Here is a 264,928-nt window from a genome sequence, read left to right on the forward strand (position 1 = left end):
AAAGTATTTTGATAGAATCTGTTTATTGAAATACAGTATTACTTAGGGGTTGATGTTTCAAATTAGCACACTTGGTTGTATTTGAAGACAACACTGTGCAATCTGCCATGTACCATAGTATACACCACTGACTGGTGAATTATGCAATACTATGATTCATATGAGTGTTCTACAATTTTTTTACCATAGTCTAAAACCAAACACTTTACAGTAGATGTGGTCTACTGTAAAATGTTGGGTTTTAGACTATGGTAAAAGTTGTCTAACGCTACAGCACACCATGGTGATTGCTGTGGTGCTTTTTCACCTGGGATGTGAGAGCAAACATGAGTTATAGTAAGCTACTACAATGCCGTCAGCTTATTGCACCAGTGCACGGATTCTTTTATTTATTTTCTCCCCCCACTGACTCTGAAATCTCCAACAAGACTTTGAAATAGATGAGTCTGTGCTGTGGCAGACATTGACACCAGTTGCATTTCAATGAAGAACAGAAAAAGGTCTGAGACAAGGAGAGAGGTAAGAGAGGGGAAAAATCACAAAACCCTTTGATAACAGTGAAACCAACACAGAGAAATGAAAATTATGGGTCCAAACCTAATACGAAAAAACAAAGGTGTTTGTTGCTGGTTGCTTTATCTCTAGTCTAGCCACAAACAAAGAGGTTTACTTTAATCACTGTGATATCTCCCAGCTCACTGAAGCAAGCGACTCTATGACCAGGCCTTGTTAATTTTTTAATTACACTCAAATATACATAAAAATTGGCTTTGCATGCTTTAGTCTTTAAAGTGGTGGTAAGGGGGGAAGTATTCAGTCATTTTACTTTATTCAGAATTTGTGCCTGGGGGGACCTTAATTGAAGGTGCACTTCTATGGAGAGAGACTAGCCCCTGCACTGTGAAGACTATTTAGAAACCAAATAAATCTTTCATATGGATATTATTTGAATACAATGTCTACAGCCCTGCACAAATGCAACATTAAAAGGAGGTTTAAAGAAAGTGAATGGAGAAGCATTCATCTCAAGGTGAGTCAAATACTGTTTGAGGATTTCAGAAACTAAATTTGTAGTTTTTGTAGTCAAACAAGCAGCCTTGTTTAGTCTTGGTTGTTGTCATTTGAGTAAGAAACATATTTGAAGGTTTCTATATACAGTAAAAGTTTGAAAGTACAATAAAAGGCCTTAAGAACAAACTGTTACAAGATGACCAAGGTTGTCTGAGAGTTGTACCACCCATTATATCTGACTTTAGAATAGGCTATATTAGCAGTAGATGAGATATTCTTGGTTGTTTTGGATCTCAGTGAGAGCTGAGTCTGTTTGGGAAGAATAATTATTTGTAGCTTCTGTGTGGGGAAAAGAAATGAGTAAAACTTCAATTTGACATTTATCATATTCTAATCAAAGTAGTACAGCCACACTGCAGCTCGCAGTGTCTGCTCACAGCTCAGGAGTGTCGTTAACCTGCGTGTCAAATGGTATAAATGTTATGCAATTAAAATAACTTAAGTTAATCTTCCACTGAATGCAATGATCTGAGGTACTGCTCGTGTCAGTTTATCATTCAGACGGGAATTGGGATTGTTCTGCAGTGCTCTTGATGTTAGTCACAAAGTGCTGAATTGTGCTGTAAAATTTTTAGTTCAGTTCAGTTACTTGTGCAGTTTATTGTTTTTCAGGCCTTCACTTAATCTGTAATAGACACAAGGACAACAAAAATAAAAAATGAGAGAGTTGCAGCACAAGATTGGCTTTTATAAATGGCTTGTGAGCTCTTCCGATCACAACGAGAAATGAAGCGCAGTCTGAAACAGTGCAGGGACTAGTGGCACTGAACATATGCTGTTCATGTAAAGGTTATCCTGCCATTAAAATAGAACATTAGATGCTCATTGGCAAAATAAATTGTATCAGGTTTAGTGGGCAAGTGGTGACATGTTTATTTACATTGACGTCATGATCTCACACTATCACAATGGCACAGCTAAATGCAATTAAGCACATTTGTAATGCAGACAAGAGCCGCTGTTTACAGCTGCATTGAAGAATTCTGCTTGTGTTTGCAGCATGTTTGCTTTACCTTCAGCTTGAATTGATTCGGCTGGGAAAAAACACACGAAACAGCAGGCTGGAAGAGCTGTGTGAAGTTTTGTCTCGCCCAAGTCAGGGAATTAAACATTCATGAGCTGAAGAAGTCAGCCAACTTGCCAAGTTTTTGGAGGCTTTATTTCAATTACACGAGGAAGCAACTGCCAGCCTCCTATGAACAATTAGCTGTCCTTTATTCCTTTATGTGCAGCCTCATTTACACCACAGTGAAACAATTCTTCATCAGTGAAATGACTCCCCAGGGAGCAATCAATCATGCTCTAATGAGAAAAATCATACTACAATCTTAAGAGCACCATAGCCGAGCAACACAGCCTATTTTGTGGGATATTGCTTTGTTGATTTAAAATCTAGTGTGTGTCAACAATTTTGGCCAGGTTTAACACAGACAAAACACAGGCTGTTCACCGCAGCTCAGAATATCAGAGTATTTCCTCCTGGAGTTTATTGGCTGTCCTGTCTGTCTTTTTTCTTCTTTCATTTTCTCCCCCTAATTTATCAAATATTTTGCACTAAACTTTGATTGATGTAAACATGTGGTTTTGTTAATAAGCCAAGTTACATGCACTCACACACCAAATAAAACTTGCCATTTTGCTTCACACTGTTAGCAAGCTCTCACTCTCTCCCTGAGCTCAGTTAATTTTTGTTGCCCAATAAAATTGATCTTCTATTGACAGTGGACCCCATGAAATAACAGAACAGTCGATTCCTTTTACATTCTTAAGATAAAGAATCTTATTAGGCAGTAAATGTGCAATTTATTACTGTTTAAGAGGATGAGCTACAGCCTTTCACTGTGCTATGTGACATCATTAGACTGTGAAGTCTTTTGTAGATCGAGCTGATATTGACAGTTATTGTTAAGAAAAAATTCTAAATGAGGTGTTTTTGTTGGTGTTTATGTATTGTACACAAGGTATATGTATATGCACTGCATAGTCATATTTAACTCTAGAAGCTGAAGAAAGCAATTTATAGTATTATGTTTGATCTTAAATGTAAATGGTAACTGAATCCCTGGTTCCTGCTGGATTGTGTTCTGCAGTTCAGGGGCATGACAACTAAAAGCTCTGTCGCCCATAAAGCGCAGGCCAACAAGGAGGGACACAGAGCAGTCTGACATCAGTGGAGCAAGGGCTATGACTGGTAGTGTAGAAGCATAAAAGGTCAATAGGGCAAAGTGGAGTCAGACCATGCAGGGCCTTGTAGGTCAGAAGACGTTTTTTAAATGAGAGTGGCAGCCAGTGTAAGGCCCATTAAAACAGGAGTAATGTGTTCACTTGCACGAGACCTAGACCCGATTCTAGCAGCTGGATTCTGAACATGTTCTAGTTTAGCAAGTGTGCGATTGGTGAATCCATGAGAAAACAAAAGCATGAACACGTTTTTCAGCTGTGGATGCATCAAGTATAGATCACATTCTTCTGTGATCGCACTGTTTCTAAGGTGAAAGAATGAAACCTTTAAAGTATTATAGATGTGTGGTTCCAAAGTTAAACCAGGGTCAAAAATTGCACCTATATTTTTATTTTGGAACTAAACTCAGACATGGCATCATCAACTGATACATTTACAACATTAGTCTTTAATAACTGAGGGTTAGCATAACCTAGGTTTAATCACAATTGAATTGGCATTTTTTCTTTGTAACATCCAATTCTGTATATCAATACACTAAGAATAGAGGCAGCAGCATCAATATCAGGTTTAGAGTGGATATAGATTTGAGCGCAGACATCATCATCTGCATAGAAATGTTCATTTAAGCCAGGTGATCCTAATATATGACCAAGGTAAACCTCATCACATTGAACACTTGAAGGTCACAAAATAGGTAATCTTTTTCTATGAAGTTGAACTGTTAAAAGTAACGTCTTGGAAGCCACTTGAGACTTCATCACCTTGACTTGCAGACTCTGTGTAATGAAAGTAGGCATGGATTTACCTTTCTTTATTATTTGGAAAAATAAAATAAAATAAAAATGACCAGTGGTCTTGGCAGTGTCATGTGTACAGGAGAGTTGACAGTGAGACTCTCATCACATAAAAGTTTTTGATCCATTGATTTATAAGCTACAGACTGTGTCGATGAATACTATAAATATCTTACACCGAGTGCTGGGTTATACACGAGGTCCTGCAGATCATAAAACATCAGAATGGATCCAACAGCTGTGCAGTGGGAGTCTTATTTCTGTCCTTGGTGAAACAAGGTTAATTACATTGGAATACTCCTTCAGTATTTTTTTCTTACCTTGGCCCAACTGTGCTGTTAAGTGTCTACAACTCCTATCTTTCACATAAGCAGTGCCTCGAGCTAAGGCTTAATAGTGATGCGAGTTGGTGGTGGAGGGCACCCCTTTGTGATGCAAGATCATTCTAGCAGCAATGAAGCATGGTTAGAGAGCCCTCTGCTGGGGAGAACCACTGGTGAATACAGGTGATGATGCACGTCAACGACATGACCCGCCTTGCAAGGGGGTCTGACCCTCTAGTAAAACCCACAGTTTCCTGTTTTGTTTCCGATCCTGGACCAATGTCTTAGTCTCAGTCTCCTTGCCCATGGGGTAAACTCAGAGGGACCTAGTATATAGCACCCTTACGTTAAAGGCAACCCAACTAGGATGGCAAGCTAGTGGACTATAAGCTTATCTAGTGATAAGTTTTGTGATGGGAGTATGTTTGGATTTTAAGCAAGTCATTTCCAGTTGTACCTACAAAGGAATACAATAGCTTTGCTTGAACTGTTTTCAATTGTATATTGTAACAGAGAGTCACCCCCTGAACAAATCTCTCAGACAACAAACGGGATTCATCTCCCTTTACCTAGCTTGCTCTTTTCAAATCTTGCCAACAATAGTGCTATTGATCCCTTTGCTTAAAAAAACCCAAACACCCCTCCTTAGCTTTAAAAAAAATCCCTTTGAAACTGCCTTTCTATTAACAAGGCTGAACCTCTAAAAGCCTATCATCTTTTCCACTGGTTGAAGTTAGCAATTAAGAGAAAGTTTGAGGCCACTTCCTTTCTTTCTTTCTTCTGCCAAAGAAATCCTTTTGTGTTGCAATAATTCAGGCAGTGTCTTATTGTTTTCTGTGAAAAGATTGAATGTCAGAAGAAGGGGCTTCTTTGGAGGTTAGGGATTTCATTTGGCTTTCTTAGGCTTTGCCGGGCGAATTCTTAGCAGCTAATTTTGCAGACAAACGAGCACTTCTCTGAAAGCCTATAAAAAGGCAAAGACATCCTTTTTGCTTAAAACAAAGCCATGCATATATAGAATACCTCCTGCAAACAGTAGAGTGTACACACTGTCAACTTGTAGTCCAGCAATTAAGGAGTCATGAGAACAAATAGAATTTAAAAATCTATTTTAATTCTATATAGATGGAACCACAGGTAACTTGTTTAAACTTACCTGCTCATTAGGGGAAAAACAGACATTTCAACCCTGTATTCAGTTTTATTAAATCTAAGCATGTAGATGGTAGCAGGTACTTGATGGGACAGCACTTGATAATTCATTCAACGATCAAACTTTTTCCATTCTTCTTAGACATGGAAAACACAACTCTGTAGGTCTGTGTGTTGGTCTCAGCCTATCCATGATTGAATATCACTGGTCCCCCGGCATCTTCTGGTTTTCATTCCAGCTGAGATCTTAATAACTTTTGTGCCCTAAATTGAATTGCTTTCTTAATTAGTTCCCTTTTTAACCATCTTCTGCACTAGTTGGTTTTGTCAATACTTTGCTTTACGTGCATAGTTGCAAGAACATTAGCAGAAAGAACTCTGTTCAGTGTATCCTAAATGTGTTTCTGCCCACTCAACTCTTAATAGCTCACCAATTAATGAGGTACAGACATGGGTGGGAATTTTATTTTTGTTAGCTGTTTGTTTGGCAGGTTTCTGCAATTCAAGATGCAAGTTCATTGAAACAGACCTCATAGTGAGATGAACTCTAAAGCTAGTACTGGGTACAGGGTTAACATTGATTTGTTACCACATCCAAATTATGAAGAGCTACAGAAAAAGGTTTAATTAAGCAGTTAGTTAAATAAGCCTATGTAATTACGTGCTCAGTAGGAATGGAAAGCAGAAGACTCAACAGGCCCTGAGAAGCATGGCTTTGAAACCCTGCTGTAAATCATAAGATATCCTCTCAGACTGGGAAAGCACTTATCACACGACAAGCTAAGGATTAATTTGGGTTGAGCAAGAACTGCCTTTTCATGATATCTGTGCAGAGACAGTCACTGTAGCGTGTTTTTGGCTGCACACGGTTTTATCTGTTCTTTGGAGAGAGATGGGTCTGTAGTTTATGTTGATGTGTTCTGGCCTGGCAGCTTCCACATGAAAATCAGTCAATGCATGAATGAGTATATGATTGAATAAATGACTGACAGAATGAATAAATGAAACAAACACAGTCCTCTGAACAAATTATTCCCTAATGTCCTTGTTTTGTATGTATTGCATTGTGGATGAAACAAATCCAATCACATTCAAGAGAACAGTGCCTTCCATCCACCGAGGAAGATTATACTTTCTTGTGATCGGTAGGTGCAAGCTGGTCCCTGGTGGGGTGTGGTGAGAAGTCAGAGGAACTAATTAGGGTGCTAATTAGAGGAAACAGGGGACAGGCTCGTATGTGTTAGCTGTGCTCCTGACAGATGGCAGTGGGAGATGTATTGCACAGACCAGAGAGAAGGTTTTTCATATGAGCAATACTGTGCTCTGGGTGACATACATGAGTGGGAGATGGCTGAAATGCATTGCCAACTTCTGTAGCAGAGCCAGTCTAAACCAGGGCCTTGGTTAAGGAAGTGATATCTGAAGGTGTACAGCAGAACCAAAATCTTTCCGCTGCTTGCAGCATAATCTGTCGTCTGAAGTATAAAAACCTTTTAAATCCACTGAGCTCTGATCACAGACTACCTGATAGTGATGTTTTTAAAAATCGATGCCCTCCTTGTGCTTTGTAATGGTAGGTTGTGCTGTATGGATCTAATGCCATGAGATCTTCTGTACCTACCTCAGATTACAGCGAGATAAATCACAGGCAATGACTTGCTAATATCCATGAACCTGGACATTTGCAATAAGTACATGCGAAAAGTACAATAAAAATAAATAATGTAGGGGGTTGAGAAAGGAGGTGCCGAGCTACTGAAAGAATGAAGTATGATGGTGGCTGAAGTGAGAGGGGGGGATCAATATTTGCTTAGAGACGTGTGGAAAAAAGTCTCTAGCTCTTATAAATACTTGTCATCATAAATCTGCACCACAAAATTTATCAAGTGTATCCACTTTAATACCTACACAATGGGAAGAACAAAAGATATTAAACTAGCCAGGCAAGAGTCATCCACTGCAGTCCTTGGACACCCAAACATTCTTGCTCTTGGTAACCAGCAACTTGTTATTCTTTGCATATAACACTCTTACCTGTCCAGTATTGAATAATACATTTCATTTAATTGCTTTAAAAATGGTACGAATTCATGTGTTTTCTCACAAAATGTCAGGATTTTACTACACTTTCTCATCTCGTTTCACTTTCCATGACCTTCTTGTCCTCACTTCCCCAGATTTAGGGGATGTCTAAAAGGACCATGTGTTTGATAATGAAAACTCCATAATAGGTTAAGCAACTCAGGTAATCAACTGTAAGGCCTCCTGCGGTTTTAGAAATAACTCTTTTCCTTGCAGTCATGAATATAGCACCGGGGCTGAAGCATATTGCTTCTTCTAATGATGCTCTTTGTATTGTAGTAATAACGTCACATGGCTCTAATGCATCTCCAGGGGCTTCGGCAACGGGCCAGTGCAGATGCAGGCGGCATAGATGTAACATTAAGGTTACATCACGGTCCGATCGTTAACAAGGTAACAGTAGCGAAGGAGACCCACACATGGAAAAACTCGCTGTAGTTGCTGCTGCTGCTGTTGCTCTTGCTTCATGGCGGATTTCATTAGCAGGCAAAAGGGGCAGTGCGTAGCGACCTTGACTGTAAGGTCATCCCATTTATTGATTGCGGCACTCCTGAACTGACAGGCAAGCTCAATAATGTTTCGCCTTACCGTGTTACCATGTGTTGATGGAAAGATTTTAAACTGTTTGGGGCTTGTGGGTTACGAGGTATGTAACAAACACCTCCTTTGTATGCAGATCTGTTAACACACTGTATTGCGGAGGGTCTCGGCTTACAAATGAGACCGTTGAATCAGATAAAGCAGCACAGTCGAAAATGACTCCGACGGAGGGCTCTTCTTCCTGCTCCTGCTGCTGCTGTTGAAGTTGGCTTAAAAATTGTGTGAAAGGGGGAAAGGCAAAACTTTCCTTTTTATTCACACAGCATAATATTGGCATATTATTGGTCAAATATTATTGACACACCAGCAGATTTTATGGATTACTCTTTTTCTTTTTTACTAAACAAAAATGGATATACAGATTTAAATAAGTAAACTTGCTCGATACAAACTTTCACAATCTAACCATGCCTCATTAAATTCCCCTCCTACGGTCATATGCAAATGCAACACAATGAAATCCACCCCAATTTGCAACACTCCCTTCGGCTCATAGACACGGTAACTTGTTTTTGACCTTTTGGTGTTTGCCACAGGACATAGCTTTACAAAAATCTAATGCAATCCGCCAACGCACAACAAGGCAGGAAGGAATCTCACCTTTAATATCAAGATAGATGTTATATAATTCTAGTCTATAACTTCTTGGCTTGTTTAATTTTCCTGCGGGATATGTATCTTTGCCATAGGTCTATTGCCAAAGTGAGTACAAGGCGTATGGAAATGTGTGTTTTGCTTTGCTTTGTTTTCTAAGGTTATTTAGATGTCATAGGTTAGGTTACTGCTCTTACTAGTCTGCTTCTAGAAATGTGTATACTTTCTGACAAGTGTGTATTGTCCTGGGTAATTGTGTTTGCCAATAAATAAATGCATACATAAATAAATACAGTTGGCAGTTAATCTAGATGGATTATTTCATGATATTAATAATACTAACAGTGAACATCTTCATAAGATGCAGTCAAATTAAAATATTTACATATTTAGTAAAATTCACATAATTATGTAGAGCCTAGGTATTAATAACAAAGTAATCTGTAACAACAAATTGAATCATACACTGCAAAACCCTTATGTGGGTAGTATGTAAGTCTTTATATTAAACATTGAGCGTGTAAGATGTATGTGATTTGATTAGTGCTTGACAGATGGAATTCGGTTTCAGTGCAACGCGGTGGTCATTTGGCACAGCAGTCTTCTACGTGACGAGCTGCCTGGAGAAACAGCCCCCGCACCAGGCTGCACTGCCATAGGTCCTTCCTGGCAAGTCCCAGATAAAGCCATTTATACTTGCCACCTATCCCTTGAGGGCCACACTTCTCTGTTATGCCAGCATCACTTCTCAGCTGCAGGCTTGGCTGGCTTTTTAACAAGTTATTCTTTTAATATTTTTTTTTCTACTAGCAGAGATTGTTGCGGTAGAAGCTGACCAAACCAGCTCAACAATTCTCAAGCCTTTGTGTTACATTTGATTCCCTATCTCAGTCATTGTATTGTTTTTCTCCCGGACACACCCTGCACGCCTCTCTTTTTTTTTTAACGGGGCCCGTTTTCATTGGTTAACCGCTATTGGCTTGCTTTGGAGGGATGCGTTCAACAAAAAGTTCTAAAAGCTTAAGCCAGGTGAAATCATTCACATTTTGTGCACGTGGGGCATTTCATTAAAATATTTCCCGTCCCAAAATCTCAATGGGCCATGTTACAGACAAAAACGATATGATGGAGGCAATTAAATCCTGAAAGAAGTGAAATGAGACGTACGCTTTCTGGCGCTGAACTGACCTCCCTTTCATTTAGAAACCTCTCCAACTTGGCAGCTCTTGTCCACATGAAGGGAATCAATTGATAAGCCTTAAGAGCTCCTTCTCATCCCTTTTCACTATTTAGACAACGGCAGAGGGTTTAACACAAATCCCAGCTCTGGTTGGTTTTAAACATCCCTTTATTCTGATTCCTGTCCTGTCTGTTGCAAAAGGTGAGGGAGAGGACTAGGATTAGGCAGGCGAAATATAATATCAGTGTTTCTTGGTAACGCTCTGTAATAATCCTAATTAGTGTTAATTAAGGGTAGATAATGTAAAGCATGACCCAGTTGCTTATTATGAATCTTGATGGCAATCTTCAGTTGTCAGCTGTCTGTGCTGAATACTGATGACAAATGTGTGTGGTTCTGTGTTTGCGCTAATATGCATGTGTATGCCTGTGCTTCTCAGAGTGTGTGTAGGCATGTGGGTGGACGCATTTTTGTGTGTGTGTGTGTTTGATCACTTACACATAGCGAGATTTCTATCGGTGGTAGAACATCACACATAATACAGAGCAGCAGCCATACACTAAAAATAGCCTGTGTTTGGTTGCCGCTTTTAAAAAAACTAAATAAAAGATTGGATGGACAGTATAGGAAAATATTCTGTCTACACTAAGAAAAAGTTAAGTTTAGGCAAAATTCTGATGAGAGCTTCAAATTTGCAGCACCACAAAGGTGAGGAAACGACATTGAAGGGGAATTGATCCAAACCCATATGAAACAAATATATATGTGATCCTTATATTTTTTACAGGGCACAACTGTCCCCTTTTTTGGCATATTTAAACTTTAATTTAAATGAAAAATATTGTAGTCTATAATCCATATATACTCCATATATCCATATATATCTGATGGGTTGAAAATATATGGGGAGGTTAATTTCCTACAATATACTGGCGTATTTTGTCATATGTAATATATAATAATAAGACCATATATATATATATATATATATATATATATATTCACAGTGAGGGAAAAAAGTATTTGATCCCCTGCTGATTTTGTACGTTTGCCCACTGACAAAGAAATCTATTTGTCTATAAAGTCTATAATTTTAATGGTAGGTGTATTTTAACAGTGAGAGACAGAATAATAACATAAAAATCCAGAAAAACTTTATAAAAAAAAGTTATAAATTGATTTGCATGTTAATGAGGGAAATAAGTAGTTGATCCCCTATCAATCAGCAAGATTTCTGGCTCCCAGGTGTCTTTTATACAGGTAACGAGCTGAGATTAGGAGCACTCTCTTAAAGGGAGTGCTCCTAATCTCAGCTTGTTACCTGTATCAAAGACACCAGCTGTCCACAGAAGCAATCAATCAATCAGATTCCAAACTCTCCACCATGGCCAAGACCAAAGAGCTGTCCAAGGATGTCAGGGACAAGATTGTAGGCTGGAATGGGCTACAAGACCATCGCCAAGCAGCTTGGTGAGAAGGTGACAACAGTTGGTGTGATTATTCGCAAATGGAAGAAACACAAAATAACTGTCAGTCTCCCTCGGTCTGGGGCTCCATGCAAGATCTCACCTCGTGGAGTTTCAATGATCATGAGAACGGTGAGGAATCAGCCCAGAACTACATGGGATGATCTTGTTAATGATCTCAAGGCAGCTGGGACCATAGTCACCAAGAAAACAATTGGTAACACACTACGCTGTGAAGGACTGAAATCCTGCAGCGCCTGCAAGGCCCCCCTGCTCTAGAAATCAAATGTACAGGCCCATCTGAAGTTTGCCAATGAACATCTGAATGATTCAGAGGAGAACTGGGTGAAAGTGTTGTGGTCAGATGAGACCAAATTCGAGCTCTTTGGCATCAACTCAACCTGCCGTGTTTGGAGGAGGAGGAATGACCCCAAGAACACCATCCCCACCGTCAAACATGGAGGTGGAAACATTATGCTTTGGGGGTGTTTTTCTGCTAAGGGGACGATGGACGGGGCCATGTACCGTCAAATCTTGGGTGAGAACCTCCTTCCCTCAGCCAGGGCATTGAAAATGGGTCGTGGATGGGTATTCCAGCATGACATTGACCCAAAACACACAGCCAAGGCAACAAAGGAGTGGCTCAAGAAGAAGCACATTAAGGTCCTGGAGTGGCCTAGCCAGTCTCCAGACCTTAATCCCATAGAAAATCTGTGGAGGGAGCTGAAGGTTCGAGTTGCCAAACATCAGCCTCGAAACCTTAATGACTTGGAGAGGATCTGCAAAGAGGAGTGGGACAAAATCCCTCCTGAGATGTGTGCAAACCTGGTGGCCAACTACAAGAAACGTCTGACCTCTGTGATTGCCAACGAGGGTTTTGCCACCAAGTACTAAGTCGAAGGGGTCAAATACTTATTTCCCTCATTAACATGCAAATCAATTTAACACATTTTTGAAATGTGTTTTTATGGATTTCTTTGTTGTTATTCTGTCTCTCACTGCTAAAATACACCTACCATTACAATTATAGACTGATCATTTCTTTGTCAGTGGGCAAACGTACAAAATCAGCAGGGGATCAAATACTTTTTTCCCTCACTGTATATATAATATATATATATATATATATATATATATATATATATATATATATATATATTTGTTCTGTTTGTATTCCCAGAGTGCACTTCCTCCCGGACTACTATTACTGGATGATGAATGCATATTATCAGAAATGGTAGCTTTGGTGGAGACAAATGGGGAAACTGCAACACTTTTTGTAATATTGAGAAAATGTGCAACACAAACAATGGCTGGGGAGGAAGTCTGAAGCCCCCCTCTCCCCCAGCCCTTCCATACAAGCTATTCTCCCTCTTCTCCGTCATGTGCAGTGTGTTTTAATGCTTTCTAGCAACACTTTTGACTTGACACATTGTGCTGTCTGGGAACAATAAGCTTAGTCAAATCTGGGCCATTTCCCCACTGTCGTTCTCGGTCAGAAATGCTGGTGGGCAGTGTGTGTCACAGATATGTTTGTGCAAACTGTATGCTAGCCTGGAGACATGCATTCTGACTAGCCTTGCCAACATCTGAGCCTTTCCAGGATAGGATGGTATATTAAGACATTCAGATTCATTTTATGTCAGTGCAATGTTTTATTTGATTTTCCTGAAGATCCCATCGTCCCTGGCTGTACAAATCGTTGTGGAAACCAAACAAATCAAGGAGTAGAACAACCAAACAGCCCATCACAATATGCTTGTATCCAGGTGACTACAGTCCATGTAATCTAAAGCATCGGCAAGAGATATTGGGGAGTAAACAGAGAAAGGGGTGTACTGTTGCAGGCAAGGACAGACTCTTTATAAGCACTGAAATGCAGGCATGATAAACATGCAGCGCGTCTGTGGGACCAGTAATTCCTTATAATTACATTAGCTTCTCCACTTGCTTTCTCAATATCTGTCAATTACCTCATGTATCAAAAATAAACCAATGGTCACAGCTGACACTATCTTTGCTTTGTTGTTTTCTTCTGTCTCTTTATGTTTTCTTTCTTTGCACAGGTTTCTATTTACCATTCACTTGCCATTCCCCTGCTTCCTCTTAAACCTCAGCTTTTCCTCACCTATAACAATGCCCTAATTCTGCCTCGTGCCAAACCGAGTGCCATATGGCTTATTGTTGCAAAGCCCCTTGCTTCAATCGCTTTTTCCCTTTCTCTCGCAACAACCATGAATACAAAAAAGAAAAAGAAAAAGAAAGGGGCATATTGCATCCAAGCTCTGGTGGCTGCTTGCAAACACAATTTGCAGCTAAAGATACAAAGTGCATCATTGTTCCCAGGTTAAATGCTGGAGTCCTGAGAGATGTAGGAATGCATGCAGTTCATAAAGAGTGGGCAGGGTGGAGATGAAGATAGCTGAATGAATACAAGAGCTTTGTGCTACTCCATTAATATGAATAACTTAAGTGCCCTATGTTCTATTTTCAGCACTGGGAAGAAAATCGCCTTGCACTCACCGAATTGTGGGGCTTCCAGGTTCTTATGTGGTCCGACGACTAATAGGTAATTCTGCCTGTACTGGTTTAGAAAGTGATTTCAAATCAAACTTATGTGATTCTATCAGAAAGAGGGTGAACTCTGAGTGATTCGTTCTGGGAATCACAGCACACAGGTGTATTATGCATTAATGTATACTGTGTACAGTGTTCCTTGCAGCTCAAAGATCTTCGAAAGGGCAGGGCAAGGCTAAACTCTTTCTCTTTTAGCACGCTGTTATCGATGTTCAACCATGCTTTGGTAAATCTTGCCAATAGTAGTGGACATTTCTCACGAGATTAAGTCTCCTGTCGATCACATCTCACAGGTTATAGGAAAGACGCAACGTGAGGGTTAACTGATCATTTAGAAAGAAGATGGTGTCTTTTTCTGATGACAGATTCTGAAAGGTTTAAAATATTCCTCTTTGGGTGACACAATGTTAAGGCGATATCATTTTACAGAGATGGAACTGAGAGAATAATAATGGTGATAGCAGGGTGTTGATTCTCACACTCAGAGGTGAATTAACTCTGTGCAATAGTGCTGTGAGTCAGAGTCCGCTCTCTGAGGTCCGGCCATCCCTAAGCCTGGCCTCCCAGAGTTTTTCTGCGATTTCTCTTGCCAAGCAGGATAAATCTGCAAAGAAGCCTCTGAAGTGGAGGGGAAAAAAAATGGAAATGTGGGTCTTTTTCTTTCTTTTTTCCCTGCTTCATGTTTTTCGTACTACAGCTCATTAGCCTGTCCGATAGCATTGATTTGTTCCTACTAGCTGGCCGCGGGCTACACATTGACAGCTTATGGTCAATTCCATTAGCACAAATACCAGCATCCCAGCATGGCACTTGGCCAAGACAGCAATCCATACTGTGGAGGAGCTAGCAGAGCACTCCTGTCCAAATTAATGACTGACAGACTGATGGGCTGAACAACCAGTGGAGGCGCTGACATCGTCATCAGATTGACCTTGTGGCTGCGCAAATGTACCGGACTGTCTTGGTTGACTTTCTCTTTGCTCTCTCTCCAGGTGTGGTGGAAGAAAAAAAAAAAAAACTCGTACTAGTCACGACTCGAATCATGGAGGGCTCGAATCAATTAAAGTTACAATGCCTCATAAAATGAGTGTATCCTTCCCTGCAATTTGTCTTACTGCAGTTTTTATTTTAATTGCATCATCAAAGCTCAGGATATCTACTTGCAAATATCCGGCAGGTCACACTTAAGGCTGACAAAAGCTGTATTCATGCCTAACTTTGGGGCTTTAAAGTTCATGCTTATTAAGGCATAGTTAAAAGCTAATGAAGTGTGAATAATACATTTACATGAACTACATAAATATTGACAAGGTGGGAAGAAAAGTACAGCACAAAGCATTTCTGTAGCAATATATTCGGTATGTTCAGCCTAACGGTGATTTTCAAATGCCTTGGAGATCATTCCCACAAAGCTGTGAGAAACAGCAGCACACTTCCCCACACATTCCTGCAACTGTTTCAGTAAATCACCTGTAACTTTTCCACACTTTAAGGGGATACTTGATTTTTTTTTTAATGTGACTCATAGTTAATATCCTGATGATCCCCACTCAGTTTATAAGGTGTAGCATGATCCTCTGAGTGAAGTAGAAAAATACAATAAAAAGGGAAACATAGAAAATAAATATCTATGGCAAAAAAAAAAACCTAGAGGTATGTTAATGTAACTGCTGTAGCAACGCTCGAGTTAAGTTTAGTGCTATGCCTTTCAGAACAGCTTGCTCTTTCAACAGCTTTTTTATCTTCTTCTTAGGTAGATCTGTTCAGATCAGTTCTGTTTAAGTTGTGAATAAGAAAGATGCATTTGTGGCACTCATCCATTAAAAAAGAAGCCTTATGTAAACACTGATTCCCACAGACGCTCAAACACGCACAAACACACACACACACACACACACACACACACACACACACACACACACACACACTCCCACAACGACAGCCACGTCCGCATTGTGAGGAGCCAGGAGTCACTGCGGCAGTAGTTTGTTCACCCGTGTGTTTACATCACTTTGTTTTCATTTACTCCTCAGCAAATAAAAACAAATCACCATGTAGAACCCCCCGCAGGAAAGCGGCTTCTTTGATAAAGCCATCCTAACCATTAATCTTCCCAGCCGCCCCTTCATCCTGTACTGTATATAGCTCTTGTATTTACTCTTAGGAACATCCACCTTGTGGAAGGCACAGGAAGTCGTGACACGCTTCGAGATAGGCTATCAGTTAACTCCTGATTCTGTTGTCAGGGAATCCGTATTAGAACATTCAAGTAGCCTCGCTGCTCTGCCGTATGATGTCAGGCATGCGCTGGGCCACCGTCGTATTTTGATGAAACAAGGGTGCCCTGTCAGAGAGAATCAGTGGAAATAAGTCAAACCTAATTAACGATCCTAAACACCTAGCAAGACATTGCTTTAAAAGTCATGAATAAATCAATAAATACATAAACATATGGCAGCTTTCAAACACTCCCTCACATATTTTTCCCCCCTCAGTTTGTTTGTTTATCATTCCAGCAAAAAACTATTTTTTTGACTGCATATTCACATTGGTGAGAGACAGAAAGAGAATGTTGTTTTTTGTGTTTGTTTTTTCTTTTGTGGTGTATTTTTAGTACGTCTATGATATTGTTCACGTCTCTATTTGGCTGTCAGTCATCCAATGAGGTCTATTAACAGCTACACGGAAGGGGAGTTACCTGTGCCAGAGAGCTTATCTGGAATTAGCAGTGAGCTTTTCTTTTGTCAGGACCCAGAGGCAGGGTGTACAGCTCTCCACAGCCGGAGCACTGAAGTGCTATCAGTATGTGACTAATCCAGGTAGACCACAACATGGTACCAATATGTAGGAGCATAGAAGCCACCAGAGCTTCACAAAGAACTGAACCTTGAAAAGTAATTGTAAAGGAGTGTGTGGTGGTGGTGGTGGTTGGGTGGAGGGGGATTAGATAATCCTTTTCCACACCTAGGACTGCTTGTTCAACATGTTTATATTGGTTTTGTGAGGGGGGAAAAATGCTACATTTACATTTTCTACCAGAGGATCCAAATTGAGCAGCACCGATCACTGACACCTGGCTCTTTCTCTGCTTCCAATTTCCCCACAGGGAAAATTAGTAGCCTGTGCAGACTTGAATTTGGCATTGAATAGAAAAGGAGATTAATCTTTGGGCATTTGATTAAATTCTAGGAATTTATCTAGGGGGTGCATTACCCCCCTCAAAACTAAAACAAAATAGGCACTTTTCTGTCTTCATATCAAGTTTGCAGAAATTCAAGACATTCATCCAGTATATCGTCTGAGAGCAGGTTGAGGCATGTAGTTTGGAGATTGCTTGTTACCAGTCTGGGGTATATGTCTTGTTCTGATTGTAAGTGGGATTGGACACACCGGGTTTTGAAACATCTGTCCCATTGCCCAAACCACAATGAATAAGAGAAGCCACGTAGAAAAGAAAGTGAGAAGGATGTTTAGTGTAACAAACGTTTGTAACACATTTACTATACTGTAACAAGCTGTAGTAACACATTTACTATACTGTAGTTAATGTTTGTAACACATTTATTATACTGTAACAAATGTGAGTGCTGTGTATATTACAGTTACTCCAGTAGCTCTAACCACATGTAGGCAAGTACAATTTGAAGGGTTTTCTAGTTATCCTCTACTGTATACTTTATATTCATTTACTTTTCACAGTCTCAAACTGACATATAATATGACCATTCAGTTTATCCTCCGATTGTCATTAGGTGTTTACAAAAGAAGAAAACAAAAGGCAAACATCCTAGTTTTCAATTTGAATGCAAACAACAGAGAAAGAGTGACGAGTTACATCGATTGCCAAGTGTGTAGTGCAGCACTAACCTCTCGTATTACACCAGTGTTTTGCAAAAGAGAAAAAAGCCCATTCCAGTACAGATGGCATCAGGTTTGTTCAATGCTGACAGTATAAAAAGGCCCCATTAGTTAAACAGCGCGCTAACACAAGTCTCTTCCAGTGTGCATTGCTGCTTCTACAGGGCCGGTTCAGTGTGAAAAGATCTTTAGCCAGCATAAATGCATCTAGCTCATGGTCTCAGGTTCAGCACTTTCAACAGCTCAGCAACCAGCTTATTACTGGGGAGCGGGCTAGATTTTGTATTCATAGGTTATTCTTCATGGAGTGGTCCCATCTGTAGTGAGGATTCCTCAGCCATAACAGTTTCCATTATCTCTCTCCGAAATTGTAGAAGGAGAGGGGGGAGAAGAAAAAAAAAAGATTGTGTGTGTGTGGAGGGGTAGGGTTTGAGCCGTGCATGATATTACCTTTTTAGTTTTAATTCAATATATTTTTTCTTTATTGAAAGACAAGTCACATAGGTTTTGGGAGGTTTTCTTTAAAAATAAAGTTATTTTGTGCTGGGTGTTCGTTCATTTTAAACAAGGTCCCTGGGGAATGTGTGCTGATGATGCCAAAGCAGAATGCAGTGGATCTGAAAGACACAGCGAGGATCTCTAAAGTAACAGCTGGAAATTCCTCTTGCTTTGAATTCCACTGGGGAAATTCACATGCAGCTGTTTACCGCAAATAGTCAGCAGCAATATTTGTATTTTTATTTATTTTTTAAACTCTTCTGAGAGTAAAATAAAACAAAAGAACCCCACAACAAGAAGAAAAAAAAGAATACCATACAGGCTTTCAAGGTCATTTTACCTTGAATTAAGCATTCCTGTAGGTTTTCTCTTTCTCTTTATTTTATTGTGTTTATTTGGGCTTAGGTGTGGTGTGGTGTAGTATACTGTGGTAGCCTTTTAACACAGTAACGTGTTGTGTTGTGTACTGTTTAATATTCCATTGTAATCACAATCTGTGTTGTCATCAAACTGTGTCAATACAAAATGAACCATTGTAAATGTGTTTATTTTAAAATATAATGATATAACAGTGCTATGAAAAGGAGACATGAAACAGATATAGAGACATGACAGGGATACAGAGCTACAGCATAGGATGCAGCAATTGGAAGCTCTGGGTCTCTGCTTTCAAAAGTGACCGAACTCAGGTTGCTGTGGAACAAAGCCAGAGAGTAGGAGAGCATTACATAACCCATCCACAATGTACTCCATCACGTCACCGAGGTCAGGCTTCAGGCCGCGCTATCTCTGACTAGGATGGATAGAGAGAGATGTGATATGGGGATTGAAAGCTCTGGGTCTCTGCTGTCTAACGAGCTATGAACTAACAATGTGCAATTTAAACTGAATGAATACAATTGATTTAAATCCCACCATAATTTGGATCAACAGAGATGATAATAGCAGGTAGGACCATGTCCGTGCAACTATGTATGTTGACTACTATTAAAACTACTGTCACGTGCAGACCTCTTCAAATACTTTGAATTCCTCTTCTCCTTCTTATATTATGGCTCTATTTTTCTTTCCTGCCAGCATCTCCACAGCAACACCATGCCTGTTGTTTGTAGTTGGGGTAGGATGACTTCTACACTGGAGATTAACTGACAGGTTTTGAATGTAGCAATGTTGTATCTGCTACTGTGAGTACAGAGCTCTGGGGAAAGATGCTCAGAGAAGAAATTTTAGGTCAGTAATTCCCATTAAAATTCATGCGGTGGGAACCATAAATGCTGCAAAGTGCTAGGTCTCAATACAGTGGGTCTTCGGCATTCCAGTTAATCTCAGTTTCTCCCAACACACAATTAGGAAGGGCGCAGCATGGCTGAAAGAATTGATGGGAGTCACTTTTAAATAAAACAAATATCAAATACAAGCCAACTGAAATGGTGCTGGTGCTGAAAGTCTTGAAGCTAATGTGTGTTTTTCTTTTTCATTTTTAAGATGAAAGGCTCATATCTCATGTACATATCTTCTGAATTTGCCTGTACCAGATAAGGCTGATTAAACCAGACACATTTGCGTATAAAAGTCAAAGTGTATAATTCCAAGACAAGACTCGAGACACACACAGCATTGAGTAGGATTTCATTTCTGAATCTTTTTTTTTTACTCCTCTCTCTCTCCTGAAGGCATTTTTAGTGTAAAGCTTTTTCTAAATGTTGCTTTTTGCTTGCAGGTCAAACTTTGGTGCCTCACTGAAAGTCACCTTGGCTTGTTCTTGTTATTTATTTACACATATATTTACTTATTTATTGATGTATTGTAATTCAATGTGATGTTTAGTAATTTTTTCCCCAAACACATTTGGGAGGGTAACCGTAAGGCAAGATTTGTTTGCAGATCTTACCAAACTTGCTTGAGCATCTGCTCTTGTGAGTGAGGGAGCCTGGGTATCTTCCAGGCACAGCAGAAAGGTTCAAATTACACAAACTACACACCCATCTCAGCAGCTTCATTATGAAGACACAGTAGACACAGTCTTTTGTGCCCAGTGTTCTCTCACTGTGTGCATGTTCATCTGACCCTGGTTCCCAAACTGCCAACTGAAGTTCACCTCTGGACTGGACACAACATTTACAAAAGCAGAGGCAAGCCTGCCAAGCAACTGTGCCAGTCCCTGTGTGCCAGGGGATTTGCACGACCCCTGAGAAGCCATGGGGGTGGCATCAATACAGCACTGTAGCAATACTGTGGCCTGGTGAAATGTCGGCTTTAAAATACAGTTCTATTAATGGTGGCAGGATGGTTTTGTACGTAAAATTGTAATCCGTATTTACTTATGGTCATGGTGCCCTTGAAATAAAATCAAAATGGAATAAAAATAAATAAATCTCACCTGACCTCTGATGCAACCCATTATCAGCAGATGGAAGCCCTCTGCAAATAGTGTGTGTGTGTGTGTGTGTGTGTGTGTGTGTGTGAGAGAGAGAGAGAGAGAGAGAGAGAGATGTATATAAACTCCCTGTCTGTCATTGAAACTTTTATGTGTGTAGCAAAAATTCAATTTGAAGGCAGGGGAACGGGCTGCAGGTTCCCATTGAAAGTGATTGCAATGGGACGTTATTACAGGCTACATTGGCCATCCCATTAAAGTTACATTTCAAATAATGTGCAGCTCCATCATTAGTATGTAGAATATTACAGGGCTGTTCTGCTGTGTTTGCATTAAATTACCCAGCCCCTAGCCGAATTACTATGCGCCACGCACACTGCAAAGCCATACTTGCGCTCATAGAGGTTGTGGAAGTATCTGTCAGCAATACGATATGATGTCGCCTCATCCTGCTGATCCTCTTCAAATTAAGAATTTTCTCCTGTTCTTTGTTTTTTGTTAGCCCACCTCCCTCTCCCCTTGAATGACCTGTGATTACTTCAGATTGGCACAGGTGGTGCCCAGTCATCTCAACAAAAGACAGTGGCTCAGAGGGGACAGATTTGCACCTCATGTTTGTTTTATTGCGGCACTATATCATGACGGCTCAAAGAGGGCTTTGATAAGCCAACCCAGGCCCCAGCTGAATCACCTGCAAGCTGCAACCAATGTCCTTATGGTCATCTTCTCCTGATACAAGCACGTTCCATTGTGCAAACTGTGGCACGGCTTTTCTGCATTCCAGCCCCACTTGCAATTAAGTATTGAAATAATGTGGATGTACTGTACTTTTTTCCCCCAAATCTCTTCCTCTTTTGAAGTATCCAATTACATCTCCCTAATATCTGCCTAACTGATCCCTGGTGCTCCCCAGCGATCTTGTGGCAATGAGGAGTGACTGTCGTGTTCCTGCACCACATTGTGCGTAGTATCATCTGGTGACACAGTCTAAGTTATGAATACTTTAAATCTCAGAGAAGTTGCAAAAGTCACAAAGTCATTGAACCCGAAGCAGAGTATGACAGCTACACGTTACTGTGGAGCTCCTAAATGACAGGAAGGTAGCTGACACATGTCAAGCGGAGGCAGGTACCTGGAGTTAACAGTCTGCCTGAGTTTCCACTGTTTGTTTATAATCTGCAGGTATGTCTGCCTGCTCACAACAAACACCTGCATTTCAAATGAACCCCTAACAAGGCGGGGGCTCCTCACTGCCTGACTGCACTGAGAATAAACCTGCATTCATTTGGTCCTATTATATTCTATTCTTTATTCATTCATGTCTTTATTTAGGTATTTAATTAAAGCTAACCAGATTAAAATACGCTTGTGGCCAAACAAACAACGATTACTTCCTTACAAGAAAACTGAATTTGCATGGCAGGAACGTGTACATTATTATCTTATCTGCTCAGGATACGGGATTTGCCATCCTGGGAAGGGGAAAATATGAAACTAAAAGGGAAGGTAATGGGGACTAAAATAAGAATTAAAAACTGAGGTACAGGAAAAAAGAGTGCTTGCTGTACTGAGAGTGGGGTGGGGGTGAAAACTGCTCAGTCTAGTTTAACCCCCCCTCCTTATGAAGCAGCTGCCATCTTGTGTGCCCTGGGTTTAGGCCTCCCTTTGCCCCCGAGTATCCCCAGCAGACCTGGCAGAGAGCAGAAAAGAGTGCAGATTAAGACAAACAGCCACAGTCATTCGATGCCCTGAGGAGGGGAGAGCAAGTAGAGGTCAAACACTAGCTCCAGCTGTCACCGCGCAGAGAATTCCTTCGCCAGGCATGTGCTCGTTTCAATAATAACAAGTGCGCCACATGGTACAGGATAAAGCACTGGAAACGGGGAATCGGGGAAATAAATTGCTGTTTGGGGAGCCGTAAGGCATGAGTCTTGGATTACTTCTGTGCCGCTGCACTGCTGTAGCTCCTGGGGCTCTGGGCTGAAGCAAACTCTGAGAGTGTAGCAACAAGCATCTCGGAAACACTAATTGAACACCTCTGCTTTGGTTACATGGAGGATATATATATAAAAATATACATTTGTGTGTGTGTGTGTATTTCATACTTCATGTTTCCTAAGAGTTCTTAGTTCTTAGTGACTTTGTTCGTTCTGCACAATGTTTACCCCTCTTTAAATATTTGTTATTTAACTGAGAGTCATTAAAAATGTGTGTTTATCTCATTCTGGAATAGAGAGAAAGAGAGAGTGGAAGAAAATTGGCTTCAGAATCAGCCGTTCTCACTTGAGTTTTGGAATTAATGAACAGGAAGTTCAAAGAATGGCACAGAGAAGTTTTAAGGACTGAAAAAGAAGATGGCTTCTGGACTTTTTTAAATATTATTGTTTGGTAGATGTTGAATCAGCAGACTGAAGATTAATTCTGTCCTTCCTGGGACCTCTCAGAGTTTACTGACCTTTTAAAATCTATTTATTTATTTATTTATTTATTTATTTTTGTAATGCTTATTCAAGTAATCCAATTGCAGTTGTGGAGCTTGCTGGAATATTGGTCAATTAAATTAATTACTGGAGACTCCAAGACAGATCTGCAGAACTCACAAAAATAGACATTGTCCAACAAGGTCTTCTAAATGTAGGCTTCAGTAGGCCATGCTCCAGGCTTTGTGAAACCTTAGGACAATTGGTTTGGTAGCCTTAATTAATGTATCCTTTCAAAACCTGCAAAAAAGCCAGGTCTTGAAATCTAGAGCACCTTGCAGTCTTTCTAAGGGTAGTTTTTCAGCATGAGAAATTACCTAGAATTCTCAACCTCATGCTTTTCTCCTTTATTGGTCAGGATTGCATTGTTGTTCTTTTAAGCTTACTACCTGCTAAAATTATGGAGAAATTATCTCCAACCATCTAATACAGAGATGCTGAAAGTATGTGTTCATAATTCTCTCAGAAAGGCTTTGCTCTGTCTTTTCTTTTCTTCAGTGATCCACCTAGATGTTTTTTGCAAGATTCAAAACTCTCATTGAAACTCCATTTCAATTTACTTCATTCATGTGAAATTTTGCTAATGGATGAGGTCAACTTTAAGGTCTGGTGAAGAACTGCACCTTCTTCAGTTTGTGATAGAATGCATTATATGAGGAAGACACCAGCAAATTCAGCCCAAAAACAAGTGTGGAGTTGTGGTCAGGGCTCTGGACTTTGAAGTGGAGGGTCAAGGATTCAATCCCAGTTGGGGGACACTGCTGTTCTACCTTTGAGCATTTACTGTACAGAGCTATCTCCAGTAAAAACCCAGCTGTAGAAAGGGGTAATTGTATGTAAAAATCATGTGACATCTTGTAACAGTCACTTCTAATAATAATGAGATCACTGACACTAAACACTGTGTATACATTTTCAACAAACATTTTTGAAACTGAAGAGAATCTTTTTCAAGCTGCAGCTGTGTGTAGGAGCCCTCGGCAGTGTTTGTAGACAGAGCGCATTTGTGATACCGCTGTCATCCGTGAGGAAAGCAGTGCGGTGGATGGGCAATGTTTGCCAGTCTTTCAGTGGAAAAACAGTCTTTTTTCTAACAGATCATTATTATCGATTTGTAATCTGTAGACACTGAGAATTTGTATTATGAACCGCCATCCTCTCCACAATAAGAACCAAATTCGTTTTAAATGGTGTTTTAGACACAGACAAAAGCGAGTAGAATCTATACAAATGCACAGAGAAAAGGTTGCATTTTGCAGACGTTTAGGTTTGTTTTTTTCCCCACTTTTGTAATTAAAAGGAGAATGGAAAAAAATAGTAGACCAAGCTAAAAATCACAAAAGAACAGACCAAGGATATCTTTCCACACATGCCTTTATCCAGATACCACAAAGAAAATATTGAATCAAATTGAAGGAGAGCAAGAAGAAGTAACAGAAGAAATGGCAGGTGTATTTGCCCAAATGCCTAAAGGACATTTAAGATATTACAGAGGAGTGTTACAAATAAGATATGGCTTTGTTTATGTCACAGAGGGTGACTAATGCTGATTGGGGTTTAATTGATTAAGTTATATTCTAATTTTTGTTATTGTATTTCTTTATTTTCCACATGTGGTGTTTCTTTGTGAATTATGGACATTTATGTTTCTTTTATGAAGATTTAATATCCTTAATTGTATAATAGTTTATTTGGGCCCTAAGCCCCCTGAGCATGGCTGCAGGTGAGCGGGCGTTGCTTGGCAACAACATCTCTGAACAGGTAGCCACACCTGAGGCCCGTTCCCCTGATTAAGGGCAGAGGCTTTAAAGCAGCCGGTGTTGGGATAGAAAGTAGAACTAGAGAAGAGAAATGGGCAAAGGGAACTATGGCAAGCCAAATTACCATTTAGAGATATGTCAAAACACAATTTAAGATATCTTAATTTTAATTGCAGATGTATCAAACTAACTCCATTTCAAGATATTCAAAATTCAATTTGAGATATCTCCCATTGACTTCCTATGTTGTTTGAGATATCTCAAATAAAACAGGAAGTCTTTTTATGATATCTCAAAATGACTTCCTGTGAAAATGCTGTATGTTTTGTATGGATGTATCTATTTTAAGATATCTGAAATAGGACAGGAAGTCAATTTGAGATATCTCAATTTGCATTTGAGATATCTTGAATTGTATTTTGAGATATCTCTAAATGACAATTTGGCTTGCCATAGGGAACAGGCAGCGAGGGCTGGGGAGGGCTGGGACAATGGCTTTAAAAGTGTTCTAATCGCTGGAGATTTGGAGCTGAAGGACAGGTTGCCATGAGAGTTGCAGGAGGATCTAAATGGATGTGGATGCTTGAAATGAAAACTAAGTATTGTGGTGTTGATGATTATTACTAAAGAAGGGTCAAGATTTTTTTAGGTTTTTGCGAATTTAGAATTTTTTGCACCTGAGTGAACAGAAGGAAATTCGAGCCTGGTTTATATGTATTGAGCAAATACACTAAAGTGCACTTTAGTTAGTGGCTCCTGTCCTATCTGATGCTGATACCTGGAGGGAGGGAGAGCCTTGGCAGGTGGGTGGGACAGGGACATGCACTGAAAAAATAATCCTGATTGTGTGAACAAGTCAGAAGAAACAGCCCTAATACTTACCTGAGCTGTTCCTGTGTTTCACCTCCTTTTTCTCCCCCACGTTGTCTGTGGCCAGAGACACACTAAACTGCCTGCTGGACACCGCTGGAGGGGGAAGGAGGAGCCATGAATTAGCATAAAGTGCAGGTTAGACTGGGACTGCAGATACAAAGACTGACCTGAATATAAATTCTTCAAGGATTACTGCATACGATAAGCCAAACATGTGGAACTGAAAACAAGTCAAAGCTTTACCTTTCTTTTTAACATACAGCTATATGTATTTATAGCACTAATTAGTATTAAACTATTTTATGGAGACCATTTATTTACTTTAATCTTTTAAATCAAGTATTACCTTAAATTAACATTTTATTCAAATATATTTGTTTATCTTGCACAGTTACAGAAGCAATCTTTCAATACTATACCTTAAAATGGTTTTAGCACCTCATTATAATACATTTACTTAAGCTCATGGTCTTTAATAGTTGTTGTTGATCTTATTTCTGTGAGGCTCAGCAACAGGCAATCTGAGCAATTAATTTTGAATTATTTTATTTTTCAGAGCAGACAGACACCATATGAAATGTATCCAAGCAGTGCTTAAAGTAAAACAAAATCAATTACCGTTGGGAGGAAAATCACATAAAAAGGTCAGAGGTTGAGAGAGAGAATAAAAACAAAGTAACCAGAACTCCCCGCAACAACGAACCACGGATCTGTTTTTCATACCACAAAGAAAATCATTTGACTTCTGTCCTTGCTATCACTCTTCCAGTTGTTGTTTTATTACCCACATGTGTGGCCATTATTTCATGTAAAATAAAAAGTATTTTCTAAAGTCTAAAACACAGGCACACTCTTATTATTAAAATTGATTATTAATGATTAAATGTGTGTCACAAATAATTATGGCATAAAATATAAAAGGTGTGTTGCTTTTCAGAAAAGCACTGATCTCTTGTGTTTCATGGTGCTTTAGCTGTCTTTCTCAGTTTCTGGAGATATAAATTCATACATTTGATGTCCCCAGTTTAGGTTTAGTGTGACAACACAGAAAGATCCCTCATATTGGGACTGGCCTTTGGTATTCTGGCCTGTTATATGGGCTGCTGTAGACCTTCGACCATGGGAGACCGTTTGGAGTGATTTGTTTTGTCTTTTGAAGTAAACAGCAAGGAATAGGTATAGAGGGATTAATTAATCTAGCAGGTATTTAAGCAAAGGTGACCCCTGGTACAGTACTCGATCAAATGTATTTCTTTTACAACGTACATTCATAATCGATAAGAATGACAGATATCCCTCTAGTTCTCAGTCACTGTGAGACCTGACCCAGTCATTTATGATTACATTCTTTTACAGCTCAGTTGAGTGTAGTACAAGTCTGCCTTGTAATTGGGTTCAGATTACATCATAACCCAGGAGAACGATACTTGAACGAGGCAACGAAGGGGATGTAAGACTAGGAGACAGGATATGAATGTAAATCATCAGAATATTCCTGGCTGGTACCCGTGAGCTTTCACTTAAGAAGTTCCCTATCTTTCCCTTATGCATTCTTCATGTTTTATGAGATGTTTAAGAAAATTGGTGCCGTGTGCAATATGCTTTTCCATATTGTTTTAATTTAAGCCATGACTGCTCTCTCTTTTCTTATCTGATATGTAAGGTGTCTTTGTTTTGTTTTTTTGTTTGTTAAATGTGCTTACAAGAGGGCACCATGCTGCTCCCCCATGATGCCACTGGAAGCAGAGTTCAATTATGTGTTCAGTGTTATTTTTCGGTCTGCTTAAATGTTCCTTTAAATCAATATAAAGATTAATGTATTGCAGAGCTGCAAAGTAAAGAAGATATTATTCAAATGAAATGGCTTTATATGCTGTGTGTATTTGTGTGTGCATGTGTAAATCCAGTTAGTTCAGCACCACAAGAAGGTATTTATAGTGCACAGTTTCCTTCATTGGGATAGTGTGTAATTTTGACTCAGGTGTTACATACTTACAGTAATTAGCAGCTTCAATCTTGTAAACCGCCAACAATTTCGTTACTTAATATAAATTGGAATAAATTAAAGTAATTGCAGCATTTATCTAACCATTGCTGATCCAAGTTGCGTTATAGTATCAATTTGCTTAATTAATAAAGAACAGTATTCTGCAAATGCACAGAAAATCAAACAGGTGCATCAGTTTATACTAATACAATTACATCAGATTAGTACAGATTACCATGCATCTCAGTAGTGTGTTTGTGTTATACACTATGGATTACTGATATCACAGTGTGCACTATGCATGATATACCATAATATTTTCTCAGTTCTTTCACTCTTGGAAAAAAAAACATACAGTATTGCAATGCTACTATCTATCTAAACTTATGCTTTAGATTTTCTTGTCTTTAACAATCCATCTGTATATCGAATTTGCATGGTCTTATTTTTTTTTCTTGGGATCTAATCCATTATGTGCTGATGTGTCACTTTAGATAGGGTACTGCAAAACACTCAATAGCTGCTTTTCATATAGACTATAGGTGTCTACTAGGATATACAAACATTCTATAACTGCCTTATTGAGACTGTATAGATCTATTAGGACATACACTCACCTAAAGGATTATTAGGAACACCATACTAATACTGTGTTTCACCCCCTTTCGCCTTCAGAACTGCCTTAATTCTACGTGGCATTGATTCAACAAGGTGCTGAAAGCATTCTTTAGAAATGTTGGCCCATATTGATAGGATAGCATCTTGCAGTTGATGGAGATTTGTGGGATGCACATCCAGGGCACGAAGCTCCCGTTCCACCACATCCCAAAGATGCTCTATTGGGTTGAGATCTGGTGACTGTGGGGGCCAGTTTAGTACAGTGAACTCATTGTCATGTTCAAGAAACCAATTTGAAATGATTCGACCTTTGTGACATGGTGCATTATCCTGCTGGAAGTAGCCATCAGAGGATGGGTACATGGTGGTCATAAAGGGATGGACATGGTCAGAAACAATGCTCAGGTAGGCCGTGGCATTTAAACAATGCCCAATTGGCACTAAGGGGCCTAAAGGGTGCCAAGAAAACATCCCCGACACCATTACACCACCACCACCAGCCTGCACAGTGGTAACAAGGCATGATGGATCCATGTTCTCATTCTGTTTACGCCAAATTCTGACTCTACCATCTGAATGTCTCAACAGAAATCGAGACTCATCAGACCAGGCAACATTTTTCCAGTCTTCAACTGTCCAATTTTGGTGAGCTTGTGCAAATTGTAGCCTCTTTTTCCTATTTGTAGTGGAGATGAGTGGTACCCGGTGGGGTCTTCTGCTGTTGTAGCCCATCCGCCTCAAGGTTGTACGTGTTGTGGCTTCACAAATGCTTTGCTGCATACCTCGGTTGTAACGAGTGGTTATTTCAGTCAAAGTTGCTCTTCTATCAGCTTGAATCAGTCGGCCCATTCTCCTCTGACCTCTAGCATCAACAAGGCATTTTCGCCCACAGGACTGCCGCATACTGGATGTTTTTCCCTTTTCACACCATTCTTTGTAAACCCTAGAAATGGTTGTGCGTGAAAATCCCAGTAACTGAGCAGAGTGTGAAATACTCAGATTGGCCCGTCTGGCACCAACAACCATGCCACACTCAAAATTGCTTAAATCACCTTTCTTTCCAATCAGACATTCAGTTTGGAGTTCAGGAGATGGCCCCCCCCACCCCTAAATGCATTGAAGCAACTGCCATGTGATTGGTTGATTAGATAATTGCATTAATGAGAAATTGAACAGGTGTTCCTAATAATCCTTTAGGTGAGTGTATGTGTTTAGTAAGACATTACATTAATCACCAGCATTATTTCAAACCACCTTACATCCAACGTACATCCAAAGTGTTTTCATGCATAGTTGAGTTGCTTGGCCTTGTTGTCACATCGGAGGTATGGCTTTTTGGCCGCAAGTCTTCCATGAAGGCCACTTCTGACCAGACTTCTCCGGACAGTTGATGGGTGTACCAGGGTCCCACTGTTTTCTGCCAATTCTGAGCTGATGGCACTGCTGGACATCTTCTGACATGCATGATGTGTCTTTCATCTGCTGCAGTAAGTTTCCTTGGCCGACCACTGCGTCTACGGTCCTCAACGTTGCCTGTTTCTTCATCTGGAAACCCCTGTCTGCCTTGAAATGTCTGCCTGGGAGAGACCTTGCTGATGCAGTAGAACTACCTTGTGTCTTGTTGCTGTGCTCAGTCTTGCCATGGTGTGTGACTTTTGACAGTAAACTGTTTTACTGTCTCACCTTGTTAGCTGAGTTTGGCTGTTCCTCTCCCAGTTTTATTCCTCCTGCACAGCTGTTTCTGTTTCAGTTAATGATTGTGTTTCAACCTACATATTGAATTGATGATCATTAGCACCTGTTTGGTATAATTGTTTAATCATACACCTGACTATATGCCTACAAAATCCCTGACTGTGTGCAAGTGTACCTAGAAGAATTGATGCTATTTTGAAGGCAAAGGGTGGTCACACCAAATATGGATTTGAGTTAGATTTTTCTTCTGTTCACTCACTTTGCATTTAGTTAATTGATAAATATAATCTATTTACATGTCTATTTTTGAAAGCATTCTTACTTGACAGCATTTTTTCACACCTGCCTAAAACTTTTGCACAGTACTGTATATACTATATACTTTTAACTTTATTATTACTCAGAAGAAAAATAGTTTACATTCTTTGTTTTTGTGCTGTCTGTTTTTCCCTAGCTATATGAAACAGAAACATTTATCCAATTTATTTACCAGTTTCAGGACTCCAATATCTAATGGTAAGTATCTCTGTAGCACATCTTTTTCAGCTTGTTCAGTTCAGTTCAGTTCAGAACAGATCTGTCTGAGTTATATTGATTATTTTTTTCTGTGCAACCAGCACTCTTCTCATTAAAGAATGTCCCCCCTTCTAAATAATGAAAGATGCCATGGATGCAGAGGTTAGGACCCAGGCTTTACAGGTCAGCTGAAGAATTGAACTGTGAAGCAAACTGATTATAGAAGAAGAAAAAAATATATAAAAATTATACTTCTCTCTTTTCTTTTAATATCAAAGCTATCAGTGTGCCAGGTTCTCTACACTACCTTGACACAAATGGATTGATACCCAATTTCACGATTGAAACCTTACGGTTCTTACCTAATGCCAAGTGTATTTTTGCTCAGTATCTCATGGATGTCTGTTGTTTAGTTCAAGCAAGGTAGAAGGCTGTCCAAATGAAGCATACTTGAGTCTGAAGGTCACCTCCTTGGGGACATTCTACATGATTGCCAACACAAATGTTTTTCCCCTTGGATTAGTTTAGAGTTTTTGTATTTGTTTGTTTAGATTGCAGAAATGTATTTATATCTGTATATATTTTGAAGGCTATAGGAATGTTGCCATTGCAATTCAGGGTGTTTTGACCAAAGGGATGGAATAGTTATTTGCAAATTTCATTAATAAAATATATTTTTTAAGTTTTTGTTTTAGAGGTTGCTGGACTGTTCCTTCTGGTTCATTAGAGGAAAACACAAACTATCTATATGTATTTATCTTTTATATACAGCTCTGGAAAAAATAAGAGACCACTGCAATCAGTTTCAGTATCAGTTTCTCTGGTTTTACTATTTATAGGTATGTGTTTGGGTAAAATGAACATTTTTGTTTTAGTCTAAACTACTGATAACATTTCTCCCAAATTCCAAATAAAAATATGAATGGCATGGAATGGCCATACATGTAGAGATGCTGATTTAAGAAAAAATTGCAGTAGTCTCTTAATTTTTTCCAGAGCTGTATCTTTCCCACCTACACTATATGTCCATCTTTTGTCTGTTTGTCTTTTCGGTACATCTTATTTCCATCCCCGTGTCTGACGGTTTTTGAACCAGGCTGTATTTGGTGGCTGGTAGTAGAACACTTCGCGCTTTCCTTCTTGCCCACTTTCGAAACAGCACTTTTCCCTCTGTGCCTGAAGACCTGCCTACTGACAGCACCAGCGGTGATGAACATTAAATTTGAATGCGTCTTGTATTAACGAGAGACTCAAAAGTCTCTGAGAGGGGCGACGTGATTAAGAAATCAGCCTGATTATTCAAATGCGCCAGGGGAAGCACACGGCACTTGCAGCTCAGAGAACTCATCCCACATTATAGCAAAGCCCAGCGCAACTGCTTTTCAACTCATCACTGACTCGAGAGCCACTCAGAATAACAGATAGATTTCAATTTGTTGGGAGAGAGATGGGGAGAGAGAAAAAAGGCAACAAACAATAAAGAGATAAGGGCATAAAAGCCTGAGTGAGGGTGTCTGCGAGGGCCTTGCTGATTGAAGTGGAGTTTTGGAGTAGTTGGTTAATTCTTGGAATCCGATCTGAACGAAAGAAGAGTAACTTTCGGTTTGCTCAGATGAGCTGCCAGCATGTGAAGTGGCCAAACAGGCTTGTAGGCTGGCTGTACTGTAATGAGCAGAGCAGTCTCAGAGAAAAGCTTGACATTCAAGACCTAAATGAGGCTGAAAATGAAGAGCTGCCAAGACTCAGCGTCACAGGGAGAGGGGAGAAGATGAGGGAGAGGTAGAGACAGACTGCACCGAGACATGAGAGAGTGAACACTGGCAATGGAGAGAGAGAGGGTGGAGAGAGTGAGGAGGGAGATTGTGGAAGTCAGAAAGTGGTGGAGAAAGAAGGGACTGGGAGAGACAGGAAAGAGAAGGAATGATATGTGAGCGGGCCATGTAGGGAGAAAGGGACAAAGTTGTTTAGTCCTAACTGATCACCATCTTTATGCTAATTGAAAAACCTGGTTTATCTCTTCCCATAATTCCTAACAACAGCATATATATATATATATATATATATATATATATATACAGTATTTAGCCTAATACTTAATGGTCTACTGCTAAAACACAGGTAGCATGGCAAATTTAGAGGTTGAAAATGCTCTGAGGATAAACCCATTTCCCCTCGGCGGAGATTGCCTTTGGCTGCACCTGATTGGAAGATGTTTGCATAACAAAGTTTCCCGTTATCTGCTCTTTCTGCTCAACTCCCCCAACACTGAATTATTATTCCTGGAGATCTACCTGTCAGGAAAGACCGGAACAGTTTTACGGAGTAAGTTTAATGTCAGTAAATTAGATTTGCCTTCAGGGCCTCCACAAGGTGGAATTGTACTACCTAATGATGTGAAGCCTGGCTCTTGCCTCCAATGCCCTGAGCGCCTGGCCCAGTGTCACTGCAAACCTGTCAGAGTATTTTAATGCTCTTAATTAGAGCCCAGCGCCCAAGTGCAAGGAAGCAATGTGATTCTGAGCATTGCTCCAAGTCATCTGAGGATGAAAGGTCTGCGTCCAGATGAAACAGGGAAGAGGGAAGACCGTTATTTTCAATTGCCAATTAACTTTCCCCTGTTTGGAATTCCACTTTGGTCCTGCAAACCTGACTTACCACCTCAACCCCCTGCCCAGCCTATGAGCGGTGCACACAACACTCAGGTGAGGTTCCATAGCTTGGTAGTGCGTTCAAGCTTGTTTAATGATTGTAACTGGCAATGTATGGAGATGGGAGAGTGGTGTGATTTGGAAAGGAGTGGGGCTAGACAGTAGGGGAAGCTGAAGTTTGATTTCATGATATGCTTGACATGACTGTGTGCGCAGTTTGGCTGTGAAATGAAAGATACATGAGAATGTGGCCTCCCTGCTTTAAAATATGATGATCTCAAGCTCAAGCCAACTGCTTTCCCTGTCCCTAGTGCCTCCCAGCCCCCTCTCCACCGCTCCCAGCCCTCCATGTGGACTGGCAATCCAGGTGAGACGCGACATGCTTGTCATCTGAACAGACAGAGCTTGTTTCAGGGACATGCAAATAAGGCAGATACTCCGCCATGGATCTCATTCTATCAAAAATATTGTGACACCTCCATCTGTTAGCCCAGGCCTGTGACTGCAGTGAGAGAGGGATAGAGAGGGAGAGGGAGAGAGAGAGAGAGAGAGAGAGAGAGAGAGAGAGAGAGAGAGAGAGAGAGAGAGGGGGAGGGAGAGGGGGAGGGAGAGGGGGAGGGAGAAGGTGTGGAGGTGGCAGCGAATGACAATATACAACAAGAACAAAGGTAGCACACACCAGACTGTAGAGGTGTTGCTGAGTAATTCAGATATCTTAAGCTGGCATCCTTTTTGTATTTTGTATTTTATTTATCTTACCAACCAAATAATGTGGTCCTTTTTTAATGGTTAAATTGATAACAGGGCAGACCCATTGAGTAATCCATTTGCAGGTATGAGGAACCGAGTGTTGAAGACAAACACCATGATGACTTGAGCATTGTGAGACAGATACTGTCCCCTCCGCCACAAAGCAGAAATAATTTCCTGATTCTGCCATTATGTTGAAAAACATATTTCTTTAAGGATACCGTTTCTCAGTTACTATTAACCAGATGCATGCTGCTACAGTGAAACACGCTGCAAAATTGTAAGACGTTGTGAACAAATCCCTAGACTAAAACTAAAAACTTTTTTCCCTTTTTCTTTTTTGTATGATTATGTTAATTTCTATCACTGGTGTTCTAGTTTGTTGTTGTAGTTGATGTTGATGTCGATGTTGATGATGTTTTATGCAGAAAAGCTGTAGCATCTGTGTACTTAAAATTCATGACAGGCTGTATAGATGCCAGCAGGGGAGAGGAGAGCTATCCATTAAAACCTCTGCAAGAGAGTCTTGAACTGAACGAACGCCAACATGTTTTCCTGGACATTAAACCATAATTTTATCTCATGGTGGCATGGGATCAGTGCTTTTTGTAATTATTATTTGCATTTACAGTTCATTTGGTGTTTTGTTAGTCATCCTTGCCTACCTAGCAGCACATACATCAGCACCACAAAACACATGTGCCATGAAAGGTCCTTTCTGGTGTTGTAACTTGACATTGGATGAAAACCAACTCATTCAGGGCAAAACAGCAAAGCCAGCAACATGACAAGCCTTCCACTTCAGTCGCCTTCACTGGCCATAAGACTCTCAAGATCACAGTGTTGCAACATAATAGAAGAGGTCAACTGTACTTATTAACTCATATGAGAACCCTTAATGGAATTTGGTGGTGTGTCCGCAAAAGCTGTTTGAAGGGATCTGATCTCCAGCAGTTTGAGGGGAATATACGGATCAAATCATCGGGCAATAATCCGTTAGGGACCTCTCCAATCTCCTTTGAATTGTGATTGCGATTGAAGTCGTCGATCTCAGGCTCTGCTGAGGTAACTAAGAGCGACATGCCTGGGAGTCACAAATGCAGCTGTCAAAGCAACTTTTGATTAAGTACGAGAAGTTGCTGCGGTGCGGGCAGACACCGATCACTAAGTGCTGTTGAGTGGAGGGGCTTTTCTGTGTTATGTGTCTGTCTCTACAACTAGCGGATTGCTGCTCTGAGATGACCAAAGTTTACAGGTTCCTGCAGAACAACACTAGGAAAGCCTACTTTTTGTACGTTTCATGACTAGTCAAGCACTTCATCCATCTTATTCAAATGAAAGCAGCCCAATGAAACTATCACCTGGACTTGATAACTCAGCAAGAGTCATTCCTGTAATAAGCCTCTGTATTTATCCATATCTGTCTACCATATTATCCCAGTTTCCCAAGCTCATACATGTGTCATGGCATATATTTGATTATTTTGCTGTCTTACCCCCGTTTTCGTTTTATGTTCTGGATTATTTTTTCTTCTCATGCACGCCTATTTCTTAATGGATCTGCCTACATCTCTTAGCATGGAGGTCTGAGAAAACCAAGTCGGCAAGCATATAATTAAAACGGTGAATAATCGTTATTCTATGCATTGTGACGTGCTGTGTGACTCACAACCTAACCCGATTTAGGATGCATTTACTTTGATCCAATCTTTATAGGAACTTAATGGGATCTAGGGAGAGAATTTGACACACATTATACCAAAGAAAAGAACATACGGCATGCGCTCTTCAAACCTCACTTATCACTTTGTACAGCACAATCTATTTGAGCTAAATCCTTGACAACCATTTGCATAAAATGGAATCAGCTAACCTTTTTACCTCTCCAAAAGAATTGTCATTAAATTATTATTATTATGCTTTAAAATGGCCCTTTAAATGTGATTGGATTCTTTGTAGTTTCTAGGTGGTCTCTTTAATAGCAAGAACTGTAGGTCTCCTGATTTATACAATTATCCTTGCTTTTGTTGGATAATAACATATTTCATTCTGTTTCTGTATGCTGCATTATTGTTAATGATATATAAATAAATTACTTCACTGCAGCAAAGAATATGTATTTATTTTCTATTTACTTACCTATCTACCCATTATCTGTCATTCAAATTTGAGTAAAGCTTTTTTCTGCTTTAGTAATACTAAACCTAAAAAAAATAAACCTCCACTTTATTCAGTACTGATTTTTACATTTTAAATCTCCATTGTGTTGCCTCTCCCCCTCTCCATTCCCCCAGTGCACATGACAGTGGTAGCTCAGTACTAGGAGTCATGGGGCTCTATTGACCCCAGCAGCTGGCAAAGGTCAATGCTCTGTTTGAGGCCAGTTCCCATTTGACCAGTAAACATAAGGCTCTGTGCCAGACTGGGACACCATCTAATGGAGATTCATGTAAGCTTCTGATACAGCTGACGATTCATTCCGTAAACATGAAACGCATTCTGAGTAGTTGGCAGGTGCTGAAGTAAACTAGAGCAACAAACCTCTGGTGCCATGGTGGGGAATTTGTTTCTTTGTTTATCTTTGCTATTTTGTAGATGCACCTCAAAGCAGATATAACATAAGGGCTGTGTTGGTTTAGTGACTAATCCTGGGAACTGGAAGAGATTTTTGTATTTAATGTCTACAGTATATTTATCCTAATTAAAGTGTACAATTAAGAGTGTGATGTCACACAAAGTTAAGGTCTCCTTGTTTAAATGGGAACTTGTTTTCTGTTTTAATTTAATTGTCAACTCAACTCAACTGCCTCAATGACTCTGTGATTGTCTTTGCTAAAGTGTATCTCTGTGTAGCTATGACCAGTTATCTCCAGATTTGTACGTCAATCATACACTGGGATATACAGCTCTGGAAAAATTAAGACACCACTCCAAGTTCAAAATTCAATGTTAAGTGGTCTCTTAATTTTTTCCAGAGCTATATATATACACCGATCAGCCATAACATTATGACCACCTGCCTAATATTGTGTAGGTCCCCCTTTTGCCACCAAATCAGCCCTGACCCGTCGAGGCATGGACTCCACTAGACCTCTGAAGGTGTGCTGTGGTATCTGGCACCAAGACGTTAGCAGCAGATCTTTTAAGTCCTGTAAGTTGTGAGGTGGGGCCTCCATGGATCGGACTTGTTTGTCCAGCACATCCCACAGATGCTCGATTGGATTGAGATCTGGGGAATTTGGAGGCCAAGTTAACACCTTGATCTCCTGATTCATCAGACCAGGCCACCTTCTTCCATTGCTCCGTGGTCCAGTTCTGATGCTTACGTGCCCATTGTAGGCGCATTCGGCAGTGGACAGGGGTCAGCATGGGCACCCTGACTGGTCTGCGGCTACACAGCCCCATACGTAACAAACTGCGATGCACTGTGTGTTCTGACACCTTTCTATTAGAACCAGCATTCACTTTTTCAGCAATTTGAGCTACAGTAGCTCGTCTGTTGGATCAGACCACACGGGCCAGCCTTCGCTCCCCACGTGCAACAATGAGCCTTGGCCACCCATGACCCTGTTGCCGGTTCACCGCTTTTCCTTCCTTGGACCACTTTTGATAGGTACTGACCACTGCAGACCGGGAACACCCCACAAGAGCTGCAGTTTTGGAGATGCTCTGACCCAGTCGTCTAGCCATCACAATTTGGCCCTTGTTTAAAGAGTCGCTCAGATCCTTACGCTTGTCCATCTTTCCGGCTTCTAATACATCAACTTTGAGGACAAAATGTTCACTTGCTGCCTAATATATCCCACCCACTGACAGGTGCCATGATAACGAGATTATCAATGTTATTCACTTCACCTGTCAGTGGTCATAATGTTATGGCTGATCGGTGTATATATATATATGTGTAGACTTTGATTTGTGTATAGTCACTAATACTTTAGATACATTTAGCTTTTTTATTTTGATTTTACTTGTATTGGGATTGGTAGGGTTAAGCTATCTATCAGTCTATCTATATTCAAGGCCTTTGAAATGTTTTATACCCAACCCCTGATCTGTGCCTTTCAACAACTTTGTCCCAGAGTTCTTTTGAAAGCTCCTTGGTGCTCATGGTCGAATCTTTTTTTTTTTGATACACCATAGGTAACCATAGGTAACCTCAAGGAAATGTAGAAATCATGTGATTCACTACAGTTTAATACAGGTGGAGACCATTTAACTGGCTGTGTGATTTTGAAGGTGAACGGTGACACCTGAGCTAATTTAGGATTGCTTTTACAAGGGGGATGGACACCTTTCCAACCAAGCTATTTCAGTTTTTATTTGTAATACATTTCCTAGAATATTTTGTTCTCTGGGAAGTTGTGGGATTTTACTACATTTTAATTCCAGCCTATCAGGACAACAAAATGGGCAACAAGGTTGTGTAGAGTTTCTACAGGCACTGTATAATATTGAGTTTCAAGACTTCAAGTTAATCTTAAACCTTAATGCATTGTGTTTCTGTCTTTGGAGAAAACATGGTATTTACGACTACTTTGACGAAATGGCTGAGATCCAGATTTTTTCATGTTCTTTTGAGGATATGAAGCTCCCAAACAATAAATATTTTAAAGGATTGGATGGTGTCTGAATATTTAGTTTCTTCCTTTTTTCTAATCCCTTTATATTATATATATATGTATTTATTAAATCAGCCTAAGCCATTAATAAGTGTCAGTGAGAGTGCCACTCAAGACTTCTTTGCAATTAAAATGAAAAGAAAAATTAGGAAAGAAAAGTACAGGAATAGTGTAATTAAACAATTTTGCCTTCGAGAGAAGTTGGTTTGTGATGTTGTAATTAGGAGGTCCGAGGGGGAGAAACCTTACAATGAGCCCATCTCTGTGTGTAATGAACAGTGGGGACTCTTAGTACAAGGGTGCTAATTTCAAGACTATAGACACTAATCAGACCTACAGTGGGTGACATTGAACAGGCTGTCATTATTGCGGTGCCATGTCTACAGCCAAGTGTGTGAATTAATCACAGTTCTGTTTTAGACAAGCACTTATTATTGTCCCTATAAGATAATTAATTGCAAAATCTCAATTTGATGGACCAGCCTATTGGAAAGCTGAAGTGGTCAAAGAAATATCTGTAAACCACATTGACTCATTCTATATGTGCTTGTTAATGAACTCTGGTGGTGTTTCCTCTGCATCCTGAGTCCTGTAGAGAGTCTGGAAAACAGTGCATTCACAATTAGCACCAGAATATCAATACAGTAGACAGATGTTTAAAACCAGAAAAACACAAGATGTAACAGTGAGTGTAAAGGACAAGAGAAGATTTTGCAGGCGATAGCTCTGAATTGCAGAGGTGCAGACAGACGCTGCACTTGCGATTGTGAGCTCTGATAAAATTTGTCAGCTCGGAGATCATGGATTGACTTAATTGTTCAGCCAACCAAAGGTCAAACACCATCATTTCATCTTCCCTTTGTACAGATAGGGGACACATCCCGCTTTTGTTAAATGGCTTGCTGTGTTATTGTAAAGCGCATTTGCTAATAAAGCCTTGCTCTCCGTAAGGAACAACTGGGATGAACAGTAAGCAATGGTTTCCATGGTAATCCTGTTCTGAGATAAAGACTGTACTTGAGAAGGTAGGGAGGAAGCCACCCAAACCCCCGACTATTTTAGTTCATCTCTGGTGTCTGCTTATTGGAAAGCTATCGGAGCGACTATACATTTAAAATCTATGCAGTTGCACTCAGACAGTGCCTGATTTAAAAGAAATATGCCATGTAGCGATAACGGTGCACAATATTGACCCATTGGCAGACATGGAAGTGGTGTGAACCTGTGAAAATGTCTCAGTGGAAGAGATGGGCACATAACTTTAAACCAAACAGTAACAACACCTTCTGGAATCTGGTAGTCCATCTCTACATCATAGTGTCGCCCAATGAGGAGCTCCCTTGTGAGACCATGGTAAAGTAAAACTCTGACTCTCACGGGTTTAGAAGCAGCACAAACATCAGCTTGGCCATTTATTCCTGTGCTGTTAAATGGATCGGATTATGTACTGGGCATCAAACTGGGGTCAAGAGCTTGTGGTGTCTTGTTGCTTGCACTCCAACTGGAAATGTACAATATATGTCTGTATATTTGTTAACATATATATATATATATATATATATATATATATATATATATATATATATATATGTTTAATAAGTGTTAAAGTTTACATTCGATCTTCCTGTCTCCTGTTGCAGCTTATCTTACTATATCTTTTTGCAAACTCACACCATTTCTATTGAAGAAGAATCAAAACAGAAGTGCAGGTTAAAGATTTTGACTTCATGAAAAGAAGAATAAAGAAGAAAAGCATAATAGCAATGAGAACTTTCCAGATCTTTAGTGTTCCAGTCATGGAATCCGTGCATTGATATCATAAAAACAGATGGATGGAGGGACGGGAAGCCAGCCCCCAAGTTCAATTGAAATGCAGTTATGAAGCAGACCAAGTACAATGCAGGCCAAGTCTTGTGAGTACACAGCAGGCTCCTAACGCTTCAGCTGTCTACGTGGCGCATTAAACACAAGATAAACCTTCTCAATCCACAAAATGAAAAAAAGAGAGGCCTGTGTATTCTCCTGTGAATTATCTGCTGCCAACAACAGAGCTTGTTTGAGTTTTGTTGGCTTCTGGGGGAGCAGCACTAAAGCAGAGAATAGCGAGAGAAAAGTCAGACCGAAAAATGCTATTTAATAGAACTACATACGGTAACATTTGAATGTGCACTCTGTTTCCTGTATATATGTCTAAATGCATGTATTTGTTTATTTTTTGAAATCGTGAAGGACTAAAGCAGAACTTCACAAATAACCTCACAGTCTAATTGTGTGTCATTCTGTAATGGTTTAGAACTATTGCAACTTTAGAAAGGTTTTCATCTTTTATTAAGTTCTGGTTCACAAAACACAATGTTTTCTGAAAGGAAATATGAAAAGTGGCTGTTTTTATTCCTATTTATTTATTTATTTATTTATTTATTTAATGCATTTATTTATCTATTTTACACTGAAATGTGAGAAGTCGGGAGAATTCATAGTTTTTTTCGGCTCAATCACATGATGAAAAACATCTGCTGAGGAAGGTAATGTTTTGAAGACTGTCCTGTTACTGTATAATAAAATAAGAGACTGAGTGTTAATTATCTGCATCAATAGGGGTCAGGAAATCCCTAGATGCTGATTACTTTGCCATAAAATCGATTGTTTTGCTCCGTCATCTAGGGAAGTATTTGGTTTCTTGAGTGGATGTGATCACCGCAGTAGCCTTTGAGCAGCGACACAACGCAGCTCACCCCTGGAGTTTTCCCTTGTCTGCTTCTGTGCACTCAGACCGCACTGTAATGTGGGGAAATGCACAAACACCTAGGTGAAACACTGCAGGCCCTCTGTAAGAGTTTGTTGGCAGGTTTAAATTACTTCTGGTGGAAATCCTTATAGATTATTACTTCTTTGTGCAGTGGCGGTCGAATGTTTACACATCCCCTTGCCGTTTTCTGTATTCAGTCTGAATCGGTGCTCAACAAACTGTAAAAAGGTATTGATAAATAGGTAATATCAAACTAAATGAATCACAGAATAACACACATTTATATATATATATATATATATATATATATATATATATATATATATATATACAAAAACTATATAAGGTCAAAATCATGTTCATATTCATATTATTATTCTAAATATTGTTTGTGTTTCTCATTTTAATAAAAGAATATTAATTCGACCTTCAAAGGTCACCCGCTTGCCCTAAAGAAGGTTATAGTAATGAAGGTTGTTTGCATGCTCACTGTGGAGCACTTTTGAGAAGCCACGTATAAATAACACAATCTCCCAACTTCTCTGCTTGTTATAACGTTATATCATGTTATAACAACTCTGAGATATGCAGACACTACATTCCTAGAGCCAGGATGCTTAGACAAGCGTAATATATTCTCATCCATACTTCCGCCTTGTTTACTGCCCTTTTTCAACACTTCAGTCATAGCCTGGTGCAGACAAACAGTTCCTTATTTTATCAGAATTTAAGATGCCCATACAACAGCTTTGAACAATCAGAAATATTTCAGATGCCTTATTCTTCAAATTTGTCATCTCCATATTAGGACGCTTTGTCATTCATGCTGACCTGTTCTGAGCTCATGCGTGTCCCGTCCCTCCCCAGCAGCTGTCACTGGCAATGCCTTTAGTGCTGAAATTCAGACATAATCAGCGATGAAGGTTTCATAATATCTTTCTACATTTTCAGTTGGACTGTTTTCGAGTGTTGTAGTGTTAGTGGTGATCTGAACGGATTCCATATGAGTGCAACTCGTATAAACACAGTGTAAACAGCCTCAAAAGTGACAGCATGTATTTTGGAGCGAGCAAGCAATCTGAAGTCATGTAATGTTTCCTTCATGCTATGCACAATCATTTCTACCTCATGGTGATGAATGTGAGCGAGCATTTTCGCTACAATGAGTTTACCACCCTGTTACATTAAATTATAATAATCTTAATGAAAGAAAATTATGAGCTGCCATTGCACCCAATTATACAGAGCTGAAATTAATGACTTATTTTGCTTAGGCCTTTCTGTGTCATTACTGTGCCATAGCTAATGAATATTCAGGGATCATACCTTTGCATTTGAAGACATGAGTATATCCATTCACAAAGGTGTAAATCATATCACTGCAGTCTTAAGATAAATTTGAATGCAAAGGAGCTTATCAAATGATGTAGATCTATGTCTTTTTAAAATGTATTTGTTTGTTTGTTTATCTAGCTATGTTTACAAAACAGAGGCCTTTCGATGGCATAACTGGAGCATTCTGTGATTTTCTTGTTGTTCTCTGTTGTCCCTGTCAGTCAGTCAGGACACATACTGTAAAGTGAAATCAAACCAAGCGTGGCAAAAAAATCTCAGTTTAGTTGCCCGAGGTCACAGTGGCTGGCTGTGTGCCCAACAATGAAAGATGTCACATGTACACGGGTTAGGAAGTAAACTTTGCAGGTCGGCCAAGCGATTGAAGTTAGCAAGAAAGAGTAAAAAATACTTTAATTAACATTTTTAACTTTATACATCTTTCTATTTAATACAAATATGAATAACATGAATTAACTGCCATACACACTATCTGTTATTGTTTGTCTGCCTTTCTTTCTCATTTCCAGATACCTGAGGATATGGCGATTGTATTTAATTTTCAGCAAGTGCTGTAGAAAATCTAAAGCTGGAATTGGGTGTAATGCATTATATTTTATCTGCTGTGCTGCAGAATTCAAAGGTATTGATTTTTCCCCCCTTCTTTTGTTACCCCGTCTGTTACCAACACACTTGTGCTGTTCACACAGCTCCATTGCCACACTAGTCTGTACACAATGTTGTTAAAATGCAGAATTCACACAGTCCTATCTAACCTAATTGTGCTATTGCAAAGTGGGCGTGTTAGAGGAAAGTTTAGATTTCATGTTTTAATTTCCGAGAAAACAAAATACATGCTAGATTTTCCTTTGCTGTAGTCATTATCCCAGTACCATAAAAACTGTGGGAGCGATTGAGAAGGTGTTGTGTAGGATTGAAAAGAATGTGAAACAGAGGCTTTTTTTAACAAGGATTTCAAGGCATTTGTTTTGACTGGTTTGACATTTCTCTTAATGCGAGACGTGTTTTTAGCAGCACCTCTTTTTTCTTTCTTTTTTTTTACCCAAGGAACAAAAGCTAGCATTTTGTTCGGTTATCCTATTAGCTGAGGCAGATGCTGATGTGAATGCAAAGAACTTTAATAATGGAGGAGAATTTAACAGAAACACTCTTGTTGCTGTTTTCTGGATTGACATTTATGTCTTGTTGATTGTGTGAAATTTAAGGGGCTGTCAGCCCATTTGTAAGAATGGCAGGGAATGAAGGAGATTTGATTAATGTACTGCCTTAATGCATAAGCCCTTCTCCACTGAGACCTGGGTTTCTTGCCCTAAAACAGAGCCCTTTAAACCAAAGGCTGCTGTTTTTCTTACAACTCACAAAAGGTCAGTGAGCAAATAAGTTCGCCAGGGTCAATTGCATTAATACAGACTGTAAGTTCAGGACATTTAAGCACACATGTACCAAGGCCCTCCATGCTTTTTAATAACAGCATGGCCCTAATATACAGAAATTAGATTATTATTGTAGTATAAAAATGTGGGTTTTCAAACAATATGCAATGACAGCACTATTACTTGATGTACAACTGATTAAATACTTTTCATTTGAATAATTGTAAAGTTCTGCTCTAGAAGTAATTATTTACTTTGTTCCACATAAGAGGTTTTGTATTCTGTATTTATATGTACATCTATTAGATTGTATTTACTCAATTTTAGTTAGTTGGTGCTTAGCCAATATTTATTTCCTTCGTCAGTGGACCAAACCTAACTTGCTTGTGCTTGTGCAGAACATTTTGGACAGGGAAATCGAATATTGCCACGAGCGATGTACAGTACTGTGTTGACCATTGAATTTCATGTTTTGTTCACTTATTATCTGCTAGATTCTTGTTGACAGCTGACCTTTCGAACAAAAATGAAAGGCCTCAGATTTCTGGCTTGGAAGTGTGTGCTCAAAGACAAGGACGAAGGTCTCTCTCCTCCTGTACCATTCTTTTACACTAGGGAAGTCTTGAAACAGCAACTTTGATAACGATTTGTAATGGGGATGGTCGTCTTCTTTTTTTCAGGACTGACAGAAATTCTGTCTTTAAAAATAGATTAGATTCCTGTTGGGTATGCAACTCTACGCAACCTAACTCTAAGGTTCAGGGTTATTATTCGAATTTCAATTTCCGTGTACAGCGTCTGTGTGAAATATCAGTTTGTGAAAGCCACTGGGTTGCCACTTCTGCTTCTTCCTTCCATTTGAGCTTCAAGCTGCTTAATTTAATTGATCAGCCTATTCGATTGCGCTTCTTAAGTGGTCTTGTTCGACACCCCTGTTGGAGAACTCCCATAATTAGAAAAGACGCTACAGAACCGAAAGCTGCTCAGAAAGTCTAGCAACTAATTAATATTCTTGCAATTGTGTTTAAACCAACCAACTAAATTGCATTTTTCCAACTCCTGCTGTAAGGGTTTTGTAAGTGGCACTCAGATTGAGACATTATTGCGGAGTCGTACATCTTGCATCATACTATTGACGACCTCTACTTGAGGATCAATGGCTGTTATGAGTCTTCTGAAGGCAGTGCCAATTAGAAGGAACAGAAAACAATGCTTTCATAACAGAATGTCTCCCACTTAGGGTAAATTGACTGATAGACACACAAGGTTGCATTTCCAAAGATCAGTTCTGGTTGAACAATTGAATGTCAAAACAAAACAGAATCAGTTCAGCTGCGCTCTGAGTAGGCATTCCTCCACCACCTTCAATGCTGTATCTTGTGAGTTACAATTTCCAGGAACTTCTTCTTTCTTTCTTTTTTTTTAAATCAACACAGTGATGCATCTTACTTTTTATTTTTAAAGCTGACAGGTAACATTAAAGCAGGGCTGATACAATGAATCATCGTGATTCATGCACAAAGTCTTTGATGACGCTGATAGAAATACAACAAAACTATTACACTTGAAGCAAAAAAAAAAAAAGTTCCAAATGAGAAAATAAAATTCAATCTCGACCGAATCAAGGCACGATCATTCTTTACGAGCTGGTTAACTCGCAGCTCGGGAGCTCGGCTGCAGCTGAAGAGCTTTGATAATATGACTCAATACCCTTCTCCAAATGAACAGCTTGGAACAATATTCTCCCTACTCTCAGCAGATTTTGTAAATGAGGTATACATCCAAACTTATCTGATTTAATGGATGTCTTGTCACTGTTCCCACTGTGTAAGAATGTATTATCTGCAGCCATTATTTAAGGAACTAATGAATTTGTACATTCTTCAGAGCCCGGGAGAGTGCCATCATACACCTAATGTGATGATCCCTTTACGCTCTCCTCATCCACACTCCATAGCAAACCTCAGCGCTTCATAGGCATTTACTAGGCTTGGGTCACAGCACCACTGTAGCAAATTAGGTCAGGCCCCAGATTGAAAACCTCAGACACAGGCTCAACCTCCAAGCGACAAAAACGTGCGCTGGTAGAAGATTGACTGGGAGCTCGGAGGAATTGTGCGCACTTCAGAACCATGAGGAATCATATCACTGTTACAGGTTCATGCACACAATACATAAAATAGCCGTTGTGGTGGGACGATTGTGTTCCGATGGCAGGACTGTGACAGAACATTGAGAAGCATGCCTACATCCTTTTGAGGATTAGAGTGTACAGTAGGAATATGCTTCTGCAAGAACATTTGTATTGTTTTCTTAAATCTTTTCATCAAATAAACTGAGAAGTCTGTGTGTGAGAATGTGGAAAGGTACAGAAGAAAAGGGAGAAAACATCTTATCCAACATTTTTCTCTGGTACAACACCAAACATCACTTACTATCTAGTACTGTAATAGGGCAGAAAGTTAATGAGAAAATAATGTCTGTCTGTTCAATATGACTTCCAGCCACATAGTAGCAGGTGTCATTGCTCAACCACAGGCATTGACTTTGCAGGTCTCTGTAATTAAGGGATTATTTGCTTTTTATGGCTTCAAGACTCAAGTCTTTGGAACAAAATGGGATGCAGGGGTTGGTGCATCCAGCCCACAACTATGTTAAGAAGTGGTGTTTTGAATTAAATTATTAACAAGTGGGTGATTTTTATATTAATTGTATTATTACTTATTTTATATTAATTGTATTATTATTATTATTATTAATAATAATAATATTTTATGCAGGAGAATATTAACCAGCCCTTGTGCTCTTTGAGGATTCCAGAACAGCTCTGTTCTGTTCCACATCTGAAGACAACAGCTCTGAAAGAATTCATATTAAATATGGAGAGCCTCTGTACCATATTTCAATCCGCCGCTCGTTCTATTGTTAAAATTGACGCCAGGGGGGAAATAAAAGCTTAGCCTGTGTTATAAAAGGAAAATGATGGCTTTGAAGCAATCCCACCCCCCCCCCTGTATGTTTGCAAGCTGTAGAGAGAGAGAGAGTAAGAGAGAGTAAGAGAGAGAAAGAGAGAGAGAGAGAGAGAGAGAGAGAGAGAGAAAATGAAAACAAACCAGCCTCCCCACTGTCATTTGATCACCTTCCTTCAAAGACATCGTGGGTCCTCGATGGGCTCAGTGATTGAGAGGTGCGGCAGCTTCTCCCTGATTACAGTTTGCCAGGCTCGTCCCAGTCAATGGGGGGAGATAATACACCCGCAATGCATTCTGAGAATTTGTCCTGTAGGATTCCTCTTGCACAAGCAAGGCACTGAACTTGAGCATTTTCTTTTTTTTGCAAAGCAAGAACCGCTAATTAGAACTGATAAATTGGCCTCTATTAAAAAAAAAATGCAAATGACAGTGAATGGAGCCGCTTAATATTCCGCACACAGTCTGATTGATAATGTCTGTTCCTTGGTTTTTCTGTTGTTGATTTTCCTCGTATATTTATATATTTTATATACCATGTGTGTGTGTGTGGCTGGGGGTGCAGTTGTGTGTCTGTGTGTATGTGGGTGGGGTTGAAGCAGAGGGGGGTGAGTTATTGCAAGGATGTGCTTTGTTGTTTATTGCAGGCTTGTCAACTCAAAACAGTCCTTCATTGTAACACACGGATACACATGAGCACACATTGACATGCAATCTGAATGCAAAGGAGTCTGAGTTCAGGCCATCTGTCCAGCTCTCATCTCCAGCATTGCTCATGTGTGATGCCTTGCATTACTCCCAGCCAGTCTTTTTACTTATTTTTCTTTCTTAGACAACTCCGGCTCTTTGAGAAATGCAGCTGAGACTTTGAGATAAGAATAAACTTCACACTGCTAAATTCAGACGCATTCCCTGCTTTTAAACATCTTGAAAGGAAATAGAGTGAGAGACCCAGAGAGTCAGAGCAACATCAGGCATAAAAGAGAACAAACTTTATAATTCTGTTAACACCAACTGTCTGTAGTCCTGTGTATTGACCTGTAAAGGAGTAATGGAGTTTTTTATGTCTGGGATTTGTGGGATGTTCTTGTCTGTTTAGATATCATGAGAGATATAAAGTAGCAGTTACCATCTAGTAATAGTATACTTCATTCCCATGAAGATAATTTTTTGTCTAAGATTTTGATGTCTTGCAGTTGACTTCTTCAAGGCAGTTGTGTTTTTCCATGATTACTTTAAGAAAAAAAGTATAATTTGAGCTTCCTGTGAACAAACTCAGTTTTAAAACTTGCAATATCAAAGAACCTCAGTGATATTTTGCAGCACTTCTCTATGTAGCCACAGCATGCGCCTATATACAGTTTTAAAATCTGCATTACTGAAGGTACAACCATTCTGTTATCTGTAATGCATGCTGTTAGGTGACATTTCACATAAAAAGGAAAAATACAGAAATTAATGGGGGGCTGTATTCTTAGATTTCTAAGAAAGAAATCAATGTCTGAGAGCAATGTCGGTGTAAAGGCCACAAAGTTCTTGCTGTGGAAATGCAAAGATAATTCTTTAATTCTAGTGGAGGGATTGTGACTGATCACGCTGAGGTACAGCCCTCATGGAGTTATACCTCTGGCTAAAGCTTTTATGTACTTTGGTTGGAAAAGAGAAATGGCAAAAGGAACCTTTTTTAAAATGGGTTTATTGATGGGTCAGCAGCTGTTTACTGCAGTCAGCACTCCTGTCAACAGACAGACCTCTTCAGGAGCTCAAAATGTTAAACTATAATCTTTCCCTGGCCACTGTAAGTGTGTCCTTATTAACCTTGAATCTGAGCTGCATTTATAAGAGCCAGTAAAATGCTCAATGCTGTTATCCCTTTTTTTTTAAATCCTGCAAAGAATGAAGACACAGGACGAGGTCCACCTCGTATTTGTCAATCTAATCACTCACGGTCTTAGTTAAGTACAGAGAGGGCACTCCATTACTCATCAGGGACATCTCACACACAGCGCCTTCAGATTTCAAGAACATAAAAAGGACAGTGGAGTAGATGAAAGTGCTGGACAGGGAGGAGGTAGTGGAGGAGCTTGTGTACAGCTCTGCTTGGTCACCGCAGGCACACACCCACCCTTCTCTGGTAGCGTGGTCTTCTATCTGATTCAGATGTTGCACATGCGTGTCGGAGCTCCCCCCTCTGGATTCCATCTACGCCGCACAGGCAGCACACAGCACAGTGGAGTGATAAACCCGCTACAACAAAGGACCAAGTCTCCCGATGTGGGGAATTTATACACTGTACTGATTTCACAAATGCCCATAATGTAAAGTTAATGATATTTCACTGACACAAATGTGGAAACTGTAATAATACATACTTATATGTGGAACAATCATGATCACACAACTCACACCCTCTCAGAGATTAAATATATTTGTGTGTTTTTGTTTTGTTTTGTTTTTTCCTTGAGTGAGCACAACCCAAACTCCAGGTATCTAAATATGTGGTGGTTACAACACCAGTGGGCTTTCCTTGTTGTTTCTTTATTAAATACAGAAAAATGTCACATGAAAACACAAAAGCTTAAGATTGTATTTTAAAATTGTACATTTGACTTCCTTTGAGAGCAGTGGCAGCGTGTTGCATATTGGTTATCTATACCCGACACATTAGGAGGCTAGAAATACATTTAAAAAAAACCCCAGTGCAACCATTTTGAAAAAAAAAATAATAATTTGAGAATGGCATTTGTGACACCCACCTCCTGTGCCTTTAGAAATCCTCCACCAATCAAAAACCTACCTTGTCTAAGCTGAAGTCAGATTTTTCCATGGATAAGACATTGTGTCTCAGGGGACTCTTTTTTTGGGGGGGGTTTGGAATAAATCTGTCCAAATATTCACTCAAACTGTGTTTCAAAATACAACACATTACAGGACTTTTTCTCAATGCCAAAAAAAGAAGGGAAAAAAAGGAATACAAACAAGCTACTGAAGGTAGGAAATCAACAAGCTTTAAACACAAAGGCAGCTTTTTATTTTGCGTACTCCATGCACACAAACCTGGGCAATATTGCGGAGGAAAAAGATTAGGAATCAAGAGTGCAGGAGATAAAAACAGTAATGTAGTGGGGATTTATTGCACATCCCAGGTTTTGTTTAGTTTTTTGTTAATTTGTCTTTCCCCCTCTGTGATGCCTGCATGTTGAATAGAACTTCAGAGAAGCTCAGTTTTAAAACAAGAAAAGTTTACAAATGCACAAAAGTAGCAATCAGGTTTCACAACACAGGCAATCAGTGTAACACAGATAAGAATTTGACTGCAGGCTGTGAAGGCAACAAAATGAGCAGACCTCCAACATCAGTATGTAATACAGGGGTAAGTGAGACTCTTTCTTAAAGTGTGGATAAGTGAGCCTGATTTTGGAGCTCTTTGGTTAGACTTCTTGACTGGAGGTGTGACGTTGCTACTTCTAGCACATTTGAATTAGAACTTTAACTGACACTCATAAAAATAGTTGGCAGAAGTGAATAATTAGAGATGCTGGCTGATAGCAGGCGCACTGTGTTAAACAACATCTAGGGGGGGGGGGTGATATTTAAAACCAAGATATCCGGTAATTTCACTGAAACAAGTCCCCTTTATTTTATTTAGTTAGTTTTACATGTTTGCGAAAAGGCCTGTGATTTAAAGGAGGTAACCAACAGCATTGTGTTTGCAGAGATTTTAGACTGTGGCCTGGACGTCCTGCTATGTCTTATGTTTATACCTCTAACCAACATCTCAGTTACTCAGCTGACACTTTGATTCCCTTAACTGGAAGTGTGCTATGAGTATTGTAGACACAGGAACAGGCCTGAGAGGTGCTCTTCTAATGTAACGGCTGTCTGTAGCAGACACGTGCATCCATGTTCCAGGTAAAGCTGCATCACGCTTGGAGCCGTCACATCATTTTAGTCTGTCTGTGATTGGTCCAGAGGTAAAGAGGGCTGTGGCTTCCATTCTAATAGTCCCACTCAATAGTTCTGCAAGATGAGTGATATTATCCAACATCAGTCTGTGCACTACAGTACAAACATGGTTTACATAATGATGGGAAATACTGCCCAGTGTGGCACTGAAGTCCACCTCATTTCTCTATTCCAAACCTGGAGCCTTTCCTTAAAAAGCTCAAATATGCTGCAATCATGCTCTGTGGAATGCACTTATAGTACTATAGTGCTAAACTAACCTTGATAAATGTGTGACCTAAACTTAATTTGAACTTGATGCTTCAGGGGATACAAGCTGCTGAATTAACCAACTTTTTATTGGATAAACTAGTCTCATGATTCAGTAAAAGTGTCTCTGCTGTTCCTTACCTCAACTAATATAATTTCATACTGTCTTTGGGTGCTTCTGGTTGCTTAGCAACCTACAACATCACTTGGTACCCTGTGAAAGTAACACCTTCCATAGATTAACAATTTCAAGGTTACAGGGCTTACGGTGAGAACATTTGGCTTCCTCTGGGAAAGCATGCTTGGATGAGAAGACATCTGCAAAAACAAAAACAAAACCAAACAAAAAGCATGACATTTTGAAGGTGAAAAGTACCAACAACAATTTGGAGGATTTTTCTTCCCTTCATTGGTTTTCACGTGGCAAGATGAAATTCTTCTATATGTCAAATGCTTTTTATGATGGTTTGTTTCCTATTTTGTTTAAGAGATTATTCATTTAAAAAAGGGTCTTCCTGATTGCCCCCATTATATTTTTCTTTGTCCAATTCATCAAACCACTATCAGGATGAAGTAACAGTGCAGTTACAGAGTGCAAAGCAAACCTGCCCTGGAATATCCTCTGATAAAGGTAGATACCAGATCAGATAACAAGGAATGTTCATGTACATCCATGGATCAAAAGGAATGACAGTATATAACTTATAAAGGATATATAAAGGATCCTACCTTTGTAATAAGAGACATCTAATGAATTAAATAAAGAGAGAGAAATGATTCACAATGGTGGCAGATTTCTGTAGAATGAAAGCCTTGAAAACTTGAAAATGATCTACAAAATTGTGAAAAGGTAAAGCATAAAACCCAGGCTAATATCTTAATGTCTTTTACATCCACAGTATTAGGGAGGCTTGACTGAATTGGATTGGCACAGAATGACAGTGCTTTTCTATAGAATGACAGCCTCAGAATACCAAATATGTTCCATAGAAAACAGCTGACATTCAGAGTCACTCCTTTTCTCATTCATTCAGTAGACTTACATATATTAGAAATGAGGCTAGATTCAGTCTTTCAGTTTTAAAGATATAAACTGTCATGCCTTTCTCCCCATTATAGTCTATGGGCATTCCTTGTCATGTGATGTACCACATCCCTTTATTGGAAGATCCCAGCTGAATTTTCCTTCTGTGGAAGAAGTGAGTTGATATATCTTTATTTGGTGTGTGGACACAGCAAAACAATAGATTGGAAGTGTTGGTCTTTACAATTTGCCAATTTTGTTCTGCAGTGAAATAAAAGGGACAGGGCTGCTATCTGCGGAAAGCACTGGGATAGGAAATTGAGGGGAACAATTGAGCCTTTAGAAGAAGCTTTGTGATCAAATCCTCCTGGAGTGCAGTCATATGCACATTATACACAGTTCTTCAGGACTGGTTAATATAGACTTAACTGAGCAGCTGAGTAATAATTAATCTAGCCATTATTTCAGCAGTTTATTGCATTTTAGAAAGACAAATAAAAGCAGTGCAATTAAAATGTGAAACCAGAAGCCACTGAAATAAACTTCTGAAATCCAGCCAAAAAGAAAGTGTTATTGAGTACAATGAGATGATATGCTCGTACATGAACTGAGACTTTTAAATGGAATAGGTTTTTTGTAGTTTTTTTTTTCTCATGAAAAAATCTACTGCTACATGCCTATCTAATACGCCTTCACTTCAAAGATAAAATCAAAAATATGCTGTAATAGCTGAAAGTGCTTTGAAAGCATAAGGTGTCTTATTTCTTTGAAGTGCTGTACTTTTCAAGTGTTTGTAGTGTTGCATTTCAAGTACAGCAATATTGTTTTTACATTCTCTACTTGAACAGGCTGCTCCAGACAAGGTTGCTTCTCTGTTTGCCGGTATTCAGTGAGTCCAAATCCACACATTTCATTTTAAAATTAACATGAAATGATTTAAAGTATAGCCTTATAATTTCCTTGCCCTTATTTTTTCACTTTGGCTCACATTGTACCTAACACTTTCAATACTGTAGTTCCTGCATTGATATATACAATACAGTCCAGAAAAATATTTAAATAAATATGTTTAATAAATAAATATGCAGTTAGATATAGCAGTGGTAGCACTTAAATTAATCTATTTAATGTTAATGAGAGTTTTACTATTCAGTCTAATCAATTCCAGTATACTCTGTGCTAACAGCTGTATTTGATCACGGAGGTAAAATGCTTCAAAAGATAAGGTATAATAATAATTACGAGTCCTTGTAGAAATTGGGTATTTCCATTGCTAGCAAAGCAAACAAATATATATACAAAATATATATAAAAATCCCCTGCCAGTTTGATAACCTGGAAACACCATATATGCACACAAAACCCTTGAGAATTGGAACATGCTATTTCAGATGCTAATTGTTAGAAAATTAGAAGAAGTCAGGTGATTTGCGGGAGTCCCACAGATGCTTTCAGGAACCTAATGTGTGGTTACACGACAAAGCAGAGTTTGGGGATTGTGTGTCAACTAAAGGCGTTCCTTTTCATGACCATCCACAAATTGGCATAAGCATAATAACAACAGCAATGGGATTGGTGTATCAGTGGCATTCTCTGAAACACAAATTCAGGATTGAACATTCAGAGATTGGGTTGAATGGCCGATATTCCCTGACAGCCATGAATTCCTCAGTAGCGAGGCATGGGTCCTGGAATCATCCCTCCTGTATCATTACTGTCTTTACAATTCATTCTCTTCCTGTCCATTAATCACTCTGCTCATACATGGGAAAGGGTAGTTTCTTTTCTTCTTTTTTCTTTGAGTCAGCCACGGAACAGTAGCAGAGGATGTATAAATAGGCTGGTAAATTAACATAAGGACACTGCCACATTAAGATTTATCTCTCTTTCTTACCTGAGCAAGGCTCCCCATGTGAACTGAAGGCCTCATTCTTGTTTCCACTGGCCCATTAATCTTTCACGTGGCAAGCAACCCCTCTCCTTTTCATACATTATTTGTCCAAATAGCCCCTCTATCTCCCACCATGCAACTGGGCCTCAAGTGGATTCATTATCACACTTTCTGAACTGCACTCATCTAGCGGTGAAGCTTTGTGAGTGTGTGTGTGTGTGTGTTTTCGTTTTGTCCTAGTACCTGAAATCTCAAACAAACTTTTTAATGAGAACATTCCCTGTTCGCTGATCACAAAGTCATGCAGTTTATCTCTACACTCAGCCTCAGATCCTAGGGCTGACTAAATTTACAGCAAAAGCATTTGTGTCCCAGCAAAGCACATTTTGTTATACAGGCAGGTGATGTGTCCTGAGACTCTTTGTGGAAGCATAGGGGAGACCCTGTTCTGCCCAGAAGCTGTAAAAATAATATTCACATGACTTACCTTCACACAGATTGATACTAATAATGCTGAAGAGTCGGGGAAATAGACCTGAAGGTGCATTAGTTTCCTGTAATGAGTTTAGCCGTCTGGAATGCAAATGTGACCTTGATATCCTTAATAGTGACCATATCGAGTTCCCTTTCATTTGATGTACTCAACCACTGATCTGTATGAGCAGGACCTACTCCTTCCCAAATACACTATATTACCTCAGGTAATGGGACAAGTCCTCCCCTTTTCCCATAATGCACACAACATGAAGAGCTATCTTTTGGTATGTATCTGTTGTCCCTGTACTTTCACTGTTATAGTGCACTATACAGTTTCTCGCTGTGCAAATAGAGACCACAGGTGTTTGAATGATCAAGCACAGAGCACAACACCTGCAAAATAAGAGCATGGTCCAAGTATTTTTCGGGCATGTGGCTTTACATGTGCATTAAACTTGAATCTCCCTCTTACAACACCCAGGATTGATGTGTGTGTGAGAGTATGTATGAAAGTGTAAAAGTGTGTGTGTAGACTGTATGAGGAGTGTAATATTGTGTGTGTGTGTGTAAGAGTGTGTCTGTATGTGAGAGTTTAAGAGTGTGTAAGTGTGTGTTTGTCAGTGTGTGAGTGTGTGTGTGTGCTTGCTCTGCGGCAGCAGGTCAGGTGAATTAACAGTGCAATTACAATGTAGAATTATGATACGGTAGATTTTGCAAAGGTTTAGGCTGCATGCCTCTTTGTTGAGGATTTGTCTGCGCTGCCTTATCAGCAGTCTAAGCATGTCCGCTTGGCAGCATCCAGCACGGAGGCTGACAGCCATCCCTGTGAGCGAGACGGCAGCCTGGCCTGCTGCTCCCTCCTGCACGTCTGGGGATGGCATTCATGGTCTCTGCAGGACAGGGGGCTTAGGCTGCTGCACACTGACTGACCTTTACCAGTTAGGGCTAAGCTTCCCTAACCTATCACTCAGACTCCCCCGTCATGTGACCGTGTTCTCAAGACCGCAGACCACCGCTGCTTCTGTCAGAGTGATTCTCTAAATTGTTGAAATGCTAGAATGTTTAGCTTAGATATATATTTCAGAAACTTTGACAGCAGGTTGACATTTTTTGAAAGGCCTTTGTCCAGCATCTAATGGCCCGAATAAATAGTTTGTTTTTAATCTTTTTATTCGCCTTTCTACATCTGATGTGCTACTGTAACCTTCAGTAAAGCATTTGTGGAGGGTGCTCTTGATTAAATGCTCAAGCACCTGCCCACTGGCCCCCCGTTTCTCCCTTTCAATGTGTCCCTTTGAATTCTGGCTATTGGGAGGGTCTGAGAGCGTAATGATGATAATTAACATCTTCATAATCACAATTCAGCGGATGAAGTAAAGCTTCCTATTAGCGCTTCCTGGTACAGCTCTGTAGTGCGGGAGTATTAGCCAACAGCCATCTCTAAGTGAATTACAGGGTTCAAGGCATTAAAAGAGTATTACCAGTATTAAAAGTGCATGCAGGGGGGCTGCTATTTATAGAAAGGCTTATTACATATATGTTTTTAATGCTTGAACAACGCCAGGTTATTATGCATCAGGAAGCAATCGCTCCAAAACCCTGAACATGATAATACTCACCCCATTGTTAGACCTATAATTGGTCACTTACAGTCAATACCCCCAACCCTAGATGGCACCAAACTTTTGAAGCTAGGCTCAATTTGAAACTATATATTTGGAAATTCACCAATGGATATAAGCAACTCCCTTCAGAAAAACTAAACGTAGCACAACCAAAACAAATCTGTCTCTGTTACATTACTGTTGCACTGCTTGTGTTGTTCACTTTTCTTCCCTTTCTTCTTTCTTATCGCTACAGGAGAAGGCAGCTTATTACCTTGAGGTCAGTATAAGATAACCCTGAAGACGAATTTTCTCGAAATATGAGGTAGATAGATGATAGAAAAAAAATGAGTCAATTATTTCTAGGAAGAATAACTAAGAAACTCTAAATGGTGGTTTATCTCTCCCCCCCCCCCTTATATATAATGAAATGACTGTTTCATACACTCTATAGATATATCTGTTGCTTGGCTTTCTTCATTCTCATCTTTGCTTCATTATGGCTGTATTAAGAATAGCTCTGGGATGTCAGTGTTGATTGAATCTGCCCCTAAACCTCATACGTATGGACTGGATTAAGCTTGGATGAAGCAGAAATTCCTGGAGGAGGGGGAAACCATGTGGCACCCTTTCCTTACAGAGCTCAGTCCAGAATGCATTCACAAGGGAGGTCTTAACTCTTAGTGGCGTAACTTTTCACATAATTTTTAATTAATTAAGATGACTTAAATAAGGCACTGCGATGGAAATAAAACATGAAATACACAATTTCTCTGGCCAATACAGATGTAACACTAATAATATGCCAGACCTTGTAGGCAGAAGTATATCACTTGTCATTATTTTGGCAATTGTAGTCATTATCCTGTGGAGGGGGGGCGGGATGGAAAAGAAAAAAAAAATGTAGACAAGCTGAGAGACTTAGAAAATGCCAGTAGCTCTGGGAGAAAATTCATGCCTGCAATCAGAACATTAAATACGCTCAATCAGGTTTTATGAGATGTGGGTCAATGGTAAAATTCAGAAAGCCATTACGGACACAATTGTTTCTCCAGTGCTAAAAATCAATTTTCAATTTCCCAGGGAAGGTGGAGAATCTATTAATGTGCTTTAGCGTGTGCCTGACACCAAATGGCAGTTGCATGTGTTTCTGTCCATTGAAATACATTGCATTTATATATATATATATATATATATATATATATATAATATGTTTTTGGTTAGTTTATTTGTTTGCAAGTTCCGTTCCTTTGCATGTTTGTGTCATAATTCGGGAGCTGATATTCAGTTGATTCTGTTTGTCATTTGATGTCCTAGGGAAAACAAATAGTACCATAAGATTTGTTGGCAATACAAAATAGTTAAAAAGCACAGATCAGGAAGAATTAAGTGATATTTCTGAACACATGATTAGCAAAATGCTAGGAGGGAAGTAGAGAAAATGCCAATGTCACTTTGATGCAACTTTGTCTTACTGTGATTTTTCTAAATATTTATTTCTGGTATATAAGGTTGAAGCTCCATTTTGATACCCAGGAGTTCTGCAATATTTTGCTGCTGAGGAAATTCCATTCAGTAAGTTCAGTGAAACTTTATAAACTGCTTTATTAAACAAAAAAATCAGTCTTACTTAAAGAAAGTAGCAATTTCAAAGAAGAGATGTGTTGAGGGTTGTTAGTAGTGGACTGCAGTTTGGGTCAGCAACTGTTATTGCATTTCAGAAACAGAAATCATTTCTAAGTGCAATGTAAAAAGCCCACCATAATTCTAACCTTGAACGCTCTGTGCAAAAAAAAAAAAGAAAAATGTATTTGCTGACTATATATATATATATATATATATATATATATATATATATATATATATATATATATATAAGAGGTTTTTTTTGTATATCCTATTTTACAATTCCTCAGGATATAATATAGATTTTTTCAGTGTGGGAGGAAATATGTTTAGATTCATTGCTTCTTCATATCTTTGGTTATACATCCTTCCTAAGATATCCCTTCTGATGAAAATTTCATTTCAGTTTATTGAGAAACAGTCATCCCAGATATCACATCTGAGATAGTGGGCCATTTGCTGCCTTTTTGGTGAGCTGGGTTGTGAGTCTTTATCTTCATATATACAGCCACATATATATTAATAAACATCATAAGAGACCTTCGACCCTAGCCAGATTCTCCTGTAATATAATCCTGCACACATTCAAAATATTCTATTCTTAATCCCATATAGAAATCCTAAAGTAATGTGTGAAGGAACAAAAAATAATCCTTAAAACTGACATTCCTCAACAGAGAATGAATAAAATACCCTGATATGTGGACTCAGCCTAGAGCAAAATTTCAGATTTTCTCTGTAAAATTTGATTTTTTTTTTTTCGAAGCTGTCATTCCCATACCCTAATATAACCTCTTCAATCTCCTGTACTGAGGGATTACCCCTCCATTTAAGTGAGGTCTTGGCTTAAAAAAATGTAAATCCCAAGATAGCTTCCTAGTAAAAATAAAGGTTAGGCACACATACAAATGAACAGTGTCCAAAATCCCTTTGAATAATGTTGATTTTCTGAATGTTGAAAAGCATTTCATAAACACCCTTATTGTCTAAGTTGAACTAATACCTTCATTAAGAAATTGTTTGCTGAGCACAATTATTTGGTGATACCGGCATTCTAGAACCTTAATATGGAAATTACATTGTACACTGTTGACAGCACACTTGCTATCAATAATCACTGCGGCACTGACGCTCTGTGAAAACCTATTTGAAAACCATCTGTATTCCTTTTCATTTACACACTCACTAGCAGGCTGTGCTCGCCACCCCATGAACACCCAGGCCATGGAAAGGTACTCTTCCAATGTACTGCAGCTCGGTTCCTTTGTGTTCTCTGTGTTCCCTGTCAGACGAGGGACCCTGCAGACCATTGCCATACATGTCAGAGAGTGTGAGCATTATTGATCCAATACATCACACTGTCTTTCCAATCGTACTTTAGCTGTATTAGCAGAGGGATGAAAGTAAAACAATAACATACAACCAAAAAATAAAAGAGAACCCCTGCCTCCCCCCTGCCACACACACACACACACACACACACACACACACACACACTACTAGTAATCTATAATAGCAATCACAAGGTTTATTGATCCCTCAGCCTGCATTTTTTTTTTTTTTTTTTTTAATTTTGATTGTTTTATGAAAGCCTCCAAATGCCGTCTGTGAATCACTGTTTTGAGTTTATCTGGTACCAAAAGTGCACATTTACTTCCAAGACTAATGTAAGACTAATTACTTTGGCTTCTCTGATGCCAGTGCCTGTATCCTGAATGGTCATGTGAGGTTAAAACTCCGTCCAGAGCCAGTCAGATGTACAGCAAGCTAGAATATGTTAATTATGAATGCAAAAAAAAAAAAAAAAAAAAGCTGTGATAATTTTATAAGAAGAACTAAAAAAGGCTGAGATTGTTATCAAATCCAAATTATAACTCATTGCTGAAGATAGCTCTCCCTGCAGCACCTATATTTGTAGTTGTACGTATTCACAATTTTCATCTTAAATGCTGTTAATCAGTGAATTGTTTACTGTAATATTGTTAAATAAACTATATGCCATTTGTATTAGTTGTTCTCTTTTGTCGTTTGCTGATTGCTGAATCAGCCGAGGGAATCGAAAGAACTGACGGCATTGAAGTCAAAAGATTCCACCCCCCCGGCTCACTCAACTGGAAATGTCTTGTTGATAAATAAGTGTAGTTTAATTATAAGTATGAATCACCAACAGCAAAGGGTCTAGGTTCCTTCCAAGCAACACTACTTAGAATAAAATAAAAAGTTCAATAGTATAGATATGCTTTTATGGCAAGCTTTAAACACTTATTGTGATGGAGAGGTCACTGACACTGAAAAACAGACAGAGATGGTCAGTCACATTTAAATATTGTAATTTGTTTTGTTGTTTTTAGTATATGAACCTGCATACATCCCTCTTGGGGGAATCACGCACTGGTTGGTGATTAAAAAAAAGTGCATTTCAGTGCTCTATTAAAAATAATTGCCTGAGCAGGCATTTTTGTATCTTTTTTTTTTTTTCATCAGCATGAAAAAGAATGGGTCTGCTGGCGTGTATCCTAAAATAAAAGTCTGCAATCTAGAAGTACTGAACCTGAATTTGATCTTTCCATCTGATTTGCGTTTAACTGTGCACTGAAAGGCTGCAATCAAGGCTTAGCAGACCTTTCGAAAGGTCCATTTAGTCCCCTCAGAAAGAAACATGTGGTCATTACCACAGTACTGATTACAAACAACAAAATTATTCCACAACAAAATTAGTCCACATCTTATTGTTTGCTGTACAAAGCATGACTGCACACAGGCAAAGTGGTTTCCTAGTTAATTCTGTTGTTAGACCATGAAGCAACACCAGATCAGGCTGCTTCCACCTCCTGTTGTGCATTTAATCCAGGACAACAGCTGTCAAATACCTTGATGCTCATAAGGAACTAAACACACCATCATATATATATATATATATATTTCTGCTACAGTAGCACAGCATACACACTCACATCACAGTCTATCCCAGAACAAAATCTAAATTATGTATTAAAGTGTGTCAGTCGGCACTGTGAAGAAGGTAGGTCACTCAGCCATTTTTCATCAGAACAGGATAAGTCATTTCCAAGATACAGCTCTCAGTATCTCAGCCAGTAAGGTGGAAAGTGATATTCCAAGAGCATACCGCTATGTAAAGCAGCCCAAGTCATTTAAAACCAGACGGCTGCTCAGTGCTGAGACTGATATCTGAGCTATAATGGATTGAAGTCTTAACAGATGGACCCAGGAAGTTCGAGCTGGTCACAGAACAACGTGTGCGCACCCAGGACTGTCACACTTCTATTCCAAGTCTTGAAGAAGAAGAATAGGCATGCACCACGCGGTTTACACAGAATGTCTTTCTGTCACTACAGTTTTTCCTCAGCTTCCCCACTGTCCTTTGAAATAGCATACCAGTGGAAAAAGTAATTTTCCTTCGGCCTTAGATAAAGAAAAAAAGGATTTTAATCCATATTTTGCATTGATTTTCATTTGAAAGCAAAACAACATACTCCTTTTTTAAAGATCTAATTCCTTAGCATCCTTAATATTCAACTCCCTTCATCATTGATGATAAGATTACTTGTAAAATGTGCCAAATTAAAACAGATTTTACGTTTGCTGAACTTGAAAATTAAACCCTGATTTCAGAGGTATGCCTTGGTTATGAAGCAAATTAGTTTTGAGTGCAACACTGGGTCCAAAAAAGACTTTGCAATTTAAACGTGGTAATATCTATTCTCATTAATGAGCACTCACCATGAAAATGACATTTCAAAAGTTTATTTTCTTTTTTTCTTTTAAGGTGGCTCTCAAAAAAATATGAATTTCATTTAATATTCCTATCAAGCTTTCCTATCAGCACTTACATTTATAATCAAGGAAACCGATTTGCTTTTCATCCTTCTTTTCCCATCAAACATTCTGTGAAAAAATAATTGTCTTAAGTGTGTGTATACATTGTATTTAAATAATATAATGCAGGCTTTTGAAAACCTTTTATGACCTGGTCTCAATAGAGGGAGGTTCCCTAGTCCTATAGACATGTCATTTCTTAAGAATAAAATAAAATAAAAAATATGTTCATGAATGCAGCAGAGAGAACTAATTTGCAACGAAGATGCATCAGAGAGTCCATGTGCTATGCAATGTGAACAGAAACAAAGGTACACAGGATCTGTACATTATTAAAACACTAGTAAAGAACATAAGCCAGATCTCTGGACACTGTACGTCACCATGTGTTGCTTCAATCATTTAAGTATTGTGCGTCTAATGCTCCTTGTTCTGTTGTTAGCATACCAACTCATTTTTCAGCTTAATGTCAGTCGGCACTGGTGTAAGTGTTGCAGTCTCTCCTGTGTCACTCCCAGCTGCTTGAGAAATATGTTGTTCTTTTATTTTAGTTTTTTTTTTTCCTCCAGACTGCATAGCAGTGAGAACATTGATGTTTGCTGTTTCTCCAGCAGCTGAGAGAGAACTCAGACAGACATGTGGAAGGACAGGATGACTGCAGGAGCTGCAGGGTAGCTTAGATGTCTTAGAAGTCATTGCACATGACTCCCATGGCTTCAAAAACTCATGCTGCAAACACTAGAATAAATGTTACGTTCAAATGTTTGAAGCCCTGTGTGGTGCTGAAGGCTATGACTGGACCACTCAAGGGCATTCAATTTCTTATTCTTTTGCCACTCCAGTGTAGCTTTGGCCTTGTGCTTTGGGTCATTGTCCTGCTGAAAGGTGAATTTCTGCCCCGGTTTTAAGTCTTTAGCAGCCTGAAACAGGTTTTTCTCTAATATTTGCCTGTACTTTGCTACATCCAGTTCTCCTTTAATGCCAACAAGCTTTCCAGTCCCTGCAGGGTAGAAGCAACCCCATTGATCCCACCAGGCTTGACTGTAAGGATGGTGTTGACTGGGAGATGTGCAGTGTTGGGTCTGTCCCAAATGTTACATTTGGAATTTACACCAAGAAGTTCCAATTTAGTCTCATCTGACCTCAACACCTCTTGACACATTATTGCAGCATCACTCAGATGCTTTTAGATGGCTTATTTTTAATAATGGCTTCCTTTTTGCTACCTTGCCATACAGGCTAGTTTTGTTAAATGTTCTTGATATTGTTAACTGATGCATATTTTCTCCCATCTTAGCCATTAAACTCTGTAGTTCTTTCAAAGTTCTCATTGGCTTCACAGTGGCATTCCTCACCAGTTTCCTCCTTGCCCGGCTGCTCAGTTTGGAGGGACAGTCTGATGTAGGCAGTGTCTGAGTGTTACAATGAGCCTTCCATTTCTTGATGATTACGTAGACTGCACAGGGATATTCAAATACTTTGATATTTTTATACTCTTCTCCTGATCTGTGCTTTTCATTAACTATCCCTGACTTGCCTTGAAAGCTCCTTAGTCTTCATGAAATTTATTACCTGACCAAGGAACCTTTTTTAATTCTGAAATCATGAGAACCATTATTATTGCACACAGACAGAGGCCATTCAACTAATTGTGTGACTCTTAAGGTCATTGTGTGCACCTGAATTAATTTAGGTTTGCACAGCAAAGGGTTTGAATATGTATGCAATCGTGACATTTCCATTTTTATTTCATATTATCTGTTGACTTCTTTCTTTTTGATTTTGCTTTGTATGTTTGTAGTAGGTTGTGTATATAGCACACATTAATTCCTACTTCATTTTTAACTGGTGCAGGTGGAGAGTGGCATATGATGATAGCAACATCTGTAATCTCTGAATTGTGTATATAAAAAGATCACAGCTGAGATTATCACGCTATTGTTCGCAATTTATAGCGAACAAAAATGTCCTACATGTTTCTTAGGCGTACGGTCTTTGAAATACCCTAATGAGATTGCCTCAGTGGCACTTGAGTAAGCATGGATGATAAAGAGGTTCCAGTGGAGATCAACAGCACATCATTCAGAAGGCATGGAGAGATTGGGAATGAATTGCATGAGGCTTGGAGGAACCTCTTATCCATATGTGCCCCTGCTGTTTTCCTTTAATCAGGTTGGTCTATAAGACAGATCAAACCCCCTGGCATTTTTGGTTCTGATGCAGCAACAGTATATAGAAATACTCCCCCCTGTCACCTACAGGGCTGCGGAGTTTCAAATGTATCTGTTACTTGTAACTTATCTGGTTGATCTGCCTTTGGAAATGAAATTGATCTACTCAAAAACCTGTGCACTAGGTTCTAAACTGGGGTTAAGGGAAAGACAACAATACAAATCTCCATGCACAGAAATCCAGGGGAGGAAATGTGTTCCTTTCCATCTCCTTTAAAGCACTGATCATTCTCTACAACTATTCACAACACTTCTACAGGAACTTTGTGGCTCATTTCTAAGTTTTTAAGAATGCTTCCAAAGCCACAGACTTCACTATGCGGAGAGATTGAAGCTTTTGTATTATGAATGTCCAGTATCTCGCTCTGCACCTGACACTGAAGAAAAATAGAGCTGGAGAACAGTCAACGTGGCATTTTCCTTTTATTCCTTTGTGATGTGAGATAGGTCTCCCACAGGGACACCTTCTGCTCATTGTCCACTCCATTAGAACTATCATTTTACAGTTCAGTTCTTTTCATTGATTTTTTTTTTTTAACTCTATATTTCACAGTTGTCAATTCGCTGTGCTGTATAATGTATTCTGATGTTGCTGGTCATAGGAAACCTCAGCAGCCCTGCCTGTAACTAACACTGCCCTTCTAGCACTTCCATCTTGCGTTCAGAGGTCCCCTTTTGAGTGTAATGTCTCTCCGATTAATACTGATTAACCACCTGGAGCACGCACTCCAAAAAATATACCTCAGCAAGGCCTCCTGCAATAATTCAGCTGCCTCATGATTATTGTTTGAATTTTTCACACTGTTCTCTGCAAGTGTACACCTAAACAAAACCAAACAAGTACACTAGCAGTGCTAACACATAACCAATCCATCTTTCAGGGTCTTCATAAACGTGTCCGTTGCTGCTCTGTCTCCGGAGCCCTCGATTTCACTCCGGAGTTATTTATGTCTCTGCAAGGCAGAAGAAAGCCGTGCATATTCTTCTCCCTTAAGGTAAAAGATTGGGGGGGCGGCATTAATTGGCGATTTAATCAAACTGTTCCAGTGAACGGCTGCAAAAAAGGGGTTATGAAGATGCCACTTGCTCACACTCTGTGTCGACGAGGAAGCAGGTGGCAGGAGAAGGTGTTTCAGCACTGGAGAAAATTATTAAATTGCTTCCAGAAGCTCACCATCACGACAATCTAATAAAGGTCTCACAAGGGCCGGGCTTTCCCACACTGAAGTACAGTTGTTTGCGGGCAATCTCAAAGAAAAATTATATTCCAGTGAAGCTTTAACCTGAGTGTCATAAATAAGGCTTAAACAGACAAGCAATTAAGCCTGTACATTGATGCTCTATTACATGCAGTTTAACAGTCAATAGATACAAACCATTTCAGAAATAATATTCAGAGATTACAAGATGGAGATGGATAGGGAGGGCTTACACTTTTAGCATCTGCATTGTGCTCAACTCAAAGGAATGACGCACACTATTTTTCTCCTTCGACTGTCTACGTGCTTCTTCTCGACTCTAGGTTAATGACATAATTGATTCCTGATGGTTATTAGTTGATACTGATTAGTTTACAGCATGCCTCATATGACATTCATGAAGATTTGCGGATGTCTTATTTTGTTGTCTCGCATAGGCCTGCTGTGATGAAAAGGGATGAAAATCCTAATTGTTCCTTAATTCCCACGAAATGTCATTCGGGTTAGACGATTCTATTCCAAAAGCTCTGTATTTAGCATCCCTCCCCTGCCAAGATTCAATACTAAGAAAGGAAATTCCCCTAAATTGACCTTGGAGTGGAGATGACGGTGGCGGAGAATGACTCACTTGTGAATACAGATACGATGAGGGAGGGTTTCACACTGTGAACGCCAGGAGAAAAATTAAAAAAAAGAGTAATAAACATTGCCAAAATATGACCTACAGATGATATGAACATATATTGAATCACAGTGCTATTGTGAAATAATTTGGTTAGTTAAGTGTACAAATTTTCTTAATGTACAATGAGTAATGCACCTGCCACATTGTTTGAGAGCTGAAATTCTGCAGGCTTTCAGTCTGCGCAGTAGGCCACATGGCCGAATGAGTCAACCAGAGTATTTTTATTTATCTCTTCTCCCCTCCCTTTGGCAGACAGCCTGTTTCCCCCTTTTTCACCACTGACCTTGAGCCCAAAGTCTCAGCTGCTTATTATACCTCAGTGTGGTTTGCGCGGTGTTCACACTGTACTTTTGTATTCTTACCTATCTGAGGCATTTTTCGTCCCTTTCATTTCGAAGCCGGTTCCAAAGCTATCCTAATAACCATAGCAGCGATTGTCACGGCACCAACTTAGTCTTTTCACTCTAATACGATTCACGGACCTGGAATGGCAGATAAGACGTGCAACTAAACGCTGTACTCCTCTCATTATTCAATTTATTTCTGGAATGTCTATCCCAACATACAGAAACACAAACACGAGCGCAGTTAGAAAAAAAGTCAGATATTTCCTACGTGTTCTATTGAAAAAATAACCGCCATTGCACAATTTCATGACTTCACGGTTGTCCGTTATTTGGATCTGTCAATCATTCTTGTTGAACAATTGCACACATCTGTATGCACAGAGGTTCCTCCCCCCTTGTTAGTCTGCTTTGCATTGGGAACAGTCAATCAATAACCCAATTATAAATATAATACACACAATTTACTTCATTGCTTCACCCTGAATTGCTATATAGAAAGCCATTATATCCACCCATACAGAGCTCTGTTCTGGAGCACAAGTTATTAGTTTGCTCGAAGATGGACAGCAGAGAAAGGTATCTCTTGTCATGAATTAATAGCTTTGGGAAATACTGCAGGGATATTATTGTACATCAGTCTTTTTATGTAACAGGTATAGTTATGAAGAACTGCCTGATGGACTGCGATGTATCTTATTTCCTGTTAGCAAGAAGGTTTACAAGATAAAGGATATAGCACATTTTTTATGAAATGTGCCATCAAAATTGTGCGGCTTTATTCAGTTTTTAGCTAGTGATTACTTCATCTTGATGCCCATTGTCTCGATCAGTAGCATATGGTTTTCATTTGATTTTAATTTTGATTACACTGTAGTGAAATGTTCTCCATTAATTCAATTATTTTTCATTTTGTTTTTGTAGGATTGATTTATTGTGTCATTTTATTTTATGTGGCACTGAGTTACTTTGCTCTGCTGTTTTGGTAGGAGGCTTGAAGGTTGGTGGCGATGTCTTAAGTACCTGTCACATGGATAACAAGAGGGTGTAAGAGGGCAGATAGATGACAAGAAACTCATGACACAGTGACATTACCTTTGCTGTAGCAGTGAGGAGTCCAGGAGCAAGGTCAGACGCCACTTACCTGACCAAAAAGGGTTTGCAACAAAATCCAAGTGAAGGACTTTTTGAAGTGAAAGGAGAGACAAGCCTAGTTAATACATTTAAGCAACCTTATATTAATGCTTGCATTTTAAAATACAATGTTTTTTTTTCTTTTAAGCAAATAGAATAATCTGCTTTTTTGTGTGACCATTTACTGATACAAAACAAACACTCAGTTACTGTACTTTCAATGTATTAATTTTCTACAAATTCATAATCTAGATTGTATCATTAAGCATCAGCTATGTAGCAAATATCACCATCATCATCAGTTGGATGAAGGCTCCCCAAGATGTTTCCACTTGCTTCGATCTACAGCTTCTATTTTCCATGTCACACCTGCAAAGTTTGATTTTATCTTCCCATCTTCTATGTGGTCATCTTAGAGGTCTTTTCTCATCTCTTGTAATCCATTTGATAGCTTCCTTTGTCCATCTTTGATATTATATGTATTACATAGAGCACATATGATGTAATATAATTGCACATTTGTATATTTATTTATTTTTAATCAACTGTTTTTCCTCTATGGGAGACTTAAAAAAGAAAAGAAAATGCAAAATACAACCTCATGTGAAAGGAAATGGAAGGCAGTTTGCAGTAACTTTCCCTAGGCCACACTGTCCTTTCCAAGCCCTGTATGTGAATTAGGCAGATAGTAATTGTTCGTTTCTCAAGGGCCTGGGGGAGGGTGGGGTTGGTAGACTGTTAATGTATGAAGCTGAACAACAACAACTGCAAGAGTAAAAAGAAAAGAAGAGAAAAGGTTGCTCTATCTTCATGTAGAGGAGTTTGTGCCCTGCCTGCATGCGATACCGAGTCGTGTTTGCAGGCTTTCTGAGCATGAGAGACCAGCTCGCCTTTATATTTTCTGCTTTTGCATCACAGCAGGAATTCTCCATGATTAAAAACTGCAGACACTGCAAGGGCCTCCAGCTGCATGGCTTTGTCATATAAACACTTTCTATTAATTTTTTTATTACCCCCCCTTCCCCCATTATACAAATTAGCATGTTCATTCTGGGCTCCGGGGTCCTGCCGTGCCGAGTTTGCTTCGTTTCTCACCTACCGTCGTCTCTCTGGGCTGCTTCGCTCCCAGGCATGTCGGGGAAGAGAGCGGTGTGGAACGTCTTCATCTTGTGACCACGTCAGGCACTAATGACCCTTTTCTCTAACTCCTTCTCTCCTGTCCCTGCCTGTGAGTCTCTCAGGTCCCTCCCAAGCTCCGAGATGACCTTTCTCTTGATAAGCACAAATAAATAAATAATCAGGCAGCACTGTTAATTATTCAGCACTCACTCAAAGCTGAAATGACATTTTGTGGCCTCTTGACACAAATTACCTAAAATGTAATTACTCCAGCTCTAACGTATAAGACACTGTGACAGAGCAGGCAATGTAGTGTTCAGTTCTGCTCACATCTGTGCAGCTTTGGTGTGCATCTGGAAACCAACGTCTACATTGTCTCTAACTGGAAATAGAACAACAATGTCACATTAAAGTATGTTTTTGGGAACCAGCATTACAGAACGTTTGGAAGAGAACAAGATGCAAGATGGGTGCCAACATTGATGAATGTGGAATTGCAACTCAGTGGCCGAAACTAGGGCAGGAGATCGTATGTAGGTACACTTTATAATGCAGGTACATTAATTGCAATACAACTGCATAGGTATAATGTATTATCTTTCCATTCTGATTGCTATAACATCATTCACATCTGTACTGTACTTAGTGTGAGAGGGAATCCCCCAAATGCTATTTCTATACAGCCATATAACAAAGGTCACTAATGCGTGTTTTTGTAAGATGTTTTACTTCGCAGTGTAGTAGTATTTCTATTGAAACTTAGTTTTCCATAATTTACATCAGATTAATATATATTGCCTGAAATACATCAGGACCTTGAATGTTTTTCATGTGTATCTTTTTTAATTTCTATTTTTTTTATCTTTATGACCTAGATCCTATTGAAATTACGAGAAAGGCATATGCAAATCATTTTCTAAAGGACATCCAGAAGGATATACGCCTCTGTATGAATCATAAAATCCTGAGCGTCAGTACACAGAAAATGTCAATATCCTTATTGAACATGAATGTTCTGGTTCAAAGTCATCCATTATATTAACAAACCACCGGCACACTTCCAACATTTCTGGCCATTAACATCGCAGCTGATATCACTGGAGGTTCCCTCTTACCATTCTAAATATAGCCTACCTAGGGAAAATTATATCTTATCAAAGTCTGTCTTTGTTTCGTTTTGTTTTTGTAAAATATATATATGAAGAAACCCTCAAGCACGTTATAGAAAAATATGGACCAGTGGGATTTTCTGAGATTCAAGTAAGTTTAACATTCACAATTCCATCAATGCATGAAACTCATGTAGAAAATTGTTAAAGGCATTTTCTCCCTTTCCTTATTATGTGAGACACCCACATTTCAAGGATAGATCCACATCTGCAGAGCTTATGCACGAACCTAAAACCTGAATCCCGATTTCATCCCAGTTGGGTTCCTTGTGTATTGTGTTTACCATATTTTCGGGGTGTTCATTCATATCCGAATCTACGTCTGGATTAATCATGTGAGCCTTGTCAGCCTGACCTTGGAAAGAGAAAAGAGAAAACTGCAGCGCACATTGGTAGTGAGCACAGCCCTGCACAACAGCAGGACGTCTCCCCAGAGTGCACGGTTTATCACAACATCCAAACTCTGATTCTCTCTACCTTCCAGTTGTGGGAGGCTGCTCAAAAAGGGATTGCTTCCCAGACCCATCTGGTTGCCTAACAAAGCATTGCCGTAGCTGGGGACCCCTAGAGAGAAATGCGATCAGGCTTTATTGGGAAAACATGATTTGCAAACCTTTGATTTATTGCTCGTGTTGCCATCCCTAATTAAGTCGCTCAGACTGTGCTGATTTATTGGGTTATCTCAGATAGAGGGTCTTGCTTGTCTTGCAAGCAGCACACGTCCATTTCAATACACTAGGGCTTCTATACAATTTCCTTCTTTTCGTTTGATTTGTCCATTGTGATGTCATGTCAGAAAGTAAACAATTGATCTGTGAACTCTTACGAAAGTGTCACAATCCTTGTTGGATTGGGACAAAGCTGATAAACTGATAATAATTTAACTTTAAACACAGTTGTCTCCTCCATGCCTGCTTATTATTTGAGTTTTTTTTTATTTTTTGCAGTGATATTAACACAACATTTCCCAGTCAAATCAAACCAATTATTTAGCATCTGGGTGTTCTCTGCATTGTCCTATGTAAATTTCTGGGAGATGCACCCCCCACATATGTGATATTTAACAACTGAGCGATGTAATAATGTTGTCCAACCAAATTCATATTGAAATCGGCTCATCAAAACACCACCACACCCTCTTCAAACAGAAAAAGAATACATTCACAGATCCTACAAGAAGCACAAATACAGTTTCTTCAGGGCACTGCTATTCCAAAATAACAAAGGCAAAGTTATTGGTATCCAAAGAACAGTATATAGTTCCATCAGCAATGGGCTTCAGATGCCACCACCATAACCAATCTTGGCAGCACTGTAACTAAACTGCCAGGAACAGTTCACCAGGGGCACAGAGCCAGATTTGGACCAGGGATCACCAGACTGCAGGAAACAAGGAAATAAAGAAAGCTTTTCTTGGAAGTTGATTATTGTGTTTCTGTATTACTGGAAAGGGACCTGATTCAGAGTTTAATACAGAGCCAAGGGAAGTTTGCACGTCAGGAGAGTTATATAAGATTAGAAATGAAACGTTGAAGGTGTCTGAAAATGAGGTATCTTTTTAAACATGATAAACCAAAGATGAGAAACAATTATTCAGAAATGTGATACATGATAGTGCAGTAAGCCTTTCTGAATTTCACAGTAAACTATGTATAATGAATAGCAGACGCATTGGAGGGAAATGTGCAATGTGGCAATAAACCTGTAAAGGCTTCTGTGTTTCTCATTTCTGCTTCCTAGTGCTTTTTCAATATGACTGTCTACTGGGATGGGATTTGCCCAATTGTATTAACAGGCAACATTAGCCAAGTAGCCCCTTAGGTCCCCCTGTATGTGTGAAGCTCATAATGATTTATGTGCTGGCTTTGCATTGAATTAAATACATTATATGCTATGTGTGCTCAAGGAGAAGGAGGGGTAGTGGGAGGCGTTCCCCTCAGACTGAAGATGCGGTTAATTTTAATGAGTTCACATTTCAGTATCTCACCGAGCAGGGGCCTGCATTTGCCAGCAGTGTTGGGGCTTCAGACAGTGAGAGAGAGAGACAGAAAACAATAATGGCATTCGTCTTCTCTTGTTGGGGTTGAAAGGGAGGTGAGGAGATGAGAAATGCCACTTTGACTTTCACACAGTTTGTTGTTCTACCAGCATGGGTTTGCAAAGTTAAATGAGGAGAGACTTTCAAAATACACACATTCAAAACATAGTACTATATATATATATACAAATATATTTAAAAAATCAAGACTTGAAAATGAAAGAAGAGCAGCTGGAAAAGCAGTTTCCAGTGCCTGTCATTCTGAGTAAGCTCTTCAGATGGAACGTGGCACTGGTGATAAAAACAGCAGGCCTGAGAGGAGATCAATTATGGATGAAATAGCTTCATCTGTACTTTATCAGCTCTGATGTTTTTGTTACAAGGGATTAAAGCTCAGGTGGGAGCCTGTGCCTGTTGCCAAACTGATTTCTGTGTAATTTGTTTCAGATTTCAGCAGAGTAAAACACTTCTATGGAAACTGGAACTGCTGATTAATCCTGGGAGAAACAAGGCTTCCTTTGAAATTCGGCTCTGAATGCAGACCCCTCTTCAGGGTTGAGTGGTATTTTAGGAGATTCCTTATTTTAAAGAGGGCGGGGGGCGGAGATGCAACACCAGAGAAAAGCCTGTAAAACTATATATATCTATATTTTGAGTTTGCTATTTTTATTCACATTTAGAGGTTCGGTTTCTCTGAAATGTGCTCACTAGATTTTCTATTTATAGCTTATACAGAAATAACTGCATAGGCCTTTTTTCTTTTTGTCACTTTTCCTGCAGATGGCTATTCAGTCGCTTCACTCTCTTTCTACAATGCCTCAGACAGATGAATATTGATTTATTCTGATATAAATCTTCTGAATGTCTTACTCCATTCTGTAGGTGCCATTAATAATGGGGACGTCAGGTTCCTATTAGGGATCTGAAGCCATTTTTAGAATGCTAATGCTGGCCTTTCTGTATCGTTATTCTAAGAAACCAATGCATTATCTGATATTTTTATTTTACTTAATAGGTGTCTCTAATTACAGTGTATATACTTTACTGTGCCAACCCATTAGTGTTTTTCATTTTGCAATTTATGTCTAAGTATGGGATAATGCCATTTGGTCTGGTGTTTGCTATAATATGTGTTTAGTTTTATTTGTTAAATTAATTAATCACTGTACTACATAGCTATAAATATAACGTCATCACATAAGAGTAGGGTTACCAGACGTCCCAGTAAAACTAAGATCATCCCAGTTTTGAGCCTTATTTTTTGTGTCACAATAAGAAATTGAAAAAGTATGAAATTTGTCTCAGTATTTCAGTATGTCAGGATTATCCCTCTCGCTGTGCACAGATGACCCACAACCCTGCTACACCACGTTGCCATAATATTGTAGCAACATAGCATAATGTAATTTACGTTATGGCAACGTTATGTGTTTTAGCAGGGAACCACCACCCTGTCCCCACACTGCTCCTCCTCTCGAGAAAATGGCAGGTTTGAGCATTGTCATCCAGGATGGGTTAAGAAATTCTAATTTATAGATTTTCGGTCACTCATAAGAACAAAAGTCCCAGTTTTTCATATTAAACATAAGGTAATGAGAGGAACATTAACTGCTAAAGTCTATACTTAACATACATTTGAATACCATAAAGGTCTTGTCTAATGGGAATGCCAGATTAAACGTAAACTACCCACCAGCATGTATTCAGATTATACTTACATTGTTCTTCTTTATGAACAGAACCCTACCGACCTGGAAAAAATAAATAAAATAATCTATGACTATCTATGTCTATTTTTTCGAGAACAGCCCGGAAACTTCAAAACTGGTAAGAACCCTGCTTGTGTTTGAATGTATCTGTGGTTCCGTTCGTATAGCACAGATGTCCGCAGTTCTGCATGGATCTGCGCTGCTCCACCAATGGGATGGGTGGGATTCTGCAGAACTGCACAGAACTGTGCTACCTATCTTCCACAGTAGAAACACCCATTCATGAATACTGCAGTAGGTGGCAGCAGTTGTTACAAGCATCTGCATACTAAAAACTAAGCAATTAAGCTGAGGTATATTCATATTGTTGCGGCACGACCACTTCACTATAAGGAGATGTAGTGGGTTCGCCTTCTTTTGGATAGGCTGGGTGGTTCGGGGGTTTGTCATGATCTGGAACGATCTGCCAATTGTAAGTAGACATAATTAATTGTTGTGTCGTGCCTTCTTGCAGTTTGTGGATACCGGGGGACCCCAGGGCCTGATTCAGGGGAGAGTTAATGAATATGTCTTGCCCATGATAAGGTCACAGTTGCCCAGGCCCTTTCTGAGTGCAAACACTAAACTTGTATTGCTGCTGTGTTGGTTTTCTTTATTTTGGCGTTGGCTGTGGACAATAGTATCCTGTGTTAATTTCACAATAAGCCCTCTGTTTGAGTATGGTATTAATTCTCCGAATGCCTTGTTCTGTAAATGCTACAGTATGATGACGGGAGAAATCATTCTGGAGGCAAGAAAACAGATTTACAATGAACAAAGAAACAAACCATAAAAAAAGTTGATGGAACTTACATGACTGCGATATACAAATAGAAACTTGCTGTCAACAATGTGCATAAATGTGACACTTGTATTGTCACCACATACTGTTGTTTCCCTTGGGAGGTGAGCCCTACCCTTTTCAAGCTTTCATTAACGTGAAACTGTAACCAATCTCCTGGATGATATACACATACACATACACAAACATTATTATTATTATTATAAACTGACAGAAGCGTAAGACTCATCTATAGTTGAAGCAACAGAGTTTGTGGCTTTTAAAGTTGATCAGACCTTATGATACAAAGCCGGGCTCGATTCTGTTTATGGACTTTTCATTATAGGAAAGTTAATGTGCACAGCCTATACTACACACACATTTGTTTAGGGAATTTAATTTTGGTGCATATTCTGTATAGTTTTCAGGTTGAGATTATGAGCCAGACTGTCAAATGTATCAACATTTTCATCACAGCAGGAGCAATAGCACCAATTTACAATGGTCGACATTTGCTTGTATACCAGTAGCTAGTATACTGTGTCATTCGTATTGTACTGTTGCACTCAGTTTCTGTAGATCAGTAAGATGTTTGATTTTTATCATTTTTGTATACTAAACACGGAGTGTGGTTGTTACAGATACCCCCATGTGTTACTGCTCCCACTCGCACAATGCAAAACTCATATTTTTAATAACCACTAATAACAACACATTACTCAACATAAACATGATGTAAATTGCAAGTTATACCTAGGGTGAGCATTATGTAAGGTTGTTGTGAAATGTATGCAATTTATCCCAGGTGTTTGGATAGTTGGCTAACAGATAAATATCCATAGTCACTACTTTCAGAATAACCACTAGCCTGCAAATGATTGTCACCTGAACAAATTTTACAGAATTCAGAAAAGATCACTAATTTTTTGCTGACTATTTTTGCATCCGGACTATAATATCAACAATCACTTGTGTCAGTAGAGACATTAATAGGTTGGGTACAGAGAGTTATAAAATATGCTTTCACTAAGGCATCATTACTTTATGCAGTTCAAAGTAATTTACTTTGCAATAACAACATTACAGTATCGGAGATGCTTTGACATAAACAAAAAGCATTAATTGGCCGCTTCAGTGCTTGAAGACTTAGGTAATGTAAAGCACTTTTATATTTTTTATATTCTTTGTTTTTAAGGAGCTGGGCGGGGGGTCATTGGTGACAGTGGTACATGTATTTTATGTAAACATCATCTCGTAGAGTTAACCCCCTGCCTGCTAGACTGAGCTCCTTTGACTTAATTAAGAGCTTCACAACCCAAAAGTGGAAGGGCAATTGGCAGTTTTCTTCCCATACCACAAAGCCCAAAAACAGAATGAATCAGGTATACACACATACACTAAGAAGTTTGTATTTTCAGTGAATAGCCTTGCTTCGTGGGATTACTGTATTTTGTTTGTAGTAACAGTGAGGGAAAAAAGTATTTGATCCCCTGCTGACTTTGTACATTTGCCCACTGACAAAGAAATGATCAGTCTATAATTTTAATGGTAGGTGTATTTTAACAGTGAGAGACAGAATAACAACAAAAAAATCCAAAAAAACGCATTTCAAAAAAGTTATAAATTGATTTGCATGTTAATGAGGGAAATAAGTATTTGACCCCTTCGACTTAGTACTTGGTGGCAAAACCCTTGTTGGCAATCACAGAGGTCAGACGTTTCTTGTAGTTGGCCACCAGGTTTGCACACATCTCAGGAGGGATTTTGTCCCACTCCTCTTTGTAGATCCTCTCCAAGTCATTAAGGTTTCAAGGCTGACGTTTGGCAACTCGAACCTTCAGCTCCCTCCACAGATTTTCTATGGGATTAAGGTCTGGAGACTGGCTAGGCCACTCCAGGACCTTAATGTGCTTCTTCTTGAGCCACTCCTTTGTTGCCTTGGCTGTGTGTTTTGGGTCATTGTCATGCTGGTATACCCATCCACGACCCATTTTCAATGCCCTGGCTGAGGGAAGGAGGTTCTCACCCAAGATTTGACAGTACATGGCCCTGTCCATCGTCCCTTTGATACGGTGCAGTTGTTCTGTCCCCTTAGCAGAAAAACACCCCCAAAGCATAATGTTTCCACCTCCATGTTTGACGGTGGGGATGGTGTTCTTGGGGTCATTCCTCCACCTCCAAACACGGTTGAGTTGATGCCAAAGAGCTCGATTTTGGTCTCATCTGACCACAACACTTTCACCCAGTTCTCCTCTGAATCATTCAGATGTTCATTGGCAAACTTCAGACGGGCCTGTACATGTGCTTTCTTGAGCAGGGGGACCTTGCGGGAGCTGCAGGATTTCAGTCCTTCACGGCGTAGTGTGTTACCAATTGTTTTCTTGGTGACTATGGTCCCAGCTGCCTTGACATCATTAACAAGATCCTCCCGTGTAGTTCTGGGCTGATTCCTCACCGTTCTCATTAACTGAGACTGAGGGAGACTGACAGTTATTTTGTGTTTCTTCCATTTGCGAATAATCGCACCAACTGTTGTCACCTTCTCACCAAGCTGCTTGGCGATGGTCTTGTAGCCCATTCCAGCCTTGTGTAGGTCTACAATCTTGTCCCTGACATCCTTGGACAGCCCTTTGGTCTTGGCCATGGTGGAGAGTTTGATTGATTGCTTCTGTGGACAGGTGACTTTTATACAGGTAACGTGCTGAGATTAGGAGCACTCCCTTTAAGAGAGTGCTCCTAATCTCAGTTCGTTACCTGTATTAAAAACACCTGGGAGCCAGAAATCTTGCTGATTGATAGGGTATCAAATACTTATTTCCCTCATTAACATGCAAATCAATGTATAACTTTTTTGAAATGCGTTTTTCTGGATTTTTTTGTTGTTATTCTGTCTCTCACTGTTAAAATACATCTACCATTAAAATTATAGACTGATCATTTCTTTGTCAGTGGGCAAATGTGCAAAATCAGCAGGGGATCAAATACTTTTTGATTAATTACACTCACTTAAAAGTCAGTCATGACTGTGAGGCACACCATAGGTCTCTTGGGTTTGCTTGGAGGTAACCACTAACATTCCCAGTGTTAGGGCTTTTGCTTTCATCCTACCTGCCCAAACCCAGAAAATTCCAGACTCTATATTTTGCATTTCATATAAGGCTTTGTGTACTGGTGCTGGCAATGGCATCTACAGTATATCAATCTCAATAGCCTCTCTCTCCCTGTCTGTCTCAGTTTATGCATGTTAGAACCCAGCCAGAAATACATCTTGCTTATGGAAAACAGTTGGCCTCTGTAACACTTCCAGCTTGACAAGCTGATGACAGATAAGTTATTAAACGTTTGTTGAGCCCGGACTAATAAAATGGCTGGAAACTAGCTTGTCATCTATAATTTCAAACCCTCAATGATGAATGTTTCATTATGTATAAAAGAAGCTGAGCCTGATAAAAGTTTGGTATCTGTCTTTCATATTTCTCGGAGTCAGGTTCATGCAGTCCCTGTCGTGGATCCCAATTAATTTGCTGTTACATTAATACTTTTGCCTTATTTGCTTTCATGGTAATTCTCAATGAACTTGCATTATTAACATATTTCTCTTTCTCACTCTGCATTCATAGCTAAGATGGATATTGAGATTCCCAAGACTCAGGTTAACAGGAAATTAAAGGAAAAGCCAGGGGTTAGAGCAATTACACTGCATATCACAAAGTTGACGAGATGCAATTAACAATTATCTTTGGAAAATAAATTACAGGATATTCAAGTTTATTCCAAGGTGAACAGAACAGTTGACAGAAGCACTTTCCTTCTACTACTGGATCAGCCGAGAACAATTTAGAGTTCCTCCTTTCAAAGAATAGAAAAATCAAGATAAAGACGCACAAGAACATTACTTACGAGCAAGACGCAACATGCCGAGTTTCTTACTGATGGCTTTGTGAAATATGTTTGAATTGAACATAGGAAAATTATATCTGGTCCCTTTCATCTAATTAATGCACGTAACCTGCATGTGCAAGTCATTTAAACAGTCTTCAATTGAATATGCAAAGAGCTGTCATGCCCTATCTTGCCTATAATGTGGATGTATACTATACAATGAATATTGTGATTGGCTCTACAGCATACAGTGTACCTGCAGTACACATTAGAGTATGTGTTCAATTTAAAGCTGGCAACAAACTTCAAGTGTATCTCTTACGATGTGGAGGTGAATGAAAGATGAGCATAAAATAATGTACCGAATGCACACTTTCAGTTCTTCATTTGACATATTGTTTAGTCCTGGTGCTATGATTGTTGCTTTGTATCCTGGAATTATATATATATATATATATATATATATATATATATATATATATATATATATATATATATACATTATACATTATTATTTTTTTCTTAATTTATCTACACATTCTACAGCACAACTTTCAAGTGAAAAAAATATTCTTAAAAGTAAGAACTGAAAAACTTAGTTGGATAATTGTTATAGCAAAACTACATTAGCTCCAGGTGTAACAAATCGCCTTTGGCCTACACCTGTGTTAAAGTATATTGATCACATGATTTCAGGATACATTGAGCAGGTCCTGTAGGATCCCTCTGCTGGGTAGTGGATTTCAAAGCAATGCAAAGTATGGTAGGATGGCAAGAATGAAGCCATTACTCAAGAAGCCCACCTTAAATCCCATTTGAAATATACAAGAACTAACACTGGGGATATTCTGTAGCTATGCGACAAAATGTTTTATGGTCTAAAATTGAACTTTTTGATCAAAATGCAATGTGTTATGTTTGGTGCAAAAGAACACCATCCATACTTTGAAGCATGGACAGGGACTGGGGCACTTGTCAGGGTAGAAGGGAAAATGAATCTAGGAAAGTATAGAAAAGTCCTTGAGGAATATCTGCTGCCCTCTGCAAGAAAACTGAATCTGAGATGGAAGTTCATCTTTCATCATGGCAATGACCCCAAGCACACAGCTAAAACTACTCTGGAGTGTCTAAGGAATTAAATAGTAAATGTCCTTGAGTGGTCCAGAGTGCCAGCCTAAATCCAATCAGAAATTTGTGACAGGTCTTGAAGATTGCTGTCCATCAATACTCTCCAAGGAACTTGACAGAGACCTATCCCGACAGACTCACAGCTGTAATTGCTGCCAAAGGTACTTACATCATGTTTTAACGCCGGGGGTGGGGAGTATTTCAGTTTTATTTAAATGTATAAAACTGAAGCACTGACTCAACAAAATGTGAAGAAAGTTCAAGGGGGTGTTGACTTTCTATAGGCACTGCACATACAGTAAAAGCCAGAACGAGTGTTTCTCATTTTAGAAAATGGCAAGTGTCACGTAGGATGTCAATCATCTGAGACGATGATACACTGAAACTGATGGCCCTCAACAGCTAAGCTCCTGCAAGGCCAGCACCACAACTGAAACATGTCAGGGCTCCAACCATTGTCTTTCACTGATTCCAAGGCTAGAAGGTTTTGAATTAAAGGTAGGGGTTAAATGTGGCATTCCAACTGCTGAAGCACCCGGAGAAGATGCACGAAATGAAAACGATTACAAACAAATTAAAAACATTTAAGAGGAGACAACAATGACGGAATTAATCTGCAGCGACTGTTGCTCATTGTCTCCCAGAATACGACCTCCAATGGGCTCTAACAATGAAGTGGGGGATCAGTGTGCAGTGTGCTCTGAAGCTTGGTGGGGGAGTGCTGAACGAATGCAGATAGAGATTACATGTAGGGTCTTGTTTCCACACCAAGCTCCTGTGCGCCAATAAATCATTTACAGGCCCTCCTCCAGCAAATAAATGAAATATTTATAGATGAAGCAAGATCACAGTAGCAGTGACCTGAGGTCTTCTCTTCAGTGCATTAATTATACATGCAGTTACAATCCCTGCCTGTAAACACACAGACAATATTCCGCCTTCTTGGCAATTTACATTCTTTGATTTTTTTCTTTTTCTTTTAGCGTGTTCCTTTAGGTTTTTTTTGGTGCAACTCTTTACTTTTCAATTGACAAGCTTAGCTTTTATTGGTTGTATAGTTGGTTCTTTCACTTTTGCATGATCTTTTGCATACATTTTCTTTTTTGGTACTTATAGGTTTTAACATATATATTTTTTTTATAATAATGTACCATAAAAGCAAAACAGTATCATTTTATTTTCCTTTGAAAAATATTGTGAAGGTCATATATGAACACTTTCTACACAGAAACAAACAATCTAAATTGATTAATTATCCATTTCAACTCTAAAAGCTCTGTTCTGCAGTGACTTACCCTTTCCACATTTTCTACTTACCTAGGAATGTGAAGGCAGATTAACCCACAGAGATATCAGATAACTACTGAAATGTAAAATAATGGCTTTGGCTTTTGTTTCATGCAAATTAAATTCCTAATTTTTGCAGCAATTGATGAGTATGAATTCTTCTGAGTTTCCATTTGTCTAAGTGGAGAGGAGTTGGCTGTAGTTGGCTCTATTTCATAATAAGCACCAGGAACTATTTCACCTCCAAACTTAGATGCATTATCCATTGTAGTAAGATCGAGCTGAATTATTGAAATGACTGGCTTAGTTAAGAGCTTAGGAAAGATGTTTGCCAGCCAAGTCCTCTAATTCAGTAGCCAGCAAGTTGATTAATAAGAAGTGCATGCCTGTGGTAGCTTTGTTAATACAGTGCGTTTTCAAGTGTCAAGTGTTTGTCGAAGCTTTTATCAAAATACCGTACAATTTCAACAACATTTAAAAATGCAATATGCCAGGTATAAACTGAAAAATAAACAGTTTATTCTGAACTATTTAATCATTTACCAGGTAAAGTGAACATCCCAAGGCTAGGTTTTCTATACATATTAGGGTGATCTTGTTTGATTGCTTTTACAATTTGCCAAAGCCATTAACCTAACCTGGCTTGACACTTACACACCCAACTTGATTTAATGCATAAATTAAATATCAAATACTTAAAATTAAAGTTAAAATGTATTTTACAAATATGAAAACCCTAGAAATTAAATCAATACATAGGATAAATCTTTCCCTTATACCAGTGAAAATTATTATTTTTCTTGCCTCTTGTAGACTACAGGATTAAGGGGACAAATGCATTTAGTTAAAATTCCAGTAAAAGCAATTGTAGTTGTAATTAAAATATTAAATTATATTCCATAGTATTAATGTGCTGTTTCTCTTTCGAGCAGTAGATTTAAAAAGTACATCAAATATATCTATATATCAAAGAAAATCCAAGTTTTTTAATTAATCTGAGCATACACTATATCTACAGTGTTCTTTAAATATTAACAGAATTCTCTTTTTTGTTTGTTTTTGTTGGGGGAGTGATTCATTTATTAATTCTGTTTGGAGAAAATCTCAACACTTTGCCCTTGAGTATCCAAACCACGCTCTTGCTGGGTTGGTGGAGGCCGTCGCAATGTGTGTGTAGTCTGTGCAGTTAGACTCATACATATACAATTCTGACATGTACTGCTGGTATAACCCGGCAGTGCTGTTAAACTAACTTGCTCAACCAAGTGACAACATTGAATCAATAAAACACATGTTGGGAAACTATTAAAATACAGCAGTCAGATGTTGCTTTTGTTTTTGCTCAGTAGCTCGTTTCCATCCATTTATTTATTTGTTTATTTTAGCCGAGCCGCAACGCTCAAGGAAGGAGATAAATCTATGGCGTCTCAGAAGGTTACCCTCTCCCCACTGTGATTGAATGATAATACAGATTTCGTTTCTGCCAGTATGGGTTTCTGGAACCCTGTTAGATAAGATGTTCTGTAATTCAGGCATGTCAAAGACGGGAGATAGAAATTCATTTTTTTAATTTTGTATACGTTGACTTGGAATATGGAATCTGACAGCTAAACGAAAGCCTGTAACTGTGTTGGCCTTTCATAACATTCCCCATTGAAAGAGACTAGGGACTCTAATGGCTCTTCTAATGACAATTCGCTGCCGTGGGTCCACAAATATGCAATGCATGTGTCTGACAGAAGAATAACAGGGCTCTTAGGAAGAGAATGGCATTCATCCAATTGGTGCTCATGCGATTGGGAGTGTATTATTACATTGGTCAAAGGACCTGAATAATAATATAGCTATTTCTGTGGCTTTTTATTTTCTCTGAAATGTATTAGAAGTGATGCAAATCATGTATGTTGAAGACAATCTTTTTTGAATAGCACAGCATCAAAACTTATCAATTCACAACTAAGAAAAATAAAATGCACACACGGCACTATCCACTGTCCCTTTAATTTATTTATTATTTTGTTTGTTTGTTTGTTTGTTTGTTTGTTTTTGTTGTTAAATGTTTAGATCATGCATGCATCCATTATGTACCATGCCGATTTTCTTCATTAACACCTCAGCTAAGATGGTTCAAACTGAAGATGTGACATGCTGTATTTGCTATGTTTAGCATGCCAACAATAAAAGCTGTGTCCTATTTTAGGATACAGGAGTTAGGTAGTATTAGATAGTATTCTTTCTATTCTGTCAAACCACGATTGAGCTAGGATGAGCCTGGATAAGAATAGACTATATTAAAGTATGGCTTTATGCATATATCTATGCAATACCAATGGACACGTCTGTAAAATGACGATGTCTTAAATGTTAAAAGAGGGTAACTGGAACTGAACTGGGAAAAAAAACAGCTTATTTATTTTTAAAGAAGGTCATTGTTCTCTACATAGAGACATTGATTTATGTATAATTGATGGGGGACAGCAATAACGGCGGCGTAAGACTAATTGGAGTCTATGCACACACAGGAAGAGGAAGGACAGTGGCTGTAAGGGCCCTGTGCCCGCATCGACACTCCGGAGAGAGGCAGACTCCGCAATCTCTGCCAACCAATGCTTCAGCAGCAGACTGGCAGAGAGGAAAAACATAAGCCCTGACTGCAGTAGGACAGTGACCCCATGAATACAAATGAGGAAGGATATTAGCCTGAAGTAATGAGGCACGGCCAATCACAATGAGGCATGGGCTGCGTGAGGCTGGAGATCGAGGCCTCTAGGAGCCAGTCATTAGGTACTCTGTGATCTCTCAAGTGATCCCCCACAATCTGCCAACTGTGCTGAGGACTGATTCCCTGGGCAAATCCACCGACAACTGCTTTCCACAAGGGCTTTCTCCACATGCAAAACTCCACTTTCCAAATTCCTGTAGTAAAATTGAGAAAGAAAGGGATCTTGACATTCATATCCGATCAGAGCTATGGGTTTATGTTTCTATACACACACATGTGTTGTGCCAGTTGAGTTAAGCTGGAAGCAATCTGGCATTTATACGACAGTCATAACATCAGCGTGGCAGCATTAAAGTGTAAAACATAGTAAAAGTTTTTGCATGTTGAAGGTACTGTAGTGCTGCAGAGTATGAAGGATGGGACTTATCTTTTTATTTCAGAACCTTCAATTAATTATAAACCCTTTAATTTAAAACAAAATCCTTGAACTACCATGGATTCTCATCAATTTAATCATTGAATTAACTAAAGGTATACATTGCCAGTCTCTCGGATGTTTGCTACAGTATTGTGTCAGTAAAATAGAAAGATTGTTAAATCTGGCCCATTTTTAAGTTACTAAAGATTTAAGGAGAAAAAAAAGAATAATCTTAGAGTGGAATCTGCACATCTTAAAACTTAAAATTACAAATGGGCTTCCTTTAATGTAGGCCAAGCTCTCTATGCTTCATCAGACGATCCAAGGGAGGTTGGAATTCAACTGCATGTCTTAATTTACCTTCAGAACATTCAAAATTGCATTAGCAAAATGAGATATGTAATTAAATTATTAATCTGAGTCGTAAGTCACAATCAGTACAGTTAGTATACAGAACATAAGATGTTGGAGTATATATTCCCGATGCTCTGTTTGCATGCAACAGGACTCTTGATATTGTGTGTTTATGTGGCAAGAGGAATATTCCACTTAAGCTATTGAGAGAGGTGAAAGCGTGTTTGAAGTCCACCTGTAATTTTATTTAGAGCTGGTGTTCTTTTTAGCTTAATATTTAACAAAAGATAGACTTATTTATCTAAATGTTTTCTTATATTTTTTAGATATCTGTGGGTCCAATTCAGTGTGATTATGAATTTATTTTTGTCATTCTGTTAAAAAGTTCAATACATCTGTGTTTTTCCATTGAGAACTCTTTCGAAACCCTTAACAAAACCGAAGTTTCATCATCCAGCAAGAAGTAGCTGTTCTTCTTTGAATGTGCTGAACGTCACTCCAACTCTTTTAACACATGCATTTCTGTGGTTCTGTGGTTCATTTTGGGAATGTGAAGTCTGCATGGCTCAGAATGCCTTTGGTATTCAGAATGCCAGAGGGATAGCTGACCCATAACATTCAGAATATTCAGAACTGGAATAATATTTAATTTAATATTCCAAATAGGTTGTTTTCATGGTGGAATATCTATTCAAAATATTCATTATTCCAACTACTAGTTGTTGCCGTGTGAATGTAAATGTTTGTTTCTTTCAATGCGGATGGAAAGCCATAAGATCTTCAGGCTTATGACTCAGAACTCCACATGGAAATGGGATAGTAACTCTGCACTGCAGACAAGTGAAACAAATCACTTTTCTTTTTTCTTTTTTTTTTCCTAATGACGTTTACTCTGAGAACCACAAAGCTCTCTAGAGTGGGGTCACTTTTGACTGTTCTCTCTCTCTCCCGCCTTTTGGATAAACATCACCACTATCTATTGCATATTATAGTAAACTGCACTGAATTATTTATCAAACCCTACTGCAGCTCAATCAGCCCAAGGCAGTCTTATTGAGTTACCTTTCACCCACTGGGTAATGCCATTCCAGTCTACGTGCCTGTCAGTTACAAGCCCAGCCAATGGGAAGCAGAAATGAAGCTGTCAACCACAATCTTTCACAGATATTACTTTCTGATCTTAACAACTTATTACCCAAAGAACAGCATGTTCTAATCACTCCTTTTTGTTTCAGTTTGAATTAAGTAATTAATGATGTTAAAAGAAAAAGAAAAGTCTCTGACGAACACCAGGTTTTCCATCAGCCGCTCACATGATTGACCTGTGGATATGCGTAACTGGGAATCCTCCAGATAATATCACACTCATTTAGAAGTTAGTTTTCAGGCTGATAAATCTGCACAACACTGTTACTATTGCTCAATTTAAAATCAGGGCAAAATAATGCATGTGAACTACTCCATAATCAATTACAAAAAATGATTTTACGGATTTAGTCAGTATCACAGGGTGGGGGCATGTACTGAAGCCTATGGATCGTTAGCCTGTTTAAAAGCTCATTGTGCTTTAACCTTGATGGTTCACTGTGCTTCTCCAAGGCATCCAGCTCCCCTGCTTCACCACCTTTACAACTCATCTGACCGTGCAGCACTGAGATATGCAGAGGCAAACAAAAGGAGTCAATGAACGGGGCCTTACCTGCCAAATTATTTCCCCTCGTCCCAGAGGGATGGCCTGGAATATGCCAGCCTCGTTTTCACGCAGATTAAACTGATAAGAAGGAAAAACCCAATTATCTTCAAGCCTTGTTGTGGTAATGAGAACACACAGGGCCAAAACGAGTGGATGGGTTTCCAGGGCAGGAACCATAAGCTATTAAAATTGAACAAGATTTCTATTAATCTTGCTATTAACACTCAACTGTTTGCCGGTTCTAATCCATATTGAATGGGCATTTGCCTAGCACCCATTACATTACAGAATTCATATTTAATATGAGTTACATATGCAGTGCTCATCAGTATAATGGAATCCACATTATCTTTAGCTCATGTGTTTTCATAAAAGAATGCGCAATTAAGAGGAGTAGCCCAGGGTAACCTCTCTGGGCATGACAGTTCCAATTCGCTGGGTATCAGTGCATGAAGGGATGAAGGCTGTCTCCGCGAAGGGCTTTCAGTCGCTATAGTATCACTAATAAAATGTTAAAGAGGCTAAAGGCGTTTTTCCAGCAGTGCACCCAAAGTGACAAGTAATATGATGTAGTCTAGATTAAAACAGATCACATGTTCAAATCCAGAGTGTACCACTCGTGTATCATAACCTGGAGTGCCCCCTGTGCAATCCCTGGAACTGGGTCTGCTGTATTCCACACGTGAGGAAGGAGGGATTCGATTGGCATTCACTGCCAAAAATTGAGAAATGGGGAAAGAGTCCAGCCACTCACAATGCACAAGTCATGTTTTCATGTTTGACCTCGACAGTATTGCTTAATCATCTGCAGAAACCGGGTAACGTACGTTGCTCTTTTGAACTCACAGTATTATTTCTGCTTTACATTGCACTTCATAGTCATCTGCCAATGCCCACATGGTGAATTCCACTCACTTCATGTTTTGTGCCTCCATTCTTATCATATGTGGTGTACAGAATCAAACATCATTCATTTTCAAAGTGAACATCTATTATAGATAATATAGTCATATAGATCAGGCTTCAGTAGTACTACCGGTACAATTACAGGTATGGCTATATAAGGTAAAGCCAGTTCTGAGTCCAGAGGGAGTGCTGAGATAGACTGCCAGTTCTAAAATTGAATCTCCATCTTCATTTCCAGGGCAATTTATGAAACACGAGGATAGTATGTCTTACATTTGTAAAACAGTGCTTATTTTTATCTCTCTTAGCCTCCTCCAGAAGCCTGTGCTAATCACCTTGCCCCTCAAAATCTCACCCTTACTCCCCCTCTCTCAGAACCCCTCCACTTCTCTCTGATTGCTGACACAACAGAGTTTGATGAATGAACTTCGACGCACAGCCAACTAAAAATAAAAGCGCCTGCTCCCCACAGATTGGTGTTGTGGATCAGACACTTGTTTATCATGTTAACTACTGTCAGAATGGTGGAAACGGAAGATCCCAATGCGGATATAGATGTAGGGCAGACAGTAGTGCAGTGGCACAGTTTGGAGAATGTTAGGGAGGCAACAATTACATTTATATACAGCTGGCACTGTACATCTATGGTTCCAACATGGTCTTCCTGCTCAATTAATCAATTTCTCATACAATTTATCTTCTTGGAAATAAACGGCAAACAGTTTTTTTATACTAATTGGCTAGTATTATCCAAGACACCATGGGTGAGATCTCATCATCAATTTAATACATTTAGATGATGTGACTCCTGTGAGACAGTGATACCAGAAAGGATGTTTTTACGTTTAGAACCCATTTTACCTGGCTTAACCCAACAACAAAATGGAGACCCACTTAAATCGTAAAATGTATCTGATTTTATTTCATCCTTCATCTGCATCCACCCTGGATTATCTAAAACTAAATTAATTAATCAAATTAATCCCTACCATACAAATGTCAACTCCTGGCCCTTGCCTGCCTTGACATTCACACCCTCAACTCAAAACCATTTCAAGATTTGAACTGAATGAACAACAGCTGGGAAAAATAGCGTGGCACAGTAATGGTGTAACGGATGTATTCTTTTCTGTGGCATTAATCGCTTTTGTTTATTATGACTGCAGTCTAGTTCAGACTTGATAGTTCAGTCCAGCTCTTACTCTCTCCACCCTCTAAACACAAGCAAATACTAATTCCTTCCAATCTTACTGATGCTGTTTACAGTCCTGGCACATGAACAGTGCTGGGGCCGGTGGCAGGCCCCATTTCAATATGCTTGGATTTTAATCACTGGAAGCGAGCACTCCAGTCAGGAGAAAGCCGACACTGGCGGCAGCTGATGTTGTCACTTACTGCAAGGTTCGTGTCCTTTAATTATTCTAGAGACAAGCCTCGCAGCCAGGTAAGAAAATAGGGCTGCCACTCACTTGCTCTATGCTGCTATCTTGTGAATTATTTTTTAATCACCTCATGTTCAGTTGCAGGAGTGCCACAGACGAACAAGGCTATCGAGTTTTCTCTCCATTATAATTGTGCATGTAATATGCTCTTATACAGCACTACAGTTTGGAAATGGATGTCTATCAAGTGACAGAAAGCAGGCATTCTATAAATTACATTACTACCGATTGCATGTTTCATTATTAACCGACACTGAATCTGGCTTTTCCTGCTTATAATCAGGCTACTGTTGCTTGAACACAATGCAGTGAATGCACTCTGTTTTAATTTGTGGAAAGAAGCACGGGAGATAATATTGCCAATATCTCTGATTACAATGCTTCCGGCAGTGTTCATTAAACACTATCATTGATGTGCCTATAACGTATTAGCGTATTGGTGTCGTGTGCTTTTGTGCTTTGTAGGTCTTGGCTGAAAGCTTGCAGATTGGTGATTGGGAGTCAATTAATTTTTGAAAACCATCTTGGAGAATAAAGTGATGTATTCTGAAGAAGAACAATCAATGAATCCATCAATTTTTATTTGTATAGTGGGGTAACCAAAGAGCGATTTACAGATTGATAAACCATCAATAAAAACAACATAAATAAATAGACATATAAGTAAACATAAACAATGTACAAAATAAACACAAATAAAACAAACCATGAGGCACAGAGGAGAGAAAAACAAAAACTCCTATGGTTGGCACAGTGTTATATGAGAAAATAAATATCTGGGGGTCCACGGCTTAGGGCCTAGGCCTAATGGTTGCCTCCTCTCCAAGCAGTATAATTATTTGATACAGCAGCAAGAACATCAAAAAGTTCTTAAACGGTGCTGCTGGCTGTGGTCTTCCCTTGGGTGGGCCACTCGCCAGCCCTTGGGGGGGGTGGAACATCAACAGTCCTTGGTTGGCGATGACTCATCAGTCCTTGAGGTGTGGGTGCACTGTTAGCCCTCCGTGATGGGGGGCCCTGTCAGCCCTCTGGGGTGGGTGGTGCCTCCAGGGTGGGGGTCAAGGTGCCTGAAATGAATAACCTTAAATCAATTTTCATTTATTTCATTGTTAGGGTAGAAATTGCAATATTTTAGGGAATAATTTACATTCCGGTATTTTCAGCTACAAACAGAAAATGTGTTGATATTGTTACTACATGGTAATAGCATGTTAACAACATGATGTAAAGCAACTGTATGGCATACTTCAAGGAATAACAGCCTTCGTAATTAAAATAAGACCTTGTATTTGGTGATTAACCTCCCTTGACTATATCACTGAGTGAATTTACTGATTGATTGATTTTTATTGATTTTAATGGATTAGACATGATAGCATTGATAGTGCTTAACACATCAGATGCATTTATACATCAGGATCATTTCCCACACTAGTCCCTACATTGATGGTCAAATTGATACAACTAATACAATTTAAAATCTACATAAATATAAATATAATGGTTATTTTACAGAGATGTCTTCTCTATGGATTTGCTTGTTGGTCACAGCCAAAAGGCAAGCTGTGCCCTGTTTTATCCTCTCTATTCTCACATCTTTATGCAGTATGCCAAGCCTGTTTAATGTGTTTTAGTTCATTAATAATTACATGGCTTAGTAAGAAAAAACTTGCCACAGCCCAGCATTTCATGGACATTATTAATGAGGTGCTTTTCTTCTCATTGCATTTCTTTTGGATCAAGGAGACCAGCATATGCAGGTATAATAGAGAGAAGGGCACACTGTGCTTATTCAAAACTGTCAGCAATAATCTGACCCATTGCCAGTCCCTGAAGTTGAGTTCAGGTTTGCAGGCTAGGCCTATTCTGTACATGTGTTCCTTACTACAACTTCGTTAATTATACATATTGTCTTAGTTTCGGATTACTTCCAATGCAAATTCCTAAACCCAAGAAATACTTTTTTCCCCCAAAAGGTCCAAGCACATGAAAAATAAAATAACTTGAAGAATTCCCCATTGGCAGAAATTTGATGTCTGTCATGCTTCCATATCCTAACTGGGGGAAGATAGTCACATGCATTTATATCTTTGCCAGCATTCTTAGGGAGTGAACCCTTCACTTTACGAAGCATTCAATTTCCACTCCTATGCTTTCTGTCATGAGGTTTTAGTGGAGCCGCTCACATCTGGAAATATCTGCTTAGAACTGAAAAACTAGCCCTGTTAAAAAAAAGCTATCAATACGGATTCCCGCCTTTCTGGATTCATTCCCTCGTTTTACCATCCATCGTGTTCATGCAGGCAATCAGAGAACTCTTCAGTCACAATCAAGGTAGCTAGCTGGGGAACAAATGTTTAATTGTCTGTCTGGTTCTCATCTTCCTGTTTTAATCCCAGGGTGGTCTCATAGGTTGAGCTGCTATATTAGAGGCAAGTTAAGTGGGCAGCACACCAGTTGCCTTTGTGGGAATTGTGGCATGGGGTGTGTCTGTTGGGTTAGCACCTAAATTCTCTTTGTCAGGGAAGCACACTGGCCTACGCCTGGGTCCAGGCAGGGCTTCTAATCTACTCTGGGCGTGATTATCTCCCTGCTTCAGTCTGAGAATGATGAGTGCCTCATTCATTTAGCTTTCAATTACAGGACAGGATACCTTTGCAGACGCTCCCCTCCTTCCGATTGCCTTTCCTAATTAATTGGCTGACTGATATCCTTCGTCTGTTGCAGCCTGCATGGATTGCAGTCCTATCTGTCTGTGATGGCCTCCGGCACTCCTGGTCTTTTGCTTTATTAGCACATTCTTTGACAAAAAAATAAAAATAATAATCCTAGAAACAGTGTTTTTTTCCATACTCGGACCATTATCATAGACAAAGAGCTTAATAGACAGTTTGAAGCATTCCCTCTTACTGTAATTAGTAGTGTTAAAATGAGCTGAAGGGGATGGTTCTGAGAAGTGTTTTATCCCACCCGACTGAGCTATTGTATTATCTTATCAAAATACTTCCATCTGTGCCATATAAATTCTTACGCTTCAATTACCCTGCGACACTGTGTCTTGAAACAGAGTTTAAGTTTATTAATCAGAGGATGGAACAGCTCTCGTGTACGTACACTGCACAACCTGCCCCTATTAAAATCCTGTGTGAGAAGTGACGTGCTTTGCCACGCTGAGAGAGCTGATTTAGAAGTGGTTTTGCGGTTCAGCAGCTGAGAATCTGGAAGAATTGCACCTTAGAGTCTCCCTTATTACTGGAATGAAAAAAAAAGAAAGAAACTAATACAGAAACTGCTACGTTAGGTTTTTGCAAAACCAGAGAGCAATATTATCAGCTTGACAGCCCTTGGATTATTGCAGCACATCTCACATAAAACATGTAAATGTCCTTAATATATCCATATTATTGGAAACAGACCTTTTGCAGCACAAAAGCAGTGCAAAAAAGGGAAAACAGTAATAAGCTGGAAGGAAAAATGTATGTTCCTGGGCCATTTCTCCTCGTTACTCTTGATATTTAATGGGGAAGAGTGAAAACTCCTTTGTTTAGTGTTTGCTGCAAGAAGACAAGATGCTGCTCACATTTGAATCTGGCACATGCACCCAAAACAGAACACATTGTTTGATTTATTGTGTCTGTGAGGGAGAGGAAGTGGCTTTTATACCATTAATTAATGTCCAGAGTAACATGATTCAGTGCTATAATCTGTACAGTACAGCTGTAGGCATAATGTAACACCCCAGAGGTCAGGTTGTTTATTTAATTGTAGTCCAGCTATGCCAATTCAACACAATGCAGTGTTGAATAACATAACATTTACAAGTGATCAGGTTCCTTCATTCAGAAAGCCAGAGCCAAGTAGGAATAAAGTTAACAAGCTTAATCCCCAAAATTCAAAATAGAAAGATAATTACAAGTTGTATTGCACATCCAAAACAACAGCAGCAAATCAGTGTCATAAATATCAAGGTGACCTTAAAAATAAAAATAGCAGCAACATCAACACTCGGGATTGTCTTCATGGGCTAATGTATACTATTTAATTTAAAGTGCGTACTGCAATAAAGAACAAAGAAAGTGCATTTAATGATGAAATAACTGTAATAGAATAGCAAGGTTTTTACATCTGTGAATCTTTCTCTTAGCAAGTTCAATAACTCCAGCCCATCCATTACTGACTAGGTCAAACTTGATCCATTCAGGTCGCGTTTTCTCCTTCAGTCAACGCAATACTCATTACAAACACCATTTACAGGTCTCTTGCCCGTCTCTCCATTTCCTACATCCATGTTTCAAGTCCCCTCTGCTGCACATGATTGTACAACATAACTGGTAATAGTATTGCTAAATCAAAGTACATCAAAAGTGTTGTCATCTAAACTCCATTTGTTGGTTACAGTTTAGTCCTACAAGAAAATATTTCATTGTTGCAAGCTATGTTCAGTTCAGGAGGTGCAGTTTATAAACAAATTCATGCAGTCCTTATTTCTGCCAATTTGCAGTCTTGGCTTAAGCATGCTCTGATCCAGGCCCATAGAATTACCTTGTTTCACCGACATCTTTGTTTGTTTTTTTGGGTTTGGTTTCATTTAGAGTATTATTAAAAGGTGTCTGCTAGTAATCAGTAAGTCTCAGTCTGTGGCTGGGAAACATTAACTTCTTTAGGTTGTGTACCTCCAGGGGGTGTTAAGGTGAATCTAAAGTGGTCCCCATCAGAGCATAGTACACAGACCAAAGCAATGTCATGAAAGACAAAATCAGCAGCAGAAAAGATATATTTATACATTATTTATCAATGTGCAACCAGACACCTTGCATAAGTTTCACCTGCAGTTCAGGCTGATTGCAGAATGTAGCCGCCGCTCAAATTAAACCGGGAATTGTAATTCATTATCCTGATTTATTTCCCTTTGTTTTACATAAACAAACATTTGTATTCGACAGCAACATCCTCCACATTTTTCTCAGTATGATGAATGTACTGGGCAGCACTGTAAAAATGGCACGCACATCCTTTCATGTCTTATATGTTGTACGTTTTCTTTATCTGTAATAGAAAGAAATTTGCAGCAGCATTTATGCCGGAGTGGCAGCTGAAATGTTTTTCTTCCCTGTTCTTTTACGAGTCCGTGATGTTTTATGTTATTCTATAAAGGGACCCACCCTACTAAAAACTGCCTTCAGTTTACAAAATACAAAACAATTAAAATGCAGAGTTTTTGGTATTTTAACTTGCTGTAAGAACCATTTACCTTTAGCTCTGTGGCATTAACAGGTGTATTTCTACCAGAATAAATGGCGCTAATGACATTTTAGAGCCAGAGGCCTTATCATGCATCTCACTGTAGGATAAGGGTGCCATACGTAGCACAACTTTCTTGATTTCCTGCCAAAGTCTGACCTTTCTCCCATTCTGCTTCAATTTCACTCTGAGATTTCCCTGTCATGAAATATGTGAGAGTGTTTGCCAGTGCTAATGATGTACCATGTGGGTCTGGCACTTGGTCAGACTAGACCTTTCATGTTTCCACAGCTCCTAATTGCTGTGGTCAATGCCTTATCACCATGGCAATTTGCACATGCTCTAGATACCCATATATATATATATATATATATATATATATATATATATTTACATAAATTTACAGTTTGATGTTCTGAAATCTCTCTATTCAAAAATCACTCCACTCAGTGACTCAGTGAAGCTTATTTGGATTCTAGTTCAAAATTAACCGAAATGTCACACCTAGTGAAGTGACCTTTTAAGACTTAAAAAAAAAGAATAATAATAAAAAACTTTTATTTTAAATGGCTGACTGATTCGTTTGCTCTTTAGTGACGTTCTATCACTCGCACTATCACCTACACTCAAGCTAAACAAACGGAGCAGAAACCCAGCAGTCAACAAGAAAATGCACTTCGCATTGTGCTGCAAGGACACAGACTGCTTTAGAAGGGCACCCTGTGGGAATTTGCAGAGACGATTGCAAGCTCTACCTTCTTCCTTCTGAAACACAACTGCTCTTCTTGAGGTGATGTTCATTTTATCCATCTGATAGAGTTTAAAGTTCAAGCCTGTTCACTACAGTGGAACTGCTGAGTGGCCCGTTTATCACAATAAACCCACAATGGTTTACAAACACCAGTTAAGAGTTTTAAAGTATTTTTGTCCCCTATTACCCTCCCATTTGCCAAATTAAAACATTAAGAACTGTAGGCTGCATCCAAAATCCAAAACCCCACTCTGAACAAAGTGCATTGAACACAGACAGAGTCGAACTAAGACAATTACAGCATCAGGACCACAAAGGCACATGTTAATTATGCCTCTCGCTTGCTAGGGGAAGACCTAAACACCTTTGTCTTACCTGACAGAGAATCATTGGTGTCATTTTGCACTTTTGTCAGTAAGGAAATTAGCACACACAAGTACAGGATTTAGTAGCTAATTTAGCTTTCCTGGGCTTTCAGCAAGCCAACATTCATATCGTTAAAGGATCGTGCTGCTACTGCTGCAACAAGGCATTGCTGTGAGGGCTTCTTCAAAATGCCAGCAAAATCACACCTTGCTTGTATTTATTTCTCTCATTACCTTTGTGTGATATTGAGGGAGGTGATGTTTATAGCAGAGTACCACAATACTGTGGATATGATGTCAAGTTGAGTTTAAGAGACAAAAGTAATTCAGCGAGATGTGGAGCTAAGAACACCAGTGGATCTTAGGGAGGTGAATAAAAAAACAAAATAAAAACAAAGCAGAGATCCGCACTCAGTGGAATTCATTCTGTGAGTTGAGGTTGAAAGCTGACTTGCAGGGTGAACTTCAATGAAGGGAGGTTGACCTAAAGATGAGTTTGTCAGCTTAATCTTAAACGTCTGTCAGTGTGAAGCTTTCACTTTTCTAGTGATACTAGTGGCTTACATAGATCACACATGATCCAGATTCACTCGTGTGTGTTCACGGGGAGAGAGACAGCCCCTCCAGTCAGCTTCCATGAGCAGCTCAGCACTCAGTGGCCTGATGGTGGCAATAGTGGAATCCTGAAAAGTTAACAAATGTATTTTTTCTCCCTTATTTCAATGCATAATTCAGCCACATTCACACACTTATCGATGTATTTGACATTTTTACTTATTAAATTCCACTGCCTGGATGCCCGTTTGCTTGTTTTGCTACTCTGTGTTGTCCTCCATGTTCTTGCAGTTACTGTGGTTGCCACAGTCCTCCTGTGATTGGTTTGGACAGCCGGTCAAACTCCAGTGCAAGTGAGCCTAATTCACAGCAGACCGAAATGGAGAGTATTCAAAAGCCTCCACACCATGTAAGGGAGGGTTTTGTTTGTTTGATTGTGTGCTTGCTTGTTTGTTTTTATTTTGGACGTTTCCTGAAGTCACATCTGCTGTGACTTTACCAGCAACCTATGGAATTCTACCTCATCTTCCTTTGACTTTATTTCCCCTCAGTTTCACCACATATTGTATCATGGTTGATTCAACCCCTCAACATTTTACCCAGATTTAACTTTCCTTCACTTCATGTTACTTGGAAAAATGCGTATATGTACCAGTGCCTGTTACCAGTTGAATGCCACTCGCCATGGCCAGACTTAATCCCCTTTGTTTGCTTTTATTCACAAAACCTTCCAATAGAAAGGTCAGCAGTGCCCAGTCATTTTCCACTGGCTGCGTTTGATTCAGTCACTTGTGCTGCTGTGTTTAATGTTTGCGTCTCAAATTCCTCAGAGACCCAGTAACACTGGCTGCAATCTCCCACGCTTATAATTGACTAATCCCCTGCTAATTGCACTTTCATTAGGAAGGCTGAAACCCTGCACAGACAATTTGGGTGTTTATAAATAGCAGTGTACACAATGAAAGCAAGGTGAGGGTTGCACTTTGACACAGTTATGCATTGATTAGCTCTATATTTTTAACCTTGAATATCCAGACACAAAAATATTCCCTACTTTAAACACTTCTTCCAAGGTCCTCTGTTATTCCCAGCTATGTAAAATGTTAGAAATCCTATTTTTTACATACACAGCATGACAAACACATATTCCTTAAATATAATTATGTTTACAGATAATTATGATGTGTTTCAGCAATCAAATATGGTTAAAAATATATATTTATTGACATTAGCAGTCCATTAGCAGTTAGTAGTTTTGTGCAATTTTATTTCATTGTAACCTAAATGGTTCTTTGTAATGCGTATATAAAGGTATGATGGAACATATCCGCACCCCTACTTTGAAATAATATTATTCAGTGAGTCATTGAGTGAATTTTTGTCATTAAACTATATTAATTTTTTGATTATATATTTTCTGAATATGTAGATCACTAATTCACCCTGAAAAGAAAACTGTTGATTCCATATGAATGAACATGGTTGTTATTATTATTATTATTATTATTATTATTATTATTATTATTATTATTATTATTATTATATGAGTCAACCATGTTCATTCATATGGAATCAACAGTTTTCTGTTTTGAGGAATGCTTTTAGGGTTTTCAATTAAACATTTATTTTGCTAAACCTTTAGTATTGCTTCTTTTAGAAAAATGTAAAAGTAGCTTTTTCAGTCTATGCAAAAAAAAACACATATTAAAGACTCAGAATGAAATACCTCTTTTCAATGGTGCTTTTGAAGAAAATAAAAAAGAGACTAATAATAATAATGCTAGAGGTTTCTTAACCTCTAATGAAATAAACATAATTTGTCTGAAAACTTTGCAAGCTCTAACTCATTTACCTTGCACTACAATTACCATATTAAAACAGTGATTATTTACAGTACCTCTCACATAAAGTGAAATTCATGGATGAGTGTTAAGTGCTTGTCAATTGAAGGTTGTATATTCAATAGTCATTAGACTGTATATGAACATTATTGAGCTTCCACGCATGTGTCCATGTGCCAAAAGTCTTTAGAAAACACATCTCCCATATATCTCACCATTACCCTATAATCAATCCACTGCTGGATGAAGGCCTCCCCAAAAGATGTTTCCACTTGCTTCGATATACAGCTTCCCTTTCCATATCATGCCTGCAAAGTTTATCATTTCATCTTCCCATCTTTTATGTGGTCATCTTCTATGTCTTTTTCATCTCTTGGGATTCATTCAATGGCTTCCTTTGTCCATCTTTGATATGTTTTTCTTGCAATGTGTCCATTTTAACATTTTCACTCTTTCAATTATGTCACATATTTTGGTTTGTTCTCAGATCCATTCATTTATTTTTCTATCTCTTCTTATTAATCTTTCCATGATTCTTTTTCCCCTGCAGTTTCTGTATCATTTTTGCGTTCAGTGGCCAGGTTTCACATGAATAAGTGAGCACTGGTATTATGCATTGATCAAATACTTTTCTCTTGAGGCAAGTGGGTAGATTTCCTTTCAGCGGTGTGCTGTTTCTTCCAAGTGTGCTCCATCCCATTTTTATTCTTATTTTGATTTCTTCCATAACATCTCCATCTGCACTGATTTATTGTCCAAGGTAGACAAAACTTTTAACTTATCTGATGATCTACCCCAATATAACAAAGCTGTTAAACATGACTTTGTTTTTACTCAGGTTAAGTCCAGTTTTCTAGCATGCATCTGAGAACTCTTGGAATTGAAGCTGCAGGTGTTTTTGCAAATATGACAATGTCATTGGCAAATCGTAATTTGATCAAATAAGCTCAGTTTTGGAGAGACTGTGTCTCCTTGATGTATTCCTTTACAAATACTGATTTTGTTAGTGTCTTGGTGGAGTTGGATTGTTAATGTTGTAGATATATTTAATAAGAGTTGTATATGTTTCTTCAATGTTTTAATTTCCTAAAGCTGATTTCCTAAAGCTGATGACTGAGTATTGAATCAAATGCTTTCTCATAGTCCAGACCCAGGAAGCTCATATTCTCTACATCTTTCCAATACTACTCATACACCTTTTACATAATCCATCACGTTATATCCACTTCTGAATCCTGCTTGTTCTCTTGGTTCGGCGATGTGTTCATATCTTTGTAAGTACTTTGTATAAGATAGGAAGTAGACTAATGGGCCTATAGATCTTCAGATCTTCTTTGTCTCCCTTCTTATGAAAGAGAAGGATGGTTGCACTGTTCCATTTATCGGGTATTTGTTCATTACTTTGTCAAAATCTCAATTTCTTCTCCAGCTTCTTTATGATCTCCACTGTAATTCCATAATCTACAGGTGCTTTTCTAATCTGCATCTTCTTCATGACATAGCCTACTTCTTCTTGAAAAGAAGACTATTTCTTCTTTACTACTGTCATCACCATTATATTCGTTTTTGTAGAATTCTTCCACTCTTCTGATTATCGCATCTCTGTTTTTGATTGTTGTGCCATTGTTTTTCAGTGCTATGATTCGATTCTTTCCTATTCGGAGGTGTGCGTGTGTTTTACGTTCCCATTATTTTCAATGTTTTTATTGATTAGGTTGTAGTTAAACTTTCTTACTTCTTCAGTGATACGTTTCTTTAAGTTTTTAGCACAGCTTGATGTTATTCAACTTGGAAGATTTGGGTTCTTAGCTGTGTTTTCTTCATAATTTCTCTTGTTTCTTGATATATTTTTGTCTTCTTGTGATGTGTCAAGTACTTTAAAATCTCTTGCAATGGTGTCACTTAATATTTCATCACATAACTGATGCATCTAGGTCTTCTTGGTGGTCATAAAGTTCACTTAATCGGTTATCCAATTCTAATTTGTACTCTGCTTGACAATGTCTGAGGTTTCTGATGTCGATTGGCTTGTTTGGTTTCTTCATTAGTTTTCTTCTTTCCACTTTGCCACTTTGGTTTAATTCTGCACTGAACTATTCTGTGAAGCTGTCAAGTTGAAGAAGGAGGCCTTCCGGGGGCGATCCTCGCATATAGGTCTCCGGAGTCGATTGAGAGGTACTGGCTGGCCAAGAGGGCTGCAGTAGTAGAGGTCACCAAAGCGATATGTATGGCTATGGTATAGGAGGAGTTTGGAGAGGCCATGGAGAATGACTATTGGATGGCTTCAAAGTTGTTCTTTCAAACCATTCGGCACCTTAGGAGGGAACAGCAGGACGACGCCCAAGCTGTTCTCAGCAAGGTTGGGGAAACACTGTCCTACTGGAGGAGTTTAAGTACCTCGGGGTTTTGTTCACAAGTGATGGAAAGGGGAAGCTTGAGACTGACAGGCAGATCGCTGCAGCATCTGCAGTATTGCGGGCGCTGTATTGGCCCATTGGGGTGAAGCGGGAGCTGAGTCCTCGGACAAGGCTTGCGGTTTACATGTCAATCTACTTCCCCATCCTCACCTACGGTCATGAATGTTGGGTAATGACAGAAAGGACGAGATCAAGCAGCGGAAATGAGGTTTCTCTGCAGGGATGGAGTATTCTGTGGTTGCTTCCAGTATTGAATCTGTTTAGCACCATGCAGTCTTCAATTATATCTTTATGGTTCATCTATTTCACTTTTTCCTGCATTAGGACTTATCCAGGTCTATTTTCCTGTGGGCTTTATCTTGAAGAGAGAATTTTTGATATTCTTCTAATTTCAGATTTTTTGTCTAATTTCATTAACTCCTATTATGTCCTATTTAACTTTACCGAGTTCTTCTTCAAATTCTTGGAAGTTTTGCTTCACTAGAGAGAAGTCTGCATGGCCAGGATCACAAATCTATGGCAGTCTGTCCATACCTCCTGATTGTTCGCTCTCTCTACTTTCACATTCTCCTGATCGCTGCCTTGGTCAGTGGCAATCCAGCTGCTGGGGACTGAGGGCTGATTATTTAGTTTCAGCATCATGGTGGATTGTTAGCCATAGCTCACCATGTTGGCCAGACGGGTTGGTGAGTACCTCTTTAGATAGATTAAGAAATCTATATAAATAGGTACTTGTAAATGTTGTGGTTTAAATGTCATTATTGTTTGCTGGTGTTGCTTAACAAATATTTATTCACATCAGGTGGATTTATGGCTATTTATAGTGAAGCTGAGAGACAGTCAATAATGTTCAGTTAATAAACTGCCTTCATTGCATTCTACCATGGTAGAATTAGACTTGATGGATGTGCAAGGTGAAATACAGCTTTATTTAATAGATATAAAACATAATTGTGTTGTATTCATGCCTCCGACTTTCATACATTTAAATTATATTTCTTTTTTCACTAATGTACAAACCATTCAATTATATATTAAAAATACAGAACTGAAATATCATAACTGCATATGTCTCCACCCCCCTCAGTTAATACTTGGTGGAAGCACCTTTGACAGCAATTACATCTGTGAGTCTGTTGGGATTCTGCCAACTTTGCACACGTGCATTTGACAATATTTTACCATTCTTCATTACAAAACTGTTCAAGGTCTGTAAAGTTCCTTGGGGAGTTTTGATGGAAAGTAATCTTCAAGTCATGCCACAAATGTTTGATTGGCTTTAGGTCAGGGATCTGACTGAGACACTCAAGCTTTCTTGAGTAATTATTTACTTCTTGCCACCCTACCATACAGGCCAGATTTGCGGAGTGCTTGGGATATGCTTTTGCAAAGTTGCCAATGGCCTCGTGATAGCCTCTCTGGTCAGTTTCCTTCTTGCTCGGTCTTTCAGTTTAGAGGAATGGCCTGTTCTAGGCAGGGTCTTGGTGGTGTCATACTCCTTCCACTTCTTAATAATCACCTTGACTGTGCTCCAAGGGATATTAAGGCCTTTGATATTTCTTTATAACCATCCCCTGATCTGTGCCTTTCAACAACTTTGTCCCAGAGTTCTTTTGAAAGCTCCTTGATGCTCACAGTTGAGTCTTTGCTTTGAAATCCACTACTCACCAGAGCTGGGTGTTGTGAGGTAGGATGTGTAGATCCTAAATAAATATTTTTTACTGCATTTTATTTTCAGGCTATAAGGCATCAAAATGTTTTTTTTTTTATAGGGGTGCAGACTTTCTATAGGCACTGTACATACATACATACATACATACATACATACATACATACATACATACATATCTATCCAGTAATTAATGCATACCTTATCTAAAACCCAGGCTTGTCCCACCTTGAGCATACATTTCCACTGACAAAGAGTTTTATTTTTAACTACCAGCATTACACTTCCTAAGTGGAGGAGCAGGCCGGCAGCTCATGGGGCCTGATGGATCTCTCCTCCTGCTCATCTGTCAGTTTATTAGCTCCCTCCAAAAGTGCACTGCAGCCACCGGAATTGAAAACCTTTAATCCAAACTTTTCATGCCCTCGTATATTTTATTTTTCTTTATTTTTGAAATGCTGTGATCAGCTTCACTCCACTTAAGATGAGTGATGTCCTTGTGAGCCCTGACGGTGCTGTGAGGGACCTGGCTGAGGGTCAGAATCCACAGAGGATTGTGCCGGCGACAGACTAATGGCATGTCACATGACACAGAGCAATCACGTCTCTCAGCGCTTCATTTACAATATGAATAATCTTTCCAGGCAGTGAAATATTAGCAACGCCACACTTGCCAGCACCCACCCTGTTAAAGAGTTAATTGGCGGCTTTTCATATCATGCACCTGTTTTCATGGATTATTGAAGTTGCTACATTATATATGTATCTACTTAATGAACTATGGTCATTTGTGAGTATATTGCCTCATAATTAAACCATGAACAGTGACTCCAATATGCTTGACATTCAAGGTAAAAAATTAAAATACAGTAGAAATGTAGAACTGGCACCAGAGCTGCAGCCTGATTATTTGTGTGAATTTCCAATATTTATTTGGTGTTCATTATTTGGTACAGAAAAGAAACACTTTAATCTGGAAAGAAAGGAGAGGAAGACATATCTGTTTATCAGCTGGCAACGGGCTCTTTAAAGTGTTCCCTACAGAAAGATGCTGGAGAATTAAGCAGAAAAAGTTAACGGTCAGAGTTTAGATTCAGGGGGAGGATTATATAAGGAAAGTATATTTAAAGAAATGGATCATATCTGCACTTCTTAGTACACTCTGCATTTCCTCCAGTGCCAAATCATTTGCTGTGCCAGCGTAATGGTCCTCTATTTTTGCTGGCAAGATCATACTGTATGGATGCAAGAAGTGAAATGGTGTTCGAATTCCTCAAAATTTGATGCTTTAACTGTAACAAAAGCAGAAGCTGCCCCAGTAGAACAAGAGGAGCAGTCTGTGGGGGCGAGGCTTAGGAAAGGCAAGTCATTTTGTCACATTGAACAGCAACAACACCACATAGTGATAATAATGACTGTTTTTAGCAAGGCGGTTTAAAAAAAGAAAATGAAATAGGGAAAATAAAGGAGCTGGCCAGTCAGTACAAATAAAGAGCTAGCAGGATTATTTATTTTTTAAGATAAACAGGTTCAAATAAAATCTAATCTGAAGATTACTGTCTGTCGTATAAAAGTTCATGACCCGGGTGAAAGGCATTATGTTTTCTTAAAAAAAGCAAAGTTTTAAAAGCAAAAAGTAGTAAATATATAGCATGGCCGTCTATACTTTCCGTCTATACTTTCCCTTAGGCTTTTATAACATGGCTGTAATTAAATATAATACATTGATATTGATTAATATGTATATTAAATATTCCAGGTGAATTTAAAGAGACTGCAGTGTTCGTGTATGTTAGTGCAATCGTATTTCATTCTGTGGCCATAGTAAAAGCACAATTAAAGTACAGCATCAGCACTCCCCAGAACAAAAAAAAAAAAAAAAAACTAAGTTCCTGGGCACTGAGAAGCATGATAATATCAGACATATATCAAGAATGGAATAAAAAAATTAAAAATGAATCTTGATAAGGGCAATGATCAGAGGGTGGCACTTAAAAAGCATTCATACTCGTCAAATATTTTGTTGCTGGTTGTGGCTCAGAAAGAGTGATATATATATATATATATATATATATATATATATATATATATTGTAATTTTCTTATTTTTATTCAATAGATAGATTTTTGTTTTGTAAATTATTGTGCATCATTACATAGGACATCCGTGTTGGGCCTGCTGACCTTTTTAAAAATCACCAATGATGATGATGATGATGATTATTATTATTATTATTTTTATTATCATCCATCCATTCATTTGGCAGATGTCTTCAAAGAGCAATAACCTAGATTTGGAAAGTTTTTGCCTGCTGACTCTCCTGTACGTGCCTATGATGGAACGCAAATTAAACTTTCGACTGTTGCGGTTCTGTGGTGAGTGACTTCTGTAGAGGTAACATTCATCCACTCCAAGGGTTTGCTGAGTCCAGCATTCTTCTGAAGGACGACAACACTCATACTGATTGAGTGAGCAATTAATATAGAAGACGTTACTGTCCAGGTAGGTAATCAATTTGCACTCAGCATGAAAGCCATTGTATTAATTCAGTGGCAGTCTCATTAAAACGACACATAGTATAGTTACAAAATATGGTTAGTCAAATATAATACAAAGCCTTCCCCCATGCTTTCTCATTTAGGGTTTGAAAGCAACATGCTCAGGCAAGAATGCGTTCTGGAAGTAATGATGCTGCCAGTGGACACAATGTGAAAACAGCTGTTTGTCTCTGATTTTTGAAAATTTGTGATAATTAATGCTTCACTTTGGTGATACAAAAAACAGTTTTATTGAGAATCTTTTCTTTCACACTGCAATACGAATTATGCTCAGTCAAATCCTGCAACAAACGCTAAGACGATGAGAAATTCATGACTGGAAAGCATGACTAGAAATGCTCGTTGTGAGTCAGAATTGTGTTCATGTGTGGAGACTGGTACGCTTTGTGGAAGTGGCTATTTGTAACCCCATTGAACTAAAATGCCACACAAAGGCCAGGCTTGTTTGGAATATCCTCGGATACAGGGAGTTTCAAAACAGCTAGCCTAGTCTAACTTAGAATAATAAGTGTTGGCTTAAGATGCTGTCCAAGTGTTGTGCAACAAACCCCTTACTAAACAGCGATCAGCACATAGCTGCGAGGCTGAAGGAAATCTGTATGTGAAACATTTATTTAATGCTTATAATGATATGCAGAGCAAGCTGAGGCATTTGAATGCATGCAAACACATCCGTCTCTAGTGTACCCTAGAGCTTTCGGCACAACAGTCCTGTGTACACAGAAAGACATCTGGCCCACCAGAAATAGGAGTTTTGTAGCCCTGTGGCTTGGTGTCTTGAGGGAGAACGATAAACCCAATGTTATATAGCTGCTGCAATGGAAAGAAACCAACCTGAACTGCATGCCTCCTGTATTTCAACCACATGGCTGCAGCCGGGTTCTTTGTGTGAAGTATTCAGATAGCATTCTGCATTCTCCGGATGGATTTCACAGGGGCGATGTAATACTGTTTAGGAAGAATATGCTCAAGTACATCACGGCCTCATACAAGTGTGGTGTGTTTCATGTGCGTCTCCTTCTCTGGAAAGTTAAATGTGTTTGACTTCTGCTCTTGCACACAACTGAAAGTGAGGGATTCCAGTAAATGCCCCTTTAGTGTATGCACGAACATTATCACTGCATGTTAGTGAACGCATGCATTTTAAATGTGTCTGTATTACATAAGAAACCTTTTATGTGCCAAGTTATCAGTGTTTTCCATTAACTTAAGAGACCTAAAGGGGGACAAATATCAGTGTTTCAGTCTTTCTGTGTTTAACCTCTGTTCTAGCCTCTAAGACAGTGCTGCCCAAACTGGGAACACATGGACGTTATTGATCAATTAAGCAAATAACTTGTTCAATTAAGGAAAATCTGTCCATTGAGGGCTGAAAAGGGAAGTTAATTTTCTTTATACCAAATCTCTGTATAACTTAATTTAACAAATCACCTGCTTAATTGACCACAATTAACTTGTTCCAGGTGTTAAGAAATTGATGATTAAAGGTTACCTATAAAACCTGTTTGATAGGGGCTCTTGGGGATTGGGTTTGGGCAGCAGTGATTTAAGACACTGAAGTGAGCTGTCATAATGTAACCATTTTTAATTAATGTAAAACTAATATCAAAGGCATTTTGCCAATGTCAGACCAGAAAATGTTTTTGGTAAATGAACAGGGCAGGGTGGTGGTGGGATCACTACTACATTGGTTAAGGAATAACAAACAAACATTTTGTAATGCAAAATTCATATTTAAAAAAATATTGAATTTAATAATGCATATGAAAATCTAATTTGAGCAAAAGGCACAGAAATGTAAGTAGCTTTAACTGCTTTAATCAAGTATATACCCAGCATGTACTCCTTATAGCACTGCACTGTCCAACCCTTTTCATATGGAGCTATCTCCATATCTTGTTGAATAAGCCTGACAGGAACACAACGAGAGATTAATCTTAATAAAAGGTTCCAGGCAAACCAACCAGTGGGACCTGGTATGAGATAAAGAACTAAGATATGAAATTGTTTCAGTTTTTTTATTCTAGAAGGAGTAGTCACCACAAAGTTTGTGTCAGGCGGTGATTTTCACATTTGTAGTGGTAGCAATTAGACCTAAGGCCCACAGTACATACGTTATATATCTGAGTGACACAGAACTTCTATGGTTGTTCCAGTACAAAGCTGTGCCCTTCATTCTTCACTAAAAGCAACACTGATGAGTCCACGTTTAAGTTGTGTGTGTGTGTGTGTTTTGCTTTTTTGGGTACACTTTACAATAATGGACACCAATTCATAATGCATTGATGTATGAATCCCACAGGAATAACATATGAATGCCTCATGCACTTCCACTGAGTTCTGAGGTTGATCATATGCATAAGCCCCAACCCCAAACCTAATCAGTCAACCTCTCCCTAACCCTGACCCTCACCTTGTTATACATGTGATAAACAGCAGAACTTGGATGATGTGCACACAGCAGTCATGTGTTGTTCCCATGGTATTGGTACATCCATTCATTAAGAATGGATTGTGGGGACGCTGTTGAGCACCGCTTTGTGAGGATGCAATTTTCTTGAGCTCATACAATGTATGAGTATGGCGACAAGGCCAGTAAAGCACTTGCCCATCATCTTTGGCAGTCAGCTGCTCCCCATTTACTTTCAAAAATTCAGTCCCAGTCTGACCTGGTAAATGATCAAAAGGAAATAAACAATCAGTTCTATAATTTCTACTCATTGCTCAATCGCCTTCAGACCTTTCCTCTCTAGATTCCTTTTTTAATGACCTCACAATTCCCTCTACTGTTTCTGATACAAAGTCTTCACTTGAAAACCTTGCTTCCCCTGATGAGATAACTATGGCAATCGAATCCTTGCAGACCGGCAAATCCCCTGGCCCTGATGGCTTCCCTGTATAACTCTAAAGAAAGTTTACCAAACAGTTATCACCTATCTTAATTTCTATGTTTTTGGATGCTTTTAATTCCTCTACCCCCTACTCTTCGTCAAGCCTCAATATCCTTATTGCTTAAGAAAAATAAACCCCCCATCAACTGCAGCTCATATCGTCCCATATCTCTTTTAAACGTGGATGTTAAAATCCTTTCTAAAATTTTAGCCCTGCATCTTCAGTGTCACAGTTCCCTAGCCCTGACCCTCTTCCCCCTTCTAGAGGCCGCCAATGTTCCCTTGCCTTTTCCTGCTCCCTTCACTGCTTTCCTTTTTTCATTCTATCAATTAACATTCCTCCTCACCCTTGTGCACTTCTGCTCCTCTCCTTTGTTCTCATTGGTCCTGCTCTTGTCTTCCTAATTTCTGCTCTCCTTTATAAACCCCTCACTGCCCTCACTCTTTGCAAAGTGCTGTCAGCTCTCCCTGCTTCACTAAGCCGTGTTCTCCTGGTTCCGTGTTCTCCTGGTTCCGTGTTCTCCTGGTTCCGTGTTCTCCTGGTTCCGTGTTCTCCTGGTTCCGTGTTCTCCTGGTTCCGTGTTCTCCTGGTTCCGTGTTCTCCTGGTTCCGTGTTCTCCTGGTTCCGTGTTCTCCTACGCTGTCTCTCTCTCTCTCGCTTTATGCCCTGTCCTTGTCTCTCTCTCTTTCTGTTCTGTATCTGTTTCTCTTGACCTTCTGGATTTCGACCTTTTGCCTGTGACCTTGACCTCGCCTATGGATTCTCCTTGGTTTCTGTCTGCTCATTGCAGTAGCTCTGCACTTGGGTCCTTCTCTACAGCTTGAGGTCCTCCCACAAGGCAACCGTGACATTCAGTATATCTTGCCCTCAATCATTTCCCAGATCAAACTGGATTAATTTGAAACAGGCATTCCTTTTTTTAACCTCAGATGGCTTTTTATATTATTTACACTCCCTCGGTAACCACTCTGCCTGAGGTGCTTGTGTCTCTCAAGGCTGAGAGAGCTTTTGATTGGGTTGAATGGGACTACCTTTTTGATATGTTACAACGGTTTGGCTTTGGCCCCATATTCATTTTTTGGATTAAATTGCTGTACTCTTCCCCTCTTGCTTCTGTCCAAACTAATAGTACCCAGTCTAAATATTTTCCTCTTCAGCGTGGAACCAGACAAGGGTGTCCACTTTCCCCTCTGCTCTTTGCCTTAGCTATTGAGCTGCTTGCCACGGCACTTCGTGACAATCAGCAGGTGCGGGGCATAGAATGGGGAGATCACACTCTGAAGGTTTCCCTGTATGCTGATGATCTATTACTTTATACTTCTGATCTGGCTACCTCTCTTCCCCATGCAATATCCATTTTGGAACAGTTCGGGAAGTTCTCAGGATACAAATTGAACCTTGATAAAAGTGAACTTTTTCCCATTAATAAAGCTGCCACCCTATACCCGCTTCACACTTTACCCTTTAAAATTGCCCATGATAATTTCACATATCTGGGAATTTCAGTTACGCGTTCTCATGCTAATCTTCTTAAATCAAATTTTACCCCACTTTTAGAACATACTAAACAATACCTTATTTGTTGGTCCGCTATACCATTGTCTCTTGCTGGCCGAATAAACCCTGTTAAAATGACTATACTCCCAAAAGTTTTTGTATCTCTTTCAATGCATCCCAGTTTTTATCCCCTTTCATTAAGCTTAATCAAGTGATCTCCTCCTTCAAAGATCAAAGGCAATGGGGGGCATGGCGCTACCTGATTATCAAATGTATTATGGTGCAGCCAATATCCCGACTCTGTTATACTGGCGCCAGCCTCAATCACAAGAAACTATCCCAGCTTGGCTACAAATAGAAGTGAATTCCTGTAAATTCTCATCTCTTCCTGCGTTACTGTATTAATCTCTGCTGATACCGATTTCAATCTATAGTCAAAATCCCATAGTTAGACATACTCTGAAAATCTTGACTCAATTTAGAACAGATTTTGGCCTGATGTCACTTACTGTACTTTCCCCTATTGACAGTATCCACCTGTTCCCTCCCTCTCTGGTAGAGCAGGCATTTCGTATTTTCACAGAAATGAGATTACAACCATTCAGGATTTACACAAAGATAGGATTTTTATGTCATTTGAACAGCTCGCAAATACATTTAATTTACCTCAGTCCTACTTTTTCGATACCTGCAAGTTAGGCATTTTATACGTTCTCAACTCAATCAATTTCCTTCACTTCCCCCGAAAACTGATACAAGAGTCTGATAGCACAGATTTATTCCACTATCTTTCTCTTACACTGTCCCTCCCTGTCCATATTAAAAACTTTATGGGAGCAAGACTTGGGCCTAACTTTCCATGACGAGCAGTGGGCAGCTATTTTATCACAGTGCACTCCTCATCTGTTTTTGCTTGACATGGGCTTATACAATTCAAGATTATACATCTTACCCATATATCTAAAACGAAACTGGTTAGGATTTTTCCAGGTTTGGATTCAATGTGTGACAGTTGCAATCAGGCTCCGGCCACTCTTATACATATGTTTTGGACATGTCCCAACTTGGTTCCTTTCTGGTCCTCAATATTTGAGACTTTCTCTCAGATTACAGGGTTCAAAATAAATCCTGCACCACTCATAGCTCTCTTTGGTATTCCACCAAAAGACGTCCCACTGTCCACAAGTCAGTCTAATTGCCTGGCCTTTGCCACTCTCCTGGCTAAACGCCTTATACTTCTCAATTGGAAACAGGCTGCCTCACCCTCATTTGTTCACTGTATAAGGGACACTATGCAATTCAAATTAGAAAATATCAAATACACACTCCAAGGGTCCACTGAGAAGTTTTATTCAATTTGGCAACCATTTGTATCTCTCTTTGATAAATTGAGCCTCCCTTCCCTACCTTAGCTGGAGGTTGAGCTACCCAAATCCCTTTTTGGTTGCCTTTTATTATACTTATTGCTGGCTGTGCATGACAGTTATCTTTCACCCCCCTTTTTTCAGTTATTATTATTATTATTACCATTATTATTTTAATATATTATATATATTATATATATTATTATTATTATTATTATTATTATTATTATTATTATTATTTTATTTTTTTTAGATTTTGGGGTGGGTGGGTGGGTGGAAGTGTATATAATGTATATACATCCCATAATTTATCTTTTGCCTTAAAAAGCACACTGTGCTTAGCAAGTTTATGATGTTTCTGCATTTTATATTATATTCATGTATCCTTGTTTGGTACTGTGTGAACTTTCATAAACTCAATAAAATTAATTATAAAAAAAACAAAACAATGGATTGTAACGTGTGACTCTTTTGTTTATTTGCTTTTGTTTTTTTCATCCATGAGTACCAGCCCCCCTAACCTCTCCGGCCCCCAACCATTTTCATATTGGCATCTTCATAAATTCGGCAGCTCTACTGAGGTCAGATGGAATCTCTTTTGATTCCTTATAAAGCTGGTCTATAATAAGCAGCACGTCTGGCATGGTTTCGGCTGTCTATTAACATTACCAACAATAGACCGGATCAGGCTTGTCAAGCAGTATAATGTGCTTTTCAGAGATTTTGTCTCACTTCCTGTCAGAAAAATAGCGACAGGGCAGATGACAGCGGTTGTGGGCCAGCCACGACTCCAGCAGGGTAAAGGGTTGAGGTTAAGAAAGAGCACCTAGGTGAATGAATTGTCCTTAGTGTTTTCAAGGACAAGGAAATTCAGTGCAATATGGACATGCTAACCAGGAGCCTTTCTTTGTCCTGGTTTACAATGCCATCATCTAGTTGCCATTGCCCTTATCCTTTACCCATTGAAATCTGTTGGCATTGTCCAATTGGCCTGATACAACGCTCCAAGACACACCTATTGTGGGCAGCAGTGTGTATTAATTAGGCCTACGCAGAGCAGATCTGTCACATAAATAAATGACTAAAAATGCTTTGGTCTACATTGTCTTCTGTACACAATGCACTCTAACTTCTTGTGTTACAGGTGTCTTCTTGTTCACCTGCATCTGCATTTCTTGATAGAGAATTCACTGAGTGAGCACTGAGTGATTCACTGACCCTTGAGAAAAGGCCTACTACATCTTGTTTTACCAAACTGGACTCTCTCACTTCCTTTTGTGTCTTTGGCTGTATCCAAAAACTGCATAAAAAGATTAGACTCCAGGATCATCTATTGTATGTTTCTCCCCCCCTTCTCTCTCCAAATTCTGTGAAATTAATTTGGAGATCTTGCATAAAACATTCCCTTCAAGCATTCTTAAATATTTCAATGTGAGGCCTCTGATCTAATATTGTTTTACCTGCCAGCACTGACAGCTCTACCAACAGGAACTATTTTTTAGCATTCTCCACCCGCAGTACATTAATCTAAAATCACATAAATATTTATCACGCACTTTGAAAGGAAAGAAAAGGATACTCTATAACTACCTTTCTTCTTTCCCGGCTTTAAAATCCGTTAATACCCCCTACCTCGACTTCGATTCCACCGACCCCCCGACCACACTTGTTTATGGACACAGCAGCAGGAGCGCACACACTCGGCGTAATGACAGTCTGTCAGACGTTCCCGCCGCTCAAACACAGGAGTCAGAAGCAATCAGTGGGCTCTCCTATGATTTATTTGACTCTGAATTTATTTAAATAGCCTCAAAGTCCATCCTGTACGCACCGATAATACAGCTGTCAGAAGCATTGACTGAGAGACGTCAAAATGTGATCTTATTCACCCCCTTTTGATGGGCTCTTTCATATAGTATATAAACAGTCCATTAAGAGCTGGAGAATTAGACATGTCTGAGGTTGATCAGATTGGTCTTGTGCACTCGAGTAAAGGAAAACAATCGATAATATGAGTAATAGAGTTGTTTTTTAACAAGAAATCTTTTTTATTGTAATTTTTTTACCCCTGTATACAAATCCATTGTTTGTTCTTTTTATTAAGGGACTTACATTCACAATGCACAGAATCAGATGTTAATAATACTGCAATTATATAATAATTACACATGGTGGAAAAGTCCAGTCCTCACTGTGGCATAGCAAGTGATCTGATGGGGTAACATTTAGTATAGGAAATGCCCATGGTTATGTACTGACTTTTTCCCCCTGTCTCTGGATTTCCCATTATCATATTTCTCCTTCTGCATTTAATAAAAAATAAATAAATAGCTAAACAAATAAAGCTCCCGGTTTGTAGGGCATCAAAGGAATTATGCAAAACAAGATTATTTAACCTTAAAAAAAGCATGCTGATTTAAGGGGGGGTGTATAAATAAAATAATGAAATCAGTTTAACAAAGCCCATTTTCCACAATAAGGCCTTGGGAGCATTTTCAAATCCTCCATAATTATCTATCCCTCTGCAAATGTGTGAGAAACTCTGACCTTCTGAGTGAATGACTTGGCCGGCTACTAATAGAATTTTGAAAGGATCTCAGGCACCATTCAGAGGAAGTCTTCCCAGGTTTTTTATGAGGAATTAAAAAAACACATCTGCAGTGTGTTTTTATTGCTGGGTCAGGATGTTTTAAAATTGACAGATGCTCATGGTGAACTCCTCATTTTAATATGGGGCATAAAAGTCATGCCAATAAGAAGATAAATCCTTAACAAAGCAATCGACAACCTCTTTTTTGTTTTATTTCATTCACACCAGATGACTTTTATTCCTCTGCAGGTGGAGCTGCATCGTGCATTCAGATCCAATATCACTTTCCACATGATTAAAAACTTTGTGCCAGCTGACGGCTGGAGCCTGTGTGCTCTGCCCAGTTTAGATGTTTTGTCAAATGCTTTTTATGACCTGTGATGATCTCCCCTAGCATCTCACAGACCATTATTACTTTTCTGCCTAGTTTCACAGCAGTGCAGTAAATGGGTATGGCATAGCAGCAAAGCAAGGCTAGCCAAGTGATTTAGTTATTTATTTATTTTAATTATAGTCCATGTGTTTTTTAGTGTACACAGTGTATTGCTTTTTCCACATGGGTGTCTTTCCAAATTCCCATGCTGCAGATTTATAATTTTAAGTCAGTATTTGTTATAACATTTTACACGTGGGACCCCCCACGTTTTTTTTTTTTTTTCTGCATCTCAGTGTTTTCATTTCCCTCCTTGGTACCCTCCTTTAGTAGTTTGTGTAGACGGCATAACAATTAAACCAGCAGAGACTGAGAGAATATACCACAGTGATGCCAAGTATCTGCTGATACATGGGAACCAGACAGAACAGGAGGATTGTTATAATTTATGTTTTTCAATTGACTGAGAAGAGCGTTTTGCACAGTACAAATACGGCAAACAAAAACCTAATGGAAATTGCTGCCAGGGGGGCTGAGCCTCATCTCCCTGCTGCCCGAGCACACGCCAGTCTGGCCAGGCAAGTGGAGCTTGGGCTGGGACTTCAGCGCTTTACTCAGACCTTGAGAAAAGCACTTCAGTAGCCCCCTGCTGAGAGCGTGCAGCACAATTTAGATAGTAAATTGAAAGTATTGAAATTACCCAGCGGAATCGCACAGGATGGAGCAGTGGGGAGAGCACTAACATGTCACAAACGAGATGTACTTTCTGAACCTGGAAAAACAGATTACGACTGTGTGTGTAACAAGGAGAGCAGAAGGGGTCATTTGCGTGTTTGTTTTCTTAGTTCCCCCAAGATGATATTATTAATTTGCAGATGCTTCTATCCCGGTTAAAAACACAATTGCATTACATGTGATAAACTCCAAGTTGCATAGTGCAATTCTAAGTAGAATGGTTATACAAACGTCAGGATACTACCCACACCGAATGCATTAAGTTCCAGAGAGATTAAGAAAATGCAACGCAATGTAAACGTTTGTGGGTAGCAGCTTGAATGATTACTTAATATGTTTATTTACAACACTATACACAGCATTCTGTAAATGTTTTGAGTCTAATTGTTGTAAGAAAAACTAGACGTTTGATTTCCCAGCAAGAAATAAACAAGCAAAATACCTGAATACCTGAATGTAGGGCACTGTTTGTTTTTTAAATTCTCTAATCACCTCCTTTTTGGAAGAATCTACCTTAAGGCCATCAAAAAATCAAAGAAGTGGTGTAAATTATAAATTATGGAGATTATTATTATTCTTATTACTTTAATATAATTTAAAAAAAATGAAAATGTTAATTGCAGTAAATGGAAAAAGGTTTTCCAATTTTTTTTCATATTTGGCTAGAGAGGGGTTTGATTGATTGACAAGAAAGCTGTTTTGACTGTGTTCGCACTGCTCACTGGGGTCTGGAAGTGGCCATTACTTACCAGAAGTTTGAAACATGATATTACAGCCTTCCAATAATCTCATCTTTCCAATTCTGCTTTTTTTTTTACCCTTTCGCTTGTATTCCAATCAATAATCTCTGAGTGCTGGCAGAGAGCCATGCAGAGTTTGCACCTTAAGTGTTGGGAGTCCATCATGTGGTGGGTATGCCAGCCGGAGTGGAAAAATAAAATTGTGCAATTAATTTGTATTGTTGTTATTATTATTATTATTATTATTATTATTGTTATTATTATTATTAATAATAATAATAATAATAAAAATAATAATATAGCATTGAATCTGATATAATCAGCAACATTAAGTGTGGGTTGTAGTCTTGACTGAAAAAGAAGAAACATCGTTACATATAACATGCTTATATCGTTAGAAAAAACTAAAAGATGAATGATTAAAGAAGGAAAACTAATGATATTATTTGATATGCCTATGTGTGTCATTCTCATGTGAGCCACTCTGAGATGCAACAGCAGACAAAGATTGCGTCTTATATTGCAGGTCAAAGGTATAGTTACTAATGATGTGCAGCTTCTCAAAGAAATGGTTGCAATAGACTCGTGGTGTAGGAGTCTAATCCCGCAGATGTATGAATACAAAGGCAGTCATCTCTGATTTACATAGAAACAGGATCTTACCCGTTGCTTTGCACAATTAAAGCAACTACGATATACACTCACCTAAAGGATAATTAGGAACACCATACTAATACTGTGTTTGACCCCCTTTCGCCTTCAGAACTGCCTTAATTCTACGTGGCATTGATTCAACAAGGTGCTGAAAGCATTCTTTAGAAATGTTGACCCATATTGATAGGATAGCATCTTGCAGTTGATGGAGATTTGTGGGATGCACATCCAGGGCACGAAGCTCCCGTTCCACCACATCCCAAAGATGCTCTATTGGGTTGAGATCTGGTGACTGTGGGGGCCAGTTTAGTACAGTGAACTCATTGTCATGTTCAAGAAACCAATTTGAAATGATTCGACCTTTGTGACATGGTGCATTATCCTGCTGGAAGTAGCCATCAGAGGATGGGTACATGGTGGTCATAAAGGGATGGACATGGTAAGAAACAATGCTCAGGTAGGCCGTGGCATTTAAACGATGCTCAATTGGCACTAAGGGGCCTAAAGTGTGCCAAGAAAACATCCCCCACACCATTACACCACCACCACCAGCCTGCACAGTGGTAACAAGGCATGATGGATCCATGTTCTCATTCTGTTTACGCCAAATTCTGACTCTACCATCTGAATGTCTCAACAGAAATCGAGACTCATCAGACCAGGCAACATTTTTCCAGTCTTCAACTGTCCGATTTTGGTGAGCTTGTGCAAATTGTAGCCTCTTTTTCCTATTTGTAGTGGAGATGAGTGGTACCCGGTGGGGTCTTCTGCTGTTGTAGCCCATCCGCCTCAAGGTTGTACGTGTTGTGGCTTCACAAATGCTTTGCTGCATACCTCGGTTGTAACGAGTGGTTATTTCAGTCAAAGTTGCTCTTCTATCAGCTTGAATCAGTCGGCCCATTCTCCTCTGACCTCTAGCATCAACAAGGCATTTTCGCCCACAGGACTGCCGCATACTGGATGTTTTTCCCTTTTCACACCATTCTTTGTAAACCCTAGAAATGGTTGTGCGTGAAAATCCCAGTAACTGAGCAGATTGTGAAATACTCAGACCGGCCCGTCTGGCACCAACAACCATGCCACGCTCAAAATTGCTTAAATCACCTTTCTTTCCCATTCAGACATTCAGTTTGGAGTTCAGGAGACCACACCCCTAAATGCATTGAAGCAACTGCCATGTGATTGGTTGGTTAGATAATTGCATTAATGAGAAATTGAACAGGTGTTCCTAATAATCCTTTAGGTGAGTGTGTGTATATATATATATATATACACAAACTATGATTTTTAATGTGTGTAGACAGCAGATCAATAGTAATAAAACAGTGTGTATTCTTGTAGCATGACGTTCCTCCCACAATATTTTATCTAATAACACGTTATTGTTTTCTCTCCTCTTAAGCTGGTTGTAATAAGCCTTGCCTTTCAATAGGTACCGAAGCGTAAAAACAATCAGCGTGGAGCTCAGAGATTTTTTCCTCAGGCGTTTTTTCAACACAGTTATTAATTACAAGAAATTAAGACAAGAATTCTACATTTCTAATAAAAGTTGGTGGTGGATGTGTGCTTAAACGTGGGCATGGGCTCAGCAGGGACAGACAAATGATACCAGAGAGAGCTGGTGAAGGCCACCTTGAAACCTGCCTGGGATCCCCAGTTCCCTGTGCTCCACCTCTATGCAGTGTCAGGTCGCAACTTTGCAGCACCAGTCAAGTGGCCAAACTCCAGTTGTTCAATTCTGTGCCTTCTCTGGGAAAGGGAAAGCAATTTACTGTCGCATAAATCTAAACGGGAAATCTGCTGAGACCCACGTAATGGAGGAATGAGAAACATAAGCAAAGCTCTGACAGCGAAGACAGAAAGAGGCTGCTGAGATTAAATTCTGCTGGGAGTTTTTGTCAAGGAAATTGGTTCATATCATCTCTGCTCTGGACCCGAGTTTTATTAGAAAAATAATAATAATAGTGGGAACTTATTAAGGATATTTAAAGAAAGATTAATCCATGCATGATGTTGGTCAATAACAGCCTATATTGCTTTTTTTTTTTCTTCACATCTCTGATATGCAATCAGCCAAGGTGCCGTGTCCTCCTTGTGACAGGTGAATGTGCTTTCTCATCCTATTACAAGCCGATTAAATGTATGTGTGAAAAAAAGGCATAAAAACCTTGTCGAGAATTTACTATGACAACACAGGCCATTTAAACGCGAGAAATGGGGATGTATTTATTTTCCTTTCCCCAGAGTAATCTGTGCAGTCAAATAAAATTCAGTGAAATAACATTTTCATAACATAACTGATATTTAATCACTGTAAGATAATTAATACTGTACCCTACATCTTATCTGAACTGAACAAGATTTAATGAGAAGTTTAATCAGCTCTTAAATCACACCCATATTGAATACATACATCCCCTTCATCTGAGTACTGATTAAATGTTAAAAATACAACTACAAAATACTATTTGTTTGTAAAAGTTTGACAGATTCATAGCTGATAGTTATTGCATATCTATGGCTGATAAATTCTCCATATCTATGTATTCACATTACAGTTACAGTGAGTAAAGTATTCTTTCCTTAAAACACATACAATATTCTTGCTGTTGCTCTTCATGTATGTTTTCCAAACCCACCTTTAAAAAATAACCGAAACAATCACTTCTGAAACACTTTCAATGTCCTGTTATGCTTCAAGTTGTATGTAACCTAGCAACGCTGACTTATATTTACCCAATTGAGTAATTGAGACACTGCTATATTGTCAAATAATGTGTGATTCAGATTCCAGTGGAAAGAAGACACTTTGCGTATTATAGACCAAATCTCTAAAGAGATATTGTTTTACATGGTGCATGTGGAAATATAAATTCGGCAATTCTGGCCAAGGCCTGAAACAAAAGCGTTTTTCAGGCCACATGTCTACAAGATCTTCTTTTCTCCTTGGGGGTGTCTGTTACTCTTCCCATATCGTCAAGTTACAGGTCAAACGATTTGTTATAATTTTCGCAACAGAGGAGTCAGTAAGGAGCCAAACGGGGAGAGAGACGGGTTTTCCGGGCCTTTGGTTTTTCGCCTTAGGCCGTACTGAACTACAACAATTCCATATTAATTTAAATGGGAAAAGTAGACGGCTTCTTTCTTTTTTTACCTGTGGCAGATCTCTCTCTCTCTCTCTCTCTCTCTCTCTCTCTCTCTATCACTGTGCCTCTGCACAAACCCTGACAGCTCTGCTTTCATTATCCCAGGCAGCTTGTTATAACATGCAAAGTGCGTGGACTCCAGTGCTATAATGAGGGAAGGCAACCACATCTTTCCTTCAATGGGCTAGCCTGTATAATTCAACTGCGTTGTGTGTGGGGTGAGGGAGGGTGGCATCGAAGGGATCGTTCTTCTCCATGTATTATTTCCTTGTTCTTGATAGTTTTTCCGGTGGCATGCTCCAATTAAACGCTGTCCTGATACATACACAAAGCCATACGTTTTGGCCTTTTATTAAAAGGAACGTATTTAAACTGATGCAGCACACACACACACTCATAGACATACACGTGTCACCTGAAAGCCAACAATTTTCCAAGCATGCATAATCACAGTATCAGCACTTATCAGCATTAATAAAGCTCTGTCAGGAATGAGGGGTTTTACAATAATGAGAGCCCTTGCACAAGGCATGAGGATGCCACTCTGGGGAGTTCATGATATTTCAGTGCACAGAGCTCTTGGGGTCAAGCTCAACCTATCTATCTATTGCGACAACATTTTAAAATAATGAGAAAAATTATATGGATGGAGGTTGTTAAAAAAACTGAAATATAATCACTGTTTGACTCGTGTTCTCCATGAGTAAGAAAGTACCACATCTTTGGACTGTTTCACAGACACTTGCCCATAGGACAGCCACCTGCTATATTCCCTCCAACAACCCACTAAGATCTTCCAGAGTTTTTTCATTTTAGTCTCTTTAGTGTTTTATTTTTTCCCTTCTCCTCATGATGTAAAGGGGAATGTAGCCGAGAGTACAGGGTCGGAGGGTGTGACACAGAGAGGGTCTTACACAGTGCTCTGTGGTTATTCATAGTGCATCAGCCCCTGCGGGTCACAGTGCTCACAGACAGTGATAAAACAGGCCCTGCCATGGCACATTTACAGCAATCTCACTTTGTTTGTTTCAGGGAGGGAAGATGCAACGGGCTGTGCGACACGTTTGTATTCCCAGGAAGGGATTTCTGTGCGCATTTGCCACAGCTGCAAAGTTGGAAGCTATTCCTCAACTTGTGAAAGCAAGAAAAAACATCAAGTAAGATATAACTCAAATCAAAAACACAATCTGATTGTTCCTCATTCACTTTATTATTATTATTATTATTATTATTATTATTATTATTATTATTATTATTATTATTATTATTTATTAAATTATTATTTTAATCAAGCATTTACAAAAAATGTTGCAGGAATCCTAGCAACCACAGTAAGTTTTGTATTTCTGTTAATAAAAAAAATCTCGTTTCACAAGTATAATGGTCTGACTGCAGGGATAAAATCCTGAGTTTCAATGCTGCAACAAAGACTTTAAAGAACCACATTCATGAAGTGGTAGACTGTTGTGTAATATGCATTATTATTAAAGTGGCTGATGACTTTGTCTCCTACAATACACATTAATATTAGAACTGTAAAGTTGTTACAGAATGGATTATCAGAAAATGTAGAATGCAATTTAAAGCACTAAGTTGCATGCCAGTGCTGAGTCAGAATGCATTTCACTCTCTTTTCAATCCATGTGCAGCATATTCATATATATATATATATATATATATATATATATATATATATATATATATATATATATATATACACACTCAAATAGGGTAACGAAAAAATGAAAATTGAAATGGTATTAAAAATAGAAGGTAAAGGTTTTTTCCGCAGGTAGTCTCTGGAAATTTCTTCTGTTTGAGTCATTGTCAGTGCACCCTCTGTAAGCCTCACTCATGAGGGAAAACAAAAAGGCTAAAACCCAGTGAAGGTCACCTGCAGAGATACAGTACCTGACATTAAACTGAAGTTTTTTCATTTCACAGCTGGTGTCCCTCTCTTCTGAATTGCAAACCAGCCAGAACATTTAGGAATGGCTTTTTGTGTGGTTGATAAAAAAAAGGCTTGGATGTATAATTTGAGAAAGAAACTTGACGATATTCAGTCGAGCACACTGGGAATTTTTAGCTGAAGGCCAGGATTTGTGTCATCTGCTTCACAGTTCAGGTTTTGGAAAGAAAGATATTTTAGTTTAACGTTAAACATGAATACAATGTCAACTCGACTGGAATGATTTTGTTATTGCCTTAAATGACGTATTTTTGGAGCAACAGATTGGTTTGTGGGGAGGTGACCAAGCTGGACTGTCTCAATTAGACCGGGAAGAGGATTCGTGTCTCAGTCCTGTGCACTGGCCCCCTGTGTACTGCCACCACCGCTGTATGGATCCAACCTGCTTCCTGTTTCCTGTGGCCACTGACTTTCACTCACCTGGCACTTCGCCTTAGCAAGCATAGTACAACAAACCCTATCCACTATCACATCAGCCCTGCTCCAGCACCTGCACTGTGCGATTTTAATTCAAGTGCATCATATACACTCACCTAAAGGATAATTAGGAACACCATACTAATACTGTGTTTGACCCCCTTTCGCCTTCAGAACTGCCTTAATTCTATGTGGCATTGATTCAACAAGGTGCTGAAAGCATTCTTTAGAAATGTTGGCCCATATTGATAGGATAGCATCTTGCAGTTGATGGAGATTTGTGGGATGCACATCCAGGGCACGAAGCTCCCGTTCCACCACATCCCAAAGATGCTCTATTGGGTTGAGATCTGGTGACTGTGGGGGCCAGTTTAGTACAGTGAACTCATTGTCATGTTCAAGAAACCAATTTGAAATGATTCGACCTTTGTGACATGGTGCATTATCCTGCTGGAAGTAGCCATCAGAGGATGGGTACATGGTGGTCATAAAGGGATGGACATGGTCAGAAACAATGCTCAGGTAGGCCGTGGCATTTCAACGATGCCCAATTGGCACTAAAGGGCCTAAAGTGTGCCAAGAAAACATCCCCCACACCATTACACCACCACCACCAGCCTGCACAGTGGTAACAAGGCATGATGGATCCATGTTCTCATTCTGTTTACGCCAAATTCTGACTCTACCATCTGAATGTCTCAACAGAAATCGAGACTCAATCAGACCAGGCAACATTTTTCCTGTCTTCAACTGTCCAATTTTGGTGAGCTTGTGCAAATTGTAGCCTCTTTTTCCTATTTGTAGTGGAGATGAGTGGTACCCGGTGGGGTCTTCTGCTGTTGTAGCCCATCCGCCTCAAGGTTGTACGTGTTGTGGCTTCACAAATGCTTTGCTGCATACCTCGGTTGTAACGAGTGGTTATTTCAGTCAAAGTTGCTCTTCTATCAGCTTGAATCAGTCGGCCCATTCTCCTCTGACCTCTAGCATCAACAAGGCATTTTCTCCCACAGGACTGCCGCATACTGGATGTTTTTCCCTTTTCACACCATTCTTTGTAAACCCTAGAAATGGTTGTGCGTGAAAATCCCAGTAACTGAGCAGATTGTGAAATACTCAGACCGGCCCGTCTGGCACCAACAACCATGCCACGCTCAAAATTGCTTAAATCACCTTTCTTTCCCATTCAGACATTCAGTTTGGAGTTCAGGAGATTGTCTTGACCAGGACCACACCCCTAAATGCATTGAAGCAACTGCCATGTGATTGGTTGGTTAGATAATTGCATTAATGAGAAATTGAACAGGTGTTCCTAATAATCCTTTAGGTGAGTTTATATTGACAGCTAGTCCCAAATCAGGCTGTTTATCCTGAAAACATCTTGATTGTTCTCTTCACGTCAGTATATCATCTACAAATGTATCGGTGGGCTATTTTCATGGCGTAACTTGGGAAGTTGTTTCCATTACAAAGTGTACATTATTGATGTATAAATTAACAACAGTTAATTGACGCCCCCATCCCAAACACACACAAAAACATGCACGCACAGACACAAACACACACACACAAACCTTTAAGTGATACAAAACATTATATATTCTTTACAGCCGTTCACTGTGGACTGCCTCTGCAGAATGCACATTAGGAAGGTGGAATTCTTCAGCAATCAGAGAGCTGTCACACGGCTGCATCTTGGGGTAGCAAGGTACTGTAGTTTGATCAAGCTGTCTGCTGCGGAAAATCACTCCGGAGGCTTGGCTCTAATTGAAATTTGCTACCTTTGTGTCATAGGAAAATCTATTTCATGCCAACACACTCATTTTGGTATCCATGCATATCACGGTGGTCTGATTATAAATTGTCTTTTCAAAATCCATTTATTGGACAATTTTTCTCTGGCGCTGAATGAGAAAACCGTGGACAAGTGCATGCATCCCTCTTGTTTGTTTTAATGTTTCATGTCATTCGTTGGATTATATCCTGTCATTTTTAATTCTCCCGATTCATAGATTCTGCCAAAGCTGAAATGCCTATGTGTCTGTGTGTGCGTGTGCGTGCATGCATGCATGAGTGGGAGTGGGTGTGGGTGTGGCTGTACGCGTGTGTGTGTAGGTCTTGGATGGGAGGGGTGTTCTGTGATGCCAGGAAAACTTTTTTTTTTTTACATAGTCCATCTATTCTTTTTAACATTGACCCTCACCTACCGCTGTCTTGACCACACTGCACCAAGATACCTTCAGACACTCATCTCTCCATACATCCCCTCCAGACCACTGCGTTCCTCCAGTGCCAGAAGACTAACTCTGCCTCCTCTCCACTCTCCTCCTCCAGAGCCGCTCCTTCTCATCCCTGGCCCCTAAATGGTGGAACGACCTGCCCACCGAAGTCAAAACCGCAGAGTCCTTGACCTCCTTCCGGCGCTTACTCAAGACGCATCTTTTCAGACAGTACTTGTAATATTAGTCCTTTTATCCCCGCTCGATAGCACGTCACAGTTTTATTATGCTACTTGTGTTTTCGATTTGTTTTCCTCCTTGCTCCCTTTCCCATAGCCCTTGACTGTGACCCTACATCTTGACAGAACTTAGCTTTCACCGTCCAGGATGTAGGACCTCACTTACTGTACTTGTGTAAATTGTAAATTGGAATTTGTAAAATGTATTTTGAATTGCTGTTTTAGCTAAATTGAATTTGTAATGATTAATGCCTTGTACTTCACTGTATTTCTGCACTTTGTTTGCACTGATGTTGTAAGTCGCCCTGGATAAGGGTGTCTGCCAAGAAATAAAAATAATAATAAATAAATAAATAAATATTATTATTATTATTATTATTATTATTATTATTATTATTATTATTATTAACATCTCATAATCCCCAAAACAGCTACTTTTTATGTTTGGGTAATAAAAGTTGAAATAAAACATTGTACGTGCAATATTTCTTTAAGCTCATAATCAAAACACTGTGAACCTATTGCTGTGAATACCTTAAATACACAGTAGGAAAGAAAATAAATGTGTAAGTGTTAAGTATGGCGGGTTTGTTGGGTTCATATTGCATTAATTTCCTTTAACTACTGGAAATGTTTTAATTGGAACTATCTCTGTCCATTCTCTACCTCATTTCTATTCAAATTTTCAAGTCAGTATTATTTACCTTGAGCACATGCTATTGATATATTGGATAAAGATCTCATTCTTTAATAGATATCTAAGGCATCTTGGATTGAAACCCTCCCCACAAATCAAACAAACATCTAATGTAATTATCTTTGCCCAGAGTACTTAAAAGACAGTATATTGCATTTTGTCATTCTTTCTTTCTTTGTTTTGCCAAAGCTATAAAACAGCCATGGTTAAAAAGCTTGATAAATGGTGGAGTCAATGATGATTGGTTTGACTTCAAACATTTTTATAATACATTTCACACTAGAGTTTTTACAGTCCATTGATCCCAACCTTGTTAGCGTCGTTACTTAATGATAATCTCTCACTCCGGCTCTTCTCTTCTGACAAGAGGTTGACAGAGATTTCAAGGTTGCTGTAATATTTTATAAGTATCTTGAAATTCAGAGTCTTACCAGGTAAAAACGAAATGTGGACTAATTATTAATTAATATGACGTTTAAATTTAGTAATCGTGAGTTCATTTTGGAATGAAATCTGTTGTTCACAGAGTTCCAGGTCCTTGTTCTACATATTCAGAACTAGTGCAGCATCAAAGTAATGACTGGATCTTGTGTGTAAATACTTTTTATGTTATCTCATCGGTGCAGCTCTAGTTTATTCTGTCTCGATTTTTTGAGAGATCTCCTGAATTTCATATGCAACTAAAAAGTGCTATGCTCTGCTCGGTTTCTGCTGCAGCTCCTGTCTCGGGCTTTGTTTTTGTTTCCCATTGTTACAGCCCAACAACGGGAGACAGTCTCCGCACATGTATTCAATCTCCTCTCACCTCAAACGGGAAGATTTAGCGCTGACAAAATCAAACCTGACCATGTGCAGCATTGTGCCATGCTACACTTCCTGTGAAGAGGCCCTGACAGCCCACCATCTGTCCGGGTGAGCCTCAATCTGATTAAGGCTCGGGCCTAAATGATAAACTGCTCATTGTTAAATACCACTTTTAACAGAAGTATTATTTTGAGTAGTTATAGGTTAAAGTGGCGTTGTGGCTTAATATGTCATCTTCAGCTATTTAAGCATCAGTAAATGCCATTTTAATTCAGTTTTGATCACAGCACTGGAGGTTAATGCAAATGATTAGATACACAGAGATAATGTTCCAGCATTGCGTTCTGAAAGAAGGAAAAAAGGGAAACTCAAAACTAGTAACTCTTTAATATACAGGTTTAAAATGTGTGATCTGATTGAGCATTCAGTTTGGCAGTGTTTTAATGAGAGTCTGGGAAGAGGGAAGGATGGGAGGAGGGGGACAGGGAAATTTTTATTCTTGTAAAATAAATAGCTTCATTTAACCTGCGTCACTGTTGTTGTTTTATGCAGCAAGATTTTAATTTCTTTGATTAGGGGTCTCCAATGAATTATGGAGTATAATGAGAGGAAGCAAGGGGAATATAAATATCCGTGAAAAGCGAAGCAAAGCAACAATTAAAACTATAAACTATGTATCCGTAATAATATTTTAATTTTATTCCTCGCAAATGGTATTCCACACAGCAGAAATTAAGACACATTCACTGACACTAACAAAGTATAATTAGGCAGTATGTTCGCCTTGACAGGGACTGCCGAGAAGCAGAAGTCTGTGAAGCTCACTCCTGTTTTTCATTTAATTATGAATTTTTGCATCAAGTCACTTATACATTTATGTATGTTTCAGAACAGTATCTATCTTTGTAACTCAAATAACCCTTCCCGGCCCCAGCTATGCTACTAAATCATTACCCCTCATTATTGAACTTGACTAGCAGAAGATTCATTAACTCCCCAAATTAAATCCAAATTCATATGGAATGGTTCCCATGTGACCTATCACATGCAATCCCCCAATTCGTTATTGTTCTGCAGTGAGGAGATTCAGGTTTGAATCCAGGCTATTTGGATGGACCAGTATTTATATAACCTTGTACTATGGGCTTCGATTTGATGAATGACAATAATGGTCAAATGTAGTCTCACAAAGCTTCACTTTTAATAGTTGAATCAATTGAAACCTGCATGATTCTGTGAATACAAGCATAAAGGACTGTATATTTAGAAAGTCCCTGTAAGGATTGTATTCATCCCTGCCCCACCCACCACCATCAACAGCTCAGTCCTGCAAAAAATCTTATAATAATTTATACATAATCAAGTATGCTCAGTGAGGTGCATGGCAATAACAACACTAATAAATAAACTATAAAGTTGATTTTTAAAAACAAATTAACCACTAAAACCCGGTGGGAAATATTTTGTAGGTTCACAGGACCAGTTATGGTACCGTACATAGTATAAGAATTTATCAGTATATATGAACACATGCAAATTGTATTACAGAATCATTTCATGTGGTTAGAGCCATCTCGTTTGCTGTCATTTAAAAATGTATATTAAATTCGTACATTAACAGGAATGCGAAGGGTGCCGTAATAAATAATAAGAGAATGCACACATTGAAATGGGTGGGGGGGGGCAGCAAACCTAATTATAAATTGAAAACAAATGGAGGCTGAATAGTTCAGGGGAATGGTTAAGGTCTGAAACAGGAAGCCCTGTTCCCGTGGATTGCATGCTCTCCAAATCAGCCGCGTTCTCATGTGGAACCAACTACCTGCATGGAGCAATTTTAGCATCCCCAAGCATATCAATTCCTGGTGGGCTCATAGACATAGTCAATCTGTGCGATGCAATGCAGATTCTCATAAAATGAAGAACTAACTTTATTAAGGCAGATGGGGCCAATAAGTTCCACTTACTTTGCTGCAGCCAGTAGCGCAAACTGTGAAAATTGGTATCTCGTCACTGAGTAATGTCATTTACTTAGGCAGTGTGCAGAAACATCACTCTCTCATTGTTTGTTTGATTACATTTTCAGGCAGGATAAAGTTTTACAGGACTCTTTTTTGAGAGTGCTTTGCAAGAAGTGATCATATTAAACTCTCCTATAGCTCAGACCAGCTCTTGTCTGCACAGTCCGCTGCATGATTTTGCTTTTCTCCCAGCATGCCTGAAGGAATCATAGCAACAAGCAGCTTTGCAAGGCCGAACTTCAGCAATCACATATGTGATCCCTTCTCTCAGAGACAGACATAACCTTGTATTACTTTACATTTTGACTGACAATGTATAAATAACAAGGGGCTAACGTGAAAAAACCAAGAGGGTTTGAACTGAAGGTGTTTTAGATATGAGTTATGGGTTATAGATTTTATTAGAACATAAGAACATAAGAAAGTTTACAAATGAGAGGAGGCCATTCGACCCATCGTGCTCGTTTGGTGTCCATTAATATCTAAGTGATCCAAGGATCCTATCCAGTCTATTTTTAAATGTTCCCAAACTTTCAGCTTCTACACATCGCTGGGGAGTTTGATCCAGATTGAGACGACTCTCTGTGTAAAGAAGTGTCTCCTGTTTTCCATCTTGAATGCCTTGAAGCCCAATTTCCATTTGTGTCCCCGAGTGCGTGTGTCCCTGCTGATCTGGAAAAGCTCCTCTGGTTTGATGTGGTCGATGCCTTTCATGATTTTGAAGACTTGGATCAAGTCCCCACGTAGTCTCCTCTGTTCCAGGGTGAAAAGGTTCAGTTCCTCAGTCTCTCAGTAGGACATTCCCTTCAGACCTGGAATAAGTCTGGTTGCTCTCCTCTGAACTGCCTCTAGAGCAGCGATATCTTTCTTGAAGTGTGGAGCCCAGAACTGCACACAGTATCCAGATGAGGTCTAACTAGCGCATTGTACAGTCTGAACATTACTGCCCTTGTTCTCAATTCAACACTTTTGACAATATACCCTAACAATCTGTTTGCCTTTTTTATTGCTTCCCCACATTGCTTGGATGGAGAAAGTGAGGAGTCCACATAGACTCCTAGGTCTTTCTCATGCATTACTTCATCTAGATCTGTATCTCCCATAGTGTAATTATAGTGGACATTTTTGTTACCTGCATGTATTACCTTGCACTTGTCCACATTGAATTTCATTTGCCAGGTGTCGGACCACAACTGAATATTATCTAAGTCCCTTTGAATAGCCTGTGCTGCCAAGATTGTATCTGCTGAGCCACCTGTTTTAGTATCATCTGCAAATTTGTCAAGTTTGCTAACTATCCCAGAGTCCAGATCATTAATATAATTAGAAAAAGCAAAGGCCCTAGTACTGATCCCTGTGGAACTCCACTAACAACCTCACTCCAGTTAGAAGCAACTCCTCTAATCAACACCCTCTGTTTCCTATACATCAACCAGGTCATAGTCCATCTACTTACATTGCCCTGAATGCCTACAGCTTCCAATTTGAGGATCAGTCTTTGGTGTGGAATCTTATCAAAAGCTTTTTGACAATCTAAGTATATCATATCATATGCTTTCACATGATCTACAGCTGCAGCTGCATGTTAAAAAAATTCTAATAAATTAGTAAGACATGATCTGCCTCATCTAAACCCATGTTGACTATCTCCAAGAATATGTTTTTTATTAAGATGCTCCTCTATTTTCTGTCTAATCATTCCTTCCAACATTTTACAAGTGAGAAAGTTTACAAACGAGAGGAGGCATATTGACATATATATCTGTATCATTCAAAGATGTGTCTCTTTAGTAAAAAATTATTACAAGGAAAATTGAGCTTTTTGAGTTTTGAGTTTCACCCAGAGTGGCTTGGGAGTATCTTATTGAAGCAGATTCACGTCAGCAAGGTCCAGACAGCAAACTCAAAGTCTGGCCAAACTTAACTTTTTACTTCATATTCGCTCAGACATGTCACTTTCAATTTTGTTTTTCTTACCTGTACCCCGCAAAACTTTCCCTTTGATCCACAACAAAAAATGCACAGATCATGTGATCCCCGGACATAAGAGATTGTCAAAAAGGTGTGTCAGCCATGGCAGCACTGCTAGACATTTCAGTTTTAGAGGAAAATAAGCTCAAAGCTGTACAGGCCTGCGGGAGAACAACAATGAACTTATTCATGAGCAGCAAGAGGTAGAGTTAAAGTAAACAGATGTGGAAGGTGTTTGTCTTGTTTCTATCTTTATTGTCAGATGTATTAACTCTGTCAATGTCTCGTTGCTTTTTGTCATGCTAACCTGTTGCCAGGAGACTAAAAAGCATCGGTGGCAGTAAGCAGGAGATATGGATTGTGTCTGTTTAAAATCAGAAATGAAATGGCAAGAGAAATGGTACTAAGATGGGAACAAAATGTATAAATCTGCATACATTTACAGAGAAATTGATTATTTTTTCCTTTCATGTAATTGTATCTGAAGAGATATCAGGATGATATTTTTGAGTGATCTCTCAAGTTAATTAGTCTAATTAGTCGACCAAGACAACCACAAATGAAAGATAAAAAGAAAAGGAAGTAGTACAACCTTAACTTCAGTTATGAATCAGTACACAATGAATGTAGATGAGCTATTGGCATCAAGGAAGCTGTGTTTAACAACCGTAATTAGAAAAGTTTACATCCCTAACTGTTGCACTTTACAATACCTCAACTCTCAAAAAAAGAAAAAAAAGCCACATTAAAATTAATTGTACTCCAAAAGAAGAAGAAAATAAAAACAGATGTGCATTGCCCATTAATTAGAAAGTTCACTAATATTAATTTGCCTGTTAATTAAGGTGGTCAGTAATTGGATTTTTCTTTCTATCCTTTTAGATCTTTCCTCAAGATTTGATTGTCAATTCATCCATCCTTAATGATCTTTGCAGGCTGAAGCAAAGGGAGAATACAAATCTGAGACATGCCGTTTACTGAGCAATGCCATCCTGAGAAATCTGAGCTATTACTTGTTTGCAGTTATTAATTATTTAATTAATTCATTAATTTGGTAAAATAAGAATTATCTGTGGAGTTATTGGTTTATTTTATTTCTCTTGCTGGCCTGTGTCTAATACACAGAGCAAAGTCAGTTACAATAAGAGCTTTGTCTTTCCTTAAGTCTTCAATCTCCCTCTTCTGGAAGCTGTGAGAATAAGCCTTTGAATCCCATCAATTCTTTTTCCTTAATTTCCCCCAGAGACTGCCTTGAGAGTTTTTGAATACGGGGAAAATGCACTGCATTTTTCTCTGGTGTCGACTCATTAGCTCTGTTAAACATAATAATATATGACCTTCCAAAAGCAGAAAGTACAGCGTTGAACTGTAATGATGGCAAGAGCTGTAAATGGACACTGTATATTCCATTTTAACTTTTTAAAGAGTATCAAAACCCATCTAAATCCAGCAGCACTGGGCTAAAGATCAATAAGTAAAATAAACTATTGTTAGATTTACACTGCTTCGCAACTTTGTAAATGCTATCCCATCCATGAAGTCACGTCATCACTCGCCTGCAGAAAATATTAATATTAAATTATATTGATTACAAAATTGAGCCACTCAAGTATGAAACGGGCTCTGGCTGCCGTTGATGTTTTCTGTTTCTTTTACATTCAGGATGCAGGGTGTCTGACACAGTTACCCTTGGGGCTACTCTTGTTTTACTAGAGCAGAAGCTTAATAAAGTTTGAATAAATTACTTGTTCAGAACGTCTGTGAGAGTGAGTAATTAAGAATGTAGTCAGGGTGTTTGTTGGCTTGTTGTTTAACCGCACAAGAGAGGATGTGTTCATCATGCTATATCACCAGAACGTATCACAATCATCTTATGAATATATACCACCAGTGGATTGTCCCAGACGTTGTGTTATGTTGATATATTTCTTGGTTTCCAGGGAACTATGACTGCATGTATATGTTGTGGATGCTTTTGTCAACAGTGTGCTATGAGTATAGAGAACATTTTAAGGGGAGGGGCCTTGTATCTAGCAAAGTCATAACACCATGTCAGCAAAAAACGGAGCATGTATCACAGTGGGTCAGGGGGTAACTGCACTGAAAGTGAGATTGCCTGCTCAGAGACTGACCTCAATCCTGTAGAACACCTCTGGGAAGAACTGGTAAAGCACTTTATGAATAATAACCAGGTCTTTAAATAAGCTAATTTTAGGTTCAGTTTTGAAGAGATATGCCCTGTGCCATAAAACTACAGACAGTCCATTCTTTACAGTTGTTTATTTGAATGACTTGCTGATGTTAATGTTTGCCTTCTCTTTGTAACAACAAAAACACAGAACTTCTATTTTCAACCATGCACGATTAAATATACAAATGGTCACCATGCTTCTGCAATAGACAGCCAGGTAAAAAACATGTATCAGGAGCCTCAAACCAATGCAAATACAAAAAAAGCCTTCAAAAACACAAAATGCAAAAAGGGTAATTTTCAACAAATCCTCACAATGTAATCATCCTGAACAAATACACACGGTCCAAAACATCCCAGCTGTTAAATTGGTTGTCCCCTCACCTTATCCACTTGCTCTTGCTTGTCCATGATTATGTTTTCACAGCAATTGACAGCTTTGCTATGGCTTTCAGATATGATCTAGTCAATGACTGTCCTGACCCCCTTTTCATTCACGATTTCATTGCAATACACTTTTGGATGGAAAAATCAAATCTTGCAGTTACAGACAGAATCTTTCAGAGCATCTTGGCTCATAAATGAAAAGGACTTGAAAGATACCCGGGATGAAAGCTGAAAGTCTATAACATCAACAGATTTGAATTTCCTGTCACCGATAATGTATTCCCAGAGGTAACTACTGTAAAAAATAAATAAATAAATAATGGCTGCTTAAAAATTTATTCGAAGTAGAAACCTTTCTTGTAGAAGATGTTTGTACTTCAGTGCCAATTCGTGAAATGTGTTTTGAAAGCACAACCAATACCATCTCCAGTTTGAGGAGGCTACCACGCCAAACCAAAACCTGACATTCATTCACCCTGTTCTGAGGTTCCAGATTTCCTTTCAGCTTCCTGCGCATTGTGATGCGAGATCAGATTTATTTTCTTGTTATTTTTTTTAAAACCTTTTCTTTAGGACTTAAAAGCCTTTCCCCCCCCCCTTTTTTTCCCCTACAAATGTAGGAGACAAGGCTGAAGACCTGCAGTAATCTGGCCCCCAGGCGACCATTGCTTTAGTGAATATGGGAGAGAAAGAAACCTCACTGTGCTTTTGTATCCATCTTTTTAATGTTCAGCACTTTTTTGTATCATGTTCTTTGTTCAATCGCTGAAAACTACTGGTAGCTGGAATCCCTGAGGGGAGGAGTAAATATTTCAGTTCCCTTACAAGACCCTACAACCACGTTCTTGTGTGGGGAGAAATGAGACAAAAAGCTAAAATGTACTTCTGTGTGTATGTAGGGGATGTGCATCTTAATGGTAAATGTCATGATGAAAAGCACACATGCACTACAGCTCAATACCTTTGAATGGATACTCTTGAGCACTCTAGTTGAGACCAGACAAGACGACTGTGCATCCTTTCGCATTGATTTTTGTCATCAATCCCAGAGATACACTTCTTAAAAAGCGCATTGCATTTAAAGATTTTTAAATGTATGTAATTGGGGAATCTTATCCAGTGAATACTGTCAGATATGAAAGTTGAAATGTAAATATAGGGCATTGGAACTGCCAGCACTTATATCCCAGTGTGTGAAGAGCAACCCCAGGTTTCAATACATTGTCAAATCATCTCACTGTTGCATGTTGGGAGGCAGCATTACAGACCCAACCAACCAACCAACCAACCCTTTCTCTGACCTTATGCCTGACTTTGCATATATATCGGGAATCAAAGACTCTGTAACACCAGATCTTCTGAGGCCTGATAATGATAGTAATTGCTGTTTGCAGTGCAGGTTGAAGAAGTGAAATCTGGCCACCTGGTGCAACAACAATGTGCCTCCCTTCATTGCGATTGGGTTCAAGGTCCCGCCTTTTCTTTCATGTCCTTGTCTCCTTCCATGACCCTGACTGCTTCACTGGAGGAGATAGAAATCAATCACAGAAAGCAGGTGATGTAGTGGCGGGAAGTGTCACTGTATGGCCAGCAAAAGTGTGGCTTTTACACGCTTCGACAGGCCTGCCACCAGGAAACCACGCATGGGGGTACTGTAGAGCTATAGTTTGAACACTTTGTGGTCAAACGAATGCCTCTGTGCCAGCCCCCCACCCTACCCCCTAACTCCACCTGCCATCATGACTTACCATGTTCATCAGAGAAGCAAACTGTTTGAAGCACCCGGCAGGCCTCTCCTATTATTGTGTACAGCCAGTTTCCTAATTAATACAATCAATCACTGTCTCTGTCCTTGTAAACACAGCTAATAAAAGAGCCTGGCTACTTCTCTCTCAGTAGCGATCCCCCCCCAGCCCAAGTCCTTGAATGAAAAACAAGCCCTCACCCATCCATAAAAAGAATTCCTCAAAATACATTGTCACTTTTTATTACAATCCTATTTCGTTAATGCCCATTGAGAGCGCTTGTTCATATTAATTACAGGGCCAGTTTAGCCTAACACATGCTCCCATTGGGCTACTTAGGCCTGCGCTATAAAACATCTCTGTTTACAGACAAGAGTAAAGTTCACAGCAGAGTGCGGGCGATGGATGGTTGGGGAGGGCTTTTATTAGCCTGCCAGCAGACTCTTGTTTGGATTCCTGGGCTGCCACAATAAATATTAGAATGCCTGGGTAGTCGCGTAGGAGTCATGATTGGACTGGTAATGGTATAGTAGTCATTTTCTGAGAATGGTTTTGCCCTCCGCTCAGGAAGATAGGAGAGGAACCAGTAAACATTTTTAAAGGCTAAGGATATGGCCTCGAATTATTCAACGGCTGGCGGGGGGGGGGGGGGGTAAGTGTCTGTGTGAGATCATGTATGGTCCGCTGTGTAAAAAGCAGCTTTCAACTGTGTTTTTTCTTTTCCTTCAAGAAGTCCATGGACCTGACAGTAGCCTTGTCGTAGAGTGCCAGCTGGGCCAGCCATCCTTCTTGATAATCGACACAATGTCACCACCAGGTGGCATCAGAACTGACACCAGTGGAGGAGAGGAGAAACCAACCTGCCTGACCCCCATTTCAATTATTATTATTATTACTTATTTATTTATCGGGCAGACTGAAGACCTGAAAGTGACATGGACTGGCAGACAGACTTTTCAATCAAAATCAAACCGTTCACTTCCCATGCTAGCATCCAATTGTCTTCATTAATATTTGGAAATCTCTTATTGGTTAAAGCTGTTAAAGGGTGTCTTGACAGCTTAATACAGTAGATTCTGTCCATGCGTTACTATTTTTTGGCCTCACTCTGTTTCTTCATGGGATAGGTACACATTGTACCTGCTGCAGGTGATGTCCAAAGACAGACGGGCAACTTAATGCCAGCTTTGCAGGGATGTTCCTCTCTGTGTCGACATCTGTCACAGAGCTTCCAGTGGGTGGCTGGCAAGAAACTGCAGCCTCACTATCTCACAATTACAATAATATATTGGAAAAAGGGAAAGCTGCCGTAAGCAGCAAATAAAAAAAATAGCCCTGCAGTTTCTATTTTAGTGAATCTCGCTTTAATTAGGTCCCTGGAAACTATTTATCACTCTGTAATATTGAATCTTTGTTGTTTTATTGGCCCTGCATTGTCTCAAGGTAGAAAGAATCATTAGGTGGAACAATACAACAATGTTTTTTAGTCCACTGCTTGTGTAAAATCTTTCTCCCAAGGAAATTCAATAGTCCCCTTTCAAATCCTATATTTCACAAAGCGAGGGTGGTGGGGAGGGTTAGGCAATGGGGAGTTGATATCATTGATAACATAATTGCACAGTTGGATTCCCGTAGTCGAAGTGATACCTTGCCCTGACATCTGGCTTTAATTTAACCTTTGTGGTTCCAATAAATACGTTCATAAACAGAACACACTCAACTGAATCAATAGAATTTAAATACCAAATTTAAATGAAAGACCTCTGACACATCCCCTGAAGCACGTCAGAGGTAATCCAAAGGTTTTGTTTTAATTTCTCTGTCGATTACGTGCTTTTTGAAATCTGAATGTGCTTTTTGGCCTATTTATATCCATATTTATTTATTTCAATTAATGTATCCATAGAGACCAACTGAAAAATGTAGTTTCTCCTGGCCGTTTTTTGTATAACCAGCTTTAATCAGACTGACCTTGCCGATGCATTTGCTATGGATTTTCTCTTCCGGTCCAGAGTAAGAGAGCACTTCTCATTGGTTCAAACAACAAACCGGCTCAAAAGCAGGTCTTAGTCAGGGATCCACAAAGCGTTTCAAAGTCCCCATTAGGCACATATCGAACAAACGTCGGTCATATGTACGAGCTGTTTTTAAACTTGCATGGAGCTCTGCATCTTTGAAGTGCTTCCACGCGCATCTTCATTTCACTTCAGTCTCCATATACCTTATTTTGCCGAAGGAGCGGTAAATAATTCACACCTGATGTGTGAATTTGCAGATCGCGTCTGACAGTGAAAGCCAGGGTGTCGCTGTGGGGAGCCGTCTCAGGCCAGGTTTAGCCTGCGCGGTGTTAAATATTTCAATAAAATGTCAGACACTGCTAACTTCATCAGCTAGGAAAAACAACCCCTTCAATAAAGACATACATAAATAAATAAAATACATGACTTTTTTTTTTTTTTTTTGTTCTGATTGTGTTTTGATTTTCTTTGCAGAGAGCAGGGACGCAAGTTGCTGATTTTCAGCGAGGTACAGAGAAGCGTCCCAACTGCTGCAGCATTGTGTTCTTCAAGACAAACTTCCCAACAAACAAGGTAGAAGATCTATCAAGTTGATACAGTTATGCATTCGATAACCTTCTCACACAGACTAACCATAACTATGAGACTATATATATATTTATGTGTGTGTGTGTAGTGTTTTCTTTGCAAGGTTCTCTTTCAATTTACAATATAACATGTTCTGCAGGCGCGAAAGGCTGTGAGCAAGTGAATTCCTTGCTTTCTAATCCCTAGAAAAAAATTGGATTTGACAGTTATTTTTAAGTCTCCAAAGTTGCTATGCTGACTCCACAGAGGTTTTTTATTGCATTATTTATTATGTTCACAAGTCTTATTTTCGTCTGACGCACGGTGCCATCTGGCATTTTCTGCATTGAGGAGAGATAAGGGCAAGAGCAGGGCTCCGTTTACCATACCGCATTTTAATACCGATGACAACCCTGCCCGAGATCTCTGCCTCCAGGAATCACTCTAGCAGATAGGCACGATCCCCCCTCAGCTAGCTGCGAGTAGGGAGGCATAGTAGACACCTGGTGCAGACACTTGTTGCTTTAGCATCTGTAGGTGAAGGAGATTTTTGTGTGCTCCGAAGGGTCAGGCAATGACATTACACTGGAAATACTGAAGTGAAAGGGCTTGGTTGTGTTACGGTTGCGTTTGCGGTTGCGGTGCACACATTTTCCAAACACATTTATCCTTGGTGACCAGACATAGAAAAACATGAAGTATATGTATTGTAGATACATGACATCACAGAGATGCATATCGTTGCGAGTTAAACAGTACACGAGGAAACACCGTTCAGTAGTTCGCATGGTGTGGTAATTCTGGCCTTTGGGGAACTGTGTGAGTTTGTTTGTGAACACAGGGTAGGGTACGTGGGTCCTCTGGAAAGCAGCAGCAGGAACCCTATTTCCTATCTATCTCTCTAGCCTATTCCATCTGCTACCAGTGCTGCCATCTGGCCCAGAGCTGTAGAAATCTCAGTGAGAGAGATGGCATCGCAGTAGACACGTGGTTCCTCTGCAGCGGCCAAAACAATCCAACCTGATCCGATGACAAGCCTCCTGTGTGAAAATCCCTCTACTATCAGTCAGACGGCATTACGCATAGAAGGCAGGGAAAAGTAAAACCCAAATCTGGAAAGATTTGCAATGCCCTTATGCCGTAGACTTAACAACCGAGACAATACAAAAAAAAAAAGTCCGATGTTGGTTCAGAACCAGCAAAGGAGTGGCAGTGAGTCAGAGGATTGAGGGTGCAGTGACTGTAGCTTGTGGCATGTTCGCTTCCTGTGCAGTTTACCAACAATTAGGGTGACTTTGTAGTTCAAGCCGCAGCAATCCACAGTGCTTTATCCGGGCTGGCAGGATTCACACCTGACTGACTTCACTGTGGCGTTCCATAGAAAAACACTGCAATCCTCCAAAACAGTTCACATACTCACAGGCTTAGCACAGACAGAACCAGGCTTTGTGCATTTTTCTGGCCTCATCTGAAAGCGCCTTGTATCCAGAAAACACACACACACTTGTGGCCAGCAGTTCACAGCTTTTTCACCAGCGCTTTTTCCTAAACTTCACTTCACTGTCTGTTGAATAGGGTATAGGAACAGTCTTGGCCAGTTCTCCTGATGGATGACTGCTTTGCCCTTCCTCAGAGCGCAGTTTTGAGTTGAACGAGATGTTGGTCCCTTCCACTTTGTTCTGGAGGTTGTCCAATGGGTTGAAGTCGGGACTGGGCAGGCCATACAATGTTTTCAGCTTTCTTCTTCTTCTGCATCTATAGTGCACATTGAATTTCCCGTCTTTATATTTGCAGTGCATCGTGTAGCTCCCCCGGATTAGAAAAACTAATTAAAATGATAAAAAGTGTTGTGATTGTGTTTTATTAATCAAGGCTGTATTTAAGTTCAGGGAACTTTGGTGAGGCAATGGAATGGAGGCGGTGGGGAGAAGGGAAGGGGGGGACAATGACATATCCAGCTACCCTATAGTTACAGATGTCAGCCTTCACCTGCATCCTTCACCGGGTCTGAAATGAAGTGAGTTATCAGGGTAAGCCGGGGGGAAGTTGATGAATGTGTCAATATCATCAAGCTGTGCGCTGTTGCATGGAAAGCCATTTGTATTTGCAAGCGTTCAAATCTCTCAAGGCTTGCTGTGTTTCTTGTGTAGCTTAAAAACGAGAACCAGTGCTGTGCGACGCTAACCTGCTTTATTGCCCTGTCTCATAGACTGGCACACATTCCCTTTTCGATTAGCATTCATGGAGCATTCAAAAGTGTTCACATGGATCTAAAGTGCTGAACTCCATTGATCACGTCGGACTGAGCAATTCGAGTTCGAGTCCCCCTTTAATGTTCTTTTTTTTTCCCTTTCTATGAAACAGGAGGGGTGATGCCATAAGAATATAATCAGAAAACAAGAATACTGTAATCAACCTATTTCTGTGCACAGCCTGTTAAGAGGATGCGAGTTGCAGAATTTCACTGGATTGATCAGTTAACTCTTTGCTGTTTTTCTCAACCTGGTATTTGCATGATAAGAGCGATGGCTTTATTGATTTATTTGTCTCTGTGTTTAATATCGTTCTGAAACGAGTTCTGTCGCTCATTTCATTAAGATGACACATGGTGCTGTGCTGTATGACTGGAGAGGGTAGAATTAGCACAGACTACAATGCTGGGTAAAATCCATAACATGGTTTTATAAATGTCTTTCCAAATCGACAGCAACATTCATATTTCTTTTTTTGGTACCGTCCGTCATCTTCATCTTCTGAGATATTTCTGTTGTCGTGAGGTCACTCTTTACTTACCTTATGCTCCAACAAACAACTCATTTCCTTCAGACAGCACTGATTATATTTCCCGAAGTCATTGAAACATCAGGCCAAAGCTACCATTACCATGTCATCCAGCAAAATGACTCTGTCTCCAGACAATACTGTGGAGAGAGCTGTCTGTAAGCAAATTACAGGATGCGTGTTGGTTAAAAAACCTCTCAGCTTTATTATAGGTTCGAATAATTGGGATATTTACTGTCATTGAGGAAAACAAAAGTCCATCAGCACTGCTCATTTGGTACTGAACACAATTCTCACCCTTTTCAATTCTCCGTGCGCGGTATTTCCAATCTTACAAGCTGTAATGGAACAGATCTGAAGATGAACGGTACAACCATGCTCTATTTTATTTATCTGTCGTAAAAGTAGATCCATCAGATTATTTCCCGCCCTTCTTTCACAGCAACTTGGATTCACCAGATATTAAGTTCAGCCCAGTGCCACAACTCCCATTCTTCTTCAGTGCGGATGAGACTTCACAATAGTCCTCCGACCCCACGTGTTCGCACACTGGGGCCAAGGCTTTGACCGCTACGTTGCTCTGGAGCCCCCAGGTGCCATTTCTATAAGGGTCACAACACTGGCAGCACTGAATGCATTCTATGGTGAGGGGCCTCCAGCACACAACAACGCAGCAGGACAGAGAACTGGGAGGGAAACAAAAGATGATTGCGATGACCGGGTGTCAACTTTGAGAGTGGGCAGTGAGAGAAAGCACATACAGATGACAGTTCATTGCACTGAAGGCATGTACTAACTATTCCCTAAGGGATGCTCTGAGTATTAAAACTGCAGCCATGCATTAAGCAGACTGCATCACCACTTGGTATTTCTAGTATTGTTACTGTTGGTTACTAACCCCACTCAATTCTCTTCAGATTTGCCCTGCCATTTCCCAGGCTGACTTCTAGCCCCCTCTTAGCAGCCTCAAGGGATCTCCAGAGAAGAATGAACTATGCTGTAGCTGAGGAAAAACTGAATAAAATTAACAGAACTCAGCGCTCTGACACTGATGTCCTGAGAAACAACCCAACTGACCTCAGATCACGCAACAGCAGATTAAATTAACTTTTTTAAATTTAAATGTGTTTAAATGTGTCTTTACACAAACGAGACAAAGGTGAGCAATGTGAATCCCTTGAAAGAGCAGCGTTGGAACACCTTGCACATATAAATATAATCAGGGCTCGCAGATATCAGATTGGGCGTGATTCACTTCCTTGTGAACTTCTGTGTGTCATCATCTGGAAAGTGTAGATTTGAAACAGAACACAGCTCTAATAAAGCACAAATTCATTTACAGCTCGAGCTGGAATTCTGCAGTGAGTTGTAAAGTGTTAAAAGTAAGGGACATAAACTGACATAAAAAGGCAGAATTTAAAGCAGTCAAAATAAGATGTCATCCAATCAGTACCATTTTGCAAGAAGTGCAAAAAGGGCCTATTAATCTGATTTAAGCCTTTGCAAATGTCATTTAGATTGCAACTGATTTTCAAGCATTTAAACTACAGGAGCTAAAAACTACTTTACATTTTCCCCATATGGAGGGTATACCTTCAGGTCCTTTCCAGCCGTGCACAATCGACAGCCGATCAAATTACTGTGCTTCTGAATTGCCTTATCATAGTTTTCTAGCCTCTCTTGTCCTTCAAGGAACATGATATAATTTTGCAGTTCTTCTACTCCACGTTCTCCAACTTACAGCTGCTGTTTTTAGTTTCTGGATAATTGCTTTAGATTTTTACCCAGTTCTTTATTAATTCTTTTTAGAAAAAAAATACAACTTTCATTAATCTATTTACCTTTGGTTTTGCTTTGCCCCTCAGAAAAACATTGTGCTGAAAGTGTGACGGGACAATTTAGTTCTGCTCTTTATTTATTCCTTTATTAATTTTTTATTAGGCGGAATCTTAACAAGTGTTGGGAACATCCAGGATGTGAAATTGTGAATCAGCTGCACGAATTGAACAAAGCATGTTGACAAAACAAGAGCTTACCAGTTTGAAAGCAAATTATCAAATTGAGTAATTACACCCCAAATTAAATCGAGCTTTGCTGGCCTTGGATAAAGTATTACCAGCTACCTATCTCCTGCTTAACATGGGAGATTAATATGGCGAGGTTTCTGTCAAACTTTGCAAGCTATCAGACAAAACAGTTTGGAAAGACTGAATGCAATCAATGCACAGTTTGCAAAATGCCAAATTACATTAGGTCCTGAATCCACTTTGATTTATCTGTTTCAGAACATTCCGGTTAAACAAACACATGTGAATTTGTATTGATAACCCGTAGTCTCAGTCAAAGACTAATGGGGTAAACTTTTATGGAGCAAAAATAAAATGTCATGGGAATTCAATAATTCTTAATTAAGTGAAATATAAATTGATTTGAAATACATGAAGTAGGAAGGATTTAGCAGTTCCAAGAAGTGGTAATGTGATCAAGTGACTTCACACATACAGCTGAACTGAATCTACAGGTCTACGTGAGTGAAAAGCCTGCATTATTTACAGTGTGTAAACACTTAAAATCTGAATAACCCTGAGGCCTAAAAAATAAGTAAATCAACAACACATCTTAATAATCAAAAATAAAAACTCTCACTCACTTCCCTATAACACTCCCCACCCCCTCGCCCCATTTTGTTTAAATGTACCGCAAAACAATTTGAGTGATTCCAATTTTGCCAGAACTTGTGTGATAAGGTTAACCTGTCAAGGTCTAATGAACCTGTAGTAAAATGCCAGCCATTTATTTCTCCTATTGTTTTTTTCCACTCTTTAAGAAGAAGCTGATTGCAAGGGAAGCTCTTCATTAGCACTTGAGAGAGCTCCGGTCTGTGATACTCTGTGAACGAAAGGTTAACTAATCAGGGAACAAACCCCAGAGTCTCCATCCTTCACGGTTCGCGTGCCTGACCTTTTTAATGCTTTTACAAAAAGAAAGAAAGAAAGAAAAAAGGGCGTAGGGGAATGTTTGGATATGTACCAAGCCTCCTAGGACAAAAGGTTTGAAATTACAAAAATAAACCTCACAGTAATTTCAATGTGAAGCACGCAAACGTGTCTGCTCACCAGATTACCAGACCGAAGTCACTGAAGCCTGAAGAGAACCCAAATTTTAAATAATGATGCATAAAAATAAATGTTTTTTAGCCTCATGCTAGGTAAATATAAAGTGAATTAATGCCTTTTGTGTTTATTTAACACCCATTCACATACACATATATTAGGGGGTTGACTTTGGCATGTATCCATTGCTTGCCACACAAATTAAAAGTGTTCCCAGATCCTGTCTCTGCCCCTGAGAATAAGCTTAGTGACTTTTTACTCTTTCCTGTGTATGTGTGGGGAATGCAGTATGATCCCTGATTTGAACCTCTGTCTTAAGACATCTCCAAGTGCCCAAGTCAGTGGCTACAAAACATCAGTCCCTATGAGGAGGGGATTTTGCTGGTGATGTCATGGCAACACTCATGTTCACTGTCATATGTGTTGGTTTGCCTGCAGAGAAGAGAGTTTTTTCTGTAGAATCACAGGGCTCTTATGCAGCTTCTTCTATAACAATGAGCTGAGTAATTACAAAATAAATGTAAAATAGTGTAGCTATACAATCCCGACCTCTGATCTTGAACTCAGTATGTTTTGGGGCATTGTCAGGATCATCTGCATTCAGATTAGAACATTACACAAGTCGTGCCACCATATTGTGATAAATATATCTTGTGGCGCAGCAACTTTTTCATTGATAGAGAAAAGCCTGGTAACTGAAAAATTACTCATGTCTAAACTCTAGTCTAAGCTGTTGTTTGTTTTCAGCTTCTAGCAGGGGGTATTTTTTTGGCAGGAGTCTTGAGTGTACAGCACATTCGATCAGAGGGACAGGAAACTTTTGAAGATAAGTCTGAGATATTAGGGGAAGACAGAGCTTGGGCTCGAGGGTAAATCTCTTCCCTGACCCCAAGAGGTCATTGTTTTCTTGTGTATAAATTATACCCCACACTGAGTTCAAGCCCCCTGCTGTGTCCAGCTTGCCTTATTCTGAAATTACTTAATAATTTTGGACAGCAATGCAGGGCATTGGGCTTGTAATGTCCTGCAGTCTTCACATTTTTATATATTCACTTTCATTTGAAGATTCAGCTTGCCAGCATTGGACCTTGTTAAATGTTTATATACAATATCATATCAATTCTGGGCCACCAGCCTATTTAAATAAGAAAATGTGAAACATAGACCTCATAGATTATTGTCTGCAAAGTATGTCATCTTATGGAGAGGCTTTCACTGCATTTTCATAGGGGTAGGGCACTTTGTTTGATTGAAGACAAAGTGACACATAAATATATATCTTTACATTTCATTTAATGCAAATATTCAGTCCTGAGAGGAACCCTCAGGAGAAGCACACAGATGTACGCTTCTCAAGGGTCACTTCCAGTCTAGTGGGGGGCTCTGCACCAGATGAGTTTCCAGTGCACTGATGCTATAAAGGTACAAGGTCTGAATGGGATGTTACAGCACATGATTAACCTTCGTGAGTAAAGAAGGTTAAGATGTTCAAGAAAGACCAGTTGTCAGTCAGCGAGCGCAGCAAGGTGAGCCTTTTCTGTGGCTTTTTTCACTTAGCACAACGGACAAACTTTTCGTGGTGCCATTGCCCCAAGCAGCAGGTTACCTGTAGCCTGATATCCAGCACAGCAGTAAATTAAATTCCATTCTGCAATTCCATTTCTATTGATTGAAAACTCCTCTCCTCCAACATTGTAATGCCTTTGCTGTGTGTTGCATTCTCAGACTTGAGATCTTACTAATTTCCCATTCTTTCACATTTATGATATATATATATATATATATATACTCAACTCTGGAAAAAAATTAAGAGACCACTGCAACATTATCAGTTTCTCTGGTTTTACAATGTATAGGTATGCGTTTGGGTAAAATTTTTGTTTTATTCTATAAACTACTGACAATATTTCTCCCAAATTCCAAATAAAAATATTTTTATTTAGAGCATTTATTTTTCAGGAAATTACAACTGGTCAAAATCACAAAAAAGATGCATTGTTGTAAGACCACAAATAATGCAAAGAAAATAAGTCTGCCCAATTAATGTAGGCCTCTCCAGGTCTCCGTCTGACCAGACGATCTCTAGATGACCAGGTGTTGGGCAAAGCTGAAATTGCTGATGATCCAGATACTCAACTAGTCTATAGAAGGCCAGTTTTATTGTTTCTTTAATCAGAACAACAGTTTTCAGCTGTGCTAACATAATTGCAAAAGGGTTTTCTAATGATCAATTAGCCTTTTAAAATGATAAACTTGGATTAGCAAACACAACGTGCCATTGGAGCACAGGACTGATGGTTGCTGATAATGGACCTCTGTACGCCTATGTAGATATTCCATTACAAATCAGCCGTTTCCAGCTACAGTAGTCATTTACAACATTAACAATGTCTACACTGTATTTCTGGTCAATTTGATGTTATTTTAATGGACATAAAATTTGCTTTTCTTTAGAAACTTTTGAACGGTAGTATACAGTGAGGGAAAAAAGTATTTGATCCCCTTCTGATTTTGTACGTTTGCCCACTGACAAAGAAATGATCAGTCTATAATTTTAATGGTAGGTGTATTTTAACAGTGAGAGACAGAATAACAACAAAAAAATCCAGAAAAACACATTTCATAAAAGTTATAAATTGATTTGCATGTTAATGAGGGAAATAAGTATTTGACCCCTTCGACTTAGTACTTGGTGGTAAAACCCTTGTTGGCAATCACAGAGGTCAGACGTTTCTTGTAGTTGGCCACCAGGTTTGCACACATCTCAGGAGGGATTTTGTCCCACTCCTCTTTGCAGATCCTCTCCATGTCATTAAGGTTGAGAGGCTGACGTTTGGCAACTCGAACCTTCAGCTCCCTCCACAGATTTTCTATGGGATTAAGGTCTGGAGACTAGCTAGGCCACTCCAGGACCTTAATGTGCTTCTTCTTGAGCCACTCCTTTGTTGCCTTGGCTGTGTGTTTTGGGTCATTGTCATGCTGGAATACCCATCCACGACCCATTTTCAATGCCCTGGCTGAGAGAAGGAGGTTCTCACCCAAGATTTGACAGTACATGGCCCTGTCCATCGTCCCTTTGATACGGTGCAGTTGTTCTGTCCCCTTAGCAGAAAAACACCCTCAAAGCATAATGTTTCCACCTCCATGTTTGACGGTGGGGATGGTGTTCTTGGGGTCATTCCTCCTCCTCCAAACACGGCGAGTTGAGTTGATGCCAAAGAGCTCGATTTTGGTCTCATCTGACCACAACACTTTCACCCGGTTCTCCTCTGAATCATACAGCTGTTCATCGGCAAACTTCAGACAGGCCTGTACATGTGCTTTCTTGAGCAGGGGGGCCTTGCGGGGGCTGCAGGATTTCAGTCCTTCACGGCGTAGTGTGTTACCAATTGTTTTCTTGGTGACTATGGTCCCAGCTGCCTTGAGATCATTAACAAGATCCTCCCGTGTAGTTCTGGGCTGATTCCTCACCGTTCTCATGATCACTGAAACTCCACGAGGTGAGATCTTGCATGGAGCCCCAGACCAAGGGAGACTGACAGTTATTTTGTGTTTCTTCCATTTGCGAATAATCGCACCAACTGTTGTCACCTTCTCACCAAGCTGCTTGGCGATGGTCTTGTAGCCCATTCCAGCCTTGTGAACGGTCTACAATCTTGTCCCTGACATCCTTGGACAGCTCTTTGGTCTTGGCCATGGTGGAGAGTTTGGAATCTGATTGATTGATTGCTTCTGTGGACAGGTGTTTTTTATACAGGTAACGAGCAGAGATTAGGAGCACTCCCTTTAAGAGAGTGCTCCTAATCTCAGCTCGTTACCTGTATAAAAGACACCTGGGAGCAGAAATCTTGCTGATTGATAGGGGATCAAATACTTATTTCCCTCATTAACATGCAAATCAATTTATAACTTTTTTGAAATGTGTTTTTCTGGATTTGTTTGTTGTTATTCTGTCTCTCACTGTTAAAATACACCTACAATTAAAATTATAGACTGATCATTTCTTTGTCAGTGGGCAAACGTACAAAATCAGCAGGAGATCAAACACTTTTTTCCCTCACTGTATATATATATATATATATATATATATATATATATGTGTGTGTGTGTGTGTGTAATATGTATTTACCATCAAAAGCATAGCATTTTTATAATATGCTTTAATTAGAAAAACAAACCACATGCTGACCCCAGACAAAATTAAAGCATTGCTGTAATACTGCCTTTCAAAGCATGCTGGGGAGAACATTTTAATTAAAACCTTGTGAATTAGCCGATTGACAGGCTTTCATTTTTCAAAGCGCTTGGAACTAAACAGTTTCTTTTCCAGCTGACAGCTTTATCATTATTATTTCCACATCCAGTCATTCTTATTTTCTGTAGATCAATTACAGACCCTTTCTTTGTGGTTTTGTGTTTGGGTCTTGGCACTGTAGCTTGGATATTGGGATCTTGAAGAGCAGCCCCTCTCTTGGAACTGGGAACAAAGAATTCCCTCTTGAGACTTTGAATTGAGATGAAAGAGGAAATGTACTTGTATGCATTGAGAATAATTCCACCTCTTTTACTGCCCCAAAGCCACAACAGTTGCCCCAATCCTGGCTCTGGCACAGGCTGCCGAGTTCGGAGCCCTTACAGTCCACTCATGCTGAACAGTGACGGATATTGAAATGAAGACGGCTGAGGAATAAGCACCTGCCTCACTGTCACCTGAGAGTTGAGATTACTGGCCCCACACTTCTAAAGATCCGATAATGCAACTCCTCCAAATAAACAAACCAAACAAAGTCTAAGCAATTTAAAAGACACCTGAGAGCTGAACGAACTCCCCCTGAAATTCCCTCAAGTGTAGAATCAAAAACTTATCAAAGGAAAAAAAAAGAGAAAGTGAAAGCAATTAACAATGTCTAACAATCTAAACAGCACTGAAGGGAATCGTCCAGGGAAAATATTCATCTCTGCGAATGCACCAGCTCCTCAGCCAGTCCACTTATCCACCAGCCAGCTAATCAATGAATTAATGGCGACAGTTCTGACACAAAATGAATTTGGGAAAATGTGAAGACGCTGTTATGGTGGCATCGCCTAACACTGTAAGGACAAAATGAGGAGTGTGTTCGCACTCTTTCATAAGCACTAATCCTCAGGCTGACATACTGATGGGTGGGGGAGGGGGTGGAACTAATAATGACAAAACACATGCAGTCACACACTCTGCGCTCACATCACACTCGGGTCATGGTTGAGCTGTACTGGTCTTGTTTGACGGCAACAATATAGCCTTTGCTTTGTACTTTAGCAAAGTCCAATACAAAGTTGTGCACTAAGCCAGTAACATCTGGTATATTGAGATTCTTGCAATGCATTTATTAACTAATGACAAAATCCATGTAAAAATAAGTTCCCTGAAGGGCAGGGAGTCAGTGTTTTAGTTAGCATTTGAACTTCAGTTAAGCTTTGAGCTTCTGAGATTGTTCAGGGATTGAACTGGGTCAAGTGTTTTCATTACAGTTCTCATTCAGCTTATATTGTGAGATACAGTGTAACTGTTTTTTATTTTATTTTGTCGGGTATTAGTTGGGCCAGGCTTCTGTGGGCTGGGGATTTGGTTAAGGTCATTGTTAAGCCCGACAATTTACCTACAAAAGAAAAGACAGAATCCCAACTTTCCCAGGTGTCAGCAAAAGTTTGACATATGATACAGTGGTACAGCAAGGAATGAGGTGAGGAAATCGGGAGATTATAAATGTGTAGGATTCCTGAACATATTATTCTCCAGTATTTGTTGACAAGTTGTCGAATCTAAAGGGAACACAACAAAAACATAAATTGTATGTGTTCAAATTACAAAATTAAACTAGAAGGAAGAACATGCTGTCAAGCCTCCTAAATACACAGGGTCCAACATAAGGGACCGCCCGACTACCTGGGAGAGGTGCCACGTTCTGCTGAGCAGGCTTCTTCACTAGATTACATGCCCAATGGGGCAAGTGATAATACTGGCTATATTGACCAATATTTTCCATTAAATATTAAATATCAATTAAACAAATTTCCGAGGCTGATTTGTTTACATCAGAAACAGACCTACAAGTATTCATTTGCAATGACCATATTTGGCACTCGGCATTCCTTGGCAAGTTTCCGAATGAACTGTGGGTCCATTCATGGCCAATCAAAAGACATTGAGTATGAGATACATGCTGATGTGATGCAAATAATGAGAAGGATTCAACTCAAAAGAAACATAAGCTTGAATATGAGAAAAGGAGGTGAGGGACAGACCATTCCAAGAAGCATGGAAAGATTAATAGAGTCCCAATAGATTCCTTATAAATATGCATAACAAAAAGTCAGGGAGGTATATTTTTTGGTGGGAAGTAAAATGTAAAGGCACCTGCTGGATAATGAGATATAAAAAATTATGTCAGAACCAGGTACAACTGAGTTCAAAGATCTCAAACTGTGTAAACCCATGCTGGGCCTCCTCCCGCTGTCCACGTGTCTCACGCAGCTCTGTCTCTCCTCTGACCTGACCCTAGGGCCACATTCTTCCACTTCTCTGCAGAGGATCAGATCGCTTTTAATCAGCTGAGGCCAGCTCGGACATGTGGCAGACACCAAGAGTCTCCAGGTTGTATTTCTTAGGCTGTCGATTTCTTGACGGATAGCTTTTATATTGAATGTCTTCAGAGCTGACAGGACTCATGCAAATCTCCTGGGTTCTTTTTGTCAGCCTATTATTTTGCACTGACAAGTCCCCAGTTGCATTTACGCAGCATACACACATGAGAGAAAAGAAAAAAAAGGATTTCCATAGTTTCCTAATTGAACTTTTAATACATTTTCATGCCTTTTTTTTTCAATCTTACTCCCTCACTGCAGCGCTTTCCTACAATCAAAGATCGGCCACTGTCTGCCAGTCTTCTGGAAGCTATTGCTGTCAGTGAGGGACTCTGCTTAACGATGCACTTTTCCCACTTAGGGCCGGATGAATAAAAGCGCTGCTTTTCGTGGGCTGTTAGAGGCTCCCTATCAAGGTGATCTGAGAAAATGCAGTGAAGGATCAAAATGGTTGACTGGACTGGAGATGTTATGGTAAAGCATGACTTCAGCTTGAGCACTTTAATGTCTGCAAAATTAAAGAGGCTGTGGCAGAAATGAACTAAAAGCAGTCTTATTTAGGATCAAAAAGCCCTATAGCTATTAAGTATTCATGCAGATTGATTTTCTTCCATTTCTTTTCTTAATATATTATATTATATTATATATCATGTCACTCAGTTTTCTTTTACATGAAATATGTACTATTTTGTATATACATATACCATATATAGAAATTTATGTCACTATATACACCGATCAGCCATAACATTATGACCACTGACAGGTGAAGTGAATAACACTGATAATCTCGTTATCATGGCACCTGTCAGTGGGTGGGATATATCAGACAGCAAGTGAACATTTTGTCCTCAAAGTTGATGTGTTAGAAGCAGGAAAAATGGGCAAGCGTAAGGATCTGAGCGACTCTGACAAGGGCCAAATTGTGATGGCTAGACGACTGGGTCAGAGCATCTCCAAAACTGCAGCTCTTGTGGGGTGTTCCCGGTCTGCAGTGGTCAGTACCTATCAAAAGTGGTCCAAGGAAGGAAAAGCAGTGAACCGGCGACAGGGTCATGGGTGGCCAAGGCTGATTGATGCACGTGGGGAGTGAAAGCTGGCCCATGTGATCCGATCCAACAGACAAGCTACTGTACCTGAAATTGCTGAAAAAGTTCATGCTAGTTCTGATAGAAAGGTGTCAGAACACACAGTGCATTATAATTTATAATTCCCCAGATCTCAATCCAATCGAGCATCTGTGGGATGTGCTGGACAAACAAGTCTAATCCATGGAGGCCCCGCCTCGCAACTTACAAAACTTAAAGGATCTGCTGCTAACGTCTTGGTGCCAGATACCACAGCACACCTTCAGAGGTCTAGTGGAGTCCATGCCTCGACGGGTCAGGGCTGTTTTGGTGGCAAAAGGGGGACCTACACAATATTAGGTAGGTGGTCATAATGTTATGGCTGATCGGTGTATGTGAAGTGACCTTGGATTGGCAAGAGAAAGGAAAAAGAGAACAAAATAAATGGAGCTTAATTGAAGCACTTGTGATTTGCAGATGGCATCATCTTTGCCAAGAAGAAACTGAAGAATTCAGCTGCTTTCAATGAAAGATATATATATATATACACTCACCTAAAGGATTATTAGGAACACCTGTTCAATTTCTCATTAATGCAATTATCTAACCAACCAATCACATGGCAGTTGCTTCAATGCATTTAGGGGTGTGGTCTCCTGAACTCCAAACTGAATGTCTGAATGGGAAAGAAAGGTGATTTAAGCAATTTTGAGCGTGGCATGGTTGTTGGTGCCAGACGGGCCGGTCTGAGTATTTCACAATCTGCTCAGTTACTGGGATTTTCACGCACAACCATTTCTAGGGTTTACAAAGAATGGTGTGAAAAGGGAAAAACATCCAGTATGCGGCAGTCCTGTGGGCGAAAATGCCTTGTTGATGCTAGAGGTCAGAGGAGAATGGGCCGACTGATTCAAGCTGATAGAAGAGCAACTTTGACTGAAATAACCACTCGTTACAACCGAGGTATGCAGCAAAGCATTTGTGAAGCCACAACACGTACAACCTTGAGGCGGATGGGCTACAACAGCAGAAGACCCCACTGGGTACCACTCATCTCCACTACAAATAGGAAAAAGAGGCTACAATTTGCACAAGCTCACCAAAATTGGACAGTTGAAGACAGGAAAAATGTTGCCTGGTCTGATTGAGTCTCGATTTCTGTTGAGACATTCAGATGGTAGAGTCAGAATTTGGCGTAAACAGAATGAGAACATGGATCCATCATGCCTTGTTACCACTGTGCAGGCTGGTGGTGGTGGTGTAATGGTGTGGGGGATGTTTTCTTGGCACACTTTAGGCCCCTTAGTGCCAATTGGGCATCGTTGAAATGCCACGGCCTACCTGAGCATTGTTTCTGACCATGTCCATCCCTTTATGACCACCATGTACCCATCCTCTGATGGCTACTTCCAGCAGGATAATGCACCATGTCACAAAGGTCGAATCATTTCAAATTGGTTTCTTGAACATGACAATGAGTTCACTGTACTAAACTGGCCCCCACAGTCACCAGATCTCAACCCAATAGAGCATCTTTGGGATGTGGTGGAACGGGAGCTTCGTGCCCTGGATGTGCATCCCACAAATCTCCATCAACTGCAAGATGCTATCCTATCAATATGGGCCAACATTTCTAAAGAATGCTTTCAGCACCTTGTTGAATCAATGCCACGTAGAATTAAGGCAGTTCTGAATGCGAAAGGGGGTCAAACACAGTATTAGTATGGTGTTCCTAATAATCCTTTAGGTGAGTGTATATTGTTTGTTTGTTTCCTGTATTTATTAGACTACTCTAAATGTTTCTTTCATGTGAGGAACATCCTAAGGGATCTGTAAGCGGTTTCATTACAAAAGTGATTTTAAAACTTATAGCCCAGTAAAAGGAAATAATATACGACTTGGAGATTGTTTATCCTGTACAATTGAAAGGCCTACAGCATCCCTCACTTCTCTATAAGATATTGTGCGGCATGAGTCACTTGAATTTTATTTTAAGACTGAGTAGCGGCAATTGTGACTGACTAATCTGACCAAATAGATGCTTACAGCTGCGACTGACTGGAAGAAACTGACTTCTATTTCTGTGCACCACATCACCTTCCCAAGCATCGATAGACATCAGTTCGAGCCACACTCATGATTTTTGGCAGAAACCTCAAGTTCGCACAGAAAAATATGACAAAATATGTTTTCTGAAAATAAATGGTGATGATGACTTGGCCACACTATTCCGACTCAGAGACATGCCACGTGGCAGCAGCAGCAGCAGGGCCTGAGTTCTCCACTGCTTGGCCACTAGTTCCAATAGAGAGCTCTTATTGGCCCACACAGCAGCTACCAATGGACACTTATTTCATCTCACCCAAACCCAATTTACTGCACATTGAGCTTTACAGGTATAAATTCTTGCCCTTCTTGCTCCAGTTATGGAGAAATCACCATTTCATATTATTTAATACATCACTCACCTATGTAAATCCTTTTGAGAACACAAATTAACATATTTAGTTATTTAGTTAATATAACCTAAGGGAGGGAGAACTAAATAGGTGCCTCTAGTAATTGTTTATAAGTAGAAATTAAAGATATGGCTTTATGATGCTGTGGTGTTAATTATAAATCCTGTTATCTCAAGTAGTGATGTATGCTGTGTGGAAAACTGTAGTAACAGAGAAGTAATTTTCTAAGTGCGTGTGAGTGTGTGTGTGTGTGTCTGTGTTTATATGTGGTGGCAGGTGAATACGGAGAGGGGGCCGTATTCCTCATTGTCGGCTTTGCAGCATCAACCTGATACTCAAACAAGGGACTTGGGCTCCAGTAGGTTCATCCATGAACTGAAGAGTTGTAATCAGATCCCACGGTTTGTTTCGCTGCAGCTGGTTTGCGATTTACAGCGCCATATGCCTCCCTGCGCAAACCTTTCACAAATCAAAGCTACGTTGGTCTTGAGCTGAAACAATGGTTACCACTATGGCACATATGACTGATGGGATACAGCAAAGAGCCGTGAACCAGTCAGAAGAGTGATCTCGACCTCTTCCTGTACAAAGAGCGGCATAAGAGCAATGGATGCCAGGCTAAATCCTATTCTCTGTAAAGGAGAATCAGGGACTGTTCGGTTGTGCTGCAAACTGTGTGCACAGTCATCATTTTTATGGGATGGGAGGGTGGTGGATAAATAAAAGGCCCCCGGGAAATTTTCAGTCTTAGAAGGACAATAAATAACAGTCAATGTATTTTATCCCTTTCAATAATTTTGTGTAAATAACAAAGGGAGACAAGCCTACATCATTTGGAAATGTGCGACGAACCATGTGCTAAGCACGCCTGGAGCATTCAACAACTGAAACAACGGGGTGCACATCCACTGACTTAAAAAGGGAAGCAACGGAGAATATAATAATGAAAAGATGTAAAGGGAATGAGAGAGGTAGCAGATGCAGCACCAGCCTGCCAGTCAATTAAGGTCAATTAAACAAGGCAAAAGATCACATTCGTTTTCCTTGCTCTCAAAACTCCAGGCTGCTACGCTTGCCTGTAGTTCTTGCTGTGGCCCTTTTTCAACGCAGAGTTTGAAAAAACTAGACGTCGGTGATAAAAAAAGGAAACTTGAATCATTAAAGATTCACGATCAACTTGAGTTCTGATAATTGGAAAAACATGCCCCCCCAAAAAAAACAGTGTCGATTTAGGTTATGTCAGGCATCTTTTATGTTAGTATGACAATGAGGGCCTGTAGCCCTGAGTGTGGGTCTTTGTCTACCGTCGTGTCTTTAAGCAGTTTTGTGACTGGGTTCAGGAAATCGCCGTGGCATGAATCTGTACCATGCACAGTAAGCTCTTCATTATCCAGGCAAGGCACGCAAACCACCATGGTCCTCAAGGCCAATCCTTCTTTTTGGGTATTGACAAGCTGACAAAAAAATGTCAAATTTAGGCACCATTCCTTTTCTGCTTACACTGCAGCACAAAGGGATTTAGCTACAGCCTGCTAGGGGTAGTATGTAAAGCCTTGTCCCCCTGGGTTTATTTTGAGCAGTGTGCCCTCATGTTGTGTCAATGCTACAATTGGATCTGTGCTTGGAGGTGAAGCTCCTCGGAGCCAGTTCTCAGTTAATATGCATTACCACAAGTGGAGTTTAAAACAAAAAAGAAAAGAAAAAGAAACTTGTGGGAACTTAATAGCTTGGAGCTGAGGACCACAAATTTTTCCTGTGATCCAGAAAGAATCAGGATCTATTCTGAGACATGATTCACAATGTGAGATTAAGGCAAAATGAGAAGGAGTCATCTACATCAGGTATCTTGTATCTAGGAGTCTGTAAAAAAAATAATTTATCTTATCTGACAACAGCATATTCGGAGAATGGAGAAGGGAGATAAAAAATAAAATAAGAAAAAGTGGGAGCTCAGATTATGGGTCTGGTGAAGCACACATTCAAAGAGCCGACCCAGCGCCTCTTCATGCCAAGCGATAATGTATCAGTGCTTCCTTTGTGTGATTGAGAGAAGCCTATAGGTCCTTTTGCCTTTCCCATGGTCCATCTCTGCAAGCTCAGTCCTTCTATGAAAAACTTCATTATTTCACCTGCTGGAGCTCAAACTTGTCCACATTATTGTAATTCTTTTGGTTGTTGTTGTTCAGTGTACACAGGTAGTTTATACTGCTTGTCACAGACCTCTTTCAAACAGAAATGAGAGCCACCCACCACAAATATACAAAAATTGATAATTACAACCATTGTCTCCTTAAGTCAATTTCAGAAACAATTGCCATCTGAGCAACTACTTCCTTTATGACGGAAATTAGATTTAATCATGAATTGTGGTGAACAATCTCATTGTGAAGTCACTGGCTTAGTTTCTGTCCTATGTTTGCGAATGCAGGGAGAGAATCAGATTATTTCCATGTGCCGTGTTCCCCTGTCTGATGAGTTTCCACATCGGTGCTCCTGTGAAAAAGCTGGAAATACTCCCACTGAGGATTCGAACTCTGGCTTGCCCAGCTGCAATGGCTGCTCCCACGCCTCACGATTTTCTAATTCCAACATCATTCCAGATGTTGGCGGGTCTGTGAGCATCTGGGAAAGCAGGGGAGACCTCTGTATTGGAGATCAGAGTTGATTGTGCTAACATTGTATCTTCCCACCCACAATATTTTTGCGATCAAAGGAGAGCTTGGCACAAAGCTTCCAGATGCATGGCTTCAGTTTTAATTACAGTCTCTGCTAAATTGTGGTGATGTAAACCTGCCTCTTTCTCTGTTCAAATCCAAAGTAGCATCCATATTGTGTAATATCTGCCAAGTAGATTGCCATGTCCTGAAATCAAGAAAGAAAACATTTTCATTTTTACTTGCTTTTAAATGATCAAATCCAATGTTATTTTCTTGATCATGAAATGAGTGAATGAACAACATTATTCTGGTACATTGTTCACTGCAAACAAATGGTTCTGACTCTTCAGCAAAGTCTGAGACATTCAGGGTGCTCTGTACTGTCTGCACATACAGATCTGGCTGTGCTGAAAGATGGTGTAGATGTTGACTTGTTCCAACACTGTCACTTTTTTTTGTCACATTATTTGCTCTGTGTATGCCATACAATGTGCCATATGATTGCAAACTGATTTTGGGTAGAGTGGCGCATACTTCAAAACCAGTATGCAGCTAGTGAGCTTAAACAGCAGCAGAATGTTCCCGGTGTAATTTGGAAAGGTTACTGTGCTGCCAGAGAAAGGTTTTTAATGCCAGGTTAAGACATCTGCATTTCTGCTTGGGCCAGGGAGGGAGAATGCAGTCTGACACAATGAGCCATGGGCCAGTTGCAAATGGGCAGAATTTGTTTTTCTCCTTATGAAAAGGTCACACCTTTAACTAGGTCCTAGTATAACATCATGTATTGTGTATAGTGTACTGGTATTTTGGTTAAAAATCAATAAGTTTCATCATTTAGAGGAAGCAGAGTTTTTTGGGGGGACCGAATTGAAGCAACCCGCATCAAAGTCCTCTACAGCAACAAAAGAAAGAGACCATCTGACAAAATGGTTTGATCAGTATTTTATTTCTGAAGACAAATTGGATAATCCAGGATTAGTTCAACGAAGACCAATTTGAAATTGTTAAGCATTCATGAATTTGTCAGCTGCAGACTGGTATCTGATTTCAGTTTGCTGTTATCTTATCTCCCACCTGTTCTTAGTTCTGCGCTATTGTCATGGGCTCTGGTTTTGGTGGACACATCCTGCACAGCCCAGACTTAAGGATTATTGTTTTTAGACAGCATGAAGGAGATTAAAGGGTGATGAAAAACAGGATCATAACATATCCATTGCAAGACATCATCTTCCTGATCCAGAAAACACCTGCTGATATTTACAGTTTTTGAATGATCCCCTACAGGTATGTGTACACTGCGTGTGAATTGATCTGGAGGGGTTGGAGTTTGATAGTATACTTACTGATTACCTACTATGTAAATACACTGTAACTAGGGAGATTTATTGTAAAGTGTTACCAATAATTGTTTTCAAAACAATGATATCACACACCAAAACAGGTCACATCAGACTTTTCAATACAGTGAGAAACCAAAAGAATTAACAAATAAAAGTAATATTTTTTTTATTAATATTAACCAATATTATTAATTCGTCATACTCCTTTGTGTCATTCCTCCCCCACTATTTGTACAGGAAACATTCAAATAGCAACTCCAGAATGTATACTTAATAAAACACAGCAAACAGCTTTGTACAGTTCTCTCCCACATAGACCCAACAGTGATTTACCTTAATTCATAAACACAGTTAAGGGGAACAGAGACAGTACAATAGGTACAGAATAATATACACACAAACTAAGTACTCAGCTCTGCTGTATACTCTATTATATATGGAGAGGACAGCAGTGCTGTGTTTACTTTGTGGTACCAATGTTTTTGGTATTACCTTGTGGATATGTTTTAAAACACTGCCATTTAAAATACACACATACAAACATACATAAATACATACATACATAAAATAATGTGTGCGCTCTGTACATGTGGAATCAAGCCCTGGGTTCCTTTACTGCAGAGAATTTGAAAAAAAAAATAATAATATTAATCTAAATACAGAGAAGGGCAGTCCATAGCTTTAGGGAAACAGCAATCCTAACTCAAACTGTGAAAAGCAGAAGAGTTTGTATAAGAAGTGATGATTAAGTGATTTTCATTCTAGCTGGAGTACACACACAGCGAGGTATCAGTCTATACAATATGTGGATCTCAGGGAGGAGAGAAAACCATGAAATACGACAGTGCACCTCTCAGGGGTTGCATTTTTAGTGCTTTAATATAATGGTAGTGGAAGGATGAAACTCATCATATTTTGAAGGATTCATTATTAATGATTTATACATTATTTATAACAATGTAATTGTTTTTTTTTTTTTTTTTAATATGAATAAGTTGCCTTATAACAGGTTGTGTAACTTTTATGTTATTTTTATTTGTTCTCAAGTTTGCAGAAAACACAGTTCCGTTTTGCCATGCAAATCACAGGAGCTTTTCCATACAGCCTTTCAACCTGATGCTACAGGGGAGTGACAGCAAAGAGCTCAAAGATCTGCACTCAGTCAAAAACAGATTAAGGTTTCTGTGTTTCTGATTCTGAGGGTGAAAGGCCACATAAATTACAGTTACAGTTACATCATACTGAGATTCGGTCCTCTGCATTTCATTTAGCTAACAAAAGCAAAATTATGTTTAGGGAAAGTCAGATGACTATAAGAGCATGGCGACAGCTGCTGCTTACATTCCTTGTGTGTCTAGTTGCTTTGTGGTAAGCAGATGTTGTACCCCAGATTCAAACTATCATTATGGGCACACCGATAAGTGCCCAAGCTGCATCGCTCCAAGCAAGCAGCCATCCCACTAAATCACACGGTCAATCTCCAGACACAAGGGATTTGTACCCTCCTGAGAACCCTGGGGGAAGTGATGTCACTCTAACAGACTTGTATGCTAGATGAGCTCTGTTTCAAATGGCTGCCAAGTTGTGCCAAGAAGCTAGCCCATTGTGGTGTTGTGGTGTTGGTTCACAGGGGGCTCTGCAAGTGAGATTCCTTGTTGTGAGTGAAGAGTGCTTCACAATTATGTATCTTAGTCTTTGGTCCCCAATCTCTTTAAATATGTCTTTACAAGCCCCAAAGCTTTGACATGCTATTGAAAAGAAGTATAGGAGGAAGGAATGGTTTTAACCTTGTCACAGTAAGCCCTACTGAACACATACTGGGAGGCTAGCCAGACTAAGTCTAATCCTTCTCACTTTGGCATCAGGGAATCTGCCCCCTGTTAGTGTGGGTAACCTGTATCAGCTTAATGATTCCTGCCATTTTGGTAACTTTATATTTTATACTGCTGTTTCTTTGAAAATAGTCAATTAATCATTAACCAATCTCTGATAGAAACATTTTCTGGCATATCTGAGGGCAGTGTTATTTCAAGCAGGTGTCAGTGAATAACTGTTGTCATACCTAAATAGAAGAAAAATGGTATTTGCTCTTCCTTTTGCAATCAATGTATATAATTATTTAGCCTGTGCAAGGTGGTCATGGATGGTCCTGACATACATTCTTACCTGTTTGCAGCAGGCAGAGGTGTGGACACACATCGTGGTGGAGCTAGCTTGTTTACTTCTGCTTGAAGCCAATAAGGCATTTGAGTCAGCACTTCATGCTTGGAGCAATCTGTCAGTGTTTGTAGTTAGTTATTCAGGGAGTTATCAGTCTGTGGCAACATTTTGCAGATTTCGTCATGAATGTTTGAAGTCTTGAGTGCTCCCCTGGAACTAGGCTAACCCCACTTGGTGCGCAAACACGCCACTAAGCCTTGAAGAGCCGAGCTCTAAAATGACAGCTTTGCGTGATGCCTCTCTGCGAAGCACTCAGCCACAAACACAGGGTTGATGACATTCATAATAAGGGTTTATTAAGGTCAAGCTGTAGTCGAGCACAAGCGACGATCAAACACTCAGCGCACAGGCATTATTCATAACATACAGGACAGACTGGAGGAGAGTAATGAATCTTTCATTACTCCAGTTTAAGACAAATGTAGGGGTTAATGATCCAGGAGGTGAGATCTGCTCGGTATCAGGGAAATGAGTAACTTTTCTTGCTGAGATCTACAGTTCCTTCACAGCCCTGTAAAAAAACAGCTCTGGGTTGTAATTAAAGGGCATGGCCCGCTTATATTTAAAAAAAAGAACAGAGTTCTTTTGCCCCTGTTTTTAACCTTTCCCTGGTAGTTAATTAAGCATGAGTACAGCCTGCCAACCTTTCAGCCCCAAAGGTTAATTCTTTTGCTTTACTGCTGCCATGGATCAAACAGTATATAAGCCAGCATTAACTCTTATCTCCTTATCGCTTTATGACATTTCTTAGGTAGCAATCTACAGTATATTAGCTGTTTCTGACAAGCTATGGGGGTTCAGCGATCGCACCCGCCCTTCTCTTACAGAGAAGGTACAAAAAGGAGACTTAAAAGGAGATCAGCGCTCTTATTGTATGTGCACTTTAAGCCTTGGATTTCAGAAAAGAAACTCTTGAAACTTGACAAAAAAAAGATAACAAAACCAAAAAGCCGGCAATGGCAAAGTGACTGTTTTGTGTTATATCCTGCATGAAAGTTTAGTTTAGCACTTGTGTCATCGTGATGTTCCCAAAGGATTTCACTGTACTTTCTTGGGGTGTAACACACATATGTTTGTCTTTACCATGGTAAAGTAAACTGTAAATGTATGCATTGATAACTGAAGGGGTTTAAACCTAGAATGCCTCTAACTGAAGCATGCTATATTGGGCTAGTTCTAGAAAGACCCTGCTTAGGTATTGATGGCAAATCTATCGTTACACTCACAGAATTTGGATTGGTAGCTTAGGTTTTCCCTCCAGAGTACCCATCAAGGGCCCTGTTTTCTGTCTGGCTGTAATCACACAGGGCAAGTGAAGACAATTAAAAGTGTTACTGGGGATCTGATAAACGGCTGCAATATATGGGGGCAGGGGATCAGCAAGCCTCCACATATGTAAAGCATGTTAGTGAAGCCTGACAGGTGAAAAGGTACTTCCTTGGGTGTTGGGAGGCTTTTCTAGCTAACAATCTCAATGAATTCCAGGCTCTGTGCATTATTTTGGCTCTAACTCACTCTCTCTCACCCTGTCTGTCGTGCAATCAGAGAGAAGAAACTGAACTATGTTTTATGTGGGGAACACTATAAATGCCATGATTGAAATATAGCATCGCTCAGCAGTATCTGATTGAACCCACAGCTGTGAATAGGTGCGTGTGGTTTATAGCATCAGCAAACCATGTGCAAATATATGTAGATGTGCACTCTTTAATTAGTGTCAGGTAATATTAGCTGCAACTACCGTGCAGTGGAAACCCCACTTCGGGGGTTAAACGCCCCACCTCTGCAGGAGAGAACAGAACGTTTAAGAAAAAAAAGTAAATATAAAATGAATTATTAATTAAAGAGGATTTTGATGCTGGCTGAGATAAAACAACAGATGTCTTATTATGCGATATTTGCTCATGTCATTATCCAGGAACGGGCTGTCTCTCAGCACAGCAGGGTCAATCAGGTTAACCTTTGGTAAGTGTCAGTGTGTTTCTCATTCATTAGTCTCTTTGCAGCCTGGGATGCCAGACAAGGGCGCTTTAGCCGAAGGGTTACTGATCAATTGGAGACGAGTCAAAATTGTTTTGCCTTAAGTGCAGAACGAAGGGGGAACGTTGTCAATGACGCACACTTCCCTGGACAGTCGAAGACTACTGACACATTGACATCACTTAAGAGCTGAAAATCACACCTCCACACCCCTCTCTCTATCTCTCTCCATATCAATTCTGTTGAAGTGTTAAACATCTAACATTACCATGACATGATTATTACTATTATTATTATCATTATTATTTTATGTATAGTTATATATAGTTATAAAGCACATTCTCAATAGGGGGTTAAGTAGTTACAGGTTCACAACCCACTGTCCTTGGTCTCATCATGAGTCACCAATGTACCCGGGATAAACCAATCAAGGGTTGAAATTATTATTGTTGTTGTTGTTGTTATTACATATTTACATTTTACATTTAGCTAACAATATCCTTTTTGATACATGTTTTTTTTCTCTAAGTGGTAAACTTGGCATTTAAATACAGTCAGGAGAATGATCTTGTTTTTCCCATCACATTTCCAAGAAGGAAGTTACTGTGAAGTTGCCAGAGCATCTCCCTCTGTTTTTTCCCCTTCATGCTCAGATTCCAGAAACCTTTGTGATACAGTCAAGGTTCAGTTTTTTTCTGATGTTTCCATTTTCTTGGATCCTATCCTTTTATGGGCCATGCTCTTTTGGAATGTAAAAAAGTAAGAATATATTATGACAAGAATGAGCCTTTGAAGCCAACCGCGCTTGCCATTTTCCAGTACTCTAAGCTGAATGTTTGAAAGATGCCAGTTGGGTCCGCAGTGTGGCTTGGCAATTTATTCCATGCATTAATAATATTCTGTTAAAAAAGTACACTGTATTGATGCGCCATCTCCCACTCTTATCAAGCCTCCATTTGTGTCCTTGTAGTCCGCCGGCTGAACTTAGTTGGAAAAATAAGTTTAATGGCTAGGGCTGGTTACGATAAGACTGCCCCTATTGAAGCCTATAATTGGTAAGGGGCAGGTAAAGGAAATGCAGCCCCTGCCAAAGTGTCTTCTCAGTCCAAATTTAAATATTCTCCCAGTTGCAATTTTCCTTTTTGGAAGTAATAAAATGACTTTTTATCTGAAAGATGATTCTAATGCATCCTACATAGTAAGCTAACATCTAGAACGAAGGGTTGAGGTTTGGATTTGGTTGGAGTGTGCAGTTCTACCACAGAAATGTCCTCTGTCTTATCCAAGATGATACATGTAAGTCTCTTTGCAGTATAATTGCTACACAGGGATCCAAGCATAGTTAAAAATTTAAATTAAAACATCAAATTAATTTTTATGACACTCTTTCTTTCTGCATTGTTGACTTTTTACTTCCAGTTTTTTTTTTCCATAATCGCATTAGCTTGGGTTTCAAGCAATAGGTGTTTGAGAAGAAAAGCACCTTGACAGATACAATGAAGGAGCACACGCTTCCATTCAGTCAAGAACCAAGTTTAAAATCGTCAACCTGTTTATTAAAGCTGAAAGGGAAATGTTCTCCTACCTAGATAATGCCTGCTGGGCTGTCAAGTGCCATTAGAAACCTTTTTTTCTTCTTTGCAAGACCAGTGTGTGGGAGTAACCAGCTGTGCAAGCTTGGAAAAGGTCTGGGCAGATAAACACCTCTCCAAGCCCTCGGGAGTACACTGCCGAAAATCTCCAGGGTCAAGTCTCTTTCCATTGTGGCTTCCTCATAGGATAGTTGTAGGATATCAAAATGCCTTCCTGAATCCAAACTTTTATTTCCACTTTTTTCTGTTTTAGTTTGTGTAATTGCTGTACTGAAGCATGCTGTCAAATTACTGTTGAATATTGCTGAATTACAATTTAGCATTTATACTGTAGATGTGTTGTTATTGTTTTTGTTTGTTTTGTTTCTTTTCTTGTTGTTTCATTTTTGTATTGTATCAAGCACATTGAAGGAACCAGCCTTTCGCCTTTTTATATTTTCTCTTTTGCACCTTTGTTTTTGAGATTGTTCGAGAGACTTGCTGCCTTGACTCTTCTGCAGATGTAGCATGACGACTGAGAGTCATTTCTTTTTAGGTGCTAGCTTTAGTTAATTAGGTTCACGGCACTGAAGCTGAACAAAGCAGGAGTGTCTAAGTCTGGGTTAGCTTGGACGTGTCTGAGGTGAGGCTCTGGGCAGATTTATCACCTCGGTTTTATTACCTAATTGTATTCTAGATTTGATGCTCACTGGGATTAATCTCCTGTGCAGAACAGCTGAACACACAGAATTTCTTGTTTTGCCTGGTGCCTTAATGCAGCATAGCATTTCCCTGGTGCTTAGACTGTATTATTGAGAGGATTTCCACCACCCCCCCCCCCCCCCCCTCCTCTTGGCCGGATAGGAGTTGTCTAAAAATGCAAGGATTTTACATTTTACGCAAGGATTCATTTTTGCAAAGCAATAAACACCGTTGCTACAGACATGTGTTCAGGGATGCTAGGGGATTTAACTAGGTAAGTATTTGCATGTATAAGAAGGTAATAAAAAAAGAACAGAGCAAACCCATCCCAGCTCCCAGTCATCCTGTATTGGCTGTCGCTATAGTTCTGCCAGGACAGTGTAGATATTGATTCTCCTGTTTTATTTATTTGCAGCCCTAACTGCACGAGAAGGGAGTTCCACATTAGAGCCAATTTTACAAGTCAAAGGCCAGAGGTGTTGCCATCTATTGTCATTAAGATTATTGGAAGAGAAGTTGTGCTCTGTAACCTCTGTGTTTCATCTGGAGTCCATTCATGTCAATATTGCGTGACCTGTAATGAAGAAAAATACATCCCTCCCCCCCCCCCACATGTCAAAACAAAATTGCTAGTCTATGCCTAAAGGGGGAAAAACAATGAATAAATAAGAAGGAAAACACATGCATAAATCCGGTCTTAATGCAGCCAAAAAAATACCATTATTTTCGTCTGCGATACGTGGCGAGTGTCGCTGGGAGTTAGCCCTCAGGCTGATGTAGCTGTGGCCCGGGAAGCAATCAGAAGATAACTTCCCTCCTGCACCTGGGGAGTAGAATAATAACATTACCTATAACAGAGTCCTGTAGTTTCCACTGTAGTCAAACAGAAGTTCTCCGGGGTCACTCTAGGAGCCTTGACTTACGAAAACATCATGATACAAAATTGTGAAGAAAGTGGGGTGTCCCGAACATGGAGGCTCTGTGGCAATGCTCTGGAAGCATGTGTTCCATCTTGGGGGATTGTGGGGGATGCCACCTTGGTATCTCCATAACCAGGAATACATTCAGCTCCACAGGTTTGCCTCAAGTGACACCCACCCCCTCCCCGAATCAGACTCTGACTGAATCATTGTACTCAACATCCTGGGGAGTGTCATCATGGCAGGTAAGTTAGAATAAAGCAGTTGCCATTGGTGTGGGGAGTGACACATGACATGTGGGGAGACTCATATTGATATACAGCATGTGATCACAACATGGGGTTCGGTGTCCTCGACATGGTCTTACTTTAACCATGAAAAAGTTTGTACTTTTCAAAGAATCAAGCTTGGTGTCTCAACATGCAAGCTCCCGATAAAAAAAGATCTGGAAACAAGAAAGAGCTGTGGATTGGCTGCAGATATTCGAAGCCATCTCGGCAGCCCACTCCAAATACATAAACACACGAGGAACATAAAGACATCAGCAGCTGCCTGTCAGAAACGCACAGCCGCGGTCCCCTCCGTCGGGCTATTCTGTGCGTCTGTGTGTCGAATTCCGGTTCGGCACGTATTCTTGTCGAGTCAAAGCCTCGATAACATCGCATCTCTCAAGATTGCATATTATTTTGCATCACGTCTTTCAAAAGCTCCCAGCTCACTATCTCACCCAGCACATTGCCGTGTGGCCATGAGCTGCGAAGATAAGAGCTCAGAATGTGAAGGGTCAATTTTCCATAACGGATTTTAATAATAAAGACGTATTGCTCTCTCCATCAAATTGTAGTCTGCCTTCAAGGCATACTACTGAGAAGCCAGGGAGAATAGCAGGGGGTTGGAATTATAAGGTTATAAGGTGCCATTGCTTATTCAGCGCTGTCCCACTCTCCCTTTATTGAAGGAAGAAAACTCTTTGAAAGCCAATGTTTTGGACTCTCCATAATCCTCTTTCAAAATTAAATTGGGATTCATTTCCAGGAGAATGCATTATATCTCGGATGTGACAAAGGGGCAGTGTGGAAATGGACAGTTTAGGTTTTTCTCTCTCCTCGGGGCAATTATTAAATGCTGCCGATTCTTAAACATTTTGTTTGCTTTCTATTGTTTTTCTGTTTCTCACCGAAACAAACAAATGAGAACAATTTCTGCTGGTGTGATGTCGGCAGTGTTTTGATGAAAGATGCATTTTCCTCTGTTCAGAATGATAAATGAATCTGGTTCTATAACTAAGCCAAGAGCCAACCTTGTTTAAGTTAAACTGCAAGACACATGCCTGCTGAACAAAATTTGAAGCCAGCACTGAATCATACTCCTGTTTATCAGCCTGCTACTAGATCTGTCCTGAACAGGAATTGGACACTTTCAGCAGTCTGGAGATTTACACCATTTCACAAATCCTATGAGTCACCATTCTGTGGAAGTGCAAGAAAATTGATTCTTCTAAAAATAAATGTGTGTGTGTGTGTATATATATATATATATATATACACACACACATACATACACACACACACACACACACAGTACTGTGCAAAAGTTTTAGGCAGGTGTGAAGGCAAAGGGTGGTCACACCAAATATGGATTTGATTTAGATTTTTCTTCTGTTCATTCACTTTGCATTTAGTTAATTGATAAATATAATCTATTAACGTCAATTTTTGAAAGCATTCTTACTTTACAGCATTATTTCACACCTGCCTAAAACATTTGCACAGTACTGTATGTGTGCATGTGCATGTGCGTGTGTGCGCGTCTGTTACTGATACACCATCTTTTAAATTGCATATAATAAAATACCATGTAACTATTAGTTCATCAATGGGTAAAATAAGCATTATCATCGTGTGATCAAGGACTGTGACCAGTCAGTCTGGCCAGATTTAAATCTTTAAAAATAGATCTCTGATTCATTCAAGCCTTGAATCTGAGGCAGTGTGAGTGTTCAATGCTGTAAATAAATGTGTAACATCAATAACACAATTATCATGGCGTCATCACATATTTAAAAGTTATCCAGTCGTACACTTCTGTACACTTCCTTTGCAATTACATTATTATTATTTTTTTTGTTTTAATTCAGTAGGTGTAATTTATTGGCCCATATTCAATACTCAATCAATGAAAGCAAAAAAACTGTTTAAGAAGAAGTTATAGAATAATAAAATCTGTTTCTTGGGCAATTCATTTTCTTATATGTACTCATGTTCTAGGGTTTTCTTTTTTCTTTCTGTTTAACTGGCACAAAATATCCAGCATCTATTCTCCCGAAGCAGTACAGTATTGTGTTTCATGAACACATGACCCTCAATACAGTCGACTGCTCTTACCAGAGAGTGAACTGACAATCAGCACTGGAGAGCTATCTCACAAGCACTGATCAGCACTAATTTGATCAACACTAATATGGGCACAGAGCTAAAGCCAATGTCTTTCATTGCTGATGGATGCATTGATAACCACCAAAATATTGTATTCTTAGGGACTGTCTGGAGCAGGCTGAGGGGCAGGGTGTCAGGGCACAGTCCTTCTCCTCTTGCAAAGGAAAGCACATCTACCCTGCACTTCCAGTGCTCATTCTGTCCCTGTCACTGTATTTCCCTCTGGAAGCTGCATCTGTGCTCCATTGAGGTCCGTGGCAACATCTCACACAACTTCCACGCGCACACACACGGCTCTGGACTCTGAAGTGGAGGGTCTTGGGTTCAATCCCAGGTGGGAGACACTGCTGTTGTACCTTTAAGCAAAGCACTTTACCTAGATTTCTCCAGTAAAAACAGCTGTGTAAATGGGTAATTGTATGTAGAAATAATGTGACATATTGCAACAATTGTAAGTCGCCCTGGATAAGGGCATCTGCTAAGAAATATTATAATAATAATAATAATAATAATAATAATAATAATAATAATAATAACAAACACACACTTTCACACGCACACACACAACCAAGAAAATGACTGACATTTATGTGATCTCAGAATTCAGTGTCTAGTCTAATTTTGTTTTGCACAATTTTAATTTCACTTGGCGTTAACTGTATCTCACATTGAGGGTGTGAATTTATGCACAAACAAGGGTCTGTCTGAGCACGGGGGTGGGGTGTGAAAGGAGATGCTGATATTAAGTCAAATGACTGTGGGTGAAATTGGAAAATTAATGGGACAGATTAGGATGCACATGACTGCACACAACTTGATTTCTGTAGTTAATATTTGTGGGGGTTATCCCTACTTGTCTGTTCAAGATCACATGTACACAATGATGCTGTGGATTTTCCCTGTGGAGAAAATACCATGGCTTAGTCTGTTTCACTTGTTGGCTGTACGAGATTGAAAACAGCACTTGCAAGTGTTGTTGAATATGGAGAGCAGTCCAATGATCTGCTTTCTGATAAGCCTGGAGAGATCAGCAGTACTTGTCCAATTACAGGTGAGCTGGGCCCTTTTGCTCCCAGCCCAGAGTATCTGGTGTTCAAACCAAGACACTCTACTGTAACTTACACTCTCTTAGTCATAGGCCCATAAGGGAACCTCCTAGCTCTCCAAACTGGAGATGCATGGGACAGAAGTCAGGATGAAATTAAATTGAAAACACCTGCCACGTTTGTTCAGCAACCAGCATGTTAATAGCAATCACATAAAGGATAGCTGGCAGCTTCACACTAATTAAAGAATAAGCTCAGAACTGCAGAAGCACAAATGGAAGAAAAAGTTTCAAAATCAGAGGTGTGATGAAAAATATTTGTGCAATGAAACTTACTACAAAGTAAAAATGTCCCTTTTATACACGCAATGTCTTTTTACAGAGACTCCAAAGACAAAAAAACTAAACTAAAAAAACGAACAAACGAGAAAACACTCTGGCAGCTGGCAAAATAAACTTATCGGAGCCACTGCACCTGGACCGGACGGCTCTGCCGCAACCACCCAACCTCTCTAACTTGATGAAGTCAGGCGTATTATTGCAGGGAGCAGACAATGTGTGTTATTGCTGTTTGCTGTACGTGAAGGTAGTTTCCAACCCGCCTGTCATCGTGAGCACTAAATTGAATAAAGAAGCAGCTCTCTTGTTGACCCCGACTGTGGCTGGGACTGTGTTGCCGAGAATAAGAAAAGAAGCAGTTTTGACACTCCTTGGCCTGTGTTGGTTAAGCATGATTGGAAAATCACAACTGTGAATCAAGCAGGGATGAAGCGGAGCACGGAACAATTCGCTTTCACTCAAACAACCCTGTTAAAAAAGAGAGAGAGAAGAAGAAAAATGATATGGTGTGTGTGAGAGTGTTGAATAAAAGGGCAGCCATTAAAAAAAATCTCATGGCCTCTTCAAAATAAAATATATATGACTATATCCATATAATCTATCTTATCTGTATACCGGTGTTGAAAATATTCAGTTTCTACATTGTATTACTTCAAAAAAAAAAATCGGCCTCTCTTTTAATTCTCCCTGCTTCTGCTTTGAGTTGATTTATGTACTTAAATGTGGCCTAGCTCACTAAATGAATCACACGATGTTCTGTGGCTGGGGAGCTTATTATAGGACATTGCGCTTACTACCGGCAGCAAGCCAAAGTCTGTATTAATGGAAGATAATTAAAAGGAGGACTTAATGACCTACCTTTTAATACGGCATTTATATGACAACGCCATAAAATAAATAAATAAATAAAATCTCAGTGACCTCCAACAGAGGAGCATATCATTGTAGCGAGCGCCAATCACTCTTCTTATTTATCATGTCCCAAGATGGCTTTCGCTTGCTGTATAACATATTGTAACAGCAGCGGTGTAAGCAGCACGGCAATGAGGAGTGTTGCATTTCAGCGCCAAATTCGGGCCTCCATCCATCCACCCACCCTCTTAAGTATGTACAAGAGATCTGCAACATTATTCTTATCAGCTATGGAGAGAAAGGAGCTATATCAGGAGGCTCATTTAGGCTGTTCATTCTCCCCCGGGAGAGCTGGCTGACTGCTAAAGGTGGAAGATAAAACATCTGGGAGGTGTTTATGCATCTGAAATGAGGCGTTTTGCAGGCAGGAGGTGTCGGAAATTCACCTCCACTGGGAGCTGGACTGCTTCCAGCCAGATTGGTAACCTGCAGGGACACCACGAAACAGGAGCCTACCTGCTCCCCTGCACAGCGGTGGAGGTGCGTGAGAGGGGGATGGGGGCTGGTGATGATGAAGAGATAATTAATTATCACAAAGAGCCTTCCTGACATCACTCCTCTAGGATGTTTCTTTGCTTTATTTTTTTTTCTCCTGTGGATTTAAGTGATGAGAGACCTTAAGCACAACAAACGGTCTCAAGTCCTCCTTCTGGTATATACACAGCATCCATTGGGGAATCACTAACATTTATCTTTCATTAATCAAACTGCATGAGGCTGCCACCATCTGAGAGGTTTTATATTTTTATTTTTGTAAACGTTTTATTATTTATTATGGGGTGTGTGTGCTTGTATTGTATTCAGTTTTGCTGATAATTGCAGCATTTTGATTGGTGTTTTTTTGTTTGTTTTTAAATTGTTGCTGCTGCCCCTGCTCTTTGAATTCCTTCATGCCTTTCTTGATCCGTTTTCATTTTGTGGCGTTTGTGAGAAGAGAAAACTAAAGGACATCATAAAATATATATATAATAATTAACTGTGAAATAATTGAAATAATTGCATCTCACAAAAGTAAAAAAAAAGTAAAAAGGACAGAAAAATCACAGCTTTGAAGTGTAACTACAAAGAGGAAGCTGCTGTCACTAAAGGGAAGAGAACGAAGTACTGACAAAAACAAACACGTTAACAAAAAACAAAAAAGAGCAAAATTGCCTGCAGTCAGTTTTCTTGCTAAAAAAGCAAGGGCAATTAGAATGGAAGAATGGGCAATTATTTAGGCTTCTAAATGCATTCCGGTTCTTTTACTTGCTGTGAAAAGGATTCCAAGCAACACAAATTAGCCTTAATTCTGTCCCTTCTTTTTTTTTTTTTTTTTTTTTTTTGGCCCTGTCCTGCATTGTGTGTGTTTCATTCTTCAATTCCTTTCCCTGTAATAATGCAGGAACTGTGTTCTACATTAAGCACTGGAACAAGACTCTTTCTGTCAGTAAAATAGTGATATACCAAACCTTATGCTCAATGTAGAGGTTGTTTTTTTGTAGGTGTTTTTTAAGGGCACAATGAACGGCATTATGTATTGTGAAATTCCGGACAACAGTGAACTGCTGGCATCAAGTGGAATTTTAAGAAGAGGGATTGCAGCACTGCGATGCACCATTCTTCCCACATTAAGACGCACCAAGTCACAAGCCTGAGAGAGTAACACAGTAGCTCAAGAAGAATTGTGATGAAATTGAATTACTTAAGTGGGATAAACTGGAATGCAGCACCACTCCTACCCAGCACTAGATACGGAGTTCCAGGAGAAAGAACAGTAGTCTTTCAACCGTCTATAAAAAGATTGTAATTGTCATTATGGTCAAGGGTGGACCTCCAGCCAAATAAATACATTGTGACCAGTTGTCTTTCTTATTTTTGTCTGTTGTCCAAACAGTACACAGTTTATTTCCCTGGTATGCGATTTCTATCCCTGTAATGGCTACAACAGCTTTCACAGTTAATCAGGGGAAAATTACAATCCACCATGTTCAGTTTTTGTCATGGCACTGGCTCCTTTTATTTGTGCATGTACTATAATATGCTCTTTGCAGCTCTGGCACTTGCTCAGACTCATGCTTTGCCGAGGTGCAAAAGAATGTCTTCTGCTGACGTGTTTTGTCACCTAGCAGAGCCCTTCGAAGGCAGCAAACAGCACCGAAAACCGGAGTTTATTCAGAATTTTAAGCATTTACCTATTTCTTTCTTTCCCTCCTGATAAAAAAAGGCAGCACACAAATCTGCCAGATCCCACAGCCTTACCCAACACGTCAATTCGATTTTCAAAATAAGGAAGGGAGTCTGCAAATTAGCGTGACTTTAATGGAGGCATTAGCTGAATGGATTAGAGCGAGCTTTTCACGGATTACACAGCCAGGGGCGAGGGTGTGGACATGGCACGTGCTGGTGAGAAGACAAACGAGAAGCCGGCGGATAACAAAGGAGGGACACTATGTCTTGTATAGATTGGGCAGGCCCTTCATTTGTTATGTGCGGTTTACCTTGCTCTGTATTTTGTCAGATGAACTAAATCAACTTTGAATAGAAATGTCTATTGATTTCTCAAGCAGCTCTCTCACATGCCTGTTTTTTTTTATTTCTACCTTCTTTTTTTGCATCAGCAGCAGCTGCAGCATTGCTATTTAGGGCCTCGTTCCTCACTTGCTCAACTCCATCTGCTGTAGATTGCCCTGCCATCTTCAAACAACGAGCTGTCCTCAGGCAGTGTTGACCTAACCTTGAATATTCCTGTAAGCTCAGCTGTCTCCCCTCTCCCACACAGCACACAATTGCCTTCCGTTTATTACTTCAGTTCAGGACGCAGCTTAAAGAGCAAGAGAGCATACTTATTAACACTGTCTGAAGGCAGAGGCTTCACGCTCCTAACAGCCATGTGACGCAGAGTTCCAGGGATACCGCGGTGATGGATGTGCGTGACAGCACGGCGGTCCTCCGAGAGCTTTGTGGGCTTGTTAATTAATTACAGGCCAGGCAATATTGACTAAAATGTACAGCAATAATTATTTGCGCTGTATATTGATATACAAATCACACCTTCTAGGGCGCAGGGCTAAAGAAGGAGTTTTATAACTCCTTACAAATTAATCTTGGCTGTGTTGTGGAATGGCTCCATTTACAATCGGTGGACTGCTGTCACTGAATTTAGAGCAGTAATTGCAGCAGTAGTAGTATTAAATGGGTGACCCCTGCTGGCTGGATTCACCACAAGTGACCAAAGTATCACCATTGCCCTGGAGTGAAGGGTGACTACTGTCTCCAGAGCAGAAGACTCAAAATGTCAGTCCTGGCTTGGCACAGAAAACACTCTGAAAGGAGATTAAGGCCCCGACTAAATCAAACTTTTACAAATTGGTGACAAACCCAGTATTTTATGTGTTGTTGTTGTTGTTTGTTTGTTTGCTTTTGTGTTACTTTCTTCTACCCCGTGGAAAGCCTCCATCAAACATTAGATCTGTAATATTTGACATGGGTTCAAAGATCAGATTTAAGTATTTACAGATAGACAGTAGTATGGAACTAATCTGTAATCCTTTAGTGCTCTTGGCATTTCAGCATTCCAAAATGAATATTAAAACACAGAGCCAGATACTAAAGATATATTGAAAGTGTCTACATATTCAAAAAGCCTCAGGTTTTCAAAATGTGTTTCTAAATGAGTAATATCTGGCTATCAGCAGAATAACAAGAATTATAAATATATACAATATATATATATATATATATATATATATATATATATATATATATATATATATATATATATATATATATATTGTATTCCTAACTTCCTGTTATTTTGCATACATCCCCACAATTCCCCAGGGAGAGTTAGAAATAGAATCCCAGTGTTAATGAAAATTATTTTTTATGTTATATAAGTGTCTGGTCACATTTGTTGTATAATTGTTCATTTTGGAGACCAACCAAATCCCACCAAGAGAAAAATGCATCCTTGCATATCATGGGGGCTGAAATGTCACCTGCGTAGGTTGTAGTTGGTTCACTGATATTGTTTCCTGTGCCTGAAGAGAATGTTTCACTATTCAAGAGCCTGAAAAGGGGGATTTTCAGACTGTGATTAGCAAATTATTCAAACTTCAGGTATATATTTATTATTATTTATTTATTTTCTTAACTTTCATTGCTGTAAAGGACTTAAATTCAGGGGGAGGCTCCCATGTTCCAGAATTTAATGGCTGCAATTGGAGTCCCTGCCTCTATTATTAAATCAACCAGGTCATGGGTTATCATTAATGTTTGCTGGGGCCCAAACTGACCGTTCACGCAATTGAGGAGTTGTTTCACTGATATAAATCAGTGCACATCCTGCCAGCATTTCCAAATGACCCAATTAATCTCTATCTCGCTTATAAGTGTGCAGGCGTGCATTCATTATATTTCAAAGAGTCCCCTCGCAAGTTCTAAACAGCAATGGTATATCAAGCAAGGCTTTCACCCAGTGACTTCTTATCCCACGATAAATAACTAATCCATCCTCTTTTCCTGTCGCCTCATAAGTCAGTGTTTAGTTTGTGACATTCAGTATATGTCATCATTACTACAGCCAGGCAGTCTCTCCCTTTGGTTGTTCTCTGGGCAGTTGTCAGCTCTCATGAAGTCACGACTAAGGCAATGCTGCCCTCGCGTGGTACTTAACTGTAATCATCAAGTAAACTAAATGACGTGTAATATTTTAGGACAGGAGTGCAATGCAACCCCCCACCTGCTAGGCAAATGAGAATGCAGTGCATATGTGCATAGCAGTTGGGTTATTATTTATTTTCGTTTATACTGGATAATTCAATGCATGTGATTCATAAAATTGCCAAACAAACAGTATGTGTGCACCTGTACACCCCATGATATTTAGCTAAGTTGCAGAGTACAATTAATGCTAACATAAAAAGAGAGAGTGAAAACAACCACTTACATTCAATCAAGGGCAGCTATCAGTGGGGGCACTTAGTTGTGTTGGCAAAGGCTCTTTTTTCATTTTTATTTGCTGTGTACCAATAAAGAGATTGATTTTCTTATCAGTGCCTTGTTTTATTTTATTTCTGCATGCATCCTTTGTGCCACAAAGTGTCAAGGACGGAATCAGACCTTGACGAATGGATCTGGGTGCTCGCACTGCTGTCGCTGGGCTCGTCGACACAGACACCGGAGCGCAGTCATTTCCTGGTGCTCAGAGAGCTCTGTCAATCACACAGATTAGGCGAAGCTACGGAATCCAAGTCTGCTGCCAAAGTGAGGGATTACACAGCCAAGAAAGTACAGATCCAGCAAATAAAAAAATAAAAAAATAAAAAGCTCCACAGAAGGAAAGATTAAGGAGAAAAGCTATTAACCCTACCGCTATACTGTCTAACTGTCTAAGAAGCAATAAACGAGTTTTAAAGAGGTGGTTTGAGGAGGAGGGTGGGGGACACACCTCAGGCCACACTTAATATGAACCATTTCTAACTGTCTCTAACCTTCATTGTTCCAGATACATATTTGATTTTGTTTGTTGAAAGTCGTCTTGCACAGAAAGGAAAATATCTTCTATGCTTCACATCTGTTTTTTTTTCTTTCCTTTTTTCTATTCAACTTATACAAAGCAGAAAAATACTCTCATACTGTTACTTATCTGTTATGGGACAGGCTAGACACCCCAGGTGGAATTCACAAATCCCTTTTCACCACAGTTTTATGGGCACCATCTGTTCCTAGATAAAGGAGGAAAGCAAGCCATACAAATGACAAAGATTCAACTTTTAGTTTTTAATGTGGTAATATGGCATCCACCACAGGACATAAACATCCATCACACTTTATTTGCACTTGTCTTTCTGTTAGAAAGTAATTACAAAAAAAATGCTGGTGACTAATGTAGCATTAAAGATGTGATTGTGCTCTGTGTTACCAGTCACAATTTAAAATGAATTAAAAACTTTTTTTTACACATTAAAATGTTGTTCATATGCTATTTTTGAGAAGGTCAAACTTGCCTGTGAAGAATTCTAGAATTTCTAATGTGAAATATGTTTACCAGAACCACCTGGGAAGCAGGATTTTACAGATGCTTTCTATAGGTTAATAGGTCCCTTCCTTGCCTTTTGAATACACTGAAAGGTCAGGCGTGTGACCTCAACAGTCCCACTGGTTTAGTTAACATTTAAGCAATGCCCTTCTCTCACTCAGTTGGTGTCAGGAAATGTACAAGTAAAGTACCATTGAAAATATGAATACATGGATGTTCTATAAACAGCTGCATTCCAGGGTGAGGAAAAAAAACTCATCAGGGGAAAGTTGTGCTGACCTAACGTGGGCAGGCAGTAAAGCAGGCCCTCTCACCAGCAGATAGCTATCGCTTGAGAAAAACATTAAAAAAAAAAAAAAGAAACAAATGCCATTGCTGATATGTGCCTGTTCCTGAGTGGGATAAAAGCTGCCCTTTGGAGACCTGCAATTGACGTTTTCTTATTAAAGGTGGCATCAACATGCCCTCTACAGGCTCAGCAGAAAGCGCACCATCTATCAGTTAAAACAAAACCGCCGTGTCCACTGGGAGTCTGCGACTGCTGTCAGCTCTTTAATCTGCGGAGTGCAAAGCACAGTACAGTGTGTGTGTTTTCGAGTCTCCCAAGGCCCATCAAATATACAGTGGGCTTTTGCCAGCTAGAAAACCAATTCCCATGTACCCACAAGACCCGCAGGAGTAAAATTAGTTTTTGCACTTTTTCTCTCTCAAAAAAACCTGTTTTCATCTACTTTGTTTCTCTAGGATGTATGCAGGAATACCAACTCTGTACATCAAAGCCATGCTTGCTAATGCTTTGTCAAAGCAGTGAAACAGAAAGGGGCATGAAAGATTTATTCTGGATGGGTGTTGGTTTTATCGGAAGGGATCTCTTTCATCATATCAGAGTTTGGCATTGGGTTTCTGCAGCTCATATTTTCTGAGATTTTGAAGGAGATTTACTATTGAACATATTCTAACCACTGCAGGCTGTACTACACTTGCAGTGAGAATATGTTTTACATAAACCATTCTCACCATTTTATGTCAAATACTGAGTTTCTTCACTCTTCTTTCACAAAAAATATTTTCTAGTACCGCAAATGTGTACTTATTGGTTATCTTAAATGGATGTCAAATAATTCATTGAATGGAATTGATAATTTCTAATGGAAAAAGTTTTATTTTCTGTTCAGAATTATATAGGCACTAGTAATTTAATGAATAATTGTTAACAACGTAGCAACACAATGAGTTACTATCAATGAGCTAATACAGTTTCAGGTAGAGATGTGCATTAACTAACAATTCACATGTAGTAAAGCAATTTTAGGAAACACTCTCCCACTCACTCACACAAAATCAAAAAATAAGTACATATCTTTTTTTTAATGTTAGTGCAATTGAATTATTAAACTGCCATTCTCTTTCAGTAGTAGTAGTAGTCATAGTAGTAGTAGTATGATTTAACATTTCATTCTCCCCACTATGCTTTCCTTAAATGAGACTGTTGGTTTAATTCAAGCAACTATATTGGATATACCTATTAGCAAGTATATAACCTCATCTGATGCTATTACAATTGTGATATATATTGCGGTATATTGTGTGAATGAATGCATACAGGGAGCGTAGTATACTAAAAGAAGTATGCTATGGTAGACTGGATATTGAGTTAAATTGAAGAAAGGCCTATTGACTGTGGAATCCCTAAGTGGTGGAATGATCTTCCCACTGAAGTCAAAACAGCAGAGTCCCTGACCTCCTTCTGTTGATTACTCAAGACACATCTTTTCAGACTCTACATGTAATTTAGTCATTCATTTTCCTGTAAGATAGGAATTTACAACGTTTTATCATACGACTTGCCTTGTGTTACTAGTACTCGTATTGTTATTTTGATGTCCCCTATCTTCCCTTTCCCTTGGCCCTTGACTGTGACCTAACATCATGTCTGCACTCAGCTTTTACAATCCAGGATGTAAGACCTCATATATTGTATATACTTGTGTAAACTGGAATTTGAAAAATGTATTATGGTTTGAATTGCACTGTAATTTGTAAATTGGAATTTGTAATGTTTTATGCCTTGAACTGCACTGTATTTTTGCACTTTCTATTGCACTTATATTTTGTAAGTCGCCCTGGATAAGGGCATCTGCTAAGAAATATAATAATAATAATAATAATAATAATAATAATAATAATAATAATAATTGATCTTTTTAGATGTATCATGAAAAGTGATCCAACTTTAAATTGTAGAAAAACACAGGATTGAAGCAAAATCAACAGGTAGGGCAACAGATTTTTCATCATACTGTCTGTGCTTTGATCCCCACCTTCAGCCAGTGGTCATTTTATGAAAATACAAAACAATTAAAATAAAGATATCAGTGAATAAATATCTGTTTATGAAACGTTTATTTAGTTTGAAATTGCAACTATAACCTTATCTCTACATTAGTACATTAGGCCTACATCATGGATCTCCAACATATTATTGATACTCAGACGCAGCACACTACACACCTGTCCCCTACAACACACCTTGTACCTTAAAACAGATTTTGTGGTAACACCTTATATTATGGTGTTATTAATAAATGATTTGTAAATTTGTAAAATTAACTTTATAAATTAACAATAAATATTCATGAGATCCTTTATAATAAAGATTTTAAACAAAATCATGTTATGGCAGCTCCTAAAACACTATTTTGTTTAAAAATATATGTATATTTATAAATGATAACTCATATCTTATAAAGCGTATAACAGCTGGGGCTACATCTCTATGTGAAGTCATTTCCTCCCGAATTACACTTTTAGTCCTTATGACATTTTTTGCTTGTAACATTTTTGTTCCCCTATGCTACTACTATTATCGCTCTCATCACAAACTAGCACTGATGCTTACTAGTCTCACTCATAACCCTGATAGTAATCTGCACTACCATAAACAAATTACATATTCAATAAAACATTATGCAAGAATAATCAGATGCAAAGTATCTTCAGTGCAAAAATAAGCAAAATAGATGAATAGTTACTACAATCTAACCGCAGTTTCTATATGTAGTGTCTCTTACTGTCCTTCTCGTTGAGACACTAGTGTCTCTTTAAGAAAAGCGTCCGTGTCTTCAAACAGGTCCGCGCCTTCTTCCTGCATACGAGACTACAGATTCCTATCCATCATTAAAACAATGAAAGTTGTTTCACATTGGCCTGCACAACTGGCAAAAGTATCAATTAGGACCTAAATCGAGACAGTTAATGAACTGCATTCATACTCTAAAACAACAACGACAGCGAAACCGGTAAGCCCACAGATCTGTGTCTGAGTCTGAGCGTTTAGCGAACTCTACGCCGCGGTGTTGTGGTAGGCCTCAGCCTTTGTACACCAGTGCCTTGGCGGATTGTGTTGATATCGATCATTGATTATCGATACCAGTTTCACGGGGTTCACAATAACGCAATCATTGATTTGATGGCATGTATGGTCTGTAAGATGGCAGTGTGAATGCTTAATGTTTTTTTAAGCCCATTCTTGCAGATCGCTGCAAAGTCGCCGTTTTATTTTGCTTTTATTTTAGCAGCACATTGGAGATCCTTTGATGTTGAAAAGTGACACAAACAAAACAGAAAACTGCGTTTTTCTGTACGGCGGAGTCGGTACAGTTATTTGTATTTACTTAGTGAAAATGACAGCCGTAAACAAGATCATGTTGACATGTTGAAAAGTGAAAGTGTACATTAGTGCGTAGTGTACCTACCAATTTCTGCTTGAGATCCAGGTTTATGTTTGAGCGCATTAAAAAAGTAATCATTGCATATGAATATCGTGATATACGTTTTATAAAGTTAAAAATAAACGTTTCAAAATATTGCCACGAGTTTCGTGTTGTTTTATATGCTCAGAATATATATATATATATATATATATATAAACAAGGGTGCTTTATTTTTGACACGAGATATTTACATAAAAATGCGAATCTGTGAATGTCTTCTATTGCTCTGTAAAATGCTTCTCAACTTGTTGCATTTCTTGTAGTTTGTCTCCATAGACAAAACATAAAAAAACACCTTTTAGAAGTATAGATCAGATGTCGTCCTATACTTCATTGTGAATAATTGAAAATAATGTCATTAATTTTAAAGCATGTTAGTGAATAGACATAATTTGGAATATTACTGCACTCCAGCATCCTTGACTGGCTGATGCATCATATTGAATGTGAGTCTTAATTTGCAGAAGTTCAACTATAAAGCAGATTTCTGTGGTCTTTTGTCACAGGATGCAGTAGAAGCTTAAGGCAGTGTTTTAACATTGCGCTTGATATTAAACCGTTGAGTAAATGATGTGTAAAAAGGCTTTCTTTTTTCTTCTATTGTTGCCATCTGCACTCCAATCATTGATTAATCTGAAGCTGCTGTCTTTGATAAAGTGTTTGTTTTCTTTAGGAACTGCTGAACTCTTGAATATGCTATCTGAGTCAATAGTGTCAGATAACCCAAGATTTAAAAAGACAAGCAGGAAATGTATACCAGCAGCCATAAATTGTCATAAATTGTCAGCTGACACCAGTAGCATCAATTGTTTGGAGAGTAGCTATTGGCTGACTTTGGTTTGCAGTTGTCCTTGACAATAAGCACACATTATTATGAACCAAGAGGACCCTATGAAAGGATGGAATTGTTTGGCTTTTGGCCAGATAAGGTTTGAAGAAGAAAATATGTAAAACTTCTCACTGATTAACTCACATGTTTTCTTTTCCACTGTCCGTTTTGAGCTATACACATGAACTGGCTGAAGTACTGTCTGATCTGCAGGTGCATTTCAGTGCTGGTGTCCTGACCATTAAGCTGTATAATGATGTAGCTAGCACTTTTGAGACCCACATTTATGATGGAAAATACTTTTCAATCAGATAGTTTATCCTTAAATTCCTTCGTTCGACCAGGTAAGACCACTGGCATGTAAATTATCTTTCTCCATTGCCAGATCAGCCAAGAATATTTAAGGACACCATACTGTCTCCTACAGTAGTCTTTACATCTTTGCATTCTGGACCATGGCAAGGTTTTTTGCACAACCAGCAGAGTTTACATTTTCCAGTAATTTAAGAGCTCTTTACCAAAAGATCTGCACTAGAATGGATTGAAAGCTTTGACCTGAGTTGTACATGAGTTGATGTACACCAAGTATTTTGTCTGTCTTTCAGGCTTTTGGCTGTAAGTGGAGTGAAAGGGGACACTTAAGTTTGCCAAAAGCAGGGAGCAGTGGCCTATTCGGGAATGGCAGGCGGAAGGAGAGGGCCAAACCGGACGTCCTACTGCCGATCGCCCCTGAGTGAGCCGGGAGCTGTGGGCAATGGGAACCACTCCACCAGCTCCCCAGTCACAGGGGTCCGCTCACGCACCAGGTGAGGAGATCTAGGCCTAATTGGTGTTGTAAACAGTGCAGGGGACCCTCGCTTCTGCAGGAGAGATGGGTTCCAGGACAATTTGTGCTAAATGAAAATCTTGTTAAATACATTTAATTTATCGGGGACAGGTTTCATAAACGTGAGGACAAATATTAAAATGAGTTACATATAAAGTTGTGCTGTAATTAATCTGTGTATACCTGTACTTGTTTTCTTTCACTTTTATTGGTGCTTTCCTGATCCTAATAAGTGTGCCGTGATTAGAATTATGAAGTGCATTGACGAGGTCTCACACCCAAATGGACCCATGTCAGATGAGTTAGAAGTCCTTAGAAGTGAGCACGTCCCCACTGGGTCGTGTGTGTGTAATACTAACTGGTCTTGTGTGTGGTTTGTGTTTTGGCCTCAGGAGTGGCTCGGGTACAGGGATCTCCAGCCCCCCCCTTGCGGCCCAGACGGTTGTTCCCCTGAAGCACTGCAAGATCCCAGAGCTGGCCATGGACAGCAGCGTCCTGTTCGAGCTGCACCTCTTCTTCTGCCACCTCATTGCGCTGTTCGTCCATTACATCAACATCTACAAGACGGTGTGGTGGTACCCTCCCTCACACCCCCCCTCGCACACCTCGCTGGTGAGAAATATCCCGCAGCGTGGCACCCCATTCATGATGAGAATACCTAGAAAATATGTACAGCAATACCTCGATTAACAAATCCTCTGTGGAAGGAGCTCCTTTATAACAAAGTTGGTCACGGATGTTTTGTTGTTTGTTTTTTCAAGAATAAAACCCTAAAAATATTGGGGGCAGCAAAATGTGAAGTCTTGTTAAACAGTTCAAGATAGTAAAATCTGAACTATGCAATTGAGCGAGGTTTGCGTACGTTTTCAGAAGCCAATCAGTGAGGGGGTTTGTGAGTCTCTCTCGCCTGGTACAATCAGCCTTGTGCTTTCTCCCATCTCCCCTTTACCTTTCTCATTGCTCAAGATCCTAGTAAGAGAACATTTATTGTATTGAGGTTTTGGTAGTGATAAAATTATTTTATTACCCACATCCAAATGACTGTCCATCTCCATCTCTTTCGAATTGAAAAATCCAGAAGTAATATGGCTCGTTCCTACTTCATGATTTCAGAGATATTTGACATATATTTTCCTACTATAACCCCTTTTCCCTGAAGTCAGGGAACACATCCCTATGTCTCCTATGTTATTTCCACCTCTGGTAACGAAGTTTCTAATGACCAAGTGATGTCATCGACTTCAGTATTTTAATGGGTCTCACAATGGCACAGACACAGCATCAATCCCCCATGGCAAAGGCATGGAACAAGTATAGTATGTATCACAGTAACCATATGAGCAAAGGGAGAGGGGTTGCTAGTTTTTCTCCAGTGTCACTGAGTCTTTGTTACCTACACGTTCTCTTTGATTTATCAACTATTATGATGATGATTGAGATAATACTGACATTAAACAATTCCAGCATGTGCAAGATTCCAATAATAACAAAAGATTAGATCTCCCCAGATGAAAGTTTCATAGTTATTTCCTACTTTCTCCCATGTATGGATAGTGTTTATTAATCAACCAAACTTGAATTTCATCCAAATGAATGCCAGCACCATTCCTTCTCACTGTTTTGCAGAATTTTCACCTCATTGACTACAACTTGTTGATCTTCACTGTCATCGTGCTGGCTCGCCGGCTGATCGGAGCCATTGTGAAAGAGGTATAAATTATACTCACCATAAATACAAGTTGGAGTACTCGGTTGCTCTTGTCTAAAGTCATACCCAAAAAAGGGTTTGATTTTTAAATAGCTTTACATGTAAATACAAAAAGTGGTGTGTGAAAGGCCAATCAGCACTTAGCTTCAGAAAGTGTTAAAAGTGCTCTTCCATAACAAGGCCCTGTATTTTGTCTGTGTTTGTGTCATCCCCCACCAGGCCTCTCAGAGTGGTAAACTATCATTCCCTCAATCCATCTTCCTGGTGACGGTGCGGTTTGCAGTCCTAACCGGGACTGGCTGGAGTCTGTGTCGATCCATGATTTACCTCTTCCGAACGTACTCTGTCTTAAACCTGCTGTTTCTGTGCTACCCGTGAGTACGTCCAGACTTTTGTTTTTGTTGTTTGTGACGCCTCAGCATCTGTGAAAGGATGAGGAGTTGACAAAATGTGCAGTCTGATTGTGCGATGCCAATATATTCCTTAAGTGTTTGGAGCAGGAATCTCGGGCTCCATTCTTGGAGGGACGCACCATGGAATCTTCTGGTATGTTGTTGCAATGTAGCTTCTTTCCACCTAAGTGACCTAATTACCTGATTAACTGGATGTGTTTAAGATTAAATTTAATTCCAGGCTATACACTATTTTATACTTATTGTACCTTTAGTGGACTGAATCAGAAAACCTTTAATTGCAACAGACCTTGAAACAGTATTATAAACTTCCAATTAGCAAAATAATTGAATTAATTAGGTAATTGATTAAGAATAAGAGCAGTCCCTTCAACATCTTAATTGTTTATGAAACTGTTGATGCGTCTGAAGGATTGTTTTTGAATCTATTCAAGCCAGAAGATGGCAGTATTGAAGTATTAATATATATTGCATTGAAAGCAGTTTACAGTAGCTCTCGATGTATTATTGTTGACATGCATGCATGTAAAATACTTTTTCATATGTATCATTTTATGTGCTATAGTTTCTTAAAGAGTATTGCAAATTAAACCTCTATCACTTACTTTTAAGGCAGTTCGTTGTATGGCTTGGCTTCCTTATCGAATCTCGGAAAAGATTAATTAGCTGGGGTTGTCATATTACAATAATCAAGCTCCCAATGGAATTCTAAACAGAAACAAAACCTTATTTAAAGGACCCCCAAAGATTTGAAGAATGTTTCAATAGAATGTTGCTCTTTTATACGGAACCCTTTATTTAAGTACTTCATCTTCTTTACTGATTTTATTTCATTTGAAAAAATAACAGCGCATTTCCTGATTGGTTGCAGATTCGGGATGTACATCCCCTTCTTCCGTCTGAATTGTGATTTTCGGAGGTCCAGCCCGCTCTCCCCCGTCACCAGCATTGGGTCCAAGGAGGGGGGGGTGATGGCCGGTAGGGGGAAGGACTACCTGACTGTGCTGAAGGAGACCTGGAAGCAGCACACCAGCCAGCTGTACGGGGTCGAGGTCATGCCCACACACGCCTGCTGCCTCTCGCCGGACCTCATCCGCAAAGAGGTGGAATACCTGAAGATGGACTTCAACTGGAGGATGAAGGAGGTCCTCGTGAGCTCCATGCTGAGCGCCTACTACGTGGCCTTCGTTCCTGTCTGGTTTGTCAAGGTGAGTTCTCTCTGCCGGCCCATTGAAACGGCAGCAGTTTTGGGGAGACCACGCAGCACTGGCTTCCCTGCTCTCTTGAAATCTCGCCCTAATTCAGTAAATGGTACCTGTCTCGTCCGTTGCCTGCCGTTAACAGCGGTGATGTTTTCATCTCGCAGAACACGCAGTACTATGACAAGCGCTGGTCGTGTGAGCTCTTCATCCTGGTGTCCGTCAGCACTTCTGTGATCCTGATGCGGCACCTCCTGCCCCCACGCTACTGCGATCTCCTGCACAAAGCTGCTGCCCACCTGGGCTGCTGGCAGAAGGTGGATCCCTCACTCTGCTCCAACGTCCTGCAGCACCTGTAAGGAATATGTCATCGCCGTCTTCTCCGTCTTTGTTTTCCTCCTTCTGAAAATGTTATGAAATCACTGAAGGAAAAAACACTGGAAGGAACTACAGGTTTCAGAGTGTGTTTGGTCTCTAGTAAGGCGCTACTTCATGGTCACTCCTCTAAATTTCCTAACTGTAGTTCTGGTATGACATGCTGCATTTCTTCACAGATGGACAGAGGAATACATGTGGCCACAGGGAGTCTTGGTAAAACACAACAAGAACGTCTATAAAGCGACGGGTCACTACAATGTAGCAGTTCCTTCAGATGTGTCGCATTATCGATTCTATGTAAGTATCGCCACACCATCTCCCTCACTGTGCACCCAAAAACCTTCCCTCTAGAACACTGATATTAACTTCTGGCCGTCGCGGGACACACTGAGTTTTTGTAAGTCAGTAGGGGTCTGAGTAGAACGAAAACCGGAAGACTCAATTTGTGAACTTGTAGGCTTCATTGGTTCCCATTTTGCATTTTTAGCAGTAGTAGAGAGGTTTCTTGAATTTGAAAATAAGTTTATGAAATTAGATCAATGCACTGTTATAATAGCTAATGAATGTACAGCTAATGAATGACATCCAATCTTTCTCTTTCTCTCTCAGTTTTTCTTCAACAAGCCTTTACGAATATTGAACATCCTCATCATTCTAGAAGGGGCAATGATATTCTACCAGCTATACTCCTTAATATGTTCAGAAAAATGGCACCAAACAATATCACTGGCTTTAATTCTATTCAGTAATTATTATGCTTTCTTCAAATTACTCAGGGACAGGATAGTCCTAGGGAAAGCATATTCCTATTTGTCAAACAGCACCTCTGACCAGAAATTAAATTAAGTTATTGTTTGCCATGGGTTAACTTTCAAATATGCCAGAGAGCTTTGTATTTTTTCTACAAATGTGTTGTTTTCTTTTGTTGTTGATGTTGTTTCTGTTCTTATCTTCCATAATAATAATAAAAAAACATATTTTTGTATTCCCTTAAAGAGAAGACTTCCTTTCTTCCTCAAGCTGTATAAGATGTGTCTATGAATGTAACTGTGTGTATGTATCCTGAAGGTATTCACAGCACTGGCTGGTACAAGTGTTTTGAATATTTCTTTGCGGAAAAATAAAAATGATCTGAATGAAAAAATGATGCAACAAGCCAGTCTTAAATGTGTTTCCCTTACCTGTCACGTGTGCAAATGTTACACCTCACTGTTTCATAAACCAACAGTATTCAGTCGTTCTCCTTTGTTGCTTGTGTGAGCTGTGTCATAGTATTTAGTGCAGCAGGAACATGGAAGAGACTTTTTAAATTTGAATGTTGTCAGTTGCAATGCGTCCATTATGTATTTCTAGAATGCAGGCTTCCACATCTACCCAGTTAAACAATGCTGATCAGCAGCCGGTCTAGACTATATTAACCTTTTATTGAATTCAATTGGTATCAAGGTGCCTCTAAACCAAGGGCAAGATGGCAAAAAGGTAGTGCCCTAGTGAGTTCGTACTGGGGGGATGTACATGACAATGTAGGCAAAGCCATAATTGACGGGGGGCAAATCTCACTCATAACAATGCAGGAGTACATACACCCCTGTTAACAACTCAGCTCCTGCTCCTCCCACACACACACTTTTGTAATGAAAGTTCTGCTCCTGAGTTTAGGCCACAGTCTCCATTAACTGGAAGGTTGTTGATTTTGGTGTCCTGCTTTACTGAAAAGGCCTGTCTTTAAATTACCATCTTAAAATTATATAATTAGGTCATGAGGTTTTTAAAAAGTCCACCACAAGCTTCCACTTTTTCTTCAAATTAATTTTAAAATTATTACTAGTAGTATGATTATGACAATGATAATTGAAGAAAGGTGTCTACAAGTCTTTTGAGCTTTTAAAAAATACAACCTAATATTATCTATGAAGATTTGTGTCTATGTTGCTGCTTCAGACAATGCCAGTGTCAATGAGAGATTAACTAAGGGTTTGGTCTGAGTCAATGAATAAACGCAAGGCCAGTGATGGGTGGGGTGAGGAAACAAGGCAACACCCACTTGACTCGGAACACTTGATCTCCTACATTGATGTGGTGAAAGAAAGAAAGCATTTAATAGCTATGCATTAATATAGTTATGTAGTTAGTTGTGAGTTTTCTTTGCTTAATGCCCACACCAGTCAAGTGAAGGGAAGCAATAAACTACTGTATTTAGGGTACACTCCCTGCAATATTCAAGCAGATCCTTATCCTTTCCATTCCAAATTAGAATTGACACTAGAATACTCAGATTACTACTTTATAAATAATATTTATTATGATATAATATTACAATACAAATGTATTACAAGTTGAGATCAAATGTGAAACTATTTGTATTAAATTATTAGTAATAATAAAAGTAATATTTTCTACATCTCTACTAGCAAACATGTATAATGCAGAAAATATAAAAACTACCAAAGTAAAATTAATTTAGTTTCATATTCATAAAACAACTACATAACGTCTAACACGAAATATATTTAAAGCTGTTTTCAATATATTGTATCTGTTTAGCGAGAATAAATAAATACATACATACTTACATGCATGCATACATACATGCATAGTCATAGCTGTTCAATACAAAGCATTACATAATTTAAATTTTCCCCTTTAAATTTCAAACGCGTTTCGGGGGAGGTGACGAAAAACAAAATCGGCCCAGCATTAGTTCTGTCTCCGCCGGGCTTCCGTCGTCCTCCGACATATTGTTTGCGGACAGCAAATTCTGGAAGGGAGGGAGAGCTGAGAGATTAAAATTAATTTAAACCGAACAGAGAATACGGGACTTATTTGACATTTCGGCCACAATGGGTGAGTATAAAATGTTACACTTGATACACAGTATTTAAATAAATGTCATAAACCAGTAATTCCCGGGACAAAATCCCCCCGCCGTCTGAGTATCATGCTTGTCAAATCCTGTCTTTTTCTTCACTCGCAGACCGCTGGGCGAAAACGAGAAAGCAATACATGGTTTGTGTTTAGGAATCGGAATGGACAAGAAGTGTGATGATATGACATGTATTAAACTAAAGACGGCTTGGGGAGAAACGGTCAACATGACGCAGATCTGGCTTTGTCGATTCGGGCTGCTGGTGTATCGTATCTGTATTGCTGTGCGGAGCAGCGGGAGGGCCGTGGAAAAGAAAGGCCGGACGATTATTTTACAATACATTATACACAAGTCAGACTATGGATATCTGTATACATGTTTACACACACACACTGGTCTCTGTTATGGTTTGATAGCGGTAGTGGGACATTTTCGTTATCATTGGTATTTATAAAATCAATAAATAACGGTGGCTATTGACTTTACATCCCGTCTGACTGACACACACAATGCTTTTTTCTGATCCTAATGCTGCTTAAACGTGTCCGTTGTACTCGCGTTTCCCTTTAGCTTTAGCTACAGAAGTGGCCTTGGTGGTTTTATTGTGACGCTGGTGTGAATGTAATAGTATGACTATTCCTCATGTGCAAAATTCAGGGGAAATATTTTCAGCATGGAACAAACACACACACAAACATGTTGCTGATTTAAATGCATCCCAGATGGACTGACAACATGTCCAAATCTTCTCCGCGTCCGGGTCTGTTGCAGAAAAGTTAATAACTTTCAGATCTGTGTTTAATACTTGAGTGCCTTAAAACTAACAATGAAATAATGATGCAAATGTTTGTATTGTTAAATAGCACTCTTAAACTAAGACATCCTTCATTAGTTTACGGAGAGAGTAGTTTAAGTGAAATCTGATTGGCCCGTGATTGAACTCGGGTTGGGTTTTTATTTGTTAATATTTTTGTATAATCAAAATTAAATACACAAAAGGCACAGGTCGATTATTCTTTTTTAGTCTGGTTATGTTCCGTCGAGGCAGAATTTGATGCATAATTGCATATTATGCATATACAAGGCAGTTAGTCAACCTGCATGCAAGTGCTTTGACTTCACCCCAGAAGACCCATTGACAGCAGGGGCCTCTGCGTTCACCATGTGCTTTAATTCTTCAGAGTCCTGATTTGTCCCTGTGTGTTGATACTGGGATGTACTGGTTCATGTAAAGTTGGTCACAATGCTGTAAACCGGTTGTGAGCCCAATGCAGAAGGATGCACAGCCCGAGGTCTGCAGTGCAGTGTAATCCAGGACCTTTGTGGTTTTGAATTTCCAGTGTGAGGCTTTCCAGACTAGATGGGAATCATCGTCTGAAGTCACTCCCTAAAATGAGTTAATCTGTCAGATCATTTGGTCAGTGAACAGACCCAGCCTGTTTTGTTCTCCTCTTGTGTCAGTCACAGGCAACTGCTAAGCAGCATACATTTCAGCTAATGCGTTTTCAGTTTATGATCAGTTCTTGCATCATGACAAGCAATACATTTTTCTCTGGAGGGTTTTCATAAAGGGCATGAGTTTGAGGTGGGTTAATCTCTAAAATTTAATCTGTACTATGCTCTGGAGCTGTAGTGTAATGTTGTGGGGTAGAAACTAATGCATTTTCCCTTGGCTTCGGAGGTGTTTAGAAAGCAGTGGAAGACTGTCGAAGTCTGGGTTCTTGCTTTGTTTGGAACAGTTCCAGACACTCCAGAATGGAACTCCAATTGAAGATTCTTAGACGGTCTGCTGCATTTCAATTAAATCACACTTCCTGTTTTGTGCTTTTTTTATATAAAGAAACCCAGACAGCTGTCATCCATGTAGAGATGTGTAGTGCGCTCCCTGGCTTTGATTCTCGGCTGAATGAACATGACCCAGCCTGTGAGCTTCACTCACTCACACATATAATGACCGATACTCGTTCCAGGGCTGGTGGTTGATTTAAATGACTTAATTCTTTCTTGCCATTATTTATTTATATTAAATTTTTTTCAAATTAAGTGATGCAACATTTTAAGGGCCTTGCCCAGAAATGCATTTTTTTAAGTTTCTTTTTATCAGGTTTGTTTTTTATTTGATTAGATATTAAGTTGTTGCTCTCTTGACCACAGCTTGCATTTGCCAGCTGTTCTCCTGCTCTGTCAGCCCCATTGTGATGAGACTGCATCCTTTCTGCCAGCTTTCCCACAGGCACTTGACTGAAGCCTGAATTTGCCCAGTCAGTGCTCTGTTGGTGTGCAGCACAAGAATCAGTAACTGAGAGGATTCAATGTCAACCCTGCAGCATCTGTTTACTTTATTTCTGCCTTCTAAAAGACCTGGTGTTTCACTCAATCTTTTCTCTGAATTTTTAAAGTTTATTTAAGGCATAATTCCCAGAGTGGAAAAGCTTAAATTGAAGAGGACATCTTTTGTTCTGATGATGAAGATTTTTTTTTAACCTTGTCATGCTGAGGCAGTAAATCTTCTCATCTCAAATACTGGTGTGTAATTTTAAGAAGCTGTCCTGTTCTTTTAAGTTGTTTTTTGTTTTGTTTTGTTTTTTCCCTCTTCACTTTCACATAGCAGGTTAAAAATCTCATCATCTCGTTTACCCAATTGCACAGCTGTCTAAGGCCACCTGCTGATCGATGGCTGCTAGACTAACCTACTTTTAACATCAGACAGTTGTTTTAGACAAATATGGGACGATGTGCAGGCAACAACACTTAGCATAATGCTGAACAGGCACAAACCCGGCATTATCTATCGCCTTCAACTTGTGCAGTAAACAGGATCTGATGCAACAGGCACAGGAATGCTGTGGAAAGCTATGCAATTCAACTCTGGAGATGCTAATTTTTAATATTGTATGTCTATTGTGTGCTACTAGGAAATGCTTATTTGTTTGGATAGTTTTGATTTGATTTTTATTCTTTATTTCTCTCTATTTAAGCGGAAGTCTTAAAATGAATGCCAGATATGATGTCTCACTCTTCTGATCTGTAATCTTACACTTTAGGCTTTCTTTAATGATGGTTTGGTACAGAAGGCATTAATTATTAAAACAGGCAAACGGTGACAGTGACAGACTCCTTTCTTCCATTTGGCTTCATCCCTAATTTGCTTGGCAGGCTCTGTGCTGTGGCTGGGATATTCTCCCCCCAAATGGGCAAAACTGCACCATTTGAAGCAGGTTCTTCTAGAAATGTATCTGTGGGCATTTTGTTTCCCCCCAGATTTTTTGGGGGGAGCGGGGGTCTAAGTGAAACTGTAGTTTTTAGTTGGTTTTTTTGATGTTGTTTTTTAGTTTTTTCCCCACTCCCTTCTTCTCCCCCAATTTGTGCACCGAAGTAGAAGATGCATCTGGGTGTTGTGGGGAAATACAGGCCCAATCCATATGAATACTGTGCATTCTGCAACCCTTGCCATAATGTTGCTGCACAAATGTACAAGCTTATATGGGTCCGCCAACTTGGTCTCTTGGGAACAATTTTGCATGATTTTTAAGATCAGTGCTCTAAAATTACAGCGTATTTCTACAATTTTCTGCTTTAATGCAAAAATGCCCTTCATGTTTGCCCACATATTACTCAGTCTGCACTCCTACTAAAGCAGGGTATAGGGCTGGGCGGTATACCATAAAAAAACGATATACCAGTATTCATTTACAAGAACTAAACCACCTTTCTTCACAAACCCTGCAGAAATCGATTTGTAATTGGATGATTTATTATTTTTATATTGTAGTTATTTTAAAAAATAGAATTGCCAATAATTTAAGTAATAACTTAATTATTGTGCATCATCGGTTTACATTCAATTTTTAAAAATAATTGATGTAATTATTAAATAAAGCATTAACAAGGGTCGATCTAGAATTCTTTATCTATGGTTTGACAATGCTGTTCACAGCTTCATTGTGTAATGGAAGTTGACATTTGCCTCCGCTGATAAGGGTGCAGTGGTAGTTTTCATTCAGCTTAACACGTCCAATGTCAGTTGTCCTATTTTTTTTGCTTTATTAACAGTATAAAATGGCCATTCAAAAATACCGTCATACCATCAAAAATGTGAAAAATACCGCGATACTGTATTTTGGCCATATGGCCCAGCCCTAGTTGGGTACCGTGTTCATTTTGAAAACAACACTGCCCCCAAATCTCAAGTTGACTGGTGATTGAAGACAGGTAAAATTAATGTTTTTTGTTTTTGTTTTCTTTTGTTCTTCCCATAGAATAAATAGGCAGATTCTGGTGTTCAATGATATCAGAAAGTGGAATTCAACAGTATAAGGGGTTTGACATGGCCTAGTGTTCCTATGCAAGGATGTAGTCCATGTGTTCTCCTGGAATTGTATGTTCAGGGTGAGCGGAGACATAGATTTGAATGATACTATGTTGCTTTGAGGCAGGCCATTGATTTTATAACCAGTTTACACCCCATATACATGCACTTCCTTTAGCTACATTGTATTTGAGATAGTCATCAGTGCTTCAGCTACAAGGTCTGCAATTCGCATTCCATTGAAAAACATTACACTGAGCAGGCAGGGAGTCTGCCCATGAGATAGTACAGGGAACTGACAGATTTGTGTTCCTACCTCTGCATGCCTTTTTGGGATGGTCCAAGAGTGATTTACAAGATGCATTGCATGCGTGTCTAACAATTAATTAAATGGGTAATCAGTTACAGAAGAAGTAACTACTGATTTTAATCATTTAATTAAGTGAATGTACGGCAGACTCTTTATATAAAGATAGTTCTTCATTCCCAAACTCTTTAAGTGTCGTGTGTGGGCACGCCTCAGTTTCACAGTAGAGTAATTTTTTTTAATCTCCAGATTAAGAATTTATTTAGCAAGATGGACCTGATCCCAAAGGCACATGCTTTGTTCCAGTAGTGCTTTGCCAGTGACTTCCAATTGAACATCAGTATATTTAACCAGTGCAGAAAAACGCAATGGATTTAGTGTGGTCTGGCAGTATTAAGTGGGTCTGCCCTTTCTTGTGCGTGTAGAACATCGGAACTATCTGTCCGCGGTTTAAAGGATTCCATCAGTCTCTCGCTAGGAAATGGATTTTGCACGGAAATTCTGATAAGCCATAAACTTGATTTAACAGGATATGTATATGGTGATGTACCACTCTGGGAGTTCTGTTGCCAACTTTGTTCAGCTCTTTTTAAAATACTCGAAAATTGTCTTTTTTATTATTTTTCTTGTTGTACAAAGGTTCTTGCCCTTTACTACAGTCTTAACCATGTCTAAAACACTACTGCCCCATCACCCAGAGGGACCTGTTCTGTTATTATTTGGAGCATTTAGGAAGCTTTCTACATTGAATTTCCAGAACTGCACATCTTTCCCCCCCCCCACCACCACTCGCTCGAATTGCTGAGGCCCCGCCAGAGGCTGTAATCCAAAATAGCAAGTCTGACATACCGGACATTTCTCTTCTGTGTGACACCCATGTGACGGAGAACTATAAGAGGAACATTGGAGTCAGGCTAAACTCAGACAGAAAACACGTCCTCGGTTACCACACAGCAGCAGTGCAGCTTGACTATGTCCCGGCTGTGTGCTTAATGGGGAACATTGCTAATATTTGTGGCATTTGTGTAATATGGGTATTGAAGGGCTAACCTGTTCGTTTTGTTTAAGCCTGCAGCCAGGCTATCTGAGCCTGTTCTCATGAGCCGTGGCGGGCTTTCCATTGCTCAGGTCTCAGTTGTGGCTGGGAGGGAGATGTGTAGACAAATTCAGTTTCTGCAAGTTTTTACAGTTTTAAGTAGATCCAGCCTAATCCTCCAGGACAGTAATCTAACAGTGTTATCTTTTGGGTGAGCAACTTGGGTTCTGTCAACAGCCCTGCACATGGAAGGTCCTCGAACATTACTGTAGGTTAATATGAAAAAAATATCTGTTTACGTGTACCAGCGGTGGATTTTCTTATTTATTTCTAGAGCACTTACAGTAATTAAACATCTGATTTCCATAGCAAAATGTAGGATTTGTTCTGCAATTTTTGAATGTAGCCTACTTTTGAAAATATTTTTAGATGCTACCCGGAGACAACATAAGTGCAGCTTTACCTAAAATAGATTCTTTTCAGGTCTGCTTTCTACCTTCTGTGCCTTGATATTACTTTATTTACAATGTGATGTTTTGAAATACTGTACAACAGTCCTTTTTTAAACCAGCTCATTGTATCTCTCTGATGAACAGATTGTTAAATTCCTGCCCTGCAGTTTGTCTTCGTAGTTTGAGCTGGACGTTTATGGAGTCGGCATAGTTTCAACATTGAGTCAACAGCACTTCTTTACTTCAGCCATATTTATGCTTTATAGAGTTCTGATATCCATTTACTACAGTTCAGGCATGGGGCAAAATGACAGTTTGATTTTGTGTTATCAACTCCTGTGAATTTTGTTGTAGCTCAAAACCCTCCGTTTATGAGATGCATGTAATTGTTTCCACAGTACTTCAATTTAAACATGTTTCAGAGCGGGGGGTGGTGTACATTTAATTTTTAGCGAGCCGTAAATAAAGTGTGTGGCTTCACACACTTATAATGTGGCTACCTTCTATTTTCATCCCTTCTACACATACACGCACATACATAAAGACCTATATGTTCATACATGAAAAGTATAAATTGCTACACATTTGAAGTCCTTGCTTTCCTTTGGCGATTTGTAATAATTTTCTACCTTTTACAGTATAAGGGGAGTTACAGCATAGAGCCCACTTTATCTTTTTATCTGTTTAAAACTTGAATAAAGGTTAGTTTGTTTGGATTCTGCTTTGGGCTTTGTCAGTGTCCTGTACAATGCAGTGGGATTAGTGCACAGATTCAGGGTGAGGTACACGCACATCGTTCTTGTCGTGCTCTGTAATGACTCGGGACTGTCTGGGTCATTGGATGCCTGCACAAATGCTGAGGGTGGACAGTTTGGGCAGATTGGTGCAGCCTCTGTGATAACACCATGAATGCATTGGTTTGTTGCATTTGCTAAGTGTCTTCTGAATCTGCTTGTTGTCCGGTCTATGGTCATAAAAAACATTCCTCTGGATTATCAAGCTCTGGAGCAGTCAGGTGTTTTTTTTTTTGTTTTTTTGTTTTTTTCCCCTGTTGAATTCACCAGTTGCAATCCAATATAGTGGAATTATACCCCTCTCTTTAGGGTCTTTAAGTCCCTGAAGTTTGGTGGTGATTGAGTGTGTTCATAAGACTTCTCATTGCATTTGCATGGAGTCCTAGTTCTCCCTCTCTTCAGTACACACTTCGTACCCTGACAGTACTTTATTAATGGGTGTTGTGGAGGATTTAGCTTGTGTTTGTGTTAAGAGTTGGCATGTTTGATCAGGATCCTGCTGGAGAAGGTGACCTTTCACAGTGCTTTATTGTCAAATGTAGAAATGCAGAGTAAGATATTACGCGTAAACAGTACTGTATGCGCATATAATTTTGTGCCCAGTTGCGAGATCTAATTTTTCATCACAAGAGGCAGTTATCCTTTGGATTTGTTTCAGTTTTTTGCCCCCCTGCTTGATTTGAAACATTTTCAACTATCACTGTATATTTTTATTTGACTTGGAGCTCAACATGGGCAACTGTCAAAGCTCTAATTAAGTGATTATGGTGTTTAATGTACTGTATCTATATTCATAATTCAATGTTGATTGTTTATATCAGGGATATAGATTTTAGTTAAATGTTGTAAACATTTGAACTTTAAAACAGTTTAAACTCTTGTCTCCTTCTAACCCCCCCCCCAACACACAATAGCGCACATTTATACAGAGTGCCACTTTTAAAATCAACTTTTATAAATTGCAATAAAAATGTACCGTGTAGAAACTGCTAAGCAAAATGTAAACGTAATAACATACTTAAATTTGGTACCTCAAAAGGGAAGCATTAATAAACCAATTACAGAAATGTTATACTGTTGCTGTCAAATTTATTTTTCTAAAATCTTAATCGTTAACCTCTAAAATTTTACTATATATTAACTAAATTAATTACATTCCCAGTAAATTAATCAAAGTATTAGGGCTGTGCAATATGTCGAAATATATATACTGTGATAGAAAAATGTCTATCGTTTAATATTATGCTCTATCGTTTATTTCGTTGTGTTGCAAATCCCACTCTTTACGGCAGTATTTTCCGTCATTAGGACGCTTTGCGTTCTCCCCGGTTCTGATACACGTGCCGGATGCAGGTAGAAATGAGCATCAGAAACACAGACAGACACCAGGAGATTGAACTGACACAATAACCAGCACAACCAAGAGACACTTTAATGCGCAAGCGCACATGTTGCTCCCTGCTCTCGTCGCCGGGCTAAACTCGATCTGCAAGCGCCCCCCACCCCCGCTAATTTAGATGTATATAATTTGTATAAAATTAAATAATAGTTTGTTTGCATTTTAATAAATTGGAAAGCAATGCAAACAGATGCAGAAGGTTTCATTTTCTTTTTAGATGGTTGTACCGGTAAGCAGAGTCGAAACGCGTCAGTCAGAGATGTCTCCGTCTAGCAGATTATTATTATATTATATTATATTATATTATATATATTTACGATGACAGCCTGCATGTGCTTTTTGTTAGTTTTGCATTTTCAATGATTAACAAAATACTTTGTAGTTTGAATGTCTTTGGTCTTATTTTGTAGCTTGATTGGATAAAAACAAGAATGAATGAAAACAGCGCCCTCTCATGTCTTAATTGTATCAGCATTTGTTTTGTTCAAACACGGTTGTGGCATTTAGCACTTCAAATACTATACTACAGTGACCATTTCTGTACAATAACTTAAAACTATAAATGCCCCCCACCCCTTTATATATATTTTTTCTTTGGCCCATCAGATTACCTAAATCGTGGAATTCGACCAAAAATCTTAAAACTCTCATGTCTGAAACAAACTCATTATTCCAGGTTGCTATGCAAAAGTAGTCTAATCAGAAAAATTCAACACATTGCTCAATTGCTGACCTGGACCATTTGCTAGCACCAGCCCTGACACTCTCCTCTGTCTTGCTCCTTTTCTCTCCCCAGTCTGCCATGTTCACTACATTACCATAGCAAACTTGTAAACACTTAGATCTCATTAAGAAGTCAAAGCATTAATAGCACATGAAGATAATTGCATGAACACCAGTCATGAATACAAGGCTTTGAATATCAAAACAATTGTCTAATTATCCCAACTAATACATGTCACTTTATCATTTAAACTTGGGGTAGTCTATTATTTTTTGTCAGGGTCCAACTGCCCCTTTCCAACACACACACACTTCTGTGAATTAGTAATATACCCGTTGCTTATGTTTAGTACATTAATTTCACAGTACAAAAATAAAACATTTAAATATGTAAATATAAGTATTAAAGCACTTTCAGCCCACTTTTAATTGTTTTAATTTGTTAAAGATTATTGTAGGCATATAGATAAACATAATAGAAACTTTTCAAGCATTTTGTGTCTTATTAGATTCAAGTCTTTACCACTTCCCTTTATCTTTGAACACTGTTCAAATTGAGGGCAAAGAGTATTGAGGAATTCAGGGCGGGGGGCACTGGTGGTCCTCCCCCTGAATATTTTGAAAATTGGAGACCTGAAATGCGAGATCATTATGAACTCGAGAACTTGTCTTAAAATCTCCATGAAATCAGGCAGATTGCTTCACAACCACACATCACCACCGAAAAATCACAAATCAACGAGATTATAAATGCAAACTAGATGCGATTTCTGGTGCTTGTCAATCACAGATCTATTATGTTGGAGCTTTGTGATTGTAATGGGTGAGGATGCACCTGCTAGAAATATGCGTCGTCTTTGGAAATAAGCTGTTTCTACCACTGATGTAGGAGTTTCTAGGTGAATACAAGCTATGGCATGCCTCCCCTCCCCGATCATGTGTATGCACTTTTATATTTTGAGGCGAGGTTGAAATATGTCCACACGTCAAACAATCTGTAGTTTAGGTTTTTATTGATAGAAATCAGGAAAACAAATCGAATACCTGTGTCTTTGACGAATACAAAGTAACGATCTTGTCCCAGTCTAGAACGTGTATAGAGACGCCCGAACCAGGAATCTGCGAGCAATCAATCAACTATCTAACGTGACCACGAGCTCTATATAGGACAGCCTATATTAATACGTAACATCCTATTGGCTAATAACCAGGAAGGGCTGCTACTAGGATTGACACAATAACCAGCACTGAGTGCAACAAACCTTCATAACAATACATAAAATATATATAATCAATCATGATAATTAAAATTATTCTCGTGGTCTATTCAAAAGTGTCTTCCGGTCCTGATTTGGAATTCGGTCCACCTATTGACTACCCCTGGTTTAAACTATTAACATCCCTAGTCTCTACTATATTATATTGTAGTTATAAATCTGTAATGCACTGTTTTAATGCAGCAGTAATATTCGTATGTAATACACTGTTGTACTTCTAATTCAGTTGTGACATTGTCCAGAGCCTAATGGAGGGTGTGGAATTCACATCTCCATGCATTAGTTATCAGAGGTAATAAAAGCACATAGCATACTGAACCTCTGAATCGCAACTTCATCATCAGTACTGCAGACATTTACATTTATGTTCAGGGCTTCCGGTGAGGCAGTAATGCCAGCAGCTGCACCTGGGAGTGGAGTAGTATGGCTTAGGAGGAGGCTGACAAAATCTCTTTGATTTCTTTGGAAAGTCTATTATTTAATGGGAACAATTGGCAACTCTGATTGTAATAGTTTGTTAATGGTAAAGAAGGGGAATACAGAAGGCAACCTGATTTGAATGTGTGTTGCAGAAACCACAGCAAGTCCTGCAAAAGATAACTACAGAATGAACCGGTACAAGAACAAAGCTCTGAATCTGGAGGAGATGCGCAGGAGGAGGGAGGAGGAAGGCATCCAGCTGAGAAAACAGAAACGAGAACAACAGGTAACCCGTCAATTTTAATTTAATTTAATTTAATGCATTTTGCTGCCATTGAAATGAGAGTGTGTGTTGATTTGAGTTGGGGTAGCGTTGGCAGGTGCTCAGGATCTGTGCTGTTTCTGTGCTTGCAGCTCTTCAAGAGGAGAAACGTGGAGATGATGAATGACGAAGCGGGGGTGTTCGACAGTCCTCTGATGGACTCCTTCGTTAGCTCCACCACCACTGGGGTGAGTGAGTGTCAGTGTGGGGCTTTCCATTTCTCAGGGTCCTCTGCTAGAGATAGTTTGAGTGGGTTATTCTGTAAACTGAATTCTGTGAGCTGTGGAAATATTTCCCTAAAGAAAACCCCTTATTGCAACTGGCATCTGTGCTCTGGCAGGCTGTTAATGATAATGGCTGAAATGTAGTAACCCAACAATTATAAAAACTACGAAATAACTTTTAATATTTTTTTTAAAAAACTGCTCCTCCTTTCAAGTATGTTGTGATGTTAGTTTTACTAGGGATCTAGCACGATTCCTAAAATTATGGTTTTATGCATCCTGACATGTTTCTATAGTGTATAAGTAAGATGTGTAGCACTTTTCCAGTTTGATTCTATCATATGCAACTTGTATTATTTTAAAATGTGAACGGCAACAAATATTGAAGGATGTCAAAAGCCAGTATGTATCCTCTTTCAGTGTTTGTGTCATGTTTCCTTTATAGCGGAAATACTGCAGAAAAATTACAAAAACCCAGATTAACGTCCTATCCAATAATAATAGTGATTTATTTTTCCTTAAAAGTGTACAATCCCCCAAACTCCGCACCGTACATGTACACAACTGATTCTTCGTTGAGAGATTCTACTATCATACAAACGAATGCACCTACAGTTAACCATGGTTTTTCACTTGCTGTGTCCTCAAGTTTTTGTAGCAGATCCTGTACCCACTATGCACATTCTGTATGTGATTAATTAAACTATTTATTCATAATGGCATTTCCAGGCCAAGTAGAGGTATGAGCTGCCCAGTATCTGAGATGAATAATTGCTTTCCTCCACAGTTTTATTAGCTGACACGCTGATCTGGAGGTCAGCTTGTCCGGATCTTTTCCAGTTCCTCATGTGAAAATATAATTTAACATTCCAATTAAATGCATTAAATATTTCAAATGTTTGAGAAATATATGAACACACTACCTTATACATTTTGCCAAACATCAAAATAGTGCCTAAATATTTTAACAGCTATGTTTTCCATACATTATTCAATTCAGCATTTTAAAAGTCAGATACTGACAAATATGTAAGCCCCCGTTTCAGTACCTCCAGTTCTATCTGACATCTGCCTCCTGTTTCATTACTCTGTAAAATAAGGATTTTGTTCATTCGGTCTACTGTGGTGTATTGTTTTTAAGGAGAAAAAAAAAGTGACAGTCATTTATTTTGTAAGTCAACTTGCACAAAACAGTAGCAGCCATATTTTACAGATTGTCATAGTGAGCACAACCCCCAAGAATCACTGGGTTCTCTTTTCACCTTGACATCATCTACCAGTGCAGGCTGTTTTTGCATCCAGACCTTTGCCACCGTTCTGTGGAGAAGTTTGGTCTGGTGCCTGAAAGAAGTGGAGGGTTGAAATACTTCTTTAATTTATGTTTTGCAAGGTGTCTATGAAGGGGTGTCTCCAACTAATAGGAATATAGTGCCATTGACATTATTTAGACTGTCTAATAAAGCAAATACAAATATTCTATTTAATTTAAATGTAAAGTTTACAACCATATGCTGAGCATGTATGAGCACATACTCTTTCAGCCATGTTAGTTCAGTGTACATGCCTTTGTTTCAATTACTTTAACCGTGGACTGCAGTAATGGCAAGGCTCAAATAGCTGAAGTAAATTTAATTCATAAACTTAATTTCACATATCTCTCTTTCTCTCTTTTTACATTTGTTTGGGTATATCAACATTCTCTCATCACTACAAGAAAAAGTATTGGAAGCAGTATCTTCTGTGAGGGAGGATTCGGATATATGGCGTTCACTCTGCGTTTCTATTTCAATGTAAAATACACCAGGCTGAGAGAGAGAATTATATTTTCATTTAGACTAACATTGAAAGCTGAAGCAGTTTTTTGTCCTCGGAATAAAAAGCAATCTGTGTCACTAGAGAGGCTCCATTAGGGGCTGATGGGGGGGTCTCCAAAAATAGTTTACTACAAAATGGGAATTGCCCTTTTCGACAAAAGTATTGCTTTTCTGCTTCAGTTATTCTGAGTTTTTTTTATTTGTTTATTTATTTATTTATTTATTTTCAGAAATAATGCAGAAATTGAGTATAAACGTATAAAACCAAAAAGTCTGTTAACTTATAAAGAAATGCATTTATACCTAGGTTGTTTCATTGTGTGCTTTTGTTCTGCTTGGGTAGCTACAGAAGTTTTCATTTCAGTTTGATCAAAACTTGATATTACAATGGACAATGTTTACTTGAATTGATTTGTCACAAATCTGGAAGAGGAGGCAGGTACGTCCCTGTCATTTAGGCGGGTATCCTGTAAAAATAACATGTAAAATGTAAAAATGACACACACATGGAATGCATATCCATATCTGTGTATATATATATATATATATATATATATATATATATATATATATATATATATAATATATGTGTGTGTGTGTGTGTGGTCATACACATTGATTTATAGGTGGGATGGCATTTAAACATTTTGTTACACAAAAGACAAAACTAATTACTTCATGCAGATTGTACTAGAATAGTAGTTATTATTTAACTTCACACACTAACCACAAATTATCCAGAAACCAGCGTAGGTGAGTGGGATGATTCAAGTTGGAATGTACTGCAATCTATATGATCGCTGCAGATTGCTATATTTTCCTCTCTGAATGTGGTATTGTATGAACAGAAACCATCTCCAATATGCAAATAAAGTCCTCTGTTGTTGGAAAGAAGAAAATAATAAGTCATGGACACAGCAACATGTTGTCTACAGAAACTATAATTACTAATGAGGAGCAAGACACTCAGTCGAGTGACTTAAGTTGTCACAGGGAAGACGAATCCTGTGTTTTTGAATTTTTTTCTGGGAATTTCAGCTTTCCAGGAAGTTGAGACAACACATCCTAAAATGCTGAAAGAGCACTTTGATATCCTCCAATAGTTGGTGAGTTTTACATTTTAAAATGTTAAAAGATGTTTGAGGGAATCAAATCAAAATGCTACACATCTTATATCAAAACCTTAATTGGTAGGAGACACTCTAGTTCCCCTTTAAGGTTCTCAACAGCAGTTAATCGCAGTATTTTCTATTGTGTGTTGTTTCAGGAGGGAGTTATCACGAGAGACATGGTGGAAATGCTATTCTCAGAAGATCCAGAGCTTCAGTTAGCCACAACCCAGAAATTCAGAAAACTGCTGTCAAAAGGTACTTTGTTCGAACACTTGGTATCCAGTACTAATGATCTGTTGCTCACCTGACTTTTTCTGGTGTGTTGGTAGTGGCAGATAATCAGACTCCTGTCACCTACCACTTAGTGCTGGACTTCACTCTCCCTTGTTCTTATTGGTTCTTTGCTTCGTCTTCCAGAGCCAAATCCACCAATCGATGAGGTCATCAACACTCCAGGGGTTGTGGAGCGGTTTGTGGAGTTCCTGAAAAAGAGTGTAAACTGCACACTACAGGTATGGGATTATAAAAAGCATCCTTTCCAGAGGAGCTTTTCCAGACAGGGACACAGGGACAAGGGGATACAAATGGAAATTGGGCTTCAAGGCATCCAAGACGGAAAACGGAAAACAGGAGACGCTTCTTCACACAGAGAGTTGTCACAATCTGTAACAAACTACCCAGCAATATGGTTGAGGCTGAAAAATTGGGAACATTTAAAAATAGACAGGATAGGATCCTTGGATCTCACTTAGTTATTAATGGACGCCAAACAACCACGATGGGGCGAGTAGTCTCCTCTCGTTTGTAAACTTTCTTATGTTCTTTCTTATAAACTGGGTCAGATTAACCTCCCGAAAACTATGAGCACTGGTGCTTAAATGTGTTCCTGTGGCCGCATCTCTTCTCTGGTATCTGTGTAGATGCTTTCTGTGAGTTCACAACCCCTCACATTCAGAGCCAAGCGTCTTGATTGAATGTGATCAGAAAATTGGTAACTTAATGTCTACAAAGATAAACCACGATGAATAAATGCTGAACAGGAGATGGTGAGGTTGAAACCGTGCTAGATGTACAGTGGGTATACTTTTGGACTCCTAGTCTGAGGAAAGAATAAAAATCCTGCATCTCTGTACGAGAACAGCAAGAACTGGAACCCTGACAGACAAGTTACCCATTCCCTTCATGACATTAATGCGTCTCTCTCCTCTCAGTTTGAAGCTGCCTGGGCTTTGACAAACATTGCGTCAGGAACCTCGCAACAGACCAAGATCGTGATTGAGGCGGGGGCAGTGCCCATCTTCATCGAGCTGCTTAATTCAGACTTTGAAGATGTGCAGGAACAGGTAACGTCACATCCCCAGTCTGTAGAAAACGACAGCAAATTAACTCAGAAAGTAGGGCATAAACTTGAATATTGTTAGTTTGCTTGTGGGGAAATGTGTTGTTTCGGCAGAGGCGCAGTTCCGGAAATGTATATTGTGCGATGCAAAAAAACAAAGGCCAAATTAGCATTCCTCTCGTCTCTCAGGCTGTGTGGGCTCTAGGGAACATTGCAGGGGACAGCGCGGTGTGCAGAGACTATGTACTAAACTGCAACATCCTTCCACCACTATTAACGTGAGTACTTGCTACTGCTGTGAGAAAGAAGGGGGCTAGACCCTCACTAGCATGCCTTGGTTTGTACTATGCAGTCCACGAGAAATTGGATGGGATTGGGTTGAATATTTTATTTTCCTATTTCCTTTCATTTATGACTGGTCAAATTATGTGAATGCAACATTTGTTGTTTCTTTTCTTTCTATAAATAGTTAATGTAACCCCTTGTTTTGATATCCTTCTAAGGTTATTGACAAAGTCCACAAGGCTGACGATGACCCGGAATGCAGTGTGGGCCCTTTCTAACTTGTGCCGGGGAAAGAGCCCAGCCCCAGACTTCGAGAAGGTATGAAAGATGTCTCCGAAGTATAGCAGGCTTTAGAATGTAGCTTGCTTTGCAATGTGGGATTCCTTCACACATTCGCACTCTGTGATTCTGGTATTCTGCCTGTACACGTCGCATCGATCACCTAGTGGGAAGCTCTCCCCGCAGGCACTCCTATAAGCCCGCTCTCTCTCTGTTCTCTGACTGTCCGGCTCTTAGAACTCCAACCTGAATGGAATGTACATTTACAGGACAGTCATGGTGTCGCACTTATTACTTAAATATGTCCATGTTTGTGTGGAGAATTGGGAAGACCACAAGGGAAATCCAACAAATCTATCTGTGCCTAAGATCAATTGTTGGTGTACTTTCACATTTTCTTACAATATCACTAGATTATTGCTTTATAAGAGTAGCAAAAATACTGATGGGAACAAAGTAGTCAGATTTGAGCCTGTACATTTGCGTAATTGTTTTTTTTTTTTTTTTTAGTTAAAGGAATTATAATCAGTTAACTTAGACTTTACTGTACCTATTCCCATTAAAAATATGGATTGTTTCTACAGATCTTAAAAATTGTACCAAATCAAAGCATAACAGACAAATGTGAATTAAGCTCGTTTCATGAAGCTTTTCTAGGACGGGGTGCGTATTAAAGGCCTTTGTGCAGCAACAGATTCAATAGTACTGTTAGTATATCCAGTAGTACTCATCTATTGACTGCAACACACTCAAAATATGAAGGATGTTATTTCTTGTGCCAGTGATGAAGAGCTTTAGAAACTGATAGTTGAAAAATAAAAAAGCCAATCAGGATGTTGTTGTTGCAGGTGTCCCCCTGTCTGCAAGTGCTCTCCAGGCTGCTGTTCAGCAGTGACCCAGACTTGCTAGCAGATGCTTGCTGGGCCCTGTCTTATCTCTCTGATGGACCCAATGAGAAGATCCAGGCTGTGATCGACTCTGGGGTCTGCAGAAGATTGGTGGAGCTCTTAATGTAAGTTTTCCCTGTAGCATGTCACTGCTAGAGAAGACCAGATTTACTAATCGCAGTAATTTGTAACTAAATGGCTGTGTATTAATTTTATAATAATTAAGTATCCTATTTCCAAAAAGGATTTAGAAAGTTTTTGTTAGATTTTTTTTTAAGATGCATTTCCTGTTTCTGTTTACTTCCTTCCTTTTTTTTTTTTTTTTTTTTTTTTAATAATAGTTCTTGGTAAATTCAAGATATTGAGCATTGGGATCAGTTGTCCTTTTATCAGTCGATGTGATGGAGTATCCTAAATGAGGATTTTATTATTAGTCATGTGAATCCTGAACTCTTACTGGGCACTCTTCCCACTCCAGGCACACAGATTACAAAGTTGCTTCGCCAGCCCTGAGAGCTGTAGGAAACATTGTGACTGGTGACGACATCCAGACACAGGTATGTCATTTAGAAAATCCAAAGTCATTTTCCAATTACACTTCAGAAGTGATGTGCTGGAGGAGCCTTTTAAAGTCATGCTCTCCCCTTGCTGTCCTGCACCATAAAATCAATGGACGCTTATCCTTTCTGCTCCCTTTCCTTGTGAGCTGTGTTTATTTAATTGGCAAAGGTGTGATTATTAACAAGTGCCCACAGATTATTACTGAATTAACTAAAGAACCTTGCCAGTAAGAGTTGTTGACCACAATCCATGTTACGGATATCATTATAAACTAGAGTAATGAAAGATTAATTTTAGGGGTAATTATCAAAGTCACAGGAGGGGTTGTGAGATGTGCTTTGTGTCACAGGTTGTTCTCAACTGCTCCGCCCTGCCCTGTCTCCTGCACCTCCTCAGCAGCCCAAAAGAGTCCATCCGCAAGGAGGCCTGCTGGACCATCTCCAACATCACCGCAGGAAACAGGGCTCAGATACAGGTATAGGAAGTGTCAGACTAGTGTCTGAAGGGCAATTTAAGTCCTGTAGTCCAGGGAATGGGATTTTATTTAATTGCAGTAAATGTCTCTTCACGGCTGTTGTCTCCCTTCTGTATGTCAGAGGTCTTGAATGACTTTTTGCTTTATGTTTATATTTTGCTCAAGATAAACAATTCATAATAATTCATTATTATTATTCTTTAATAAGGAGAACATTGCCTTATAATGCACAGCAAGTTTGTACAATCGTTTGTGCATTGTGACTGATAGACTGGGGAGTGTTCAATTGGATTTGGGCTCTGCTTGATAGTCTTTCTGATTCTCAGGCTGTGATAGATGCGAACATCTTCCCGGTGCTGATAGACATTCTGCAGAAAGCAGAGTTCCGCACGAGGAAGGAGGCAGCATGGGCCATCACGAATGCCACGTCCGGGGGGACCCCAGAACAGATCAGGTGAGGGTTTTTTCTACCCAGGAGCAATTGCAAAACAGCGTTTTTTTCCTCCTTGCCAACACAGATTAATTATCTGCCACCACCTTAGTTCTTAGTACTGATTTTTGTATTTTTTTTTAATGTAGTAATTATGTTTATGACACTCCTTGATTCTATGAGAAAAGGCAATATCCAAAACTGCAGAGTTGGAAGTCTCCCAGTCGACCTACATTGAGAAGATCGACTAGACTAAAACCTAGACTGACTCGAACTTTGACCTACCTTCTAATCACAAATGATGGACAAACCTCAATAAAAGCATATTTGCATTAATGAATAGTAGAAAATAGCCTCTGAGAATAAAATAGTGGTATTGGTACAAGTTTGATATTCACAAGAATGTCCCTTCCATTCTGAACTGATCTGCCAATTGTTAGTCCGTGTGTAAAATTGTGACGCAAAAAAATCAGAGTACAATGTTCTGTGTCGACGGCGTGCTGTGGTTCTGCAGTCGCTGTGTGTAGCAGCGGGGTTCGAGTTTAGAGACGGAGGAATTTCTGGTATGAGGTCAACTTGGCTCAGTCATGCGTTGTTTTCAAGCGCTTATGTAGATCAAATTACACCATGAAGGGAGGACTTTCTTCTAATGTTCTTCGGGGGTTTTCTTAGGACACATTGGGACTTAAGACCGCAATCATGAGGGGGTTTTCTCCCAGCAGGGAGTCATCTCCAGTACATCCAGAAGCCTTTTGTTTCAAGGCTGGTTTTGTAATTCTTTCAAGTAAATGAAGAGGAAATGTGGTGGAAAAGCAGACTTGCAGCTATGGCACCAGAAAGTTAGCTCTGTAGAGCTGATCAGGCAGCAGAATAATACATTGTTATTTCCTAGCTAACAGCATGGAAACTAGGATTTATTACATTACAACCAGTTTTATGGTTCTTAATCTTTTATCAGAACCCACATTCATTAAAAATGTTATTTGCTGGATCTGATGGGTCTTACAATTATGAATGATGTCTCAATTGACAGGGTGTGGCCTTTTTGGTATGCCAAGTAACTATGACTTTTAAGTAGATTTTAAAATGTCACCTTTGTAGTTTTGTACTTTTTGTACTTTAAAAAGCATAAACCAACAGTATCCTTCATCGTGTTTGGTTGTGATGAGTGGAATATCAGTTGGAATTCACAGTGTTAAGGTCTGAGGATGTAAAATTGTGTTTTCAATGTGTGATCAGTCTGGGTTATTGGTGCTTCGTGTGTGTAGTTTCGATTTTGTTTGACATGCAAGCACTTTCCTGTCCTTCAGGCACTGGCTACAAGAGGTAAGTGTATAATATTTTTGGAAGAAATACCAGATGCGCGCTTTCCAACAAAAACAGACTAGTGACTAGTGATAAATAGTGTGGCTAATCTTAGTGAGGACCTCGCCAACAAAGGGTAAGGGGATCTAGACATTTTCACCTAAAGATTCTACGATCCACAGTAGTAGTTCGATTTTTGTTGCATGTACATTAGTCTGATGTTAAAGCCCATCGAGGCACATTCTGTTTTTCTTAATCCCCCTCTCCCTTCTCCCCTCTCTATAGCTCCTACAGAACTAGGCCTAAAATAAATAAATTTCCACAGCTCAGCTGTTGCTTATTACACATCTTAAATCATATGGTGGACATGGGTGAGGGTGGGGGGTTGTTTCCATTCTGCCAGCTTATCCTTCCCCTTGTCCCAGGAATTCTCTCCTTTATCTGCTTTGCCAGTGACGAGTACAGTTGAATTCTCTGCATGGCACTTTTGCACATTGTTTGTGGTCATACAGCACACCTCCCTGTGTGACACAAATGCCTGGTCTGTAGAAGTTTGATTGACTGTTGCTGCTGGGCCCCCTACAGGTATCTGGTGAACCTGGGCTGCATTAAGCCCTTGTGTGACCTGCTCACGGTCATGGACTCTAAGATCGTCCAGGTGGCATTGAATGGGCTGGAGAACATCCTGCGGCTGGGGGAGCAGGAGGCCAAGCAGAGCGTTTCAGGCCTCAACCCCTACTGCGGCCTAATCGAGGAGGCCTATGGTAAAGCCTTATTCGTTTTATTTGTATTATCTATTATTGTTGTTGTTGTTGTTAAGTATGGTATACATGGTGAGGAATGTCGTAATATATCCATTGTGAATTGTCAGTAAGCACTGTGGTGTAAAGATATCGTTTTTATTTCCTTTAGCAGTAGTTTGTCAAGTTTTCCTGTTTGAATGTCTACCTGTCTGTTTGTATTTGTTCCTCTTTTGTTAATCTGTCCTTCACTCTTTCGTTGACCTCTTCAAACCAAACCGCACATCCAGGAGCTTACAATTCTCCCTTTGTGTTGTCATTGCGTCTCTCCCCGGTCCTGCTCAGGGCTGGACAAGATTGAGTTCCTCCAGAGCCACGAGAACCAAGAGATCTACCAGAAGGCTTTCGACCTCATTGAGCATTACTTCGGAGTGGATGATGACGACGCCAGCCTGGCTCCACAGGTGGATGAGAACCAGCAGCAGTACCTCTTCCCCCAGCAGGAGGCTCCTATGGAGGGCTTCCAGCTATAACTGCCTCCCTGAACAATCGTGAGGAGGAAAAAAACGAGAGAAAATAATGACAACAAAAAAGACATAAATAATGCGCAAAACACTACGCCGTGCAGCCTGGCCTGGGAGAAACTGCCCCCCCACATAGTTTAATCAGTAAAACGGGGAGATTTGACCTCTCGATGCCACTTTCACCCACTGAGATAAAAGCACTGCGGCACCATGGAGAAATTACCCCCCCACACACACACACACACCAGTAGCTCAGTTTTTGTTGTTTCTTTTCACAAAGGAAGGAAAGGATTTTCATTTTATTTTTTATCTTCCTCTTTCGTCAGATTTTGTCACAAACCTATCTCTAAAAGAAAAAAAAACTTTAAGTTGAATATTGAGCTGCTTATTTTCCAGCCCTTGGAATTCTTAGAGTGAAATTGTGCTGCTGAGATTTCTCTTCATGTAGTGAAAAGCAGGTGGGGGGGGTTGTCTAGCACTGTAGGAGTAAGCATTAAAATATGCAGTGAGGGGCTCCTGCCTCCCAGTGCCATATGGGAAAAAGGAAGGATCGGAGGCTAGATTTGAGATTTGGTGTCTGCAGGTTGTTCATGTGTTTTTGTTCAGGTCTTTTTTTTCCCGTTTTCTCTCAAGTTATATTTTCCTGAAGCCACTAAAAACAACTTGGTGGGGGGGGGATACAAAACACAAAAACAAAAAGGCGTTTCAAAAATAGAGATGCAATGAAGCCCGGCTGCAAAAAATAATAAAAAAAATCCCAGAAGCCAAAATATTTTTTTCTGACCTTGCTCTTGACTGAGGCAAAATAACATGCGTCCTACAATTGGCACTGTATATCCAAGGCGAATATTTTGCTCTTTTGCTACTGATTTAAAAACCTTTTTTTTTTTTTTTTTTTTTTCTTTCCCAAAGTGGCGAAAGACTTTATTTGATTTGGTTTAATATACGCATTTCTTTGTTTTGTCTTTTTCTTTGACAGTGTTGGGAGGGAGGACTGGTGGGTGGGGGGAGGGAGGGAATGAGGGTATTTGGGCATAGAATGTGGCTGTGGTTAGGGTTGGGGTTCAGGTTGGTGGGTGGGTGACATAGATACCTTGGGAAAGATTAGAGGAAAAAAAACAAATATATAGGCTAACAGCTGATCCAAGCTGCTACAGTAGTGATATAATGTACGTTGTGTGCCGTGTTATTATTAACAATAAATTTAAATGCAAAAAAAAGTGCCTGTCTGAGTTATCAGGTTCTGCGCAGCCTACAGCCACGGATAATGTACATTTATGAGACTAAGCTTATTTTTTATATATAAATATATATATAGTGAGAGTCTTAATTCGGCTTTCAAGTTTTCAAATTCGAGCCTAATGTAAATAGACGGCTGTGGTACGCGCAGGCCTGGTGGCCTCAGTCAGCGTGCTTTGAGTTTCGCATGGTGTTATTATATTAAGAAATGTCGTGTTACCTCCCTTGCCAAATACTTGGTTCAGAGAGTAGGGCAAAGCCCTCCATCAGCCAACTACAAGGAAAATTAATAGAGCCATTGTGTAGCATTTAGATCTGGAATGTGTGCATTTTTATAGCTTGTTACACTGGGGGTACCTGCAAGCTAAACACTAACCTGTTGGTGTTTCTATAGAATAAGATGCTGCGATCAAATCTTCTCGTGATCCTCACGTGTGGGTATCGCTCTTGTGGCAATTTCCCTTATTGCTTCCAAGAGTCTGCATGTTTGGTTGTTTTGTGTTTTATCATCTCTACTGCTTCACAGTGCTGCATTGTGAATTGAATAATAATCCGTGTCACTGAGCACGTGTGAGCCGTGGAAGGCTTGAGTTCTAGTCAATACAGAAAGAAGACCTACAGATTCGAGAAGGGTAGAGGCCCATTTTGTTCCCCTAGATGTGTTCTCCACAGACAGTATAGCAGTAATGTAGGGGGGATGTTGGTGGCCTTTTATTCAGAACTAATTTTCGTGTGTGAAGTGTTAGCTAATTTAAGCCTGCATTCTAACGTTTTAGATTCTTTACCATTATGCGAAAGGGAAGCAGCTGTGATGCCCATCCATTTTGAATCTTGATATACTGAATTGGTTTGTCTTCCATGTGCCATTAATGGAGAACTTCAGTAAAGAAACGAGATGGACCTTAAAATATATCTTAATAGTCTGACAAATTGAGTTTGATTTATATATATATTTGGGAATCTGAAAATATTAATTCGCCTGATGTAATCTTTGATGTCATTTATATTACAATTGCTATCTTGGCTTACCCCATGAGTATCTCATCATAACTTTCACTGCCTGCCAAATACTTGCAAACTAAATGAAAGTGTTTTTTGATATACTGAAAGGGGAAAAAAGTTCATTAATTTGCCACAGCTGCTTTAAAGAAATAAATATAAACTACTAAGCAGTGTTATCAGTACTGTACGGTTGTAATGTACTGTTGAGGGAACGGTCTCTGGTTAGACTACATCCATCTTGCATAGGTGAAAGAATGTCTTCTGGCACTCAAAGCAATTTGAATTCTGCTTTCCCTTGTCTTTTGAAAGCAAACTCATACATGTTAGTGCTGGTAAACTACATCCTTTCATTAACAAATAAATACAATTTTCATATTAGAATTTGCATGCGGTAACCTCATTTGAAAGCTGTGTGTTTCTCCTCTCTAACAGGAGAAACGAACAAAGGAAGTCCCATTGGGCTACTGGGAGTCTTGCTCCGATGCACATTGGGTAAATTGTGAAATTCAAATCAAAGCTAGATGGAGCTGGCTTCTTGTTAATTAAATTGCTCTTAGGACATATCACAAGAGGTACGGATTAGGAACAAATTATTGTGATGGATGTTTTGCATGCTTTAGGTGAATGCAAACTCTATCCAGAGAGTGTAGTGGGAACACCCTGGGTTGCAACTTGACGTTCTGAATTTGAATGCTACCTTTGAAAGGAAGGAAAAGGAAAAAGCTCTTGGCTGTAAATAATTTATATCTAATCTTGTTGGGGTTTTTGTTTTTGATTTTGATTTTTTCTTTAATTTGTTTCTGTTTATAAGCTGATGAAATCCAAGCTTTGGCAAGGGACAAGTTCTTTACATTTTTTTGACAAATGAAACGGAAGATAAACCAATGTAACACACACGCACACACTACTGCATACATGTAGACATGACCAGCAGACACTTGACACACCTAACCATTATAACAACAGAACAGAGGAAAAAAGCTTCCATAATATAGGCCTGTAGGAACATGTTTCTGTGGTGATTTTATTTTATTAGTTTTCTTTTTTTTCTTTTTCAGTCTTAGATTAATATTGACCCCAGTTATTTAAAACAAAAATAATCAAATATAGTTTCAGTGGTATTTGTAATTAAATGTACTTAATCCATTTTTTTTTCTCTTCATTGAAGTTGAAAAATAATTGAGAAATAATTCACAACCTTCTAGTCAGCTGTATTAAGAATTTATTTAGGGAAAGGAGAGGTTAGGGGAGGGACAGATTTTGATAAAAGTGAAGTTTGTGTGCTTTTTATATATATAAAAAAAAAAAAAAACTAACAAAAAAAAAAAAAAATCACCCAAAGGATTTTTTTCTTCATAATTACCTCTAAAAATACTGTGACTCGCTCAGTTTTCTTTTTATGTTTTTCTGGAGTATGATCTTTGTGCTCCCTGAAATTATGGAAGCATTTTTCTCTACCTCTGCAATACGGACGGTTTGGTGTTGGAGGGCAGACCGCTCACACACAGTACCCGTGTGACACTGACTGGAGATGTGTGAGGGAGAGATTGTACTGTACACTTTCGTTCACTTCAGAGCTAATGGCATTTTTCTCTGATAGTCACTCAAAAAAAATTACAAACATAAAATGGCAGTTACCTTAATAACCGCATTAGAAATATACAATGACTCAGATCATGTGGCAAGGGCATTGTCCTCAATGACCTCTGGGTCTCCTGCTTTTGGGTTTCTCATCAACTCTTCATTGAACTGGTTTGATTTTATTTATTATTTTCCTCCCCGGTCTTAAGCCTGCAGGATTATGCCTCTCGGGGTGCCTATTGGGAATAAAATACATGAGCTAAATGGTGTAAGTCCTGTATTTTTATTTGCAACTTTAAAAGATCTGAGCCTTCCACAACAACATCAAAAATATCAAAACAATCTCTTTTGAGGACTTTTCCCATTTTTCAATAATAACCCAAACTGGTAAGAAAATGCAATGTTTATTTATTTTCAAAACGGCACCAAACGAGACACTTTTAAATGTTTCGGCCTTTGTGCTGTTTTCAGCCATTCAACAGACATGTTCTTGGAAAGATCCAGAAGAGATTGGTTGTTTTCTACCAGTGTAAATATGAAATACAGCGGGTGACCCACATGCACGGGGATCTGCAGTGTTGGTCTTCGGGTGTTCTTTGGCCTGGAAAGAAAACCTAATCAGTCCAGTTAAGGAAATGTTCTTTTTTTTTATTTTAAGATCAACTTTCATTCGTTTTCATGGTTTCCTCTCGCGGGTCTTCAGTTTGTTTGCATCAGTTAAATCACAAGATTTTATCATTAATCTGATGTAAGAGGTTTGTTTTGTTTTTTTAACTCGGTTCATTAATCATTGCTGCAGTTAAACCTGCTGAGCAAGTCCCAGGTGAGGCCAGGTGGAGAGGGTTGAACCCAGGCCACCAGGCCTCTGATCGCTGATCTCTGATCTCATTCTCAGGCTTTGTGACGAGGAATAGGCATCCTCGAATTGTCGCTCTGCCTTTGCTTACCTGATATTCAAATTAGAGAGCGACTATTGCATGAAGGGAAGCTCATGTGATGTCAAACCATGTTCATCGAGGGCCAAAAACTATGGCCGATTTCATTCCACCTATGCTCTTTGCAACTTAACTGCTGTCATTTAAGTAATTAACTGGAGGAATCAAACCTTCTAAAAAGAAACATGTACTCTACTTTGAATCGAGAACTTTAAACCACTGTTTACGAGTAAATAGTCATATTAAAAGTAATGGAGAGCTTTTGAAGAAATGAAAACCAGGCTTAGACTTTCCTGGCTGGATTTTGATAGTTTTATTTCTTGCTTTGACCGATTGCTGCTTTGCCGTTTAGTTGGGTGACGAGTGATATGGTTTTCCTCCAAGCTCTGCGTTTTCATTGGTGTCAGCTCCGCGGCGGCCATGTTTTGGTTTTCTTCACGATCAAGAGCAATCCGAATGCACCTTGCAGTTCACTGAACTTTTCTTATATTGAAATGATGCAGCAATGTCCCAGCTTTCTGCAATCCACAAAAAGATAAAGAAAACTGGGCTATTTTCAGTTATTCACAGCCCCAGACTTAAGATGCTTGTGAGTCTTCTAGTCTACCAGTGAGATCCAGGGGCTGTAACCTCCAGTAACTGAGTATGTGTTCATTTGAGTACAGACTTACTTCCAACAACAAGACTGTAGCATGTGTTCACTGTTTGCAGAAAAATGACTTTTTTTTTTTTTTTCAGGGTGTTTTATAGATGTATATTTTTTTACCATTTCAATCTGTCTGCAAGGTTATTTAAGTTATCTGTGTATTTAAAGCACAATAATATTTCATTGAAAAAGAAAAGTGAACGTTTGCCACAGATGTCAAATCACAAAAGGAAACTAAAGTGAAACCTTCAGTCCACCTACAATGTATAGTATTAATGGAACATTTGAGGCCTTCTAGAACACATCAAGTGAAAGCAGAGCTGATTGTATTTTATATAAGGTTAGAGTTCACATGCCTCTAAAGAACAAAGTCTTTCTTCTGCTTACAAACAACACATTCTACCAATTTGATAACTGCCATCAAAGCTCAATGTATGCTGTGCTAACTATGCAAAATGCATTGGGATGAGGCCTTATCATAAGGTCCCCATCTTCATGTTTTTCTTTTTATATACATTTTAAATACTCCAGTGTTTTTTTTTTTGTTGTTTTTTTTATTTCTGCATTAATAATTGGCAAAATTGCAGATTGTTGGAAACAAAGCTGATGTTCTTGGTTCTTAGGTTTCATTTCTAGGGAGTATAGTTCCCGAGAAAAGTACTACACCGGCATAAACAAATACAAAAAATGCATACGGAGCAAAAAGAAGATATACAAGATATATTTAGACAGAAGGGAGGATAACACACCTCCAGTGATGTGCGATTTAATTAATTTAAATTATATGTGATGGCTAACCCAAGTTTACTGCATCTCTAGCTTGTTTGTCTTTTTCCTGTTATTTAAAAGAAGAATGGGGGGAGGGATGGGAGTTCGGAACAAAAAAATAAAATAAACAATATTAATAATGCACTCCTCTATTCACTAAAGTGCCAATCCGACCAATAAAGTCCCTGAAGGTTTATCTGTGTATCTTCTTGGTCTTTATGACTTTTTGTTTTTTACTTGAATGTGCACAAATGATGTGCAAACATTGCTGCTTTGTTATTTCCTTAACTGATACAGTTACATTACCTGCTACAATTTTAAAAGTGGCATTCTTTACTGTTCTTGCACTAAGTTCTTTTATTGGATCAGAATAGAGGAATTATTTAAATGTTTGGATATCTTTTTTCTAATTTATTGTTTAGAACTGGTATTCAGAACTCATCTGACAAAAGCCATGGTGTCTTTATCCTGAGTTTTGGTATCTTGCCGTTTTATAAATTTTATCAGTCATGCGGTAGGGGAGCTGCATGGTAGCACACGGCTTACATTTTGTCCTGGTCGTGTGAGCCAGAGTGACTTTTTCTTTAGTACTTGCTAGCTTTCCCGATTTAATACATTTTAAGGCTAAGTTTATTTAAAAAATAATTTAAAACAACAAAAAAAGGTTTCTCATGTTTCTTTCAGAAGTGAGCACAAGGTTTTGTGGGGGCTTTTGAAAAATTACTACATTACTGTAATGCATTTAAGACGCACTTAACCTTCTTGTGATATCTTGATGGTCAGGGGGTTTAATAACATTTAGGAACAGGATTTTGGATGGAAGAAACAGCTGATTGTGGCAGGTCTGTGCTTTTGTTTAAATAAATTTAAATAGACAAGCAATTGAATAAACTAATCGTAAACCTCTCCAGTCCAACTGTGAAATCATGAGCCACATGGAGTAGCAATAAAAATTGCTTTAACAATACCAATAAAGGGGATACATTCACTAGTTTCTTCCATGCATACAAGCCTTGCAATTGGAGCTCAACAGATTGGTGGATTCCTGTAAATGTATGAGAGAGAGAGAGAGAGAGAGAGAGAGAGAGAGAGAGAGAGTGTGAGTGTATATTTACAAACACTACAGTATAAAATGACTTGTTACCGAAGTTATCGCAACGATCGCTGTGAAGTGCTGCCTTACCTTGATAACTGCACTATCATGGAGGGGGTGGGGGGGGGCAAACAATTTCCACAATTCCAAAACGAGACGTATCTTTAGAATGAGCACTTCAGTTTCTCAACCTGCAAAGCTCCTGTTTCGATCTCTTGTGCAAGTTTCAACTTCTTAGGAATTTTGATAAGACTGCATTTTGTTTCTATACCTTGGCATATCAGTAAAAAAATATATGTATATTTCAATACAGATAATACATCTAAACTGGATAGTCCTAAGATTCTGTTCTGGTCCTCTATTTTCATCCTCTTTATTTATTGATCCTTTTTTTCTTTTGTAGTTTTTTGTTTGTTTTTTTTGTCTTCTTTTGGGTTTGGCTTGCTATCAGCCATGTTGCTTTGTGACTGACGCACTGACGCTGACTTACCGACTGTATGAATGAGTGCGAGGACAGGTACAGACACAAACAGAACATGACACACAAACATAAACACAAACACGAAATACATTCAAAAGATTCTTTAGGGTTACGAATACTGTAAAAGAAAAACTGTTAAATAAAAATAAAAATGCTGTTGCAACCCTTATTCCTGTGTCCTGTTATCTCTTGTTTTTCTTTTTGCTTGCTTAGACAGAAGTAGAGCATGGTTAAATAAAAGTTGCAGTTTTACATTTCAGTAACTGGTTTTAGATATTTAAATCTTTGTTATTTTTCCTGAAATACTTGCAAACCCTGTTAAATGCATTAGAGGGACGGAAGTCCATGTTCATGAGACCGCAAGGATCCCAAAAAGATAATGCTAGTTAGGGCAGCATCTCTTCACGGCACCTGACCCCAGTTCATATAGGATGCTGTTCTGATCTGTCCCACTCTGGCTGAAATTCGGACTACTCCAAACATCACATCTGTTTAGATTACACCTGTAGACCATTATAATCTTATCTTATACATGTATTTGTATTCACTTGGGCAGTTGGGTATTGATTACTATGTAATATTGTGTAGATGTCTAACAATGCATGATTGTGGTTGTTAAACCATCTTGGTCTCATTGGATAAAGACATCTACTAAAGAACTTCATAATCATCAACATTATTTCTGCTTTTAGGAAACACCTAAACCCCTGATGGACTCTAGGAACAGTGTGCAGCACTGCTCTGTTCATCACATAAACCTGAGGAGATATGGGAGGACACTATCTGGGGACCAATTGCATCAAACCATATTAGATTAGCCTTTCTATTAGTCTGAATTTGACATACTAGTTTAATTCAAGTTAGACATTTGCATAGAAATTAAGACTTAGCCTAAAAAGTTAGCCTCCTCACCCCCAGGCTATATTTGAATTTAAATGGATCCTTCTATGTAAATTGCTTGCCTGAGCCTACAGCGACACTGTCACCGATGCAGACAGGCTGAGCCTCCCATTGGCTCACACACTCACCGCTGTCCCGCCCACCGACAAGCCCCCAAATCTTCGTGACCCCTCCCCAAAGAGCTCAATAACCAATCCTGTGGTCCGTTTCATTTTAAAGGCGGAAGTTTGCGTTTTGGATGTTCTTGCACAGTGTCTGCACGTCTTTCTTTTCCACATACAGTACAGTGCGGTTGACGCGGTTAACATTTATTCTGTCCCGTGCTTTTCGTCCGAGTGCGTTATAGCAAGTTTCAGAACATTTCCCTAAAAGTATATATGTTTGTGCATTATAGGCTATTCCAATAAAAGCCACAGATTTTCAGTTAATTAAAATAAAAACAATTTTATGCAACCGTCTTAACTCGGTGTTCATTGTTAGTATGCAATCGGCCCCTGGTCCCAGTAAACTGCTGGATTACAGCCAGATAAAGAGGAGTGAATAATCGAATTTAGGAAACGGACACATATTTAAAAACATGTTTTCTCTGTCTTCATGCAAAGCTTTTCCCATCTTTGTTTCATTATGGTTTGATTAAAATAAAACGTATTATTATTATTATTATTATTATTATTATTAAATATGTGTTCAAGTTCTTTAATGTTTTTCACTGGGGCTTATTTCTTGTAAATCTTTTTGTTTTACTTTCTGTTCTGAGAAATTTGAAGTTTGCTCCTGCAGTGCAGTGTGGGAAGTGGAGTCCTTCCAGGGTAACGGAAGAGACTACATGACCCACAATGCACAGCGCGGGTCCCTGGCCAGTCTTTTGACTAAACTTGGTATCTTCCGCTTACCACTCCACCAATCACAGGGCGCCGTGGCTGCGGTATTTCCGGTGTGTCGGTTGGCGGACGGCGCAGCGGAGACTTGGACTGAATTACTTGCAGTTGTTTTGGGAAGATACAGGTAATACACGACCGGTAAGTGCTGCGGGAATAGTAATTTCGATACTTAAAAGCCGTGTGATAACGAAGAGGCTGTTTTTCTGCGCAGAAGCGAAGCCCTGAAGTTTCCAGGCGCCGGAGCAGTGAGTGATCCGGGTCGCCTCTGGTGCTGGAGCACCGGACTTACTTTATTTTCTCTGCATGATTCACATGGGTTTTCTTTGATTCCGATTTACAGGAAAATAATACCACTTCTCAGCCCGGGAATATTGACACTTCTATCTCATCGTGCTTTCTAAATGCGGGCTTGGCTCAGTCGGTAGAAAGTGATTTCGTTAGCTTTTTTATTATTGTTTTTTTAATCGTGTTGCTATACGTCACCGATGGCGCTGCACCTGGTTTAATCGTGATCGTACAACTTTGTCAGTAATAGGCGTTTCAAAACCCGGGGGGAGGCTGTACGGGGTGCCAAGTTAATCGCCTTTGCAAACCACTTGCTTGATGTTGATTCGTTGAAAACCGTCACTTAATTTGACACAAACCTCATTCGGCGAATCGTCAAGATACTAGTCCAACTATGGCACTTTTTAGTGTGATTTCCCAATTTTTAAGACCTCCAAGAAGTCTGCTTGTATGGGAAAACATGATAGGTCGCTAATTAACGTCCAAACTTGGCAGTCATGGCAGTTGGCAGACGACGCACGTTACGTTACGTAGATGGTAAGAGGACGCGTAAACCCGGGAGTACCGTTGTGTCCCATTTTGTTTTGATGCTTGTCGGACTAGGAAGTTTATCAATCACATTGTGTAACTGTATTTTAAAATCTGGAACCGATATATTTGCCTTATTAGAAATCTGTCTTAAAGTGTGCTTGTCTTGTGTTCGTTTTTATGTTTATCCAGGTTGATTTACAATTGTTACATCACATTATTGTGTCGTTTTGTTATCGTTTAAATCCAGTTTGTATCCTGTACAAAGAGTAAGTCCTCTTACAGGTTAATACCCCGTGAAGGGCGTCTGAAGGAGGAACAGGTGTTTACTCCTCAAGAAAGGGGGGCTGCACTGTTTCTCCACACTTACATAACCGTTTACTATTCCTATCTCTAACCTTTCTTTCCCGTAAGCAATTTGTGATGTAACAATCCTTGAAAGTTTAATTTGAAAATCAATATACGCCATATGCTTAGTATTTACCAATTCATAAATACACAGCGAATAGTTCTGAGAACTCCCTCCTCTCTGTCAGTCACTGCAGTCCTTTATATTTATCCACAGCATTTTCATGATAGGACCTTGAACGTCTGGGAGTTGCTACACTGTCCAATTGTTCTCCACTGCTGTAGATGGATTGGAGCAGCAGGCTAGTATGATTATAAGATTTGTGCTACAACAACAACTTTTAAAGGTATTTTTGTAAAGTATGTTGTTCTCAAAGTCCAGCAGCCATCATCATTTTATTTAGTTCAAGAACTGGAAGAATTGTATTCCAGTAAAAAGTGTTCTAGAACCAAGGGCAATGTGACCATAAAATCCTCTTCTCTGGTTTGGGGGAGAAGTGACTTTTTGCATTTGCAGCCATTGAGCAGGCATCCTTCTGTTGCTCTGTGAGCAGGTGCCGTGATGAAGAAACAGGACAGCGAGGGCCAGGAACAGCAGAGCGGAGTTATTGAGGCTCAGACCTGCAAGGAGGAGGCCGGCCTGGGGGAGAGTAGGGCTCCTGAGGGTACCAAGAGTCAGGAGCCTGCGGGCAATTCCCAGCCCAGCACTCTGCCTCCAGATGTCCCAGCCAAAAACGATGGTAAGCGCATTGGGAACAGAGGTATGGATCATACTATTTTCCTCCTCATTGCTACCATTATTATAATAATGAAATAATAGTACATGTATTCTTTGGTGTATTTTTTTTTACTCCACAGTAAATTGTAACTGCCTCTTTTTAAATCATTGACCAATCCAGAAAAGTAATGGGGGGAGAAAGTGAAAAGCAGTGTTTGGCCCCAGACTGTATAATATGTCATGTCCCGTCCTGTCCCATCCGCTCCCTGCAGCAGAGGACGCGTCCGGTGAGGCGAGCGGCAGTGATGTGTCGGAGGAGCTGAGCCGGCAGCTGGAGGACATCCTGAACACCTACTGCCAGGAGGACAGCGCGGAGGACAGGCCGCAGCCAGAGCCGCCTCGCAATGGAGAGCCCGAGCCCGAGATCGACACTCTGGAGGTCAACGGCATCGCAGACAAGGAGGATGTCAAAGTGGAGGAACCCAAACTGAATGGAGACATCACGGACAAAGACCAGAAGAAGCCCCAGGAGAAGAAAAAAGTCAAGGGTCTCGGTAAGAAGAGCCGACTGCCATGCAATTATGTTTTTCTTTGTTGCAGTTTTGTTTTAGTTTTTTTAGTTTCATGCAGTTCTTTTCTCTTTTTCAGCATCATTAAACCTGGTTAAGTTTGGGGAATTTAGATTCATGTGGGAACGAAAACATAGTTAGAATAATTCAACTTTTTTCGTATGCTTGAATGTATTGGTTTGAGCAGTCACCTGATTTTAAAGATCTTATCGGTGCTTTTTAAGGAAACGTCTAATATGAATACAATTCTGTCCCTTAACGCAGAATAGTCACGATTCTTATACTTTTTTGTATTCAGAAACTCAGTTTTTGAATGATTTTATAAATATTTAAATGAGTGTGGCTTCTTCAAAACTTCAAACTTGTTCCTGCACAAGCCGTAAAAACTCCATGTTTTGTGTCTTTTAGGGAAGGAGATCACACTGCTGATGCAGACGTTGAACACCCTGAGCACACCGGAGGAGAAGCTGGCTGCTCTCTGCAAGAAATACGCAGAGCTGGTGAGGACTGCGAGAAACTTAACATTAGAAGAGCAGAGCATTCCTTGAGAAACGACCCCCCCTGCCTCAAACATTAAACTCTAATATATCTCATTCATACATCTACATTACATTTAATTAAAATTAAATTTCAAGGAATTAGTTGTTTCACTAAAACCAAAAGTTCTGCTATATTCCAAAAGTATTTTGTTTATTTTACACTGTATCAAAAACACTTAGCCCCAAAAAGTCAGGTCACCACTGCTGTACAAATAAAAATCCAGGGATCATTATAGCCGTGTTTTCTTTAGCTGGAGGAGCACAGGAACTCGCAGAAGCAGATGAGAGTCCTGCAGAAGAAGCAGAACCAGCTTATTCAGGAGAAGGACCACCTGAGGAACGAGCACAGCAAAGCCATCCTGGCGCGCAGCAAGCTGGAGAGCCTTTGCCGAGAACTGCAGAGGCACAACCGCACGCTGAAGGTCAGGGCAGCATGTGTAGCCACGTACAGTCAAAACGCATTGGAGCTTTTCAGGATATGGCTCCACTATGGTTTCCATCTTTTCTCCCCCTCCTCTTCAGTCAGATTTTTTATTTCTATTGCTTTTAACTTAGTGTATACTGTTACACTTACATCTGCAAGATGACTCCGTCACAAATCGCCACACCCTGCATCCTGTTTTACTGTACAATTTGTAAAAGCTTGAAAAACACAATTGTCAGTTTCTAGAAATTTTGCAATGAGCCCTGACTTGTTGAAGATGTTGATTTTGCTGCCGTGTCCTAGTCTCAGAGCAGAAGGTCTGTATGTATTGGGGCTTGTTGGTGTCTGTGCTCACAACATGACATCATGCAGGAGGACGGCATGCAGCGCGCCCGCGTGGAGGAGGAGAAGAGGAAGGAGGTGACGTCACACTTCCAGGTGACCCTGAATGACATCCAGGTGCAGATGGAGCAGCACAACGAGCGCAACGCCAGCCTGCGGCAGGAGAACATGGAGCTGGCGGAGAAGCTGAAGAAGCTGATCGAGCAGTACGAGCTGCGGGAGGAGGTGAGGAGGCCGGCTGCTCCGTGTTCACAGCAGGAGGTGTGGCTGGCAAAGCAGACATCCTGGGTTAAAGCTACACTGTGTGGAAGCGTCATGCTGGTTATCTGTCTCCAGTGATTGATCTTCCATTAGTGCATTGCTTTTCAATACAGCCGAAGAATTTGAACTCCCTTGGTAGTGTTTTATCTTTGAAAATGAATAAGGATCCTGTAGTGGGATCTAAATTAGATCTGAAGTTGATATAGTTTGGTGATTTAAGGTACTTGACTCTTTGGTACTCTTGATATGTCAAGCAGCATAATTCAGTGCATGGAGTTTAGAGATGCTGCACTGAACAGACGCAGGATAAAATAAATACTGTTCTAGATTGTATTTCAAAGACCTTCATCGATGAATAGGGAATATGTGCCACTGGTGTGTCGTATTAAATTGTGCCTGTGACCCCTGGACGTCTGTCCTTTCCTCGCAGCACATCGACAAGGTCTTCAAACACAAGGACCTGCAGCAGCAACTGGTTGATGCCAAACTACAGCAAGCCCAGGAGCTCCTGAAGGAGTCGGAGGACCGGCACCAGAGAGAGAAGGACTTTGTGAGTGTTCCCCCTTCAGTCTGGGCTGTGGTGATCGTCCGGGGGATTCCCGAGTTTGACGAACCCTTAGCTGTTCAACTTTTCCTGGTTGATTAATTCATTTCAGATTGAAAGGGCACGGGTATTCATAACTACAACAACCACTTAAGAGTTTTGTAAAGGCACCAGTTTTTTGCTGTTTTCATGCTCTTTGAAGCATCGGTGAGTGAGTAAACGAGTGGGTGAATCTGTAGAAGTAAAACTGCATTGCTCCATTTAAGCATACATTACGTCAGGTAGGGCTTTTGTCCCTTGGTGATCAGTATCCCTCTGACTTGCCTGTGTTTCCCCTGCAGCTCCTAAAGGAGGCTGTGGAGTCCCAGAGGATGTGTGAGCTGATGAAACAGCAGGAGGTTCATCTCAAGCAACAGGTAATGAATCTCCTGGAATGGTGTGCATCCAATGGGAGTCCTTTGCAAATCTTTTTTGTCATGTCATCTGTACTGAATTATTTTATCTATTAAATTCAGTATATATAGCACAATCCACTTTTTAACAGTCCTGCACCCTTTTTTCCTCTAGTTGTCACTGTATACAGAAAAATTTGAAGAGTTTCAAAACACACTTTCCAAAAGTAATGAAGTGTTCACAACGTTTAAACAGGAGATGGAGAAGGTAAACAATTACATTTGTTTTTAAATGAATTAATACATTTTTTAAGAATTTTAAGTGAAACCTGAGCTCTGTTAAGTGGCCTAACCTTTTGCTGTTTTCGATTTAGATGACTAAAAAGATCAAGAAGCTGGAGAAGGAAACCACAATGTACCGCTCGAGGTGGGAGAGCAGCAACAAAGCGCTGTTGGAGATGGCTGAGGAGGTAAGCCTGGGGAAGAACTGAAACCTTGTTGAAACCAGCTGAGACCCTCTTATCTTGAGCCTGAATTCAAGTGCTTAAGCAGCTCTCGTTTCCTTTCCATAAACGGGCCATGCGATTGCAGGTTCTGAAATTGATGCCACATACCGCCATTTCATCATCAGCGAACCAGAACTTAATAAATTAATAAAAACTACAGTGAGGGAAAAAAGTATTTGATCCCCTGCTGATTTTGTACGTTTGCCCACTGACAAAGAAATGATCAGTCTATAATTTTAATGGTAGGTGTATTTTAACAGTGAGAGACAGAATAACAACAACAAAATCCAGAAAAACGCATTTCATAAAAGTTATAAATTGATTTGCATGTTAATGAGGGAAATAAGTATTTGACCCCTTCGACTTAGTACTTGGTGGTAAAACCCTTGTTGGCAATCACAGAGGTCAGACGTTTCTTCTTGTTGGCCACCAGGTTTGCACACATCTCAGGAGGGATTTTGTCCCACTCCTCTTTGCAGATCCTCTCCAAGTCATTAAGGTTTCGAGGCTGACGTTTGGCAACTCGAACCGTCAGCTCCCTCCACAGATTTTCTATGGGATTAAGGTCTGGAGGCTGGCTAGGCCACTCCAGGACCTTAATGTGCTTCTTCTTGAGCCACTCCTTTGTTGCCTTGGCTGTGTGTTTTGGGTCATTGTCATGCTGGAATACCCATCCACGACCCATTTTCAATGCCCTGGCTGAGGGAAGGAGGTTCTCACCCAAGATTTGATGGTACATGGCCCCGTCCATCGTCCCTTTGATGCGGTGCAGTTGTCCTGTCCCCTTAGCAGAAAAACACCCCCAAAGCATAATGTTTCCACCTCCATGTTTGACGGTGGGGATGGTGTTCTTGGGGTCATAGGCAGCATTCCTCCTCCTCCAAACATGGCGAGTTGAGTTGATGCCAAAGAGCTCAATTTTGGTCTCATCTGACCACAACACTTTCACCCAGTTCTCCTCTGAATCATTCAGATGTTCATTGGCAAACTTCAGACGGGCCTGTACATGTGCTTTCTTGAGCAGGGGGACCTTGTGGGCGCTGCAGGATTTCAGTCCTTCACGGCGTAGTGTGTTACCAATTGTTTTCTTGGTGACTGTGGTCCCAGCTGCCTTGAGATCATTAACAAGATCCTCCCGTGTAGTTCTGGGCTGATTCCTCACCGTTCTCATGATCATTGAAACTCCACGAGGTGAGATCTTGCATGGAGCCCCAGACCGAGGGAGACTGACAGTTATTTTATGTTTCTTGTTGTCACCTTCTCACCAAGCTGCTTGGCGATGGTCTTGTAGCCCATTCCAGCCTTGTGTAGGTCTACAATCTTGTCCCTGACATCCTTGGACAGCTCTTTGGTCTTGGCCATGGTGGAGAGTTTTGGACTCTGATTGATTGATTGCTTCTGTGGACAGGTGTCTTTTATACAGGTAACGAGCTGAGATTAGGAGCACTCCCTTTAAGAGAGTGCTCCTAATCTCAGCTCGTTACCTGTATAAAAGACACCTAGGAGCCAGAAATCTTGCTGATTGATAGGGGATCAAATACTTATTTCCCTCATTAACATGCAAATAAATTTATAACTTTTTTGAAATGCGTTTTTCTGGATTTTTTTGTTGTTATTCTGTCTCTCACTGTTAAAATACACCTACCATTAAAATTATAGACTGATCATTTATTTGTCAGTGGGCAAATGTACAAAATCAGCAGGGGATCAAATACTTTTTTCCCCTCACTGTAGACCTACAGGCCCGTTCAATAGAGTACGTGGCCTGCAAATAAATTAAACGACCAAGGCAGTGTAAAACAAGACGACGCCACACAGTCATGGTGTGTTCAAATATAACCTGTAAAGCAGATGCTTCGTGAAAGTATGTCTGCCAGCGTAGCAGCTGTTCATGTCAGAAAAGGGAGAGAGATGTAGGAATTACATTTACCTTCGTAATAGTCTTAGTTGAGTGGGAAAGGGCCTGTTTTTTTTTTTCCTCCGCACAAGGATTTAATTTTTATTTCATTTTTTAATGTTTTGCTTCCTTTAGAAAACCCTCCGTGATAAGGAGTTCGAGAGCCTGCAGGTCAAGGTTTTGCGCCTGGAGAAGCTGTGCCGAGCCCTGCAGATCGAGCGCAACGAGCTGAGCAAGAAGGTTCAGTGCCTGAGCAAGCAAGGGGACACGGGGCCCCAGGGACCGCACACTGACTGCAGCGCCAGCCTCCCAGACCTCTCTGACACAGAGACTCCTCCCGTGCCCTCAGAGTCCTGCTCAGAGCTGTGCCACTGTGCCGCAGAGTCGGAGAAAGTGACCGCGGGGGAGGCAGACATGCAGGCCTGCCAGGAATAGTCCCGCATCTCTACACCTCACGCAGTACCCACAGAAAGGGTGTGTGTTCTGGTACAGTGTGATTTAGTTTGGTTTTGGGTGAACGTATTCTCACCAGGGAGGATCATTCTTTCACAGAAACGTATTATTATTTTATTGTTTTGTTTATTATTTACACAAACAGTCCCTGCAGAAACCAGCATAATGTTCAAGGAGCTGCCTTTATTGTACAAGCACTGAGATGCACTTAGTGTAATTTTTAGTCACATGTGGCTCCAGTGCAGAATTTTCATCAAAATAAAGCCTTAGAAAACATTCTAGAATTTCAGAGGAATTCTTTCCCTGTCCCTGCCCGTTTCCCCAGTTTTGTCATGTCACTTTAGAGGGAGATTGTTTTCTTCAGCTGAATGTTGTGATGACCCTTTTTTCTGTTTGCACAGTGCATAAGCAGAAGGTGTGCCAAGTGCTACTGTCCCTACTATCTATCTGCTGCCTTAACGCGTGTTTGTGCAGAGCTGCAGGGTGTATGTGGTTTGTAGTTCTGTGGAACTTAACTATCAATTTTTTATATATATACACATCTGTTTAAAAGTTAACTGTTACTAATAATTTGTAGTCCTAACCACGGACAAGGATCTTGCTGAAATTTTACTGTGGAAATAACTAAAGGCTTTTGGATTTGAGGGACAGTAGAACAGCAGAGATGTTTGAATGGGTATTAAAGAGTTTCCATTCTCGATCCGTATATTTTAATGTGCGAGTACCTTACATTGCTCATTCTACCCGAGTTTTGCACCACTCTCTAATTGTAAGCTTCGGCTACAGTGTAAGAATGTATTCTTTCCTCTTTTTTTTTAAATGAGATCTGTATGTGCAAGAAAACTGACATATACGGACAAGTATATTTCTTTGGGGTTTTCCTGTATTATTATTATTATTATTATTATTATTATCAGAGTAGTTCTATAATTAAACCATAAGACCCACAAAATTAGAAGTGTGTACTCCGAGCATCATTACAAAGGAATACAAGCAACATTCCTGATAAAGGATGCAGAAAAAAGAAACTGGAAATCTATTTGTTTTCCCTCCCTCTTTCATTTCAGCATAGCCTGTTGGTAAAATTCTGGAGATGCTTTCCTTCACATTAATGCATCCCCATACGGTTCCTCCCGCGAAGCGTTCTAGAAGTGCCAGGTTTCCACTGACTGCTGTGTGCTTGTGCAGGGCTTTAATGAATTGTACAGGACTTCACCACTGTACCAGTCTGTCATTGACCACCTGACCTTATTAATGCTCAGGCAACTTCGAATGTTCAGTGACCAGTTTTGAATGTGGCATTTTATATGCATTATCACTATTTCTTTGAGATCAAAAAATGTAATGAATATTTGTTTTTGTTTTTATTTGTGTATGGAGTGATAATCATTGATAGGTTGTATTATTTCAGTTAAAAACTAATCTAAGCAGGAAAAAGGTGTTTTGTTTTTTTCTTACCTTGGAATTTGTTGTATTTGTTTTTCACGCTAGACAGTTGCAGCTTGGGCAAAACAAAGGATAGAGAAACCCAGGCCTTTTACTATGCAATCAAATTCACTCATTCCATTTTTATTTATTTTTTACCTTGAAGATTCTTGCTACACAGAAAGGGTATTTACAGTATACGTCACTGCATGTGGATCTTCAGTAATTGCTTCCCCTGCCCAACTGATTTCCAGTATATCTGTAAGCAGCAGTAAATGTCTGTAGTAAATGTATCCAGCTGCCACATGCAGAGACGCAGCACATCTGGAGTAATAGTAGGAGGTTTTGTTTTCTAAAATTTCTCATTTTCATTTTTTATTTTTAGAATGATTTTGTGGAATGGTTAAACTGGGAAGCTACTCGGATTACAGTGAGTTCTGGCATAGGATATTCCTGGAAATGTGTTAAGGGAGAGGTTGATTCAGTTAGCACTGTTCTGTGTCCAACACGCTGTCTTAAAGATTAAAAAATAAATGTGCAGGTTGAGAAGTGTAAATAGAGGTGTTATATAGATATAGAGGTATCGTCTGGTTATGAATGAGACACTAATGTTTTTCGCATGAATACATTCGATTGACTAAACAAAACACTCTTATCATGTCCTAGGGGAATATTTTCCATGCGTGTGGATTTGTATTGGGATGAAATCATTGTAGGCTGGTTAAATCTGTGCAGTCCCACAGTTTATGCTGCAGAAACTTCCTATAGGTTTTTTACAATTTTACACGCCCTTAAAGATGGAGTCCTTAATGCACTTTTTACACCGTACTTATGTGTGAGTGACAGTCACTGTATTTTATCTGTTAAGGCCCCACTCTCTTGGCTAATTTTATATTTCCTTCATATAGTCAACACAAGGTCTGTTTAATCGGGTACCAAAGATTGCATCGCACACATACTTTTCATGTTTGTTTTTGTGTTCTGTATGTTTTTCCTTTGTCATTTTCATACTGTCTACACGTTTCTTTAGGTTAAAAAAATAATAAAATATTTGACTTTATTGGGCTTTTTCTTTGTGTTCATGGTATTCTCTCCCTACAGTCTCCTGTGTCTTACTAGTCAGACTCAATTGTGTTACTCTGCTTGGGGGACAGCATCTTTACAGCTCTACCAAGGCAACGAACGAGACCAACCTCAAACATGGGAGAAGGTTTTGCTTTAAATTTCCCTACGGTGCAAGTCCCTTTGCTTTCTGCCTGTTTAAATGACGCTGGGTGAACTTGGGCATTGGACGGGTGCCCACAGTGCGGTGGATGCAGTGAGGCTGGCTGTTCACCCAAGGGTGTGCCATCCACTGTGCCGGGAGCAGGATTTCAATATGCATCAGTGTTCAGGAGCAGCCAAGTCCCTGTAAGTCAATCTCAATCGCATCAACAGTGCGCAATGCGGGGCTGCCGCCAGCTCCCAGCGCAGCTCACAGGGATTGTTCCGAATCCGAATTCCGAATTTGGAATGCTTCGAGAACGACCTACAAAATAAACTTGATTTTAGAGGATGTTCTCGAGCAATTCTGAAACTGCCAAACCACAGCCGCTATATGAGCAGATGTGAATACATCAATTAAATTCGGTAACCTAGCCCATTCAATTTATGTAAATTAAGGCAACACGTTCAATTAACCGGGTTTATTTTATGAATATTAATTTAAGTGATGTTGACTAGTATGTGTTCAGGGTATAGGGACTACTTTGTAATAATCAACGATTCAGTTTTCAATAGTGAGGGATAACAATTAAAGTGTATTAGACTTTCTATTTAGTTTTGCATTTACTTGCTGTGTTTATACACACTTGGGAACTATCTCGCCGGCCCCACTGGCATGGGGAAATGGAGCGTGTCTTTTTAAATATGCAAACGAGCCCATTCCCAGGCACTCGCTGTGACGCCGCGCATTGAGATTTATTTGTGTTCATATGAGGATAAAGATCCTCCGATATCTGCAAGGTGCATGGACGATTGGACGGGATTTCAAAAATATTAAACAAGAAGCTGCCGGTCCGAAGTGCTTAACTAGTGTTGAATCATTTTTGGGATCATTAACGTTTATTTTTCCCAGATTTGTTTTGCAGCTCCAGTCTTTACGGTAAGGAGTAAACTGTTGTTTTCCTGCGAGCACTGCACGTATTTCATTGAATGGATAGATCTGGGCTTGAAAATAATCCGCTTGTCTGTATATTGATTTCGCATTTTTATAGTAAGCAGACTACGTTGTTTTGTTTTATTTTCTATGATGTTGGGGTTCAATAAAAATCAGAGTAGACATGCGTGCCAGTAAAGGATGATCACAGTGATCTTAACGGGTAACACTGAAGGCAATTGAATTATGTAACTACATTCAGTAGCCAGATCGTTCCGTATCAAACACGACGAACAGTAACCGCGTATGAACTGCGTATTGCACTGCATGGTTTAATTATTGTCGAATTAAATGCATACAAAATAATAATGCAGCAATGACGGATTTCCAAAGAATAAAATGTGAGTGCTTTACTTTGATTGTGTGTTAATGGTTGACCCAGATATAAGAACCAGGTCCATTTCTGTCTTTGTCAAAGGGCTGAGTACGGATCCTTGACAACGATGAGCCTGGGATTACATGACGTGATTAAAAGCAATGCACTATATATAGTCTCCATTGTATTGGATGCTCGGTGAACTGATTTACTTCTTTAATTACCATACTGTTCACTTAGTTTAAAAGAAAACTTCAAAATATTTACATAAAAACAAAACCATTTCAGGATTATTTTGTAGAAGTTTAGCTAATAGAAATAACAACAATAATACATTTTCCCAGCAAATAATTCACTTTCACATTACATTTGACATTTTATATACTGTCTTGATGTGGCTATTTTGTTTTATAAATAAATACCACAGGTTTAATTGTTGATTTAATTCTTGACAACATAAATGGTTAATTTAGTTGAAAGCTAATACATTTGAAAGAACTTCATTAAACATAATACATTTTTTTGGTTTTATGCATTTTGCCTTTCTGGCAACTGCAGAGAACCACCTGTGGAAATATTAATTAATGAATCAATACATAATATATCTAATCTGAGAACGTCTCCTAATCTGAGCCGCCTGCAGTGCTGTGTGTGTGAAGTTGGTGGTGGGAGTTTGTGCAGTCACACAGTGACAGTTTTTATTTCTTTGAGCTCTGAACCCCCTTTCCGTCTGCTAGCCCCCCCTGCGTTCTCTGCCTTCCCTCTCAAACCGTTCAAAGCCGTGCCCAGGGGAACTCTGGGGGACATGGAGGACAAGCGAAAGAAGAGGAGCCCCAAGGTGTCTCTCGCCCAGCCCCCGCCGCCTCCTGTCAACCCCCGCAAACTCTCTGTGCCCGCCAGTAAGAGCGCGTCGTTCTCCCTGGGCCTGCCCCAGCCGCCCTCCCCGAAGCCCAGGAGCAAGTTCAAGAGGTCTGTGCAGTGGAAGGCGGGGGAGATATAATAACTGTGAATCTGTCTTTTCCTGAAGACGCTGCAATACGATCAGGGCTGGTGCGGTTTCTCCCTGTAGGTCGCACAAGGAGAAGGCCCGAGCCCCGCAGCCCGCAGGCCCGAGCAAAGTCAGCCAGTCCTCACCGCTCCAGCACTCCTTCCTCACGGACGTATCGGATGTGCGCGAGATGGAGGGGGGGCTCCTGAACCTGCTCAACGACTTCCACTCCGGCAAACTGCAGGCTTTTGGTAATCCGGTCCTGTCCCTATAGGCACCTTTTCTCAAGCTCAGGGTTGGAGGTGGTTAGGGTTTCTTTGAGTACTAAGTAGTAGGACTGTCTAGTTGACTGTATACACTCACCTAAAGGATTATTAGGAACACCTGTTCAATTTCTCATTAATGCAATTATCTAACCAACCAATCACATGGCAGTTGCTTCAATGCATTTAGGGGTGTGGTCCTGGTCAAGACAATCTCCTGAACTCCAAACTGAATGTCTGAATGGGAAAGAAAGGTGATTTAAGCAATTTTGAGTGTGGCATGGTTGTTGGTGCCAGACGGGCCGGTCTGAGTATTTCACAATCTGCTCAGTTACTGGGATTTTCACGCACAACCATTTCTAGGGTTTACAAAGAATGGTGTGAAAAGGGAAAAACATCCAGTATGCGGCAGTCCTGTGGGCGAAAATGCCTTGTTGATGCTAGAGGTCAGAGGAGAATGGGCCGACTGATTCAAGCTGATAGAAGAGCAACTTTGACTGAAAGAACCACTCGTTACAACCGAGGTATGCAGCAAAGCATTTGTGAAGCCACAACACGTACAACCTTGAGGCGGATGGGCTACAACAGCAGAAGACCCCACCGGGTACCACTCATCTCCACTACAAATAGGAAAAAGAGGCTACAATTTGCACAAGCTCACCAAAATTGGACAGTTGAAGACTGGAAAAATGTTGCCTGGTCTGATGAGTCTCGATTTCTGTTGAGACATTCAGATGGTAGAGTCAGAATTTGGCGTAAACAGAATGAGAACATGGATCCATCATGCCTTGTTACCACTGTGCAGGCTGGTGGTGGTGGTGTAATGGTGTGGGGGATGTTTTCTTGGCACACTTTAGGCCCCTTAGTGCCAATTGGGCATCGTTTAAATGCCACGGCCTACCTGAGCATTGTTTCTGACCATGTCCATCCCTTTATGACCACCATGTACCCATCCTCTGATGGCTACTTCCAGCAGGATAATGCACCATGTCACAAAGGTCAAATCATTTCAAATTGGTTTCTTGAACATGACAATGAGTTCACTGTACTAAACTGGCCCCCACAGTCACCAGATCTCAACCCAATAGAGCATCTTTGGGATGTGGTGGAACGGGAGCTTCGTGCCCTGGATGTGCATCCCACAAATCTCCATCAACTGCAAGATGCTATCCTATCAATATGGGCCAACATTTCTAAAGAATGCTTTCAGCACCTTGTTGAATCAATGCCACGTAGAATTAAGGCAGTTCTGAAGGCGAAAGGGTGTCAAACACAGTATTAGTATGGTGTTCCTAATAATCCTTTAGGTGAGTGTATATCAGAGCCCTGCAGCCCAGGTCCTGGTCCCTCAGTCAGTGGATGAAGATCAGGTTCATCTTGACAAATCAAGAGTCCAAAATTGGTTCAGTTGATGGAGAGCTGTAATGAGACTTTCACTGAAAGCCAGTCCTTGTGGCTCTCCAGCGTCATTGCTGTATTCCAATACAAATCCAAACAACTGATACGTTACATAATTAAAGTGTATAAATATATATATTTCGCTGCCTGCTGTGTCCCCTTCTCCCCCAGGGAAAGTGTGTTCCTTCGAGCAGCTGGAGCATGTGCGTGAGATGCAGGAGAAGCTGGCACGGCTGCACTTCAGCCTGGACAGCCACGTGGAGGAGCTGTCGGAGGACCAGAGGAAGTCCGCCTCCGACCACAACCTGGAGCACCTGCTCTGCAATGTAGGTCTCCAGCCCAGTGCGCGCTCTGACCTCCCCTCAGAGGGGCTTTAGGCCGCTGAGTGCAGGACTCTGAGCAGGGCCACGTCGCGTTCACCACGTCGCTCCCTGGAGCTGTGCAGGAACCCCCCCTAAAATTTGAACATAAGAAAGTTTACAAGCGAGAGGAGGCTATTCCCCCCCATCGTGCTCGTTTGGTGTCCATTAATAAATAAGTGATCCAAGGATCCTATCCAGTCTGTTTTTGAATGTTCCCAAATTTTCAGCTTCAACCACATCGCTTGTGACGCCTCTCTGTGTAAAGAAGTGTCTCCTGTTTTCTGTCTTGAATGCCTTGAAGCCCAATTTCCATTTGTGTCCCCGGGTGCGTGTGTCCCTGCTGATCTGGAAAAGCTCCTCTGGTTTGATGTGGTCGATGCCTTTCATGATTTTGAAGACTTCAATCAAGTCCCCACGTAGTCTCAGCCAGGGCACTGCAGAGATGGCTTTACTTCAATCCAAGCAGTCAATTACTGTCCGTAATTCCACGATACAGAGATGTGACCATTCTCTTTTTTGCAAGACAGAAGCTCTCTATCATGTTACCTCTGGGTTAATCCACTACCAGTCCCATTACTTTTGCTATTATGATGTGGAAGGTGACATTACAGACCAGTCCTGCAACTGCTCCTAGTCCTAGTATAATCTAAAAGCCAGCTAGCACTGTCCCAGACCTGCCCAGTTTTGGGTACTTGTTCAGGTAGATAGACTATATCAGCAGCAGGCCGAGCATAGAGAAATATGTCTCTCTGTGATAGGCATGAAGAGACACTGGATGGAAGGGTCAGATATCCTTATAAAAGTTGGCACACCAGGAGAGAAGTATTAAAGTTGCCCAACTAATCAGATAATTAGATCATTTAAGCAGGCAGGAGCTTGAGTGCAGCAAAACCCAGAAGACATCTCTGCAGTGCCCTGGCTGACCTTCATATCGGAGCGAGGCCGCCCATACCCAGAGAGGAAACGGCGATCCTCGTTTTTAAGGCTTATTTTAAATAGTCTAGTCTTTGTTGCCTGCTTGGTTCAGTACCTTTGCACCGGAATTAAAGCATTGATAACAGCCCTATTTTCTGCTTCTCTCAGATAGCGACACAGCTGATAACAGTTAACAACAGTGCAGTAGTTTACCGCAGGAATGGACATGTGTTCTGAATAAAAGAGGGAAAAGGATCACACCTACTCACTGTTGGAAGCAGTGAACTAATGATAAATGATATACTCTGTATCAATCACTAACATGTATTTTTGTTTTCCACAGCTGGAAGAGCTCAGCAACTCAATGTATCCTTTATATTTCATATTATTTCCCCGGTGTGGGTGGCTTCTTTGCAGATGTATGCTTTAATCCAATTGCATCATATCAGATCAATCAGATGTTGTGGATGCTGTTGCTCATGTGCAGCCCTGCCCTGGCCTTCCACAGTCTTGTGATAACCTTGTAATGTGTTTCTGAAATTGACCATTTTCCTCAGAAGAAATCATTACAGACAGAAGCTCCACTTAGCAGAGAACCAAGACGTCCCCAAGACATCTGCTTCCTGAAGAAATGGGCTGTGATGAAGAAAAGAACGGCTGAAAATGGAGAAGAGAAGGGCCCGGAGGGAAACGGACTTGCAGCTATCAAGATTATATTTCAATAGCATGAGAATCTGCCAATGCTAGGCAATGTATGCAACGACCTGTAACACAAAAGCTATTGACAAAGCACAGATACTCTCTTATCAGGCCGTTCTTAGTAGATATTTTTGCAAACCATTTGTATACTAGATGGTTTCAAAATAATGACCTCACCAAGTTAATTATGAATACTCGTTTCACCTATTTTGCATCAGTTGCCGACACAATTGTCAAAGCATCATTCCAGGGAAAAATTTGATGGTCGTGTTAGTAGAAAAAGGGAGCAGAAAGAGACAGGGAACTGGTTGTTCTCTGGACAGTTAAAGCTTAAAGACCAGCTGTTGGTCACATTCTCGATCCATCCAGTATCTCATTGCTGCAAGCTGTGATGAAGCACATAGCTGATGCCTTATTCTAAAAGAAGCCTTTGGGTTAAAGTGAAATCCAGGCTCACTCTACCTTGACCGCAAAGCATTTTTACAGAGGTACAATTCAAGGCTCTATTTGGTAATTTATAGAGTCATTATATATACTATATAGGGCCCAGTGTAGATGTAAGATAGACTTTACACTTTTAGTAGAGCTCTTCTCAGGAATGCTTTGTAAACATCTATTTGTCTACTATATTCAGGATACTTGTTTGAAAGATCCTATTGTGCATGACTGACTGCACATGGTTTGGAGATTATCTGTTCAAATCCTTGACATGATGTTTACACATTAAGGGAGACGTTGTGGTTTTGTTGTAGGCGGGGCAGTATAATGTGTGTTCTTTTGTGGGTTAAAACTTTAAAGCAGATACTTAGGACTTTGAAATATGAGTAGATGCTCCGTGAAGGTGGAATGCGCATGGTATGTGTAGAGTACAGACAGTTTGTTATTTTAAATGGAGCGTGAACGTGACAGAATAGTGACTTGCGTTCAGTGGGAGTAATGTGGATAATTGGATATACTGTGAAACACTTCAGTAGGTGCTTTAAAAGATTCATATTATTTGACCACTGTAGCTGTTATCATCCTTTAAACAAACAAACGTCTGACTTCTCGCCAATAATGTAGCACATTTTATTTTTAAATTGGGTGTGCTATTAGCTTTCCATGAAACTGAACAAACTGAGACTGATGGAAGAAAATGCATTTGTGGCCAATGGGCATCATTTCATTTTCTGCAGGGCATAAAATATTAATTTGCCCTTGCTATTTTTAAGCCTATTAAAAAACACTTTAAATATCTATTATGCAATAGGCCTTTGTGCTGTTAAACCAGTTAAGCACAAAAAAAATGTATTTTTCTTCTTATGAGAGAAAATGCACAGTAACAATATGGATATCAAGAGCCTTCTGATTGTGTTTAAAAAAAATTGAATGTTCCTGGTGAAAATGATATGAACAGTCAGTGCTCAAGTCAGACATCTTGCATCATCCTTAAACTAATATGTATTTAAAGGGATTCATATTAAGTATTGTCTGTCCTTTTATTTACACGTGGAGATTTGAAATGGTATTTTGCTTCTTCTTCATAGCTGCCATTGTATCCTGGTCAAAGTATTTACTGTATTTGACTGATTATTATGTTATACGTTTGTTACTTGTACTGTAATATTTTACTAGAAAACATGCAGAAGACTTTAAAAAAGTCGACATTTTTCACTGCACATCCCTCAGGCTGGAAGCTTGGCTGTTTAAAATCGAGAGTGTGCTGTAATTCTGTACCCTCTGAAGGAAAGACATTGTTGGCAGGCTTGAATTGCTGCCTGCTGTAAATTATTTAGTGTTACTAACCTTTAAATGGTGACAGTGTGATTTTGTGAAGTTTGAAGTTATACAAAACTGACTTCCCATTTTTTGGAAGTCGAAGTAAAAGTTAAACTGTGCAGAACTACCAGGACACAGCGTGGGCAGGGGAGAGTGACTTTTATGTCTTTATTTTTGTTGTTGTTGTTTGTATGTTTGATTGTTTTTCACTAAAAACTATTTTTGTAGATTGACATTTTCACTACATCAGAAACCTTTGAAAAGTGTCCTGTTAATCTGTTACATATGTCATCTACAGGAAACAAGTACTTTCTATTGAGTACCGATATGTAGGGCTAGCTGTAATGCAGATTTAAATAGGATTAGAGCCATGGCACAAGCCTGTTTATACTAAGGCAGCTATGCTTTGAAATCTGGTCTTTATGTTCTAATATGTTTGCAGAATTTTCTGACAGATACTGGGAGATTAAGTACTGTATCTAAGACTTACTATTGTAACCCAAGCAAAAGACTTCCACATTAGACAGCAAAGAAGTCTAATATGTATCATAGTATTCTAAAAAAAACAGATTCAATTAGGAAACAAATAATTTTGGCTTCCAGCGTATTATGTGATGTTACTTATTCAGTAGTTGAGTCCTTCTATAATTGCGTTGCATAGATCTCAGTTTTGTTAGTTAGATTTAATTATTTTAGTGTGAAGAAAATGACCCCAAAGAGGCTTTCCACAATTGTACTAATAGCTCCTAACCACTCATGTCACTCTGTAATTAACATTATAATGTTGTGTTTTCTAATTTAAAGGGTTTATATTCATTTTAAATCAATTTAACAAAAATACCTTTGAGTTGTCTTTATTTTCAATGTTTTTGGCATTGCATAAATTAGCTTTGACGAAACATACAAAATGATAAACAATTAAATCCAATACTAATTCTGCTTATTATTCACAAAACAATGTATGTTATAAAACAGTGTACAGCCACTCAGCACTGTGTGAGACAACCATGTGAGTATTCTGTATTTTGTTTTAGGTAAATATGCTTTACATGTTTACTAGGTGTAAACCCTTCAACATATAAATACTCCCAAGGCGATGTGTGGGTAAGCCAACCGGCCTGACATCGTTTTAAAGCAGGTATCTCTGGCTTTGGCCTGGGGGTTTGTTTAATCTCGGTTACAAGGCTGTGAAAAGGCCCCAGACTGCACCGATGTGCTGTAAGGGTGAAGTTCTGCACACCTGAACATCTGCCTTCATTCGCAAGTTGGAAAGGGCTCAGATGTGCAGTGTTTTTTCGGTGCATGAATGATTGGGCCCAATGTGTGTACTTACCATTTTGGGCACCATTTGAAATAAATAAAAGAGTAAGGGCTTGCACTGGGCTTGTCAGCCATAGGGATATTATATGTCCAGGTGTGGCGTGGCACAGTCAAGACAAAAGACGCAGGCCGCAAGCCAGAGCACCCACTGAGGCGGCAGTTCTTGTACCCCCATGTCCGGGTCTCTGAGAGCTTATTCACATGAACAGCACTGACATTTCCCAGACTTGGGTGATGATGTGTTGCTCATGCAGCTGGCGGACAAATCGAAGACCAGAGACCAAAATATCTTTCTAGTGGTTGTGCCCTCAGTCTGCATGTGAGAACTTGCAGAGGCTTGTTAATTAATTTGATCATATCTTGTGTGCTAATTCTGGTGAGAATAATAATAATGTATGGTCCTAATGCTTACTATAGACTTATTATATTTATTCTATCATAAAAAAGACTACATATCAAAAAGTACTGTTATATTTAGACGTATCTTCACAAATATAAACCTTCCCATACTGCAGAATTACACCAGCATAATGTATGCACACACAGAGAGAGGGGTTAAAAACATGTAACTGGTGTACACAGACCATTTTAATGATTAGAAGAAAAAAAGTGTCTGTCTCACTATAAATACACTTACATCATACAGTCTAAAGAATATTTTACCCGTAGTAGCCAAGTTAAACACCTTTTTGTTTCGAAGACATCTTAGCATGAATTAAACGTTTCTAGTGCCATCTGCTGACAGGTTTATTTATTGCACCCAGTCGTCCACAATTTTGCCATTCAGTAACTATTCATTAATTCTTGTACAACAAATAAACATATAACGTATGGGTTTACCAAATCCCTGTACAGACCTGTGACCTGATCTCTCATGTCGGCGTCTCTTTGCTGTGGCTTGTTGCCGCCGGAAGTTTATGCTGTTTCTAAGGAAGTAGCTGAGCTCCGATTTCCGGGTTGAAATGGAGGGGCGAGAGCTGGAGAGACGGGTAACTGCGTTTCAGGTTTGAAGGAGCTCATGTGTCCCTTTTTTGTGCTTTTTTACAACTGTGTTAATACTAATGTTACGCTTGTTCGTGTATAATGTTGATAACACAAACAGTAAGGCTGGTTTGCGTGATGCTGATCGAGATAAACGTGCAACACATGTTCCGTGTCATTAGTTTTGCAGTAAATTAGACAGCGACGACATGCACACTTTTAATGGGCTTTTCTATATTCCAGGCGCATGTTCGTGGGTTTCTGGTCCGGAGACGCTTCTCCTCTTTACGATGCGATTATGAAGACATAGTGAGAGAGCTGGACGGGAGTGTGAGCCATTTGCAGTGGAGTGGGCACGTCATACCCATGCCTTGTTTCATACAGAGGGTGAGTTACAGTAAGGCATGACAGTTTATGCATTCATGTATTCATGCCTTTTCGTTCTATTGTTCTGTCAATGTTATAAAACAAAAATGCTAAATTATATGTATTGGTTTCTAAAGAATTATTAGTATGTTAGTAAATACTCTCCACTACTGGACTGGTGCAAGGAATGTAGGACTATAATCCCTATTGATCCACTAACTGGTGTAACTGGACACTCCTTTAAAGTCTGCAAGAGCAGGGACCACTGACGTCCTCCACACTTGGCTCTCCTTGCACATCTCATGGTTTTAAAATTGTATCTGTCTTCCACTTAGTATTGTTGCAAGAGGGTGCTTTAAACAGAGATCTTCTAAACCGGGGCAGATCTGACTACTTTGCTTCCTTCTTACAGAGACAGGCCAAGTCAAAAGACAGCAACTGTCCGGCAGCGGAGGGGCAGCCTTCAGGAGGACCCATCTCTCAGGGGCTCGTGGGCGAACAGCGCCCGACTTACGAAGTACTGCAGCCAGAGAGAGACGCGAGCTCCTGCAGGGGGTCGCCCGCGATGACTGTGGAACAGCAGGAGCCCCTGCACAGACCAGATGCCTTCACCCCAGTGAGGGAGGGGTGTGAGGATGTGCTGCCCAGCCGTGACCCCAGAACCAGCCCGGTTCAGACAGGCAACAGGACTGAGACCGCCGACTGGGAGGGAGGAAGAGAATCGGGGAGTGTGACTGATGTGACATCAGTGTGGGACAGCACAGCTCCGGACTCTGGCTCTGCGGTCCTTCAGACGGGTAGGAGAGCTTATTGCACAATGAGCTGGTGCTGTGTGAGGTCTAATTCTATACAACTGGACAGGCATTTGTGCCGCAGTGCAGCATGGCTGTGGAATGCGCTGCCTGACGCCATCTGAGATTCAGGGCCTCTCTGTTTTAAAAGCTCCTCACAAATTGTGCATTTATTCAAAGGATTTTGTTTGTATAAGTCTACTGGATTTATTGTATAAGTACTGGAATAGATTCCACATATCTTTAAATTTGTTTTCTTTGTTGTTTAATATTGTCCTGTGTTTGTTCTAATTTACAATACAATGTACTCTATTGTTATTACATTTTAACCATATGTTTCATTACTTCCTCTCTTGTTTTAGAATCCCTGCATAGGATGCCCAGTCAGGAAATGCCCAGGACTCGAGAAGGTCTGCGGCTCTGCAGAAACAACCTGGCCATGGAGTTATTGTGGCTGCAACAGGCAATAGCCAGCAGGAAAAAAGTAAGCAAGCTACTCCTGACATTAAACACAAACTGCTTCAGTAGCTTGACTCTCATGATTTACCATTTAATATGTCATAATGTGCTTGCAGCCATTAATATGTTGTAGATGCTGGGTTATATATTGGCAGCTTTGGGCCAGTTTTGCTTGTTTGCCAAATATTATTACAGTGTAACGTGTGTTGAGAGCAGTTTTGTAGTTTTATTCCATTGTGTTCTAGCATGTTGTATGGAGAAATGTCATAATCGCTCCTTTTAATCACTGGTTTATAAGGCTTATATATATGTGTGTAAAAACAAAACAAACAACACTGATTTTAATCATTTTGCTTCTGTGTTCCTCTAGTACTTGGCCCTAAAGCAGAGACTGGGCAGTCCAGGACGCTAGACCTTCTCCAGGGCTGCAGAGATGAGCAGTTGCAGAAAACTTGGAAGACAGAAGCAGCTGTGACAGCAATGCCTTGAGATGGCATAGATATATGCTGGGACAACATAAATAACTTTGTTAATCACAGTGAAGGTTGAGGTGAAATCTGTGAAATATCCATCCTTCATCATTTTACCTTTCAGAAAGCCATTTGTGAGTTGCTTGCCAGGATACTACACTGTCAACACAAAGCCCAAAAGAGATTTCACTAAACAGTGAAAATACCATTCAAAAGTAAATGTTAAAAAAGTGGCCAAGGAACATGTATGTAACTTGATGTGTATAATTTCCTAAGATACTTGGGCCCTGTCGCTATGAAGGATTGCCCCAGAGGAAATTGAACTTGCTCTGTAATCATTGCAGTAATATTCTTTATTGAGTTCCTGCTCTTGTAAATTTGTTGTAAATGATTTGAAATATTGAGCTGTAATAACCTGGGTTATATTTATATAATTGTTTGCATGTAAGTTGTGCAAATGTCTGCTTTTTAACAAACAATATCTAATAAACACTTGTATTTTTCTAGTTGATCTTGATCTTTGCATTTTTTGTTTTGTTTGCTGTCTCTGACAGGTTTGAGATTATTTGCAGCCTGCTGTATTTGTTTAAAACCTTTGTTTCTTTAGTACAACTTCCTGCTTAAGGGTGTGTGCGAACATGTACACTGTTTGCCTGCATATAATCACCTTTGTTTTGCGCCTCGTAATTGTCATTGTGAACCTGTAGTGCTTTGGGACCAATTATAGATGGCAGAGGCATGGCCAAATTGGATCTCTGTCTTAATTAGGACTGTTATCGGTATGCTTATTACCAGCGACACTGTCCTTTCACAGGTGCGTTTTCGCACAGTTCACTTCATCTATGCGTGTCTCTAGGTTCCCATGAAAAGACTGTAAGATTGCAACAGTTAGGGAGCAGAGATTTAAGTAAGCTCCTTCCAAATAAATGGGAGTTTCACTCACAACCCCCTCAAGTTTATTTGCTTTTTCAACTCCCAAGTCGTCCAGTTCTTTGTGACACTTGTTTGTGTCTGGCAGTATGTCGTTATCAGCTACTGACTGGGGAACAGTACAGCTTCTTTGTGATTGTGGAGGCCCTGCTGCCACAAGAGTAAGGTGATGAGATTATCTTATTGACTCAGCCTTGAGTTTTCTGTTTTCTCTTTCTTTTTTTTGCTGCGAGTGGCTTGGCCCACCGATCCTGCTATTGCTGCACTGGCTCCCATAGCAACCAGGAAATACTCACGGCGCTGTAGTCCAGCCCAGGCACGAGTGCGCAGCAGGACTGCCAAGGAACCGCAAACATTGAAAGCACTTCAGTTACTGCACCTGCAATTCCTCAACTTATTATTTCTTTTTTAACTTTCCAAGTATTTGTAACAGTGATTTGAGGGCAGGGGGCAATCAAACCGGAGCCATGACCTCGAATGGGACAGTGCTCCCACTGGCAAAGAATGTGGTGGTTTACAAAAACGGAGACCCCTTTTTCCACGGGAGGAAGTTTGTGGTGAACCAGCGACAGATTTTGACTTTCGAGTCCTTTCTGAATGAGGTGACACACAACATCCAGGCCCAGGCGGCCGTGAGGAACCTGTACACCCCGAGAGAGGGGCACCGCGTGAGGGAGCTCGACGATCTACAGAATGGCAGCCAGTATGTGGCTGCTGGCTTCGAGAAGTTCAAGAAGCTGGAGTGAGTGTCTCATGGTCCCTGGGCAGCAATGCACTGTTATGCTTTTAATACTGGTACTTTTAAATGACAAAGAAAAGAAAAATCACACCATATCTTGTATTTTGTGGATTTGGTGAAGGTTTACAATGTAGTGCTTGTTAATGATTTTTTTTGTGTGGTCAAGTTAAAGACTAACCACATCTTAGTTTTTTCGGTTTTATTTCTTCTGTCCCAAGGTTGCTAGTGATTGTCAGTGTATGTGAAATAATTATGCTTTTAAGAGGGATACAACAAAATGTACTTCTATGTATAGAGAATGACTTGAATCTGGAAAAAATAATAATAATAATAATAATAATGGCTTTCTGGTTATTTGTGTACCTATATTTGAGCCTGCTTATTGAGTGGCTTTGGGAAGTTAAAGATAAGTATGTGTGTTTTTTAACCATTTCGATCTCACTCTTATTGTAGCTATTTGAACCCAGGGGCAAAAAAGCCAGCCGCTAACCGAAAAAGTGAAGGAATACAGGTAAGCATTTAAAGTGTTAAAAACATTGGATATTACTGATTAATCTTTGTTAAGTCACTGATTAGAAAGATAAATGGGCCAGTGGAATTCTTTGCATGTGGGCGGTGTAGCCTTGAGACCAAGCTGCTCGATCCGAAACTGTTTCTGCTGTGTGGAGCACCGCTTTGATTAGCCATGTGTTAAATGGGGGGTTTTGAGGGAGATGGTGATGGTCTTCATTTCTAATCATGTTGGAAAGGGTGGGCAATGAGCAGTTGCAGCAGGGTTGGCAGCCTTTAAATCAAATTGAAAACAATAAAATCAATGTATTCAATATACAATAAAAGTACTGTTCTAAATTAACTGTCCACATTGTAAAATACATTCACCATTCTACTAATATAGATATAGCTCGGGTGGCCATTCATCCAGTTTTGTACCGGACAGTCCAGTTTTCAGCTGCCCTGTCCCCTGTATTGATACGGCACCGCACGCTTTATGTCCGTTTTGTTTTTTATTTTTAAACTCCCAGCCTATAAGAACCACAATTTGAATATTCTATTGTTTGTTTCCATCTGTGATTTATTTATTCACAATTATATTGGTTGTTAAATAGGTTGCACAGTACCATCACTGTTGGGTCTGTATGTCTGCATTATAACTTAATGAGGAAGAACAGATTGAAACACTATAGGATCATAAATCTATGACTTCTCCTGCCAGGTTTAAGTCTGACATTGTGGTATATAGTGGCTGGTTAGCTGAGTCTATAATCAATTATATAATTGTTTTAAAAATAGTCCATTGATGAAATGTGAGACCTGACCATCCTGTAGTGAATCATACACAGTGTGGTGTGGTTTACATGGTGTGGTGGTGCATTGTCCTCCTATACCTTCAAGAGATTGCTCAGCTGTTGCGCAGCCTAGCTGTAGTAGTAACTCATGTTAATAGTTTTTCAATGCGCCCAGTGTTGGAGAATAAACTTAAGAGTTGTAAATTCCCATGGGCCAAGACAGAGACCCCAAGGAAGTCCAGAACAGTTTATTTGATGAAGCCTGGGTTTTGTTCGGTGACCTGTGTTTGTTTTTGGGAACAGTGCATACTCCAGTGGGATGTGAACCCCTGCCCTCTGGAGCAGCTCGAGAGCTGTGCAAACTGAGCTTTCACACTCTGCCTTTGGCTAAACAAACGCACCATCAACGAGCCTGTGTCTGTTTGGGTTTCTAGACTGTGCCACTCTGCCACGGTGTCTGTAAGTCTGTCTTTTGTAGACCAAATCAGGGGCTCCTTCCCTGCCGCCCTGAGAAGCTCTGTATCTTGGTGAGATCTGTTTGTGAACCTGGGTGTGCAAACATGGACCTGTGTTCAGGCTTGGAGTCATATTTACTTTACAGAGAAAACTGGCAAAAGAATCATACGCTTTTCTTGAACAGCTGCTGGAGGTCAGACTGATTCTTTCTCTCTCGCTCTCTTTCTGTGTGCACAGGTGTCTCTTCTGCGGTCTCTCTTTGATCACAGCACAGCTTCTGTCACGCAGTGTCTGTGTGAGAAATCAATCCAAGAATTGTGCTGGTCTGTTTACTGTAATGAATTTCTTTTGGAGATGTGATGCTGACGGCTGATGATTCTGTATTCTAATTTAAATTAGGGCTGGACTGCGTGGGGGTTCCCAGCACTGTGTCTGTGAACGAAACGCTAGCGTTACAAATTGGGTGCATAGGCTGATCCAAGTCCATAGCAGTGGTGTGATCTGGGGATTTAACCATGCTTGAAAGCTTTCTTGAACTTCACTGGTGGACCCTGAGTGGGTCACATTTGGTTGTTGCAGATGCCCACTTCTCAGTTTTCTTTGTAAAGTGACCCCTGCGTTGCTCATGAGTATCTTCCAGGTAATGCTCCTGGAAAAAACTACCTGCAAGTGAATGGTAAACCACCTGGTTTGGTTTCCACTCGGGATGTCCTCTACACTGATTACAGTAACAGTAGACGTTGAACTTGCCTGTCATTATCTGAGGAACACCCTATCATTTGTCAGGTCTCCTTAGTTTCAGTGTCTCATGTCGGTCGCTTTAGTTTCATGCAGGAAGTCAAGTTGCAGGTCTGTAGGTGTCAATCATGATAATTAATAGCTCTCTCTGTCTTGTTATTATTATGATTATTATGTATTATTATTAATGACGGGCCTGGGGGAGTTAACGGATGTAAAACCTGCCTGACGGGAGAGGGTTTGATTCTCTATTGTGATTGATGATGCTCCTGGGGGCTGGCGGGCCAAAAACAGAGCCCTGCGCTGCACGGAGCAGAGTTTGGTCGTCCAGACAACAGCCGCGCAGCTCGCGAGGAGTAGCCGGCTGCAGGAATGTCCTCAGTGTTGCTGGTGCTGCGGTACACTTCAACTGAGGAGCGCTGGATGAGGGCCATTCTTCGATGAGAACAAAGCCCCCGCTGTCCTGGCTATCACAGCAGCGTGCAAGTCCAGGCATGCCTTGCCCCAGGCCTACGATTCTGTGTTTGAAGTAAACAATGCAGCATACTTCGTTCAATTAAGTCACTTTTTTTTTCTCTGGTCTTATCAGATATTTTCATAAGAAATAAGATAATAGTATCTTGAAACTATAATAGTTTATTGACCAAAGGCAACAATGTTGAAATGCACACATTGTAACTGATTAATTAACTGCTATTTTGCTTATCTTAGATGCCTTTGTTCTATTCCAGATTAGAACAGTCTATCGACTTAATGTGTCTGCGAAATGGAGGAAGACGATCCAAATGCCATCTGTAATCCAGTGAGTAATCAAACTGGCCGATCGGTCTGGCTTCAATGTGTGTGAACTTGCTGCTGTTTTCTGACTGCATGGGGAGCGATTATCCACCCTGATTCACTTTAGCAGCACCCCCAGACTCCAGTATGAACTTTCATGGAGGTTTGACAGTGAGTAATTGGTCTCTAACGTGTGATCTCTGCATCGGTGCTTTGCAGTGTGTTTCGGAATGGGGACCTGCTCTGCCCCCCGTTCAGGCTCATCGTGCCGCGAAACGCCCTCCAGGACTGGGAGAAAATCCTCAACATGGTGACGGAGAAAGCCAACCTGAGGACAGGTGCTGTGCGCAGGTGAGGTGAGGTCAGGGGATCCGGCAGGAAGTTTGGGATGGGTAAGAAAATACTCTGAATACCTCAGGTTTTTCTACAAATATATGGGTAAGAAGTGAAGTTGAAGTCTTTCGTGTGACTAGAACATCAGTACAAATAAATAAATAAATAAATAAATAAATAAATAAATAAATAAATAAATGTTTCCATCCTGGTATTGTAACATTTGGGCAGTAGATGGTGCTGCTCACCAGTTTTAGACAGCTAATATCTAGAGATTGTTAAACTTCTTTCACAAGGGATTCCACTATCCTAGTTCTGCCAGAATAAATATATATGAATTGAAATATATTAGCATAGCATGATAGCACTTATACACATTTAAGGCTTTTCTGGGGCCCCTCTGGACTTTCTCTTGCGACCCCAGAGGGTTCCTGTTGTTACCCAATTGGAGAAAGCCCTAAGAAACACATTAATAATGACTGTTTGAAAAATGAAAAAGGAGGAAACATCTGAGGAGCAGTACTGACACCACTGGGTCGTGTGTCCTGCTCTCTCCTTCTTTGCCCCAGGCTCTGTACTCTGGAGGGGGAGACTGTCTCTTCAGGTGAAAATCTGGAAAATGGACAGTACTACGTTGCAGTGGGAGCAGAGAAGTTCAAGAAGCTTCCATACGTAGAACTCCTGGTGCCCAAAGCCCCATCACACAACCTCAGGTAGATTGAACGAGGGATACTGGGTAACGAATGAATGGGAACTAGGAGTGTGTAATGACAGCCTGGTGTTCTGAGTTACACTTCCTCATTTATTTATAGAAACCACCCGGGGAACAGACGCATAAGAAAGAAACACGAGGTAAGCCATGTTTGGTTGACCTTTGTCAAGTCTGTTGTTCTGTTAGGCATGATCAAAGCAGTTTAACTACTATAATTAGTGTTGTGCAGATAATAGGGGTATATCATTTGCACAGTGTACAAATGGCTCTCATTAGTAATGCACTGATAAACCCATGACAAACAGAGCCTCAAAGTGGTGCATCCGGTAACAGCACCCCACCAGAGCAGTGGTATCACCGGTTTGATAGTGCAAAACATAGCGGCTGGCTTTCACAGCATTTGTATTGGGGGATGTGTGCTCTGTCTCATCCATTCTGAAGCAGCACAGAACATGTGGCACTGAGTCAAAATCAGTAATTAGCCGTACCAAATTTGGGTGACAGTTTCAAATAATTAGAGATTATCATCATCATCAGCCCATATCGATCCACTGCTGGATGAAGGCCTCCCAATATGTTTCCATTTGTTTTTTATATAGAGAGAGGTCGATAGATATAAAGACAAACAGTCAAAGCAGAATATTAGTTAATATGTGTTCAGATGATTAATAAGGCACAGTTCGTACAGGAGCAGGGAGTGCTGTGTGCGGTATTGACGTGCCTTGCTGTGTTCTACAGTACAGGAAGCCGGTTAGTGTTCCGCAGGACGGGTACAGTGACTCGGCCCTAATGGACTCTCCAGAGCAGGTAAGGGTCCTGCCGTCCCTCTCCAGCTGTGCAGTGTCCAGAACATTGTAGACATCTGACCCATGTCTACCTGACCCCATACCAGGAATAAACAGAGTGAGAGTGAGACACTTCCTGAAACACGTCTGGTTCCTCCATTACCAATCCTGGGGAAAACCTTGACCTCTTTTGGCAATTACAGAACACTGTACAACACACGTGCAAATCTACAGAGGCATCTCTGAGAGGTAACGTGTCTGCTGGTGTCATTTGTGTTTGTGTTGCAGTCAGATGAGCGACGGGTGAGGTCGACAGAAGATGGGTTGGGGAATCCAGTCCCTTCCAAGGCTGTTCGCAGGAAACTGGGGAAAACTGCCAAGGAAGAGGACACCATCTTCCATGCCAGGCCGGTCAGGGTCCGCAAGAACAGAACCAACCCCCAGCCTCCTCCACCCAGGCATGAAAATGGTGAGTAGACAGGGATGAGAACTCCCCTCCACACACACAATTACACGCATGCAGGCATTCCTGGACAAACTTGGCAATTATCCCTGTACTTTGTGTGTCATTTCTCAGTAGTTTATTATTCAAACCTACATACTTGAAATATTTATAATGAAGCAACCAAGAAATGTTGTTTATTCCTAAAAATACTTTCACCTCTTCTTGTTCCTTGCTTTATTTCATGTATTTATTTTGTGCATTCTCCAAAAACAAAAGCCCACACATAACAGCTGTAAAAGCAGTTCTTTATAGATGCCCTTTGCAGTTGTGCACTCAGTTGTGTGCATGCCGATGGACTGTCATGCCTGTGTTGCAGAGGAGGCGGGTGTTTTTAAAGGAAACCAGAAGAGGAGGGAGGTGCAGGGAGCAGCAGAGGTGGCTGAAGACGAGAACACAGCTGTGGAGTTTCCTGTGGATCAGGTACCAGCCGCTCTCACTGCAATCAGAATTAACCATCAAACTGACTGAGAAATGTAACTGACACGTAAGCATTGAAGTGCATGGTCAGTCAAAGAGGCCACTTGACCCAGCATGCTTGTTTGATTAATAGTAACTTAGTGATCTTAGAATCAATGATCCCAAGGCATCGGCTTCAATAACATGGCAGAGGTGGTTCCATTCACATGTTCACATATTCGTATTTGATGCTAATTATATTCAATACATAATATATTCCATCCCCGTATTACTGACACTTTGGGAAATATGGTCCAGGAGCTGACCTATTTTTATTATGTATGGTAGAGAGTAGCAGAGACGGTGGAGGATGAAGTCATTGAGAGAGATCTACGAGAAAACAAGGTAAGGTGTATGAGACTAGATGTTTTGGTATGGTCAACTTTGGAATGGTTGTATTGTTTTTTTTTTCCCTTACACAGTTGTAGACCATAGCCTTTTTAAATATTAATCATATTTTCTTTGGTTAAGGAGATGTCTGCTCAGGAAACGAAAGCACATTTGTTCACAGAAAATCACAGTTCAGAAGACCACAGCAAAGACCAACACAATGGAAGGACAAGCAGTGCTTCTTCCCGCAGGCAGGAGGCATAAATAAGTTACATGTTTCATCACACAAGATAGAACTGAGTAAATAATAAATTGTAATATGAGATTGACTCCAATCATCTATAAACTCTGTGACTTTTGATTGTTTCCCCCCAGAAGTGTTAAACTGAGGGACAGTACCAAATTACTCATTATTTTTTTTTCTGGAATATTGAGTCAAACATCAGTGAAATGTGATTCATCCTTTCTGTATTTGCTACTACATTCTAACGTTATTTCAGCTGCCATTATCTTGACTATGTAATAGGAGAACGGTGTATGATAGATTTGGATAAGCAATAGCGCCTTTTAAGATTATACTTTTTTAAACTGTAGAATATTCTCCATGACTGTATTGATATCTTTAATTTTACTCACAAATATGTATAGTTCTTTTCTGCCACTATAACCTGTATTTTACTATCCTTAGGAGTGATTACCTGTAAATAAATAGAATGAAGAAGAAGTTACATCCAACATCCACTTTGATTTCAGGAGCTTTGGATTGTAATATTGTATTTAGATTTGGGTTGAACTCACTTGGCTGAGGGAATGATGGCCTGGCAATGTGGACAAGGCCTTTGCCATTTGCTGCAAAAGTGATGTTAGGTGAGGACGGAGGGATGCGAAGCAAGGAATGCTAGGAAAGTAGTGTTTGAGCCCCATACTGTGGGTGGGATTCTCCTGAAATGTACGATTCTTTTCCCTTACTTTAAAAAACACAACAAAAGTAAACAAACTGCATTCAAAATCAATGTTATAATAAAGGCAGCATAGTTTGGAAAAATAAATAATAGATTTATTCAAGAAAGAAGTCAATGTAACATTCTTAAATACTATATATATATATATATATATATATATATATATATATATATCAATTTAGGTTGTTCACAGGTCTTAATTCATATAAATTAAGACCTGTGAACAACCTAAATGTATTCTTACAGAATGTATAAGCATTGTGGGCACACATTTTGGCATTAATATTTAATATATTCTTAGACCATGTTAGAATTGTGTGTGTTTTTATATATTTGCAAAGAGTAAGGAAAAAATCGAGAGAGAAACTTATACACCTATAAAAATTAAAGTTAGTCTTTAGAACAGAACAAAGTCTATGAACTGTTAATTCATCATGTGAAACCAGAATCTTATCAAATTGTTAAATACTTTACCCATGTGGAATAAACAGTCTTCCTATACACTCACCTAAAGGATTATTAGGAACACCTGTTCAATTTCTCATTAATGCAATTATCTAACCAACCAATCACATGGCAGTTGCTTCAATGCATTTAGGGGTGTGGTCCTGGTCAAGACAATCTCCTGAACTCCAAACTGAATGTCTGAATGGGAAAGAAAGGTGATTTAAGCAATTTTGAGCGTGGCATGGTTGTTGGTGCCAGACGGGCCGGTCTGAGTATTTCACAATCTGCTCAGTTACTGGGATTTTCACGCACAACCATTTCTAGGGTTTACAAAGAATGGTGTGAAAAGGGAAAAACATCCAGTATGTGGCAGTCCTGTGGGCCAAAATGCCTTGTTGATGCTAGAGGTCAGAGGAGAATGGGCCGACTGATTCAAGCTGATAGAAGAGCAACTTTGACTGAAATAACCACTCGTTACAACCGAGGTATGCAGCAAAGCATTTGTGAAGCCACAACACGTACAACCTTGAGGCGGATGGGCTACAACAGCAGAAGACCCCACCGGGTACCACTCATCTCCACTACAAATAGGAAAAAGAGGCTACAATTTGCACAAGCTCACCAAAATTGGACAGTTGAAGACTGGAAATATGTTGCCTGGTCTGATGAGTCTCGATTTCTGTTGAGACATTCAGATGGTAGAGTCAGAATTTGGCGTAAACAGAATGAGAACATGGATCCATCATGCCTTGTTACCACTGTGCAGGCTGGTGGTGGTGGTGTAAAGGTGTGGGGGATGTTTTCTTGGCACACTTTAGGCCCCTTAGTGCCAATTGGGCATCGTTTAAATGCCACGGCCTACCTGAGCATTGTTTCTGACCATGTCCATCCTTTTATGACCACCATGTACCCATCCTCTGATGGCTACTTCCAGCAGGATAATGCACCATGTCACAAAGGTCGAATCATTTCAAATTGGTTTCTTGAACATGACAATGAGTTCCAGTACTAAACTGGCCCCCACAGTCACCAGATCTCAACCCAATAGAGCATCTTTGGGATGTGGTGGAACGGGAGCTTCGTGCCCTGGATGTGCATCCCACAAATCTCCATCAACTGCAAGATGCTATCCTATCAATATGGGCCAACATTTCTAAAGAATGCTTTCAGCACCTTGTTGAATCAATGCCACGTAGAATTAAGGCAGTTCTGAAGGTGAAAGGGGGTCAAACACAGTATTAGTATGGTGTTCCTAATAATCCTTTAGGTGAGTGTATATACATTTTGTTTTCATGAACAGTATATTCTTGCTCTTCACAAACATGATACATAGTTCAGATTGTCAACCAGCAGCTTTCCAAACCATTTTTCTCTGCATGCCCAGGGGGCCTGTATTGTAGAAAAGGAAACCGAGTCGCCAGTGCAAGAAATCATAAGAAATGGCTGCCCCATGGGACTGGCATCCAAGCACGGTCTGGAAGGCCCCTGAGTATTTCAGGTTTGCCAATGGAGGCGATGAGCTACCTATCCAAACAGTCACCTTATTATTCCAGGCATCCATTCCTAGAGGTTTAATGTTCGACAGTGTGGCTGCTCTCACCGACAGAACTAACTACACAAAGAGTGACGCCAAGCATGGTGAGACACATTCCCAAAACAGCGTCTGAAAGAGACAGAATACACTTTTCAGGAACAATGGATAACAAGAATTATATATATATATATATATATATATATATATATATATATATATATATATATATAATGTTTTCTATTTGTTGTTACATAAAACCAAGAGGTTAAGATTTTGCCTTACTTTTCCCACCTATCTCTTCACCTAGAAGCCTCCCAGTCAGCAAAGTGAACAGGAAGGTGAGGGAGTTGGTTACAGGCACAGCTAATGACAAATCTAAGGGGATATTTTAAAAGATACATTATTTTCAATGCTTTGTTTTTCTCATTGGGCTGACACCTTTTCCAAGCTAACTCACATTCAAAATAACACTGTTATACATTGTACACCTTGTGTATCTTACAATAATCAACACGATTAGTACTTCTACAACATCGTTCCGACTGACTCACCTGTCCTGGCGAGTGTAAGGTAATACACTAGTGATCCACTCTGATTGAAAAGGAATGGCACCAAATACTGCAAAAAAGAAGGAGGAGGACGAGGAAAGGAGGGAGTGAGAAGGAAATGTAAGGGTAACACCAAGTGCAATTTTAATGAGCATTCAATAAAAACATTTAGATGTATTAGCTTTGATAGCCTCTGTGACTTTTCAAGTATCATAATTGTGTATGATGATAATACCCTTTAAATTAAAAAAAACCCTTTAAAGCTGTGATGCTTTATGGAGCCCTTGTGGGAGGCATACCTACCTTAATGTTCAGGAAGAGGAACTTGATTTCTGCTATAACCTGCAGGGCGATATTGCCCTTCTCCACCCGTTCAATCCCCTCTGTGCCCTTCTTAAGGAAAGGGTTGGTGCCCCCCCACAGTGCCGCCACAGCGCACAGACACAGCACCTCCGCTGCAGCCCAGGAAGAGCACAGGCATGCGTTACTGTTACAGCAGACACGGGCTCCATCCCCATCTAACCATACACTGATATTTAACTTTGCACTGTTTCATTTGCAAAACGATATCGCATGAATAAGCTTCGCACGAATACTAAGTATTAGCTGGCACCGTACTGGGCTGCCAAAGAAAGCTGTAAATGTCTACTGTCGGTACTGTAGTTTAAACTGGCAATCGACTTGTTGTTGTCATGCATGTGGATTGTTTCGCCGCAGCAGCACAGCTGGGTAAATACTTATCTGTCAGACTGCAAAGTAAAAACTGGTCAATCGGAGGAATAACACTCAACCTCTATTACTCTATTACAAGGTGAGTTTTATAAAATACCCTTAATAAAACATTTTTATTTCTTTTTCTGACTGAAGACTTACTGAAAGACACCATGACAACCAACCGGAAGCAGGGCGGGTCACGTGGCGCCTGACCTCTGACCCCGCGGGCCGCTTCCGCTCTTTCAGCCCGGTGTTCGCGCACGCTGTTTGTCAGGCCTCGTCCGCCTGCCGCGCAATCTCTGTTTTCACACGATTAATCTGCAAACACGGCCGGAGAAACACTCCTAAACACAACGACCGAAAATGGTAAGTTGAAGTCTTTCGCTCAGTCTGGTTTTGTGTTATTTTACAATTGGGATCTTGCCAGGAGTTACACGCAGGCTGTAGTTGGCTGTTGGCTGCTGCGTCCCTCCCTGATGTTCCTCTGCTATCAAACGGAAAGGCTGATGTTTCCTAATGACGGTGGCGCATTTAACCATTTTTTCCTGGGATGTACGTGATTTTGAGTACGATGTCTTTTGTTATTTTAAAAACTATTGAAATGATCCGCCTCCGCTCCTTGTCTGTGCTCTCTACAGCAGGGTGTTGTGGTAGAGGCTGAAAAATAGCAGTGAATACGTAGCTGCCTGCAAAGTACTACTTTCCAAATTGTGTTCATTATTATTTACCATATGCTTAACTATTACATGTATGGTGAATCTGTGTTAAAATTTCCCTATGAGACTCTGACACTGGACTAGGGGGTGAGCAGCTGGATACTGGGGGAGGGATACAGAACTGTAGAACTGTAACCCAGGATGGTCAGAAATAGCTTTTTTTTTAGTTACCTTACTTTTTAATTTGTATTAACCTTGTAATATGTATGCAATTCACTTTCTCTCTAGCTGAAGCGTATGCAAATATATATTGTAATTTTGGGATTACATGAACATATAATCTTGATACCATTTATGAGTTATTAAAATGCTTAGTCATGTAGGCAGTACTTGTATTTCAGTAGTTAATGTCCCACCCTCTCCCCTCTCTCTTTATTAAGAGACCCATTCTCCTGCAAGGCCATGAAAGGTCTATAACACAGATCAAGTACAACCGGGAAGGAGACCTCCTTTTCGATGTGGCTAAAGACACGGTAAGGACCTGGAAAATATCCCTCACTTTTCCCTTTCCAAGAGATGATATTTACAAGTTATTGATAATTTGTTTGGTCATCTTGCTCTTTTGCAGGTGGTGAATGTGTGGTACTCAGTGAACGGAGAGAGACTGGGCACTTACAATGGGCACACAGGCGCCGTGTGGTGTGTGGATGTAGACTGTATCCTTTGTCAATAACTGGGAATATCTGTACGGTGGGACTTATGCTTACTTGAATTGAGAGATCTTGCCTAATGCCAGCTGTAAAAAAGCAAGTAGAAATCTCCTGGGGAGGCCTTCATCCCACAGTGGATTGATATGAGCTGATGGTGATATGTATATTTTTTTACATTTATGCCAAAATGCTGATATAATGGCAGTGCTAAAAGGTTGTCAAGATATTTGTGCTTTCAGCTCTCAGAGGGAACTCGTCACAATACTTGTTCTTCTTTGTGTTATCGTTTTTGTGATTCAGTATCGAGATGGTTTTGTCGTGGTGTGAACCGGAATAATTGGTGAACCGGAGGTGGTCTGTTTGTCATGTTGACCACACTGGTTAGCGTACTCTGTACAAATCTCGATGGGAGTGATGGATTCTAGTGTGTTTGTATTTTCCTTAATGAATGCCACAGGGGACACCAAAAATGTGTTGACCGGATCTGCAGACAACAGCTGTCGTCTGTGGGACTGTGAGACAGGTGAGTTTTTTTTTTTTTTTTTTTTAATTGTTCTGCCCTGATGTGGGATGATGTAGCATCCTTTTTCTGAAATGTATGAATCTTTAAGGTTGTCTAGGGATCATGTTTTTTTATGTTAGAAAGCAGGGGTTTATTATAATGCATAACAAAGAGTTGCTGCACTGCTACCTAAGGTTTGAAATATTGGTGGATTTTTTGTAGATGACTTTGTGAAAGCTCTTACGCTGTCATTGTGTGTTGTGTGTTAGTCCTTCTGTGAATACTGCTGCTGTATACTGACTGTCTGTGTTTGTGTGCAGGGAAACAACTTGCCTTTCTCAAGACCAGCTCTGCTGTCAGGACCTGTGGCTTTGACTTCAGTGGGAACATTATCATGTTCTCCACAGACAAGCAGATGGGCTATCAGTGCTTCCTGAACTTCTTTGACCTCCGTGACCCCACCCAGATAGGTGAATGATCCTGTTGGTTGATTTGCTGTGGCATAAGACACTTTGATCTCCAGGAGCTGAATTTGTGTTCAGCCTCTTTCTCATGGTCACAGATTTAATTATTCGATTCCCGTATGTGTGTGTGGTCCTTCCTGTTCGTTTGGTGTTAAAGGGTGGTGTTGTGATCTTTCTCCTCAGAGGATAACGAGCCCTACATGTCGGTGCCATGCAGTGAGTCCAAGATCACCAGCGCCGTGTGGGGCCCCCTGGGGGAGTTTGTCATCGCCGGGCACGAGAATGGAGAAATCAACCAGTTCAGTGCCAAGGTGAGAGAGAGGCTTATGTGGCTTTAAGATAAAGGAATACATGGATATCAATAGTAATAGTACTTAACAATGAAAGCAGCTTATCTTGAATATCATGTTACGATGTGACCTCGAGGCCCAAGACAGTTGCATAGTTTTGAATGACGTTGAGTCTGTCGCAGGTGATTTAATGTTTAATTTGGCTGATGCTGAATGACGCTCTTCCTCTCTCCGCTCTCTGCAGTCTGGAGAGGTTCTGAAGACAATTAAGGAGCACACCAAGCAGATCAACGACATTCAGTCCTCTGTGGATCTGACCATGTTTGTCACCGCTTCCAAAGACAACACAGCCAAGGTGCGGGGAGATGCTGGGGGGGACACAGGGAGGGTGAAAGCTAGTGGACTGAAGATACTCTGCTAATGGTAGTGAAGGATGTTGAGGATGAAAGCTCTTTGTCTAAGAGACTTCTCTGCCTCTTGGTTTTTACCATCTGTGCGAGAACGAAATTGATAATTGATAATGTTCTCCAGATAAGTGCTTGATGAACTGTGGCCCAGGCATCATTAATCGACGCTGATTGATCTTTTTTTTTTTTCTCTGATAGCTGTTCGACAGCTCGTCGCTAGATCACATCAAAACCTTCAAGACCGAGAGACCTGTCAACTCCGCTGCTATCTCCCCAATGATGGACCACGTAAGATACTTATTTTTGTTTGTTTGTTTTGTACATAAATCATTGATTGTCAATCAATGTACAGTATTTGTACTCCATTCTAGTTCTACAATTGGATTTTAGATTCCCTAATACAGTATACATCAGAACCCTGTGCTATAGTCAATGATCTTTGTTCCAAAGCCTTGCCTTTTGAAGTTGATCCTTTAAGCCAGGGGGTTTCAGACCGGTCCTGGAGTACCCCCTGCCCTGCTGGTTTTTGTTCCAACCAAGGTCTTAATTACTTAACTGAATGCTATATTGCTTTTTTAGGTCAATTAAGGATTCAATTAAGACCTTGGTTGGAACAAAAACCAGCAGGGCAGGGAGTACTCCAGGACCGGTTTGAAAACCCCTGCTTTAAGCAAACAGAAAAATGCACCAGATCTTTCAAGCATGATGCAGAATTGAAGAATTTGCACATTCTATGTATATCTGTCTGGCAGCGTTTTCGTGTCCTGCAGAGTCATGTCCAGGAGTTAATGTGCGCTCAGTGTCAGGTTTAATGTACTCTTTGATGCCTTATTGACCTTGTGCCGTCTTCACCGGTGCACTGATCTCGCTGCCCTTCCCCTCCACCTCCACCGCCGGCCTCATGCTTCACCAGCTGCTGACGCACAACCTGATGCAGGGACGGGGTCTCGGTCAAATAAAGCATCTCCGCATGGTTGCTCCCAATGCAGCGTGAAGGTTAACAGTTCCTTCTGTGGCCCTGTACCCTGCCTGTGAATGTATTTATCCCCCCCCTCCCCCTGAACAATGGCATTGACCGAGTTCAGCGCCCATCCCATTGTCACTGAAGCACTGGGTTATAAGACAACTCCGACATGGCGCTGTAGATGCTTTTTGGGATTTGTTATGTAATCTGCGTCTCTTTTGTTTGCTTTGTTGGCTGTGCTGTTTTGACTTGCTCAGCAGCGCGGTAAAAGCTCTTAGCTCATTTCAGGCTGCCTAGGAATATGTGTACCTAACACTTTACTCAAAGGGCTCGTGTACAGTCATCAGCATGTCATGTGTGATGCAGTTTCCAGTAAGAAAGTATAGCACAAGCTATATTTATAATTGTGTACACATCTTAATTTTTCAAAAACAAATGCCAGTAAACTGATGACTTCTGGCAGTAACCTGTAATGTTAAGTGTAAGGTATAGGATTTTTACTTTAAAATGCATCCTTAGTGTTTTCACAACTAAATTAGACGGGCATTACACTTCCCCTGAAAAGCCAGTGTAGAATTTGTGATGTTCGCTCTGGATGTGTCCTGTAGTATAATCAGACTGTGCCAGAGTAATACACGACCTGCCAGCGTATGCACATCCTCCCCACACTGCTGGTTGTAGAGTAAAGCAAGCCACTACGAAGCCGGCAATGATAACCTCAAAGGCGAAAGTCTGTTTCTTATTCAGCATCACATCTGATGGTATTTAATCCATGCCCTGGGTTTTGGACTCCTAATCAGTGTGTGTCTGTCCTCCAGGTGGTGATGGGTGGAGGGCAGGAGGCCATGGAAGTGACCACGACGTCCACCAGGATTGGCAAGTTTGAAGCCAGGTGAGCCTAAGTGAAGGTGCCCAAACATGACACCCAACATGCATCGGTCCCCGAGAGAGAGAGAGAGAGACTTGAATAATACCCTGCAGGCTGTTTTGTGCTCATCATCTTGCTTGCGTTATCACTGCATGGCCAGCAAGACCAATTATGTCGAGTGTTTTTACAGATGTGTGCATGTGGCATTGTTTCCATGTTCTGAAATCTCTCGTTTAGGTTATGTGGCGCTTTCATGTAATGTAGTAAAGCACTCACTGAAGTAAATGTTGAGCTGGTGATCTTAGTGGCTTTTGCTCTGCACCTCCACTGTGTAATCTGAGTGTCTCTATCCTCCCTCCCCACCACAGGTTTTTCCATGCTGCATTTGAGGAGGAGTTCGGCAGAGTAAAGGGTCACTTTGGCCCCATCAACTGTGTGGCTTTCCACCCTGATGGCAAGAGGTTAGAGACGCCTGTAGTTTTCAAAATGCTTTTTTATGTGATGAGGATTACCTGTTAACGCTTACCCTTAGGTGAAGAAATCCCACTGTTTTGAGTCCAGATTCTGCAAGAACACATGCTGCTTTGTCCTGATTAACACATGACAGACAATATTATTAGCTAGTTACGATGGTGTACACTCACCTAAAGGATTATTAGGAACACCTGTTCAATTTCTCATTAATGCAATTATCTAACCAACCAATCACATGGCAGTTGCTTCAATGCATTTAGGGGTGTGGTCCTGGTCAAGACAATCTCCTGAACTCCAAACTGAATGTCTGAATGGGAAAGAAAGGTGATTTAAGCAATTTTGAGCGTGGCATGGTTGTTGGTGCCAGACGGGCCGGTCTGAGTATTTCACAATCTGCTCAGTTACTGGGATTTTCACGCACAACCATTTCTAGGGTTTACAAAGAATGGTGTGAAAAGGGAAAAACATCCAGTATGCGGCAGTCCTGTGGGCCAAAATGCCTTGTTGATGCTAGAGGTCAGAGGAGAATGGGCCGACTGATTCAAGCTGATAGAAGAGCAACTTTGACTGAAATAACCACTCGTTACAACTGAGGTATGCAGCAAAGCATTTGTGAAGCCACAACACGTACAACCTTGAGGCGGATGGGCTACAACAGCAGGAGACCCCACCGGGTACCACTCATCTCCATTACAAATAGGAAAAAGAGGCTACAATTTGCACAAGCTCACCAAAAATGGACTGTTGAAGACTGGAAAAATGTTGCCTGGTCTGATGAGTCTCGATTTCTGTTGAGACATTCAGATGGTAGAGTCAGAATTTGGCGTAAACAGAATGAGAACATGGATCCATCATGCCTTGTTACCACTGTGCAGGCTGGTGGTGGTGGTGTAATGGTGTGGGGGATGTTTTCTTGGCACACTTTAGGCCCCTTAGTGCCAATTGGGCATCGTTTAAATGCCACGGCCTACCTGAGCATTGTTTCTGACCATGTCCATCCCTTTATGACCACCATGTACCCATCCTCTGATGGCTACTTCCAGCAGGATAATGCACCATGTCACAAAGGTCGAATCATTTCAAATTGGTTTCTTGAACATGACAATGAGTTCACTGTACTAAACTGGCCCCCACAGTCACCAGATCTCAACCCAATAGAGCATCTTTGGGATGTGGTGGAACGGGAGCTTCGTGCCCTGGATGTGCATCCCACAAATCTCCATCAACTGCAAGATGCTATCCTATCAATATGGGCCAACATTTCTAAAGAATGCTTTCAGCACCTTGTTGAATCAATGCCATGTAGAATTAAGGCAGTTCTGAAGGCGAAAGGGGGTCAAACACAGTATTAGTATGGTGTTCCTAATAATCCTTTAGGTGAGTGTATTGTGGCATAAATAGATGCACGATATTATTTTCGTACCCCTTTGCTTGGTTTCTGACCCCATTTCTCTGCTCGTCTCTTCACAGTTACAGCAGTGGTGGTGAGGATGGCTACGTGAGAATACATTACTTCGATCCACAGTACTTCGAGTTTGAGTTGGAGGTTTAATGATGTGGTTCGGAAGACGCACCTGCATTAACGCATTCATTCCCCCTCTTTCAGTTTTTCTGTACAGTGGTAAACCTGCAGTCAGATCAAACTTGTATTTTTTGTCCATTTCATTTATTTGTGGATTCAGTTTACATTTGGTCTCTGTAAAGGACATTCAGACTTTCATTTCTGTATCATTGCCCTTCAAATATCCAAGAACTACATTAAATGCATACAAAACACACCTTTTCTGGACATTAAAATCCCAGGTTCATTTTAGTTTTTATTAAAAAATCTAAATAAACTGGATTTCAGTTGAACTTGCTCTTCTGTGTTTTTTGCTGAAGTTAGGTTTATTAGTGTGAGGTTGAGAAGGTTGTCATTTTCTTTACTTTTGCATGTATGGTTACACAATTTATTTTGGGATGTTAATCTTCGTATTTTATGATCTAATGTGGTTGAGGTTTGCATTTAAATGACTGATACGGTGTGCATTAGGATTAAAATGATTTTGTCTTGTGAAAGTGTTTTCAGAATGATTTAGGTATGCACTCAAATAAAATAATGTTGGACTGTCTTTATATTTCAAAACTTCTTTGACTATTAATTTATTTTTGCCGATGTAGTCTTTTTAGATGCTCCACTGATATTGTTAATCTTGTTTTGTATTAATATCCAAACTGATTAAAAAAAAAAAATAATAATAAATGCAAACATGCAGTAGCAGCATTCCCACGTGATTTAGTGATTCAGGGTCGTGTCCTCTGGCAGCGGATCACTGTTCTTCTAGGTGTCCCTTGAAGCCGTGTTCAGCTGTGTGGAGTTTGTGTAAAACCCTTACCACCACAGAGAGTGAAGGTTATCCATCTGTGTTAGTTATGTTTTTAAATCATCAAGCACTGATATAGATGCAGCAGTCTGATACTCGGAAACAGAAAAAAGCCTTTAATGTACAATTTATGGTTAGATTCCCTGAAAGACGCATTGTTTTGCATTTTATCGTATCTCGCTCACAATCTCAACAGTCCAAGTTGCAGAACCCTGTCTGCTCTGATTGGCACGCTTGTGGATACGCCACTTGGGTGTACCTAGGGTGTGAGAGGCAGAGATCGGTTTCCCGACAGTGCTGGTGCTCTGGGGGGCCATTGTGCTAGCTGGTCTGCAGATGCCGCCCCTCTTTCTGCACCCGGATGGTGCTCAGCATGTCGGTGACCATCTCCGCCAGTGCGAACGCTGGTCTCCAGCCCCAGTCGCGCCGAGCGTTGCTGTCATCGAAGCTCATGGGCCAGCTGTCGGCTGCAAAAAGGGAACGCATTGCTCCTTTACTTGTTTGCTTATTGCCTATTATTTTTTAATGAAATGGTAAATGATTGCTGTCAAAATATTTCAAGGCACAATTTGTTTTCTATAGTTAATGCACTTTATGTCCAGTTTTCAGGGTCTCCTAGGATTACCATATTCATAGTACTGCTCAATTTAGGAATTCATTCTAGGCGAGTTTCCTTTGAATTGTTGATATACCTGTTGTACCCATGAAAGCTATAGATGGAAATGAAGGCTGGTAGTATTCACCCATTTCACCAGCTCCTTTGGATGCAGTGCTCTTGTAAAACCAGAAATCTGTATAATTTATGATGACATCCCTCCCCCAAATGAAATGTCTCATTGGAAATGGCTCACTGCCTTCCTATCTACCTGAAGGTGACATTCTTATTGAATTACCACCTTTATGGTGCTGTGGCCGGCTCATAAATCACAGCACTACGATTCTATCGTCAATCACCTTCACACTGCCTAGCTGGGGGAGCAAGGGGATTTCTTCTGGAACAACACAGAGCAGGAGTTTAATAAGCAGCCGTGTCTGAGATTAGCACAAGGACTGTGCATTTATGCAGATCTATAGAGCTCCTGATTGAAAATGATAGTCTTTGTAGAGCAGTGAGCATTAGAATCTTCCCCCTACACTTCTAATATTTTTTATCTTCAAGCACTGTACCTGTACTTTAAGCGTTGGAACGACTTAGTATCTCGTGAACAATTTAGTTAATTTGTGGGAACAATTTACGATTTATATGTGCTATACTGACACAAGGAAGAATTACAAAATCAAGATCTCGCATGATCCCGTAAGACAACTGAATTGTGCGCGTAAGATATTAAATTGTTCCCATGTGATGAACTGCATTTCCCTGTTTGTCTGTATAAACAAGGTCACTGTCTCGTGGCCTTGCTGTGCTATGGTACTGTGCCATAGTGCAACCCTGATACCCAGAGGAACAGAGTCTGATAAGAACCAGTTTTCTCCAGTAATTTGGCCTTGATATATCATACAAACCCCCCTTATATTAAACATTGCGTATGCTTTAATTTTCCCCGGTATATGGGGAAATATATATGGGTTTTCCTAATGAGTTGTCAGTCAGAAACCGAACTTGCCCTACCCTGGCTCCCGGTACCTACCGATGGCCTGGCGGACTGGGTCGGGTTTGTAGGTGACCTGCAGGTGTGGCAGGTGTATCAGTAACTCTGCCACCAGCTGCTCAGGCGTGAAGCTCATGGCTGCGATGTTGTAGGTGCGCAGTGAGAGCTGGGAGGCCGGCGCCTGCATGAACTCCAGCGTGGCGCGGTGGCAGTCGCTGATGTGCATCATGGGAAGCCGTGTGTCTGCCCGCAGGTAGCACTCGAATCGTCCGCTGGTCAGGGCATCATGGAAGATCTGCACCGCATAGTCTTGTTCGTGGCAGAAGGGAAGGGGGGAAGGTAGGATTAGTGTTTCAGGAATACACGCAATTAGGTAAGGGGTGTGTATAAAATCAGTTGAAGGTTAAGTTACACTAAATGGAACCTAAGCAACTAAATTAATTAAATTCAATAATAATCTGAGTTTTTCGATCACCTACCCCATTGCTATTTTTCTTTTCAGTTTTGATGTAATCCTCATCCATTTATGTTTTAAGAAAGAACTAATAAATACACCTGTTGTTCCTCCTCCCGGCTCTGTGTCTCCAGAGATGATCCCGGGATAGCGCAGGCAGCGGAAGTCCAGGCTGTACTTGTGATGGAAATACTACGAAATGGAAACGGGACACATAAAAGGGTAGGTTGTCACCCACTCTGAAATGTTGTACAGTGAGCTCTAAGGTGGCTGAACTGGACAGCACAGTTTCTGATCTTTCCTAGGCAGATATTTAACAATGATTTCTTTAAAATTCCCCCAGAATCATTGCTAATCTTAATACTCTCGGTTAACTAACCAGTAAAGAGCTTTTAACAGTATAACGTCTGCTTTTCTTTTTATGGTGAAAACAAACCTGGGAAGAGCTCTACTCTACATTAACCCATGTAAAATGAGATGCAGTAGAAAATGTCAGGGGGTGTGCTCACCTCTCCCATCAGCTCACTGTGCACCTTGGACACCCCGTAGATGGTGCGGGGCCTCTGGATACACAGGTCCGGGGCAGGGTCACGTGGGGAGGTGGGACCAAAGGCGCCTATGGTGCTGGGCACGAACAACCTGAGGGAGTGCTCCAGAGACAGGTCTAGGACATTGTGAAGCCCTGCGGAGAGAGACGGTTTGGACAGGAGGTTTGGGAGAGTGGGCCGCACAAGGTAACAAGGACCAGAAGAACAAACCGCTTAACCTGTAAGAACCCGGTGTGATGGATATGTAACAGGCTGGATAAAAAGTATATGATCCTAATATATCAGGCCTCTGGATGTGTCACAAGTCTAAATATTTTTTGTTTTGTTTTTTGTAATGACAAGGAGGTTGTGATGTGTATCTAGGAAAAAGAGAGGGGGGGAAAAGGTCCAGGGCTATCTTACGTAATTCCAGACATGGTTAACCAGGATGTAGGATGGGTCCAAGATAAGGGGACTTGATGAAGAGAGAGGTGGAAGGGTTGCTGTCGGTTCTTATACAGATAAGTGCCAGAATTCATGCTGCCGGGAAGCTGACCCTGCCTCCAGTTGAGCTGCCCTACCTGTTATGTTTACACTGCGGGCCAGAGCCACGTTGGCTTCCCCCACTGCGCTGAGCAGAGCGCTGTAGTGCACCAGCCAGGTGATGCGTTTGTTGGTCACTAGTTCCCTTAGGTTCCCGTAGTCCATTACGTCGGCGAACACAAAGGGACCTGAGGAGACAGGCATCATATTGACCTTTTAGGCATCACACTCCGAAACCACTATGATAAAAACACAGATCTGGAGTCGAGACTGGAAACCACAAATCACGAAGCAGACAGAAGTTGACATCTTTTAGTTTCTCATCTGCAACTGCCCTTGGTCCCACCTACCGCTGTTGTACACTTCATCGGAGGGCTTCTTAATGTCAGACAGGATGACATTCTCTGTCCCATACTGTTTTCTATGAGGGGGAAAAGGAAATGATATACTGTATATTTTTTTCTCATCTTCACTGCAAAACTAGACATAATTAGACCTAATTTTAAAACCAAAAGGTTCCACGCTTCGAACATAAACAGCCTTTTACACACCTTAATAGACGGGCTAGTCCAATTCCCAACTGTCCCAGCCCACCTAAACAACAGAACAAGATACTATTACTTTATCTGGAAATAAATAAATAAATGTAATTGGAAAGTAAAGAAAATGCCCTTGATGGGTACAGGTGTAGTATTAATGTGTCACTTCCTTTTTACCTGTTTTCTTCTCAGTATTATTAAACAGCAGTAATGTTTTTCATTTACAGTCATATTTACATGTATTAATATAAGAAATAGTATGTATTAATTTAAAATCTTGATGAGCCTAGTTTTAAATCTATACTTATTTAAAAACCCTTCAGTACTTTACTACTTAATTTCATTGTACATTATACTACAAGCTCTAGTAACCAACGTGAGAGGGAAGAAAACAAACTTGCAACACTCATTTCTATAAATAACATAAGACCTATCTGACACTCTGCAGAAGTGGATGCTACATCTATGCTATGAAACCGCTTACTTAATTAGCCCAGATTAGCTTTGATCTGTAGTTATTGCACGGAGCTGATATAGACAGAGATGTGTGTACCTGTGATGAGCACTCTGGGGCTCTCAGGCGCGGTGCTGCTGCTGGGGATGCTGTTTCGGACGCTGATGTGCCGGGGTGCCCAGCTCATGCCCCGGGCTGCCCCTCTCAGCCGCACGACCGTCCCGCTGCAGCTCACGGAGGGCACACACAGCCGCACACCGGACAGCATCGCGGCGGCCTGCCACTGAGCAAAAGCCACTTAATTCGTATTATTATTAATGACTACTATTCATAATAAGTACTATTATTGAAAAAAAAAAAAACCATATGAAGTTATATATCAAGTCTATTTTTTCTCTTCAAATCTGCTATTTGTACTACTTTTTGTTTCCCCTTAAATCAATAGCCGTGAAAGAAATCCCTTATCACAGGAACCCCGAGTTCAGTTGTATCATCTCTATGAGACTGCACTACAGCTGGGCTATGTAGTTGTAGTTATGTAGTTAAATAATTAAAACGTTAACCCTGAAAGTGGACCGACTTACCCCAAAGCTTCAGAAACCTTAAGATCCTGGACAATGTTACCGGCAGCCGACAAGAACTAAAAAACACGCATCTTCGCAACTACTGCACGTTCAATGTACAGTAAATACGCTGATAATAAGGAATCGGGGTATTTCACTGTTAGAATTAAAGGATTACACTGTGATTGGTTGCCGACAGAGCGGATCGTTCCCCTATTGGTCAGACCTGTGGTTGACGAGTTGCATGCTGGGATATGCAGTCCTATTCTCTGTCCAGACGGTTTTAAAGGGCGCAGTGCGGTTGTCAGAAGACTACATGGCCCAGTGTGCATAGAGGAGCGTCTGTTGAAACATGCTGACTGGCAACGTGCTGCGGATTTGTATTGTACAGGCTGGTTATTTAGCTGAGCTTGCGTTTTAGGAGGAGCAGGGAATTTCAGTGTTAAAAAAACATAACAAAAGAGAAGCATGTTACTGTAATGAATGAACTATAATTATATTAATGCTGTATTTAACTTTCTCCTTTACAGGCAGGAAGGCGAGATATTATGGCAAGCCAAATGATCATTTAGAGATATCTCTAAATGCATTTAAAAATATCTTAAAATATTTTGATATATATCTAAATAATTTTAAGATATCTGCAAACCATTTAGAGACATCTAAATAAGGTGCTTTTATATATAATATATCTAAATGATTTGCAGATATCTCTAATTGATTTGCAGATATCTTTAAATGATTTAGACATCCTGAAATATTTGAAGATATCTGGAATTATTTGAAGATGTCTTTAAATGAATTAAATATATATCTAAATGATAATTTGGCTTGCCATAAGATAGGCAATTAAACTCTGTATAGGCTGCTGTTACTAACAATAAGCGTAACATTTTTATTAAGGTGCCGACACTCTGCATTAGAAATAATTTATTTTTAGTAAAACGTTAAATCCCCTTTACCTTTCAGGATATATACTATGGAGCATTAGGGTCAAAATTAAATCGTCAATTCGTAAATTAATTAATAATTAGACCTCCTCCATGTCCCTCCTGTGAATTCCTGCCTTTGCCACTGGTAGGAAATGTAATATAACCTGCATTATATCACCAGTTAGAGTGGATCAAATTAAATGTTAGAAATCAATAACAATACATTGCTATTATGCTGTGTTCAAGCCTTATTACATTATTTCATATGTAGGTATTGCTTTTTTAAAATATTATAATAATTAATTATATTTAGGAAAATCAATACATACATAATAATATTTTAAATCACTTATCGCCGGTCAAAACGGACTAATATATTCTGAAACCCCCCGCAGCCCCGCCCACAATCTCAGCGCCCTCGATCACCCCCTGCGTGTGATTGGTGCATCGTGAAGGCAAACCCCGCCCCCTCGAGTGATTGACAAGCATTAAAAAGAAGTTCGTTTGCCAAATGAAAATACTTTAATTAATTGATTTATGAATCGATTAATGAATTTAAGAATTGACGAATTAATTTATGAATTAACGATTTAATTTTGACCCTTAGAGCATCACCGCCAAATGTGCGGTTTGTAACCCGTGATAATTAACGCTTCGAAACAAACACTGTTCTTAATGCTTTGCTTTTATCCCCTACATTTATTTTGCCAACGAACATTTTACAACTGCATGGCTTGATAATTTTGTACCAAGATGAACACTTATTGCAATCTCAATCTTTTAAGGCAACTTATTACCAGAACTTGATTAAAACACAATTAACCCTGTAACCCTCATTACAGAGACAATATAAAATGTGTTCCTTAAGGAGACACGTGTGTATGTTAAATCATTGTTTAATTATATTATTATAAACAGCTTATGCATTGATAAAATACATGCTTTTAGATTTTGCAACGAAATAGAACATCATTATAAGCGGTAAACATTTAACCAGTTACTCCCCCTATTGTTGTCTACCTCATTTATGTATTTTTCTACCCTGGAACCTGCATCAGGTAGACAAGTCATGCTTTTGTAATATGTACAGTATGTTTAGCCTTTAAGTCCTAAAACTTAAAAATAAAGCACAAATATGCCATTATTTGGCTGGTTATGTCTAAAATGTGATTATAAAAATACTTTAAGAACAGATCCCATAATCCTCTGTACAATATCTACCCAATGTACTAAAATACCTGTATGTTGACAGAAACTTTACAAAAGTAAATTATTAATGAATTACATTAATACAATATTATACTATTAAACCTTGTACTCACAATCTGAATATATACAGAATTAAAATTAAATTAAAATAGCTACTTCTTCCTAATGTACTCAAGATATAGAGGTTTAAACATTCAAGCT

General features: G+C 39.8%; 9 protein-coding genes and 1 long non-coding RNA gene across 18 annotated transcripts; 8 read left to right on the plus strand and 2 right to left on the minus strand.

Annotated features, from left to right (window-relative positions):
• The first annotated feature begins 894 nt into the window (after positions 1 to 894).
• Positions 895 to 122,655, plus strand: LOC136762804 (uncharacterized). Its single transcript, XR_010820905.1, has 3 exons — positions 895 to 1,030; positions 118,525 to 118,649; positions 122,210 to 122,655. It is a non-coding gene; the product is annotated as an uncharacterized LOC136762804 (long non-coding RNA).
• A 53,381-nt stretch (positions 122,656 to 176,036) lies between these two features.
• tmem39b (transmembrane protein 39B) lies at positions 176,037 to 183,191 on the plus strand. Its single transcript, XM_066717350.1, has 9 exons — positions 176,037 to 176,217; positions 178,126 to 178,326; positions 178,739 to 178,958; positions 179,973 to 180,056; positions 180,274 to 180,428; positions 181,339 to 181,675; positions 181,834 to 182,021; positions 182,221 to 182,341; positions 182,654 to 183,191. Exons 2-9 carry the CDS (start codon positions 178,199 to 178,201, stop codon positions 182,888 to 182,890), a joined length of 1,470 nt encoding a protein of 489 aa, XP_066573447.1. The 5' UTR covers positions 176,037 to 176,217; positions 178,126 to 178,198; the 3' UTR covers positions 182,891 to 183,191.
• A 1,576-nt stretch (positions 183,192 to 184,767) lies between these two features.
• kpna6 (karyopherin alpha 6 (importin alpha 7)) lies at positions 184,768 to 213,838 on the plus strand. The gene is made up of 14 exons (XM_066717351.1): positions 184,768 to 184,888; positions 195,780 to 195,913; positions 196,042 to 196,137; positions 199,255 to 199,354; positions 199,517 to 199,611; positions 200,311 to 200,442; positions 200,628 to 200,716; positions 200,942 to 201,041; positions 201,851 to 202,014; positions 202,368 to 202,446; positions 202,800 to 202,925; positions 203,252 to 203,379; positions 205,246 to 205,424; positions 205,746 to 213,838. The coding sequence occupies exons 1-14, from the start codon at positions 184,885 to 184,887 to the stop codon at positions 205,931 to 205,933; spliced, it is 1,614 nt and encodes a 537-aa protein (XP_066573448.1). The 5' UTR covers positions 184,768 to 184,884; the 3' UTR covers positions 205,934 to 213,838.
• A 1,642-nt stretch (positions 213,839 to 215,480) lies between these two features.
• On the plus strand, positions 215,481 to 225,741 carry txlna (taxilin alpha). 6 transcript variants are annotated; one of them, XM_066717353.1, is made up of 12 exons: positions 215,487 to 215,588; positions 216,829 to 216,958; positions 217,166 to 217,372; positions 217,602 to 217,883; positions 218,307 to 218,398; positions 218,689 to 218,859; positions 219,234 to 219,428; positions 219,895 to 220,014; positions 220,350 to 220,424; positions 220,576 to 220,668; positions 220,775 to 220,870; positions 222,939 to 225,741. In XM_066717353.1, the coding sequence occupies exons 3-12, from the start codon at positions 217,174 to 217,176 to the stop codon at positions 223,236 to 223,238; spliced, it is 1,623 nt and encodes a 540-aa protein (XP_066573450.1). In that variant the 5' UTR covers positions 215,487 to 215,588; positions 216,829 to 216,958; positions 217,166 to 217,173; the 3' UTR covers positions 223,239 to 225,741. The 6 variants fall into 6 exon arrangements, with proteins under 6 accessions (XP_066573449.1, XP_066573454.1, XP_066573452.1 ...); XM_066717354.1 differs by having other exon boundaries at positions 216,829 to 216,913; XM_066717352.1 differs by lacking the exon at positions 216,829 to 216,958 and having other exon boundaries at positions 215,481 to 215,588.
• A 161-nt stretch (positions 225,742 to 225,902) lies between these two features.
• ccdc28b (coiled-coil domain containing 28B) lies at positions 225,903 to 234,415 on the plus strand. Of its 2 annotated transcripts, none has more exons than XM_066717360.1 (6): positions 225,903 to 226,091; positions 227,932 to 228,163; positions 228,264 to 228,433; positions 230,015 to 230,169; positions 231,464 to 231,486; positions 231,693 to 234,415. In XM_066717360.1, exons 2-6 carry the CDS (start codon positions 228,000 to 228,002, stop codon positions 231,745 to 231,747), a joined length of 567 nt encoding a protein of 188 aa, XP_066573457.1. In that variant the 5' UTR covers positions 225,903 to 226,091; positions 227,932 to 227,999; the 3' UTR covers positions 231,748 to 234,415. The 2 variants fall into 2 exon arrangements, with proteins under 2 accessions (XP_066573457.1, XP_066573456.1); XM_066717359.1 differs by lacking the exon at positions 225,903 to 226,091 and adding an exon at positions 226,617 to 226,824.
• Positions 234,416 to 235,354: 939 nt separating this feature from the next.
• iqcc (IQ motif containing C) lies at positions 235,355 to 238,470 on the plus strand. The gene is made up of 5 exons (XM_066717358.1): positions 235,355 to 235,901; positions 236,122 to 236,265; positions 236,657 to 237,041; positions 237,398 to 237,519; positions 237,865 to 238,470. The coding sequence occupies exons 1-5, from the start codon at positions 235,860 to 235,862 to the stop codon at positions 237,904 to 237,906; spliced, it is 735 nt and encodes a 244-aa protein (XP_066573455.1). The 5' UTR covers positions 235,355 to 235,859; the 3' UTR covers positions 237,907 to 238,470.
• Positions 238,471 to 239,187: 717 nt separating this feature from the next.
• On the plus strand, positions 239,188 to 246,746 carry dcdc2b (doublecortin domain containing 2B). 3 transcript variants are annotated; one of them, XM_066717365.1, is made up of 11 exons: positions 239,188 to 239,636; positions 240,087 to 240,144; positions 242,845 to 242,915; positions 243,110 to 243,241; positions 243,793 to 243,936; positions 244,036 to 244,075; positions 244,674 to 244,742; positions 245,009 to 245,189; positions 245,542 to 245,645; positions 245,970 to 246,026; positions 246,153 to 246,746. In XM_066717365.1, the coding sequence occupies exons 1-11, from the start codon at positions 239,362 to 239,364 to the stop codon at positions 246,273 to 246,275; spliced, it is 1,254 nt and encodes a 417-aa protein (XP_066573462.1). In that variant the 5' UTR covers positions 239,188 to 239,361; the 3' UTR covers positions 246,276 to 246,746. The 3 variants fall into 3 exon arrangements, with proteins under 3 accessions (XP_066573462.1, XP_066573464.1, XP_066573463.1); XM_066717366.1 differs by having other exon boundaries at positions 239,189 to 239,636; positions 246,156 to 246,746; XM_066717367.1 differs by lacking the exon at positions 244,674 to 244,742.
• A 2,230-nt stretch (positions 246,747 to 248,976) lies between these two features.
• tmem234 (transmembrane protein 234) lies at positions 248,977 to 250,441 on the minus strand. The gene is made up of 5 exons (XM_066717370.1): positions 250,376 to 250,441; positions 249,806 to 249,957; positions 249,506 to 249,572; positions 249,237 to 249,329; positions 248,977 to 249,083 (listed from the first exon to the last, which is right to left on the minus strand). Exons 1-5 carry the CDS (start codon positions 250,386 to 250,388, stop codon positions 248,992 to 248,994), a joined length of 417 nt encoding a protein of 138 aa, XP_066573467.1. The 5' UTR covers positions 250,389 to 250,441; the 3' UTR covers positions 248,977 to 248,991.
• On the plus strand, positions 250,426 to 257,662 carry eif3i (eukaryotic translation initiation factor 3, subunit I). The gene is made up of 11 exons (XM_066717369.1): positions 250,426 to 250,582; positions 251,313 to 251,405; positions 251,501 to 251,588; positions 252,040 to 252,105; positions 252,405 to 252,554; positions 252,732 to 252,859; positions 253,083 to 253,193; positions 253,444 to 253,533; positions 255,028 to 255,101; positions 255,446 to 255,538; positions 257,022 to 257,662. The coding sequence occupies exons 1-11, from the start codon at positions 250,580 to 250,582 to the stop codon at positions 257,101 to 257,103; spliced, it is 978 nt and encodes a 325-aa protein (XP_066573466.1). The 5' UTR covers positions 250,426 to 250,579; the 3' UTR covers positions 257,104 to 257,662.
• A 167-nt stretch (positions 257,663 to 257,829) lies between these two features.
• Positions 257,830 to 263,018, minus strand: tdh2 (L-threonine dehydrogenase 2). Its single transcript, XM_066717368.1, has 9 exons — positions 262,608 to 263,018; positions 262,123 to 262,306; positions 261,582 to 261,624; positions 261,381 to 261,451; positions 261,069 to 261,218; positions 260,470 to 260,642; positions 260,062 to 260,152; positions 259,546 to 259,815; positions 257,830 to 258,381 (listed from the first exon to the last, which is right to left on the minus strand). The coding sequence occupies exons 2-9, from the start codon at positions 262,289 to 262,291 to the stop codon at positions 258,236 to 258,238; spliced, it is 1,113 nt and encodes a 370-aa protein (XP_066573465.1). The 5' UTR covers positions 262,292 to 262,306; positions 262,608 to 263,018; the 3' UTR covers positions 257,830 to 258,235.
• Positions 263,019 to 264,928: the final 1,910 nt, after the last annotated feature.

This window comes from Amia ocellicauda, chromosome 11 (assembly GCF_036373705.1).
Source record: "Amia ocellicauda isolate fAmiCal2 chromosome 11, fAmiCal2.hap1, whole genome shotgun sequence".
Lineage (NCBI taxonomy): Eukaryota > Metazoa > Chordata > Actinopteri > Amiiformes > Amiidae > Amia > Amia ocellicauda.

Coding starts and splice junctions, on each gene's coding strand:
- eif3i (XM_066717369.1), top strand. Junction 251,589..252,039: donor GTGGTGTGTGGATGTAGACT/GTATCCTTTGTC, acceptor TGAATGCCACAG/GGGACACCAAAAATGTGTTG. Junction 253,534..255,027: donor TCTCCCCAATGATGGACCAC/GTAAGATACTTA, acceptor TCTGTCCTCCAG/GTGGTGATGGGTGGAGGGCA.
- dcdc2b (XM_066717365.1), top strand. CDS start 239,362: ATGACCTCGAATGGGACAGTGCTCCCACTGGCAAAGAATGTGGTGGTT. Junction 242,916..243,109: donor CAAATGCCATCTGTAATCCA/GTGAGTAATCAA, acceptor GGTGCTTTGCAG/TGTGTTTCGGAATGGGGACC. Junction 245,190..245,541: donor TCCACCCAGGCATGAAAATG/GTGAGTAGACAG, acceptor CCTGTGTTGCAG/AGGAGGCGGGTGTTTTTAAA.
- ccdc28b (XM_066717360.1), top strand. CDS start 228,000: ATGGAGGACAAGCGAAAGAAGAGGAGCCCCAAGGTGTCTCTCGCCCAG. Junction 228,164..228,263: donor CCCAGGAGCAAGTTCAAGAG/GTCTGTGCAGTG, acceptor TTCTCCCTGTAG/GTCGCACAAGGAGAAGGCCC. Junction 230,170..231,463: donor TGGAGCACCTGCTCTGCAAT/GTAGGTCTCCAG, acceptor TGTTTTCCACAG/CTGGAAGAGCTCAGCAACTC.
- tmem39b (XM_066717350.1), top strand. CDS start 178,199: ATGGCAGGCGGAAGGAGAGGGCCAAACCGGACGTCCTACTGCCGATCG. Junction 182,022..182,220: donor TCCAACGTCCTGCAGCACCT/GTAAGGAATATG, acceptor ATTTCTTCACAG/ATGGACAGAGGAATACATGT. Junction 182,342..182,653: donor TGTCGCATTATCGATTCTAT/GTAAGTATCGCC, acceptor TTTCTCTCTCAG/TTTTTCTTCAACAAGCCTTT.
- iqcc (XM_066717358.1), top strand. CDS start 235,860: ATGGAGGGGCGAGAGCTGGAGAGACGGGTAACTGCGTTTCAG. Junction 235,902..236,121: donor GACGGGTAACTGCGTTTCAG/GTTTGAAGGAGC, acceptor TCTATATTCCAG/GCGCATGTTCGTGGGTTTCT. Junction 237,520..237,864: donor CAATAGCCAGCAGGAAAAAA/GTAAGCAAGCTA, acceptor GTGTTCCTCTAG/TACTTGGCCCTAAAGCAGAG.
- tdh2 (XM_066717368.1), bottom strand. CDS start 262,291: ATGCTGTCCGGTGTGCGGCTGTGTGTGCCCTCCGTGAGCTGCAGCGGG. Junction 261,219..261,380: donor CGATGAAGTGTACAACAGCG/GTAGGTGGGACC, acceptor CTGTCTCCTCAG/GTCCCTTTGTGTTCGCCGAC. Junction 260,643..261,068: donor CCGCAGTGTAAACATAACAG/GTAGGGCAGCTC, acceptor CTCTCTCCGCAG/GGCTTCACAATGTCCTAGAC.
- kpna6 (XM_066717351.1), top strand. Junction 195,914..196,041: donor AACAGAAACGAGAACAACAG/GTAACCCGTCAA, acceptor CTGTGCTTGCAG/CTCTTCAAGAGGAGAAACGT. Junction 199,355..199,516: donor CAGAAAACTGCTGTCAAAAG/GTACTTTGTTCG, acceptor TTCGTCTTCCAG/AGCCAAATCCACCAATCGAT.
- txlna (XM_066717352.1), top strand. CDS start 217,174: ATGAAGAAACAGGACAGCGAGGGCCAGGAACAGCAGAGCGGAGTTATT. Junction 218,860..219,233: donor GGCACAACCGCACGCTGAAG/GTCAGGGCAGCA, acceptor GACATCATGCAG/GAGGACGGCATGCAGCGCGC. Junction 220,871..222,938: donor TGTTGGAGATGGCTGAGGAG/GTAAGCCTGGGG, acceptor TGCTTCCTTTAG/AAAACCCTCCGTGATAAGGA.
- tmem234 (XM_066717370.1), bottom strand. Junction 249,573..249,805: donor TCCTCTTCCTGAACATTAAG/GTAGGTATGCCT, acceptor TCTTTTTTGCAG/TATTTGGTGCCATTCCTTTT. Junction 249,084..249,236: donor TGAAGAGATAGGTGGGAAAA/GTAAGGCAAAAT, acceptor TGTCTCTTTCAG/ACGCTGTTTTGGGAATGTGT.